Below are 288,358 nucleotides of genomic sequence, written 5' to 3'. Positions count from 1 at the left end.
TATTTACCTGTTGATAATGAAAGTTGGGTTAAAGAGAAACAAATTATTAGAACTGAGAAGAAATTAAAACAGCTGTTTAATTCAAATTTGTCAAATCTCACACTAGTTTTCTTTCTTTAGTAAAGGAGAAAATCCAGTGGAGGACTTTGGTCCCATATAACCTGACTTCTGTTCAGTATTAGCACTGTGATCAGTCTCTCTCTTTCTGGAGATTTTCTTCTCTTGGCTTTCAAGACATTAGTTCCTGATTACTATAGTGCATTATTCCATACTGGCAGCTCCTTCTAGCTCTGGGAGGACCTCTTTTTCTCTCTCTGCTACTTATGTGTACATGTCTTCCCAGTTTTCTTGTCACTTCTCTTCTCCATTCACATTATATTGCCCCACGTTGATGTAATCTATTGTATAGCTTCAAATCTACTGATATTCTGACGATGTTTAAGTATATTTCTCCAGAGTTCTAGACCAATAAATCCAATGACCTAATGGACAACTTCACTGCATCTTCCACATACATCTCCACACAGTACTTTAAAAATAACATACCAACTAAAAACAATCCTTCAGTATTCTCTACCTTGGTGAATATCATTATCATTTATGGTGGTCCCAGTTGCCCTAGTAAGAAAACAGAATTATTTTTGTCCCTATCTCTCCCTCCACAAAGTTGGTTTCCAATTCATCTTCAAGGGCTGTTGTTTCTGTCTCATTATCTCTTGAAACGACCTTTTTATCTGCATGGTTACTCTTTCAGGCTTCTTCTATTTTTTTTCCCCTTGTATTTCTGCACCAACTATTTCTTTGGCCACTGCTCTCCTTTCATTCATTTTTTTTAACAATAAAAAGGATCTAACTCTCCTAACAGTTGTTGTGAGAGTTTCTTCTGAGGAAGAAATACTCTTTATGAGAATATACCTTGATATGTCTGCTGGGGCTCACCTGAATCACCCCAGGACAGAGATGTCTACAGGAGTCAGTCATCAAAGCAGAGGTCACACTGATCAAAAGAGGGAAAGTCATTCCTAGTTCCTGGAATATTCCAAAAGGAAATGTGAAAATCACAGTGGTTCCAGGGAAAAGCAGAGATGACTGCCTAATGCAAAGCAGTAAAGCTTCAGGGCAGTGGATGGCCAAGGGTGTTTTGAGTACAATGCCTCATTTTCCCATCAATTTGCGTCATTGAGACGTAAATCTTTTTGCGTCTTCCCTAAGAAATCTATTCAGGTTTCAAAACCAAACCAAACCAAACCATTAAAACTAAAAACCAAAAAACAAAAAACCCCCAAAGACTGCGTAAATGAAAAGAAACTATTGTTTTTATTATGTGTTTGAAACTGAAGGAGAAAACCGGATGTCTGATTAGGACTGATGTTGAAAGAGAACAGAGGCCCAAAAGATTGCGGATGCCAAACAGGAACTCCCTGGGAAATACAAGAGGACTGTGGACTTGGGGGAGCCCAGGGGCATATCCACTGTGTCCTTGTGCAGGGTCAATGCTGCTGACATCTGGGCTCCACACTGGTCACATTGTGATCAGTGCCATTATGCTTTCCAAAGCACAAATACATCTTTTACAAAATTCTTCAATTTCTCTGTAGCTTCCAGATAGAAAGTAACCTAAATTTCTTAGTGTGAGCACCATCATCTCCCATCATTTCTCCTCAGTCCATAAACTCTGGTTCCATACAGCTAGTGAGTATGCCCGCTGTGTATTGATATTCATCTCTCTTCTATGTTTAGCTAAGCTCATATTTTAATAAGTTTAAAAATATTTCCCTATCCTTTCCCTCTTCCTTTACTGTTCCTCCTGGTTTCATTCATTCAACATGTGAACCATCTGCTTCTGCCTATTCGTCAAGTTGGAAGTTGGAGAAAGGGTATTTTCATTTAGGTGAAATGCCTAAGTACCAAAATATTTGAATGAACATGTAACAAAACAGATATTGGTGACATCAGATGGAGAAAATAACATCCATTGGAAATGTTGTGGAGGGAAAGCACATATTTGGAAGAAACTCAGTAATAGTAGTAGTAGTAGTAGTAGTAGTAGTAGTAGTAGTAGTAGAAGTAACTCATATAATTAAAGATGGTAGCTAAGTAATCCAAAGCTTGCTAGGTATATGTAAAAAGACAATTACAATGGCTCTCTCTCCCAGGCTGCACAAATAAGAGGCCGTGTGAGAACACAACCCCAAGGAGGCCATCTGCAAGAGCTCTCACTGGGAACCATGAAAGCTACCACCTTGATTTTGGATTCCCTGGCCTCCAGAACTGTCAGGAATAAATGCCTGTTGTTTAAGCCAAAAAGAAAAAAGATAATTAGAATGCAACATGGACAATGTGGTGGAAAGAGCCTGTGGAAAGTCCTAAGGGATTACATTAAAAGGGCATCTGACCCAGTTTCAAGGACCAGGGGACTCCATTCTGAACCCTAGGTGCCTGGATCTATAGGACAACTGGAATTCTCAGTATTGCGGCATAAAATAGTCAGTAGAAATGACTCATTTACTATGGCAAAGCTGCCCATGTTAATTAAAGTGTCAACTTTCTTTGCTTTAGCCTGGAATTATAATTAGTACACTGTGGAAATATTAGTTATCCCAAAGCTCATTAGAAGCTTTGATGGGGAGTTACATCTTTGATGAATAAAACTTAGCAAATAAATTGTTTACTCAATAAATGAAGTTTGGTTGATAAAGATCTTTGAAAACAAGGGGTCTCAGTGTAAATATAAGGAAAGAGATCCTTATTACAAAATTATATGTCAACTATACTTCAATTAAAGAAGAAAAAAAAGAGGTCCTTGTTGGTAGACAAACTGGAAAAAAAATGTACTTTAAGAACCATTTTGGGAGATCCCTGGTGGCTCAGTGGTTTGGTGCCTGCCTTTGGCCCAGGGTGTGATCCTGGAGTCCCGGGATTGAGTCCCGTGTGGTGCTCCCGGCATGGAGCCTGCTTCTCCCTCTGCACGTGTCTCTGCCTCCCTCTTTCTCTCTCTTTCTGTGTGTCTATCATGAAAAAATAAAAAATAAACAAAATCTTAAAAAAAAAGAACTATTTTTTACCTTGGAAACCAGGAAAATGGTATTTCTTTGATGTAATAGTAGTTTGTTCATATTGGCTAGATTTTGCCTCTCCCAGAGTGGGTTTGGTTCTTCTTTCCCAATGGGCTCCCTCCTGAGCAGTAACAGAAAGCTGCACTAGCAAATCCTCCATTTGCCACCTAAAAGTCAACTGCCTCAACTCTAAACCCCGCTATACACTTGGGGCCAGGGATGGGGACCTGTCCTGTTCCCAGGCATTTTGCAGCTGATTAACTTGACAGTATGGTCAAACTGCAGGAGACTACACAAAGGAAGAGACTTCTCTGCTTGGTTTAACATGCTTGAGAGTCCTCACTTTTGAGACGGACAAGCGTCACTGGTCTCTGGGTCAGTGACTGTATCTTCAGCACCTGAGCCAGCAGGTATGGCCGTGCTAACTCACATGCATATGAACACTCACTTGCTTGCACAACACAAGACTTTTCTCACCCCCATCCTCCACAGCTGTTGATTGAGGCTTCAATGAGAGTGGGGAGAAGGAGGATTTGAGGGATCACTAGTGTCTTTAGGGTAGCATTGGGAGTCTGCTTCTACTTACTACCTCTGTTACTGGAGCAACTCGTCTCTCCTAGGCTCCACTTTCTTCTACTCTGCAGTGGGGATTCTAACATTTGTTTTGCTTGGTTGTTTTAAATCTATGTAGGTAAAGTCCCTTATAGAGAGTTGGACTTTTTCTTAACATTCTAGCATGTGCGTCTACTCTCACCAAGCTCACCTGCTGTATTATCTCCTTTGGCCCCATTCTACTACTGGATCTTTGCCTCATTCACAAATTCTGTCCATTTCTCTAAAGACAATGCCTCCTTCTTAGACTTCTATTTTAACTGCTGTGATAAAGTATAATTTCAACTGATACTTCTCTATTTCCCAGTTCTCTGATTTAAGCAAAACCTGTTTCATTACCTTCCTGGTGAGTTCTATTTGCCTCTCTATAGATTGCAGGTGCAACTTTCATTTGTGACAATGGTAGTGTTCTTCCTGGGGAAATCAATTCAAAGGAACTCCAGCTGGGGAAGAAAAGAGTCTCAGGAAAAAAAAAAAAAGCCAACAGTAGAGATGTTTGCTCTTTAAGGATGTTCCAGGCCTTTCGATGTTTCCTTGGGTGCTGCTTTGGATGGAAGTGCCCTCAGAGGGGACCAAAGTGGGAAATCACCTGGATCATGTGTTCTTAAGACATTTAGAACTAGTTTGCTATGATTTGCCATGTAATGATCCATTACCAGGCACATGGCAAAATGTTTTTTGTTGTTGTTGTTTTGGTTTTTGTCTGTGGAAAAATGTTTTAAAGATGTTTCATATCTTATATGATTCTCCTAGCAGCTCTTTCCAAGAGCCTTGAAATTCTGGGGCTGAGAGGTAGCTTGAGGGTCATTTAGGTCAATGCGTTCCTCTTACGGCAAAGGAAGCTCACTCTAGAAGCAGTAAGTAGTGAAAATCTGGGGCCAGATCATCGCTGCCAGCTCTAGATCTGTGGCCTTTATTGAACAACATGCTTCAATCAACCTCAAGCAGATCAACAGTCTCATATCCCTCTCTTCACCCAATTCCCATTATGGAAGAGCACACTCTGGATTCTAGGTTAGTTCTAGATTTTCTGCAGGCAACGGAACCAAAGCCTTTACATTTCTTCTACTAAAACGGTTCTGATTAAATAATTCATGCTCCAGGGCATGTGTTCAACACTTTGCATTTTAACCAAATGCCAGTGATACTTCACCTAACCCAGTTATACCTTGGTTCCCTCATTTGATAACTGGAGAAAGTCATTTACTGTTAGAGAAATGGAAGGAGGGTACGTTTGGTAATCTGCCACTCATTCTAATTCCTGTGGGAGTTTCCAATCAATATACTTATTTGATGAGGAAAATAATCAAATGGGAACTAAGGAACCACTTTATAAACCACTTTATCTGGAAGAGTTCCCAGTAACCCACCATCCAGGACTGGTAAAAACTCATTTGGGAATGTGGCATGGTCCTCGGAGCATATATGAGGCCCCTTATTCCTTTGCTTTTGAATCTGGTTTTGATCCCACTAGCCACCCTGTCTCATCATGGAGGAGATGAAAGAGGAAAAAAGTGATACAGGTGGTAGACTCTGCCCAGGTTAGTTTATGGGGATCCCATGGTAACTTTAAGGAAGTGTAATCTTTTCTACTGTAAACAAAGACCTGCGCCTTTAGTTCTGAACTCAGATCAGCAACTCCTGCATAGGAGAGGGGTTAGTTAGACCAGTGTGGGGTCAGGAGAGGGGAGGCCCGACAAAGAAGCTCCCCACCCAACAGCAAAACTGACCTCAGAGAGCAGTTGTGAAAGCATTAATGCAAGCCAGCTTCTGGGACATGATAAAAGCCCATCATGGTTTAGTTACTATAATTTCTGGGTGTTCCTTAATCCTTTTGGGAATTGTGATAACACCAAGATTAATCCCATCATGCAAGAAATGCAAACATGTGAACTACACTGGGGAAGTGAGCCCACAGGTAAGATGAAATCTTTACATTTTCTGTTAGTAGAAGGTTCCAGTCTTTGTGGGGCAGTGGTAAATGAAGCTGCAAGAGTCTTTTCATTTTTACCAACTAATGTTAGGTGAAATCATCTACCAATTTCTATAGTTTTAGCAGGTTTGGTTCAGTTAGTGTTTACATTTTTACCCCAGAAATCTTTTAAAAGGGCTTATCTCCAGGTCTTCTCAATGCTTTGCACTAAAGAGCTGTTTTGTATGTCTCTGGCTAAATCATTTGAGAACTCTCCCTCTTAATGCCCCTGAGGAGTCCCTTCTAATAATGCTGCCCATTAATGTCCTCTCCAAGCTGTGAATGACCCTGGCTTTAGGGTATACAAATGCTCTGTTAAGTTCTAGACATTTATTAAAAATTTAGGAGGTCTATGACTCCAAATATTTTCTAGATCTTGCCACAGAAAAGCATAAAAAAGTATCTAAGAGCACATTAGCCAGGCAGCTGGAGTTCAATCCAAGCTCTAGTATTTACTTGCTCTGGGGCCCTGGGCAAGTTACAAAATCTGTATTTGTGTTAGTTTCCGTATATGCAAAATAGAAGTGATAATAGTACAATCTAATAAGATTAAAAGAGTTAATATGTATAAAGCACTTAGAGGCATGCCTAATGCTTATAGTAAACATTACCATTACTATTATTTTATAGCTAAAAATAATATTAAGATGTCTTCTCTAATTCTTTATAAGAACCATGTAATTTACTGAAATATACTGTGTCCTTACATCCTTGCTCTTTAGCAACATGCACTCTTAGTCTTTGGTTACCTCATTGTTGAAAAGATGCCACAAAGTGCAAGGAAATAACCAGCAGTTTTGGAAATGAACAATATAAAGAATAGGAATAAGAATATAATAAGAAATATAATATAGTTGCAGAGTCAAGGAAGGCCTAAGACCTGAAGCATATTACATGTCCATTCTAGCACATGTTCCATGCATGCAGGGTAACAGAGGAAGCTGACATGACAGACTAGATCCTGAGACTAGAAATATCCTGAGAAGTTTAGGCATCAATGTCCAATTGGACTGTACTTAAATCATCCATGTCACAGTCAAATCTATTTCTACCTTCAGAGCGATAATCTGATTTTTCTTGTGGTGTATTAAGTTTTCCCAAACACTAGTGAGTTTCCATGTAATGTTTTCTTAAGTGCTTCTTGTTGGTTTAATCCTATTTGCTCCCTGGGAAGACCTCTGTGAAAATAAAGTGGTCCTGGTTAGCACCAACCACACATTTCTTTATATATATATATTTAGTTTATATATTCTTTATCTGTCTGTCTATCTATCTATCTATATGTTCTAATTACTTCGCTTATCTTCTAAGAATCTTTGTTCCACTAAAATCTTAGTTTTAAACTATTACTGCCATTAGCTCTCAACAGGTTATTAACTTGAGTTTGGATCCCAGTCTCCAAAAATGGGAAAAGCAAATGCTGAAAATATCGGCAACAGAAAATGTGTCATTAATGAGACCATTTGATAGTTATCAGAGCTAGGCCTGGTGGTTCAGTAGTTGGTTTTGGGAGTCAGATGTAGGAGTTTCAAATCCATCAGCTAAGTGATGCTGAGTAATTTTTTGTGGCTCTGTTTTCTCCTCTCATGATAGTGATGAGACCACCTACTAGGGTAAGAAGGAGAGGTCTTAGCACAGTGTTTAGCACGAAGGGAGCATTGCTCACCACCAGGGCATGCTAAACACAAATCAGATTCTATCCTTCCCCTACTGAATCTACCTTTGAAGAAACCTCCCCCCTTGTAAGTAGGGCCAGCCCTAATCCAGAGGCAGCCCATCCAGTCTTCTTCCTGAAATTTTAGCAACTAAAAGCATTCTGTTTACAATAAGAAAACCGTTTCCCCCCCACACACACACCCTGATTGGAATGTCCCTGAATAGGTTCATGTTGACCCTCCCCGAAATCAACCTGGATGCCATGCAACTCCCGCGGTTCTTTTGTCTTTAGAAAGTTTCTTTCCTTTTGCCCTTTAAAAGACACCTGTAATTGCTAATCGGGGCTCTTTTCCTCCTCGGAGGCGGAGAGCCCGTTTGCGCAAACGTTCAATAAACCCTCTTGCTAATTGCATCTGCCTGTCTGGGGTCTGAGTCTCTGGGGCGTCCACCGGGCCACGTTGGCACCCGTGAGCCAGGGTCCAACACCTTCAGTGGTTTCCCATTGGTCTTGGAATTACTTCCAAACTCCTACTGTGACCCACAAGTCCCTGTGCAGTCTGGCCCCTGCCCACCCCTCACTCTCATCCTACTCCATTGCTTCACGGAATGACTTTCTGTTGCTCCAACAGCCACATTCTTTCCTGTCTTAGGAATTTTCCATGTTCTGTATTTGGAAAACCTTGATCCCTGCTCTTTGCACAATGAGCTCTATCTCACCTTGAGGTATGAGATCAGCTATCTCCCCTGGGAAATCTTCACTGACTTCTCTACTAAAGAAGGTTCCCCTGTCCCATCATCCACATTACTTCCCACATCTCCCTTTTGTTTCCTTTGGTGCATACATTACAATCTGTAATCCATATTAATTATTTATTATTTTGTTCACTTGCTTATTGTTTATCTCCAGCTTCTAAGGAGGTGATTCCTAAAGCCAGGGATCCTGTCTGCTTTGTTTAGTGCTGCATCTTCAGAGCTGAGAAGTATCTGAAAAGTAAAAGGGGTTCACTAAATAATCTTAAATTAATATTTTTTGGAATATTCCATATTAAGTAAATTGTTAATTGCTAAATATTACATTACAATTTCTTACCTTAAAATGTCATCCTTTGTAATATTATATGATTATTTAAATAATAATTGAAATTAATAAAATGTCTTTAAGCTGTCGTAATGATGCACAGTTAAGCTCATTTCCAGGGCTTAAGAAGGAAACTTATTTCCAGGATTAAGAAGGAAAGCCAAAAGTGCAAACACTTGGCTGGGTAATTATCTGAGTTAGATTGAAGTAATTGTCACTTCCAAAGCATATGAGTTAATCCAGTCAGATGAATTGCAAACTGGTATTTCCAATAATATCTAGAACTATGTAATACCACAATATTTCTAATAACATCCAGAACCAGGTGATGCTGATATTTTGGCATGAAGATAGAATCATTAGATAAATATTTAATAGGCTGATTTCATGCCTATTTTTAGCAAGGTATATGAAGAGGCAAGTGAATGTCTATGCTGTATTTAGGTTTAATTTGATGCCTAAACATCAGATTTTTTTTAAAGGTACAGTATAGAGGTAAGAGAAGGACAGAGAGCTCTAGATTCAAAAGAGGAAGGTTTTTTTTGTTTTTTGTTTTGTTTTGTTTTGTTTTGTTTTTTTTTGGTATTGTCATTCCCAAGCTGCATGAAGTAAAATGAGCCATTCCATCTCTTGAAGTTTGAGTTTTCTCATCTAGGATAAGTATCATAGAATACTGAGTAATTAAATCAGACTAGGTGCGCCTGGGTGATTCCATTGTTAAGCATCCAACTCTTGATTTAAGCTCAAGTCATGATCTCAGGGTCATTAGATTGAGCCCCGAGTTGGGCTCCATGTCAGTGTGGAGTTGGCTTGAGATTCTCTCTCCCTCTTCTCTCATTCTCTCTAAAATAAATAAATAAAATCTTTTTTTTTTAAAGAATTAAATCAGACAATGGGTAGGAATTTTCTTGGCACATGGTAGTTTTCCTATAATGAGGTGACAGGAAAAATGGTGTATTTGACTTTTTAATATGCATTTCTTATTAATATTTTTTCTTCTTTCTTTGTAGTATTTTGCATGTCTTTTCCCTTTGATTTGAAAAAGCTCTGGACCAAGAAAACAAAAGCAAAGCAAAGCTGAAATGCTGTATGAAAACAAAAATAGGGGCACTTAAGTGGCTCAATGGTTGAGTGTCTGCCTTTGGCTTAGGTCATGACCCTGGGATCCTGGAACTGAGTTCTGTATTTGGCTCCCCACAGGGAGTCTGCTTCTCCCTCTGCCTATGTCTCTGCTTCTCTCTGTGTGTTTCTTTGTGAATAATAAAATCTTTAAAAAACAAACCAAAAAAAACCCAAAATAATTCAGTAACTTTTTATTATATCAATTATTACCTGTGAACACTGAATAAAGTTCATTTAACTTAAGAAGTGACAAACCTGCTAATAAATATTAATGCTATAGAGATTTTCAACTAAAAGAGAATGGAGTAAGCTTTGTCCATGAGTAGGAACATTCTAGAATTCTCCACCAAGCTCTCATTCATGCAGAGATTTCAGTGTTGTTTTAAAAGTAAAATGCTTTTAGTGCTGGGTATTTCCCTATAGTCAGATTTTCCTTTTTTTACTCTTTAGCTTACCTCAGTGATTCTCTCTTTTAGTGTGCATAAGATTACTGTGCAGAATTCTATATATAAACCATGTATACTGTGCTTTGGGTAAATTGGGATTTTTCAAAGATAGTTTTAATTATATACAATTATGACTTTACCTGAAAGAGGCAAGAATTAACTTGCCTAACACTGATCCTTTACAGGCTGGCTTTCCAGTTAAAAAAATGGCTTTTCCTTGAAGTTCCATGCAAACTAGCTTTGTGTCAGTGCTTAAGATGATCAATCCTAGGGACACCTGGTGGCTCAGTTGGTTAAGCATCTGACTCTTAATTTTGGCTCAGGTCATGATCTCAAGGTCCTGGGATCAAGCCCCATGTTAGGCTCCACACTCAGCAGGGAGTCTGCTTCTCTCTCTTTCTCTCTCTCTCCTTCTGCCCCTTTCCCTTGCTCCCACACCCCCTCTCTCAAGTAAATAAATCTTAAAAAAAAAAGACCTCTGCCTCTCTCTCTGTCTCTCATGAATAAATAAATAAAATCTCTTAAAAAAAAGTGATTCTTTACCAACTTTATACTCTAGAAGTGAGAGGGATATCCAGATCTGCCATATTACCCTAATCTCTATTTATGTCTTTTTGTCCTCAGTATTTGGGGAAGCTTACTTTACATAAAGAAGCTTATATTTTATTTTTCTTTAAACATTTGAGGAATTGCCTATGTAGTTATTTTTTTTGCCTATGTAGTTATTGACTAATTTTTTTCATAGAAATGTTATTTCTTTTTTTTAAATAAGAAATTTTTTTTAGAATTTTTTAAGATTTTATTTATTTATTCATGAGACACACAGAGAGAGAGAGAGAGAGAATGGCAGAGACATAGGCAGGGGGAGAAGCAGGCTCCATGCAGGGAGCTGGATGTGGGACTTGATCCTGGGACTCCAGGATCACGCCCTGAGCTGAAGGCAGGCGCTTAACCACTGAGCCACCCAGGCGTCCCAGAAATATTATTTCTTAATACTTTAGCCATACAACAAAATCACTTTCGGGAATAAATTTATTTGAAGTCCATTAACAAGAAGACCATTCTTAAAAGCATTGAATAAACATACCTACACCTTTCTAACATGACCATTTATCTGATTTCAACGTTTGCCGTACTTTTGAAGCATCAAACGAGATAATGGTAGAGCTTATTGATGGAGGCTGGCAGTGGTAGATGACGTTCTTTTATCCTACTAAAAATATAATTTTATTTTGGTTTTTATACTGTCTTAACAAATGAGGAAGGTGACAGAAGAATACCAAAAATTGATAGGAAAACAAATTTAAGATATGAGTAAATAGTTCTACCGACCTCAGGAGACCCTAGAGTGTAATTATATTGTAGTACATTATAATAGCTAATGTTTATGTTCATGATTTTGAGCCATTACATTCTATATAAATGCTCTCTTAAAAATGATAAGAACACTTTAAATATACTTTAGAAAGTTTTAATTATAAGTTAAATTGAATAGTAAACATTTTTATAATTATGAGGGTAAACCCTAAATTAGAAATCCATGATTCAGAGACACATATTTTCCAGGGATCTCTACTTCAAATGCCATGAAGAACTGACTCTACCATTTAATTTACTTCCAAAGTATTTTGGAGACATTTGGTGGACCTAATAACATCAGTCTTCTCTCCTTAGGTAATTTGACTGCCTGTTCCTCCTTTTCTTCTCTAGGGTAGGAGTGAATGGGATTTGGAGTCAGTTCAGGTGAGAAAGAGTCTCAGCACTGGGGCCTTGGGTAACATTTTCACCTCCCTTTACAAGGATGTGGTAACTACAGATTTTGTTTGTTCGTTGCCAAGCATGGTTTCCTTTCCCACTTCTTAATGGTCATTGAACTCTTCTGTGGGGACATTCTTCATATGTCAGACCACATTCTCTCACCACAGAAGTGAGCAACATGACCCAGGCCTGGCCAGAGCACCCTGTTCAAGTAATTAGTTCAGATATAAAGATATGATCCAAGCTAAAACAATCAGACTCTTCTCCAGGAATTTTTCCCTAGAGTGGTCAGAAAAAAAAGGCACTCTTTCTCCCTGTTGGAATTACTAGCTATAAGGGTAATGTCAGCCTGGAACTCTGGTGTTCATCTTTGAAATACATGGAAAGAGCCCATCTGAAAATAAAGCCAACTCAGACGGAAACAGCTGAGAAAGATGAAGTGCCAGAAATACGATGATTGATAACCTTTGAACCTATGGACTCAGCCAGGCCTGAAAGCAATACTGTCCTCTTTCCAGTTATTTGAGCCAACTAAACTCTCTTTTACTTAAAATAGTTGGCATTGGATTTCTGGCAATGTCATCCTAAGAATCTTTATTCATACATTCCCTAAACCTTGGTTTTCTAATTTGTAAAGTGGTGATGAAATTCACTCTGTCATCGAGTAAGATTTAAATAAAATGATGTATGTCATTTACACAGCACACCTTGAATCCTCAATAAACGGACTTGAATTCAACAGCCAATTGTATTTCCTCTACAATAGAGCCTTTCGCTATGGTTTCCTTCTGCCCGATTCCCAGCTGCTAGCTGTTCTCGCCTCCCCTGGATGGGCCACTTGATGTTGGGACGGTCTTTTCCATGGCCAGAGTTGGTCAGGGAGCTTTATCCTGCTCTTGGCAGGCGATGTTCTTAGAAGCAGAGGTCTCTGTCCTGCAGTGCACTGGAGTTATGAAAGATCTCACCTAGAGAAGACAGAGATTTCCCAAGAAGACCACATTTAAAAGCACAGATGAGCTGATTTTGGTCCTGATTCAGGAACATCTGGAAGAACAGCTGTGAATGACAAGAACATGTTTATCTCTTTTGAAAAGAAAAGGATTGAAAAGGCAGGGAGCATAGCATGACAAAATAGAGAACTCTTTCCATCATCTCAACTTGGGACGGGAAATAAAAAGTGAAAACACTGCTTGTTTTTATTTATTTATTTTTTTATTTGAGTATCACTGACATACAATGTTACATTAGTTTCAGGTATACGACATAGTAATTTCACAGGATTTTGCATTATGCGATGCTCCCAAGTGTGGCTACCATCTATCCCCATACAAGGCTATTGCAATACCATTGACTATATTCCCCATGTTGTACCTTTTATTCTCATGACTTATCAGACCTATAAATACAGAGAACAAACTGATGGTTATGGGGGGCAAGGAGGATGGACAAAATGGGCGAAAGGAAAGGGAGATACAGGCTTCCAGTTATGGAACAGCTTGTTTTTAAATCGAATACTTTAAAGAGTTGAGGAGGTAGAAAAGAGAACTAACGTCTTAAAACCATTAGCCTTTCTGCCTCCCACCCATAGCTAGTATTAGTAGTAAGGGCCTAGAAAGTATAACAGTATTTGATCTCTAAATTTTCCCCACTGGTGAAACCTAAACTTTTTTCTTATTATTGGAAGGTTGTCTTGGGATTACATTTAGGAGTTATTAGCAATGTCCTGAAAAAGCTCCTAAAATGTACGATACTTTTGTAGGCAGTATTTTTTTTTTCTTTCTTTTGGCAAGATTAAAAAGACTACATACTATGACTTATCACAAATAAATTCAGGAGTTTGGGTTCAACCTCACAACCTTATGATCATGGCTTTTAAGGAATTTTTATTTTTTAAATTGCCTGCCTCATATTTCCCCAAACTAGGAAAAATAAAATTGAAACATTTGTGATACTTGGGGAAAAAAAAGACTACTTGCAATTTTATGGTCTAAACTCTGATTATAGTAACTATGTATTTTTTTCCCTGTAGCCAAGTTACTGAGGGTTTAGAACCTGCTAATAAACTAACTGTGAAGGCATGTTAGATTAGTTATTATTATGAATTTTCTAATCCTCCTTTGTATGGAGACTTTATAGAAAACAGTTCTAGAATACTCATCAATGCTCGTGGAAAGGAGACATTCAGCTTTATTTTTAAGAGGGAAAAAAAGCCTTGCAAAACATATGGGTTTAGCTTTATAGCAAACAGTTTCTAGACAAACATAGATGAGCGATTTCACAGCAGCAGGGCACCCGTTTATGTAAATACCGAACTGTGGGACTCAAAAAAAACAAATTCAAAGAAAAACATGATTTATCAGCTTGAGTTTCTCCCCCGACAACATTCTAAAAGAATAAACAGATCAACATTAAGGAATGCTTTCAACAAGAACAACAAGCAAAGCACAGTTTAGTGTTGCCTTTGGTAAAATTTTTCTGTTATTTAGAGACTTTCTCTTAGCATTTATTCGTTTTCGTGCATCGTGTATATGAGATGGTCAAAAAGCAAAAAAATACTGTAATGTCCTAATTGTTTCCCTTTGAAATATTACCTATTCAACTTCTGGTTGACCCAGCTAATATATTGCACCCTTTATTAGATGAAAGTAGGTACTAAATATATAGCTGACTTAGAGAACAACTTATATACCAATATTCAAAGTGCTTTACTGAGAAGTATCTTTTTTCGTAGAAAGATATGATAAGGAGCCTGGGATCTTACGGCAACTAAATTTACAAAGCAAAGGGGAGATTTAAAAATGTTCTTCCAAGTAATCTAGGCCTGAAACACTTTCACCTAAAATAATCAGGTAACAGACAGGGAATAATTTTTGTTTCTTGACTTACCACTGTAATTTTCTCCACTGACTACTTCATGTAGTCAAAAATTTGTGCAAATGTAGCTGTTCTGAGAATCGCGCAAGAGACGCCAGGCACCTGTTAGACAATGTTCAGCAACGCACATCTTACTAAGCAGATGACAGGGTTACTGTCTCCATTCCTCTGTGGCCAACCATTTTCCTACCATTTTTCTTGAGATAGTACTGCTTAGGGGCAAAGAAGTTCATTGCAGGGTTAAGATGCAGAGTGACTTTTTGACATAAAAGCAGAACTGTACATATTCCTAAAATAGTGCTATTGACATTGAGACTATGGAATCTAAATTGTTGGGGGTGGGGACATGTTAATTCGAATCTGTATTTGAACATCTTTTTATACATGTCTTTGTTAGGGCTAAAGGTTGTATTTAATGGTAATTTTTTAATGCTGGGATGCTTTCATTTTATTCTTATAAATAAGTATGAACACATTAAAAAGCTCACTAAATTGTAATAGTGAGGTAATTTTGCAAACACATTTTACATGCATTTATGAAGATTTGACCCTTTTTGAAAAACTTTTCTCGATAAAAAGGTTACATAAGAAATAGTTTCTGGGCACCTGGGTGGCTCAGTGGTTGACTGCCTACCTTTGGCTCAGGTCCTGATCCTGGGGTCATGGGATCAAGTCCCACAATGGACTCCCCACAGGGAGCCTGCTTCTCCCTCTGCCTGGATCTCTGCCTTTCTGTGTTTCTCATGAATAAATAAAATCTTTTAAAAAAAACATAAAAAGTAATTTCTCAACGAGACTATAATTTGTAGTGTTTCAATTAAAGATCTATCTAATATAGATATAATTTTCTAGATCAAAGTCTTATATAACTCAGTATTACTAAAAACTGATTATTCTCAATGTGTGTGTGTATGTGGTATGTGTGTGTGTGTGTGTGTTGGTAAACTCAACTTTAAAAAAAAATAAACATTCCAACTGGCTTAGTTTCATATTACTTTTATATTGAATCTTTACAACATTGAATAAGCAAACATTTTTCTACTATTACGGATCCCTAGTAATCAGCATTTTCAGCTATTGAGAATTTGTTACAAATGGCATTTTGTAAACTATCACAGAGTAATCCTTTGGAGAATGATACTAGCTACTTATTTTTGCTTGTATGACAAAAAAACAATTAGCAACTTTCCACAGTCAAATACCTACTTTTTGAAAAGCATTTTAGTAGATATGGTCATGTGTCCAGTTTAAAATACCATTTAAACAGTATTGTAAAAGTGAAAACAATTTTTTAAAGATTTTATTCATTTATTTTAGAGAGAGAGAGCATGAGCAGGAGAGGAGCAGAGAAAGAGGGACAAGAAGATTCCATGCTGAGTATGGACCCTGATTTAGGGCTTAATCCCACAACTCTGGGATCACAACCCCAGCTGACACCAAGAATCAGATGCTCAACCCACTGAGCCACCCAGGTGCCCCAACTGAGAAAAAAAAATTAAAAGTATTTTATTTACCTGCGATATTCTCTTTTCTACAAATCAAGCTGCATTAATTTTTGAATTTTCTACTCATTCTCTACCTGTTTACCACATTTTAAGTAGTTTTATTTATACATCATGAATTTATAAGGAATTTATGTATACTGTAAGCCACACAAATTACTCCTGTTATTATTTACACTGTTTGCTATTGTATTTCAGCTTTGTTTTTTATGAAGAGCTTTAGTCTGTGCTTTTTGAATATCTACCTCTGCAAATCATAGAAAGTAAATGCAGATCTTGGGCTATTAAAAAGTTTTATAGGGGTACCTGGGTGGCTCAGTCAGTGAAGCAGCCAACTTTTGATTTCAGCTCAGGTCATGATCTCAGTGTTGTGAGATGGAGCCCTGCACTGGGCTCCCTGATCAATGTGAAGTCAGCTTGAGATTCTCTCCTTATCCCCACTCACACATGCTCTCTTTCTCTATAAATGAATGAATGAATGAATGAATGAATAAATAAATAGCATCTTTTTAAAAACAGGTTATATAAAAAAATTTGAAAGCAAATATTTATTTTTGTTACTTAACCTTAAACACTGCAGTTTCTGGTCATAAGGATAAATATGGAATGACACTGAAAAAGTTGGCGCGAATAAGTATTATGATGTCTGTTCTTATGAACTTCTGATAGTAACTAAATCTAATCTGAATGTGATATTATGCTGATACTATCCTTATTCTGGCTGCCCTAGGGAGCACTGAAGGATTCATCATGTCACGTTACTTCTGGAGTTTCCATTCTATAGAAAATCAAACAAATACGAGGCACTAAACAGAGAGACGCTCTGCTCTTAACTTCAGTTATTTATGGACCCAGACATAGGCAATTATTGGCTCTTTCTTGGTCTCTTCTAATAACTTTTTGGAATGACTACTAATGTAGTAAGCTCTGTACCAGATACTTTACCTATCTTTTATTCTTTAATTCTCCTAATGAGCTACAAAATAAGTCCCATTTTTGCAGATGAAGAAACTAAGACCTTCAAAAATTGGAAGCTTTTCCAAAGTCACTTCATTGTGGAGCAATGCAGCAGAGCCCAGATTTGAGCCCAGACAACTTGACTCTACAGCAGGTACCTGTAACCACTAAAACATCCTCTGTCTAGGAAGGAAAATTTTGAGAAATTCAACTGCTGAAAAAATCTCATCATTGTCATTGTCCAGAGATTTAAATGTCAATTTCAAGACCATTAATCTAGAGCATTCCTGAGCCATCTCAGGACATCTTAGCAGTGTCTCATTTCTCTTAATATTATGGTTTTGTGGATTTCATTACAATATACTATGAAGCCCTTTGCATAGAGGCTCATGACATGGTCCTCCAGCATCTGCTCAAGGATTGAGTTCTTCTTTCCTGGAGGGCCCTGGGTATATTTGGGATAAAATCGATTCAAATATGATTCATTTTTCTCTATGTAGGTGTTCTAAAGATTTATGAGATGAAAGAGAAGATAGCATAGATGCTGCTGTCTTCATGTTGTGGCCCAGCCACTATTGCTGCATGTCCAGCCTTTGTTACAAATGATGTAGCTGGCTTAATATAGTGGAGGTCCCAGAGCCTATGTTACATGACATATCTAGTACCAGGAATCCAGGGTGTCAAGGACCATTGTTCCCAGGGTGAGCTGATAGTAGTCAAATCATTATACATAGCTACTCTAGAGTCTAAAGTCATTTAAAGAAACATTTCAGCTCAGCCTCTTAGGGAGTCAGTGAAGAAGAAAGCAACAATTCATCTTTAACTACTTAGAATCCCAGAGTATGTTAATAACTATTCCTACAGAGAGACATTTTACAAGAGTTTACTCTCCTTAAATACATTTCTTTTAAACTAAGGATTACAGTTGGCAATGTGTATTAGTATTGCCTGGGCAAATTGTGCTTCACATTTTTTGTTTTGTTATCCTTTGTTATCTTTATGGTGCTCCTTCTTTGAGATATTATTTTGGTAAGTTTGTCTTTCATGGCTAAGGGACAGGTGCCATACAATTCTGTGAAGTCTCTTGAACTCTCTGGAGATGACAAAAATCAACTGGAAAAGCTATCAAAATTATGAGTTAGCTGTCTTTCTCAAAGTGGAAGTCTTTCAAGAAATAACTAGTGAAAGATTGTTTAAGATGTATTTACAGATAGAACGTGAATAAATTTAACTAGAAATGAAAATACAAATTTCTTAAAAACAACATCATGATGTTCTGCATTTATGTATTGTTAATTTCCACTTTGATTAATTGCTTTGCGTGGTTCTGTTTACATAATTTTAAAATGTGTCTAACTACAGGGGTCATAATAATTCCCCCCCCCCAAAATTTTTTCTCCTGAACCATCTGTCCCTTTGTGTCTCTAGCAGCAGAGAATGGCATATTTTAGTGTTTTAAGTTATTTAGTTTCTAACTAATAAAAAATTTTAGAACTAATATAGATTTTATAGTACATTTTCTAGTCCAAATAACGCTATATAAAATCATGGAACACATTTTTAATAATTTCTCATGAATATGAACACTTTGGGTAAAAGACAATCAGAAAAAGGCATTAACTTCTTGTGCTTGTGCAGAGACTTCACTAGGAAACCATGTAAGAATTTATTATGTGATTCATTAAGGATTTATTTAATATTTACAATGAATTGTCCATTTGATTTACTATCTAGAGGGAAAATAGCACTGGATTACATGATGGAAGGTTAGGAGCTGCTAGAAATTAAGATTATATGAAATACTGTATTTGCTTTCAAATAGCTTATCATTTTAGATCAGTGAATTAAAATATCAGCAAAACACAATGACATACTATTTTCTATAAGGAGCCGATATCATACTATTAGTGAGGTATGTGTTTCACAATGGTCTTGAATTATCTTGTCAACCATTTCTTCTATCTCTGACCACTGGTACCAGTGAGGTGTGAGACCACATACAGGGAAGATGTAAATTCTTTCCCTAAAGTCTTCAACTTTCAATGGGTTTTGAACTGGGTTAGGTTGAGTAGGAAGTGGTCAAATAGGTAAGGAAGTAGTTTAATTTACTAGACATTCTGATTGAAACAAAGACTATGTTTCTCTCTCTCCCTTTTATTTTTCTCCTCAATCATTGTCATTGAGTGATCCACATTTTGTAATATGGAAAGACATTTAGTTATATCTATATAGATTCAATACAGACACGTCACTGTCAACACTTCACTTCTCTCTATATATTCTTTCTAATTTAGACTTAAAACTGGCTCAGTATAGGAAGCTGAGTTTGCCCATAAGAAAGAAGAAAAATACTTTCTCTCCCTTCCATGTTTGTGTTTGAAAATTAAAATAAATCTATTGTATAATGAAGTAAAAAATAAATTAGATTAGGAATTGATTGGGTATGGATTTAGTTGCAGATCTCCTTGTTAGGAGACAATAATTAGCAAGGTGACTATAGGTAAATTATTTAACTACTCTTGGTTTGGGTTTCCCTATTTGTTGAAGAGATTGGATTGGGTAACTCCGAAGACTTCTCTCATTGCTGTGATTCTCTGACCCTAAGAATTTACTGAGTTAACCCTCTGCTAAACATATGGATGATACAGAAATAGTAGTAGACATTTTCTGTGCCCTCAAGGCCTTTACAGTCTAATTATGATAAAATGATAAGACTAATATCAGTAAGTTGCTAGAAAAAATTTCAAATATAGTAGATATATCTGTATTCTGCTCTTGCTTTATCTCCTAAGAGCTCTTGTAAAGAGCTCTCTCTTTTCTGAAACACTTCTCTTATGGCTTCCAAGACATGCCATTATCCTGCTTTTCCTCCTACTTTACCAACTGCTCCCTCTCACTCACTTTGCTGACACCTTTTTTCTTTCCTAATATTTCTATTTCTTGCCTGGGTCCTCTTCCATCTTTGCATACTTTCTCCATATATGATCTTATTGATACTCATGCCTTTAAATGTTATCTATATTTTGCTGATTCTCACATCTATGTTTAGCCTAGACTTTTCCTTTGAGCTTCTGGCTCATATTTTAAACTACCTACTTGATCTCTTCATGTGGTTGGTTTATAGAAGCTTTGATTTCAACACATTTTATACCAAACTCTTGATTTCTTTCCTCTCCCTGTCCTCTTAATAAATGTTAAGTCCATCTGTCTTACTATTGTTGTTCAAGCCAGAAATCTTGTACCCCTTCTTGATTTCTTTCCTTCTTTCTTTCTTTCATGGCCAAGCTATCAGTATATCCTGATAATTCTTCCTCTGAGTCTTAGTGTGTGTGACTCTTTTTACTTCTCTTTATCACTACTCTGCTATCTTGGTCCAGACAATTACCCTTTCTCATTTGGACCATCACAGAATGCCCATTGGTGTCTCATGTCCACTCTTGTCATTTACAATTCTTTTTCCAAATAGCAGCTGGGGTAATCTTCTTAATATGTAAATCGGATTATGTAAGACATCATACCAAAGCCTACACATTACTTTTGAAAATCAAAGCACTTTACCATGGCCAGTAAAGCCCCAAATAACGAAGACTTTGACCAACTCTATGGTTTCATCTTGTGGCTATTTCCTGGGCACTTTCCTCACCCTCACAGCTCCACTAGTTTCTTTAGTTCTGTGAATAACCCAGGTTCGTTTCTGTCTTAAAGCATTTTTGCATTTTTCCTTCCCTCTGCCTGGATTATTTTTCCTTCCACTGTATGCAAGACTGACTCTCATCTTCCCAGCAACTGTTTCACCTCCTTAGGAAGACTTCCAGGGCATTCTGTCTAATATATTTCCAGTCCCTACTAGTCTTTATAACAGCACTTGTTAACCCCTTTTTACGGCACTCATTACAACTTATATTTATTTTCTTTCTTTCTCTATTTGTTTATTTTTGTGGCTAGCCTTCCTGAGGCTGATGCTAATAGAAACTTACTTAGTATCCAGTCCTACTTCTCTTGTTAAGAAACTCTTGCTATTCTTTGGGTGACCATTGCACCGAGGTAAACAAAAATACTCACTTTCCTAAGCTCTTGCTGCCAGGAGGGGCAATGTAATACAGGTCCGGTCAATGAGTCATAAACTGATGATTTCGGAGGAAGGTCTTGCTTACCTGTACGTCTGGAGAAATTCTTGCTTACAAATATCCTCCTACTTCTAGAACCTTCATGAAATGTAGACTTGGTGCCTGGAGACTGAATAGCAATTGTGCAATCAGGACTATAAAAGTCATGAACTAAACTTGATGGAACAGAAAGAGGAGAGTCTGGGTCTTTGACAACAAAAGCTCAAGAACTATCAGCTGTACCAGGCCTGGACTAACTTTGAATCTTTAGTTACACTTGTACCCCATATGCTTAAGCCATTGATTTCCAGTTTTCTGTTATTTGACTAACTAATGCATTCTTCACAGTCGTATTATCTCTTGAATGCAACTAACTATACAAGACTAACCATGATAACCTTTAGCCCCAGCATCTTGTCAAATGCCTGATGTACAGTAAGCTCTTAATTAACATTTATTAATTTAAGTCTAGATTTTGAAGCAAGCACAAAAAAAACCTACAAAAAAAGTCAAAGCACACCTTAGAGAAGGATATTTTCAGCATATATAACAAATAATTTAATACTTTTCAAATATGAAGATTTTATAAAGCTATAGGAGAACCATTATGATTCTAGCAGATAACTAAGCAAAATATATGAAAACACTGTTCACTTGTGGTAATAAGATTGATAAATGAAAGAAAAAAAGAATATTATGAAGAATGAAAATATTAAAGATCAAAGTAATAAAAATAATAAAATGGCATATTTAGCAAAATATTTGAAAGAATCGAATGTTGTAAAATGCAAAGTGAAACTGATACTTTTTTTTTGAAACTGATACTTTTTATAGTACGAGTTGGTTCAACATTTTTGGAAAGAATTTTAGTGTTACACACCAAAAACTCTAAAAGTTATTCCCTTTGATCCAATAATTCTTCTCTTGAGAAGGAAATGGCGACAAAGGATAATATTTTACACAAGAAAATCATGATTGCATCATTATTTATCATATGGGAAGAGAGGAAGCAGTTTAAACATCCAACTCTAGCAGAATAGTTGTTCCTCAGCTTCCAATAAATATTATGTGGCCATTAGATTTAACTATGAAGCCTTTGTAAAATTTAAAAATGAGTACTCCAGGTACTGGCACAACTGAAGAAGTGAGCATCACAGTCTTTTCTTTGGTAGAACATGGATGACTGTGGGGGAGGCCTCTATGGATACCATAGGTGGTGTCATCTTTTAAGCAATCAAAGTTTTTGGAATTGTCCAGGTTGGAATTGTAATCCACAGAATATGGAAGATTTGATTATATTGTAACCAGAGCACCACAGCTGGAAGGTAGCTTTGAAATTTGAGGAGACCTAAAGTGTCGTCACTATCTTAACAGTAGCCTAACTGGCAACAAAACATGGAACTAGTCATGGTTGGGTCAGCAGTGGTGACTGACATTCTTGTTTTATTAAACAGACTGGAACCATGTTGATGATACCTTCCTCTGCCCAGTATTTCAATGATGTTCAGTTTGCTGGAGATCTTTCCCCATTGCTTCCAGCCCAGTTATGTCCTTGACACTTATACACTTCAGGCAATATAAATAAGCCTGAGGTCCCAGGGTTGACAGTGCATAAATTCAATATAAAATGTCATCCAGATTAACTACTACAGGTGGATTTAAAATTATCATCTGCTTTCTCCATTATACGAGTTTTGTGATCAATTAGGAAGTAGCTCTTTTCTAATTAAGCATTTGAGCAAGTATTTTGGCATTGGCTTATGTAGGCACTGTAAGCAGGCAATCTGAATAATTCAAAAGTCAGTGCTGATTTCAAACTCTCCTAACGCAAAATCACTTACATAGCAACAGAAAATGTTTCCTATGGTGTTGATTGGCTTTGATGAAAACATACCTGTGAAGTTGGAAAATATAGGCAGGGATGGAAGAAAAGAAAGTGGCTAAGTGAAATGGCTGAATTGCTTATTCTGTGATGTATGAATGAAACAAATAATTATCCCAATGACTCTCTGTAGAATTCGATTCAGAGAGTAATCAGCTCAACTCTATTTCCTTCCTCTGAATAGTTTTTTTCCTGTTTTGTGTGAGATCTGGTTCAGCTGAGATTGAGGTTAATCTGTTCCAATTATTTTATTTTATTTTATTTTATTTATTTTTTATTTTATCACTAGAACTCCTGCTTTTGTCTATACAAATCAAATTAAATGGCTTTGGTGTAACTGATGAATTCTGTCCATGAAACAATTTAATAAAAACAGCTTCCAAAAATAAATAAATAAATAAATAAATAAATAAATAAATAAATACAGCTTCCATTTATTGAACACCTATTAGGTACCCATCTTCTTTTGTGGATTGTATCAGTTAGTCCTCACAATAGTTCTGAAACCTAGATATTATTTTATATTATTATTACACATTTCACAGATAAAGGGTCAGAGGCTCACAGAGTTAATTTCTGACAGAGGATGCTGGTTTATCTGGTTTCAAAGACTATGCTGTTTGAATCACACATGCAGCCTTTTAAAAGAACTTTTTTCTTTTTTGAGACTTAGCTTTGCCTGTGCAGATGCAATTTTAGCTTTTTATTAAAGACAAGGGTGAAGAAGAGTTATTACACATGTATGGCATTTGCAGATCTTAGTATCTCTGGTTTAGGAAAGAATTGTAATGCTGCCACTCAATATTCCACCTACCACTGGTAAAAGGAAGATTAGAAGATTGGAAAATTTGACATGACTTTGATGTGTTAAATGCTAAATAGTGCTGCACAGGATGAAAATTCTCTGGAAGAAGACCATGAGTATAACTATTTTTGCAGGTGTTTTAGAGCAAAAATCTGTTCACTCAGTGATTCCACATTTTTGGGAAGGACATAACTAGGAAAAATTTTAGTTTTTTTTCCCAAGGAAGCTTCATGAAAATGCCAGAAATATAGAAGTAATTATTTTGATCAAGATTTTTTGTTACTCATTATGATGGCAAAATCAATTTGTACTTCATAGAATCATTTGTCAAAAAGCTTGGAAATATGGCACATTGGTAATTGCAGCAAAAGCAATTATATTTAGTTTCTTGATTAAGAAGAAAGAAAATGAGGGGCACATGGATGGCTCAGTTGGTTAAGCATCTGCCTTCAGCTCAGGTCATGATCCCAGAGTCCTGGGATGGAGTCCCACATCAGGCTCCCTGCTCCTAGGGGTACGCTTCTCTCTCTCTCTCTCATGAATAAATAAACAAAAAATCTTAAAAAAAAAAAGAAGAAATAAAATGAGTATTACCCATTAATTAACAAAATTACAAAGAGCCTCAATTCAAATATACACTTATTTTCTTGATGAATACAAGGGGATTTGATATTTGTAAAATCCCATTGTAGTCTGGGTAGAGAAGTCTAGACTTTCTCAATGTCAAGGGAAAATACACTTAGGCTTTCTTAGTGATTCATTCAATGAAATGCATAGGAAAAAAATTAGGGGTTTTGAGAAGGAAAATGTTGATTTACCAGAACACATGGAATTTCAGAGAAGGGACTCACATTAGAAATCATTGATATAGTTTTGGAATATAGCTTTGTATTTGGCTATAATCCAGATTACAAACGTGTGTTTAACCAGATGACAACTAGATCACAATCTGAATCATCCAACAGATTGATTCAGACCTTTGGCGAGGCCTGTTAGCCTCTGAGACATCCCTCAGCTACCGACTTGACACAAAGAACCAGTAGATACTCTGTGACTGCATGGGGGAGTCTGCTCCCAAATAAGGCTCATTTCTTTTAAAATCATGAAATAATTTCCATTAAGTATGTGAGTGTTCTTTTAGAAACTTTTTGTGTGGGCTGTAGCTCATTTTCATTACTCTGTGTGTGTGTGTTTCCATCACTCAGGACAATTCATTAGAAAATCCACCAAATTTATTTGAAGTAACCAATTAATCCTTTGAGATGCAACAATTAATATGCAAATTGTACCACATTAAGAGTCTCAGGAGGAATGAATTAAATTGAAAATATACAGCCCATCAGAAATTTAAAAAGACATTGTTTTACTGTCACAGATTTTCAAAATCCATGTGAATTTTCTTTTGTGGTTCATTTTATTATCTCCTTGCTTAGAAGTACTAAAACAAATGACCATGCCTGTCTTAAATGCATTACATCAGGATACTAATAGAAGGATATTAAACATGATAGTCATATTGACAAAAGACCTGATGAGGCAAATAACAATATACATAAATAAATATGAATTCAGAACAGAATAATTACATCAAAAAGTAAATAATTATCATTGCCATTTCCTTCTCAGAAATGCTCACAGGGAAAGGACTGAGGTCATTTTGAGAACATTACCAAATAGGCAACATCTTCACTCAGGCATGCAAATTCTGTGGTACAATCAGGTTTTAAATGCTTTGTTCCTGACAACTGGATAATGTGAGGGAGATATGAATATTGCCAATAAAACACCTTTAAAATAGTAACCAGTACTTACTGAGTGTGTTCTATACGTAATTTACTGTTCAGTGCTTAGCATGTCATCCTCACCTCATGGCAGCTGTTGTGAAATGGGAATTGTCATTATTGTGTTACAGCACAGGACCCACAGGGCAAAGTGTTTGACCTGGGGCTGCCCAGGTAGGAGGGCTAAGATCTGAGCCCAAAGACTAGACACTGGAGACCATGTTTCTGTGCTGTCTCTAAGAAATGTGCCAGAAAACGTCATGGGCATTTTTCTGAGGTTAAGTAGTAAATTGTTAGAAAATTAAAAAGATGAATATTGCTGTTTAGGTAATTGTCATTATGGTTACTTCTTGCTACTTTTCTTCTAAATATTCAAGAAGAAATACACAATATGGATTGTGCACAAGAGCCTTGCACAAGAGCCTTGTTTTTCCACCAGGTCAGAAAGTTTTAAATGTCATCATCTCATTATTTTACCTTAAATTTTATTAATAAGAGATTGAAAGAAGCTACATTTGTTCTAACAGTGTAAATAAAAAATATTGAGTTGTCTACGTAGATATTGGTAGTGGATATTTATAAGAGAATTCAATTAATTATCAACATTATTTTGGAAAGCAGTTACTTTCCACAGAACTACCCAGTACTAGATTCTTTTTCTTCTTTTTTGTATCTACTGTTATTATTTATCCTTATCCTTAACATTTCTATCATCATCATCATCATCATCATATTCATCTTTTTCCCCCAAATTTGAGATGACTTTTTGAAATCTATCCTTCAGGCAAAGACAATTTTGGCACAAAGTATTAATTAATTAAATTAACAAATGACTATTAGGCATGTATTCCATGGAAAACACTACATTAGATGCTTTGTAAGAATAGTTTTAAAATTCTCTTTCAAGAGCCTGCAATTTCATTGAGTCAGTAAATCATATATGTAATTATCATCCAAAGACTTCTCAGATGAGTACTTTAAAAAAGTACAGAATTATATTGAAATTCATAGGTTATTTCCAAGTGGAAATTAGGGATAGGTAGGAGGGAACCGTGAAGTGGTCATTGAGAAGAGGGCTTTTAAATCAAGTTGAATTTGAACTGAATTTGAATTGTGAGAAGAGAAAATTGTGTGTGTGTTTATGTAAATCTGTTTATCATGTCACAGCTCTGCTAATTTTTCCCTTAAAAATGGAATAGTCTGTTGTAAAAAAAAAATACTGTGCTAGGCAGCACAGCTTGGAACACAGCTCTGCTGCTTAGTTGCTCTGTGATCTTAGGCAAATTATTATGCTCTGTTTCCTCGTCTGTAAAATGAAGATGATGGTAATTCTATTGCATAGGGTTCTTCTGATAATTAAATGAATTAATATGGGTAAAGCAATCAACACAATGGCACTATGTAGAAGTTAACTAAGATTATTATATAAGTAGGGGTGGCAAATTCTAATCAGTGGTAGGCATTTGGGATGTATAGATATTAAGGCAAGAATTATTTTATATATTTTAGAAATAGGAGAGAGAACACTGTGAGCTAAAGAAATGGCAAAGGCACAGATACAGAGAAACAGCTCTTAATGCAACATTTCCATTCTGTTTTGTTTGGAGGAAAATGTGTTTTTCCTTTGGATTTCAAATAATTGCTATATCTTATTTATCATAAAACATATTTACAGGTCAAACTAAGAACGGAGTTTTCTGAGGACTCATAAACATTAAATGTTGGATCCTAAGCTTTTGCCTTAGAAGTCTTACTTTTTTGATGAGTCTGTAAGAGCAAACTTCTCTTCCCTACGATATTGCCTACATCAAGTGGATAAAGAACTAGAGATAAAACAGTGGGTAGAACCCACTGAAACTTAATTGCTCTTTTAAGAGGATTAAAAGCAATCATTTTCTTCTGCTCTGCATGTTTATGTATCAAAGAGGCATTATTATCCTCCCTCTTTCCAGAGAATAAAAACAGTTTTTCGGCACTAATAGAACAATATGCCTGATTCCTTAAAGAAACTTTTCTTCTTTAGCAAGTGTCCATCACTCTGATCATTTTGCCCATTCAATATTGTTAACCCAGGGCAAAGGGAAAATCTGTTTCCAATCTTGTATTCCCAAAGCCTGTTGATTTATTTTTATAGGACTGCTCATATTTTTTAGAGTAAAGAGCCACTTGAAAATCTTGTCTAAATACATTCAGGTGCATGCTAATTAATTTTCCTCCTGAAATTTGCACAACAAGAGAAACAGCTGGAGACTGTTTATTAACTAATTGAAAATCTTAGCTTGGGAGATACTTGGAAAAAGAACAGAAGGGGAAACCAGCATGGGATGAAAGGAGACAAGTGTTTCTCCTGACAATGAGATATAGTATTTATCCATTTGCCCATTGACTACTTCCTCTACAAAGTTTCTGGCTCAGAAATAGCCTGGAAATTAAATTAAATCTGTCTCTTGCATGATGCTCCAGAATGATAAATGTATGTACTTTTTTGGGATTTCATATTTGATGGTTGATACTGCTATCTTCAGATATTTCAGAACGCTTTGTTTCAAATGACACTCAACTCTAAATAGTTTAAGCCAAGAAGGGATTAATTTATTGACTCATTTAACTGTGAACTTCAAGTTCTGATTTCAGGCATGGCAGGAACTCAAGTAATATTGTATGGGTTCTATCTTGCTATATCTCATAACCTTCCTTTGTTATTTGGCCTGGGTATGCTTTCTGGCTGGTTTTCTCTATGTGGTGGGGAAGGCAGCCCTCACAAACCCAAACTTAAATCCTATGCCTATAGGAAATGAAGGCCTATATGGAAAAGGAAGTCCCTCTCTCTAAGATACATATATCAAGTCTGAGAGAAGACCCTGATGAGGCCTGCTCATGTCAAAGTACTCTCCTCTATGATAAAAATCTACTCAAACTTTAACATATGCACATACCATATGTATCATTTGAACTTGTTAAAATGCGGGCTCTAATTAAGCTTACTTTTACATCTGTTATATAGATAACTTAATTCCCAAGGCCAGGAATTAATAAAACGTGCTTCATACCAAGGGGGGAGATGAGTAACAACCCATGAAATAAATAGAAATCAAGAAACTGAATAAGGCTGTTACTCTTTTTTTTTTTGAGTCTGTTACTTAAAAAAAGATTTACAAAAATTAAATAATTGAGATTCCTGAGTAATAAATTTAAGTCTTGAGTGAAACAGCAATGACTTTCTTTTCTCCTGGGAATAAACCAAGAGGAAAAAGAGGCATCTCAGTGTTGTTACTTAATCTTATCCAAATAACAGTTGTAGCAATTTATACTATGAGACTGCACACAGTCCCATTATATTTTCATAACAATTCTGAGAGGAGACTTATTTGCAATTCTGTACTGTCAAATCCATATGGGCCCCCTTACTCTGAGCAACAACCTGTTGCCTTGCTCTGAAAACCAGGAATATGGCAGGTCAGGTCCCTAACTTGCTCCAGTGTAGTGAGAGAAACCAGGGAGCTTCCGCTGGTTTAATTCTTGGTTGTTAAAATGGCTCTTTCATTTTGATTCCCTGTGTCTGGCCTGTCTCCACTTTTTGATCTTTTTTTTACTGGTTTTGGATTTCAGAGATTAGATATTTTGGTTCTGACACTGGCCATAAATCTAGGCCTATGTTCTGTGCTATTGGTTTTACTTGATAAAGTTTCCATCTCCTGAGTCTGTATCCGACAGGATCTGGAAAATCATTACTCAAGTCAGCTTTCACTCAATTGTTTCTTCCAGTTCATTTTTAAATTCTTTAAAAAAAAAACCTGTTAGTTCTAATATCGGTCACACCAGTTTTGATTCCAGATCCAGCATATCCATGATTCATAATAGTACAAATAATGATAATAATGACGATGAACAAGAAAACAAAACAAACTTTTATCGAGTATTCCAGGCACTCTTACAAATACATGACATATATTACCATAGTTAATTTTCTTAATAATCTTAAATACTTCTCTTAATTTTACTGATAGAGAAATCAAGTCACAAAGAAATGAATTAATTTGTCCAAGCTCACAGTGATAAAAAGTAGTAGAGCAGGTAGTTGGTTATGGAGCTTTCTAATACCAAGGAGAAAAATATGCTCTATAGTATTTTAATATTAATGACAATAATGATAATTGTTTATTATGTGTCATACTGATTTTCCGTGATGATGATGATGATATAACATAATATAGAACTATTTAGTTTCCAAAATTATTTTTCTATGCCTTATTTCTAGAACAATATCTCTTACCTGGAATACGAATAAAGTTGGGGGTTGGCATGGGGGCCATTAAAATAAAAAGACACATGTAGACTTGGGACCAACTGTCTAACAGGTGTCACTATTTAGAGGAGACATGCCCTGTGGGAGAAGATTAGAGGAGGAGGCATCAGTTTTATCTTTAAACTGGTAGACCATGCTCTCAGCATAGGGAAGTTGGGTAAACACACCTTTTATTAAGTCAATATTTGTTGTCTTTCAAGCAATTTATCAACATTTGTCCTTTCAACTGTAAAGAATATTGTCGCTGAGGGAAGTTCTTTTTTTTTTTCCAATGCAAAGACACGAGGGTTTATTTACAAGCTTGAGCTTGGGTCCAAGTATACCCGACACAGTGTAGCAGGGACTTGGACCTGAGGGAAGTTCTAATGAGCACAATTTCCTAATTCTTTTTGCCCATCCAGGGGCATTTCAGTATTCTGTACTGATTGGCACCCACGGCCCCTGTTTTGCTGGATTGTTGCTTCATCCAGTTTTGTCCAGACTCTTTGCCAGAAGTATTTCAATAGAATTTCCAGAGGTGGTTCCAGGCATAGGTATGTTTCAAAAGCCACCCAAATAATTCTGATGAGCAGCCCTGGTTAAGAAACACCGTAGTAGAATCACAGGGCCAGAAAGACTTGGGCCAGACCTCAGGGAGATGGAGTGACTGGCCACACCCAACTAGAGGGCTCACTGCTGCTTCCTTCATTGCTTTTGTCTCCTGTTTGATACTAGGGTATTCCCAACAACAAGTGAGAGTAGAGTCCTTTCACCACTACTCTTCTCCCACTTTGCCTTGGGAATGGCCTGAAAAGAGCGGAGCCATTTGGTTTGCCAATTGGACCAATGTCTATGTGCCTGTGAACAGTGAACCATATGCTCCTTGTGCTCCACTTCAGAACAGATTCTGGCTCCTGTCACAAGAGTGCCGCTCAAGTATTGTCCGTTTGCCTCCCTTGCCCGTTCTCTCTCTATTCTGGTTTACCTTCTTGGAATGGGATTCTCCTTCCCCATCATTTTTGTGAAATAGCTCGCATTTTTCAACATAAATTTAGACCCCAAGGTAGGAAGAAGTTTATCCTGAATCTGAAAACCTTGCAGTCTGCTCAGAATCTGTAATGTTTGTACCATGTCACACACAGTATTTCTCATGATAGGTGGATCTTTTCAGTGAGTCTGTCTTTTATTTTTGCCTGAATATAGATTAAAAGGAAAGTGGAGACATACTTTCTCATGTATTTTTTATTTCCACACACCACGTATCTTCTTTGATACAGAAGATCTGCCACGGGCAAAGAAGAACATGCATAATCTATTCCAGCTTTAAAATCATGTGACTTCCACTCTTGTCTTCACCCAAGAGTCATGAAAAGTCCAAACTTTCCAAAACTCAACTGGAAGGGGCAGGGTACCCCAGCATTTGTTAATATCAGGTATGTAGACTTATATCTCTTACTTATATTTACTCTGGTCAATAATTAATTATCCATAAACCCTTGGAAATAGTTCATCAGGACCTCAACATTTAAGTTACAAAGAAAGAAGAACCGCTCTCCCTGATTCAATATAGTACTGGAAGAGAGTGAGGATGGGGTGAGGTAGGTAAAGGTTGATCATTTCAGCTAAGATTTCATATTAAGACATAGGAGTTGGCATGTGGCTGCTGAAGATATCTTTAAAGTCATATTATTTTTAAAAAAGAAAGAAAAAAGAATAAATGGGGGAAAAAAGTCAGTTTTTTTTTCTAGCAGTATTACCTGAACAGGCATACCACTGAAAACAGTGACACATGAAGGTTGAAATATTTCATGTGTGTTGCTGAGTTGTGAGATGTTTTATGGTGAGGCAGCCAAATATCCTTAGAAGCCAGAACATTAGTGAATGCCAGAAACCCGTGAGGCAAGTATACATTTAAGTCACTCTTCTCTCGAGAGCAAACCATAGTGCCTGTGCTAAGAATTCGATGGTCACACAAGTCACAGAATATACTCACAAAGCCTGGTTCTAAAATATACCTAACTGTAGATTCTGAAGTCTAATGCTATGAAAATAATAAGAAAGCAAAATATTTTATTTTATATATAAATTAATTTTTATTGGTGTTCAATTCACCAACATACAGAATAACACCCAGTGCTCATCCCGTCAAGTGTCCCCCTCAGTGCCCGTCACCCATTCACCCCCACCCCCCGCCCTCCTCCCCCTCCACCACCCCTAGTTCATTTCCCAGAGTTAGAAGTCTTTATGTTTTGTCTCCCTTTCTGATATTTCTCACACATTTCTTCTCCCTTCCCTTATATTCCCTTTCACTATTATTCATATTCCCCAAATGAATGAGAAGGACATACACTGTTTGTCCTTCTCCGGTTACTGTGGCCAAGTTCAAAAAGGGTGTTGCCTGAGTTCTCCTCTGGGATTTTGATGGAATCTTGTCTCACATTTAGATCTTTCATCTATTTTGAGTTTATCTTTGTGTATGGTGCAAGAGAGTGGTCCAGTTTCATTCTTCTGCATGTGGATGTCTAATTTTCCCAGCACCATTTATTGAAGAGACTGTCTTTCTTCCAGTGGATCGTCTTTCCTCCTTTATCGAATATTAGTTGACCATAAAGTTCAGGGTCCACTTCTGGGTTCTCTATTCTGTTCCATTGATCTATGTGTCTGTTTTTGTGCCAGTACCACACTGTCTTGATGACCACAGCTTTGTAGTACAACCAGAAATCTGGCCTTGTGATGCCCCCAGATATGGTTTTCTTTTTTAAAATTCCCCTGGCTGTTCGGGGTCTTTTCTGATTCCACACAAATCTTAAAATAACTTGTTCTAAGTCTCTGAAGAAAGTCCATGGTATTTTGATAGGGATTGCATTATACGTGTAAATTGCCCTGGGTAACATTGACATTTTCACAATATTAATGCTGCCAATCCATGAGCATGGAATATTTTTCCATCTCTTTGTGTCTTCCTCAATTTCTTTCAGAAGTGTTCTATAGTTTTTAGGATATATAAGCAAAATATTTTAAAAATACAATTGCTGAGAATTTTCCACTCAGAGTGAGGCTTTTGAATCTTATAAACCTAGGCCCTTATACATCTAGGCCATCAAATGTTTGCACATCCTTAGTGTAAGCATAAACTAGAAATAAATGTATTCCTCAGAAGGGAATAGTAAAGGATCTTGGCTATCTTAAGTATTGCAGTTAACTAATGGGGAAGAAAAGAATCCCTTGAAAATCTGTAACTACAATCAGCCCTCATACAGATATGTGATCTGGATTCAATCCTATAATCACTTCTCGGCCTTTTGGCTAAGATCAAGTGGATTCAACCCTATATGTGTGGCAAACAAAGAAACAAAAAACTTTAACTTGAGATTTCAGTGAAAGTGCTCCTGGGATGATAATACTCCAGAAAGTTGCTGGCAGGAGCAAACACAAATTGCCTCAAGACAATCTTCGTTTTAGCCCTCGGAATTCCCACAGGTCAAGATTAAGTTACATGAGTATACAAATATTGCAAAACACACCAGGACATATAGTATCGTAAGTTAGAACCAGCAGAAAAACAAACAGGCCCAAAGAGACTTTAAATGTCAACACAGAATGTTCAAGAGGGAGTTGAAAGTATAATAGGAGAACAAGAAACCACTAAAATGTTCTCTGTAGGTGGGAAAAGAAAAAAACAGACTACTAAGGAGTGAAAAACAAAATCATTAAAATTTAAAGATACATAAATTCAACAGTAGGCTTGACACAACATAAGGGAAAATTAATAGAGTAGAAGATAAATATTAGGAAATAAATTTCCCTGAATTCAGGAAAATGAAAAAAATACGTTTAAGACCCATAGAGGATTTTTTAAAAAAGAAAAAGTTTGTTGTAATCCAGCTTTGGGTTCAGAAATTGATGGTATAAAGACAGCTGAGAAGAATAGAATATTATACGTTAATGGCTGAGAATTTCCCAGAATTGATCAGAGGTACGAAACCTTATATTCAGGAAGCTCATTAAATCCCCATCCACAGTAAATTAAAAGAAATGCAAAAATAGACACATTGCATAAAATTGTAAATGGAGGAGGGGGTGGACAGAAAGGGGGTGGGGAGGAAATTTCCCTAAAAGCAGAAGAAAGCAAAGGAAATAAAAATATAGTTCAACTGGCATCTAAACTTTTAATAGCCAGGTATGCAGTGTCATAATAATTGTAAATTAGAACCCACTGAAACTATCTCTTAAGAATGAGAGCGACATAAGGATAGTTTTAGGTAAACTACAAGTGTCAGAATTTGCTTCTAATAGACTCTCATTAAAGGAAGTAGTTTGGGCAAAAGAAAAATGTTCCTAAAGTTCTAAAACATAAGGAATGGAGAGCAAAGAAATTGGTAAACCAGTGGGTAACTCTAAAAGTCTACTGAAAGTATAAAACAATAATGTTTAATCCCTTAGAATAAACAATAGTGTTGAAGTTAGGAACAATGTGAAAATAATTCAAGGATACTTAGAGCCTATATTTTGTTAAAATAAGTATGCATGTTAAATTGTAGGGGAATGCTAAAAAACAGAACTATAGTGCCTGGCTTCTAAGCTGGAGAGGGAAGAAAAGGAATATAAAAATCTCATTCATTGAAAATCAGAGTTCCAGAAAAGACAGAACGGAAACTCAATATAATAGAAACAAGTCTACATATATCAGTCATCATAATAAATTTAAATGGAGTAAACTCTCCATTTATGAGAGAAAAATTGGCAGGCTTTATTTAAAAAAAAGAAGAAGAAAAGAAATTCATCTATCAGGTAACAGATACACCTAAATCTCGGGTCACAGAAAAATTGAAAGACTAGAAAAAGATCCAGTTATTAAGACTTCAATAAATGGTAAAGAGTTTCTCCATAAGGTCATGGCAATTAATTTTTTTTATTACTTTGAGCCACGATGAACATCACTGTCCATTGTCAATTTATTCTGTTGATGGCATTGTTTACTGTGAAATAATAAACATTTAAAATACACACACATTGGGATGCCTGGGTGGTTCAGTGGTTGAGTGTCTGCCTTTAGCTTAGGGCATAATCCAGTTTGGGAACAGTGCAGGGACAGTCAAGTAGGCATGTCCCCCTGGCTCCACCAGTCAATGGCACTCATGCCACGCTTGAACTCTGGAGCTGGTGACCAAAAAGGTGGCAAAGGCAACTGTGTCAGGTGATGGAAGTATTTGCAGCAACATCAAGTTCAAGAGTAGCACATTCACTGCTTGACTGCGGCGCCAGGAAGTTCCCCATCAGACCAGTCCTGCGATGTGATGTTGGATGTTTTTCCTGGACCGTTACCTGGAGCTAGGAGCTCTGTGAACTGGCCTACATCCTCCAACAAACAAACGCACGCCTGCTGTGATGTTGCACTCACAGTCAGCTCCTCTTACTAGTCACTGAGAATCCTGACTGATACAAAAGATGCCATCTGTCACCGCAAAAAAAGTTATTACAACATCATTGACTAGATTCCCCATGCTGTACCTTACTTTATAACTGCAGGTTGGTGCGAAAAGGAAACCTTGGTGCACTGTTGGTGGGAATGTAAATTGGCGCAACCAGGTGGAAAACGGTACAGAATTTCCTCCAGAAATTTTTTAAAAAATAGAAATATCATAGAACTCAGCAGTCCCACTTCAGCTGTTTTTGTTATCTAAAGAAAACGAAAGAAGGGGAAAAATCTCTCCTAGGCGCTTGCTTCAGGCTTTGCAAACTGGGACCCCGTCACTTTGATTTTTCCTGCAAAGGGAAGGCGCCTTTCTGAATTGTCCCATTTTGCCATGATTTTAACTCCTCCATTTTCCAGCAAAATGTGAAAGATCAGGATCTATGGTCAGAACTATATCAAAGGTAGAAATAAACAGAGGCAACGAATACTCCATACAAGGCAGACTTCGGTTTTCAGAATTTTGTAAAGATGGTGTAAGAAGAAACTTCAGGGGCGTCTGTGGGGCTCAGTGGGTTAAGCATCCAGCTCTTGGTTTCAGCTCAGGTCATGATCTCTGGGTGGTGAGATGGAGCCCCTTGTAGGGAGGCACTGACTGTGTAGCTTGCTTGGGATTCTCTCTCCTTCTGCCCCTTCCCCCCTCATGCTCGCTAAAAAAAAAAAAAAAAAAAAAAAAAAAAAAAAGAAGAGAGAGAGAGAGAGAAAAGAAAAAGAAAAAGAAAAAAAAACCCTTCAGCTAGGGCTAGCAATAGCCGGGGATTGCCTTTGTATTTCAAAAGTGATATTCAACTTGTTTGGAGATTTGTTTCCTCCTTTGTCACCTGAATTTTTTCCTGAAATTGAGTCCTATGGTTGCACCTCGACCCAGTATTAGTTTTCTTAAACAGTTATTCATGTAATTATTTGTTTAATGCCTACCACCCTGGAAGCCTGTAAGCATCAGGAAAGCAGAGAAAGTGCTTGTGTTGTTTTCTCTAATGCTCCACATGCCCAGCACACAATAAGTAATCGAAGAAAAAACATTCTAAGTTAAGTGAAAAATAATGAATGAATGGAATATGGTAGGAGCAAAAATTTAAAAAAAAAATTTTTTTTTACTATGCTATTGACAATTTCTTCTTTCCTCAATTTTCCCTGTTTTCCATCAAATGACCAAATCGAAGAACTGTTAAAGCCTTTGGAGTGTGGAAATTTGTGGTACTAGGTCTGATCAGTATAAAAAAGTATCTGAAAAAAATAGTAAAATAATAACTTTAGTCTGAATGGTTTTAAATATAAGGCCAGAAAAAAGACCACTTTAAAATATAATGTAGTTGACATGGCTAATTGGGAATGAAGAATTATGTATTATGTTTCCCTATCTCTAAACCAACAGGATGACTTTTGATTTATAGACAGGTTTAAGATTCTCATTCAAAATTCAATTATTTTCACAAAAAATTGTTAATTAAGTGGCTTCAGAATGTCGAGATTTTACATCTCAAATAGGCCCTCTCTCAGGAATTTCTTTCAGGATGGCCATTAAATCTTCCATATTTAAGGATGCTGCCTTAGCGTAGTAGGCACCACATTCATTAGTCTCATAAATCTTCCATATCTGAACGACAGATTAATTTCCAGAGCTTTCTTCTATATGCTTATCTAGCAGTATCTGCTCTAACAAACCTGTCTTTCCTTAGGAATTACTCTTTTTTCAGTCTTTAAATGAAATTTCCACTTTTTGCCAGGACCTTCTTAATTGAACAATTCATCTGCCTGGACAGTGCCTATTTCTTCCTCTTCTAGACTAATAGCTATTTGGAACATTTACTTCAAAACCTTTCTTGAGGATCCCTGGGTGGCGCAGCGGTTTGGCGCCTGCCTTTGGCCCAGGGCGTGATCCTGGGGACCCAGGATCGAGTCCCACGTCGGGCTCCCGGTGCATGGAGCCTGCTTCTCCCTCTGCCTCTCTCTCTCTCTCTCTCTCTCTCTCTCTCTCTCTCTCTCTGTGACTATCATAAATAAATAAAAATTAAAAAAAAAACCTTTCTTGATATTCATGCTAAAAGTGGAAGAGTAAGTCAAATCCACAGTGGGTTTCCACGACTGACATTGTTTTTTTTTTTTTCACGACTGACATTGTAATGAGTGTATGTGATGGTGGGCATGATGGAGACAGGAGGATTAGCCTTTGTTGAACATCGCTGCAAAGGGACTATCTTCCATGTGGCTCCCCTAGATCCAGTCTCCTCATTTCGGATTCCTTCTCCAGCACTCCACTCTTTCACACTTCCGGCCTCTGCCTGAATGAACAACCCTGAGCTAGTCTCCTGCAGGACCAGAGGCATCTGGAGCTTTCTCCATTCTTATTAATCTATTTTTATGGCATAAACTTGATGGATTGATTTGCTAGGAGTGCTATTGACAAGAACCATGGACCTGGGGTGCTTAAATAACAGAAATGTGTTGTATTAAAATCTGGAGGTTAGAAGTTTAAGGTCAAGGTGTCAGCAGGGTTGATTCCTTCCGAGCTCTCTCTCCTTGGCTTGGAGGTGGCTGTCTTCTTCCTGTTTGTTCATGTAGTCTTTCCTCTGTGCTGGTCCACATCCTAAACTCCTCTTCATAGAAGGGCACCAGTCATAATGAATAAGGCCCACCCTAATGACCTCATTTAATCTTAATTACCTCTTTAAAGGTCCTTTCTCCAAATGCAGTCACATTCTGAGGTACTGAGGGGGTTAGGAGTTCAGCATAGGAATTTTGGGGCAACATAACTCTGCCCACAGCACTCTATCTATATCGTGCTTCTCTGGGCTTCAAGAGTTGATTTGTGAATCGTAAAAAATCAGAACATTTGTTGCTTCTTCTGTCTCTGCCTTCATCAGAGAACAATCCTAATTTTCTTTGAGAAAATGAGCAATAAGATTATGCATAAAGAAGAGCAAAAGGGGTACTATTTTAAGACAGTATTTCACTACCTTCTAAAATTAATGACCTCCATCACATAGGTGCTGACAGTGTCAACTTATGCAGGAGGCAGCAGACCCACAGAGTTTAGGTCAGGCGCACAAGGTCAGGGGGGGCATGAGGGAGGAATGTCTGTCTCTGAAATCCAAGCTCCAATGATAAAAGTGGCCGTTCTCAGTTTAAATTGGGCAAAAATGTTTCCGTATATTTATATGCTATTATAGTCTCATACTGCTTATAGTTAATGGAAGAGCAATATCAAAAGAGCAAAATGATGGCTTTCTTTGAAATTGGCATAATAATAATTACTCTGTCCATGGTCAGGTCCTCTCAATGCCATAGGGTACTCAGTGAAGAATTAATGAACCTCATGTCCCTTCCCTGCGGTTCTAAGGCCTTTGATAGAGCAGGTCAGAACAGGGTAGGAGAGAAAGTGTTTCCTCTACACTGATTAGAGCAGAGCCCAGGCCACTCAGATCTCTAGGCCCATTCCTGGGAGAGAGAACCAGCCACATTAGACCCAATATCCTTTACCATGTTTTTCTACTCCTTACAAAACAATACCAAGAAGTAACAAAGGGAGTAGGTATATAAGCGACTGGGATAGAAAATAGTTTCAATAAATGTGGAATTATTTTCCACATTCAGGGAATATTTTCCTTTGCAGAAAGGAAAAGGAAAACGACCAATCTAATAATTTTGATGATGATAATCATAATGACAATGAAACGGTGGAAATTATTACCATGTGTTAGGTTTTGGGCCGTGCATATAATTCTATTAGTGAGTTAAAAAAAATGATCTTGACAGACCCATTGAAATGGAATAAATCACAAAATTAATTAAATCTATTTGTTGTTATTCCTGGCAGATTTTATTTTTAGATTTTATTGGTAACAAAATAAGCAAGTTTATTCATAAGAAAATAAGTTATTTATGTGAATTCCAAGTCACATAAATTACTTGTGTCTTTCTTTTGGAACAATGAAGAAAATATCTGTTGCTACTTTATTATTACCTTGTTAATAATTAAATTTTAACCAAGAGGTTGGAAAGAACATTTTAAGGCAGTGGCTTATTTGCTAGACCAAAGGGGCCTGGGTGGCTCAGGGATTGAGTGTCTGCCTTCGGCTCAGGTCGTGATCCTGGAGCTCTGGGATCAAGTTCCTCATCAGGGTCCTTGCAGAGAGCCTGATTCCCCCTCTGCCTGTGTCTCTGCCTCTCTCCCCATGTCTCCATGAATCAATAAATAAAATCTTTAAAAAAAAAAGCTACAGGGAGAGGAGTGTAAAATGAAGGTGAAAATGTGGGAAGGAGCCTGGGGATTCTGAACCAAGGGCTTGAGGTTCTGGGACCATTACGTGGGGGTTGATGGCTTGGGCTCAGTGATATAACAATAGGAGAGGAGAAGGGTGAATCAAAAGAATATTATGGAGGAATAAGATGTGACCATCATCTCCAGCACAGATAAATTAGAGAGGGGTTTCAATTGCAGGTTTTCATGTGCTCTAAGAATTTTTTCCAACGTCAAACTTGCAAAACTCAGATAAAAGTTCATAAAGGAAAATAATGCATTTAGCCAAGATTTGTTGGGTGTCTCTTTTGTGTCAGCCCAATGCATGCATCCACAAATAAGAAAGAGACAGTCATTGGCCTTATTTTATCTCATAGTCTTGTGGAAGCTGTGTCATCTTCCTGGATATCCTGATGAATAGGACAGAGGTCTTCAGCTGGATTACTACTCAGGGATTTTTATGTTTGAATTAAATCAACGAGGGGGCTGGCTCTGTTCTCTGAGGTTTGCTGTTATTTCTGAGGTGCAGAAGAGGAGAAGCACTGTCTCCAATCCCACCAGCGATGGTGGACAATAGTGCCATTCACGCAGCCCCAAATTACAGGAAGCTTTTAAAAAGAGCTCACTGGGGACACAGAACACCAGATTTAGGACAAATACCTTGCTTTTTTGGTGAGGTAGAGCATCCATTTCTTTTATGCACCAGGGAGCCAGTGAGCTGAAGAAGCAGAGGACAAAGGGGAGAATAGAGGAAAGCCTTCCTTGTGGTAAGGTCCTAGTCTTAGTATTTGTTTAGTATCTCAGTGCCTTGGATTTTAACTTCCTCCTGGGACTCCTTCTTTCGTCCTTCCTCCCTAGAACCACAGTTCCCATGACTGGTCATCATCTCCTCCCACGAAGTAGGTCCCGCTGAAGCCACTGCATCTCGGTTGTGGGTTTGCTGTCTGCTGGCACAGCCCCTGACTTCCTCCTCCATTGTACTGGTGTGTGGTTGCTGCCTGGGTTTCGGCCCTTGTTTGGTAAAGAAAGATTTAGGGAATAATCCTGAACTCATCAGAGCCCTTCCTCTTTTATATTCCGTTTGTAAAGACGCTGATTCTGGCTCAGTGAGATTGTGGAAACTGTGATTAATGATTACTGTGTGTGTAAACCATAAAGCTAGAAGCTGTATTTGTATTGGTTGAATAATAAATTCCCCACGTTTACCTTTAATATCTTGGGAAGCAAGAATGCTAGTTGAAGTATCAAGCAGAAATTGGGAGATGACAAAGTATCTGTAACAATGAGAACCACTTGTCAAGGCAGATAAATTGAGTAGGTGGGTGCAATTGGGCACATGATGAAGACTGTCAGATGCTTACTCAGGGCACAGGGTCTAAACGCTGGACCCACAGGCCAACTTGTGGTCTTAGAAGAATGAGTAAATACTGAGAGTAAATATTTGAGAAACCCTTTTTAGGATGGAGCAGCTCCCGGTCTGCTCCCTCTCAGAATTCTGTGAGGAGTCAGTGTTCCACTCCCTGCCTGCTAGAGCCCAGAAACTCTACTCTGCTGGGACCTGTCCCAACTCCCCTGGGGATCTCTAGCCTTTCACAATTCTAAAGTCTAAGCTTTATTTCGTGCCCTTGTTAATTAGAGGTAGAAGAAAGAAGGAAGAGGCTTCAGCTTTCCCTTCTCTGCTCCTCTAAATAGCCCTAGGGCCAAACTCTCCCGTTTTGGAAGGAGAAAGGAACTTTAATTAGAGTTTTTTGAAATGCAAATCCAACTCACTTTGCTTGCTGCAATATTGCCTTAATACTTGAGTTTCCTGTCCCAACGCTACCCCATGGTCTTCCGATGGCAATTTCCCCCCTTATACTTCGGACTCGAATGCATCGGCTATTTTATTCATTGATTTATTTAATTAAAAAACAAAAATATTTTTAAGTAACTGTATCAGTTGAATAGAAAAGCAGATAATGTCCCTGATTTTAGAGAAGGAAATTAGCAGATGAACCAGTAAGTGACATCAAGTGACACAGAGGTCATTAAAAAAATATATGTATAGGATAAAATAGAGACAAAAAGAAGAAAGGCCAGGAATCATAGTTAAAATGACCTTTGGGTGAGTTTTGAAAGTCCCCTAAGTCAACCTCAATGTCCTGGCTCTAACACTGGGGCCAGGCCAGACTTGCTTCCCATAACAAAGTCCCTTGGCCTCTGGGATTAATTGTCCTTGTCCACAGAGTAGCAAAGAAACACCACTCCAACGTATTTGGCTCTCTTCAGCTTGAAGCTTTAATTAATCAGGTTTTTGCCAGTTTATCATAATATGAAACAAGCATCCGAAAAACATTATAGCAGAATGGAGAGGCACATTTCTTTTCTCAGAATTCACAGAAGATTGAAAGCTTTAAGAGGCAGCTTAGAACTGAGCTTTGTTTACTTAGGCTTCATCAAGTTGAGAATAAGGATGCCCCACTGCCATTAAATGCAAAAATAAATGTCTGCCTTGCTACTGGCATTTTAAGAAACTGGCATTCAGCGTGTTTTGGGGGAATTGACATTGGGTTTCATTTTCAGCATCTCAGCACCTGTGCCTCTAAGGGTTGTCTGGTGATTAGACAGTCACAGTGGCTTTACTGAAATAGTTTTTCAATCAGGTTTGGATTACCCAATATTACAGAATATATGATACTCTTGATCATAGAAAAGAAAATCATCATACCCTGAGATTGGGAAGTAGGTCTTTTTCAAACATTTGATGCATTTGGCCTCAATAATTTCCCTGAATTTGGCAATGCTTTTAGAAAGACAAAACAAAGGTTGTCATAAATAGACAGATGGCTGTCAGCGACCCAACAATAAAAAAGTTTTAGGTCAAGAGCAAAATCATCTTGAAAATTTTTCTCAGTGCTCCTCAACAGTTGAGTTCCCCAAAGACACATCCTGTTGGACAATTTTAAGTGTGGCTAGGTAGAGATATTTTATTACTATTATTCAAATGCTATCCTCTTATTTGACCCTCATGTGAACTGTATGTAGAGGGTGCATTACCTCTGTTTAATGAATGATGAATTCAAGAGCAAATGAAATTGGTGGCTTGTTGAGTCTCAGACAGGTGGCACGGGGCAGACCTAGGATTGGAATACCCCAAACCCACATGCTTTCCATGATATGACACTACAGTTGTTCAATGGATATTGTAGGCTCCCTGAAAACAAATGATTATTTTTAGCATTCTTCTTTCTTATTCTATAAAATAGCACTCTGGGAGTAGATGGTTTGATTTCCTCAATTTATGGCAACTCTACCAAACAAAAGCCAAAATACAAAACTATCAAATCCCAGTGACTAATATTTTATGGCTTTAGAACTGAGAATTCTCAATGACTATGAAGGACTGGATTTTACCCTACTTGCAAGTTAGGAAGTTAGCCCCTTGCAGTTCCATAGTTGTTGGTGGAAGACATGGATTCCTCGAAGCAATTGCAGTAGGCAGAGCATCAGTATTTTTCATGCCATTTCTCCAGACCTCGATTCTTATTGGGTGATTCCGAGAGGGCCAGGTAACACCTGTGTATGCCCTGGGTCACATTACAGGCGGGAACTTTGAGTATAGAAAACACAAATCCTCCATAGTGGATAGTAAGCATGCTTGGCATTGACTCCAGAGGGAGACACTCTTTCTAATTTTTTCCAACTATTTATGATACAAACTTCCCTGAAAAGGTAGTCTGTAGTGAATGGAAAGTAAGCAGCTTACAGGATGGTAAACAAGGTCCAGAGAGAATAGTCTCCCAATACACACTCTCCTTCTTTATATGTCAAGAGGGTTCTGCACTCCATCCCAATGTATGAGGAGGGAAGTTTCCCCCACATCATCCATCAGACACCAGCCGAGTGTCCTCCAATTCAACTCAATTCTCACACCATCTACCTGGAGGTGGCATCAGATTCCACAGGTTCAGGGCCAGTCCCACAAGACTGCCCCTGTTTCAGATGCCAGTCACAAGCCCATGTTGTAACAGATGCTTCTGACTGGCTGGCTATAAATCAGAGGTTCCTATAACTCCCTCCTTGGGTTAATTTGCTCACAGAACTCAGGAAACCCATCTAATCACTAAAATTGTGAGTTTATTACAAAGGATATTAAAGGATACAAGTTGATAGCCACACAGAAAAGATGCATAAGACAATGTACGTGAGAAGGGCGCAGAGTTGCCATGCCCTCTGCAGCTGCTGGCAGCACCTCCATGTTCACCAACTCAGAAACTCTCTGAACCCCCCTCCTCTGAGATTTTTATGGAGGCTTCATTACGTAGGCATGATTGGCTAAATCATTGGCCACTGGTGATTGATTTAACTTCCAGCTCCTTCCTCCTCCTCAGCCGCAGAGGAGGATTGAAAGTTCCAACCCTCTGATCACATGGTTGGTTCTCCTGGCAACCAGTCCTCAACTTTAGGTACTTTCCAAAAGTCGCCTCATTAACATGACAAAACACACCTTTGTTGCTCTCATCACTTAGGAAATTCCAAGAGTTTTTGGAGCTCTGTGCCAGAAAAAAGACAAAGATGGAATATATATTTCTCATTTTAATCACGGTATCACATATGTTTATATGATCAAGCTCCTCCTTCCCTCTGTGGCCTCAAGTAGAGATCCTCCCAGCCTTACTTGCTCTGCTCCCCTCATTCCAGTCCTCTCTCAGCTCCTGAGTCTGCCATGCTCCTTTCCTTCAGAGACCTGCTACAGGAGTTCTCTCTGCCCAGACGTATCCAATACCCACTATCAGCTCCTTATTCTTCAGGTCTCATTTTAAACTTGCCTTCTTCAAGGAGACCTCTGACTTCCCACCAATTCTCCCAATGCTTTGACTGGGCTGAAATTCTATCTTACGTACACGCCGCCATGTTATCTGGCCTTAGTTTCACAGAAGCTGATAGAAGATGTGAGTCTCCTTAGTCAGAGGCAAAGGTCTATATGACCACAGCCCAACAGGTAGAAGAGATATACAAGTCCCCCAAGTCTCCCTGGGGGTGATGTAGAACACTGGAAGCCAATTCTGTACACACAGTGGGTTTGCCTCACAGCCAAGGAACCTGAAGCTGAGGAAACCTTCTAAAGGGGACTTCCAGCAAACCCGCCCATCCCCCACTATGGAGAGAGACACTGTCTTTAATGTATTATAGGAACCAAATCTTCCCTACACTCCAGAGGGAGGCACTATCTTTATCTTCTGAGGCTGCTTATTATGCTAACATCCTTGAAAAGAAACTATGGAGCCAAAGCTGAGGTAAGGAGTACATAAACATGAGAGACCCATGCAGATTGGTCTCCCAACACCTCCTCACTACCTCACTTAGAGTATAGTAGGTATCTTTTGTTATAAACTCTTATAAAACTCTTTTTTTTTCTCAATATCACTTATTTCAATTACGCTTAACCAAGGATTAGTGTAATTATTTGTTTAATTTATGTCTTTCTCACTAGATTCTAAGTTCCACGTGGGTAGAGATTTTATGTATTTTGTATCCTAAACACTTAAATTATAGCAAAGCTTAGAATGGTAAATGAAGATGGTTGAGGCCTACCTAATGGCTTGGAACCTCCTACAAGAAGCCTTCTTCCCAGATTCTCTGGGTATTGGTTTGGTGTCCTGCAAGTCCTGTCACAGCCTGTGTTTGGCCCTTTCATAGCACTCTATGCGTAATTAAAATGATATCTTTATTTCTCTAACTCATTTACTAGACTTTGAGCTTCTCCTCAGCAGAGTCTCTTTTCTTCCCCAATGGTGAGAACCATGTCTTGCATAGAATAACAGCTTAATGAATATGTGCTTTTATGTGTGCAGATCTAAGACTCCACATTCCAACAGTCTTAAACATACATTAAACTGCTTTTTCTGCTCATTTCCTAATGTCCTGCACCATTTTGATTCAATGTGTGATCCATACTTGACCCAAAGAAGATAAAAGTAGGTAGCTTATTTGAACGGCAGCAATTATTTGGTTTGGGATTAACAAAACTTAATTGAACACAATTGCCAGCTTAAGATGTTTTCCTTATATGTCTGACATTTTTTAGCTAAAAATGATCACTGTGAGGGGCACATGGGAGGCTCACTTGGTTAAGTCTCTGACTCTTGATTTCGGCTCAGGTCATGATCTCAGAGTTGTGAGATGGAGCCCCACATCCATGCTGGGCATGGAGCCTGCTTGAGATTCTCTCTCTACATCTCTCTCTGTCCCTCTTCCATCTTTCTCTCTAAAAAAAAATTTAAAAAATGATTACTGTGGTGTTTATAATATTGAATTCAAACTGTCTTATTTTAATAAAATTTTAATAAAATAACAGAATAGCTCAGTTGAAAGTGCATGGACTTTTAAGTACAAAAACTAGGTATCCGATTCTGATTCAGTCATTATGAATTCAAGGAAGTTATTACCATTCTCTTGTTTTCTCAATTCAAAAATAGAAATTGTCATATCTATTTTATTGTGTCTAGAAATTGACATTACATTTTTATTGTTTTGTAAACACATCTATGCCCCTTCCCTTTTTAACATTTGAGAATTCTTTACCTTGTGAGTTTTGGTAGGTGGCAAAGACCTCCTTCACCTTCAAATCTGGACTGGACCTCGCTACTCGGCCACAAGGACGTGGCAAAGCATCTGCCAGTCAGATTCACCCACTCCACTGTTTGACTCTGTGGCTAGTGACATAATAGACACACTCACGGTCTCTGTCCCTTTCTGTCAACACGAGCAGGAGCCACGATTATGAGGCTTAGTTCTTGGCACAGAAATGACGGCGATGTGCCCAGGGTTTGATGGTGGCAGCAACCTTTTCTTCATCACATCACATCACTTCAGGTCTGAGGTTCAATTTTGGGCATTGTTCCTGGGAGTTCAGCCTCAAGTCTGCTTCCCTAGCACTCCCAGCGATTCTGGGAACTACTTGATACATCCTTAATCTCATTTTCTGTCTACTCAGTGAGAGTCTGCTTCTGTTGCTTGAATCTAAAAAACCTCAAGTGGATACAGTGCTCAGCAGACGTGATGGCCTTAGCCTATGTCGAGCCAGTGACTTTGAGAGTCAGGCTGATAAGCTCAGGTCAAGACTGAGTTGAGAGGCTTCCAACAAACCCAGAGTTTGGGGCCTTCCATGCCTGATGCTCTGAACATTGAACACAATTATTTGGGTTCAGAAAGGTGGAAATGAGGCAGTCGTAGATGATTCAAGCACACACATAGGTTCTTTCTTTTTACTTTTGTCTCTGATTTTTGGTCTAAATGCTTAGAAGAAATTCTTATTTATGTATTTATTTACTTTAGAGAGAGAAAAAGAGTGCAGTGGGCAGAGGGAGAGAGAAAGAAAGAGAGTGAGAGAGAATCTCAAGCAGACTCCATCCACACTCAGCATGCAGCCTGATACAGGCTCGATCCTGGAACCCTGAGATCATGGCCTGAGCTTAAACCAAGAGTAAGACATTTAACTGATTGGCCACCCAAGTGTGTCCTAATGCCCAGAAAAAATTCTCTTTCACTCATTCACCAAGGGAGCATAGATCAAGGTGTTCAGTAAGTATGAAATGTGGTTCATCTAGAAAGCAAGGGGCATTAAATAGATAAACAAATAACAAGGGGCAGCCAGTCTGGGGGACATACCAGACACTCAATTGAAATGGAGGCATTTTAGAAAAGTTCTCACATTTACAAAACTTTGGCTCCATAGTAAGGCATTATTTAATTATAATGTATCTTTTGGTGGAAGTGTTTAGGTTCTCTCACCATAAGTATTAAACTCTTCTGTGCAGAGTTAGCCTATGATTTTGCTTTTAAAGACCTTCTAAATTTCCCTTAAGCTACAAAGCTATAAAAAAAAAAAGTCCTGTACAATACAGGCTTAGACAAAAAACAAGGTATAATGTGTCTTTTAGGGACTTGGGCTTAGAGTCATGAAGGTCTGGTTTCTGCTCCCCAATCTGCCCACTCCACAGTTGTATGATAGATAGCTGATGATTAGACTCTCCTTGCCTCAGTTTCCCCCTTTATGAGTGAGTCATAATCCCCGCTTTACAAGGCTGTTTTGAGTAAAGAACACTCAAGATCATGTATATTAAAGTCTCTGCCTGGAGACTGACACAGGAGGTTCTCGAAGAAGGTGACTTGATTTTGATTTTGAAATTATTCTGACCTAACTGAAGATGATTTCATATGATGAAAAGGAGAAATGCTAGGTTCTTCTATATTGCAATTAATAAAGATTTTCAGGAAATTGCTCTTTTTGTTCTTGACATTTTCTCATAGTGTTAAAAAAAAATCAGCCAAAAATGATTGTCCCAAATCCTTATTACAAAAAGGAATCTTTTTTTGGTTTGTTTTAATAGGAGTAGTAGGACTGGGGGCAAAGGGAGTGAAGATTCAGATTATGATAAATTGGGGCTACAGAGGCCTAAATTTGCTGCTTTGGGGCGGAGAGAAAACTGTGTGGGAGGTGTAGGGGAGCCAGGAGGAGGAGCAATCGTTCATTATGTCTCTGTTTTCTTCCACCAAGCAGCAACACCAAGCATGCAGCGTGTGTCTGCACTCCTTCCCTATCTTCTCTCCCACACATGCGCGGGAATGATTTGCTCTCTTTCTATAGAGCTTTGCAATTACTGAGGGTCCGAACCTGCAGGTGCATAAAGAAAGAGTGCCCTTAAAGAGCTGACTGCCTCTTAAAACTCCCCTCCTCCTTTGAGTATGAAGGATTGAGAGATGTGGGTGTTACACAGAATGTCTTGCAGAGGAGAGGGGGGATTTGTTTGTGCTTTGATGTGCAGCCAGAGCTCTTTGTAAAGCTTATCATTGTGTGATGTTGGCCTGAAGCCTTCACTTGATAGGGGCCCATTCCCAGCTTCTCCTGCCATGCCGCTGGTGTTGTTAAGCACCATCTCTGGAATTGGGAGACAGCTTTGTTGACAGCAGTGCCTCAACGCACCCCAAAGTCATTCCTTCTGCCTGCCGAGTTTCTACTCAGGCTTTTCAACTTTCCTGACAGTCTCTTGTCAACATTCTCTTGGAGAATGAGGTTCTTCATCTCCGGCCTGAAATTCTAATTCTAAAAAAGCAAGAGTTGTCCAAGAACCTCAAGGGAAGTCTTGAGCCCCAGAATCTGGCACCAACCTTCAGGCCCATAGTTAGTACCTTGAGAGGAAGGTGTTTCAAAAGTATGTTTACCACTTACTTGTGGCCCAACCTGACACGCCTGTGGACTGACTTGCTTGTGACAGAGGTGGCTTCTCTGGGAGTCCCTCACCAACGTCAGGCAGCTTTCTGTCTTCAGGCCTCTACTGGTTTGACCTTCAGACACTTCTAACTATCTGGATGCTCAGTCAGAGTCCACACAGCTCTGGAAGAGTTCAAGGAGGAGAGATGCTTCTTTTTTATGGCCAGACCATTGAACCCACTTTGTCTGTCCCTCCTGGACAGCTCGTATTTGATTAATTTTGCTGAGCCTTGGTTTTCTCATCTCAAAAACCGGGAATAAGATTTTCAATGTTGCAGGATTGCTTTAAGGATTAAATGAAATAATGAGATAATGGTTGGAAACCACTTGACATGTCATTGGCCTTGAGTTTCCTTCTCCTCGTATTTATAATGACTGTCACAATTTGTCATCCTTAGGGATGATCCCGCCGTCTGTTTTCTGTATGGGTCATGCTGCAAAAAAATGGTGCTAAATTATACATAGAAGAATGACACTCAGGACTGCCCAGTAAAAAGCTAATGAGACCTGTTAATGAAATTTTTTTTCAACCCTGTGCTTTTGCAGAACAAGAGAAATGACAGAAATTAGGACATGATGGTCGTATCAGCTGAAATGAAAAGAGAATGTTACAGTGCGCACTGAGTGCTCTCAATCACATGTACATTATTGTACGAGGGTCACTAGTGACATATTTTGCATATTGACTCTGAAAGGATCTAGACCCTTAATTACCAAAGAAGTATTACACTCATTATCAGCTCTCCTGTGTAAGGGGCCTAGAAAATTATGATGATCAGAGGATTCCAGATTCTTGAATTTTCAATCATCAAAGTTTTCTTAAATAAAATCCAATCAGCAATAGTAACCACTGCTTCATTTAGAACCTGGAAATCAGTTGCCAGAGGTGGATCCTGACTCTTTGATAATTAAGTTCAAGACCAAAATAGAAAACATCCAAAAGCTTCTAACCAGAGAGTAATTACTAATTGTAGCCAAGATTTCATTTGAAATTTTAGCCACATTATACCTCAAACTATGTATCTACCTGATTTAAATAAGAATATTAAAGATTTGCTTGTGATTTATAATAATGTGGGGACGAAAAAGGTAACTGATGACAAGTCAAAATTATCAGCGTAATCACTGATGTATAATCATTTCTGATTCAGAAGAGCCACCTGAGTGACAATTATAATCACAGGTTTTATATTTTCTTAGATGGCCGAATTGTATTGTTGTATGTCTGTGGTGTTTTCCAATGGATCGGTAAATTCATTAGTAAGTAACCAAAGCTCTGCCTCAAGATTTAGCATATTTAGTAGAAATTAGACCGGGGGTGTGATGGCAGGGAGGGAGGCAGAGGGAAAAGAGGAGGGGGAGGCAGAGGGACAAGCAGACTCCATGCTGAGCACAGAGCTTGACACAGAGTTTAATCTCATGAGCCTGAGATCGTGACCTGAGCCAAAATCAGGAATTGGATGCTCAAAAGACTGAGCCACACAGGCACCCTTCCCCGAGTCAAATCTTGCCAGGGAGATTCTATTGGCCTTTCACATAAAAATGCTTCTGCCACTAACCCTCAAATATTATAAAAGCCATTTGGGTGTAGGGGGTCTTGGAAATTATTGGAGACAGAGAACATGGCAGTGCATATGCCTGAATTAATGCAGGCCAAAAACAACCCCATGACTTGTTTCTTATACATTTACATAAAGGCAGGGATATGGAAGTTCTAGACTCACTGCTCTTGATTTTGAGATAAACTCTAGTGAATTAGTTTAAAATTTTTATTTATTTATGATAGTCACACACACACACACACACAGAGGCAGAGACATAGGCAGAGGGAGAAGCAGGCTCCATGCACCGGGAGCCCGACCTGGGATTCGATCCCAGGTCTCCAGGATCGCACCCTGGGCCAAAGGCAGGCGCTAAACCACTGCGCCACCCAGGGTTCCCACTAGTAAATTAGTTTAATCAAATGTTTCAGGCTTCTAGCTCCTTTTGACTCTCAAATACCCAGCTAGGGTCTTATTTCTGCTGAGCTCTCATCCCAAATTAAGGCAGGCAAAAAGTGATCTGAAAGATTCTCCTTCTCCTTCTCCTTCTCCTTCTCCTCCTCCTCCTTCTCTTCTCCTCTCCTCTTCCTCCTCCTCCTTCTCTTCTCCTCTCCTCTCCTCTCCTCTCCTCTCCTCCTCCTCCTCCTCCTCCTCCTCCTCCTCCTCCTTCCTCCTTCTTCTTCTTCTTCTTCTTCTTCTTCTTCTTCTTCTTCTTCTTCTTCTTCTAAGATATTTATTTACTTGAGAGAGAGAGAGCAAGAGAGCACAAACAAGGGGAACATGCAAAGGGGGAAGCAGGTTCCCCACTGAGCAGGGAACCTGATGTGGGGCCTGATCCCAGAGTCCTGGGACTGAGCCAAAGGCAGACATTTAACCAACTGAGCCACCCAGGCGCCCCCAGAAACAGAATCTTAATAAAGAAGCCAAATCTGAGAAGTGCCATCTTGAAACGTGGCAAATTAAATCTGAAATAAGCAACAGAAAGCAAAAAATGTCTGTGTCACGTTAACTCTAATTAGATAATCATAATGTCATGATTACGGAAGTAAAGTGTCCCTTTCTGTGGGATACGTAACACTGGGAAGTTTTGAGCATCTCACATAAATTGGAAAGAACTTGGACATGAGTAATAAAAATGAAGGAGCTGGAAGAATTGATTTATGGGGGAAGATGAAAAGAATTTAACAGGGATAGCTTGGCTAAGTGAAGAACAGATCCTTTGATTAATAACTATGCATTCTTGAAGTGCATAAGCTCTAAGAAAAAAATCAGTAAGTTTCTGGGTGTGGAAAACATGAATAATGGAATCAATTAAGTACAGGAAAATCGGCTGAATATAAAATGTAAAATATCTATTTCTGGATTTTTCAGATGTGCCTCTTGAGGTACTTTCAATGTTAAATATTTTCTCGTAAAACGGATAAGTTCTTAATATTTTCCATCTTTTTTTAAACAAAAGAAGCAAAATCTCCCAAGAGTTTGAAGGGATGCATTTTGCTCACAGAGACACAGTAGTTAGATTCTGGGGGTCCATGATCTTCAGAATAAAATTTCTTAAATCTCATATAGTTGGTCCTACAGCCACAGAAGGGGTTCTACTTTTTCTCTGGGAAGTTTCTGTCAGGCCTCTGGGAGTTGCCAGGACTTTGACACCCAGTGGTATAGGATGGACCGAATGTACATTATCAGCTCTTAAAAGGGATCTGGTTCCATTAAAATTTATTAATGAAATATGTCAGCCTGGTTATGCTAGGGGTTTGATTTCTGAGACAAATCCACCTGAGGTGGTGAGGAATGAATCCAGGGATTCCAGGAAGGCTGGCGCAGTGCTTTAACATACATACCTAGGTCTCTGTCAACCCAACAAATCTTGAAATCCACTTACTAACCATTTGATCTTGGGCAAGTGCCTAACCTTTCTGCAGCTTACTCAGTTTCCTCTTCTGTGAAATATCAAAGATTATCTTTTTTTTTTTTTTAAGATTTTTGTGGCTGGTTTTTTTTTAAGATTTTATTTATTTATTCATGAAAAACACAGAGGAGAGAGAGAGGCAAAGACACAGGCAGAGAGAGAAGCAGGCTCCATGCAGGGAGCCTGATGTGGGACTCGATCCCAGGACTCCAGGATCATACCCTGGACCAAAGGCAGGCACTAAACCACCCACCCTCCCAGGGATTCCCAAAGATTATCTTTATGGAGCTCATCACAGTGCCTGATTCCTAGTTAGTTTTCAGTAAGCCTTAGTAATTATTCTTGCTGTTACTAGCTCTGCCCTTTACCCTGATTATATCCTCCATCTATGACTACCCCTCTCCTTCCAAAGGGCCAGCAGTGGGCCACTCTAGGGGGAGCTGGGAGACAGAAGATATTGTCATCATTCCATGAGAAAGCATGGGGTATTTCACATCATTGTATGTGATGGTAAGGCCTCCACAGTTTACACTAAAATTTGAATAGTCTGGCATGTCTAAATTATAATATTCTGATAGAAATTCAATTTAATTATGTCTCATTATGAATAAAATCACTTTGCTTATTTCTCTTTTCTTCTTCCAAGTCTTAATTTACCAGTTTGATTTGTTCTGTTAGTGATTTTTTAAATTCTAACTTATATTCTACTGTAATGTAGTGGCTCCTGGTTTTATTATAAGCCACCCTAAATCCTCTGTGTAGGAAGTAAGGATATAAACAAATAAGTGAAATACACATAGTTGAAATACTTATAAAACCAAATTATATATAGTTTAGGAATATATGCTCATGGTGTTAAAGAATAAAAGAAATTCATGTCAATGAAAAATAACAAATTAATGATGCTGATTCACCCTGAGGGAAAAGGAGAATTTGAGAAGGAAAATCAGAGGGGCTGTAGCTATCCTGGGAACATTTGGAATGGATGGATATAGGGAGATTAAAGTAGAGTGTCGATTTCCGTACAATGACATAATTTTCACTGTGAGTGATCCTAGGAAAATTGGCGTGAAGACTGACTACTAAGACAAATAAGATCCATCCAAAGGTGATGAGAACTTTAAAGCACAGTTGGCTTTTGCATGTGTTGCTCGTGACTTGCTTCTCTGTGCTTCAGCTTGTACCGTCTGATAGTGCTAATGTTCCTTGCTGGTATGAATATTTTCTGTCCTTATTATTTTATTATCTGGGAACTTGTTGTACATACAACGGTTCTATTAACAGCTTTGACATCTAAAGTTTTTAACACCAAATGCTTTACAAGTACCGTCTAATCCAATGACTACTCTCATTTCGTTATTCTCTTCTCTTAAAATCTCTGTGATTCCCTACTCAGAATCAGCAGAATCGACTTAATTGAAAGACCATCCCTTCTAGGAAGCCTACTGCCACCATCATGTCAGAGACTGGGTTTTCCGGTACAAGGTGGGGCTGAAATGTCTTGCCTAGGTTCATTGTTGTTGAAGGCATGGTTCTGGGTTAGGAAGACCTAGAAAGGGCACAACTGGAATTTAGGGCCTAGAATTGGAAAATAAGCACCTTGCGTAAAGAAGATAAAGAACTGGGAAAGAGATCGGTGACATAAAATGGGATCTCTTCATTAGGCCCACTGGGATCCATGGGCAAAGGATTAAGTTTAGTAATGAATAAACATCAGAAGTCGGAGTCAGATGAGGATGATGGTATGAGTCATGAGTCACATGCTCACAGCCACACAGCTGTAACTGGGACAGCTGGCTTCAAATCTGGGTCTGCCTTACACTAGAGTTCCTGTCCTTTACTTTGATGTTATGAACTTGTGTACATATTTTACAGTTACTTTTGCTCAGGTGAGCAAATGTGTAAATTCCAAGTTTTAAATGAAAACTTAATTTCTATCTCAAGCTCCTATTGTCTCTGATGCAAACATCATGATGGAGTCATTACCAAGGAAACACAGTCATGTTAAGTTGCTGTCTGTCATTTCAGGTTTGAGGTTAGTCAACTACATTCCTCTTGTGCCTGGAGTTAATATGATGCTTAGAGGGTGATGCAAATGGTGAGGAGAGGTTTATTTCATGACTTGGGTTTGTCTTGGTGGTCTGCCATTGTCCATTCATTGAAGGATCTGGCTTATCTCTACCATAATGGCATTAGAACAGCATTCTAGGTGAACCCTACCGGACAAGCCACTTTGTAGTCTCTGCATTAGTGCTTCTACCATAATTCTTCTATAATCCACCAATACTGTCTTTGGGCTGATGGCTGCACCCACTCAAAGTGACCAGAACAGCCTTTGGGCGTACCCCTGCTGATTCCAGGGCCAAAAGAATCTCCTAGGTTGTCCCCAGTCCTCTCCTTTTATACTCTGAGATGGCCACACCATCTGCTGGCACAGTCAGCTGCTTTCCAAAGACTTCCCTTGAGAATTGAGGCTCAGGTTCTCCTAACTTTGAATCCAACAACTTAAACAGAGGGCTGAAGGAATTTTGGGGTCCCCGCGGAGGCTGAGATTGAAGGAGGAAGGGGTTGGGACATAGTCTCCGCACTTCTCTCCTCAGTGGGTAACTCTCATGGCTTGCCTCTGTTCTGTGTCTATTATCTTTTCCTCCCTAGCCACAGCATTCTCTCTCTAGACTGATGTGGGGGTGAAGAATTGAATCAGGATGACATCTACTTCCTAATTCTTCAGCCTTATTCATGGATCTGAAATGTTTGAGCTCACTCGTTCAGCTGTTCCTTTTGAAATTCTTCCTTAGAGCAAAGTGGCCTCTGGGTTCCCAGCCTGTCAAGGTGGGTCACTTCCGAATGGGGCTGAGAGGTGACAACGTTCCAGTTTGTGCTTGCATTTTATTTTCCAACTTCAATAAAATAATTACACTTGGTTAGAGGCATCTTTTTTAGGGGAGATCCCAAGAGTTCATAAAAGTATTTTGTAAAAGTAGCTGATGTTGATAGCTTGCCTAAATAGCTAGGACTTCGTAAGTTCAGTAAAAGTCACTTAATCTGCTGCTCTGCTGTTACTTTGGAACAGGAACTTTGACATTTAAGACACATCAAAGGGAATAATTATGTAACTTATAAAATTAACAAGTACAGTGGCAGTTCACAAAATACTTGAGCCAAGTCTCTCTTCGTGCAGGTGTTGTTTCAAAGGTGAGAAAAATTTGGCATCGACGATGGATGTCAATTGTGTGGGCTTGCGCTACTTACACTATCAATCACCCCTGTGTGCACACAAAAAAGCTCTGTTACAATAATCTTGAAGGTACTGCCCAGATTCTCTTGTTCATTCAAATTGGTTTCATCCTAGACTCTTCCTTCAACTCCATATCTAAGCAGAAACCAAATTCTATCTCGTGAATATTTGTCCTGGCTTCTTCATCCCCATTATTACTGCCTGAGCTCAGACCTTTATCATCTCTTGTTCAGAACATTATTACAGCCTCTTGTCTCTTCCTGCCTCATCCTGTGCATACTCTGCTTACACACAAGTATTCTTTATGAGATACAAACCTGATCTTGACTCTCTCCTTTGGAAGCTGTGATGCGTATCTACAGTTTACAGGATAAAATACCGACCCTTGAGCAAGATGTACAAGGCACTTTACCACCTGTATCTGCCCCATGTCAGCTTGCATTCACTCACTCAATAGATTTTTACTGAATGCTTTATGGAAACAAATATAAGTGGGCATAGTTTCTGTCCAGGTAAAAGTGTGAGTGTGAGTGAGGAGTAGGTAGAAAGGAAAAAAAAAAATAAAGGGAGAAAATTTTACATGGGAATATACAAAAGATACATTTCTTAGCTAAATGCTTCCAGGTAAATTGAAGGCTCATCATCCACTATACTCACGTATGTTTTCCAACACACCTTTAATCCAGCCATTTCAGAAGCAGAATCTTTCACTTCTGCTAGGTTATGATTTTCTTGATAGGCAGATTCTTTTTTCTCATCTTTGTATTTCCTGAGTTGTCTAACACAGTTACTTGGCACATTGGCGCCCAGTACTCTATGATTGAATTAAGGCATTGTTCTGAATTTTGCCTGAAAGGAGCTGAGGCTTAGCACTACATTTGCTACTGAGGGATGTTCATGTTAATGCCAGTTATTTACGAAAAATAATGTATTTATTATTTCTCCTTAGTACACCCTTAGAATTTTGCCTTAGTATCTTTTAAAATTTTTGAACCATAGGTGAAGGTAAAGAATCTACCCATTCACTCTCGACACCCAGACTCTGTACTTAGCATTTTCAAAAGACAGGTTTCTGATGTCCAGAAAAGGGAAAGCTTCCTGACTGAAAGAACAAAACCTAAGATAATAGAGGACATACTGTGACAAAAGCACTGGGTGAGAAGCTGAGAAATAAGTCAGACTGATCATAGAAAGCTTTATGGAGGAGGTGAGCTTCTAGCCTAATTTTGAAAGAAGGGAGAGGTGAATATGGATAGAGGCAGGAAAAAGAACATTCTAGAGAAAGGAACCTCTATGCAAAGATGAGTCCTGTGTATGGAGCACGAGATGCAGATTGGTTAGGCTGTGGTGAGGAGAATATTTAGTTTTTTTTTTTTAAAGTGCTTGGTGTATCTGCTTGCTTATTTATTTTTTAAAGATTCTATTTTGCACATATAAGGAACTTAACAATTTCTTGATTGCCTGGATTGATAGAAAAGGGGTTTTAAAAAGGCAAGAAAATTGAAATCTAGGTAAAATCTCCTAGAAAGTACATTAAATTAATTTTAAATGCATAATATCCCTTTCTGTAAAATCAGAATTTCAGAATTAAGTGGTATAGTGGACCATTATTACTATCCACCCAACTGCCTTTCCTACTTCTGGAATCATATCCCCTTCCATTTTGGAAATGTCTCCAATATCCACTTGTATCAAGTGCTCCTGGTGGAAGTTTTGCCACCTGCCAAGTGTAGGATGGGCAGGGGACCCAAGCTGAGCCAGTCCTTCCCAGGCTGCTCTCCCTTTGGATGATGGGTGAAGCTGGGAGATATGAAGGGAGGAGTAGTAAATGGATCTGCTCTGACCCACTTAACCAAAGCCAGTCTGAAGGAAGGTAGGAACTCAAGAGAGAAGCTAACTTGAGACATTAGAGAACATCCTGGATATTCTGGGCCCCACCCCAATTTTCTCTAAGGCCACCTGCAGCCTAGAGCTATTCACAGCTGACTCCCTAGCCCCCCCCAATTTCCCCTTTTGTCATGCAAGTTTAAGTTATGTTTCTAGCATTTTCAGCAGAAGCTGATCTAGCGAATTTAGTGACTTAAGATCTACAGAATCATAAAAGAAATATTATGTTATTGTGAGGAGGCTCTCAAGAGAGTAAACCAATTTTCATTTTCTACTATCATCAGTACTCTGATTCAAAAGAAGCCTGATTATTTTTGGGATAGTCTAGATTAGAACACCACTATCTCAACTTCTAGAAGAGGAGGGTCATTAAGAGTCATCTTCTCCCATCTGGGTCTGACTATCATGATGCCAGCTTTCTCAGCGTGGTGAAAAGGCATTAGAGCATAGAAAAGAGAATCTGTTTCCTGGCAACACAGAGTCCAATAGGCTCTTGTTGCTTTAGGTGCATCTGACATTCTACTGGGGCACAAATGGGCCCCTGCAGTGGCCAGATTGTTTTCGTGTTTTATCTGTTTTCTTTTGAAAAAGGTTGTGCTCTCTACTTTGTTTTGTGATGTCTAGGGATACTGTTTATGTGGTTTTTGGCAAATTCGCTTGACCCTAGATTCCTCAAAGTGTCGTTCTCTGAGGCAACAGAATGTGCACTAAAGACTTTTAAAAGTACAAAGGGCTTTTTGGGTGGGAGGGCATGTCCTTGATTGGTTAAGGTATAATTATTTGTTGGAATTAATATATACTATTACTAGAACATTTTAGAGCAGAAGCAAAACTTTAAAAAAAATTTAGCAGTAATAACTGTATGTAGGGAAACAAAGGGAGGTGCATTTTGATGATCTCTTTGAGTTTCATATCACCCCCGGATCTAATGGAGAACATCTTGCCAAGGTTTGGAGATAGCAAATGAATATGATATATATTTTCCAACACCTATGGGATTGCATTCTTATTCAGAAATCATGGCACATACTGGTGTAAATAGCCAGAGTGTGTCTGGGCTACACAAAAAAAACTAATTAGTAAAAAAAACCAAATACCCAAGCCAGCAATACTTCTCTGGCTCATCTACTATGTATAGTTTGGCCTACCATTCCCTCCTCAAATTTCTCTGCATTGGTTCAAGAAGCTCTGTGGGAGTATCCCACTTGTGCTACCCCACATAGATTTCTTGTCTACTAGGTAGTCCGGAAGTTCTTCATCGCACCTTATTGAGACAGGTCTCTTGGCTACCCTGGGACACTCCCATGTTCTCTCTTCTGCTTTTGGTTCTTCAGGGATGTCTCTTGCCAGCAATGATTTGTAATGTCCTCTCATCTGCTTACCATGTGCAGGTCGTTAAGCTTCCTAACCAGGCTTCTACGGTCTTCTTCCTTCTCACATCTCATGATCTCTGCCTCCTGGGTCACTGCCCTCCTCAGGAGAGGAAAATGCTTTCTGTGTCCACTTGATGCTATGGTCTATTGCCTGGGATAAAGAGAAGCAGCACTTGGTGTGCTCTGGGCCATACAGAGATCTTCATAAAGCAGCCCTTTTATTTATTTACTTTATAAACTCTAAATCCCAGGGATTTAGGGAACTGTTGAGTTCTGCTAGGGTTTTTGGGTAACATGGTGATTAATGGGCCAGGGATAATGGGAGCAACATATTAGGTGGTACTTAAAACCACCCCTCTCCCACACGACCTCCTAGACCTGGATTAATCTTTGTTGACAAAAATTATTTTCACAAGATGCTTCTTTGGCTTTTAGGCATGTAGATCTTATCTTTCTCAACCTCAACATTCCTTTCCATATACATTTGTTTGATAAAAATACATTCAGTACCCATACGTATCAGTTACTCTGCTAGGCCTTAGGGTTATGCTGGTTGGGGAAACATCCCATCATACATCTTAGCAGAAAGGATTATAGCCACAAACTATCTGTATATTCAGTGGATAAACAGCTTATATTAGCCTCTAACCCCTACTGCCCAACAGACGAGCAGCAGAAGGTTGCATTTGTGAAATGCCAAGGAAAGAAGCACCATAAGATTTCAGAGAAGTAACTGATTCTTGGAAAGGCTGGATTAAGCTCTGTGGAAGACTTGAGGGAATGAAAGGACTAGATGAATGGAGTGAAATGATGAATGGAAATGCAAAGGAATGCCATTCCATGAGGAATGCATATGGTGAGGCCAAAAAGAGAAAGGCAGTATATATTTGTCCATATGCATGCCAGGAAGAATGATCAGGACAGTATGGAGTCACACAGACCTTGATTCAAATCATAGTTTGATCACTTAGTAGGCATATGTGTGACCTTGGGTTTGCTAATTAAATTCTCTGAGCCTCAGCTTCCTAATCTGTAAAATGAGGCCATCAGGACCTACTTCATGGGTTTTCCTACGGATTCTAAGAATACAAAGTAAACAAATGTAGATAAAGCACTTAGAATCACGTGTGGCAAATAGTAAGTGCTCAAAAACTGATAGTCTTGTCGATTTGGTTGGAGCAGATGATGCATGTAGGGTAAAGGAAGTTTTGATATTTCATTTTTTAGTTTACCCATTGCTATCGAGTGGGAGAAAATGCCTGAGGAACACCCTCTGCTTGGGTACTCACACGGGGAGAAAAAAAATCAGATGGAAAAATAAATGGAGGAAATGGACTGGTTTCTGTACTTCTTCCAACCTCTTAGCAGATGTGTTGAGCACCTGAATGACTCAGCCCGATTCTGTCCATGCACAGGACACGTGTGCCCCAACTGGGCACTGGGAAAGGACATTCCCTTTCTTCCTTTGTCCTTTCCTGGCCATGCAAAGTAGAGGAAAATGGATGTACCAGATGGCCTGACCATATCACTGCTATGTCCTAAGATCAAGTTGAGTTGCTTTAGTTTAAAAAGCCATGAATAAACAGGGCTCACATGTTTATCCTTCCCCCTCATAAAACACCAGCTTACAAACACTCAGCTTTATTTGCTCCAATTTTGTCTTGTCCTTTGTAGCACAATAAACTTCACTGACTGATTCGGCTGGCTCAGTCCCACTGTTGGCTTCTAATCTGTTTCCTTTGCAATCAATTGAAACTCAAAATCAACCGAGTGCTGTATAAACAGAGGCTTCAGAGGGAAGGTGCCATTTTGCACTGAAAGGATAAAATAGATCAACATCTTTAATTTAGAGTCTGCACACACAAGTCCTTGTTGAAATCTCACCTGAGTTGCTACTGCAGCTACAATAAGGTAAAATTAGCAGAATCAGAAATAATATGTCTGGCTCTGTTTGGTTCTCAATGTCTCTTTGCTAAAAGAAGGCAAACTTGTCCTAGAAAATCTGAGAGAAAAGCAGAGAATTATCAGTGGGAGTGGGACATTTAAAAGTTGCAATAAAAACAACTAAAAGAGGAAGAAAGTGACAACATTTGGTAAACACAAAAGCATAAAAAACAACAAGTAGGAAAAAGAACTATTTAGGATAGGGGCGCCTGGCTGGCTCAGTGAGTAGAGCTTGTGATCTTGGAGTTGTGAGTTTGAGCCCCACGTTGGGTGTAGACATTACTTAAAAATAAAATCTTTATTTTAAAAAAAGAGAGACTGGGACACCTCGGTGGTTCAGTGGTTGAGCATCTGCCTTTGGCTCAGGTCATGATTCCAGGGTCTTGGGATCAAGTCTCCCATCAGGCTCCCTATAGGGAGCCTGCTTTTCCCTCTGCCTATGTCTCTGCCCCAATCTCTCTCTATCTCTCTCTTTATGTCTCTCAAGAATAAATAAATTAAAATTAAAAAAAGACTCATTCAAGAGAAGTTAACAGTTTGCCAATGAGACAAATCACAAAGAATTGTTGAAAGAATGGTACCCCCGTATTGGGTGGGGATTCAAGCAGTCATCTGGATTTAATGGGAGGGAAATAATACAGCCTAAAGGATTGATTATAAGAGAAAGAATCAAATGGAATTATACTTACATTCCAGTGAGTCTCCTTTGTTATGAATCAACAGCAGACAGAAGAGCTCCTATCATGATTTAATTAAGCAGGGCATCCCTAAATGTGTATCCCTTGTCCTTTCGTTCCTAATCGGGCTTCTTAGCCTTTCTTCTGGTGGAGAACACCTGAGCACCATTGCGTAACAGTGAATTAAGTGTCTCACTGGGGCATGTCAGTGAGAACTTTGAGGGCACGAAGCATACTGTGTCTATCCCTGAGTTGCCCATGCCAGGCCCAAGCCTGGGCACACGTTAGGTCTGTGAATATTGTGACATAAATAAATGAGTGCCCTTTCTGCCTGGCTGGGCCAGCTTTCTACCCATTCCTTTGAGTATTCCTTAGATCGATTGCTTATCCTCTCCCTTCCTCTGAAGCCATGCATTACCTCTGACATCCAAGAAACATTAAAAAAAAAGAAAAGAAAAGAAAAAAGAAAGGAACCAGGAAGCCACAGGTCTTTGATTCCCCAAAGGGTTTCCCTGCAACACAAAGTATTTCATGTGTTTGATGAAAGAATCAAAATCACTCTGGCACCATCGTGACAGTAACTAACAGGCTGACAAGCTGTGCCTCTGCCTGATAAATCACAGAGGGCTGGGGTGTGTTTTTCATACCCTGACAGTTTGAAGTTTCTACCTGACACACGTCTGTCAGGCTGCGGCAAGAAGATTGAGCCTCAGGGAAGCCCCACGCTGCTGCTCACGCGCACGACTGCCCATGAAAATTAGCCTCACTTTCACTCCTATGTGATCTCTTCCCTGGGCCTAGAACCAGAGATCTTTTCATTATCCTAATTCAGGAAATTAGAGTCATGCTAGTTACAGGACTTGAATGTCCTTATTCTAGAGCATGGAGACAGCCTAGTAAAAGATACAGATTTGAGAATCACAGAGACTCTTCTTTGGTGTGTGAAAGCAAGTGAGTATCAGTGGGTCCCTGCCTCCTGGTCAATGAGAAGTGTGTGTGCTGGCTCCATAGCATTACCCTTAAGGATGCAGATAATGTGCTTGGGGTTTATGAAATGGAACATGCTAGAGACTGAAGATTTGTGTCTCTCCAAACTCATATGCTGAAACCGAATCCCCAGGGCAATAGTATTAAGAGGTAGGGACTTTGGGAAGTGATTAGGCCATGATGGTGAAGCCTCCATGAGTGGGATCAGTGCCCTTATGAAGGGGACCCTGGAGAGATCTCTTTTCTCTCTCCCTCCCCCAGCCTAAGTGAGGAACCAGCAGTACAGTCTGTGCATGAGGAAGGAGGCCCTCACATACACTGAACCTGTCAGGGCCTTCATCTGGGACTTCCTAGTTTCCAAAATGGTGAGAAATAAATGTTTGTTGTTAAAGCCACCCAATCTAGGCACTTTGTCTAGAAGCCCAAATGGGTTAAGACAGAACCTACGGAGTAGTGGTTCTTCCCTGGAACAATTTTGTACTCCTCTGCCTCTGGGGCAATGTCAAGAAACATTTTTGGTTGTCCCAACTGGGGACAGGTGCTACTGTCCTCTAATGGAAAAGGCCAAGGGTGCTGTTCAACATCCTACAGTGCCTAGGATGGTTCTCCCACCATACCGGGAATTATTCTGCTCACATGATCAGTGATGCAGAGGTTGAGACACGCTCCTGGGGAGCATGAATGCTCTGGCTCAATGCAGAAGCTGATGGATTTAATTTCTAGAAGGACTACTGCCTCATTCTGCTTAAATAAACTCCCACTCAGAAACCTACCAGCTGACACTTGCTCCCTATTTAAAAACCTTTTGGGCTTTACCCTATTAAAATTAGGTTAAACTAATACGTTCTGCAGCAAATCAATTTTAGAGACTCAAAGAACCACAGTTCTCTTCAGGTCCGAAGGCCCTGCCATCTTCCCATGGTCTCACAAAGTCCTCTGGATTATTTCCCCGTCCTGCCTCTCATCCTTGGACACACTCCATGTAGTGATGCGTAAGGTGAACGCTTGTGTGTGGGATTTGCTTTCTGGCTCCTGGCTTGCTGAGATTTCTGTCACTGTGTCGGCAGAGTTGGCAATTCATTCTCTGAATGATGTCCCTCTCCACAGCCCCCAAATTCGCACATGGAAGCCCTAACCCCTAGTCACTCAGAACCATGGCTGTACTTGGAGATGGGCCTTTAAAGAGGTGATTTAGATAGCAAGAGGTCATTCGAGTAAGCCCTAGTCCAATATGACCAGTGTCCTTACAAGAGATGATGAGAACAGAGATGAGTGCAGAGGGAAGACAGGCAGCATCAACATCTCTGGGGAACTTGCTAGAAATGCACGTCCTTGGCCCCAATCCAGATGTGGTGAATCAGAAACTCTCTGGGTGGGACCCAGCCACTGGTGTTCTTATCAAGCCCCCCAAGGGCTTCTGGTGTTCTCTGAAGTTTGAGACTCTGGTCAAAGGGTCTGCAATTCTCCAAGAATTCTCTTTTTTTGTTCTCAGCACAGTTACTTCTGCCTGCAAGAACTCTCCAGTAGCTGAATCCCTCCCCAGGGTGACATCCTCTCCTTTCATTAAAATATCCTTCGGCTGCTTTACTAAGGGGAAACCAACAGCAGGTTCACAGGTTCAGTGATGCAATGTTTGGCTCTCTAATCATCCCTCCATTAAAATGAGCATGTTGGCTAGTTTTCCCTCTGAAAGTTATTTTTCCCAGACCAGGGTTATAACATCTTTATCCCCGGTTGCAATGTTAAATGTTCTTTTGTGATATCACTGGGCTGTAAGTTCCAAATTCATGTAGTCGAAGAGGAAAGAAGGTGGGGAGCAGATCTCCTCTTACTAGTTCTAGATAAACAGTAATGTTAATAACTTAAATTCATAAAGCACTTTTCAATGTGCAAAGCTCTTTGTACATGCTGAGACATTAATTTCCTCACTTGTAGAGTAGGGATATTTAGCTTATAGGTCTTTCTTTTTTAAGATGTATTTATTTAATTTCTTAAGATTCTATTTATTTGACACAAATAGAGGCAGAGGGGAAGAGCAAGGGAAAAGGGAGAAGCAGGCTCCCCGCTGAGCAGGTCACTTCACGCAGGACTCAATCCCAAGACCCTAGGATCAGGACCTAAGCTTAAGGCAAATGTTTCACCGACTGTGCCACCCAGGTGCCCCACTTTATGCATCTTTTGAAACAAGCCCATGAGCTTGGTTTCCTACTTCCCAGATGGGAAAATGAGACTCAGAGAAGTCACATGACACAAGAGGTCAGTCCTGCAAAGGGATAATATGGGCCTGGTTCTCTCTGATACCATCATAGGAAACTAAGAAAAAAAAACACATTTATTCCCACAGTATATACTTTTTAGCACTGAACAGGAAAGGTCCACCCATCCAGGGTTCTTGCTGCTATGTGCTTGGGAAAAAAAAAAAATGTTTCTTTGCTCTTCCGGCTGTGGCTCCTTGACCTCACTATAAATAACTAAAATGTATAGCCCAGAGGCGCCTGCTTTCAATTCTCTTCTGTAAATTTAGAGAAGACCGAATTCTCACTCTGGGTAATTAGGGCTCGAGATGATTTTTAAAACTGCATTGTGACAAAAGCAAACCATCGGTGGCACGGTATTGTCAGCAGAGGGAGGACTTTGGTGATACTTAGCTGCAGGACACCCTGGAGGTAAGGGTGAGTCTTTCTGTGATCGCTGATGCCAGCACAAAGGAGCCTGAGGACCACTGGGGAAGCCTGACGACCTCTGTCCCCAAGCTGGACAGCTATTTCTGTATGTGACGCAGAAACTCTCAGTGACGCTACAGATCATTGACAAATAATTTCCAGCAAAGCGCCCAGATAGATTCATGTGAAAGACTGCGGGAAACTGGAGGATGCCTTGATGGAGTAGCAGAATGAGAAAAAGTGTGCATGTGTGCCTGGATATGTGTGCGTGTCATGCTTGCGTCTGTGTGGGAGTGCATGTGCATGGATGAGTGTGCATGCATGTGTGTGTTTAATATATTTTTGTGTGTCTTCTACAGCCCCCGCAGATGTTTAAGGGATTTTGAATGATGTGTAAGCATGGTAGGGTGTCTTTAAGAAAACCTACATTTCTGGGAGCCATGGAAATTGAGATGGAATTTTTCTAGGTTCTCTTAAGGAGAAATGAGTGCCAAGATTTAGGGTATAATTAGAATTTGTTAAAGTGTATTCTTGGCAACCACCTACTTAATAGGTATTTCATGTCTTTTTTTTCTTCCCCCTTTCTTTCAAGGTGAGAGTCAATTGTTTGCCATCCCTTAGTGTGCTGGCACAGTGTTGCTCTGACCTCTGAAAACTGCCACCTAGCCCTGGTGTTTTTGATGCTGAATGTGTAAGTTATTGTTGCCCTTTGCAGCATGACGATAGAACTAAAGGTCCAGATAACTCATGATACTGATACAAGAGTTAACATTTATTGTTTACTATGCACTGGACATCGTTCTAAAATTTTACAGGTAATATAGAATTTAACACCTATAATTTGGAGGCAGCCTGAATACCTATACTTATTTTCCCTCATTTCTGTAAGCTTATTGTAATGAGGGCAGAGAGATAGTTTTTTTAAAAAGGGAGACAAACTGTAAGAGACTTTTAATCATAGGAAACAAAGAGAGTTGCTGGAGGGGAGGGGGTGGGGGATGGGGTAATTGGGTGATGGGCACTAAAGAAGGCACATGATGTAATGAGTACTGGGTGTTATATAAGACTGATGAATCCCTGACCTTTACCTCTGAAACTAACAATATACTATATGTTAATTAATTGAATTGAAATTTTAAAAAATTAAAAAATAAAAATAAATAAATTTTAAAAAGATATAAATCAGAGATTGAAAACTGGCAAACCAAGGACTGGATCTTGCCAGTGGACATATTTTGATTGGCCTTTGGAATATTTGGAAAAATATTATTTCCTGACATTTAAAAACTATTTCTCATAAAAGTTAATACTTCTGTCAAATCTGAAAAATCATAGATTTTACAACACATATTTTTTTCTCACAACAGGCTGGGGGATAGATAATGGTCACCATTTCAAACGAATGACAAGTCTTCAACAGCCTGCTACACAGAGTTGTTTTATCTTCCTGGCCCTGGTGGTCATTTGTTTTTATAATTCCTTATTTAAAAAATTCCATAACAGCAAAGGGAGCGGGAGAGAGCATCAATGAATGTGAAATTTCAACATATTTCTGGAAGACTGAAAGTAAATAGAAAGTTTTGTTTTGAAAGTCATAGATTAAAATACCCAAAGGGGCGCCTAGGTGGTGCAGTCAGTTAAGCATGTGACTTTGGTTTCTGCTCAGGTCATCATCTCAGGGTTGAGAGATCAAGCCCCACATTCAGCTCTGTGCTCAGCACAGAGTCTACTTAAGACTCTCTGCTGCTCCCTACTGTGCTGTATGAATGAGTGAATGAATGAATGAATGAAATATTCTCAGGTTGAACTAACAGAACCCCGGAGAAGCTACAGAGTCTCTGGGTTAGTTGGTAAATGGAGGGTGGGAGGAGGCAGAGGACTGAAAATGAAGGATGTATTTGATAATCTGTGTGGGGCAGTCAACCTGTCCCCCCAGGCCCATTACAACATGTAGATGTCTTCACTCAAGTCAGAAACTGGGTTTCTCGTCTCTCTGCTTATTTCTGGCTTATTTTCTCTCTCTCGCTCTCTCTCTCTCTCTCATCTCTCTCTCTCTCTCTCTGCTTTATTGAGGTATTATTGACAAATAAAATCATAAGATATTTAATGTGTACATCATGGTAATTTGATACACATATACACAGTGAAAGGATTTTGATACAGGTTTCCCCTGCTATCCGCAAGCAGAGCATTCCCATGAAAACTTGCATAAGCCGAGATAGTGTAAAGTGGAAAAGCAGTTACTGTTTCGTAAAAGGGGAAATCCACTTTTGGTGAGGGAAACCAGTTACTAATTTAGGTCTTTTATAAAGTGAAGTGCTGTAAAGCAAACTTTAGGATAGCAGAGGAAGCCTGTATATGTGTATACATACGTTGTGAAGGGATTTCCAACATCTAGTTAATTAACATATCCTTCATTTCACATTTGTGCCTTTGTTGGTGGTGGTGGTGTTTGGTGAGAACATAGAACTCCTATTCCCTTAGTGAATTTCAGACTTTGTTCATCTTCTAGCTGAAAGTTTATACCCTTTTACCAACCTCTCCCTGTCTCCTGTGCCCCTACCTAGGTTCTGGCAAACACTTTACTACTGTTTGAATGAATCTGACGTTGTTTTAGGTTCCAAGTATGAATAATACCATGTCGTATTTGTTTTTCTTTGTCTGACTTATTTCACTTAGCTTCCTTCTCATGGCTGGATAATATTTCCTTGTGAGTATATGTATGTATGTATACATCCATGTACATATATATACAGATATATACATATATACACATGTATATACACACACACACATATATATAAACATGTTCTCTATGCATTCATCCATCGATGGGCACTTACATTGTATCCATATCTTAGCTATTGTGAATAATGCTGCAGTGAACATGAGAGTGCAGATATCTTGATATCCTGCTTTCATTTCCTTTGGATATGTACCCAGATTGTATTATTATATGGTAGTTCTAGTGTTAGTTTTTTTTTTCCTAGTGTTAGTTTTTTGAGGAAGCTTCATACTGTTTTCCATGGTGGCTGTACCAATTTACATCTCCACCAATGGAGCACAAGTTTTCCTTTTCTCTACATCCTCATCAATACTCATTATCTCTTGCCTTTTGATGATAGACGTTCTAATAGGCATGAGATGGTATCTCAATGTGGCTTTGATTTGCACTTCTCTGAAGATTAGTGATGTTGAGCACCTTTCCATGTACCTGCTGGTCATTCGTATGTCTTCTTCAGAAAAATGTCTATTCAGTTCCTCTGCCCACTTTTTAACTGGACTGTTTGGTTTTATGCTATTGATTTGTATGAGTTCTTAATATATTTTGCATATTAAAAATATATATATTTTGCATATTAACTCCTTATCAGAAATATGATTTGCAAATATTTTCTCCATTCAATGGATTGCCTTTTCATTTTTTTAGATGGCTTCCCTTGCTGTGCAGAAGCTTTTTAATTTAATGTAGTCCACTTGTTTATTTTTGTTTTTATTGCCTACGTGTTTGGTGTCAAATCCAAAAAAATCATTACCAGGACTGATGTTAAGGAGCTTCCATATTTTCTTCTAGGAATTTTATGGTTTCACGTCTTTAATCCCCCCCTTATAAAAGAAGCAAAACTATTTTAGGAAGAATCGGAGCAGCTGCTGTGTGTATTAGTGCTCTGGAGCAAATCTTTTCTTGTTCTACCATATGGAGCTAGAGTGCCCAGCCTAAGAACCAGCTCTGCCATTTTTCTGCCCATAGTCACTGAACTTCAAGTCAGCTAACTTGTTGTCCCATTCTTAAATGTGAATCAACAGCCAAAGATTACCACTCACTTTTGAAAAACTTGCAAAATGAATGCAAGATACCAAGATAAACATGTATGAAACCTAGTCTGGGAGTATATAGATAATCATGCACAAGAGATAAAGTAAAAACAAACAAAAACAACTGAACAAAAAAACTAATCTGTATCATGAAAGAGATCCAAGAATAATGCCTCCACAAAATAAAAACAGAATGCTATAATAAGGGAAAATCTAAAAGCAAGAAAGATAAATTAAAAATTAAGCATGTAACTTACACAAAATTTAAAATCAGTGTTGGTAGATAGGTCTGTCAAAAATCACTACGAAGTAAAAAGTATAGAAGCATGGAAGATACAGTAAAAAGGAAAAATGAGTTGCAGAGGATCAGTTTTGAGCTTCAATACCCAATTTATGGAAATTCCAGAAAAATGTAATAGAGAAAAACAAAGGGATAAAATTATCAAAGAAATAATAGAAGACAATTTTGTCAGGGCTCAAGAATTACATGAGTTTTTAATACTTTGCACACCTAAAACCAAAATTAGATTGTATACCAAGAATACTTCAATAACAATAAAAAATAATCACATGAATTTTTACGTTGAAAGGGGACCACTGATGAGTGTGTAGAACGGAGAAGACACCTAGACACGTCAGTAAAGATGAAATAAGTGACAGAAAGCTCTCAGAGGGGAATATGCAATGCAAATTAAAACAAAAAATCAAATCACCTTTCTCACTGGTAACAGCAGGCCTCCAGGTCCTGAAGAAGGATTTGAACTTTAGGACTTGATTACCTATAAAAATGATACATTAGGTATGCCAAATGAATAATCAGGTGTTCTTTTCAAACATGCGAGCAACTACCCAGAAAAAACTCTCCTAGAAAGTTCTCCAGAAAAAGCAAACAGATAAACTAAAGAAAGAACTAAAAAAGTAGGAAGGTGAATTAGTGGAACTAACCCAGGGATCCAGTGAAAATAAAGTATAACTCCATGATAATGAGATTGGAGATGGACTCAAGGATCCCCACTGAAAGAAATCTGGGCAGGGGGTATTTCTTCTCTGTTGTGGGGAAGAGGAGGAGTGAGGAAGTGAATGCCTCTTAATGATCAGGGATTTCCTCAGTTCTATTAGTTTTGTACCAGGCCCCTGTCCTCCCCTGCCTGAGTCATCACGAATACCTCCTCCTCATGGTCACCCTGCTCCCTGTACACTATTCACAAGACAACTGCCAGAGGGATCTGTTTAAAATGCAGGCCAGGAAAAAATAAATAAATAAAATAAAATGCAAGCCAGGTCATGCCTCGTCACGGCTTTAAACTCTCCCCTGGCTTCCCACTTCACCCAGAGAAAAGTCAAAGCTCTCTCACTGGCCTAGAGGAGTTTCCTGTGAGCCTGTGGCCCAGCTTCCACATTGCCCCTCTGGTCCCCTCTGCTCCTCACCCTCTCCCCTGTCCATGCCCCTCCAACATAGACTGCCAGTCCTTGCTTTTCTTTAGACTTGCCAGGTCTGTGCTTGTCTTGGAGTCTTTTCACTTCCTGTCTGGAATACTCCTCCCCTGGTATCTCACTTCCCTGCCTCCTTCATGTCTTACTGAAATAGCACCTTCTTGGTGAGGACTTCCCTCACTACCTGCCCTATTTTTCATTGCACCCCAATCCCCCTTTCCTGCTTTATTTTTGATCTTTGTAAAAGTTATCACCACCTCAATTATTATATGTATTTATTTGCTCATTGCCTCCTTCTCTTTGAACTGGAATGTAGCTTCCAAAGGTCAGGGTCTTCTGCTCATTGCCAAATTCCAAGTACTACAGTGATGCCTGATACTTAGTACATGCTCAGTAAATACCTGTTGAATAAGTGCATGAATAAATAAGAAGTCTCCAAGTCAAATATTTTCAAGATGGATTGAATAGACTCAGGAAGAGTGGGGTCAGCATCACCTGGAACCTGTTAGAAATGCCAATTCTCAGACCCCAACCCACTCTGCAAAATCAGAAACTCCAGGGGTGGGGCTCTAAAATTTGTGCTTTAACAAGTCCTCCGGATGATGCTGATTTGTGCTAAGGTTTGTGAACGATGGATCTGATCCAATCTGGCTCTCCAGAGGACCAGGCTTACTCCTCAGACTAGACCTACTACCATTACACTTTCTTATATGTAATTAACCTTTGTCTTCTGCCTCACGTGCAAACAACATAATATTTCCCCCATTTTAAAACACAAAACACAAATTTAACAATCTACCCTTGAACAACTTCTCCCTTCTAGTCATTGCCCCACCTCGCACCTTCCTTTTACAGCAAAACTCAAAATAATTCTCTAAAAATTCTATGTTTTTCTTTTGAACTCACTAAATCAGGCTTTGACTGGCAGAGCCCTGCTAAAATTGCTTGTATCAAGGTCACTTTGCTTTGCTAACTCCAAAGAGCAAGATTTAGGCCACTCCTTGTTGACTTGTCAGCAGCTTCAGGGGTGATGGTTTGTCATACCTGCTTCCTCAGAATACTTTTTTCCCTTGACATCAAGCCACCACACTCTCTTGATTTTCTCCAGCTCAGTCTCCTTTGCTAGAACCTTCTCCTGTACCTGAGTATTAGACTGATTCCCTGAATTCTAGAGTTCAGTCTTACACACCAATGTCTATGCACCATCTCCATTTTGTTGATTATTGGCATCATGAAAAGAGTATGTCCAACCCTGAGCCCCTTTTTGTTCTTTTCTGGGTCTACTTATTTACAATCTTTATTTTTTCAGTGAATGGTAAACCCCTTCTTTCAGTTACATAGGCCCAAAACCTTGAGTTATCCCTAGCCCCTCTTTCTCTCTTGTGCCTCATCCAGGTCAACAGCAAACCCAATCAGCTCTACTTTCAAAATCCATACAGAATTTGACTGCTTCACATCCCCTTCGCTGCTGCCATCCTGCTCCAAACCGCGATCACATCTCGTCTGGATTGTTCAGTGGGCTCCTAACTGGTCCCATTTCCTCACTTGTTCCCCACCAGTCCATCCTCAGCACAGCCCTGGGCTGATCCTGCTAAACCTAAGTCAGACCTCATCACTCCTATACTCCAATACTTTAGTGATTTGTCCTGTCACTTAGAGAGCAAAACAAAGTATTTAGAATGATGTAAAAGGTCCTCTGTGATTAGCCCTCCATTACCTTTCTAGTCTAAATTCCTGCTCACTCTCTCTTTACCACACCATCCTCTTTACTATTAAACACTTTGGGCACATTTCCACTTTAGGGTCCTGCCCTGCATTAGCCACTCTCTTTATCTGGACTGTCTTCATCCACGTATCTGCCACACACCCCCCTCTCTCCCTTCCCCACACCATGACTCAAAGATCACAATTCTGGTGGTCCTTATCTAACATTTAAATTTTCTTTTCATTCTTTCTCACCTTTCATGTATTTTTTCCTCTCTTTACGACTTAGAACTATATAACATATAGTTTATTTTATGTATTTGTTGTTCATTGTCTCTCTTCCACAGTCAAATATAAACTCTTTAAAAGTAGAAACATGTGTCTCTTTGCTCTGGCTTAGTTTCCAGAGCTGTGCCTGGCACATGGTAGGCAGTTCACACCTATCTATTGAAAAATGAATGAAAACTTGAGCTCTTACTTTCAAAAATGTATTTACAGTCTGCCACAGGCCTAAGGGGTAATATAAAACTCTTGCATTATTCATGGAAAGAATTTACATATTTTTGTGATAACTTTGTTAAGGTCTATCCTTCTTTCCACTTGATTATTAGCCCCATGAGGATTGGACTTTTGCTCACAACTGTCCGGGGCCAGGACTAGATGATGTAAGTGAGGCATGTGCTTTGGGCATAAAATGTGGTTGGAGAAAGGTACATCAAGTAATTAAGATAGGTAATATTTGATCAGTAATCAAGGTAATATTGTAATGCAATATTTTTTAAAGTCAAAATTAGTCTAAAAATCTACAATGAACAGCACATCAAAATTTTAAATAAAGACAATTCGTATTACGGACTTCCTTTAGCCTCAGTTATCAATACGACTCCACTTTGGTGATGATTTTAACTTATGGTACATGACAACCATTTGCTGAGTGAATGAATAAATGAAGGCCAGCAAGGGGTCATATAGCAAGAGGAATCTGTCTCGTGGAGGCCTTTCTTTGTGCCTTAGCTTTAATTACCAAAGAAACAAATGCTTAACTATGTGCCAGGCACTAACTGAGTGCTTTATAAATATGTACCTATAACATCTTACTTAAGCCTCCCCTCAAACCCCATAAATAGTTATTACTGTTATCATCCCCATTTTGCAGATGTGGAAATTGAGGTCTGGAAAGATGAAGTGACTTATGTGAATTCATACATGAGGAAGTGGCAAAGTTAGCTTGATAGTGGCTGTGTGACATCTCCCTGGATAGGAAGTCTGATGAGTCTGCAAGACACCAGGAGACATTCTAGGAAGGGGGAATCTAAGCAAATTCCTTTTACTGTTATAGAGCAAGTTCACATGGACACCAAAATAAATCATGAAAACATAGGAAAAAAACAGATGTCATGATCCAAACACCAGGCTAGGGAAACTAATGTGGAATTATTTTATGAAGCATGTCAAACATATGGAACAAGTTAGAAAGCAGGGCCATTATAGTTTTTTTTTTAAAGTACCATTGGTTTTGGAAACCAGAGTGTAAGTATAGAAGAAAGTGAGGGAAAGAGAGAAATTATCCTAGCCTCCACAGTAGCAGACACAAGTTGCTCCGATAATTTTCTCATCATTACAAACCTTTAAAAAATGATCTTTTCCAATGAGAAATAATTCATACTATTCTTATGGGAGTGCAAGCAATCCAGTAAGTTCTAAATGGTTTTGTATAGAAAGGATAGGCTCACAGGTGGGGATCACTTGCTAGAGATTATTTGCAAGTCTATTCATAGCAAATGCCATTGACGTTAGCCACACTAACTTGAAATTTATGGTGCAAGGGCTCTGTTGAGGTTTATCCTCAAAAAGAAGATTTGCCATTTAAAATGTGTAAGCAAGTTTTCAGAGAATAACTAACACATTTAATCAAGTATAATGTCTATATCCTTTATAGGAGCATGATCGTCCTTTATTTTGTGCAAAATAATGAAGTTTTATTGCATGTGGTGAATGTTGGCAATGACATATATAAAAGTCTTTGGGAAATATGTCAAGGGTGAAAAAATGTGAGAGGCTTTCATATTTGCAGTCTCTATCTTAAAACAAATTGTGTAATACTTGGGGAGTGACATAGATTTGAATCACAACTTCTCAGACGACAACTTCTGATTTCCTTCTCTTCTTCTCAAACCTTGCTTGCAGAAGCAGACTCCACACGGACCCTGGAGCCACAAGCTTTCTCTCTTGAGCTTCTAATCTATCCACCCTGGCAGCTCCACCAGTACGTTTTGACAAGAAAACAATAAGAAAATAAAGGTAGGGGATCCCTGGGTGGCGCAGCGGTTTGGCGCCTGCCTTTGGCCCAGGGCGCGATCCTGGAGACCCGCGATCGAATCCCATGTCGGGCTCCCGGTGCATGGAGCCTGCTTCTCCCTCTGCCTATGTCTCTGCCTCTCTCTCTCTCTCTCTCTCTCTCTGTGTGACTATCATGAATAAAAATTAAAAAAAAAAAGAAAAGAAAGGTATCTATCCTTGGGCTCCAAGGAGAAATTTATATTTCAATCCAACTTCTTTTAAGATGTGTTGAAATAAGGTAAGATGTTTTATACTCTCCTTCTACTTTTACCTGAATATCTGGGGCTCTTTAAAATCCCAGAGGGGACTAGCAGCCCTATGTAGTTGTTTTTACAAGACTTCATGAGTGCTTGTCCACCTGCACCATTTTGTTCTATGTGTTCTTGAGAAGTGGAAACTCAGCTCTTGGTGCATTTTGGTGTATCTGAGGAACGATTCTAAATCACTAAAAGCTCCAGTGGAAATAACAGAGGCATTTTAAAGTGCTGATTTCCAAGAGTGGGGGTGGTAGGGATAGCCACAAAATATCATTTTTCAGTGTATTATATAAACTAATTTGATATCTCTCAACAGGAAAATAGGAGTCAAGTAATCCTCCTTCCTCAGCGCTGCTGGCAGAGATAGCAGCAGCATCTCCTACTTGGCATCACGGCCACCCTCAGACCTCTGGTGAAGCCCAAGGTCATTAAAAAGAGGACCAAGAAGTTCATCTGGCACCAGTTAGACTGATACATCATAACTAAACATGACCAACAGAAGGAGATTCAAGGGCCAGATCTTGATGCCCAACATTGGTTATGGGAACAACCAGAAAACAAAGCACATGGTCCCCAGTGGCTTTCAGAAGTTCCTCATCCACAACATCAAGGAGCTTGAAGTGCTGCTGATGTGCAACAAATCTCACCATGCAGAGATTGCTCACAATGTATCCTCCAAGAACTGCAAAACTATTGTGGAAAGAGCAGCCCAGCTGGCCATCAGAGTCACCAATTCCAGTGCCAGGCTGTGCAGCAAAGAAAATAAATAGACAACTTACATGCACATCGTATTTGTTCATAAAACTACAAAAAAAAAAAAGAATCAGGGAATCCTATGACCAGACTTCTTTGATATTTCTTTAGTCAAGCATATGGGTTTGAAGGAAGATGCTAGCTTTGTAAGAGTGCTTCCATTAGGTAATATGACAATGAATTTACAGCCTAAAATCCCAAGAAGGCTGAGGGACAAACATGGCAAACTTATTAAAACACTCTGCTATCAGGTGTATGAACTTGGGCAAGATATTTCACTTTTCTAGACCTTTGGTTTTGTTTTTCTCTATAATTTTTTCTTCTGGATATGCAAGATGAAATTAATAAGTTTGCAGACATAATTTTATTCATTCATTCATTGAACAAATGCTTTGATCATCTACATTTGTGCCAGGCTAATTACAAGGTACTAATGATTCAGTACCAAGAAAGATAGATTTGGTCGCCATGTTCTTAGAGTTTACATCCTAGTGGGAAGAGGCATAAATTAATCAAAAATCATGAAAATAAAGGGAAAATATAAATGTAAGTATAGTGAAGGGAAAGGGAAAATGCTAAGGGAAAAATGCTTTGAACTAGGTAAGCATTTAAAAGGGACAATTGAGCTAGTCTACCATGGGGATTATATTTTGTGCAAGGGATAGTTCAGGAAAAATAAAAGATTTATGACCACATTTTTTTTTCAAAAATAGTTTTATTGAGTCACAGAGAAAATTTCATATTCTTATTTAATGATAAAAATTTAGTAGCTTTTTGAAAACTCTTTACAGGTACAAAACCAATTTTGTTAGGAAAAAGGAAACTTCTAAGAATGAAGAACGGATGGATCTCTTTTGCGTGAGAGAGAAAATGGGCTGCATGTGTGAGCTGGCTTCAAGGCGTGGAATGAGAGTGAGCATGTGGAATCTAGTGGGCAAGATGGAGGATTGTGAGGCACTGTGACCTGTGCCCCTCTCCTGATCCCTTAAGCTTTAAATCTACTCAACTCACATAGTGCTTCAGTGGAAACTGATGTAGAGGTTGAACTCTATAATTCTCGGCAGCAGGCCAAGAAACAGAAATACTTAAGGATGTCAACTGCCAGGAATATCCACAGAAGGCAAGGCTGGGAGTCTGGTCTCACAAAGGTATGGCATGGGATTGAAGGTTAACTTCAATAAGATTTCTGTGGGGAAAGTAGGCCCAACAGGCACTGGAGGTATACTACAATTTCAATTACATGCCATATTAAATAGAAGAATGCTGAAGAGAAAATTGGCCCTGCTTTTTAACTACTAAAATGGTACCTGGTGTCTCTGATAGCTGTGTGCATGTTCTCTCGCCTCACCTCCATGTGGGCTGATCTCATGACAACAGCATCTTCTGAGTGCACATTTCTTTCTACAGCCACTGGTGGAAGCCTGCTCTCATCAAACACTTGTTTGTACCTTCAAGCAGTGAGGGCAGTGCCTCGGGGGAATTGTCTTTATACAGCATTTGCATGCTTAAAATTTTTTAAAATTTATATTCAATTTGCCAACATATAGTATAACACCCAGTGCTCATCTCATGTGCCCTCCTCAATGCCCGTCACCTTGTTACTCTATCACCCCATGCACCTCCCCTTCTGCAACCCTTTATTTGTTTCCCAGAGTTAAGAGTCTCTCTGAGAAGGTTTGTCTTCCTCTCTAATTTTTCCCCACTCAGTTTCCCCTGCTTCCCTTATGATCCCTTGCACTATTTCCTATGTTTCATGCTTTTATTTAGAATTGAGTGAGAAGAAAGATGAAAGTAAACTCATTTTAAAAGGTTGTATTGTTTTGCTATGTTGTGAAAATATACTACCAATGGCATTGTGAGTTTACCTTATCATCCACACAATATGTCATAAACCAGCACACATGTAAAGAGCCACCAAGTGGACATTTATTTTAAAATATGTTTCTGCTATTAATTGAGCAACTAAAGCAGAGCATTGGTTTCAGAACTCACAACATTTCAGAGAAAAAATATTTTAAGATGAAAGTCTTCAAGGTGCTCATCTCACTCATATATAATTTTTGAGAGTCTCAAACCCTACTTTCCTAAAGATCAGTGTAACTGATCATTTCCCAAAGTTTATGCTGGTGTGTTACAAAGTTTGTATTTATTACTCTATGTAAAGCTTTTATCCATTAGAAAAAAATCGGAACAAAACCATAAGAAAACCTGTGGGATTCGTAAATTTTTTATATTAATACCTTATGTTGACTTCTACTTGGGTCTCAGCAAACACACACACCCACTCCAAAGCTCAGCTCAGTGACAGTAATGTCACTGTACAGTACTTAAGGATTTTATGTGGCTTGGCATTTTATACAGAGTAGTAAAGGGAAATAAATGATTATATATGTGATAAACCATATATATGTCTATGGAACTATATATAAACATATACACACACATATATACATACACAGATGTCTTACCCTGGATTCCCTTGAAAATTAAGCTTGACACAAAGTTTAAGTGCTATTCCTTTATTGGAAAGATAATCCCAGAGTAATTAGAGTGAGAAAAAAAGAAGTGTGGCAGAGAATAGTGGGAAGCAAATGCAAGATGCTGTGTTAGCATTCTGACCACTGCTTCACAAAGAGCCACAAAGAGACAGCCATTCCATCAGCTGTGCACCTGCTTGACCATGTGTGGCATTGTTTGGACAGACAGCATGGCAAAGTCCTGCATCTAAAAGCCCATCTGGGGGAAGAAGTGAGATATTTATCTGATGGCTCTCCTTCATCTTCTGCTTCCAATTGGTCACAGTTTGCTTCATAGGAGTTGACTCATCAATACTTAAGAAGTTCTATCACCTGGTCCCTTTGGCAGCTTCGGGGAAGCCAGATCCAACTCCATGTGATATGTGCTTCTGGTTTCTAAGTCTGGAAATACTGGGAGGAACCAAGACTCCAGACATGTTGCTTGTTTGACTCCAGACTCCAAGATCTCTTGGCAGCTGAGATGGAGGAAGTTGCTGAGGGCCTGGGAAACAGGTAGCGCCAAGAGAATATAGACAGGAGCATACCATGTGTATGATGCAACAGGAATAAATGTATTGAGACACAGCGATAGTATCAACATAATATACAGTATAATGCATTCTCAGATTTCTGCACTGAAGGAGGAAAGAGAGGTAGTAGAAGCTTCTATGGAATAGAATTTAAAAATATGCTGAGCTTTGGAGTGGGTGTGTGTGTTTGCTGAGACCCAAGTAAAAGTCTGAAAACAGAGTAATGAAGATGTATTAGGAGACGTGGCTCAGGAAGCTAAAGAAAGCCACCTCTACTTGCACTCCTCTCTTTTGCCCTCGGGATTTCACTTGCAACGAAATCATGTTTATCTGGAAATAGACAAGACAGTTCTCCAAAAGATGTGAAAAATCATATGGCTAGGAAGAGATGTCTTCCCAGAGCAAAAGAAGTGGTTAGGACTTTGGGTTTCAAATATCTTCCCTGCAGGCTGCCTATAGAAGTAAGCAAAAAAAAAAAAAAAAAAAAAAAGAGGTAAGAAGCCAGCAATGCAAGTGGAGAAGCTAAATCAATAAACTTGAAATCCAGAAAACTGCAGTAATAATCTTTAAAATGAACAAGACTGAGAATTATAAGTGCTTAATTGTGAGTATATTTTCTAGATGCTATAGGAAGAGATCTGTATATGAAAAAGTGCGTTCTAGAAGTCAACAATGTGAGGGCTCAAAATAAAGTATACTTATAACAGAAAATTATTATGTAATAAAGTTTCACAGGTAAGTTGGTCCTAAACATAAGGGGCAATTAACTTAGGGGTGAGATTCTGGAAGTATCTATTAGATTCCCATATAGAGAATGGAAGAATGCAAACTCTTGAAGCACAAAAGCTTGCAGGAGATAAAAATATCTTTGGGAGCCCTTTAACTGTGTTTGGAGCTCTAGAATGATTCAAGCATTTCTGCATTAGCTATTTATATTCTAATTGCAAATCATTTGTTCTCATTTGTTAATGTAGGCCCTGAATAAATGAATGTGGAGAATCTGTTTAAGATAGAGATTGCCCCAGGGGAGTGACACCTCTACATCTGGAATTACAGATTAGTGGCGTGTGGGGATAAATCACGACTGCAGATATTTTTAAATCAGGAAATACTGCATAACATTTTAATATATGGCCACACTAGGTGTTCAGTCTTTTGAGGCTGAACGTGTTGGCTGGAAGTGTGTATTGGCTAGAAGGGTCCTCACCTTGATGCAAGCATACCCTTGATACTGGTGCTCTCTCATTTTCTCACTCCCATTCATGTCCATGACAATCATTCTTGTCTTCTGTGGGCAGATGCATTTGAAACTGCTCTCCTACTCAAACAACTATCTTCAAGAAAATTACTCTGGAGAGATGTCACCCAAGTATTCATCTTTAACTTGTTATTAGTGTTTGCTAACTTTGGTTTCACCATGCTTGGTGACTTTATTTGGCTTTTTTGTGATCTTCATTGCAGTCTCTGGCCATATCTCCAATTCTGCCTTTGGCACAGGTGTCATGTGTTGCCTTTTCTTTCTTGGGACACTCTCCAGTTAGTCCAATTGGGATTTGATTTCCCTCTTCTTCCTTGGTACTGAAAGCATACTCTACAACTCTTATGGTTGAGGCTCCCTGATATACATCCAAGGGATTGAGTATGGCTGACTTTTTACTTTCAGTGTGCTTGCAGTAGATTGCATGAATGGCCCCAATTTTCTATGCTTCCCTGTATCCACACTCTGTGGGAGTAGATGTCCAGGCTTGCCTTCTACGTTGCTTTGGCCAATGTGACCCTAGCAAGTTGACCCAAACAGGCTCTAAAATGTACTTGCACATTTCCACTTCCTCTTGATCTCTAATTGCCTTGAAAACATACTCAAGCTGGCCAGAGAACAGACCAAGGCTAGTCTCTTAGAGGGACATGAAAGATACATACAAATGAGAACACAAGGAGAGCTCAGTAGTCCCAGCTGAGGCTATCCCATATCAGCCTACAGTCAGCTGACCTTCAAACACATTAAAGATCCCAGCCAAGATCACAGAGTCATTTACCTGACTAGCAGCTGATGCATACATGAGCTCAGATGAGACCAGAATTGTCATACTGACCTGTATGAAAATTAACAATAATAATTCGGTAGCTTAAACTACCGAATTTTGGAGTAGGGGTGTTACATAGCAATGCCTAATGGATATAGTGTCACAGTGAGATTTTGGTTGAATTTATGATATAGTCTTCTCATGAAAAATGAGCTTATGGGAAGAGCTTGAGCAGTTACACACTTAACAGTGTGCTAAGAAAAAATATTCTTATTATATTATGAAATGGCTCAGAAATAAAACAAAACAAACCAAAACAAAAAAACAACCAGAAAATAGTTGAAGGGTTGCTTTGGGGTAGGTTGTTTGATTTGGAAGAATGTAAACATGTCTCATCTCAAAAATCGATCATGTTCTGGAGACATTCAAACCCAATGTTTGTGTTGTAAATGGCATTCCAAACCCATTCCCACATAGGTAGGGGACCTTGGGCTGACATACAGAAGAAATTTCCCAACAAACCATTGCATTCACTGTAACTTTGAGGTCTCTGTGCAGAAATGTGAGTAGAAATAAGTGCATTGGGGACCTCAGAAGGTTTGGCACTGCATTTTAGATGCTTATCTGAGCCACACGAGTTAGGAATCTGGGATGGAAAGCTCCTAAGAATAACCATTCTCACGAAATTTCCAATCCCTCTTGTTTTTGGCAGAATTTTAAATTCCGTGGAAATGGCTCATGTCGCAAGACTTCTGTGTGGTGCTGGCCAGCACCAGGAAAAAGAGCGGCCCAGGAAAGGAAAACCAAACCAATGTGGCTGCATGTTTTCACGCCTTTGAAAAGGTTCGGGTTTGGCTCAAACCAAGGAAGAGCACTTGGGGTTTTTATTTTCTGCCAGTTCCATCAAATACCATTCACCTGACTCATGGGGCTTTGAACATCAGGAGGAAACAAGGGAGTGAATAAATTTTCAATATTCCTCATGTTCAGACATCCTCTGAATGAGACTTCTTCTTACTGGGAGGAGACACAAAACACAGGATACTCCTGGAGCAAGATGTACTCATACCATCCCGAATTTGCTGAGGGGTGGAGTGGCAATGCAGTCCATTTATCATTCAATTCATGATGTGCCAGGAATGTAGGTGATACCACGGTGCACCAGACTTAGTTTCTCCCCTTAGCTCACATGGTCAAGCAACGGGGACAAACCTGGACCAAGTTATCTTGCCCATTCTGAAATTTCACTGGAATTTTAAGATCCACCAATGCACATCATTTGTGTTTTTGAGAATAATTTTGCCATTGTACCATTGCAGATGCTGATTCCACTTGTCTGGAATGCCCTACCACCTGTTGTCTGCCTAGTAAATTCCAATCATCTCCCACATGCAGCTCAGACATCAACCTTTATCTTGCCAAACTTAATTAACATCTCCCTCATCTCTGCTATCTCTCTCCTTTGTACAAATTCATATTAATGCATTTAACATAAAAAATTGTGTTCTTGGCACAGTGCCTGGCGGCATGGTAGATGTTTGATAAATGGAGCTGGATTGCACAATACACCACTGTACAAGCTCTCCTTTCCAAAATACAAGAGCCCTCCATCAACATTAGCCTTTTCCTTATCTCCTAACGCCATGCTAATCAACCACTCAGTATTCCCAACTTAACTTTCAGGCCTGCAGCTTCCACACACCTTCTCCATTCTCCAAGTCACTCTGTCAATCTCTCACATGCAAACATAAAAGGTCAGCAAACACTCATGCATTAGTACTTTTCCACCAACTGGTCTAATTCTAAGGTGCTCATTTAAAGGGATCCTAACTTCTGGACTCTAGCAACTTTTAAAACACTGAATTATTGGACATCTAATAATATGGTGAAATCTGGATTTGAAATACAGAAACACTTTCTCATGAAGTTAAAACAGGATAAGGATAATCTGATGTTCAAGTTGCCAGTGGCTGGCTGGGTACTTGATCTGATGATGGCATGAAATGGTACTGATGAAGCAAAGGTCAAGTTTCACATCTCTGTCTGGTTCAATTAGCATTATTATTTTTCACATTTCCCTTCCCTTCCTCTCAATCTCAGCCAAGTCTCCTGCAATTTAGAGCAGTTGTGCAAAGGGGTTCCTGAAAAGAGGATAGGAGGGGCAAAAACTCACTCTTATTTCTGGAAAGCCAACTGACAGCTTATGCTTATTGCACGCATGCACATGTGTGTTTGTGCACGGGAGGGTCGTTGTTGGCCTGTGCACAAGGATAAGTGTCTGTGTCTCTACTCTCTCCCTCTCAAACGATTTGAAAAGCATTCATTGTTTTAGTCAGAGGGAAGGATTATGTTACTTGAATACTGGTATTTAATGTACATTATCACATTTGTTATCATATCAAAACCAGATGGTTAAAATTTGGGCTAGAAATTCCATAATACGGATTGTATTACCTCAGGGTCACCCTACCACCTAATGTTCACTGCTCAGCTGTATTTTGTTATGGCTTTAATAGAGCAATAATGTGTTTCCACAAGTCTTAGTCTGGTATTAGATGACATGTGGGCTAATTTTGGTGGGTTGAGCAGACTGGTAGGGGGTTATACAAACCAGAGCAATTTGCTTTCCCAACAATAAGAAAATACATGAAGAATTGTTGCTAATAGTCAAGGCATCACTCTCTCTCTTTCTCTCTCTCCTCCTCCTTACATCCTCTCTTCTTTCTATCACCTTTTCATAATTTACCGCTTTCATTCTTTATCTTTGGTTCCTTTATTAAAAAAAAAAAGTCATTTTTACTGTCTCCAAATGTCCCTCAGACTTCTTCCAGAAACAGAATCTACCTCCAATTACTAACTTTCTTATCTCAGAAAAAGCTATTTGAAACCTTCCTCTTATTTGCCTTTCTTCCATGGCTTCTGTACTGACAAAATTAAAACAAGCAAGCTCAGAAAACTGATAGCATTCTCGATTTAAAAAAAAATTATAATCAATGCTATTTAGATAAGGTTAAAAAGAAAGAAAGAAAGAAAAGCTTATGTGGAAGCAAGCCAACGATTCATCTGTTCGCATTAATAGGTTCCAGCAATGGTCCTACAGGCACGGAAAGCCTGTTTGCCACTGCACTTAGCAAGCACATGAGCTTAAAAATAAACTTTGACAATGTAGATCTCTTTGTCCTTTCAGGAATGGAAAACATTATGTACTTCAAAGCATACTAAGCCTGATTTTAAAATTTAGTTGGGATATTGTTACCGTGGCAATTGGGAGGGTCTTCAGGAGGCACACAGTACATGGATGCTTCATGTGCAATAGTACTCAAGCCACAAACTAGTGAGAATGAATGACGCTGGCAATTTTAATATGCTCCTTCATGAGGAAGAAACGTCTGTCTTTTAAGCTCTCTGGAACAACTGGGATATAGTTCCTCATTTCAATCAGGGAATTTCTGAACCAAACTGCTAAAACAGAGTATCCGAGTAGCACATTTCACTTGCGTACAGCAGCGTTTGTTCATTTTTGAGTGTTTTTGGACAGGAAATTGATCTACAGGGTAACATTCACACAAGAAAGGAAACAGTATGGGACGATGGCTTGTTAGTACAAGTGACTCTGTTTTGGAAATTACGGACAAGAAACCTTGGTGGAAGAACGGCATTAAAGATCAAAAACATGATGACTCCTGATGAAAACATCCCCAAATGATGAACCCACAAGCAAAAAGGAACTTCTACTGTAAGTATCTTAGCAATAATCAAGTATCTCATTTGTTTTCAAAATTTCTGGAGTATGTAGAGTAGATTTTCCAAGCAAGTATTTGATGTAGGGAGTCTTCATAGACAAGTCTATAATTAAACTCATTGGGTGGTTCCAACAGAGGGTTAGTTACTGGAATTTTTTCCATGACCTTGCAACACTGAAATAAATTGCACGTTCATGTGGGCATGTTTTATATAATAGACATGTTATAGCAGGCTTTTATTGTGTGATGTATTAATTCTGGCAAAGCAAAGTTGATGAACAGAAGTATCTACACATTCCATTACGCTTGGACTCTGGTCATTTAAACTATCTTTGCTTTGGTTTCATGTTATGGTTAATCTTGTAATCAGTTTTTCCATATATAGATTGATACATATTATTTGCAATTTACTTAGAATTTTAGTTGTTTCCTCAGTGAATCTTATTTATTAACTAGGGAAGAGATGGCTCAGAATCTTGGAAATGGGGAAGAAAAGCTATGACAGTTTACACTAAAACTTGGGAACTCAGACACTTCTTTATCTTTTACATTTCCTAATTTATTTGATTAGTTGCTTTGTTTGAAAAATTGTTTAGATGTCTCTATGTAAGATTTCTCACTTCATAGGAATAGGGTTGTGATCTTGAAAATGTGGATCAAGTTCATCAACAGCATAACCCTATGTATATATTAAATATAGCTGAGTCCATCTTTAGTGCCTGGCAAAGTACATACTTAATAGATAGTTTTTTAATGTGGAATATATATTCTGGTGTTGGGTAATAGGACAAATGGCTTGATTGTGCAGTAATCATTTCATATCAGGATTCTATTTTATTAACTTATCCATGAATGTGATTGAATTCTGTTTAATAGGAACTGCACAATAATGAGGTTACATTGCATTACTGTTTTCAATAAGGAATTTCTTTAAACATCAGATTTCTAACCGATTTCTATTCCTGGCTATTTTTCTTTTTAAATACATGGATTTGTTCTACTCATTGTTTATTTGAAGGAATATAAAGTTTTTGGAGCACTTACTTCAGTATATAAAATATCAGCCAATTTCCAATTAGGGTGTAATTTCCAGGTGTTAATTTGTAGCATTGGAAATTGCAATTGCTATTTTGGAGGCCCCTCTGCTGAAGACTGTTGGGTAAGCCAAGACATTGGCCAAACCCTCGAATGGGGAAGATCAGTTTTTAGGTGTAAAGAGCATGAAAATAAGCTGAAAGGCAAGTGGATGAAGAGACTCTTGGAGTCAAACCAAGTTCCTGAGTGACAGAAGAGAAGCAGAAAACACAGAGAAAGGCACTGAGTGGAAAAGAGCTAGAGAGGTAAGGAAGATTTATTAGAGCTGCCATTTCTATCTCCTAGGATGCCAGATAACACTGTTCTAGGTCTCTAATTTTGTTCTAGATCACTTGCCATAGATACTTGTTAAACTGAACACGTGTCCCTCTGCTATAACAAGTAGCAAGAATGCTATACAGGTGATTTTATCACATTTTAGCAGAAGTGGTGGTCGGATCATTTGGGTAGATGCTGACAGGAACTGTAACTAAGCAACAATTATCATCAAGGTAAAATACTTTGGGGTAATCATATATAACATTTGGATGAGCTTAAATTATCCCATTAATAGTTCAGTTCTGTCTCCTACTTAGAGGTATATTTTACATATAATTTATACAGGCAGATCTGTCAGGATATAATTCTAATTAGAATAAGATATTTTACAGGAATCATTTGGAACTTAAGAATTAGAAGATTTGTTGATATCATCTGCATAAACACTTTTTCAGGGTAAAATCATCTGGATTTATTATGTAGAATTCTGGGACCTCAATCAAGAAATTATGTGACATTAGAGAAGTCCTAAAGCATTGGATTATTTAGAGAAAGCCAAGTCAGTAATGTATGGTAGAATGATTAGGATTTGGAGGATTATCTTCAAAGGGAAAATGTCAGCTTAGAACCCCTCCACCCTCCAGAAGGATCAGGATGTAGTTACTGATGACAAACGATAACTTGAATTTTTATGACGTGTTATAATTTTTTTTCTAGTTAGTTGTTGGACATCAGAAAGATCTATAGCCAGAACTGTTCAAAGTTTGCGGTACCAAGAAGAACGAGCTCCCTGCCCCTGGTGATATGATATAGACTAGGGGATTCAAAATAGAGGGCAGAGCAAGTTATTTGGAGTAAGACAAATGTTTCTTAGAATTCCAGACCCTGTATTTATAAACTATGTGACCTTGAGAAAATACTTAAACTCTAAGTTTCTGATTCTTCATATATAATTTGAAGTTAAAGTTAAATTCTTCCTCCTTAAAATTACTACTCTAAAGATTAAATGAGACAATTTGTGCCATGGCTTGGCCTATAGTAAGAATACAATAGGATGGCTAAACTGCATGAGCTTTAGGGGCCTTACTGATTTGGTGGTTCTAGTCATTCTAGTTGTTTAAAACAATCTAAATCCCTTGGTTGTGCTAGATGCTACTCAAAGATATGACCCAATAGAAATATCTATTCTTCACTTAGGGGGCTGCTAATATAAGAAAATTGTTAAGCAAAGCCACTACAAGTGCATTGAAAGAATGAGTAAGGCAATCAGAATGTACGAATTGAAAATAATGAAGTTTTTTTTTTAGATGATTTAGATGTTTTAGGCGGTAAAATCAATTTGGTTGACTGTCTAGAGTCCTCAGTGACTAAGACAGTGGATACACTGGATTGGCTATCACGAATTTTCCCTTCCATCTTGTGTCTAATCATTCTTAGGGAACCCACTGTAATCAGCAAAATTATTCTCAGCAGAAATGGTTTTTTGAGAGTTTAAGGACTGGCAATGTTCATCTTCAAAATATTTTCTATGACATCTTTCTACAGTGCCTACAAAAATCAAAGTTTTATATGGACAGTGGATTTTGATGATTTGGTTTATTTTGTGTTCATTTGTCACAAGTGCAAAGCACTTGGCAGAACCATCATTCTTATACTACTGCTTAAAAGGGCTTAAGCATGGGGATCCCTGGGTGACTCAGTGGTTTAGCGCCTACCTTCAGCCCAGGGCTTGATCCCATGGTCCTAGGATCGAGTCCCACATCAGGCTCCCTGCATGGAGCCTGCTTCTCCCTCAACCTGTGTCTCTGCCTCTCTCTCTCTCTCTTTCTCTGTGTGTGTGTGTCTCTCATGAATAAATAAAATCTTTTTTTTTAAAAAAAAAGGGCTTAAGCAATGTTTCCACATCATAGATAGGAAATAACAATCTAGCTGTCAGATTCACTATGTGGAAAGTTGCTATGTATTTGGGAGAGTGTCAGTAATGGCTATTAAAGAAAATACTATCCTGCATCTATGTCCTGTCATTTTCTTTTCAAAACATTTCCACATATATTATTTCATTTGTTCTCACCCTTAAAGTAGAGAGGGATGCTACACTTACTTCATTTGACGTATAATATGAATATTAAAGCAGAATGAAGTGGAATAATCTAAGGAGAAGGTTCAATACGGAGAAATAAGACTTTGCATCTAGTATAATTTGTCTAATGGTTTTATGGCAATCTCTGATTTTTATCCAGAAATATATGATTCATCTGCTTCTTTGATGCTTTAATGGGAGCCTTAAGCTTAGGCAGTAATTATCACTTACCTTGCATTGTGCCTTCCGCAGAGACCCAATCAACCAGGTACTCACACTGAGCAGACCTAGTGCAACTAGGTTCAACCTCAGTCAGGTGTGCAGAAAAACCGGAACGTCTGCAGTTCTGTCCTCTCTACTACCAGTATATCCCAGGCACTTCAAGAAAGCAGGATTCATATTTACTCATGTAAATTTTTTATTTTACAAAGGAGGCAAGCCCACAGTTGTGATCTTGGCAACCTTCCTTGGCTGAAATGATACGGATTGGGACAGTTGGATTTTATACATTTTATATTATTTGATTTATATTACAGATACTATAAGTTAAATATTTTTTATTTAATAAACATATCTATTAAATATGTTATTTAAATAAAAAATGTATATACCGGTTAATGAGGTGACAATGTCAGATAAAACTCTGCTCCATAGCTCCTCAAAGGCTGGTAAGCTACATCTTATAGGCATAGATTCTGAGACTTAGGGCATAGTTATATCAGTTGACTTGAGTCTAGTAATCAGAAGTCTTCCTTGGTATGACTGAAGATTTTAGCCAGCATGAGCCACAATTCATAGGTGCAAGAGAAAAACCGAAAACTATAGCAGCAGAGTCCCGCTATCTCACACAGTTAACCACTAGGTGATTTTGAAATGCAGCATGTTGCTTTTTTTCATATTAGTAGCTCTGTCTGTGCAAGATTCTTTTAGCCCAGTTCTTCCTTTTCTTTTCATTGGAAAGGTTAACATTGCCACGTTGTGCTGTGCAATAGTTTTGGTTGGCGGTTATTTCATGAAAATGTAGGCTTAAAGAAGAAATAGTGGAATAGAGGGCTTTGATGCATTCGAACTGAATAGAATGAAGCTTCGAGAAGCCCTTGTTCTGCATGAGCATTGCTCGGCCAGTATTATCCTGACTGCTCCTTCCCCCTGCGAGAGAAATGGCCTCTGAGCTCGAGTAAGTCCAGCAGAGCTAACAGAAGTGTGATTACAGGTCATTACATAGTATGATGCCAAAGTGTTTTGTTTCTCTCATGCTGTTTTCCTCCTTTTGAAACCTGAGGTGAGAGGCCAAGATGAGTAGAACGATCGTGTGCAAAAGCCACCAATTTCTTTTCACACCTTGGTAACTTAGAGTTCTGAGTAGTGCAGTCCTGAAAAAGTTCTTGCTTCTTTTCCTTCATGTTCTTAAGCTTTGTTTTATTTTGAGAAAGGTGTAGGATTCTTACTCCTTCAGGGTGAGATCATCTGCTCACTGAAAACAGATTTTTGTTTTGTATATACTCTTTAAGTCATTTAAAAACCCACATAAAGTAAAAGTCACTATTTTTTGTGTGCGTAGTTCTGTGAGTTTTGACAAATGTATAGTCTTTTAACCACCACCACCATAATCAAGATAAAGAACAGTTCTTTCACCCCTGAAACATTCTCTCCTGCCACGTCTAGGTCCTGGGACTACGTATCTGTTTTTTGTTTTCATAGTTCGGCCTCTTCTAGAATGTCATATAAGTAAAACCAAACAGCTTGCAACCTTTAGAGTCTGGTTTCTTTCACTTAGCAGAATGCATTTATGATTCATCCCTGTTGTCATGCCTAGCAGGACTTTGCTTTTCCTATATTGCTGAGCAATATTTTATTGTACCAGAGTTTGCTGATTGATTCAATCAGTGAAGAACACTCAGGCCATTTCCAGTTTTGGGTGATTCTGAACAATGTTTCTCTACGTACAATTTGCTTTAAACATAAGTTTTTGTGTGAATATAAGTTTTCATTTCTCGAGGGTGAGTGAATACCTAAGTGTGGGATTGCAGATCATATGGTAAATGTGAATCTTCAGAGTGACTTTACCATTTTGCACTCCTACCAGCAACGTATGAGATTACTCTGTCTCCCTGTCGGCACTTGGTGCTGTCCATTTATTTGTTCATCTGCTTTCATCTCTTAACCATTCTAATAAGTGGGCGATGGCATCTCATTATGGCTTGAGACGTTGAACATCTTTTCATGTGCTTGTTTGTGATCTGAGTATCTTGTATGGTGAGATGTGTTCAAATCTTTTGTCCGGTTTTAACTGGACATTTGTTTTCTTATTGTTGGTTTTGAGAGTTTTTAAAATTATGGGTATGAATCCTTTGGTAGATTCATGATTTGAAGATATTTTCCATACTCTGCTTTTCATTGTCTTAACCATATATTCTAGAGCAAAATGTTTGAGTTAGGACGAAGTACAACTGATCCATTTTTCCCTCTTATGTATCAAGTTTTTAGTGTTGTATCTAATGAATATTTTCTTTTGTGTTTGCTTTTTTCAGAATATTGTAATTTTATGTTATACATTTAGGCCCATGACTCACTTTAATATTTTTTACAAAGTAAGAGATATGTGTGGAAGCATGTATATTTTGCATGTGAATGTCCAATTGTTTCAGCACCATTCATGGAAAAGACTATCTTTTATCCATAGAATTGCATTTGTACTTGTATTAACAGTCAGTTCCCTACATTTTTGTAAGTTAATTTCTGGGCTCTCTATTTGTTCCCGTTAGTTTATGTAAGTATACTTTCACTAATACCTTACTGTCTTGATTAGTGTAATTTCATAGTAGGTCATGAAGTCATGTAGTGTGAGTTTCTTTAAAAATGTTCTTCCTTGAAGTTATTTTCCTACATCCTTTGCTTTTCTATATAAAATTTAAAATCAGGGGGATAATGTCTATAAAAATCCTGCTGGGATTTTGATTGGGATAAGTGTTAAATCTAAATTTGGGGATAGTTGACATCTTACTAATATTTGAGCCATCTAATCCATTTGTTTAGTTCCACTTCATATTTATCCTCAGTTTTATAGTTTTCCTCATATAGACTCTGCATATTTTTGTTAGATTTATACTTGCATATTTCATTTTTTTGGAGTTCTTATAAATGATACTTTTAAAAATTTCTGTTTCTACTTTTCATTGCTAGTATATAGATATATGTTATCTCGTGGATAAAGAGATTGTATATGCATATGCAGATATGTGTGTAGAAAGCCTACAAAACCAACATGAATATGCTTAACAACCAAGTAGAAAATGGCCAAACACACACACAGGAAAGAAAGCATAAAGTAAATATAAATGATTTCCAAACATAAAATGAAGTTCAATTTCACATGCAGAAAGAGAAGGGGAAAACATTTGGGAAATCATACAGGAAATATTTGATATCTATATTATCAAAGGTGTGGGAAAGCAGATGTTTTTATAAATTACTGGTGGCAGTTAAAACCAATGCAAACTCTACAGAAAACACTTTTGAATGCATATGAATATTATTGATGTACATAATCCCAGACCTAAAAATTCTGCTTCTAGTTCATTCTATAGGTACGTAGATGGATGATGTCAGACATCCAAGGGGATTTACTGCAACATTTCTTAATATCAAAACATTGGAAATAATGTAAATGTCCATTATTATGGATGTGGTGAAGGAAATTGTTGTATGGGCACATTGTTGTATAGTTGTGAAAAAAAGAATAAAGCAATAGAATATGTACTTATGTAGAATGTCTCAACAAGACTGTAATGGAAATTCCTCATTAGAATATAATCTTCGTAACTAAACTGAATGCTCCACAAGTGCAGATTTTTTTTGCCCTTTAATTCACTGTTGTGCCTAGAACAATCTTGGTACATAATAGAGCTTAATAAGTACTTATTAAATGAACTAAATGGATATACTAAGAAAAAGAAAGCAAAATGCAGACTATCTTGAGTTTGAGGTGTCAGAAGTCCAGGAGGTGGAAGATGTCAATTAGGTCATTGGAAATTTGACTCTTGAGTTGGAGATAAAAATTCACAATTGTCAGCTAAAACCATAGATGAAGCTGAGAAAGATGTGGAGAGGTAAATGTGTTGAGAAGGGGCTGGGCATTTCTAAGTGGGTGGCATCAATTTGTAATGGGCAGATGGAGAAAGTAGAGCCAGAAAGGAAGCTGAGATTGAGCCACACTATAGGTGGTAATCTAGGAAAAAAATGGTGTGTGGAGCCAAAAGAGGGACTTTTAAGAGAATGGTCAACTATATCAAATGCCATAGGTGATGTAAATATAAAGACACCCCCTCCCCCCAAAAAAAAGTTAAAATATGTTTTTTGGATTTGATAATTAGGAGAGTAACTTCAGTGGTGTGCTGGCAGCCAGAAGGCTGATTGAGGGACTGAGAAAGTGAGTAGTGGTAAGGATATTGAGGTGGTGAAGAAAAAGCAAAGTGAAACACTGAAAGTTATACTAGTGTTTCAGATGTTCAGCCTTCATAGAAAGGAAAGAGAAAGGGAGATGAATTATCTGATAGAAAAATTTATGTTTTAATTGCCAGAAAATTTAGCTCAATTTTTATGTTCATAGTAGGGAGCCAGAAAGAGAGATCAATTAAATAAAATGATGGATGGGCTGAGGTTCTAGAGGCACAAAGACAATACAGTCTAGCTTTCTGAAATAGTTTGATAAAAGCATTGGCCAATAGTGAGTACTAGAAATGAAGCTCTTTACCCAAGGTAGAATAAGACTTTTGTGTATATGGGGTGTGGTGCTCCAAGCCTGGGAATAATGTATACTTAGGACTCATGGGACACAGTTATAATAGAAATTTGATTTTCATATTCCATAGTCTTTTTAGAAATATTCAAGGAGGCTAATCCTCCTTGTTCTTGAGGGAACAAACAGAACAAACTATTCCTTCTTAGGTAATAAATGTGCCTAGGATCCCAGGAAGAGGAGGAAATGGGTTTGTTATTGCTATGGAACTCTAAACTTTTGAGTAGATGGAACAAGAAGAAAAGCCCTTCCAGACAGGAAAAAGTGCAAGAAAAAACAAAATATTAAAAGTATTTATATCATAGCATAATGTACTTTTCCTTTATAGCATACATGATAATTACATACGTTTACTTATGGGATCATTCTTGTTTGTTTAATGTTTCTGGTAGGTACCAGATATATAAAGGGTTTTTTAAAAGAGATCTGTGGGAACGCCTTGGTGGCTCAGTTGTTTAATCATCCCACTCTTGATTTCAGCTCAAGTCATCATCTCAGGGTCATGGAATTGAGCCCCACATTGGTCTCCCTGCTCAGTGTGGAGTCTGCTTGTCCCTCTCCCTCTGCCCCTTTCCCCTCCCACATTGTGCTCTCTCTGTCTCTCTCCGTCTCCCTCCCCCCCCCTCTCTCCCTCTCTCTCACACAATTAAATAAATAAAATCTTTTATAAAAGTCTGCGCAAGAAGAAGCAGAGAAGAGCAATAAGTCATCTGATGGTTTTGCAAACAAAAGAAATTCAAAATAGTTGACAATAATTCCTGAAAAGCATGGCAGGCCTATTTGAGAATGTCAGATGAAACTGGAGGGGTTTTGCCCAAACTAGTAGCAGTCAAATATAAGCAACTCATGAAAAGATCTAAAGGGTATAGGGCAGAGGTTTAGATCCAGTGGTGAATTCTTAAAATCAGTAAACTGGGGCTCCCTTACAGAACTGATTATCTTGTAAGTTCACACTTGGAAACATTTCTTTTAAAAAAATAAAGCACTTTATCTATTTGTTCAATGAATGCCTGTGGAAAGCCTCAAACGTATTGTTAACTTGTAGAATCACAATTACATAGGGATTGAAGAGTAGAGAATACAATATGTCATGAGTACATGCTCTGATAATGTATGTATAATGTAATTATTAAAAATATGTGGGAGCACCTGCATGGCGAAGTCAGTTGAGCCTCTACTTTTGGTTTTGGCTCAGGTCATGGTTTCAGGGTTGTGAGATTGAGCCCCATATCGGCACAGAGTCTGCTTGAGATTCTCTCTCCCTTTCCCTCTGCCCCCTCCTGCTTGTGCTTTCTGTCACACTCCCTCTCTTTAAGATAAATAAATCTTTTAAAAGATAAATGGATATTGGGGATAGTATATATTAAAAAAATTGTTCAATGTATTCAGTAATCATATTATTGGTAATATTTATATTGTTATTTTGAGATTATTCTGCATGCAATATGAGGAAAACAAATGAAAAATTATAATATATTCTGATTCTATCATTCCCTGTGACCTTGAGAATCAGGATTCTCTTGATATGGAAAAAATGAGATACAGATGAAATATACTTTAAGTAAAACATTTTAGTGCTGAATTTGAACTGGAAGTATCATTATTAACTCAGAAAGTATTTAAAATACATACATATATACAACACATATAGTATATAAAGTGTATTTATATGATTAAGAACATATGTACTAGGAGAGGTATGTAATACATTATGTATGATGTAAGATATAGGTAGATGTATATTTCCCAACCACCTCCACTGGAAAAAAACCAGAAAAACATTACCAAGCACCCAGTAGCAATGAAAATCTTTAACACCAATATTGTGGTCTTCCTATACCATTTTCCTAGTAAAAGAAGTCAAGACATTTTTGAGAAATGTGACTCCAAGTGTGAGCCAAGAAATGTAGAAGATGAGCATGGAACATTTTGTCCTATTATAGAGTGAAGAAGCTCTCAGGACTAACAGGGCTATGTCATTGGTTCATGACATACACTCAATCTTAAAAGGCTACTTATTAGCTAAACATGGATGATTTGAGCAGGGTAATAATTGAAACCCATCAAATGTTTAAATCCTTGAGGTCATCATGATAAGAAAATAACTAATGAGTTTCAGGGAGGGCCTCTTTCAAAGTGATAGGTAAGCTGAAACTGAGGGCTAAGTTGGAACGAGCTGATGAAGACAACAGGAAATGTATATGTACGCAGCTGGAGGATGGGAAGAACTCACGTGGCTGGAAGACAGGGAGTAAAAGGGAGAGAGCTTCAACATGAGGTTGGAGAAATAGGCAGGCTGATCACTCAGGGACATGTAGTCATGTTAAGGGTTGAGCTTTCCTTAGAAATGTGATAGAAAGTTCTTGAAAAGTTTTATGCAGAGAAGCGACATGATTGAAGTTGCTGCTATGGGGCCCAGGGATTGGAAGAGTCCAGAGCAAAATCAGAGAGAGACAGGGAGAGTTAGGGGTCGCTGCAAGCAAGAGATGAAGCTGGCTAGCTCTGGGAAGCATCTGGAATTCAATTCTCTTTCAACATGAGAAAAGGAATCTAAGAAAGATCTGTTGCTCTCTGGAGTAACTTTATAATCTCCTATGTCCTCAGGATCTGATAAAACCAGCCCTTTTATCCTCATTCCACTACATCAGTAACGGGATGTAGCCTACTTTTCTCCTACAGAATCTAGACTCCATGTAAGTTTTTAATTTATAATACAAAATTAGGAGGCCCTTATTTTGTCTACTGAAGTGATATCACTTTGCTTTTAAAATCTTCCGAACCCATAAAACTGCTTTCAGTTTGTTTTTACCTTTTTTGCAACAAAGTATAGACCTTCCAAAAGATGGGTTGCAAGTAGAGATTGTGTTCCTTACTGAGTTCATATAAAAACAAAAAATAAAAAACCAACAAACAAAATGCTTTCTTTGTACAGAGGAGCTATCTCTCCCCTTGAGAAATACCCATGAGCAGGGCGGAGACTCGGTTGAGACGCCCAGTATGACAATATCAGTTGTTAATAGTGCTCATTTGTTGCCGCATCTGTTCTGATTGGTCAGTGCTGAAAAATTCATGTTTGTTAAATATTAAAAACTCAGTCTGCTCATGGGTAGTAAAACAACATTTCCAATTGTCACTTGGAACACTTCAATTCATCTTCTAGATGGTTGGGATCAGAGGTCGAAGATAGGCAACATTCAGACATGCCACATACAATCCATTTGTGGAACGAGGCAGGAAGATTGTTAAAGAGATTTATTTTAGAGACGTTATAGGTCATCTCTTCTCACTTCTCTATTTCTTGGTATGTTTGGGTATTCTGTGTGGAGAATACTCCAGCTAGTTTGCCTCTCTTACGCTTTTCTTCTTTGACACTACATTATTGTTTTGTTTTAAAAAGGAGACCACAAGGTCCTAACACATTTTATTAAGAAAAAAAAAATCTGGGAGAATTTTGCTTAATATGAGGCATCGAAGATCTATTGGTCAAAGTTCACAGTATTAACTTTTTCTCCCCTGTTGAATGAGTGTGCATTTTCTACCATTTCCACATTTGATAGTTCGTTTGGTGCCTTTCAGAAGTGTGATATTTGGCGTATTTTCAATGGTGGCATTCTTTAAGGATGTTTTGTGCTATGAACTCTGTTAATAATGTTTGGGACCAAATTTATTGAATAAGTGTATCAAACTTGAAATATTGTTAATAATCAAAGGTAAAGTGTGACTTACAGACTTTCAGGCTGCTTTTCTTGAATGGCTTCAAATTGAGAGATAGCACTTATTTTCTTGTCAGGGCTCATATACTGTCTTAGAAGCCAACTTCAGAAGAGGGCTCCCAAAATTATTTTCAGCATCAATACCTTTAGATCACAATGGCCTTCTAGTGTGATTATTTCAGGATGGTACTCATTTGGATGTGTGAATTCTAAAAATTTTCTTTATACTTTATTCTTTGATCTTACCACATACACTCAGACAAAGAATTGGGATTAAAGATTCTCCAATTAGGGGTTCCTGGCTAGCTCAGTTCGTAGAGCATGTGATTCTTGATCTAGGGGTTGTGAGTTTGAGCCCCATGTTGGGTGTAGGGCTTACCTAAAAAAAGAAAAAAGAAAAGGAATCTCCATTTAAAATGTCATACATTTTTTTAAGCTATTACTGCTTAATTTCCTTTATAATTCTCCTGGTCTGCCTGACTCTAACTTTCCAGCATAAACAAACGTATTTCAATAGTGATGAGAAGACTGAATCATTTTAACAGTTTTAAATGATCCAAGTGGTTTTAAATCACTGAATATATATTTTCATTGATAGATGATAGTTGGATTTGGGATATTAAGAACATATTTTTTAACTTTACAGTAATTGCCAACCGTCTCTGGACAGTGAAAAAATTATGCTTGAGAGAGTCATATGAAGCGTGTATGATTCTCAGCCTATTCTCACTCTGAATGCTTAAGAAATATAATTTAATTTTCCTATAAAATGAATTTGACTTTTGTTCCAGTTCTCCATTTTCCTTGATAGGAATCTAATCTGGGGTGAATTTGGGGTTTCTTTCATGTTTTAGTCAATTTTGCCTTTTTTGTCAATTCAGGAACTTCCCAAATCCCACATTCTCCTCTAGGTTTTGGTGCTCTCAGTGGGTCCAAGTCTTTGACATGGATGTTTTGACATCTGCGTTGGTAGCATTTGCTATGCTGAATGTGGTTACTGAGTCCTCACAACTTGTATCCGCCTTGTCCTAAACATCAGGCCTCATCAGGTCTGTCTGGTAGACCTGTCTGACATCTCCTGTCTCCTCTCAGGAGATGCAAGGAATGTGTGGCTTTCTCGTCTATGACTCTGGGTCCACAGTGGACTCCCATGCTATCTCAGTCCCCTTTTGGCTGGACGTCTTATGTAGCCACTGCTACTCAAATGCTACCATGGCCAGCAGAGCACAGTGCATTTTAAAAACACATACAACCAGACTCAGATCTGCTGAAGAGGGTTCCAGGTTCCTCTTGGATCCCCAAACCTGTCTTGGGCTGTGCTTCGTCTCTGCCACCTGACTTGGTGTAAAATCAAGGGAATATACAGGGCTCCCTTCCCCAGGATTCAGGAGTATTTAATCCCTCATCTTCTCTCCTATTTTTCTCTTTATCCAGCCCAGATAATCTTTATGTTCTCTGAAATAGAAAAAAACAAAAACAAAAACAAAAAAACTTGCGTTTCATACCTCACAAGTTTTCCAACTTTAATGTTTACATAAAAGACTTTGGCTTTGGCAACTCAAATGTCAGTGATTTATTTCTTTGTTCTTCTTTCCTTCCCAGAGGCTGTAAGTCTAGAAGTGGCTTCATCAATGGGGGTAAAGTCACATGAGTATAAAAGAATTACTAAGAATGAAGAAAAAAGAGCCCAGTTACATAATATCAAGTATGAACAGTATGGTTGTGTACACATGGCTTTCCACAGCCTACAGATTTTTAAACTGAAGGAAGTGACCCTAAAATGTGAGTAGTCCATTTTAATGGAGCTCTGGCTACTGTGAAACAGCTGTGTAAATCTCTTTCACATTACCAGTCTTGCATTCCAGGAGCTTTCTCTAAGGCTTAGTTTGTTTTCTGTTGTTGCATTTTTTTTCCTGGTACAGTTAGGTTAGGAAAGAAATTTATTCTTAGAAATGCATGGACTCTTTGGGCTCCAGCCAGCCCTCTATTACAAAGACATCTTCTGTGCACCCCTCTTTGACAAAGAGAATTCCTGCTATATTACCCAGCTGTGCGTAACTGAACCTGTCAGTTCAGTGACCCTTAATGAATCACCTTTTAATATCTGCCCCCTAGCCATAAGTATGTCACTTCAATATTATTTTATAGTTTGAATTGAGTTACATTGAAGCACTAAAAACAATTTTCTTTTAACATTGAAGCATTTTGAGAATGGAAAGGCATGACAGTATTTTACTTTAAATAACTCTACAGCAACTGTACCCAATAGTTGAGTGCCCTCATTAGAGAGCCTGGACATGTTATAAACAGGTTTGATGTTTAAGTGTATATATATTATAGCTAAAGTCCATCAGCCAGCAAATGTCTTTTAACGAGCACCAAATTCCTAGATTTGTCTTGACATCTACTTTCACTAACAATGGGAGTGGCGCAAAACAAATTTCTAAAGACAATTTTTGGTCTGCAATTTTTATCCTGTTGATAACATTTAGAGAAGTCACTCAAAGCTAGGTTGAGCTGTTGGGGCAGTCATGCTTGATCCTGGGTAGTTAACCTGATGTCTTACCTCATGCTCTGTTTTGCTTTGTTTTGTCTCCCATCCACTCCACCCTACTGCCTTTGATGTTCTTGCCAGTAAGACACAGAAAAGAAGTGTCAAATCTGCATCCCCGGCTCCAGGGATAGTCCTCCCGTGCCAGGAAAATCCAGCTGGGGGTAGAAGTAAAGTTGTTGCCAGGAAGGGGCCTGGGGAAAGGAGAGGTGGCTCCTTTGTAGATGGAGAGATTTATTTTGCTTTTGCCAAAGTAGCAGTGAGGCAAGGTACCTGAGGAAGGTCAAGGGGCCTGATGGGGTGAGCGCTTTTCTCAGGCACAGCCTCATCTGGACACCCCATGCATTCTGTGGATCAGAGGCGACAAGTGGCATGGAATAAAACAGTTCCTGGATGGGGCCAGTATTTGGGCAAAGGCCCCCTGGCTGGAGCCCAGGCTGGGGCTGTGTCAGGCGTCCACATGGCATCCATGTCAGCTTCTCACAGCACTTGTTCATAGTGCTAAGAGGCTTGGGGTTGCAGGTGCCCAGTCCACTTGCACAGAAAATAATATGCTCCCAGTCCTGGCATTCAAGGCTTTATACACCTACGCAGACTTCCAGGTTTATTAGCATGTTTCCATACCAAAATTCTTGTGCTAGCTCAGGCTCCTGAGGCAATCAATATATGTTCTAAAGATGACTTGTGGTTTTCTGCCCGAAGCTTTTTCTCATATTATTCCTCTGACCTCTCAAAATCTTACCTATGCGCTAGATACCACCTCCTTCATAAAGCTTTTCGTGTCTGAAAACACCCACTGAACAAATGTTACTTAAATATCAAAGAGCCCTACATGAGAAAAAAAAAACCCTCAGTGATTCATTAATTTTTTTCACCAAGAGACTGCTTATCATGTATGTTCCAGTGATAATCTAAAAGCAGAGTGAATTGCCCCATCATCGTCCTTGTATCCATCCCCACCCCCATCAGAACTAATAAACTAACAGCTTACACACAGATTATACTCCTACAACTTTCTTCTTGCTCCAACAAGCAGATATCTATAGGAGTTTATTCTTTACCAAAGTGAAGTCATATTATCCACATTACATTGCAACTGTCTATCTAGCCTAATGATGTGTCCCAGACATACAAGCCAATGCATCTAGTGGTTGAGAGCCTAAGACTTTATGGTGACATTACCTGGGTTCAAGTCCAAGCCCAGAGGCTAAATAATCATGTCACTTTGGGAACATTATTTAATGTCTTAGTTTCCTCATTTGTTAAATGAGGATAATAATAATTTGAAGCTGGGGTGGTTCTGAGGGTTAAGTAAATTAGTACATATGAAGTACTCAGAAAAACACACACAGTACCTTGCCCGCATAGGTTAGAAAATATGCATATCCACACAAACATAATTTAATGTAAATCAGTTTATCATGATGATTGCATTTCAGTGTGATATTTGTTTTTTTGTTTCTTCTTTTGGTCCCTACTTCTCTTTCTCCTACCTCTCATATTTGACTCTCCTACTCCAACCACTTGAATTAATATAAACATTAGCAAGCATAAACCTACTCTTAACAAGTGTAGTCTTATATGTAGTCTTCTGTAATGCTTCTAGTGACTATCAAACCTGCTGTCACATATGTACATGTAATAATATATGTGTATATGTGTATAAAATACACATGTGTACATGTTTACACATGTGTGTATGTTTTTGTTGTGGTTTACTCTACAAAAGTGAAATCATATTATATACAGGTTTTCTTGGCCCCTTTTCTCATGGAGTAATTGCTTTTGGAAATCCTTGTGGGTTAGCAGATATGAACAATAATATTGTGTTTTATGGATTACCATAATTCACCTCTTTGGGTATACATTTTTGCCACTCCAAAGAGTGCTGTAAAAATCAACTGGGCTCACGTATCTTTACTTTTTGGGGGGGTTATATTTCTATGGGATATATACCCCAGAGAGAGATTGCTGGGTCAGAAGGCTTATGCATTTTTTATTTTAATAAATGTTCCCAGATTACTTTCTAATGGAGCTGTACCCATTTACCTCTCCACCAGCAGTGCAGAAAATACTTTTTCCACTTATCCCCACTGACAATGTTACCACTATTTAGAATTTTTGTCAGTCCAGTAAGTTTAAAGTCATAGTTTATTGTTAGCTCACTTTCCATTTCCCTATTAGAGATTTTTTTTTAATTACATGTATTTGCTGGCCATTTGGATTTGCTCATCTGTGAACTGCCTATTTATATCTGTTCTCATTTTTCTTAGACTGTTGCCTGTTTATTGTCAATTATTAAAACTCTCTTCGTATAATCATAGCTTTTAAACCTTTATCTGGCATCTGCATTGCAAATATGTTTTCTAAATTTGTTTATTGTCTTTATTTATGGTATTTTCTGCACACAATACTACTTTACTAGCTTCCAACTGTTCACCAGAAGTCCTAATAAAATATTAAAATTATTTTTATATCTAATACTTTATCCATTTTTTTGCATATGACATGAGATAGGATTATAAATATATAAGCAGACAAATATACATATATACATTTTATATAAAGTATGCTTCATACATATATACTTTAAAAGGTATATATGTATACTTTACATATGTGTGTGTGTGTGTGTATATATATATATATACTTTAAAATGTACATGAATTCATACTGGTATTGATGATTATAATCTAGCATCATGGAGTTCATTCTAAACCTCCCCAACCTCCCGCTTATTTGTGACTTCTCTGTCTGACACATAGAAACCTGGTTCCTGTTATCACAATTTATATCCTTATTTTTCCAACTTCTAGCATACACTTAGTTTCAGAATTGCTAAACTATACCCTTGTGAGAAATAAATTTGCCAGTTTGACTTAATATTTTCAGACAACTCATCTTGTCTTTGTACCTATCGTGTCTAGTGAAGACACTGTTTTCCAAAGTTAGGTCAACAACTTTTTTCCATACCCCCTTTAGTGATGTTAAAAACATATGACATACATTGGTGTATAGGTTTTTGTATGATTTCAGTTCCCTTGGAGAAATACTTAGGAGTAGAATTGCTGGTTTCTGTGATAAGTGTATGTTTGTTTAACTTTACAAGAAAATGCCAAACTACTTTTTAAAATGGCTTGCACATTTTACATTCTCAGAAGCAGTGAATGAGAGTTCCTATTGCTCTGCATCCTTAGCATTTGGTATTGTCTGGCTTTTGACTGGCTGATAAAAGTTCTTTATATATTCTAGACACTAGTTCTTTTTAGATACATGCAAAAACAAATATGTTTTTTCCTACTCCACTGCTCATCTATTCATTTTTGTAACAATATCTTTTGATAAGTAAATTTTAATTTTCATGAATTTCTATTCATTTTTTTTATGGTTAGTGCTCTTTGTGAACTGTGTAGGGAATTTTTGCCTACTTCAAATTTGTGAAGACTCTCCTGTGTTTTTTTCCCAGAAATCTTATAATTTTATAAAATTAATTTATAAAAATTTATAAAATTTTAAACTTTATACTATTATGTCTGTAATCCACATAAAATTAATTTTTGTATGTGGTAAGATAAGCATTATGGTTCATTTATTGGATAAATAGATAAATGGATATCCACATGTTCCAGCTCCATTTTTGGAAAAGACTATCCCTTTCCCCATTGAAATGCTTTAATATCTTTGTTGAAAACCAGTTCTGTACATGTGTATGGATCCATATCTGGACTTTCATTCTGCTCCATTGATCTATTTTGCTATATCTACATCAATATAACACTGTCTTAATAACAATAGCTCTTATAAAAAGTCTTGAAACATTTAAGTTTTCCAAAATTGTTTTTTTCAACTTTTAAACCCATTTTGTATTTTCAAATTTTTAGCCTTAGCTTGTCAATTGCTTCAAGATGTCTGCTTAGATTCTGAATTGGTTTGTCTTGAATGTACACATGATTTGGAGGAGAATTTGCATGTCAGCAAAGTTAAATCTTCTAATCCTTGAACATGCTGTAAATTGCAGTTTGCTTTGTCTTTAATTTCTATCAAGAATATTTAGTGCATAGACCTTGCAAATCTTTCATTAAATTTATCCCTTAGTATGCCAGAGTTTTTTGCATGTTATTATCCATGGTGGTATTTCCTTAATTTTACTTTCCAATTGCTTTTCACTAATATATAAGAATGCAACTGATTTTGTATATTGACCTTATATTCTACAACCTTGATAAATTCACTTATTTGTTCTAATATTTTTGCTTTGTAGATGCCTTAAGATTTGCTAAGCTGGTAATGATGTCATCTGTGTGTAGACATTATTTCACTTCTTCCATCAATTCCTTATGCCATTTATTCTTCTTCTTGCCATATTACACATGGTAGGACTCCAGTTCAATGTTGAGTTAAATGGTGAAAATGGACATCCTTACCTTGTTCCTGATCTTAGAAGGGCAAAACATTTGTTGCTTCATCATTAAATACATCATTAAATACACTATTAGATGTGGGATCTGTCTGTTTGTTTGTTTCACAGAGAATTTTTATCCGGTTGAGAAAGTCACCTATTATTCCTAAGTTGCCAATGGCTTTTTCTTTTTATTATGAATGGGTATAGAATTATGTTACATGTTTTCTCAATATCTACTGTGATGACTCTATGAATCTTATTTTATCTTGTATTATTTTAATATGGTGAATTGTGCTGATAAATTTTCAAATTTATGTCAATCTCACATTCATAAGGTAAATTCTAATTGCTTGTGATGGGTTGACTATTTACATATTGACGAGTTTATTGATTTTGTTAGGGATTTCCAGTCTCACTGCATGAGGGTGCATGCGTAGTGCAGTTCTGTAAACTTTTCTGTAATGTCATTGCCAGGTTTTGATATGAGTTTATACTGACCTTGTAAAATGTATCATAAGTATTGCCCTCTCAACTATTTTTTCAAAGAATTGTGTAATACTCTATTATTTCTTCTTTACGTGTTTAATAGACTTCACCTGGGAAATTGCACAAGCCTAGAGTTTTCTTTGTGGGAAGGTCTTTAATTACTACTGCAATTATTCAACAGTTAACATATAATATATAGATGTTGTTATTATGATAATCTGTTTTTCCCTATGTCAGGTTTGGTAATTTGTGTCATTCAATGTATCTGTCAGTTTCATCTAAGTTATTAAATTCGTTGGCGTTGTAATTTTTTAAGCATGCCCTTAAAGTCTTCTTTTTTTTTTCCCTTAAAGTCTTCTTGAGGTTTATAGAATCTATAGTAATTGCTTTCATTTAGAATATTGGTCATTTGTATTTTTTCTCTTTTTCTTGAGAGGTACCCAAAGTGGTAGAAAGTAGCCATGTGTGTTCAGTGGTACAGAGACAGGTAGATTGCTAATCCTTTTCTAAGACATGAGAAGGTGTTCAAAACATGCTAGCTGCCCATTCTCCTTGTGTTCTCATCTTGGGGATAGAAAAAACTCAATCCTCTGTTTATCTCTTCTTCAAATCTTAGAGATGAGAGAGACCCAGCAACTCACCAGTCCCACCAGTCCTTTCAGGATTCTCAGGGTCTCTCGAAGGCCAACCTTCTCCAAGATTTATTTCCTTCAATTCCCTGCCCTAGGGTACTGTCCTTTCAGTTTAAATCAGGCCCTAGCGGATCAGGTTCACAACGCACTGATTCATGCCCTCCAGGCATATTTTGCTTGCTGGTCCCAACAGCTGCTGGTACCTCAGGAGAGGTATGGTTGCTTAAGAGTGGAAAGTGATGGAATTAGTACATGTCAAGGTGTACTTCCATTTCAGAGTCCAAACTGTATGCTTTAAAGTTAAGTTTGTGAACATTGTCTAGAAAGGTCTATCTAAAGATTCACTCAGCATTTCTGGTGCTGTAGACAAGCTCCAGAGTCACTTCTCATTTTTATCCCCATATATCAATCCCATCTTGTCCCCAAAGAATTGACAAAAAGACATACACACTGAATCAGTTGATTGTACTCCTGGAGCAGGGAAGTGTTTTCCTTTGTTTCTCAGTAAATTTTAAAGAAATATTCTTTATTTACAATATCTAATCAAGAGGTATGGCTATCTTTTGACATTCTCTTTCAATATGCCCCTTCTTTAACATCACTGAAACCACCAAAAAATGTTTTATTCCAAGCACTTCTGCTTGCTGAATGCCACTTTGTTTGCTTCTATTTTATTTCCTTCTCTCCTGCTATAAGGTCATTTACATGAAAATGGTATCTTAAGATGGTTTATCAATATGTTATGATTATTTTCACCTGCAGCCGAGAATACTCTCACGGCTTTTGTTGTTACCATGGAAACAATTATGCTATCAAAAGAAGAGAATTAAGATTTCAGTTAGGGTAGAAATTAAGTTGGACAGATAATGTTGAAGAAATGAAAAGGTGCCTACAGTGTGTACCTGAAGAAAAACAAGATACAAATTAGATAGCAATCCGTCATTTTGTTTTAAGACTATCTGTAAGAATGTAAAATCAAATTTGGAGCCATTTGTGTGAGTTTTGCCCACATAATAAAGCTAAAAAGTGTATCATTATGTGCCCTGATTGGTCTTTAATCATTGCCAACTGCATTGAGTCATGCACAAAAATTACTCTCACCTGAATGCACTCCTGTTTTAACAAACTAACCCATTACTTTCACTGGGATTCTTCCAGTAAGGCAGAGACAGTGCTGTTACCTATTTACAAAACTTCTCACTTAAAAACAGAATTAGCCTTGAAAGATAAAGGGTAGATTAACCAGCCATTTACACAGTGGCCACTGACTTATACAGCACTTTTCTTAAAGTTCCCATCTGGAAGATCTTGTTTCCTGCCAGTTTTCCAATAAAACCATCCATGATTGTTTATTCTGTGACATTCTAAACTAGAAATAAATAATCGTCAGATAATGTAATACTGGATATTGAAAAGAAGGTAAATTATTTTGTGAATTGATAGAGGGACTCAATTTAAATGGAAAGGAAAATCACACCACCTAACCAGGAGTTGAGCAGAGTAGGGAAAACTTATGACTTCCAAGACATTTTTTAAATGATTGTCAGAAACCAAACACAATTTTATTTAATGGAATATTTTGGAATTTTTTTCTACAAGTCCTCGTTCTATAAGTGTTCTCTCCTTTTAGACACTATGGATAGTTCATTACTTGGATTATTGCCATCACATGCAATTTGCTTTCTAATAATTTTTTCTTTATCCTCTGGTGAACTCATCTACTCTGCGCCCCTGTGTTTGGAGTGTTTTGGACAAAGAAGGCATGAATGAAGGCTTTCTTTATTATCACTTACTGTATCTCAGGAGAGTTGATTTTCTGCAACACATTGTAATATAAACCAGGGACTGAGGAACCTGACTGTGCCACTTTGCAGAAACATTATGGAATGTCATTCTTTGGGCATGGTGTGTTAGAAGCAGCTCTGAGTTGAGTGTTTAATATATTCTGGTCCCTGTACCATGTGCTATACATTATGTTTCAGTAATGTAGGAGTCATAGGCTTTTGAGCCAGAGAGTCTGGGGTTGAATCTGTACTCCCCATACTTAGTGTCTTGGAATGTTGGGCAAGTTATTTAACCTATCTCTGCCTTTCGCTCCTACTGTTAAGAAAATAGTACTTTTACACCTTAGAACTTGTTGCAAGGCACATAACCAGTGCTGCATAATATCTGCAATTACCTTTAATTCTTAAAAATAAACCTAATAAGACAATACTATTATTACTTCCATTTTATGGGTGACAAAGGGAGGTTAATGGCTTGCTCAAGTTCATAATCCTCAGTTAATAACAAGATCAGAATCCGAGCCTAGATCTGATTCTCTTTAAAGACATAATTCTTAGGGCACGTGAGTGACTCAATTGGTTAAGCCCCTACATTCATCTCAGGTCATGATCTTAGGGGCCTAGGATCAAGTCCCACTTTGGGCTCCCTGCTCAACCAGGAGTCTGCTGCTGCTTCTCCATCTGCCCTTCCCCTTGCTTGTGCTCTCTCTCTCTCTCTCAAATAAATAAATACAATCTTTAGAAAAAAATAAGCAAAGTCATCATTATTTATATAGGATGGGCTTTGATTCTAAGCAACTATGCAATACTGGTAAAGATAGTTAACCCTTCAGAGTAGCCATTTACACAACTCTATGAGCCCTGGGATCCTGGGACATCACATAAACAGAAAGACTGAGTCACTTAGTGGAAGTCTTTGCTTATGAAGTGAGGAAGTCAGTGTCACTAGAAGTGAAGTGGAATGATATAGGAGGAGGCTGTTTGGGATTTTAGACAGTGTGGCTACTTGCTCTCTGTGAGGTCTCAGGCAAACCAGTTTGTTCATGTCCAACTGGGATTCAGCCAGCTATCAATTTTCAGTGCCCGCCAGCACTATACCAGGTGAGAATAATATCCACCAGACATGTCAGCTCTAACGGCTGTTGAAGGATCAAATAAGACATTTGACATGAAACTGTTGATTGCACAGCATCTGTGCTCTGCAGACAAGAAGGGACTATGTCCTGTGTGGATGCTCCGCAATCCTTCCCTGACTCAGAGCCAGCCAAGCAAAACAGACTTGTGCAAGGCTAAGACCTTTGACCCAAGGCTTGCCTTCCTTTTCCACATTTATATATATATATTTTATGTTTCTGTTTCCTATCCTCATTGCCTAGCTTATTTCTAGCTGGATTAAGAAAAACCATTAGCAGTTCAGCATCAGTGGTCAATGTTTCAGGAGCCAAATGCTCAGTGAGAAGATTATGCCTCATTCCATTTCTCCATTTTGTTATATTTGGGGAGCTTAAGTAAGTAGCTCTGCCACTTCTTAGGGATTTACTTTGAGTAAATTATTTTCCTCACGAAACCTCATTTTTCTTATCTGTAAATGGAGGATAATAAAAGCCACTTCCAAAAGTTAAATATGATAGTAGAATTAAATATGATAGTACATATACAGTTAACAGAGTGCCTGGATTATCATGTGTGCTAGCTTGTAGTTAGCTGGTGAGAAGAGCTCAGAGAATATGAAATGATGTGAAACTCAGACATAAATTTTGTTTCTTGCGAGCAACTGATTCAAGGTGATAGGAAAGGGCAACTTTTTTAAAAAGATTTATTTATTTATTTATTTATTTATTTATTTATTTATTTATTTATTTATGAATGACACACACAGAGAGAGAGAGGCACAGACACAGGCAGAGGGAGAAGCGGGTTCCATGCAGGAAATCTGACTTTGTACTCCATCCCGGGTCTCCAGGATCACGCCCTGGGCTGAAGGTGGCGCTAAACCGCTGAGCCACCAGAGCTGCCCAAGGGCAACTTTTTTTCCCCCTAAAATGGAATTTGGCAATTTTCTGTGCTTCAGGCTGTCCCTATCTATCATTAATATGGACGCTCAAGAAAATCATATAGTCAAATTTTAATATATTTTACCAAAAATGTTGGTTTTTAAACTCAGTTATTTGTTTTCAAAACTGTGTTCTGATTAGTTTAGATGTGCCTGGGGAGATAGAGAGAATTAAAGCATCATTTCTACTGTTGATGAATTTCAGATGAATCAAGGAGTTTACAAGTTTATTCTGAGATATGTAATTTAATCAGGAAGGAGCATAACCTGTACAACGTGATTTTGTCTAGAGTATCAGGTTTGGGGCTTTTCAGAAACATACTGAAAAAAATGTCTTTTTTCCTGTGGAAGTTCACAGTTTCACAAACAGTATTTACGAATAAAGTCATAGAGGACATAAGGACAAAGAACAAGTGCTGAAGAAATCATTTAATTGCATTTGGGGGCATGGCTTGTCCAGAGAGGCTGTTTTATTGCAGACATTGTTTTAGGAAACAAAGGATAGGAAAAGAAATTTGGGAAAACTCCTATAGAAGCTAGAGTTTTGTAAGATGTGTCAGTGATGGAGACAAAAGGCCAATTGTTAGCAGACATGAAGAAGAGCATATTCTTGTCCAAAATATAACCTTGAGAAAGGGCATCAGCAGAAGTAGAATGGAGGGACCCAGAGAATCCTGAGCTGATTTGCCTAAGAGTAATAGCAGAAGGATAGAAAGTACAAACACATTGTCTTTACATTCAGTTTAAAATTTTCTGTCAGCGGCCATCTTGCTTGATAATCACCCAAGATGCTAAGCTTAGAGTCATCTTTTACTTCTTTTTTGTCAAATTCTGGGTCTTATTTTACAAACCCTCTTGAGTTGATTTTACTCTAATTTATTCTCTCATGAATTCATGACTGATCTTGCCATTTCCTACATGGTCTCACCTCCAGAAAACTTTTTCCAAAACACCCATTTTTTACCTAATTTACTTTTCCTAAATTCACAGTGGCTCCCGCTTAACCAATGGACAAAGTACAGACTCATCTTTCCATTCTAGACTTTCTCCTTGAATCTAATCTTATCTCTAACTATATAATAAATGTTTACAAATCATCCAGTATGTACCACATCCTTTGGTAGGTACCTATGATCATTTGGTAAACAGGTGCATGTCTTCAGGGGCTAACACAACTGGTATTTGAATTGATCCTTAAAACACATGTCACTTCATACTCACTAAGTGACTATTATAAACAAACAAAAAATAAAATAACAAGTGTCACAGAGGATGTGGAAAAATTGGAATCCTTGAGCACTCCCAGTAGGAATATAAATGTTGCAGCGGCTATAAAAAATTGCATGGCAGTTCTTCAAAAATTAAATATAGAATTACCGCATGATCCAGCAATTCCACGACTGGTATTACCCCAAAGAATTGAAGGCAGGTAATCAAACAGATACTTGTGCACCAGTGTCCATAGTTGCATTATCCATAATAGCCAAAAGGAAGGCAACAAGAATGTCCATCAACACACGCATGATAAACAAAATGTAGCACCTACAGACAATGGAATATTATTTAGCATTGAAAAGGATGTGTTGTTACACATGCCACAATATGGATGAGCCCTGTAGGCCTACGCTCAGTGAAATAACCAGTAACAAAATGAGAAATACTATATGATTCTAGTTATATGAGGTACCTAGATTAGTCAAATTTACAGAGACATAAAGTAGACAGGTGGTTTCCAGGGGTGGGGTCAGGGGAGGAGAAGGAATGGGGAGTTAATATTCAATGAGCATAGACTTTCAATTTGGGAAGATAAGAAGGTTCTGGAGAAGTATGGCCTTGTTGTATAACAATGTGTATATACTTAATGCCTCAGAATTGCACACTTAAAAACAGTTAAAATGTAAATTTTATGTTATATATATTTTACCACAATAAAAAAATAAAATAAAACACACCTTGGGTAGTAAACAGCAAGTTAGTACCCCAAAGTTGAGTTAAAAAGGTAGATGACAAATTCAAGATATCCATACATGATGCCAAAAAATATTAACATTATGGAAAAGACAAGAGAAAGTTAGATGTATAAGGATTCCCAAAATATGTAGAGGATAGGAGGATAAGTCAAGATAATGATTAAGAAATAATAGAATAAACTTTGTTAAATTGAAGAACACAAGTTTGCAAATTGTATAGGCTCTTTGAATACAATAAATCAATGAACACAGAAGAACACATATATTTCAGTGCTATTTTTCCCAAAGTACATTCAGGAAAATGCAGTCTGAGTCAGGAGAAAGGTTGACTACATATTAATACTTAAGAATTAGTATAAACAATAAGTAATTTGTACCTTCTCTTAGTAATTTGTAATCCCAAAGTACATTCAGGAAAATGCAGTCTGAGTCAGGAGAAAGGTTGACTACATATTAATACTTAAGAATTAGTATAAACAATAAGTAATTTGTACCTTTTCTTAGTAATTTGTAAAGCTTATTTGCTCTGGGAATTCTGATAATGAAGAAACTGTCAATTTTTATAAAACCCCAGCAGTTCCCAGTTTTATTTGAACAAAATACCTATTAATATCCTAAAACACACTTTGGAAAGGGTGATATAATTGAAAGTGGGTGAGATTTTTTACCTGGGAGACATGGGTTTGAAGGCCAGTTTTCTGAGTCCCAATGTTCTCAGTTAGAAAAGTGAGCATAGTAATATCTATGGTTGATTGGCAAACTAACCCATTAATCTACGTACTTAATTGATAACCAGTTATATCCTACTATCACACCCATGCAGTAAAAAGTAGTACCCTGAAAAGGGACAACAAAAGGACACAATTTGATGGGAAGATATGACAATTGGGCCATAACAGGAGATCCTGATTGGCCATAGTGGTGTTCTCTAACCAGGCACCTGGGAGTGTGTGTGTATGTGTTGATTGTGAGTTGGCAAGAACTTCTGAAAAGATGAAGCATAAGGGGCACCTAGGTGACTCAGTCTCTTAAACATCTGACCCTTTTTTTTTTATCCATGAGAGAGAGAGAGAAAGAGAGAGAGAGGCAGAGACACAGGAGGAGGGAGAAGCAGGCTCCATTCTGGGAGCCCGACATGGGACTCTATCTTGGGAGTCCAGGATCGCGCCGTGGGCCAAGGGCAGTTGCCAAACCGCTGAGCCACCCGGGGATCCCCCAGCATCTGACTCTTGATCTCAGCTCAGGTCTTGATCTCAGGGCCCTGAGTTCAAGCCTCGTGCTAGAGCCCACTTGAAAAAAAAAAAAAAGATGAAGCATTAAACACAAATTTGGGATTAGCTAACCTATGAGGTCGTGACTATTCAAATAAATAAAATAAACCTTAGTGGTCTCACATGAAACTCAATATGGCTGGGTGAAGTAATTTGTCTGTGACATTAATTATGTCCGTGTATAAGCTGCCAGAGAGATATAATCTCTTTTCTGAATGTGACAATTTTCCTTTGCAAACTAAAATTCAAAGAGAACTGTAATCTTGCTTGTTGCTGTTCATCAAAGGATGACCTTGTGAGTAATACTTGAGATAAAAATGTTTAAGGATTATGCATATCTTGGTTTTTTTCCTAAATTGCATATGAAATAACTCAAAATATGCATATAGCCTTGGCTTAATTTGATAGATAGCATCTGAAAATCTGTCCTTGAATTATTATCTCAAAGTCCTGTTCTTCCATCTATGTATAGTTTGGCCTTGAATAATTTTTAAAATAAAAAAATGCCCTTGAATAGTTTTCCAAGGTGGTCTATGTGTTCTTGATAGGTTTTCCTGGGCACTCACCTATAAATAAAATTCCCCATTCTCTTGTTCCTCATTTTGCCATGCTAGCAAATGTATGACTTCCATAAGGGTGTTGATGTGTGTTCTAGGAATATGTCCCTTGATGCTAATATTGGTACAGTCAATTTGTAGTAATTGCCCTGTTGAAGGACTCACTATTGGCAAAACACACACATCCATTATGTTGTAAAAACAACTCTAGAATGTAACAAGTGGAATTCTACAGCTTTCTGTATGATTGATTATTCATATTAATAGTTCAAGTAATCATGGAAAAATCTATTATAACAAAAATTAGTTACAATACAGGAGTGATTCGCAAATATTTAGATCTTAAGCTATACTCAGACTGTAAATTCTAGGTCAGAGCCAGGAAAATAGAGCCTAATGGAATTGTCCCCTGGGGTGAATAGAAATCTCTGCTAACAAATGGTTTTGATTAGGAAAATACTGTTTGAGAAATACAACAGCTCTACATTTTATAGAGATGGCCTTTGGCATTATACACACACACACACACACACACGTATGTATATATAGGTATCTAAGAAAAATCTTTAAAAGATTAAATATATAAATATTCATGCACTTAATTTTCAATGTTATATCAATTTAATGATTTCCAGGTGAACTATATTTGGCTAAGGTCAAATTTGATCTTACATAAGAACATGGAACTTATGGAGACTGCATTTTCTGTAGAGAACACTAGTTCTGTATCTTTCAACTTTGAAAAATCATAGGCAAATAATTACATATAGCAATGTTAGAAGAAAGCTGACCTTATAATAAAAAGATATAGGTTTTGTTGAATTATTACCATATTCATAGGCTCAGGTCAGTTTTCTCAGCCTTTTAAAGCCTGTAATCTTCTATATAAACAAAATTTTATCTCCTCCTTTTATATTATAGGAAATTTAAAAATACATAACTAACATGACTTAAAAATTAAGGTAATGGTAAAATAAATTTTACATCAAAAGATATATTTTTGTCGAACTTACCATGTGATATAAATTTGAGCCTTGATCTTGCTTGCTTGTTACAAGCTTTTCTATCCAAGGAAGAATGAAGTTTGAGCAGAGTGTAGATCAATTTCAGTGTTTTGTGGCAAAAAAGAAACTAATATCTGTCTTTATAGCGGTTTTCTAGCAATTATCTAAGATGAACAAGTCAAACTTAATTTCAAAATTTTTTAGATAGAGCCTGGAAAAGATTGAAAATAACTAAAAATATGGCTCCTTATAAAATTTGAAATGAGAAATTTCAGCATCATGATAGGAAAATATTACCTGAGTTCAATTTACCCAAAAATTAAATATAATTTAATGTTTTACTTGAGAAGATTTTTTTTCACAGAATATGGGATGCATTAGCATTAATTCCTATAGTAATAGTTGGTTTGCACCATAGTGATAAAAATAATACTTCATTGAACACCTATCACGTGGCTATTATGCTAAGCATTTTGCATTAATTTTGAAAGAGAACTTTGGCTTCTTTGAATTTGCTGACTTAATTTTCAAAACAACTGAATCTTTATTTTAGAATGAGGTTTAACAAGATATAGGAACTGAGACCTTGAGAGATTAACTAAATTGACCCAAATCACACATCTGGCAAACGACAGAATCTAGATTTGAACCTGGCGCTCTTTGATTTCTGAGTCCCTGATGTTGATCATAATTTCACAATACACATGGTTAAGCAATAGATGCACATTAAGCAATGATATGGTGTTTGTGTTCTCTATTAATGCACTAGAACTTCAAATATCTCTGGAAAATTTGCCAAGCTCTTTTAAAAATTGCTTTTTACATTTGGGCTTACTTAAACTTTTCTCCTTGCTTTAACAATGCAGAAACTATAGATTTTTTTTTTTTGGTCACAGATCTGATTAAACATATTTTCCTATAGCAATCACTCCACAGAGTTAAATATCACAATACAGATATGTTTTCTGTATATTGACAGAAGAATTTTGTGAACATGGCCAGATCAGTATCAAATGAGGCAAATAAACACTGTGGTTTGGAGGCCAGTGTTTGCACATGAAAATGCAGGGAATCTCTCAAAACATTAAGTTTTCTTCATTTAATTTTACTAAGAATATCAATCACAAACCCAGCATTTTTGGAATAATCTCAGTGAACATTCCAATAATATATTTTCCAATTCAGTTTATTCACTTTAATTTTGACAAACCTTCAAATATACTCCTGGGTTTTTTATATAGTGATGTCCCTGGATTGTGACAATATGACTTCTCTTCCATACCAGGAATGAACACAGAACTGAGCATAATTATTCTTCAACAGATACATCACTACTAGTTGCAAAAAGGGGTGATATGCTTTTTCCTTTTTGTAAATCATGAACTTGGCATCGACTCTAAGTCATCAGTGTAGCACTTAACCTAAAAATGAAAGAAAAATATTCTAAAAAGTCTCTTGTGTTTCCACTCCAAGCAAAGTATGGGTAACATTCACTCTACAGACTTCCTGAGAGTCTTCAGCAGTAAGAGGTTTTGTTATTGCTCTTTGACATGCTTAGTGATTCAAAGGTAAGCTTCACATGAAATTTCCATAGCCCTTGTCGTTTCCTGAATATATATATTTTTAAAAGATTTTATTTACTTATTTATGAAAGAGAGAGAGAAAGGCAGAGACGTAGGCAGAGGGAGAAGCAGGTTCTAGGCAGGGAGCCTGATGTGGGACTCGATCCTGAGACCGTGGATCACGCCCTGAGTCAGGGGCAGGTGCTCAACCGCTGAGCCACCCAGGCGTCCCCCTGAATATATTTCTAACACCGGCTGATCTTATATGCTGCACAGAAGCATGCTTTGCAACAAAACAAACAATAACAAGTAAAACAAAAAAGTCCCTTGCATTCTTGGATTTTTAATCTTGCATGATTTTGGATTCAAATTCTAGTCAGCTCAAATGGGCCACTAGTATTTTACCCAGAGTATATTGTATTCCCTTCTTTGCTAGGGCTGTGACTGCTGAGCACCCAACCACTGAAATCTACCTCACTGGTCCACCAAACCCAGAATTTCTCTAGACCTGCAGATACATCCAAGTTTTGTGTTTATCAATAGTTTTCACCTTTCATTGCTGAGTAGTACTCTCATACATGATGTACCACGGTTTATACGATTACACCCATTTAGAGCATTTGGGTTGTTTCCACTGTTTGGCTATTATGGGTAGGACTGCTCTGAACATTATGTATAGATTTTTGTGTACACATATTTATTATTTCTCTGAGACTGAAGAGAATAACTGCTGAGTCATATGATAATTATATGTTTTATTTCATAAGAAACTGCCAAACTGTTTTCCAGAATTAGTGTAACATTTTACATTCCCATCAACGATATATGAACGATCCAGTTTCTCTGAATCCTTGCCCACATTTGATGTTGTCACTAAGTGTTATTTTAGCTGCTCTGATAGGTATATAGTGATATCTCATTATATTATTGTGTTTTTAATTTGCATTTTCATAATGGATTTCCTAAATAACCTTTAACAAGGTTAATCATATTTTCATGTACTTATTTGCCATCTGTATATCCTCTTCAGTGAAAGGTCTCTTCATGTCTTTTGACCATTTTCTCTCTCTCTCTCTTTTTTAAGAGAGAGAGAGAGAAAGAGCAGAGGCAGAGGGAGAGGGAGCAGCTTTTTTTTTAAGATTTTATTTATTTATTCATGAGAGACACACACAGAGAGACAGAGACACAGGCAGAAGGAGAAACAGGCTCCACACAGGGAGCCCGACTTGGTACTCGATTCCAGGTCTCCAGGATCAGGCCCTAGGCCGAAGTTGGTGCTAAACCCCTGAGCCACCTGGGCTGTGGAGAGGGAGAATCTTAAGCAGGCTCTGGGTGAGTGCAGAGCCTGACTCGGGGCTCCATCTCACAACCCTGTGATTATGACCTGAGCTGAAATCAAGAGTCAGTCGCTTAAACAACTAAGCCACCCAGGCAACTCCTTGACCATTTTCACATTGGATTTTTTAAACTGTGATTTTGAGAGAACTTTATGTATTTAAATAACAGCCCATTGTCAGATATGCGATTTACAAATTTTTTCTCCCACTTTGTAGCTTGTCTTTTCATCCCTTAACAGGATCTTTCACAAAACAAACATTTCTAAATTTTTGACGGCATCTGAGTTACTAATTTTTTCATTTATAGTCTGTACTTCATGACATCAAGTCTAAGAACTATTTGCATGGCCCAAGACCCCAAAGATTTTTTTTCCCCAAAAGTTGTGCAGTTTTAGATTTTACTTGAAAATCCATGTTTACCTTTGAGTTACTTTTTGAATAAGGTGTGAGGTTTAATTCAAGCGTTTTTTTTTTTTTATCCCCTCTCAGAAGTCCAATTGATCTAGCCCCATTTGATGGAAAAGCTATCCTTCTTCCATTAAATTGCTTTTAGACTTCTGTGCAAAATCAGTTGGGCATATTTATGTGAGTTTATTTCTTGATTCTCTATTCTGTTCAATGAACCTTCACTGTTTTTATTACTACAGCTTCACAGTAGGCCTAAAGATCGGAGTGATTCCCTCTATTTTATTCTTACATGTCAAGATTGTTTTTGTTATTCCAAAGCCTGTACCTTTCTACATAAATTTTAGAATAAGCTTGTTTATGTCTACAAAAGCCTTGCTGAGATTTTGATAGAAATTTTAATTAAGCCTATAGCTCAATCTGGGGAAAACTGACATCTTTACTACATTGAATCTTCCAATTCATGAACTTCTGCTTTCTAAATCCTCTTTGATTTCTTCCATCAGTATTTGTAATCTTCAACATGCACATCCTGTACATATATTGTTAAGTTTAAATCTAAGTTTTCAATTTCTTTGAAGTAAAGATAAATGGTACCATATTTTAATTTCAATTTCTACACAGTAGTATTTAGAAATGACTGAATTTTGTGTGTTGAGCTAATTTTTTAAAGTTGTGTATAATTCAAAGGTTTCTTGTAATAATAACTTTTCATTAGTTAATTCATTAAACAGATATTTACTGGGAGCATCTGTGTGTCAAGAACTGTTGTAGGTGATGCGGGTAGAACAATAAAGAAAATAGGTAGTTCTTGTACTATGCCACTTACATTCTAATAAGGGGCTAGGAAGAGAGAAAGAACATGACAAATAAATGTATAATGTTCCAGATGATGATAAACACTGTTGTGAAAAATTGCAGATTAAAGGAATCATGACTATATAATTTATCCTCCAAATTGAAACACTTTTGAGAATGAAAGATTGCATTGACCTAATGGCACACATTAAACAAAAGGCTTTATTAACTTGGATTTTCCCAGAAAACTGGGTTATATGGTCATTTTACTTAGTCTTACAGATTGCTCTTTGAGGTCAGAGGTTGCTTTATTGATGTCCTCCAGGCAAAATCCACCGTAAACACACCTGTAGTTGTACAAAGTTGGGTTTATTAACTGTGCAACAAGGGAAACAACACTATAGAGAACTGTGGAGTGTCTCAATAAAAGGTTATTAATTAAGAGGGGCTTATTACTAGATTTGAGCTTGTGTTAGGTGGTTTTAAGGAAGGTTCAAGGAAATGTGGTTTTGCTTTTGACTGACTACTGTCAGAAAGTTAAAGCAATTCTATGACTGCCTTAATAATCTTAATTTTATGTGTAAGTGGGGCTGAGGCTGAATAGAAAGCAGCCACTTATAATTAACAGCGACAAGGAGAATATTTGACAATGTTTATTCTCTCTCTGCTCACACACAATTACTGAGTAGTCTTGTTTATATCTTGATCTATCATATCACAGAGTAGCCTTGTCTAATGTTGGTGTTCTATAAAATTGTTCATATACAAAAGAGAATGCTTTTGCTAGAGTTAGGACAGCTCCAAGCTGATGGTAGACAAGAGTGTTTTCTTTCTTTCTATTCTATATAAAGTAGTCAGAACTAGCCCTTCTGACAAGAGGACACTTGACCAAAAACCCGAAGGATGTGAGACAGTGAGTCCTAGGACATCTGGTATAAGCACTCAGGCTGGGAAAGCAGTGGGTGCAAAAGTTCTGAAATGGGCATGTACTTGGTATTTATAGGAATAGAAGGAATGTCAGCATATGGCTAAAGTGTTGAGATGCAACACTTTGGAAATCATGTTGGGAAGATAGTAGTGGTCTAGATCACGCGGGATCTTGCAGGTCATTGGAAGTGCTTTTGCTCTAACTCTGGGTGAGATAAGAAAGCTTTGGATTGCTTTGAGTAGATTTAATAATATAAATATTACATGTTATTTTAAAATCAAGAATATGTTCTTCAAACAGAAAGCACTTATTATTATTTATGACATTCAGTAATTTATTTATTCAACAAATATTTATTAAGTACCAATTACATTCCAGGTTACTGCTCTGGGCCACGGGAGATATAGCTGTAAACAAGATGGACAAGATACCTCATGTTCTAGAGCTTGCATTATGGTAGATAAGACAATGAAGAGTAGTATCATTTCAAACAGAGATGAGAGATGTAACTACAATGAAAATTAACTCAAGGTAATGGCATACCGCATTTGGGGAAGTGGAGAATTATTTACACAGGATAGTCTGAGAGGAACTCACTAAAAAATGATATGGGAACAAACCTCTGAATAGGACAAAAAAATCATTAGAAGGAGAGTGTGTGTAAATGTCCTGAGGGAGGAAACCTGGCAATGTTCATAAAATGGTATACAGCCAGTGAAACTAGAGATCTATGAATGAAGGGAGAGTGCTAGGAGATGATATGGAGAATAGTTCCAGTGTCTTGAGAAGCCACTGGAAGTTTTTTAAAAGAGATATGATAGGGATGCTTGGGTGCCTCAGAGGTTGAGTGTCTGCGTTCAGCTCAGGTGTGATCTCGGGATCTGGGATCGAGTCCCACATCAGGCTCCCTGCAAGGAGCCTGCTTCTCCCTCTGCCCATGTCTCTGCCTCTCTCTCTTTCTGTGTTTCTCATGAATAAATGGATGAATCTTTAAAAGAGAGAGATGATAGAATCTGCTTGAGTTTTTTCAAAGATCACACTGACTGTGGAACATAAAAGATACTGAAGGGAATGCAGTGAGAAGTCATTGCTGTGGCCCAAGCGAGTGCTGAGGGCTGAGCCCTGGGCCAGATGTGGGTTTTGTGGGAGATATTTGGATTCAGGACAAATTTTGGAATTTCAGGGCTTACTGTTAGATTCAGTGGTTTTCAACTGGAAATGTTTTTTTTACCCTCCAGGGGATATTTGAAATTGTCTGAGGACATTTTTGGTTGCTGTGCCTGACTGGGAAGTCCTAGTGGTATACAGAGGCCAGCAATGCTACTAATCATCCTACAGTGAACAGGACAGCCTCTCACAACAAAAATTATCCAACCTGAAATGTCAATGGTGTTGAGGCTGAGATTTCCTGGATTAGATGTTGTGGGAGAGGAATCCATGATAATGGATAGTGCCCTAGGTTTTGGGCATCAGCAATGAATGGTGTTCTGTGATGAAAAGGAAGTGGGGGAGAACGATTTTCCACCATGACTATCACATAGAATTAAGTAGCATTCTATGGATGAGAGTAATTATACATAGTTCTCCAAGTTCTTGCCATGGTACTAGATCCCTATCTTTCCTCTCTGCAAATGGTAGTTATGTTAAAGTCAACAGGCTAGATGTAGGAGATAAGCAATAGGTTACTTGCTTCCCCCAAACCCAGAGGGATGAGAGCTTCCCATGTCTTCCCTTGCAGGATTTTTTGGTTTTCGTATTTTGGGTTAGGCCATTTAATGGTGATCTTGAGGCTCTCATCATAAAATGGAAACAAGTTGAACAAGTGGAGAGACATGGAAAACTAAACTCTGAGGCAGGAGGATGCTACCTATCTCCTGGAAATTGTCCTGGGAGAGCAGTGACAGTGACTGGTGTCTTTTCTAGATATTCTGGGTGATGGATAAGGAGGTATTAAAAATAAGTTAATTGACAAGTGTCTAAAGTCCTCGTATATATGAGGGCACAAGGTTAGACATTGGAAAATGTGTTGAATTAGCAGTGAATAAATGGAAAAACAAACAAATAGGTGGGAAGATATAAAATAGACAAAGCAGGGCAGCCCGGATGGCTCAGTGGTTTAGTGCTGCCTTCAGCCCAGGGCCTGATCCTGGAGACCCATGTTGGGCTCCCTGCATGGATCCTGTTTCTCCCTCTGCCTGTGTCTCTGCCTCTGTGTGTGTGTGGGGGGGTGGGGGGTGTCTCATGAATAAATAAATAAGAACTTAAGAAAATAGACAAGGTAAATTATAACAGCTGTGCAAGATGTTAAATGTAGTTGTTGGTATTTTTAATAGAAAATTCACCTGAAAAAGTTACGTTTCCACACTTGAACTCAAATCACTTTAACCAGGAAATTCTAGAAAATGGAAAATGGAAAAATAACTGAATACTTTCTCTGTTCTGTACTTTGTTTCTAGCTTACAAAGGTAGAAAGAGTTAGAGAAAGATTTGTGAACTATGTAGAGCCTTGGCTATTGTGTTCTGCTTTCATGTATTGTGACTATTTTTTATCAAGACTTTCAATGCTGCCTTAATAAATCAAAATGGCCCTCCACCTTAAATAAGTGATGGCATAAACAGCACAAAGTCTCTAATCTTTGAGCTGGAGCTATACTTTTTGAGCTTTGCCATTTCTGTTAGTATTAATTCCATGATTAAAGAAACCTATCAAAAAAAAAAAAGAAATCTATGATTGCTAAGATCTCCCTCTATTCGGAGTTGTCAATGTTACATTCTTTGGTGGAAAGGAATTGGATAGTAAGAGACTGTGAAAAGGAGTTCTGAGTCTTTCTCCTCCAAGTCAGAAAGGCTCCTTTTAAATGTTAGCTCTGATGGCTGAAGCCCCCAGGCCAAATTGAAAAAAAAAAAAAACATTTGAGAGGTCTCAAAGGTTGCTTTGTTTTCAGCACCATCCCTCCACCACATAATCCAGACACATAATTCATCACATGAGTATAAATGGTACTATATTCTGTTCAGTGTAACTTAATTCCCAGACATATACCAAATGCATGTTTGAAATGGTTGATTCTCCTATAGGTTGCATTGCATACCTTCCAGGGTTGAGATTTGCTGGGAACAGGAGTGCATCAACCATGAGTTAATGTACATGAAAAAAAGTCTGCAAGTTCTGTTTCCAGGTTGCCAGTGTGTCTTTCTATAAATAGCAAGTGATATAGCAAACCATAGGAAATATGTGGAGACAAGAAAACTATTACCTGACCAGGATGTTTTTTGAGTTACAAAGGAGGGCATTGTGGCCTTTTCCATACAAACCAATCAAGGTTTGTTTAGAAAGACTATTCTCAGTGTATGTTTGCTTTAAACCACTTTTCAATATTTCTAATATGTTCTTTCCACTCAGTTTGCTTTTACTTGTCTTTACCAAATACTAGGAATGCTTATGAAACCATATCTTTAAATCCCTAATATAACCAAACATTTAAAGAATTAATACTAATCCTCCTCAAATTCTTCCAAAAAATAGAAGGATAACACTTCCAAACTCATTTTATAAAGCCAGAATTACCCTGATACCAAAACCAGACAAACATGCCACAAGAAAAGAAAATTATAAGCCAATATCTTTGATGAAAATGTATGTAAAAATCCTCAACAAAATATTAGCAAACGGGCAAATTCAACATTACATTAAAAGGACCATACATCATGATCAGGTGTTATTCTATTGATGCAAAGAAGGTTCAATATCCACAATTAATTAACATGATACAGCACATTAAGAAAATGAAGGATAAAAACCATATGATCATCTCAATAGATGCAGAAAAAGTATTTGACAAAATTCAACATTAGTTTATGATAAAATTCTCAACAAATTGGGTATAGAGGGAATGTACCTCAACATAATAAAAGTCATAAATAACAAACCCACAGCTAATATCATACTCAATGGTGAAAAGCTAAAAGCTTTTCCTGTAAGATCAGGCACAAGAAAAGGATTCTTACTCTTGCCACTATTATTCAACATAGTACTAGAAGTCCTAGCCAGAGGAAAGGCAAGAAAAAGAAACAAAATAGGAAAGGAAGAAGTAAAGCTGTCACTATCTGTAGAGTACCTACTGTATATAAGAAACTCTAAAGATTCCACCAAAAACCCATTAGAACTACTGGCTGAATTCAGTAAAGTTGCAGGATACAAAATCAATATACAGAAATGTCTCGCATTTCTAGATACTAATAACAAACTAGCATAAGGAGAAATTCAGAGAACAATCTTATTTACAATTACATCAAAAAGTATAAAATACCTGGGAATAAATTCAATCAAGTGAAAGACCTATACTCTAAATAAGACATTGATGAAAGAAGTTGAAGAAAATGCAAATAAATGAAAAGATATTCAGTGCTCATAGACTAGAAGAAATAATATTGTTAAAATGTCCATACTACCCAAAGAAATCTACATATTCGATGCAATCCCAATCAAATTCCAATGGCATTTTTCACAGATTTTTAAAAATATTTTTTTTATTTATTCATAAGAGAGAGAAAGAGAGAGGCAGAGACATAGGCAGAGAGAGAAGCAGGCTCTATGCAAGGAGCCCGATGTGGGACTCCATCCTGGGACTCCAGCATCACGCCCTGGGGCGAAGGGAGGTGCTCAACTGCTGAGCTGCCCAGGTGTCCCACATTTTTCACAGATCTAAAACAATCCTGAAATTTGTATAGAACCACAACAGATCCTGAATAGTCAAAGCAATCTTGAAAAAGATGAACAAAATTGAAGGCATCATGCTCCCCGTTTTCAATCTATATTACAAAGGTATAGTAATCAAAACTGTATGATACTGGCATAAACACAGACACATAGATCAATGGAACAGAATAGTAAGTCTAGAAATAACCCATATAACACATATATGGTCAATTAATTTGCTTACAAAGGAACCAAGAATATATAATGGAAAAAGAACAGTTTTGTCTCCATTGAAAATCTGCTGTTTAATGTAGCTATCTTCATGAATTCTCTTAGCTAGATCTTCTGGATAACTTGCTGCAGCTTCTATATTCAGCACTTGCTGCTTCCCCTTGCACTTTGATGTTATAGAGATGGCTTTTTTCCTTAAGCCTCATGAACCAACCTCTGCTAACTTCAAAATTTTCTTCTGCATCTTCCTTACCTCTCTCAGCCTGCATAGAATTGAAGACTTAGGGCTTTTCCTGAATTGGGCTTTGGCTTAGGGGAATATTGTGGTTGGTTTGATCTTCTATCCAGGACATTCAAACTTTCTCCATATCAGCAGTAGGCTGTTTCACTCTCTTATCATTCGTATGTTCACCAGAGTAGCACTTTTAACTTCCTTCAAGAACTTTCCCCTTGCATTCACAATTTGGCTAACTGGTGCAAGAGGCCTTGCTTTCATCCTATCTTGGCTTTCGACATGCTTTTTCCACTAAGCTGCATCATTTCTAGCTTCTGATTTGAAGTGAGACGGGTGCGGGCGACTCTTCCTTTTACTTGAACATTTAAAGGCCATTGTAGGGCTATTTACTGGTCTAATTTGAATACTGTTGTGTCTCAGAGAATAGAGAGTTCTGAGGAGAGGGAAAGAGACTGGGAACGGCCAGTAAGTGGAACACACACAGGACACACACAATATTTACTTGATTAAGTTATATGTGCCTGATTCATAGCATCCCAAAAACAATTACAATAGTAACATCAAAGATCACCAATCACAGATCACCATAACAAAATAATAATGAAAAGTATAATATTACAAGTACCAGAATGTGAGACAAAGACATGAAGTGAGCAAATGCGGTTGGAAAAGTGATGCTGATAGACTTGCTTGATGTAGGGTTGTCACAAAACTTCAGTCTGTAAAAAGCACAATATCTGTGAAGCACAATAAAGCAAAGTATGATAAAACGAGGCAGGCCTATAATTTGAAAAATGAACATAGAATTAAAATTCTGTGATGATTGGATTGGAAGAACTGCTTATTTAATCATATTACATGACTATCATAATTTATCATTAAATCTAAAATATGACAGAAAGTTTGACCTTGGATAATTAGTTAATAGTGTGTTAAGAAATGTCAATGACACTTTGTCTCCTAAAGTAGATTATTACTATTATTCCTGAGCAAACAGTAGAGCAACCCTTATGATTTATCAATCAATATCTGGGTGTTTTTATACCACCTTCAGACAAGTGTCTTATATTTCCCAATCACAGTATGTGATTAGAAATCCTCGCTACATACTCAGAATGTCTTTTCATTTCAGAGAGAATAAGACACCTATCAGTTCCTCACGCTATTGATAAAGTCTAACAAATTAATATTGCACTGCTCATTGGTTTTAAACAAGATATAATAAGACATTCCTGAAGAGCTGCCATTATAGTCACAGGTATATTCTGGCTTGGCAGAGAAAAGGGATATGCTCTTCCAACTACCATTTGAAGAATTTTGATTTTATTATGAGGTAGTAAAATAGGCTCCCAGAATGCCCTTTGCAGTTTCCTATCTTCTCTTGGGTCTCATTTTTCCCCACTTGAATAAAGAGGACAATATTTCTAGTCTTTCTTCTTTCTAAACTTTCTTCCTTTCCTCCATCCATTGCAGTTTAAACTTTTCACTTAATGATTGAATTTCTGTATCTGGTAGGAATCCTCATTGGTCCTGTAGTAGGAACTCTAATCACCTGCCATTGAGCTTCTGATATCCTAAGAAATGGCTACAACCAATTCACATGGAAATCTGTATTCAGTAATAATACATTGCACTGTTCTTGACGGATTCCAGTCTGATGACATAGCAAATGCTGGAAATTTCTCTTTTCTATACCATGGCTAATGGGTTACAAATTCCAAAGCCCACCTCAAATATAAGTTATTCCATGTTTAATTTCTTCAAATGTGTCATATTATCTAATGGTATGGCTTACAAAAATACTAAAAAATATGGACAGCTAAGAGCATAAGGATATTGAGAATCGCTTGTTTCATAGAAACATTATCTATTACTAGTGTTTATCAAAAGTGCTAATTAAATATGAAGTTCTTACATAACGACTTTCTGAAAGTTTGTTTAGAAAAAGAGAAACAGGCTAAGACAATAATACCATAACTATCTAAATGGTTTAAAGTATAAAACATTTATTTTAAGAAGTGGTATCCAAACTACATGTAAGACAGAATGTCCTTTAAAAGCTCACTTGGGCTGTAGAGACCACAGAACCAGATCCAACTCCTCCAGGAGTTATTTACTTATTTACTATCCTGGAGACTCATCAGTAGAGTTAGAATAATATTAACAATGATCAAAAATGTTTGAGGTAAGAACAAAATGTAAATGGTTTACATTTGCTACTTCCCTAGCTCAGGGCAAGTGACATGTAAATTTATTATCTCTATCGCCCCTTTTTAGATTTATATTCTGCTGCTCATTTCCTAACCTGTCCTTAACCATTCTCCTGCTACCTGCATTATGTAGTTGGGTTACCCGATACTCCATTGAAGACTGTGCTTGGGACAATAGCAAATCAGAGGTACAAATACTTTTTTGGAATGAAGTTGAGCTTTACATATTTAAGCATAGAAATAGTATAGAATAATTGTGATTTTTTTTCAAACATTTCTGCTCTTTCTTTTCGGCTGTGTTATTTTCATTTTGAATTATACATGGTGAGTAATATGGAGAGAAGAAAAATGATCTTTCAAGTAGTTATAATCCTAGCTGGGCATGTGACAAATGTCCTACAAGTGCAGAGGGTAGTTCCTCTGTCCTGGAAAGCCAAGACTGAGAGTAATCTCCACAAATGGCACACTTCAGAGCAGGAGAGCCAAAGCAAGAGCCACACTGATGACAATGGAAAAAGATGTCTCCTGCCTCAGTCTGTATTTATATGTTAGAAACAATGATTTTGTGGAGTAGAGACTCCATCAACCTGCCTTGAAGTCTTGGCTCTGCCACTGAAGTTCTTTGAGCCCTGATAGTCTAGGACTTGTATTTTCTATTTGTAATAACTCCAAATTTCAGATTTGTAATAGCAAGACTGTAGTGAGGGACCAGGCAGGGCCATCAGACAAAAGCAGAAGAAGGAAAAAGGAGGAGAGAAGGAAGAAAGAGAAACAGACCAGGAGAGGGGACAGAGAGACAGAGAGAAAGAAGGAGGGGCAGAGAGAAAGAGCAGTGAGTTAAAGGAAGGAGAGAAGCCACAGACGAGAGCACAGGCTGAGGACACAAGCTTCAGAGTCAAACAAACCTGTTCTCACACTTGGCTCTGCCACTTCCTTGCCTGGTAACCTTGGGCAGGCTGCTTTATCTCACCAAGCCTAAGGGTACCTTTCAAGAGAGCTAATCATATCTCCCCAAGTTGTTGCAAGAAGTAATTCGGACCATATGTGTATATTTATTTATTTAATATTCAATAAAAAACTGGTAGCCATGATGGTGATGATGATGAAAGGGCAAAATTAATAAAGTTTAAGAAGAAAAATAGAGATGGAAAAGAAGCTTGGGGGATGGGACAGTAGAATATGAGGAATAAACAGGAAAAAAAAATGAACATGAGATTGATGTTTTCAAATACCAGGAGGACCTAACGGAAGATTTGCGCCCCCACCCTCTTACCCACGGTTATGAGCCTCCACCAGATGAATAATTTTCATGTACCCACTCAGTGGCTGGCAGAGCACTCACTGACAGTTGTGATATTTGCTCCCTTCTTTCCCTTCTAGAAGAAACGGAATTGCACCTTACACTGTGCCTTTCAGTACCAAGACTGACACTTAATTGAAGACAGAACCCAAGACCATTGGTTGTGCATGGTTGGAAACACATATATGCTCACCTGAATTCTATGTATCTTTTCAGAAAATGCCAAAAGCAAAGTAATAATTCTTGATTCCTTTCTTTCACGCATCAATAAATCCTGTTAATTTTACCTCCAAATCATGCATCAAAATCCACTTTCTTTGTAACAGTACTCCATTAGTTTAAGCCACCATTGGCGATCACCAAGATTTCCCTCCTAACCTTTCCTTCTGCTTTTGCCTCAGTCAATGTTTCTCCAAAGATAAAATCATTCTCTCCATTAAAACTAGCCAATGGCTTCCCTTTGCACTATGTAGAAAATCCAAATCCTTTCTCCTTGTTTACAAAGCCCTACATAATTGCCCCCACTGACCTTTCTAATTTCATTCTACTTTTCTCCTTGCCATTTGCCCTTAAGCCACACTGAAGATGTTTTCCTCCCTGATTCTTGAGCTTGCCAAGTTTTGTTTGTTCCCCTCTAGGGCCTTTTGAATGGTTATTTCTTTTCCTTCTTATCTTCATATGCCAGACTCCTTCTTGTCATTCTGATTTTAGCTTAAAACTCATTCTCCCAGCAGCTTCAGATTGCCACTCCACGTAAAAGTCACCCAATCTCCTTGATCATGTTACCTATTTTTTTTTTCTTCAAGCATGTATGTTCTCACTTCTGTCTTTCTGGTGTATGTGGGGATATATATATATATATATATATATATATATATATATATATATATACATTCTGTTCCCAGAATTTCAGCTCAACTCCAAGATAGCAGAGGCCTTACCTGTCTCGTTCACAAATCTTTCCCCAGGACCAAGAGTTGTGTCCAGTTTATAATAGAATTCAATAAATAATCTGTTAAATTAATGATTCAACCTGTGAATACAGATACCTTGCCAGTACTTAAAATTCCTCATAGGTAATCAGCATTCCATTCAAGCCATTAATTCAGAAAGCCTTCCCATCCCTCTCCTAATTTGGAAATGAGTAAAATTTACTAAGTCAACAGTGATAAAAAATGACATGAAGGCTATTTAGAGGGGCGCCTGCATGGCTCAGTGGTTGAGTGTCTGCCTTGAGCTCAGGTCGTGATTCCTGGGTCCTGGGATTGAGTCCCACATGGGGCTCCCTGCAGGGAGCCTGCTTCTTCCTCTGCCTGTGTCTCTGCCTCTCTCTGTGTGTCTCTCATGAATAAACAAATAAAATCTTTTTTTTTAAATAAAGGCTATTTAGAAAAAAATTAATATGATTTTATTTTTTAAAACTCTCAACATACAAATATCTCAAGACATCTACCTGCCTTATGCTGAAGTGGAGATTAGAGTGTTAGGGAAAAAAAAAAAGTCATGCTATGACTTTCAAGACAAAATCTCCCCACATATCAGTGGCTTTAAAAGACAGACACTGTTGGAAGAAAAAGGATTTTCTAAATAACTATAGCTTCCATTTAATTGTTCAAATGCCAGGCCTGGCCAACTAGATTGCAGAATTTTGGATATGGGCAATCTGTGCTAGACAAAAGGGAGAAGTAAAAGAAAAGTCCATATAATCTAGCCCTAGAGAAGAGGAAGGAAGAAAGAAAGATGTGGGGGGTAGAAAGTCAGACATGCATCCTTTTCTCTCCCCTTAGTCTAAATCCCAGGGCTATAGAAGCCTAGGGAACACCCGTGGCAGACATTCTCTGGTTCTGCTCCCTTTTTGTGATGAAATTCTCACTCAGGGAGGTGCTGAGGGAATGCAAAGATGGGCTTTGGGCCTCTAACACGGTTGACAGGACAGCAAGAGTGGTCAACATGCCTTAGGATACTGCAATCTAGACACATATAGGAAGCCTAAATTGCTCTATACAGCCTAGTTTCAGCTTTCCTGTGGCATGGGATCTGAGGTGAGGACAGACAGGCCTACCTGGGGTCCCCTCGGCTTTACCATGGTCTAAGGGGTCCACAGGGTCTGCAATGCCAGACAGCAAGATAGAGGAAGTAGGCAGGGCCTGAGCCCCAGGTGAACAGAGAGAAAAATACTCTAGGTGTATTGACTAGACAGGTTAAGACTTGATACTAGCAGAATGCTCTGGGAGAGACCAGCCTTATGATACTTCAGGAGAATCAGTGAATCTACAACAAAGGAGTAGCATTTCCTCAGTGGCCTCCTTTCTTTCAATACCAAGAGGTGATGTGAACATTTTCCTGGCCCTAGGCACTAACTAGCTCTAAAAGGAAGAAGGAGAAGAGAAGACTCTGAAGGGCAGAGCAAGTATCCTCAGAAGACCAGGTAAAACCTAGATGCCTGGTATAAATTATTGGCTCAGATGGACTTTTACACTGACTTGGATTCAATTTTTAACCCCCTCCTTCCCTCCTACTTTCTCCCTTTCAGTCTCTCTCTCTCTCTTTCTTTTGCTTTCTTTGCTCCTTCTTTCTTTTCCTCCCTCCCCTCTTTCTTTTTCCTTTGCCATGTAGTGGGGGACAGGTTTGAGGAAAATGAGTGCTTTGAGACAAAATTAGGAATCTATATTTTCTGTACATTCCTTACTATAGAGTATGAATTACTTTTGTAACCCATTCTATAAAGTTGAATTGAAACTTCTTTCTCATCCTAATGTTTTGGGTGTTCACTGAATACAAATTGTCTTCTCTAGAAAACATGACCAACAATATTAGCACAAAATCTGATTTGTTAAATTTATTACCATTTGTGTGGATAAAAAAGATATACAAATAAACTTAGGAGGAGACTTAGCTATTAAGCTAACTATTCAGTTTCAGAATATATGATTTATGCAACTGGAAGAATATATACATATTAATTTCCTTTTTTACATATTAATTTCTAAATATGTTTTCTGATTACGGAAGACATGAATATTAGAAAAACTTGGGTCATACAAACGTGTTAATAGAAAAGATCTAGTACAAAACCGTTAGTATGTTGTATATTGTTTTTTACTTCTTTTTAAAATTTGGCATTATAGTAGATAATTTGTATATCATGCTATGTATTATGTTCAATTTCCAAGCACTTATTTTTTTTGAAGATTTATTTATTTATTTTAGAAAGAGAGAGAGATGGTGGAGGGAGGGGCAGAGGGAGAGAATCTTCAAACAGACTACTGACTGAGCATAGAGTCCAACATGGGGCTTGATGCGGGGCTCAATCTCATAAACCATAAGATCACTACCTGAGTTGAAAACAAGAGTTGAATGCTTAACTGACTGAACCACCCAGGTGCCCTAATTTCCAAGCGTTTTATATATTCATTTAATCATATTAAGAACATTTTCCCATGCCACTGAAACATCTTCAAAAACAATTTTGAGGTATAGGTAATATCCAACAATGCATATATATTATTATTTATTTAACCATAGCTCTAAGATGGACAATTAACTTAGAACATTTTTTCTCTTGGAAATCTTCTGTTTATACATAAAACTTTGTGTCTATTACCCAGTCAAAATATGGTAACATGTTGACTAACTTACATGAAACTCAAAGTTTAATGCTAATGGATTCATCTGTTACCACCTATTGTCACCTTCAAACAATATGGCCTTTGCTTATTCCCAAATAATGAAGCATCTGCTTAAGCTTCTATGTAAAAGGAATGAGATTTAACATACTTTAAATTTCAAAATTAGTTATAAATGTATCTTCATTATTTATACAGTTTGTTTCAAATTAAGCTTCAATGTTCTTGATAAAAGTTTTGTTTTTTTTTTTCAGAGATATAACATCACATGCTGCTATGCTTACAAGTTAAAACATCAAAGAATGAGTTTGTTTTTCTTTGTTTTGTTGGTGGAAGATTCTGTGATTCAAAAATTATTGTTGCTGCTTTAAAAAAAGCATAACAAACAACTTAGGCTTGTCTGTCAAATATGCAAGTAGTCTTGTGGATTAAAAATTAATCAATTCAAAAAAAAATAATCAATTCACTAGCACTAACTCTTAGGGCCTTGTCTAAAACTATTCTGAGAGTTAGTTTGGATAACTGAATGGATTTAAAGGAAAGTGAATTTCTTTAAAAATATTCCAGAAGTACTATTTTTCTCTATGAAAAAATGATAGTCCTTATAATTAGTTTTACCTTCTAAGGGTAAACCAGAGACACTGTGGCTCAGGCTGTTTCCTTGGGAACAGATTATTTAGGAAATAGCTGAGGGGTAGGTTAAATCAAAAAGGAATCATTAGTATTTGTTTTATTTTTAAAGGGAAATAACCTTGAAGTTTTAGAAGATTTCATTAAACATGGACTTTAAGCTCTAAAATTTATTGATAAATTACAGGACTGTTTGAAGTAATTTTACAGTGTAATAATAGATGCTAACAATCTTCAACACAATATTATAATTTTCATGGTAACATTCTCTTTCTTACCATATGCTCTAGCCAATGCGTGGCTTTCATTGAATACCACACAGGTGTCAGAGTTAACTGCGTAAGCTTGTTCAAAAGGCCAGAAATTACTCTCAGGGAATCAAAACATTATGCTGGAAACCAGAGACACAGATAAGAGTGTGGACTTTAAATTAAAGAGAAGAAGTAAGTCCTGGGCAATAAACAAAGGCAGGCAGTATTGGTTTGAATAGCTACCATCTTTTTTTTTTTTTAAGTACCAGTTCAAATTAGTTTAAACGCTTGAGTTATAAATAAGACACGTGATCCACTCATGAGCCAAACTTGTTGAATCATGTGGCTAATACCTTAGTGATTCTACAACATTGAATATTTACACATAGATGGAACACACAGGGAAAATGAATATGGTGTCAAGCTTTGAAAAGGGCGATTCTAAGGGGGAAGGTAAGACATACATAGAATCTAAGTTAGAAATACTGAATAAAATCATTAAGCTAATATTTACAATTAGACATGGGGTGGGCTAATTCAGCACTATCAAGTAATAATTGGTTAGACAATGGTGCCGATAAGATCACAGAAGACTTGTTTAAACCAAAGGCCTGCTTTTAAAATCTTTTGGTTTATTTTAAGCAAGTTTTACTGATCCCAAAGTCTTTATTGCTCTTCAAACATTTATTACAGCATTTAATATGTGTTGGGCACTGGTCAAAAATTTAGGGATATAGGAAGTAAAAGCGATAGCCCCTGACTTAAAAGAAGGATGAACACATCAAAAAACCAATGAATACAGCACAGCGACATAAGAACTACAAAAGGTTTGCCAACAAATAGGACACCCTAGAAGAAATTCAAAAATTCCCAGAAACATACAATGTTCCAATACTGAATCATGAAGAAACAGAAAATCTGAACAGACTGATGACTAGGAAGGAGACTGAATTAGTAATCAAAAACCTCCCAACAATTAAAAAGATGAACTTGATGCTAGAAGGAGGAGTCCAACAAGGTTCTGTGAGAGAAGGGAGAGAAAGTCACGCTAAATCTTAGAAGGAATCCTGAACGATGAGTGGAAGTTAGCCAGATGGATTTGGATCAAGGACTGAGATTTTATGCAAATAGGTCCAAGCTTTGGAGAGCTTGGCTTCTTTGGGGGAACATAGTAGTACTAAAGCTGGAAATTAGGGTGATAACACATGGCAACAAGGTAGAACATGAAACTGAAGAAATATGTGATTGAAGAGTCTTCTATTTCTCGCCAGTAGCTTGAATTTTATCCTGAGAGCCATGGGAAGCCACTGGACAGCTTTCAGCAGGGTTGTATTCTAAAGTTTAGAAAGAGGGCTGATGCAAGGACACCATCTTATGGGGTCTTGTAGTAATCCAGGTTAAAGTGACAAGGTAACACATCCATCTTGCTTAACCAGTTCCCATCCATGTCTCCATATGTGCTTGCATTTGGGATTCTCTATTTCAACATGTTGTGAGCACTTGAAAGCTACTTCCCCTGCCTCTTTGGAGAGTGTGCCAAAAATAAGTAATATCTGAGATAATTGAGCTTTCACCATATGCCAGACACAATCCTAAACCTTTACGTGTCACAAATTATGCAGTGCTCATATATAGCCTTGGGAGGAAAGTATTATTCTATTGATATTAATATATTATTATTATATATTACATATAATATATATTATTATTATATTGTATTATTTTTGAGAAGAAAGAAGAAAGGAACTAAATGGTCACAGAGCAAATAAATGACAGAAACTTGATTTAGCATCTGATTTTGACCAACTTGCCAATATGTCTCCTTGCTTTCCTTACCATCTTCAATAACATAATTCTTTGTGTCATTACTCTCCTCTGTCCTGATTACTCTCCCCAGCTTTATTTTGATTTTGTTTTCGTTAATGAGCTTTCAGTATTCCAGTTTCTGCCCCCCCCCCGGACTTGACCTTGTCAGGACACTGGGTTGATCCTCCAGCTGGAGTTGCCTGCCTCCAGTTAAGACTTGAGAACCTAAGTAGTGGGATGGAGAAGAAAGGAGGACTTTTTTTATTTTCATGAAGGGCAGGAAGAGAGGGAGAGGAGGGTCAGAGAGAAAGGGAGAGCAAGAATCCCAAGCAGGATCCACACCCAGCACAGAGCCTGACCTGAGGCTCAATCTCACAGCCCTGAGATCATGACATGAGCCAAAATCAAGAGTCAGATGCTTAACCAAGTAAGTCACCCAGGTGCGCAAAAGGGGGACTTTTAAAACCACTTATGACTTAGAATTTGTGAGATTTGTTGACTAAATGCATATATTGGGTTAGGGAAAGAACAGACAAAAGGATGTTATGCCACAATTATTGGTTAAGTCCATATTCAATGTTTACATTATTATGATTAAAAAGTATTATTTACTTGGACCCATATAGGAAAATGCTAGTGTATTTCTTTTCCAGTACTACTTGCATTTTCTCTGGAATTAGTAATTGTCTTACTTTTTACTTGCTTAGTTCCCCTGCATCTATCATTATATTGGTCCTCAAGTCTCTGACAGAAGTATAAACCTTTTCTCAGTGCGTCACCTGCGAGGAAATCTGTCAAAATCATTTTTTCACTTGCAGACATTTCTCCAGCCTTACTTCACTTGGGTCCAACTCAGATTATTTTCTCCTACCTGATGTCTGAAGTTGCAAGGCTTTCCTTTACCATGTTACTATGAATTGATTTTGCTTCACTTCTATACTCTGTACTCCATGTTTTCCAATTTCTTATTCTATTTCTTAGCTTGGTTGGAGCATATCATCCCACAGCTGCTGAGAAAGAGTTCATGGAAACTGAGCAGAGTCCACATCATGACCGCATGTTAACAATGGACTGCATCCTGGTGTAGGTCTTCTGACCTAATTGGGAGTGCCATGTCATGCCAGTTTTTAAATTTCAAATGTCATCTCAGCATAGGACTTAAATATTTTGAGAATTTTCATGTCTGAAAATAACTGTATTTTATATTGGCATATCATTTAGTTTGGTTAGATACAGAATTTTCATTTTGAGAACTTTCACTCAGAAATTTGAAGTTATTGCTAAATTATCTTCAAATTCTGTTATTAACATTCATAAGTCTAATATCACTGAATCCTGATTTGTGGTATATGATTGTTTTTCTTTTTTTGAGGTTTTATGGGTCTTCTTTTTACCTTCAATGTTCTGGTAGGTTCTAGCCTTTTCATTTATTGAGCTGTATGCTCTGTGAGCTTTTTCAGTTTGGTGACTTTTGGTCTTCAATTCTGGACATTTTTCTTGTGTCATTTCTTTGATAATTTTCTCTGGTAAAATTTTATCTATTTTCTTTTTGTGGAACCACTATTATTCTAACAGGGGAGCTCTTGAGCTAATCCTCTATTTTATATTTTCTTTCCTATTTTCTGTTTTTTTTTTGTGTTTTGTATTATATTTGGGGGGGCAATATCCTTGAATGTATCTGCTTAAACTTTTTTTGCAACTTTTAAATTTCTGCTACCAAAATTTTTATTTCCAAGAGTGTCTTTTTGTTCCTTTTTTATGCTCTCCTGTTTTTATTTTGTGGATGCAATATCTTCTATTTTTGATTATTAATTAATTTATTGCATTTTCACTTAAAAGATATACTTCTATATTCTGGTTTTATTGAACTATAATTGACAAAAATTGTGTATATTCGAGGTACACAATGTAATGATTTTGTGAATGTATACATTTTGAAATGATTACCCCCATTAAGCTAATTAATATGTCCACTATCTCATCTGTTACTTCTCTGGGCTCTCAGAATAATAGTCATGTTTTCTCTGAAAATTTCTTTTGGTCTCTGGATTGTCTCTGTTTCTCTGAGATTTTTGTTTTTCTATTGTTTTGATCTCATCTGTGTTAAAGAATTTCCTCTTATATTTGAAGGTCCCTGGCTGTCCATTTATATTTCTGAGAACTAATAACAATGTGCAAGCATGTTGAGGACATCTTGTGGAGTGGTAAGTTTCTGAGTGGCAGACTCACTGTAGGGATCAGACATACAGTGAGCAATAGACCTGTCTTCTTGAGCTTGTCTGCTTCTCCATAAATTACCTAATACTTGGCCTAGGGAGGTGATTTAAGCCTGCTGTCAGCATTCTGGAAGCCAAGAAAGGGAAAGGAGTATTTCTTTAAACTACCATAAAAATAGGACTGATTTTTTTAAAATTGGATCTGTATTTCTTCCCAATTTGTTAAAATTAGTGATACTTTTCTTCATGAACAATTACTAGGTATTTGAACCAGTTCTATAAACTATGATTCTCACCATATACTTTAAGATTTCTAAGACTTTAAAAATCATCTTTGCATATAATTAGACTATTTTATTGACTTGTTATGATGACCGAAATTTTTACCATTAACCTCTGTGAAGAAAGCTTCCTTTAAATGCACCTATGCTGCCTGAAAGAAATATCCATCATCGATTAACATATCATGTTACCTAGTCAGCTCTTATTCAGGATCCTCTGAAAAAAAAAATGGCATGCAGAATAGGTTACTTCTAATTGAGAGGAGAATAGAAAAAACATACAAAGTATGATAGACTAACGTCATTTCCCTAATGGAGTATCATAACAGAGGGTCCTAGGATGCATTAGTAACCTGGGGCACAGAATGCCAAGTGGAAATAGAAAAAAGAACACGAAGAAACAGAGCCACTAGAAAAATTCTCCCTTCGCAGTATTTTCAAAGGAAAACCCAAATTAACAGCTGGTTAGATCTGTAAAGGTGAGGGCTTAAAGGTGAACAGAATGGTAAGTAGACTATGGAATGTATCTAGGAAGGTCTTATGAATGAATCCACTTGAGTAGAGTTCTAAAGTGTGAAGAGTAACATGATGTTGGGGGATGACGTGACAGAGAAAAAATGTATTGTTATCTATCAGATTACTAGCATTTTATTGTGATCAAGTAAGCTATGCAGGTTCACATGTGCTCATACAAAGAGAATTAGAGAAATGCGATTCTATATGAGGCATTCAAGTTAAAATATCATCTTTACCTGAAATATCTGAAATATCCTGATAACAGAGACAAAAGTGCATCAGTTTTGCATTTTTAAAAGCTTTTGTGCTACAGGTAATTGCCTCAGTTGTGTGTGTGTGTGTGTGTGTGTGTGTGTGTGTGTGTAATATGGATCCAATCAAAGAAAATAAATAACCAGATCACAGAGTTTAGAAACTTTGGAAACTACCCCAATGCTAGACACAGGACATATGGCCACACCGCCTTGGTGATGAGGCTGCAGAATCCAGTGTCTAGAACAATGTTTGCTTCCCTGGGTGATTCTAACAGGCTTGGACTTGCTCAGTATTTTCTTGGGAGCTCGCTGCTCTGATACTGAGTTGCTCCATAAAGGGATGGAAGTAACTGGGGAAGCCTTGGCTTGTTGTAGGTACAGCTGAAACCTGGGTCAGGGAAAAAGACAACAAAACTATTGCTCAGTCTGGCTCTCCAGGAGCCAGGAAACAGAGGCCACTCTATTTTTTCTTAAACATTGAGGCCAAACTTCATTAGGAGCTGTGTTGTTTAATATTCCAACAGTCAGGCTGAAGTCCCTCTCTGGTAATTGTATTACTTATAAGTAAATTCCTTTGCAGTTTCAAATAGAAAAGACCTAACTTCTTCTTCCTGTTAATGCTTTACTGCCATATACTTTCTTCAATTCTTGTGTTTGTAGGTTGTATAGTTTTGTGGAGCAATGTTTACATATTAGCCCTGTTTTATTAGATTAGGTTATTATTTGATTCGGGAAAACTCAAGAGGTGAAAAGCGACAAGGGATTACAAATTTACATGTATTGCAACATGACACTTAAAGTAGTTTTAATTGAAGGAATTAAACATTCTATTATGAAGGCCATGCTTTCTTACACAGAGATGTATCTCAATACTTGAAGCAAATGTTTTAAAATGTTGTATAAACAAAACTTTGAAAATAGAACAAGATTTTTTTTTCAGAACAAGATTTTTTTAAAAAGATTTATTTATGTGAGAGAGTGCATGCACATGTATGCACATAGGGGGAGGGATAGTGGGTGAAGGAGAGAGACAATCTCAAGCAGACTCCCCACTGAGCACAGAGCCCTGTGCAGGGTCAGTCTCACAACCTTGAGATCATGACCTGAGCCAAAATTAAGAGTTGCTTAATTTTGGAAGTTTAACCAACTGAGCCAACCAGGCATCCCAGGAAACAAGATTTTTAGAGAAGCCCTAAGATAAATCCTACGAAGCCAGAACCTACTATCCATTTTATCTATTTTCAGTTTGGATTTTGTACATGGGTATCTTCAATGAGCCATACCTGTGAACCAGAAGTTGCAAAGAAACTTACATGTTCTTTAAATTTTTTCAAAAGATTTTTTATTGATCCTTAGTATTAGCCAGATTTTCAGGGAATAAAAATGAATAAAAGACAAGAAATGGACTTTGACATCAAATTCATGAATTGATGTATATGAAATATATATGTATTGGAACATTTAAGATCTCAGAAACAAAGTCCTTAGCAGCAGTCATCTGGCAACTGACTAGTGGTAAATTATGACTTCTTAATCTTTCAGTTTCACATTAAATGAGAATTAGTTACCCAGGAGCCATATGATAAAAGGGATTTTGTCTTGGCAAATGCTTTTAGGAAATTATGCATGTAATTCACTAGCAAGCCTCTTTTTCTAAGCAACTGCTTTGTTTTTCACAAATACTATATACATTCTTATTTGATGGGAAAATTTGGATAACTTGCATTAGCAACCCATGTAGTGGGGCTGGCCATTAACAAGTCATATGTCTTTGGAAGAAAAGTTGAGATGAAGGGAAGGAAAGATGTCTCTTCTGAAATTTCAAAAGAGAAGTTCCAACCTTCTTTCCCTGCCAGTGCTCTAAACAGTGCAAATTTGGTGACTGCTGGACTCTTTGTGATGTGGATCTGTGGGCCGGGGTGCACAGTTCATGCCTCAGCTGTCCTTTCTAATCCCTGGCTCTTCATTCAGGAGTTTTTGCTTTGATATAATAGTCAGTTGAGAGGGCTGGCCAAGGTAGAAACAAGGTAGAAAGGCATGGAAGAGACTCTTGGCCTCTTTCTCTTTGCCTCATATTCATAGGGCATTCTTTCATTATTATATAAGTTAGCCCAACTCTCAGATTTTAGATAATAGAGATTTTTATCCTAAATTTGATCAAGGAAGATGGGTCATTCTGAAAAACTGCATATCTCAATATTGATAAATCTTGACAACATAAATTCTAAATTAAAAAATAACCAGTTGAAAAGAATTCATATACAATAATTTTATTATATATAATATAGAATATATGATTATATAACATGTAATATTTATTATTATAAATAATATATTTATTATTATTACAGTATTGTATAAAAATTTTAAAACTTTGTATTTTTACAGCTATATATATATAGGAAAGACATAATTACAGTCACAGGAAGGATGAACACCAACTTCAGAAGAGTGGTTATTTGAGGGAGGAAAAAAGAAAGGAACAGGGACATGGGGTGGGGAGGTGGGCTAAGGTCTACTGGGACTTTGGCTGTAATCTGTTATTCCTCAAAAAAGAAAAAAATATATACCTAAAGCAAATATGGCAAAATGTTAGTACTCTTATAATCCAGGTTTATGCTATTTCCTGTTCTTTTGGAATTATTAATAATTAAAAATTTATACAATTTATGTAAATAAAAGTCTCTGAGATTGCTGAAATAATGGAGTTCATTTCAACAAACCTTTGTTGGGAATCTGCTATGTATTAGGCATTAGGGACACAAACATGAGGGCAACGGGGTCCCTACCTTAAGAGACTCACCATCAAGAGGGAAAGAGAGATGTACAAATACAATCACATGCACTTATCATAATCATGTTATGCATCATGGTTTCTAATAGAATGATTGACTCTATGATAACTTTACTAGGAAAATGTTGAGGAAAACTAGACCAAATTAATGACAAAAAATCATCATGAATTGAATTTTAAAAAACTTATATTCATACATAATTTTAAACAAATTGCTAACAAAGTGTTCTCAAAGAGAGGTCCTCAAGATATGACTGGAGATGCTCCCATCATAATTTATTTAAATAAATATTTATTATGTACCTTAGCAGATGTTTCCTTTGTGGTCCATTCCAAGTGCACCTTTATAATTATTTTTTTTTCATGGAACTGTTGTCTCCCCAGCTAGATAATCAGATCTTTACAAGGAGGACTGTCCAGCTTTCATATTTTTATCACCCAGTCTCTGGAGTTTTAGTATAGTCCTTTATAAACAATAATGTTGGTTCGGTTTTTGTTGAATGCATACTATATGTTATAAGATTACAGTAAGGGGGTATTTGACTCCGAACTCAGAATTCAGGGCCAAGGGCAGCAGGGAAGACACCAGAGGTTAAAATCTATACTGTCCCAAATATGCAGATTTAGAATATGAAGAATATAATGCCACATATAAAAATGGTGCAAACGATATCCATCACTTTAGGCAAAGGAAACACTACAGTTAATTACCAAGAAGGTTGGCAAGGCATTTTGGAATCTCAACAATGCACCATTGGCTCCCCTTCTTCAGAAAATATTAATGGAAAACACTAAAGTTTTTTTCCACCCAACTTTCTTCCAAAGAAAAACTGCCACAAAACTTAGCATTCCACTGTTGGGGTAGATATCAAAGTGAAAAAAGGCAGTTTATTTTGTTCACAGCTGTACTTGATGGCCAACAGATTTTCATCAACAATTGTTAAAAATAGAACAGTAAATACTCGACATTCTAGTTTTAATAAAGCTGAGCATAACGTGATATGTTAATATTGGGTATGTGTATATTAATATGTGAGCATAATGTGAGAGGAATAATAGAAATCCCTAATAAATCAGCAAGGAGGGAACAGGTACTATATCATGTAACAGTAGTAAATACACCTTGCACCTGCTGGCCCAATAGCAAACTGCATTCCTGGGGCCTTTGTTGTGTTTGTAGGTTATTTATCGGTCCCCTTAGCAACCAATAACTTGAGGATATAAAAGTTTTACTTCAACCAAAAACCTGTCTGTGGAAAAGAAGAGTTTTATCTGTGTCCAGAAAATAACATCAATAATAATGAAAGGGAAAAAAAATCAAGCAAACCCAGAAGCATTTAAAGTAATCATGGTTGCTAAGGAGATACAAAGTCAACACAATTAAAGAGACGGTTCCAGATAGCAAAAGTTCAAAATGCTGGGGCCAGAGCCAAAGGGACGTCTGAGCATGTGCCAGGTAAAGAAATGGTACCACCAGATCTGTAATGATTAGAATGGACCTTTAGTTCTGTTACTGGGCTCCCGGAGTAGCCCCACGGACCCACCTGCTATCTCCCTTCCTAATCTAATTGGATCCCACTTCCTTGTCCTTTGTGAGCCATATCTTGGTAAGGACTTCACCCCCATCAGATAGATGGAAAGCCTCTCTGCCCTAGGAAGGAGCTGCCTGAGTTCTTCCTAAAACAGAAGGTCTGGAATCGGACTCTGTCTTTTGCAGCCTGGATTACCTGATTCCTTCCAGAATCCCAATTTTGCTCATTTGGCTCCTAAAGGTCACCTTCCAGCTGTTTGCTGGACCAAGCCCCACTAGATAACTGACTCCTTTTTGTTTGTTTGCTTCAATTCTTATTTCAGATAAGAATATTCCTTATCTTTAAGGAATATATTCCTTAAAGATATTCTTTATATTCTGTATTTTTACTGTATCTTTAAGGAATATATTCCTTAAAGATATTCTTTATATTCTGTATTTTTACTGTATTTCTGTATTCTTTATATTCTGTATTCTTTCCTCTCTCCATGGTTCAGTGCTATCAGTGGAAGTAACTGTATTAATAGTGACTAATGTTTGTTGAGTTCTTACTATATTTCAGACTTTGTTCTAAACATCAGCTCATTTAGGTCTCATTAAAAGATAGAGGTTGATATACTTTTCATCACCATTTCACAGATTAAAAAAACAAAGCACAGCTCATACGTAACTGGGGCTGGACTTGAATCTAGGTAGCTCATAATCTGCACCAGTGGGCTATGCTGACTTTCATATAAATCTGTGTGATAATAGAATTACATGAGATAATGAAAGGCATAGAAGAAATATAGTGACTTGCCATGTACCAAAGATACCTTGATGAGAATTAAATGCATTTTGATCATGAATGTCACAGTTACCACACAATCCTTGTTCATAGGTCATAGGAGCTGATAATTTTTCATGTGTTGGGATGGGGTAGTCTGGTCACACCAATTCAACAAATGTTGGAATACCTACTCTGTGTTCTAAGATATTGAAAAGAATTCAGATAAGATACCTGACCTCAGAGAACTTTTAGTCAATTAGAGGAAGCCAGACATAAAGACAAATACACACAAGTGTAAAAGGTGCTATGAGAGTGTATCAGGACACATGGGCAATTGTGATAGAATTTATCACAGGTTAAAAACAGGGGAGATTTCTCAGAGGAGAATAGTCAGATATATATGATCAGGCGACTGTCTTGCACGAATTAAATTAATTGTGTAATTATATTTTTTATCTTCTAATGTCTGAAGAAGGAGATTTCACAGCAACTTGGGGCCACGTTCAACTTACTGCATCATATCTTGTTCTTATTCAAAGCATAGTTATAGGAATTATGCGGTATTGAAGTTTCTAGGCTGGTTCCAATTGCTTTCTCAATGGGTGCTTTGGCAGTACCTAAATATATTTACATAATTGGCTATGTTAGTCCTGGTGTGATGCTGACATGTCTTGTGACTCTTAGGATCTGAAAGAAGCTTATGGAGATTGTGACAACCCTGAATTAACATTTGCCCTCAGTTATTACCTAACCGTGCACATTAATTATCTCATGGAAGGGTTTGTGGTGATGATGGATGAGAAGGTCTGTATTTTGAGTGGCTGCTTGGGGAAGGTCAAAAGTGCTCTCTGTAACATCTAGCCTTAAAACACATCAGATGTGATTTCCAAGCTGAAAGCGGAACCAACATAAGAGCATTCCATGGTAACTAACCTGCAGCGTCTAGGATCCAGCAGCAACTCCTGTTGCAGGGCTAGAGTCAGATCCCCATCTGAAGTATCTGGCAGTGCTTACGGAAGTAAGCAGGTATTAAGCTGAAACCTGGGAAAAAAACGTAATTAAAGGCAATTCCATCAGAAGGAGGTTTAAGTTACTTCATCAGATTTGTAGTGCAATGCATGTTGGGGTACAGAAATTGGGGTAGGTGAGGGGTTGCTTCTTCTTTAGCCTAGCACAGTAGTTGGAGCTCCAGGAAAGGGGAATTTATGTAGTAGATGAGAGTTCCCATATGTGATCTAGTGGGGCAGGGAGGTGAGTGTTGGTGAAAGAGAGCACCAGTCTAGGAATAGGGTGAGGTGAGTGAGGCCAACTCACTCAAATGTGGAGTTGGATGCAGTCTTTTTTTTTTAATTTTATTTTATTTTATTTATTTATGATAGGCACACAGTGAGAGAGAGAGAGGCAGAGACACAGGCAGAGGGAGAAGCAGGCTCCATGCACTGGGAGCCCGACGTGGGATTCGATCCCGGGTCTCCAGGATCACGCCCTGGGCCAAAGGCAGGCGCTAAACTGCTGTGCCACCCAGGGATCCCTGGATGCAGTCTTGATTTAAAATTTTGATCATCATGGATTTTAGTATTACTACCAATTTTTTTTAAAATTATTGCTTAAAATAGTATTTATCTTGATTACTGTTTGTGACACTCCTTTAAATGTTGTACCCAGGGGGAGTGCCTCACTAGTTTCACCCTGCCAGCCTTGCATGACTGAGGTAGAAATAAGATGTTTCAATGCTCACTGTAGCCCATATAAAGTCAACACAATTAAAGAGAGTTCAGATAGCAAAAGTCCAAAATGTTGGGGCCAGAGCCAAAGGGACATCTAAACATGTGCTCAGAAAACAGAATCAATGCATTTTATTACAGATGTGACCTCACAGGGCATCTGATGCAACCTTAAACCAGAGGCTAAAGCAGAGAACCTGAGGACCCCATGCAGCTTACAGACATGGTTTATTGGTAATTTTGCACTGTTAATTTTGAAAATTGATCTAGTTGCCCTCATTTTGAAATTGAAAGATTTTGTCCCAAGACACTTAGATATCTGATTTTTCTTGAAAAATTAGAAGGTCTAGTGCACTGGATCTATGTTCTTTTGGGGCAGTCATCGACTAAAGCTGACTAGAGTCTCTCCTCTTAATATGAGTACATTACTTCCTGGTGTTGCCGGCATTTAGATTCTGGGCCCTAATTAATTGTAGGATTCTTTCAACAATACCTCTTCAAAAATGAGCTTCCATTCATTTGGTAAATATTGACTTTTGTGCCTGCTATGTATAAGATAATGTGCTAAGGAACAAGATGACAAGATCCCTTCCCTCCTGGAATTTGTTTTAGTTTCATGGGCAATGCTATGGGTTGAACTATAGCCTCTCCAAAAGGTATATTTAAGTCCTAATCCCAGTACCTCAGAATGTGACTTTATTGGGAAAGAGGGTCTTTCAAGAGGTAGTCAAGGTAAAATGAGGTCAGTAGAGTGGGCCCTAATCCAGTAAGACAGGTGTCCTTTCAGAAGGGGGAAATTGGGACATAGAGATAGACAGCAATGGAAAGCAGTGATGCCCATGAGACCGGAGTGATGTATATACATATAAGCCAAGGAACATCAAAGATTGCTGGGAAATACCAGAAGCTAGAAGCAGCAAGGAAGGATTCTCACCTAGAACTGTCAAAGAGAGCCTGGCCCTGCTGATACCTTGATTTCTGACTTCCAGCCTCCAGAACTGAGACCAAGATTTCTGATGATGTTAGCCACCCAGGTTTTTGGTATTTGGTTATGGCAGCCCAAGGACAAGAATATAGACAGTTACTAATTAATGACATAAGCAAGTAGCTTAATAACAATAGTGACCAGAATAATGAGGAGAGTGTACATGTAGGGGTGGGCTGATCTTGTTAGGAGTTTATGGGGCCTCTTCTGCAGAAGGTGTGTTTGAGCTGAGATCTGAAAGACAAGTGGAAATCATTTTCTAATAGTGAGGGAAACAAGTACAGTCAGGGCTGGAACCATTAATGTGTGTGAAGGCTCTAAGGCAAAAAAAAAAAAGGTAAGAGATATTCAAGAAATTGGAAACCCCACTGGTGGCTGAAGCAGAGAGAGGAAACTGTAGAGCCTCGTGGTGGGCTCTCTGTAATAGGATGCATTGACTCACTAGCTATGTTACTTTAGGGGAAGTTGTTTTAGTTTCTCCAGGGATAAAAGAACAGCTACTTCATATGGTTAGTATGAGGATTAAATGAAATAATAAATTAAACGGTTTTAAAACAATGGCTGGCACATGTGCCTTGATAGATGTTACTTGTTAAAATTCCTGCTGTTCTTGTTACCATTATAATTGACGGGACAGGGTATTCAGGACCCCGAGATCCCCTTCGAGCATTGGTCTCTATCCTGAAAGCAATTGGAGCGAGAATATGCTGTTAATCAGGACTTCAACTTCACCAGATTTTATTTTTAAGAGATCTATCCATCTGGCTGCAGTGTGTAGAGAAGGGATGGGAGATGTGGCGATGAGGCCACTGGCAAAAGGTCCAGGGGATAGGGGCGGTGTGGTGGCAGGCTTGCCATGATCTCTTTGTAGAATTAGATAGACACAACCATCGAACAATTTTTTTAATTCTACGAAGAGTTACTTTCTTCTTTGTTTTACAGCTTTCTTATGGAATAAACACACCCTGGGTGATGCATGTTTTTTTTTTTAATTTTTTTAAATTTTTAATTTACTTATGATAGTCACAGAGAGAGGGAGAGAGGGAGAGAGAGAGGCAGAGACACAGGCAGAGGGAGAAGCGGGCTCCACGCACCGGGAGCCCGATGTGGGACTCGATCCGAGGCTCCAGGATCGCGCCCTGGGCCAAAGGCAGGCGCCAAACCGCTGCGCCACCCAGGGATCCCCGATGCATGGTTTTTAATCTCAATTCTGCCATAAACTTAGTAGACGGCCATGAGCAATCACAGACACAAAAAGGTATAAAGGAAAGCTAGATTCTTGAAATCTCCATATGGTGAAATTAAGATCTTTGGTTATTGAACACATTTAAAAATATCTTTAGGAGATTCCCAATACTCACATTCTCTATTTGCTTTTTGATTGCTTTTATGTCTTTGACTTCATTTTAGAAGAGGAATTGAATTGATTTGTTCTTCACACACACAAAAAATTGATTTGTTCTTCATTGCTGTCAGATTTTGTGATCTCAGGCGAAGGCAAAATGCTGGGCCGGCAAATGTTCACAACAAATATAAGTTTTAAATAAAGCACTAGATGTGCTGAAAACTCATTAGGTAATGAAAGCCATCAAGAAAAATTGAAAATGCTCTAGTTCTCTCCAGATTTATGGCTGATTTTAATAAAAAGCATCACATTTGATGTAATTAGTTTGCCGAATGTTGGCAGACTTAAAAAAAAATTGCCTAATGAATTCATTGTTGGTGGAAGATTTACCTGTGATGCCAGAGGTAGAGAATGTTAAAGTCTAGATACATATTAGTTAAATGTTCATTTCCTACTGATAGCTTATGATACTCGGCTTGGAAAGGGGAAAGAAAATCTAGAGAAGAATTTCTTCTTTGTAAACTCAGTAAATTCTAATGTGTTCTGAATTTATTCAATGATAACAGAGTTCCATTTTATCAGGCTTTTTTTTTTTACTTCCCAGGGTCCTTATTCAGTATCTTATTCTTAGTTGAGCAAAATTATATATCAATATCATCTTATATTTAATAACACTGGTGGGTACATTCGATTAAAACACTGATGTTTATGTATAAAAGATGGGTGTATCGACTTACATGAATTTTCAAAACTTAAAGGAAATCACACAGAACTAAGAATTATTATAAAAGAGATTCTTGTACATAAGGAAATCTTACCTGTCTTCATATTTTTGCACGTATGCATTTATTTGAAAGTAAGCACACATACAAATCCACTAAAAAATGTTGCTGAGGATTAGATATTTTACAATGACTTTCATTTTTGCAAAAATGAACGTCCTGATTTTGATGAATTTTGCAAAAGTTTAGAGAAAAAAATGACTTTTTTTTTTTAACTTTTCACAGTGAGGCACTTTAATCTGAAACCCTCACAGCAACTCAGTGATGTTTTGCTGAATAGGCATGACACGGTTTCATGAGTGCTATTCTTTCCTTACTTTAACTCCCCAATTACAAAGATTTGGTATATCTTCTTTGTTCCTGTATATCCCCAAATGCTGGGAAAATGCCTTTTGGGTACATAGATGGTACTAACTAAATAAATAGTTGAATGACTGAATCAGTGCATTTCTTATACCACAAGTGGCATAAAACATGTAAGTGTTATTGTGGATGGAAAGAACTTTTAAACTGCAAACCTTTGAGAATGAGGGTGAATGGTGATATGTGCCCATGCCTGCCATGATTTGTCAACCAGATCATGAACTGTCATCTAGCCCAATTTCTCACCACTGCAAGAGATGGTCTCTGTCACTGTGAGCTGTCAATGCAGAGTGAACCCAAATCCTACTTTCCTCCCTGGACTCTCAAAGTGTGCTCCAAGGACTAGCAGCTTCAACATCACCTGGCAACCTGTTATTCATGCCCGTTCTCAGGCCCCATCCCGGATGTAATGCATCAGACACTCTGAGGGAGGGTTCAGCAATCTGGGTCCTATAAATACTCCAGAGGATTCTGCTGCATGCTCAGGTTCAAGACCCACTGCTCTAGAAATCTTTTGCTATTATTCCAATGATGTCCAACTTCCCTTGTAATTAACAGATCCTAATTTTAGGGTTATGAATACTTCAGATGAATACATTTTGGCCTTTGAGAAATCGCCTTCTTAAAGTAATTTGCAGAGCTCAGGTCTGAGTGACACTTTATAAGTTTACTTGGAATTTCACTCTTAGGAGTTATACTATTGTCTGTTGCCGCATAGCAAGTCACCCCAAAACTTTGCAGGTGTAAATAGGAAACATTCATGCTCCCCCAGCTTTTGAGGCTCATGAATCTCACAGGAACTTACTTGAGTGGTTCTGGCGCAGGGTTTCTTAAGAGGCTGTACCCAGATGCTGTCTAGGAATACAGACCTCTTGCGGCTTGACTGGGGAAGGATCTACTTCCAAACCCACTTACTTGGCTGCTGGAAGACCTCAAGAGATCCACTTCAGGCTCACATGGGTTTCTCCTTGGAGCTGCCTTATCACATGGCAGCTGGCTTCCACCAGAGGGAGAGATCCCAAGAGAGAGTAAGAGGGATCATATGGTCTTTTTATAACCTTATCTGGGAAGGAACATCCCATTGCTTGTATATATTCTATCCCTTAGCTGCCCACAATCAAGTGGAGAGTATAACATGGGACATGAATACCAAGAGGCAGGAATCACTGGAGTTCAACTTAGAGACTTCCCTGTAGGTAAATTATTTCCCAATTCCTCCAATTCCTTGCACTGCAATTTTAAAATTAGGACTCTTGATTTTTAGTGTCAGAAGTCTCAATACAAACTGGCTTATACAAAAAGAAAAAGTGTGTGCCTTATGGTGCAGTTTGGTGTAGAGGATCCATCAAACATTGTCACCTGGACCTGGTCATCTTGGTTTTGTCTGCTCTGTTTTCTGCTCCATTTCCTGGTACCTTCTCCTCTCTTATAGCATTAATAAACCCCAAGGCTTATGGGTTTGAAGTCAGTGGTATAGCATGAAAGTCTTTTTTCTCTCGGCAACCATGGCCTAAATTTCATTGGCTAGGTGGATCACAGGCTCATGCCTGAATCAGTTGAGAGGCTGAGGAATCGTGACTGTATTGGCTGAAACCCAGGAAACACACTGTACCCACAAGAAGGATGAGTCCCACAGGAGACACGGCAGCTATGAGAGGGTACGTAAGTGCCCTCGGAGGGACCACATCAGGCAGGAATTGCACCGAAGTACTGTCTATATAATGGTCTCCCCTGAGTTTGTAGTGAACCAGAATCTCTTGGAAAATGCCCAACGTCTCCCTCATCATCCACTCCCCTCTCTCTACACCAGTGGATCATAGAGTCCTCTTGATCTACTCTTGATCTGCCTCTCCTCTCCTCCCTTCGCCTCCCATCCCATGAATCTCTCACCTGGGATAAAAGCAGTAACATCTGAATTCACTGCCTGCATGCTTACATTTTTGTTTGCCTTCTGTCTGTGCTCCCTGTAGCCACCAGAGTGATTATTATTTTTTTTAAATGCCATCTGATGAGGTTAGCGCACTGCTGAGAATTTGTCAAAGTCCCATTAATTAAAATCCAAGTACCATATGACCTGCCTCTGCCTGCCTCTCTAGCTTGATCACTGTCTACCACCAATCCTCTCCCTCTGAGCTCTTCTAATTGCCATGTGTCTGCCTGTCCCGGTCTATCTCCGTGTTCTTCCTTCTCCCAAGGAAGCTCTTCCCATACAATGTGCCTCTCTCTCTCCACCCCTGCTCTCCAATTTCCCCCATCTTTGGGATCCAACTGTAATGTCACCTCTTTAGACAGGTCATCCCTGACTCTTCAACATTAGACACTCTCATGTATCCCACACCTTCTCTTTACTGCCTTTACCAGAATTTAAGTTTTATTCTTGTTCAGCACCTTCCTTCTCTAGGCTAGAAGCTTAATGAAGGCAGCAATCTTGCTATAACCACAGAGCTCCTGTTTGGCAGCTAGTAGGCATTCAATAAATACTTGATGGCTGTGATTCATCCTTCCTTATCTCAGATATGTGTGATGACGTTATCCAGAGGATTAAGTAAATGGCAAGAATTACCATAGAGTTGAAACTCTTGGGTGGTCTGGCTTGGCCTGGTTCATGGGGTTAAGTCAAGCACAGGAGAGAATAAAATTCCCTTGAAGACTCAACAGTGATAAAGTCGTATATGTGGTCTTACTTTAATTCTTATGACAACCTCTTGTGAGTTCAGTATATTGTCCTTTTTTTGTAGATGAGGAAAGTGATGGCTAGAGAGGTAAAGGGACTCCCTGGAACTCACATGGTTCACAAATGGTAGAGTTAGGACACCCACAGAGGTCACCTGGACTCTAAAATTATAATTGGAATTATGGCAAAGACAGTGGCATGCTTTTTTTTTTTTCTCATAACTCTGAGTAGGCCAAGGTCAAAAAGCAAAATAAACATAAAAGTGAAGTTCTGTAGATTTCATGCTGCCACTTGGAGCAGAGCAAAAGCTCTGGAAGCACCAAAATGAAGGGAGCATAGACTTTGGGGGAGCTCTATCTTCTTATTATTCATTTCAGGTTTTTCTCTCCACTGAAGTCAAATCAAGGGGTGCTGAATAGTCCTGCAGTGTGAAGGAAATAAAGACCACCAAGTCTTTCTATTACACGTTTGATGGGATTTATATGTGTTAAGAAATGTAGGCATAAAATTAAACAGGATAAACCATCCCATTTCCTTGTTTCTCCAGCCTCAATGATACACAAACTGTCTACTTCCTTTTCTCCCTCTTACCTCAAACACAGTAAGTGTGTATTTGGCACAAGAAGGCTCTCAAAGAGGTAGGGGGATTTAACCTAGGGGGCTGTGCGGGGGGGGGGGCTGCAGTGGAAAGCAGGGCTCAAGTCAGTGTGGAGACTGGTTTCTTGGTTCTTTCAAGTTATTTGTGAGGCTGAAGCTGAGGCTGGCTTGTTGGAGGGATTCCTGCTGATGTTACAGTTTGGAATTTTTCTTTTGATCTTATTTAAATGTCTCTGTAAAGTAAATCTGTGCCCCCTCCCCTCACATATGTATGTGAGAGAGAATAATGCGAGGGGGATGATGTAAAACAACTACCACAGGTGCGCCCATAGAGAGAAGCAGGGAAAAAGACAATTCAGCATTTGGGATTGGCAGTGAGTCCTCCATTCCATTGAACCTGGGAAAGGGGACACGATGCAGGTGTACGTAAACTCTGAGCTAATCCCCCACTGCAGGAAGCATGAGCCAGTTTGACAGAAGACCAGTGCCTGGCAGGGTGTAGTTAGATTTACAAAAGACCCAGATGGAACAAGAATCACCAAATTGTCAAACAAAAGGCTAGGAGTTACCAAACAAGCAAACCAACCGTAAAGTGTTTGGGCTCACTTAATCTGGAGAACATAAAAACCCTCGATAGGTAAAAATGATTCTGAAGTGAATTCATCCCACATCCTATACCTGGGTTTCAAACACCTGAACAGAGGCCAGGTGAATGATGTCCACATCCACACATCCACACTTTCATTCCGATGTTTATCAGACATCTGTTTAGGACCAATCACTGGTTATTTTGGATACTATGGAGGAACAGAGAGATCCGGTTTATGCCCTCACTGAGCTTGCAGTGTAGTCGGAAGAAACACAATGCAATTGCGACAAGTGCAAAACTTGAAGCATAAGTTGCCTGGGAAGCAAACAGTAAGACATCTGAGTAGCTGGGATTCAGGAGAAACTTCCACACTGCTGGGAGATATGAAGGATAACATCTGTGATGATCATAGTTTTATGTGTCCACTTGACTAGGCTATAACACCCAGTTATTTGGTCAAACATTTACCTAGGTGTTGCTGTGGAGGTATTTTTTATAGATGTGGCTGCAATCTATAATCAATATTAAAGTTGACTTTGAGATTCCCTTTGATGATGTGGGTAGGCCTCATAATAATCAGTCAGAGGTCTGATGAGCAAAAACTGAGGTTTCCCAGAAAAGGAGAAATTCAAGACTGAAGCATCAACTCTTGCCTGAGTTTCTAGCCTGCGAGAACCACCCCAGGAATTTCAGATGGACTTACCAGCCCCCATGACAGTGTGAGCTAATTCCTTAATTATTATTATTTTTTTTTACACACACATGCCCTATTGGTTCCGTTTTTCTAGAGAACCCTACTAATACTTGCCTTAGTCATGTAAAGCTGGGGGAAGGTGTGTGAGGGAAGATGAAAGTACCCAGAAAGGCCTGGAATGAAATGATTCTAGCCAGATCAGGAAGCAAATTATATGTAACACAGAGAGTCTGAAAAGGTTTTAAGTGAGAGGATCAGATTCACATTTCAGAAAGGACATCCGATTATATCAAGAGCAGAAGTCGAGAAAAACATGTTTCTGTTCCGGCAGGAAGGAATTCCTAATAAGGAAGACATTTATTATTATTTTTTTTAATAGGAGAAAAGAGGTGCTGCATCTATGCCGGAATTTAAAAAATAACTTGGCATTTTTGCCAAGCATCGATGGCCACAATTCTGCAAAAAGGTGTATAACGTTGGCTTTACCCTCAAGAGTGTTTGCGCTCCGCCTGACCTCCTTCGGGTCTGTGGCTTTCCCTCGGTTCTCACATCCGCAGCTTTCACTAGGAAGCTCTCCCTGTGGCTGGCGAAATGCTCCGACTTGGCCCAGCAGCCCTTCTGGAAGATAAAGTCTCTACCTCGGCGGCGGCGGGGGTGGGGGGTGCAGGTCAGCGGGGGACTCCCGCACCTGACGCTGCGAGGGGAGTCGCGCTGCGTCTCGGGTGGGGCGAGGGGACCAGGCTCTTCCAGCCGCAGCCTGGACCGCGCGCGCCCCCTTCCCCTCCTCTGCGGGTTCGGACCCCGCACCCCCGCACCCCTGCAGCCCAGGCGGTCAGCTGCCCCCGCGCGGCCATCGGCGAGTCCGGGCGGGGTCTGGTAGCGGCCGGGCCGGGGGCCTGATGCGGGGGTGTGCTGGGGCGCCCGGTTCAGTCTGACGTCCCGGGTCTCCCAGTCCGCGGCTCCGCGGAGAGCACCCGCAGCCCCCGCCCCCGCCCCCGGCAAAGGCGTCTTGCCCTGAGAGCCTCCCGATTTCTCTTCCACTCCCTCTGCATCCCCAGGTGCCTTCTTCACCCCCAGCTCCCGGTGCGTTCCCCATCCTTTCTGGTTTGGAACCTTCTTTCTGTTGATCAGAGCGCGCTGCCCAGGTCAAGCACCCTTGGGGGGGTGGGGGGGTGCTCATGACTCGACCACACTTCCCCAGGCGTAGGCTGGAAGAAGCCAGCAGCCCCATGCACCGACCCTACTCCAGGGGTCCCAGGACGCCAATGGGGGCAGTTCTTTCTCCCACCCTGGATGGGGCGGTGGGCAAGGGAGCGGAGGATGTCCACGCGCAGGGGTCCCGGGACCCGCGCCCCGGAGGAGCTTAGTCCCGCCCCGCGCCCCGCAAGGGGATAGGCTGGAGCTCCCTGCGCGCCAGGTAGTGAGAGTGAGACCGGCCACGTGGGGAGGGGCTGGGAGCAGAGGAGGCGGCAGGTGAGCCCCGGGGCAGCACCCCCCGCACCCCGCGCTGGGAGGCAGGGGCGACGGCGGCGCGGGCTGGGCTAGGAGGGGGTGTGGAGAGGCGAGCCCGGGCGGGGAGACGGAAGGAGGAGGGTGGAGGCGAGGGGGAGGGAGTTCCGAAAGGAGGGAAAGGAGCAGCGGGCGAGGGACGGGAGCGGCGAGCCCGGCAGGGAGAGCGGCGGAGGGCGGCGGCCGAGCTGCGCGCGGGGCCCGCGCCACACCCCCGCCCCCGGGGCCCGAGGGCTTCGCCGGGGGAGACACAAAGACATGCGAAGCGGGGCAGAGCGAGGCTCGCGCACAAAGACGCCGCCGGGGCGCTCGGCCGCTCGGGCTGCACCGACCGCCCCCGCGCCGCGCCGCGCCGCCGACTGGCCAGCGCGGAAGCCGGGGCGGAGCGCACGGCGGCGGCGGGCGGCCGGCGCGGGACCCGGGTCGCCCGCGCTCTCCGGGTGACCCGGGCCCGGCCGCAGGCGCGTGCGGGGGCGGCGGCGCCCGCGCCCAACTTGGCCTCGGCCTCGCCCTCTGCCCAGCCCGCCGGTGTCCCCTCCTTCCCGCGATTTCGTTGCTTCTCACGCTCCCCCCACCCCCTCCCGCGTCCAGCCCCGCGCTCCCCACCTTGTAAAACAAAGCCGGGGAAAATGCCTGCCCGTGCAGCTCGGAGCGCGCAGCCCGACTCTGAATAAGTGAGTACAATGGCGTGTTTGTAAAAGCTTCAAGTCCGTCTTTTTCAAAAAAAAAAAAAAAAAAAAAAACCAAAAAAAAAAAAAAAAAACATTGTGAATGCTGCATGCCTCATGCTTCCCAGCGCCTCGCGGGAGAGACCCGGCTATAGAGCAGGAGGTGAGACCCCCGGGGACCACCCTCCCCACCCCCCCCCCACCCCCAGCCGCCCTGCGCTTTCCCGCCCCTGCCTGGACTGGGAGGGCTGCAAATGCCCCGCTGCCGCTGGCAGACGTCCTCCACCTTCGTTTCCCGTCCTAGGTGTTGGGTCATAATCTCGGCTTGGAGGCAACCGATGCCCGGCTCCTCCGCTGGCTGCTTCTCCCCCCTCTCCCGCTGATGCCTGGGGCTTTTGCATCTGCCTCGGGGGGTGGGTTTGGGACACCTTGGGGGAGTTTCCGAAGGCGGAGGAGGGTCAGCCCTTGGGAGCAGCCGACAGGCAGGACGCAGGGTGACCCTGATAGCACTTGTTGCCCATTGCGTGGTGGGACAGGCAGTGGTGCTGAAAAAAAAAAAAAAAAAAAAAAAAAAAAAAAAAAAAGCTCGTTTCTCCTCCTATGGAGTCGTGGGCTGCGGGCCCCGGAGCGTAGAAGGCATATACCTGCGTGAGGATGGGAGACTGGGATTAAGAAGAGACTGCGATGTGCTGGAAGCGGAGGGGGGGGGGGTAGTGATGGTTGATGACAGTGTGTGCAAGGGACGACTCTTTGATTCCTTGTTCTAAGGAGCATCTCAGCCTGATCATACATCAGACGACCTGGAGCTGGAAACACACAGGTTACCCATGTTAGACTGAGAGGAAGAGCTGGTTTTTGGTTTTTGTCTTTTGTTTCCTTAATTTTGGTGTCTGACCAGTTGCTGTCCATTCTGTCTGCCAAATGTGCATTTATATATATTTCTGCTAATTAAAAAAAATAAGGCAATAGCTTAAAAGAATTAAACTTCATCAGCAAATGTATTGGCTTAATACACACACACAGTCTTTTTTGAAACATATCTGTTCCATTTCCCCCACAAGCATATCGTTGTTAAGTGTTAGTGTGGCATTGGGATTTAGGATTGGGATTTGGGTGCCTGTTCGAGTTAAACAGTCTTGGTGTTTTCCACTTCTATAGACTAGAAACACTGGTGTGAGGAACTAGTAGTATGAGACCCAGAAAATTGGTAAGGATGAGGCTTGGAAAGCTCCCTTCAGAGAGATAATGTGGATATCCTGTTATTTTTATTCCAAAGATGGCTTAATCTTAGATTATGACCTTTATTTTTCACTCAAGACACTCCAGGTAGTTTGGCGGTGGGGTGGCGTGCTAGCCGGAAGATGACAGCAATATCAGATGTTATCAGCATGTCTATTAAAAAAGTTTTTTCTGATAACTAAACGCATACCCAGTGCTAATCTTGAGCAAAGTTGCCTGTATAACTATTATGTGACGAAAGTGTCTACTAGTTTGTGGCTTAATCCTGAGCAGGTGACTGTGTCAGGAGGGAAACTTGTACATACCTGTATACGGCAGGTTGAACCACTGGAAATTGCTGAAATGAGCAATTCAGTATGTATGTGGAATCTCCACTCAGAGCCATGGGTACAGTTGCTTCATTGGAGCTCTGACTTCTCTTTAAAGTCAGAGCCATTCGGGGCTCTGCTGGTTTGAGGAGCCCTCTGTTATGTGCCACCACTGTACAACGCTACTTATGTCAAGTGCTTCAAGTAGCTTTGTTTGCAAAGCTTCTTTGGGATGGGGAGCTGAAGATTTATTTTATGAACTCAAACTGTGGTTGTCCTACGTCAACTCAGAGGTAGTCAGGGGGGGCACGGTATCTGGCCCTGTGAAAACTCTTTCTCCAGTCTCTTCTTATCCTCAAGTAATTTCAGGTTCACTGTAGGGTACTCGGGTGCAATTCCATAGGGAGTCTCACATACTAACCTAAAAGTGTCTTTTAGATTCGGTTATTATTTTATATCAAACCTGTATTATGTCTACCGGAGGAATTTTACTTCTGTCTCTAACAATAGTGGACTCTAAACTGATTGTTCTGGTTGAGTTGGTTTTTTTTTTTTTTTTAAGTTCCTCTGTTTTTGTTTTTGTTGTTGTTGTTGCTGCTGCTGTTTTCTGCTACTCTTTTAACCTTTTTGGTTCAATGTTGTCTTTCCAATCAAACATTGTGCAGTAAATAGCTTATTTTCCCCTTAGCAAGTTTGAAGTCTAGGATCTTTGTATTTTCTCAAAAGAAATCCATTAATGATGTTTTTGAACAGCTAAGATAAATAATAAATGGATTTACAGTCACCTCAGAGTATATGGGAATTTGTAAGAGAACACATAAATCCACTCTAATGGAGCAATTAGCTTTGTGCACAGCATGGAGGGTCTAAGGTGTGAGATAAGGTTTTACTTTTTTTTCTGGATAATGTTCCCTGTTGAAATGGAAGGAACTTGTCATGTCTTGGCTGTACCTAGGATGGTGCCAGAAAAGGTAGCAGTACTTTTGTTTTTTTCAAGATGTCAGAGATCGAATAGCAAGATACAGAGAACGTTTAATCATGAACCACTTCAGAGGGTAGGTGAAAAGAAATGATTGGGCAATCGAGTGGTTTACTTACCATCATGTTTTACCAGAAAGTGACTAATGGTTTACTTTGAGCAACAGTGTTTGGATCACAAATTCTCCTGTAATACTATCCCTTTATGACAATGAATTTCTCCATAAAAAATAAAGAATATTCCCTATGTTGGTTGATGCTGGTATAGAGGGTTAAGTTCTTGAGGACAGGAATAATCCGTGCACCTTCTTCATGAAAATGCATGAGATAGTTTAATACGATCAACTCTTAGCAGTCTTTGTTGACTAGCCTAGTGAACGGATGTAAATTTTACAATTAATTAGGAAGACCTCAGGCATTTATTTATTTATTTATTTATTTATTTATTTATTTATTTATGTTTCTTGGTCCACCTCCTTTTTCTTCCTCCCACCTGGAACCCCAGTAGCAGCAGAGAGCTGAGACCCAGCCCCTTTGCCTTGAACCTATATATGAGGTCCTGGGTGCGACCCAGTGGGAGCACTCTGGTTGGTTCCAGAGCTTCCACCAGGAGAGCGGTGGAGTTCACTCAGCCTCTGCTCAGCCCCTCAGGAAGCCGGGCCTCGACCCCCTGGCCGCTCCTCCAACCTAACCTTCATTCTCTGTTGTTGTCAGTGGCGGCACCCGACTTGCTGGATCCTAAATCTGCCGCTCAGAACTCCAAACCGAGGCTCTCGTTTTCCACGAAACCCACAGTGCTCGCGTCGCGGGTGGAGAGTGACACGGCCATTAATGTTATGAAATGGAAGACGGTCTCCACGATTTTCCTGGTGGTTGTCCTCTATCTGATCATCGGAGCCACCGTGTTCAAAGCGTTGGAGCAGCCTCATGAGATTTCGCAGAGGACCACCATTGTGATCCAGAAGCAGACATTCATTTCCCAACACTCCTGTGTCAATTCGACTGAGCTGGACGAACTCATCCAGGTAATGATGGCACAGAGGAGTTGTTACCCGGCTTCCTCTGCGGGAAAGAAAGTCACAGCGAGCCGAGGCTCCCTGTGGCACAGAGGCCTGCCTGTGGGGCCCTTGTTTGCTTGCTCCTTAGCATTGACTTGTTTCAGATTGTTCCCTCCTTTCTTTCTGCGCTTTTCTTCTCTTACTTCTCTCCCTTTTCTTTTTCTCCTTCTCCTTTGTTCCTCCTTCCTTCTGTTCCTTCATATTCTCTTCTGCTCCTTCTGTCCGGGTGTCTCCCTGATTTGTCCTTCTCTGCCCTCTCTCAGACCTGCCAGGGGCCACCCGTGGACATGGGGCTGCCTTGCCGGAGGCCCTTGGGGTTAGATTATCATTGTCGACTGTGAAACATTGCTGTGGCAAGTGAGGGGAAGAGCTAAAGCAGAAGAGTGGCTTTAATCTTGCCAGGGGGCATCACTAGATCGAAGAGATAAGTTTGTGGGGTGACGCTCTTGAGATGCGTCCCTCTCTTGGGCACTAAGTTGAAGCTCACGCCTTTAACCGAATCAATGTAGAACTCTTGAACTGCCTTTTTGGGTTCTAGAGAAATGATTAATCCTTGCTTCTCTAAACCCCAACTCAAAAAAAAAAAAAAATAAAAAAAAAATAAACCCCAACTCAAAGCAATTTACTATGACACAGAAAAACAGAGTTTTTGAGTGTGAGACAATAATTTCGTTTTCATGTACTCTACAAGGGCTGACCCGTGTTCTTATGGAAAATATTTTGCTTTGAAAGTGAATCACAGTATGATTTAAAAGTTTCAGGTAGGCTCCTTGGAGATGGCTGTATTTTTGTTGTAGATTTCTCTTACATGAAACAGTTCAGTGATCAAACCAAGAATCTGGTCAGAAGACAGCCCTAGAATGTTCTTTCAAGGAGCGATCTATCTGACTGGTTGTGGAAAACCCTTCTAATTGTACAGATATTCATTTTCCTATAGAGCCTACTTTGCTTAACTGGTGTAAGTCAGATTGGACTGAAAAGTACCTGAGGCATCCAAACACGTTCTTCCTCATATTATATTTGGTTTTACATCCTTTGAATGAGTTGGAATAGTAGATCAAAGGAGGAAATTCCTACTGGTTTTAATCCCGTTTCCTACCCGGAGACCTTTTCTCTCTAATTTCCCTTTTGGCATGGATGCCCTGAGTGCTACCTCTGCCCTCCACACGGCTCTCTGTTTGTAGACCACACGTACAAGTTCTTATTCAAGCTTTACTGAAAGCTATCAAAGATTGTATTCTCTCAATCTCAGTTAGCTCCTACTATAGTCAGACACTTCTGCATCTCAACTGTTTGACTTAGATTTTGAAAAGACTCTTCAGATACTTTTATACTGAATTCTCCACTATTTTTAGATGATGGCAATATTTCCAGTATTGACAGTGAACCTGCCACCCCATTGCCTGTTCCTACAGAAGATCACTTTCACTTTGCTCTCGTTTCTGTGCCACAGAATTCTAAGAGGTACTAAAAAATCTTAAAGAATTCCCATTTCCCTAGGGCTTTAAAAGATGAGCTCTAAGTTGTCCTGGAAGTAGCATCAGGTAGTGGTAAAAGCCTAAACATTGGAACCAGAGAGAATGTGTTTTAAACTCCAGTTGAGCACTTTTCTAGAGGTGTTCTACTTTCTAGAATAAGTAACTTTGCTCTCAAAGCCTTCAGTGATCTATCTGGAATGCGGAAAGAAGATCTGTCAGACGGGGTTGCCCTGAAGAGTAAAGAGATAATCCCCATAAAGCATTTAGGATGTCACAAAGTGTTAGGTTTGTTTGCTGTTGTCCCTCACTCCCTTTGCCCCACCCCCACTCCATCCCTTTATTGGGTTAAAGTATCTGATTCTGGCAGTTGCATTCTTAGCATCTGAAGTGGTGTCTTGGGTTTGGGGCAGGGGAAAAAAAATGCCTGGAATTTCAGGACAGTGCTGGAGGAAGCCCTGTGTCAATTTGAAAAATGGTCCCACTGTTCAATACTACCTAGATTGATTCATAAGTGTGAAAATAACTTGAAGGTCATGACAGGTGGAGACAATCTGGAGGTGGAAACTGATCATTTTTGCTCTATTGTTTTTGGAGTGGGTACAGACAGAGCTCAACAATGACCTAACCTTTTTCTTTCCGCCCCACACAGGAATCTGTTTTAGCTTTATTAATATTCACTCTGCTGATGAGAATCTTTGCTTTTTAAAGATCTCAAGTATTTTTGTGCTTATTCAGAAGTCTGTTATTTACTGTCATGTCACTCATCTTTATAAATCCATGGCTTTAATAAATTATTTAATTCTCTTTGAATAAAGTTTCTTCTGATAAAAGAAATGTTTATAGTGGCATGGCTTCAAGGCTCAAGATCAGTATTTAAATAGGGAGGAAGGCAAATGATCCAGTAATCTTGTATCAGAATTACATTACATTCATATGATTCTTGTCAATTTTCCCACATTTGTTTTACCATTTAATCATCCCTTAAAACCTCCTCGTGAGTAGGTATGTTAGACAGTGATATTACAGCATAAGGATTAGAGAGCTAACAGTCCCAGGGACTGATGCCAAGATAGCATTATGAGGATGCGAGTTTAGGTCTTCAGAACCTTGATCTGCTGTTATTCCCAGGAGTCTCTGCTCTTTCAGGGTTCAATATTTTTCAGTGCTGAGAGAGGGAACCAGGTGAAGAAGTTAGAAGTTCAGTCCTGGTCTTGGTGGAGAAGACTTCTGGATTCCTTTTTTGAAGAGTGGGGAAGGAGGAAGAAATGGGTAGCAAGACTGTAAGGCCAGGGTCAGGTACAGTTAATCTAATTTGGCCCCGGGGCCCCAGGTTATTAATTACACCTCTGGATGAGTTATGGTAACCTCATAACAAGCTGTGCTTGCATCACAGGGTGGAGGAAGCGAGGGAGGAGAGAGAAGAAAACAGAGCTTTAAGGCTCCTGAGAGCAACTGCTTCTTCTGCTACATAGTCCCACCTTGTACTTCCCTTCTGAGCACTGTCTTGACATCAGCCCTCCAAGGCAACATTGAGGATTGAGGAGGGGGCAGAGATATCAAGACAAAGGAATCTAAAGGGCCAACGTATTTTGAACGCTTTGATTCTCAACATCCATTACATTTAAGTTAGTGTAATGTCAGTGCAAGAAAACATAGGGGAACACTTTGAAGTTTTAAGAGTCATGAATACCATTAACAATAGCCAAAATTTAATGAGCACTGACTTCGTGCAAGGCACTATTCTAACCTTTTATGTGTATTGTCTCATTTAATTCACACACAACCGTATGAGGTAGGTGTCCTATTAACTGCATTTAACTGAGGTGCATATGAGGCAGAAGGAACTTAATTTTCTAAGAGTACAAAGTGCTTGAGTGCACTGTTATTTAAACCTTAAGTGGACAGACTCCAAAGCTTATGCTCTCAGCTCCTGTATTTACTGCTTCTAAAAAAACTAATAAATGTTAATTTTGCTGTAAAGCTTTGTGTTATTCCATGTATTAGACTGGAATGAATATCAAATTACAATCCTCTGTACATAGTGATGTATATTATATAACATATCTCTTCCTCCATATAAGAATGAAGAGTATATAACCTGAGATTTTAATTTTTGTTTTTTTGAAAAAGAGACAGTGCTCATAGGCAAGGGGAGGGTAGGGACAGGATGGGCAGAGACAGGAAGAGAGAATCCCAAGCAGGCTCCACATTAAGTGCAGAGCCCAGTGCTGGGCTTGATCTCATGACCGTGAAATGATGATCTGAGCTGAAATCAAGAGTCAGACGCTTAACCAACTGAGCCACCCAGGCACCCGTATAACCTGATTTTGAATATTCTTTTTAGAGAATATTTCCTGGTTTTCTCCTGTTTGAATGTGGTAAAACCAGGAGAGACATGGTTATGTTAGATACACCTGATCTTCAATCTAGTTATTTCCATATTTGCTGAATCAGTTCTGGGATTTAAAAATAGGGCAAAATCTATGATCTCTATGCTGATAATAATTATTTTCTCACTTGATCCACACAACCTCTGTGAGGTGTAAGTAGGGAAGGTATTCTCTGCAGTTTTGGGTGAAGAAATGGCCACGTTTGTGTGAAGTCATGTGGTCTCAGGACTAGATCTTTTGGAGTCCTTCTCCTGAGGTAATTATGTTCTCTTTGCGCTATTCCTTTTTCTTAGTTTGGTTTTTACTCCTTCATTCAGGGGCATTTGTTGAGCACTTCCCATGTGTTGGAGAGTATCAGTGCAAGTAAAATGATTGGAAAAAACATCTTAAGCACTCCTTCCTTCAAAGTCAAGGGCAGAGACCACTATAAACACAGCTACGATAGAAGTTTTTTAGAGATTGGAGCTAGACTACTGAGGAAGAGATGAACCACTTAATAAGAGATAGGAAGACACACAGAAGAGGTAAAAATGGAAATCGGATGTTAAGCGTGGAATCAGAAAATTTTAGGGGGAGGCAAAGGGGATCAGCAGATGTTCTAGGCAGAAGGAGCATGAGGAGCTCCAGTGACCGAATTATCTAGATTGAGGAACAGGGGCATCAGCAACTGTGACAAGGTAGAGCAGGGCCTACGGTGCCATACCAGGGAGGTGGGCTTTATCCTGAGCCCATTCTCTATCTGGGGTGGCCGTGACTTCGGTGCACTTGGTTGTGTACCTGGAGCTGCACGCCTTCCTAGAAAGCCAGTGAACTTTCAAAACAAAACCAAAAACATTGTTTTGTATTAATTATATGAACATTCATTCACTCAAAAGCATTTAGTGAATTCCTGCTGTGTGCATTGTCTCAGGCACAGAAATACCATGGAGAATAAAAGAGATGAAACTTCTTGCCCTTACAGAGATTCCATGCTGCTGAGGGAAGATAGTATGTTAGATAGTGGTAAGTCTCAGAAGAAAAAACAAAGCAGTGAAAAAGGATAGGAAATGTTGAGTGGTATTGGTGATTAATTTTACATAAGGTCACTGGGGAAGCCTCACCAATAAGGTGACTTTTAAGTAAAGGGAGTGAAGAAAGTAGTCAAGTGGTAGTCTGAGGAGTAACACTCAGGGAGAGGGATCAGCGGTGGATACTCCCTCCCTGGAGTGAGAGTGCCCTTGGCAGGTATAGGAACAGCAAGGATGCTAGGAAGGAGTATAGAAGATGACATCAGGCAGGTAACGAGGGCCAAGTCCTGTAGGGCCTTGTAAGTTATAATATGGAATTGGCTTTCTGGTGCAGATGAATGTCCTGCTCTGACTTGTTTCCCCAGGATCACTCTGGCTACTGAGTTGAAAATAGACCACAGATGGCCATGGACAGAAACAGAGGAAAGTTATCTGGCCGCTGTGATAATTCTGGTGATAGATGAGGGGGGCTTGAACCAAGGTGATGGCAAGTGGGTGCTGTGGGATCTGATCAGATTCTGAGTGTATTTTAGGAGAGCCAATGGGACTTACCAATGCCCAAGACTTGCAGTGCCAGGGTGAGGAGTCAAAGAAAACACCAAAAGTTTAGTCCTAAGGAACTAAAAGAATACAGTTCCCACTTTCCTGATATGAGGAAGAATATAGGAGGAGCTGGTTAGGGGATGATGTCAGGCACTTAGTGTTGGAGATTGCATTGATAAGTGTCAGCTAGACAGGGTTCGATTATTGAAAAAGATTTACAGGACCCAAAATAATAGGTCTTATAGATCTCTGTTGTGGGAAAATGATAAAAATTAACAATGGCACCCAATAAAGATGCATACCACAGGCCAAGGTTGCATCACAGCAGAGACCTCCCTCTGCCAGGCCATGCCAGGACATACTTCTTTCCTAGATCAAGAGCCACCAACGTGTGCATGGAATACCTTGGAACCAGGGAGCCCAAGATGACATCTTGGCTGAGATCTTTGCTACCCTGTTGGTCACAAAGGCATTTTCTTGCCAGGTAGCCAGCCTCAGTGGCAGAGCTTTCTGAGAGTCTCACCAAGACCAGGTGCAAATCATTCATCATGCTGTTATCGATAAGTAATGTGACAAGCTGGTCCAATCTCCCAGACACTCTTCAAGCCATGGCTATAAAACAACACTCTGGGTCAACATGTCTCACATTTTTACCAGGGGACAGGTCTGTGCAAAGTAGCTTAGGCAAATTCCCGCCAGCACAGTGATGTTAAATTTGAGATGCCAATAACTTGTTGTTCAGAAAACTTCTAAAAGGGCTTTCTTTTTTTATCAGTGCCTTTATTTATCTTGTCCCTTGGGTTAATCTCTGGAAAAAGCCCTGCAGATAGTGCAGATAAACTTCTTGGATGTGTAATAACATAGTAGGTTGGATTATTTTAGCAGATTACTTAGCAGCTGCTTAAAGGACTGGGCTCTAATGTTGATGATTATTCAGGAATGCTATCTTGAGAATTACAAGACGGATTTATGTACCAAAGGAGCTACAGAACTCTTAAGAAAACTTCATCAATTTCCAGTTTCCCAAGGACTCTCCCAGTACTACTGTCTTAGTGAACAAACTTATGTTTGCCTCCCCTTCCTGTCCATATGTTCATGCTATCTTGACTTGCAGAATGAAAGGATTAAAGCAAATACCTTGTCATGTGTAAGTACATTAAATAACAATTGAAATATTTTTATACACTGTTTCCTAATTATACTTGGGTTTTTATGATAAAACATTTAAGTAGCTTGTCAGGAAATGGTGTTATCTCCAAAAGCTATATGAAGATTAACTGGTTAATATTGGTGGAAGAAAGAAAGAAAGCTATGTGAGTATTGTATGTTAATAAAATATTACTCAAACTGAGGTGATTAAAAAGGATTATTACTTAAAAACAATGGCTAGAATATTATTTGATGGTTGGAATGGTTATTTGAGGATGAGAGAAAGTATTCTACATATACTTTGGAAGACATTGAGGAGTATTTTTTTTTGACTGAGGATTTATTTAGTCTAAGCGAAAAACAGACCTCAAATGTAAAGCTCAGTCCAGTAGTATCAGAGTGAAATTTGACCAGTATAGATCTGCTAATAGCAATTGTAATGATGGCTCTAAAAATCTTAGACCATGTTTATATTCAATCATAGATTTGTATCTGTCTTACACTTTAAGGCATATTATATTGTTTAATTCCCACATCTTAGATGATATATATTTTTAGTTTACATTTGTAAAATGTTCAGCGAAAGACAACATGGCATCCTGATCAGATTCTTCTGTTGATTCCATCTCCAGTGCCTTTCTCATAGAAGGGAATGTGTGCAACACAATGTCTAGTGATAATAGCTAACCGACAAATTTTTAGTCTAAGTCTGCATCTTTCTAGAAGTATAGCCATATATCCTCTCTCTCATTTGGTCAGGAAGCAGGTTATGCCTCATCATCTCCCTTTTACAGGTAAGTAAACTGAGGCACAGACTGTGTAACCCGAGTGCCCTTAGCCTTTTTAGCTTGAGATGCTCAAAGTGGCGCGGCAAGCATTAGAAGGACAGAGCTGCTGTTCAGGTGACTTTAGGGCTTCCCTGTTTCCCCTGTACCAAGAGACTTCTCTAGAAACTACACTATTTTGTGTTTTCTCACCTTGGGCTCCTCTTTTATTCCAACCAAGCAAATCAGATTTCCAAAATGTGCGCCTAGGACACACTCTCTGCCTTTTGAGTTGCGGGTGCATCGTTCTACTCTTTGTTCCTACTAGCAAAGATCAGCAGTGGGAGACACAGCAGGTCTGTAGTTGTGAATGCAAAGTATCTAGTTGTGGAAAACTAGAGCACAATAATGAGGCCACAAATGAGCAACGAAAATACTATGCTTAAACTTGTATGGCAGGGCTCTAGTCATGCTGAGGCATGAATAGGTGATGTAAGTCAGGGAAGGCCATTTTAAGCTGGAAGATTCTTACTAGAAGGAAGAAATGGATCGCGATGGAAAGGGGAGGAGCATGAAAGAGGAGGGAAATAGTTGCAGGGACAAAACAAGTTAACATTCTACTTGTAGAATTGCAAGACTTTTTACCCCTTTCTTGCTCTTTGACTTTCACAAAGTAACACAAGTGTCCTGTACAAAATCCAGGTAATACAAGAAGATACAAAGAAAAAAGCAAATATTTGAAATCCCTCCGTCTAGAGTTGGCCAAGACCTCTCGTGTGTGTGTGTACATAAACACACCCACACACAAGCACGCACATACGCATACATATTTCCACACAGAATTTTACGTGCATGGGATCACGTATGCAGGCCATCTTACCAGCTCCATTTTTGTTCACTGCTGTGTAAGGGATGCTTCGTGAATATTTCAAATCTTGACTTCATTTATTGTTTAACTGTCCTCATAGGTTAAGTGATATCCTTATCAATAAGAGAACAAGATGATTTTAAAAATCTCTTTCATCTCTTTCTCTGCCTTTTATTTTTATGAACATTTGAATATCTTGGCTGGATCAAAAACAATAAAGAGTAGTTCATCTAGCTCAGTATTTCTGCTCTTCACTGTGTTACCCAGGGACATTTGAAAACAGTGCCAGAGTTCCTCTTATAAAACCAGCTTTAAAAGCGATGACTGTACCCTGAGCATCATGATGTTATGAAAAATCTGGCATGGATCTAATATTCATAAACTTATTTATCTGAACTGTTTGAATTCGACCACATTTCGGCATGTATCTTCTCTTGATATGTGTCGTACATTCTACTCAATAAAGTTTTTCTTTTCATTCGATCTTTTATAAAATTACATCCTTTATAAAGTTTTAGGCCATTTGCCTGGTGAATTTTGTGAACTAAGTCATGTAATTCCCTTCTAAAGATAGCGACGTTATCTTTCTTATTTTTATCCCCTACCACATCTAGAATTCATTCGCAGTCAGCTCCTTAGGCTTTGATAATCTGTGATGATGTGCATCTTGGGTCTCTGCCTTCCTAATAGTCTTGTTTTGTAATCTCTTCCTTAGCACTTAGAGCGGCCCCTTGATTATTTTATCTTTTTTTGAACTGCTTTCTGCTCAGTTAAAACTTTGATAAGTGTCGATTTGAGCTGTGGGCAGTATTCCAGAAGAGGAGGGATCATACTTTAGCACAAGATGACTTTCTGTTTTCATTTCTTCTTTTTCCTTTTCTTTCCCCCTGTTTTATTTCTATTACATCTCTGGTAATGTCTGCTGTTTACTATGTTGGCATTGTTGAATAATGTCCTCAGGCAGTGTCCCAGTGACTCCAGAGGCTCCTTTTAGGTTATTGAAAACACTGTTTGAAAAAGAGAACGTGGTTTATTTTTGCCCAAATCCATTAGTTTTCACTTAACGAGGATGGAATCTCAACCCTCATTTGTATGCCTTTTTTACCCAGGCTTGGATGTTTTAAAAATTTAATTGAACATTGGATATTTCACAATCTTCAGGATCATGGTATTCCCACACCTTTATATTTTCCTTTTTAGTGTTAAATTAAAAATTGTACAACAGATACCTAGGTTTACTTTGATCCCTTTAAATATATATTTATTTAATCTACATTTTTAAAAACTTAAAACCTTATTTTTAGATCTGTAAACAAACATTTTTTTGAGGATTTTACTTAGAGAGAGAGTGAGAGAAAGAGCGTACACATGTGAGCAGGAAGAGGGATAGAGCAAGAAGGAGAGAAAAAGAATCTCCAGCAGATTCCACACTGAGTGCAGAGCCCAACGTGGGGCCCGATCCTATGACCCTAAGATCCTGACCTTAACCGAAAGCAAAAGTCAGACATTTAACCAGTTGAGCCACCCAGGCGCCCCTGTAACCAAGCATTTTTATATAAGGGATCAATTTTAATCTAATCAGTCTTTAATAGATTAATCTCTTTATGACTACTTACATTTTGTCAGTTGATTTTCTTATATTCTTATGTACCCCCTTACAATAGCTATTTGAATTTAAACTTAAAAATGAACAAATAAAATACATATACTCTAAATAAATAGCTATGTGATTGGTGAAACATACTTTCTCTTTGCAGAATGATTATATTTTTCCCCTATGATCAGTTAGCTTGTATGTATTCAGAAATATCCTTAATTGCTTTCACTGTGGATTGCCTTTAGTTTTCCTCAGGAAACTCCAGTTTATTTAGAATTTATTGATATATGTATGTGGGAGAGCTCTAATTAGCGTGCCCTCAGTCTATAATAATGTTGAGAGAAAATGCCAATATTTGTGGACTGTTAAGTTAAAAAGTATATATTCCTTTTAGGGGCATCTAAGGAATTTCCCAGACGCTTGTGAAGTATAATGTGTTCTCTGGTGATGAAGCAGTGAAGGGAGCTTCAAGAAATAAGCAAAGCAATGAAAGGACTGTGGAAGAGGAAAAGAATCTCAGTAGACACCATCACATGGCTTACATTGATGCACATTTCAGGGAAAAGAGCCTTTAATTCTTGAATTTTCTATTTTTAGGGTCCCTGCATAGTTTCTTGACTATTGTAAAGTTCCTTTTCTACAGTTATGCATCTGTTCCTATTTTGCTAAAACTCACTTAGAGAATATGGGGATTCATCAGAAACTCATAATTGCTAAAACAGGATATGTTCCTTTTGGGTAAATGAAAAAGTCTCCTTTCCTGTCATTATTATTCATATACTATATAGGTTGGCTAAAAAACATTTGATCTCAGTGACAGATACAATGGAATGAACTCCTCTTTTCTTGGATATGATGTGCTTTCAGCACCAGGGTGATATTAATGGTACCAGGGAAGTGAATTCTGAAATTTATGGGTGAAAAGACACTGCTTTGTGTTCATTTAGATATTTTGGTTTTAACCCTGAGATCAGAGTACCTCACATCTCCTCCATAGTGGAAGGGGAGTTCTCAGGGAGGTTTTGTGTTAACCCAAGAGTCACCACACTGTGGATCTGTGGGGCTGTGTGTGTTCCCAACAGGGTGACCATGTGGTCAGAGTTCACTAACAGATTTCCAAGCAGGGCAAGTCCAGGTGGACTAGAAAGGAGAAGTGGAGTTATTACATGGATTTCGAGTTCTTATATTTTTATTTTGCATGGGGAATAAAGGGAAGGTCTCGTTTTCCTTAAAATGGTCATGGAGATGCTTACAAACTAGGATCTTTAATGGGCAGCATATTTACATACGGCAGCATCTCAGATGATCAAGACCTACGTGTTTCTCAAGCAAAGAAGCTAGTGAATATGGCAGATGTCTTCTTAGTCTCAACTTCAAAGCTCACTTTGATGATCATGCTTCTTTTAGGTAAAATAATATTCGCAGTGTTAATTGCATAACAGCCCCATAAGAGAATTTAAATATTCTTGGATGTGTTTTTTAAAAAGATTTTATTTATTTATTTGAGAGAGACAGAAACAGCATGAGCAGGGGGGAGGAGGCAGAGGCAGAGGGAGAAGCAGACTCCCCACTGAGCAGAGAGCTGAACACGGGCTTGATCCCTGGACCCTGAGATCCTGACCTGAGCTCAAAGGAGGTGCTTCACCAACTGAGCCACCCAGGTGCCCCCCTGGTTATGGTTCTGCCCTTCCTGTTCACGAGGGGTTGGTGACAGTTTCTCAGCACATTTGACTTACTCTTGCTTCTCCGACAGTGAGGTAGTCTGCTGCTGTTTTCCATTTGTCCTGCTCCATACACAATTCGCTGAATGCAGGACAAAAATAGGGATCATTATTCCTGGATGTCACAAAATAAAAATTTGTGAGACAAAGTTACAGTTAATCATTGGTCAAAATAGCTTATTATTCTTATAAGGAAAAAAAAAAGAATTGATCTGTTCTGAATCCGATTTTTTTTTTGGACATTTGACCACACTTTGAACATCCTGAGTTCTTTTTCTGAGTCCCTACTCAGAAATATTTTTGTATTCATCTATCGTGTTCAGATAACATACTAGTGCTTTTAGAGACCTGAGGTAAGACAATTGGTGGGAAGGTGTATTCATCTAAAGGAAGAAGTAGTTAAAATGCACATTCATTCATGTATTCATTCTGCCTATAATATGTTTTGAAAGAAATTGTCTGGGGCACTGGGTGGCTCAGTCGGTTAAGTGTCTGCCTTCGGCTCATGATCTTAGGATCCTGGGCCAGAGCCCCTTTGGGGCTCCCTGCTCAGTGAGGCAGCTGCTTTTCCCTCTCTGCCCCTCCCCCTACTCATGCTTTCTCTCTCTTTCTCTCTCTCTCTCTCAAATAAATAAATAAAATCTTAAAAAAGAAAAGAAAAGAAATTATTCTAAGCAGAGGGCATAATCCGCACAGATGACACAGCAGGACTGACCAGTCCTGCTTTCATGAAGCTGCTATGCTAGTCAGGGATAGCTACAAACAAAGAGGCATCTGAACAACATAATTTCAGAAAGTGCAGATGTTCTGAAGACTAAACATTGGCCTCATGAGACAGAATGATGGGGTAGGGTTCCTCTAGATGGGCTGTGTTCAGACAAGCTTTCTCTTGGAGAGGTGACATTTGGGATGAAATCTGAATGAGGAAGAGTCAGTCATGTGAAGATCTTCAGGGGGGCGGGGAGGTGTTCCAGGAAGAGAAGACAGCACACACAAAGCTGAGAGCATTTTGGTGTGTTCTAGGGCCCATGCAGACATTGATGTAGTTGGGCCATCATTAGTGGTAGGAGGGAAGCAGGCCAAAACTTTGTAGGCCTTGATAAGGGGTCTCGGTTTTACGTGCAATGAGAGATCAAAAAATAGAAAATTTTAGAAGGAAGACGAGTATGTCTTAATTGTGCTAGGTAAATATTCTGGTGACTGGTGACTTGGTTGTGAGGGTGTTGAGATCAAATAAAAATAGAAAAATTAGTTGGAGAAGTTGTGTAGTTTTTAAAAAAGATTTTATTTATTTGAGAGAGAGAGAGCACCAGTGAGAGAGAGCACAAGTGGGAGTGAGGGGCAGAGGGAGAGGGAGAAGCAGACTCCCACGTGGGGCCTCATCCCAGGACTCCGGGATCATGACCTGAACCAAAGGCAGATGCTTCCCCCCAACTTTGAGCCACCCAGGTGCCCCTAGTTGGAGAAATTTTATAGGAAGTTGATTTTGGGAAGAATTTTAAGGAAGTAGGTTGAGAGGGGACAGACAGTGTTTGGGTTAATAGAAGACACTTCTATCTTCTGAACTGTCAGGAAGAGGGGCTCAACGATATTAGATCCAGGTAATGCGTGTACTTTTGGGGAAGATAAAGAGAGAAGGGGAGGTGGCTTCAATATGAGGTTGAGAGTTCTTTTTTTTTTTTTAAGATTTTATTTATTCATGAGAGAGAGAGGCAGAGACACAGGCAGAGAGAGAAGCAGGCTCCATGCAGGGAGCCTGACGTGGGACTCGATCCCGGGTCCCCAGGATCACACCTTGGGCTGAAGGCGGTGCTAAACCGCTGAGCCACCTGGGCTGCCCCGGTTGAGAGTTCTGAAGCTGATTCCAGGTATTCACTTCAATGCGTCTAAGATTCCTTGAGAAGAAGATAATTTTAATGAGCATAGATAACTGGTAAGTCAATCTTTTGCATGGACTCTGTTTTGCAGAAGTTCTTTATTTTATTTTAATTGTCTCAAAACAAATTCTACTCTCTTTTAGGTTAGGAGACTTTTTATTTTACTATCTTTAAAAACATTTTTTTTAAATTAAAACACTTCTACAACTCTACTGATATTTTTGGGCATGTTACAGCTTACATGCTACTATAAATAATTGGGTAATTACTTTTTCCCTAATAAATATAGATTTTTCCTTTTTTTTCCCCTCTAGTTAACAAGTTCCAAAGCTTCACAATGTTTTCATTTCTGGAAGATGTTTTATCAGATGATGACATTTGGCTCTTGATTTGAGCTGGCCTTAAAATCTATTTCATGAGGCTAGTTTTAAATGAATTGGTTTAATTAAAGTTGTCAATAATCTTATTTTATAATAATGATATCATTCTTGAGGCATATTTTTCTTAGATGCTGTCCTATGCTGTTAGGCAAAAAAGTAATTTTTGATAGAACAGGAACCCTTGCCTTATTTTCCATTACTCAGCACCTCATAACCTTATTTCTTGATCTGCAGAGAGCTTGTGTGTATGTTTGTGTGTTTGCATTATGTTTCATTCCCTGTGATTCTTTCCTATTGCAGGATTAAATTGTTTCAGGTAGCTTTTTTGATAGGCACCTAAATGAGATATTCTCTTCTTGAGGGAGAAGAAAAAAAAAGTTAATTTCATATATAAACCGAACTAGCATGTGTGTCTTAGAGTCTAAAAGAAAAATGCAAAGAACAAGCACAAGTGGTAACTGTCTAAAACGTAGGGAGTTATAGAAAGTATCAGAAAAATTTTATCATGATGCATTTTCAAATATTTGCATGTAACATTTTAAGGAATAAACTCATTGGATGTAGGCCCTGGAATCTATAATGCATATTATCTAGTCAAACTCTGTCATTTTAGAAATAAGAAAATAAACTATTCATTTTCCTAAGAGCGTACTACTGGTTAGTGACAGAACAACTACTAGATACGTGACTTCTAGTTCACCAAACTTTTCTCTTTCATCAATTTCTCTTTTTCCTTGCACTTATAAATATCAGTATGTTTCTAAGATCAGAGCTGCTATTCCAACATTTTTTATGTTGTTGAAGTTAATAAACAAGGTATTCATTGCCCTCCAGAGCTACAGTCTGCATACAGTCTGTGTACCAAGAGGTATGACTCATTATTCTGAATTTATCATCTCAGTTTTCCTGCTACCATTGCTTTGCTGCCTCCCATGCTAATGAATGAATGAATGAAAATCTCAGAATTTTAGGATTAGGGGAATCCTGAATCTTGAGCAAATGAAAGTGAATAGTGTCTCTATGAAGCTTCTTGCCACCAACGTTGCCAGATGGAGGTATAAATGGATTTTTTTAAGTTTAAGCTTTTCTCTCTTTTTTTAAGATTTTATTTATTTATTCATGAGAGACACACAGAGAGAGAGGCAGAGACACAGGCAGAGGGAGAAGCAGGCTCTGTGCAGGGAGACTGACGTGGGATTTTATCCTGGGTCCTCAGGATCAGGCACTGGGCTGAAGGCAGTGCTAAACCACTGAGCCACCCGGGTTGCCCAGGTTTAAGCTTTTCAATTGAAGGATGATAAACCAAAATGCATTAGGAAAAGAGAAACAAGACAATGTAGAATTTTAAAAAAATTTTATCTGATAAATGAATAAAAATTCCAGGAATTCCACCTGTTAAGTGATTATGTATTTAATTCTTACTGTTGTGTATCCAGTACTGTATTAGACTAAGGGTTTTTTCCCTCAAAATTATATTTTATAATACATATTTTATATCCATAGTGTCTCACTTTGCAATATGTTATATATCTACATCTTTGACTATAGAGTTATGGAATTCTTTTCAAAGGCTTTGTGTACTAAGCCATTTATGGATGTACCATAGTCTTTTAAAACTCTTCTTCCATGTCAGGGACTTCATCTTTTATTTCATTCCTTTATTGTATTAAATAACATGAGATTTACCATTAACAAATTTTTAAGTGTACAGTAAAGCTTTTGTTGTTGACTATAAGCACTATGTTGTATAGCAGCTTTTCATCTTCCTTCACTGAAATTCTACACACATCAGTGACTCCACATTTCCCCCTCCCCCCAGTCCTTGGCAGCCACCATTCTACTTTCTGCATCCATGACTTTGACTACTTTAGATACCTCATGTAAATGGAACCAGTGTTTGTCTTGTTGTAACAGACTTATTTCACTTACCATAATGTCCTCAAAGCTTCATCCATGTTTTAGCATATGGCAGGATTTTCTTTAAAGGCTGAATAATATTCCATTGTATATATATTCCAAATTTCTTTATCCATTGGTCCATGGTTGGACATTTCAATTCTTTTTGCCTCTTTACTATTGTGAATAGTGTTATAATGAACATGCAAATAATTCTTTGAGATCCTGTTTTCAGTTCTTGTAGATAAATAATTGGAAGCAGGATTGTTGTACCAGAAGCGAATTCTATTTCTGATTTCTGAGGAACAGCCTTACTATTTTCTATAGTGGCTGCTCCACTTTAGATTTCTACCAATAGTGCTCAAGTGTTCCGATTTCTCCAAGTTTTTGCTAACACTTGTTTGTTATGGTTTTTTGTTTGTTTTGATAATGGCCATCCTAAGAGGTATTAGGTGATAGTTTTTTTGTGGTTTTGATTTGGATTTTTCTGATGATGAATGATGTTGACACTTTTTACACATACCTCTTGACCATTTTTATATCATCTTCAGATAAAGTCTAATCAAATTCTTTGCTCATTTCTTTTTAACCAGAATATTTGTGTTTTTTTTTTTTTTTTGCCACTGAGTTGTAGGAGTTCCTTAGATATTTTGGATATTACTTTTTTAAAGATACATGGTTTGCACATATTTTTCCCATTCTGTGGATTGCCTTTTCACGGGAAGAAGAGGAAGCTTTTTTAATCTGATGAAGTCCCACTTATCTATTTTTTCTTTGTTGCCTGCGCTTTTGGCAACATTTTCAAGAAATCATTGCCAAGACCAGTGTTATGAAGCTTGTCTCCTATGTTTTTTTCCAGGAGTTGTATAGTCTCAGGTCTTACACTTAAGTCTTTAGTCTGTTTTGAATTGATGTTTGTATATGATGTAAGATAAAGATCAGTTTTATTCTCTGATATATGGATGTTCAGTTTTCCCAGTACTATTTGCTAAAGAGACTATACTTATAGTCTTGGCAGTCTTGTTAAAGATCATTTGACTATATATGGATTTATTTCTGAGCTCTGTTCTGTAATGTTAGTTTATATGTGTCTTTCTGCCAATACCATACTATCTTGATTAATGTAGCTTTGTAATATGTTTTGAAATCAGGAACTGTGAGGCCTTCAGCTTTGTTCTTTCTCAAGATTGTTTTGGTTATATGGGGTCCTTTGTAGTTCCATATGAATTTTAGGATTTTTTTCTGCAAAAAAATGCCACTTAGATTTTGATGGGAATTACATTGAATCTGTAGATCATTTGGGGCAATATGGACATTTTAACAATATGAGGTCTTCTAATCCATGAACATAGGATTCCTTTCCACTTACTTGTCTTCTTTATTTTCTTTAAGAAAAGGTAATATTTTTTTATTATTCAAATCATTCAGTTCCTTGGTTAAGTTTACTCTTAAGTATTTTATTCTCTTTGATGTTATTGGAAATAGAAATATTTTCTTTATTTCCTTTTGGATTGTTCACTGTTAGTATAGAAACACACTGACTCTTCTGTTGATTGTGTATTCTGTAACTTTGTGAATTAATTTCTTGACACTAACAGTTTTTTTGTAGAATCTTTTGAGTTTTCTGCATATAAGACCATATAATTTGAACACAGATACTTTTGCTTTTTCCTTTCCAATTTAAATGCCTTGTATTTCTTTTTCTTGCTTAATTGCTCTAGCAAGGACTTCCAGTAGTATGTTAAATAGAAGTAGTCAGAGTGAGTTTTTTGCTTTCTTCTTGATCTTAGAAGAAAAACTTTGAGTTTTTCATTATTGAGGGTAATGTTAGGAGTAGACTTTTCATATGTGGCCTGTATTATGTTGAGGTAATCTTCTATTTCTAATTGGCCAAGAATTTTTACCATAAAAGGATATTGAATTTTATAAAATGCTTTTTCTCTATTGAGGTGATCAAGCGATTTTTATCCTTTGTTCTGTCAATGCAGTGTATCATATTAATGAGTTTTCGTGTATTGAAACATCTTTGCATCACAGCAATAGACACCACTTGGTTATGATGTTTGAACCTTTTAATATGCTATTGAATTCAATTTGCAGTGTTTTGTTGAGGGTATCTGCATCTATATTCATCAGGGATATTGGCCTTAGTTTTTTCTTGTGGTGTCTTTGTCTGGCTTTGGTATCGGAGTAATGCTGCTTCTGTAAAATGAGTTTGGAAATGTTCCATCTTCTTCAATTTTTTGAAAGAGTCTGAGGAGGATTTCTGTTAGTTCTTTAAATGTGGTAGAATTCAGTGACTCTTCTGGCCCTGAGCTTTTCTTTGTTTTGGGAGATTTTGATTACTGATTTAATCTTTATACTAGTTTAGGTATGTACATATTTTATTTTTTCATGATTTGGTGTTGGTAGATTATTTGTTTCTAGGAATTTATTCAAAGTTTCGTAGTAGTCTTTTTTAATTCTTTGTCTGTGGCATTGGTTTTGATGTTCACTCTTTTATTTCTGATTTTATTTAATTTGAGACTTCTTACTTTTTTCTTAGTCTAACAAGATTTGTCCATTTCTTTTATCTTTTCAAAAACCGACTCTTATTTTTGCTGACTTTTTTGCTATGTTTTTTCATTTTCTATTTAACTTATTTCTGCTCTAATCTTTATCATTTTCTTTCTGCTAACTTTGAGTTTGGTTTGTTCTTTTTCTGGTTCTTTGAAGTATAAAGTTAGGTTCTTTATTTGAGATCTTTCTTTTTTTTAATAGAGTTTACCACTGTAGACTTCACTTTTATTGCAACCCATATATTTTATTATGTCATGTTTTAATTTCCATTTGTCTTAGGACATTTTCTAATTTCCCTTTTGATTCTTCTTTGACCCATTGGTTGTCTAGGAGTCTGTGGTTTAATTTCCGCATACGTGTGAATTTTCTAGTTTTCCTTCTGCTATTGATTTCTAGTTTCATTCCATTTTAGTCAGAAAAGATACGTGGTATGATTTCAGTCTTCTTGAATTTGTTAAGACTTTTTTGTGACCTAATATGTGATCTGGAGAAGATTCTGTGTGTGCTTGAGAAAAACGTATTTTTTTTTTTTGTACTTTTTGTTGAGTGGTATGTTCCATATATGTCTGTTTGGCTCATTTGGTTTACAGTGTTGTTAATGTCCTCTGTTTCCTTATTGATCTCTTGTCTGGATATTCAATCTATTATTGAAAGTGAGGCATTGAAAACTCCTGATATAATGGTGTTGCCATTTATTTCTCCTCTCAGTTCTGTCGGTGGTTGTTTGATATATTTGGGCATTCTGATACTGGATGCATAAATATTTATAATTGCTACATCTTCCTAGAGAATGGACCCTTTTATCATTATCTAATGCCCTTCTTTGTCATTGGTGATGGTTTTTTAATTAAAGTCTATATTATCTGATATAAGTATGGCCACATGTGCTGTTTTTTGGTTACCATTTGCATGGAAAATCTATTTTCTACTTTTTCATTTTCCATCTAGGTATCACCTTAAATCTAAAGTAGTTTCTTATTGACAGCATATTGTTAAATATTTTTTTTAAAGAATCCATTCAGCCACTCTGTATCTTTTGGCTATATCTTTGAATCCATCTACATTTAAGATAATTACTGATAGGAAAGAACTTACTATTAATATTTTGTTAATTGTATCCTGATCTTGTAACTTTTTTGTCACTCTTTCCATCTTTTGCTGTCTTATTTTTGTTGACTTTTTCATAATGATTTTTTTCTTTAGAAAATTTTCTGTAGGTATTTTCTTTTGGTTTCCATGATGTTTATATAAAACATCTTGTCATTACAGCACTCTATTTTAAGCTGATAACAACTTAATTTTAATTACATACCAAACTCTTCTTTCCTCCCACCCCAAACACTTTGTGATATTGAGATCACAAATTACATTTTTATTTTGTATCCATGAGCATATTTTTAGTTATATTTATTCTTTATACTCTTATGTTTTAATTTCTATATCAGAATTAAAAATGATTTATGCATCACTGTTACGGATCAACAGAACTCTATTGTCAACCTATTTACCTGTACCAATTAAGTTTATACTTTCATGTGCTTCCTTGATTGCTCTTTAATAAACCTTTACTTCAACTTGAAGGAATCCCTTAAGCACTTCTTATAAGGCAGGTCAAGGAGGTGATGAACTCCAGTAGCTTTTGTTTATTTAGGAAAGTAGTTGAGTTTAATTTTTGAAGAATAGTTTTACCAGGTACCGTAACCTTAGGTGGCAGTTTTTTCTTTCAGCATTTTGCATATATCATCCCATTCCTTTCTACCCTGCAAGTATTCTGCTGAGAATATGCTTATAGTCTTATGGGGGCATGCTTGCATATGATAAGTCAATTTTCTCTCGCTGCTTTTAAAGTTCTCTTTTTGTCTTTGACTTTTGACAATTTCATCATATGTGTTTTGGTGTGGACTTCTGTAATTCATTCTACTTGGAGTCTTTCAGTCTTCTTGAATTTGGATGTCCTTTTTATTCCACAGAATTAGGAAGTTTTCAGCCATTATTTCTTCAAATAAGCTCTTTGCCTCTTTCCCTCTTCTACATCAAAGGCTTTGCGTATATATTAGTATGCTTGATGGTAGTCCATAAATTCCTTAAGCTTTCTTCACTCTTTTTTATTCTCTCTCTCCCTCTCTCTCTCTCATTCCTTTGGATAATTTCAAATATCTTGCTTTGGAGTTCCCTGGTTCTGGTCATTCAGGTCAGCTGTTGAATTCCACTAGAGTTTTCTAATTGGGTTATTATATTCTCCAGCTCCTAAGTTTCTGTTTAGTTCTTTTCTATATTTTCCATCTCTTTGTTGGTATTCCCATTTTGTTCATGCATTGTTTTCTGAACTCATTGAACACCTTTATGATTATTCTTTTGAATTCCTTGAGGTAATTGATATACTTTTGTTTCTTTAATGTTTGTTTCTGGGCATATATTTTGCTCCTACAATTGAACCATGCTTCCCTCCCCTGTTTCTTCATATGCTTTTGTAACTTTGTGTTGTGATCTACTCATTTGATAAAATAGCCGCCTCTCTCATTCTTTACAAACTATGTATGGGGAAGTGCTTTCTCTAATCATCCCAGCTTGAATTCTACAAGCTTCTTAGACCTGTTCTGTGGATGTGTTTCTCTGAACTTGTGCATGTAAATTCTCAGTTACTTGGATTTGCCAGTTTCTTTTTTTCAGGAGCTTGTAATCTCTTGCTACCTCTGGTGTCTGTCTGTAGTACTGCAGTTTTTTTCAAAGCTGCTGCAAGCCTCCCAGGTTTTTGTTATTCTTGGTGTTCCTAAGGTTTTTTGAGTAGGCTGTATCCCCATCAGTCTGTGCTTTTGAGTTGGGTGAAACAAAAAGCAATCCTTTGGATAGCCATTCCAAAAATCAGAGTGTTGAACATATACTCCACTCAGACTTTTTCCCCTGAGGGAGAGGTTGCCAAGCTCTATTGGTTTCTGTCTGCTGTACCATGGGTCCTCTGGAGCAGATGGAAGCTGCCCGGCTCACTTGTGTTCTCACTAATTCTCCCTAGGGATCTAGAGTGTACCAAGCCCCATCAGTGTTCTGACATAGGCAAGGCAAAAAGCAATCCCTTGGGGACTGCTGGGTAGCTCAGCAGTTGAGTGTCTGCCTTTGGCTCAGGGTGTAATCCTGCTTCTCCCTCTGCCTGTGCCTCTGCCTCTCTCTCTCTGTCTCTGTCTCTCATGAATAAATAAAAAAACAATCCCTTGGGCAATGCCTCCTAACATTTGATGCATGTTCCAGCTCTTTGCCTCCCCAGGGAGAAGCTGGGGACTGGAAGTTTTCTCCCATTTGCACCATGCTGAACTGAGGGAGGACTATTGTGAATAAGGGCCATGAATTTTCCTACCAGCTTCGACGTGACTGGTTTTGTGCTTATTTGGAGTTCAGGAGCCTCCTAACTGGTTTCTGGATTTCTCATTAAGGGAATTGGCCTGTACATTGTTGAACCAGTATCTCTGCTGGAGGAGGAGGATCTGGGGCCTCCTCTTTCACCATTTTGCTGATATCACACCACTTGAGGTTATGGGTTTTAAAGCCATGAGCAACTCAAGTAAGGTTCTTATGATTATAGAGACAAAAAATAAGTGAACTAATAAACATATAAGGTAATTTCAAACAGTCTTAAGAGTTTTGAAAAAGTAATATAGATTACATGATAGAGGATTGCTGCCTTAGCTAATTAAATTAGCGAATGAAGGAATTCAGATATTTTAGCACAACCTGAAAGATATTTACCGGTGAATAGATGTGTGAATACCTGGGGAAAGGCATTCCAGGTAGAGAGGAGGGCAAGTACATGATCTGACTTATGTCTTAAAGGACTCACTGTGGTTACCTGTGAGGTATAGATATAAGTAGGCAAAATTGGAACCCCTCGTGGGACCTAGTAGTCTAGGGTTGGGGACAAAAGTGATGTATGGGATGAGACATGGTCAAAGGGATATTTTGAAGGTAAAACTAATGGTATTTGATATGAGGTGTAAGAGAAAGAAGTCAAGGATGATTTATAGGTTTGGAACCTTAAGAACTGGAAAAATAAAGTGGCCAATTAATGATACAGGTAAAACTCAGGTGGTTCATGTTTTAGGGAGGAGCTTGAGAGTTCAATTTGGCATATGATTGATTTGAATTTCCTTTCAGACATCCAGGTAGGGAAGCAGTGCAGAATGAACAATACATTTGGTAGTTATCACATATTGATAATATTTAGAGCCTTGAATTTAAATGAAATCACTAGGAATGTGGATGGATGAGGGACAGAATTATAGGCTCAAAGGTGAAGAGGATGAAACATCCTTCAGGGAGACTGGAGAAAAGCCAGAGAATGTAGTGTTTTGTGGGCCACATTTAAGACTTGTTGCATGGTGAAAGAGATTAGCTGTGTCAAGTGTTACTTCAAAGTCTTACTCTCTTCACCATGACCTATAGAATGCAGTTAGTGCTCTTTCCTGTCAGTTCATGATAGTGATTATTTGTGTACTTAGAAATCAGTAAGCACAAGATATGCCACAAATAGTTAATTCTTGAGCAGTTAGTATTATGCTATATGCATAGGCCGTATGTGACATACACATTGAAGACAAGGCCTTATGACCATTTGGGATACATTATATACATATGGATAAAATAAACAAGATGTTCACCCAGCTTCAAACTTATGAATGGATTCTTTTAAACAATTTATTTATAAATATATTTATTGCTTGGGACTTCCCATGTGTTTTCACGTAAAAATTATACTATAAACGAACACTATAGTCCAACACTAGGCAACCGCTGCTATAATACTGCTAAATTGTATCACCAAGACAAGAGACTGGTCTACCAGGTTAGTTATTGGGTTTACTTATTTTGAATTAGTGATCCATGTAGCCTCTCTATGCCTCAACTTCTTTGGAAGGTAAATAATACATGTGTGATTACCGTTAAGTGATACTGTATTGATAAGGGGCACAGGGTTAATTTTATGAGATTGTGAAGCACCTCAGGTCTTACACTGCAAGTTTCAGATAGTTACTTAAGGAGACAGAGCTACCAAGGGACACCCATCAGATGCACAGCAAGTGATTTAAAAAAATGAGTGACATTCAGGTGTATTCAGTCATCTCCTGATGCCAGCACTCTGGACCCTCCAGAGACAGGATGTTGCTTTAATGTGATTATGCATTTCTCTTTCTTTCCCTGCCCAGTTTAAACCTATCATGCTCATTCCACCAGCATAAACACATGCTTAGTTGGAAAATGTTCAGGGGCAAGAAAAGCAAAGATCACTATGGATGTTGGGCCAACTTGCTACCTCTCCAGGCATTGGACCCATTCCCCACTAAATGAGGGTAATGGTATATTCATACTCTAAGCCTCTGAGCAGGAAAGACCCTCCAGTCTCATGCTTATCATGTGGATTTTGGAGCATCTTCTGTTTCATAGGTTACTGTGCTCTGAAATGCCCTTAAGATTGATATCCTCGTGTGAATGAAGATGAACAATACAGCATATGTGAATGACTAATGTAGAAAACATGAGGAAAGATGCCAGGCTCATTTTCAGTGCTGATGATTGTGGTGTGACACTCTTAAATCAGTCTGAGAAGTGCCCAAGGGGAGGGTTTAATTGCATTTTTGTGCAGTAACTACTGGACAGGTGTCAAAGGGTAGCTCTATCATTCCAGTCGGCTTAGAACAATATATAAAATTCTATCAGGTTCTTGTTTCTCAAGAAAATGGATTTCAACCAATTCAGTATTCGCTATGACTGGTGAGTGTATGGGTGTGTAATTGAGAAATATGGGGAAAAGTTGGAAAAGAGCTAAGGATGGTTATGAATCACTATGTTTTGGGAAGTTGTTCATATACTATTTTTGCCGTCTTGATTTTGTGACATTGAGCCAAGAAATATAAACATATTAAGCAGTTTTGCCAGACTTCCTTTTTCTCTGTGTAATGTTAGCAAGTCATTAGTAAACTTACTCTGCAGTGTATTAAGAAATCTTGCCTGGAACCTGGAAGCGTAGCAATTTCTTTTAGATTTATTAATGGCAATGAGTCAACTCTGTTGAAGTAAGAAATACATAAATTGGGAGGAGGGGAGCTAAAACAGAGGAACTGCTGATAAGAATGTTATTGAAATGTTTTAGTATTGTGATATTTTGCCTTTACTGATGGCTGATTTGGGTTATGGGAAGTTTGATTTATTCTTTTTTTTTTTTACATTTTTTAAAATTTATTTATGATAGTCACACACAGAGAGAGAGAGAGAGAGGCAGAGACATAGGCAGAGGGAGAAGCAGGCTCCATGCACCGAAAGCCCGATGTGGGATTCGATCTCGTGTCTCCAGGATCGCGCCCTGGGCCAAAGGCAGGCGCTAAACCGCTGCGCCACCCTGGGATCCCCAGGAAGTTTGATTTATTCAAACACAAATTTGATTAGCTGGCCATTTTTTTGGTTGTGTGTGTGTGTGTGTGTGTGTGTGTGTGTACAGAGCCTGAGATTTTCAATCCTGTCAATGATCTTTTAGTTACAAATTCAGAAAGGGCAGGAAAAAAATTCATTTGTTTTTAAGACCTATAATAAAAAAAAAGTTGCCTTTCTGTGGAAGCTGGAATAATTTCCCTGTTTCCCCTGTGATTACTTTTATATTAAAGGTATAAAGCACTTTTTTAGTTTAAATTTGTATCTGTTATGGAAATATAGGCTTAAGTGTACTGGAAAATCAAATGAATAGAGATCAGGGGCATTTTACTGAAAAAGTCATCAGAATCTCTAAATGTGGGAATTCGGTGGATGCATGTAATTGACAGAGGAAGACTCCCTTTGCTCCATTTTGAGCTGTTTTTTTCTCATCAGTTTTGAACTTCAGACCTTCAAAGCAGTGCATGAATAAATGCTGGTTAGTGTGGTATGATCGAGGCAAAACTTCTATAAAAATATTGTCTTAGATGCTGTGTCTTTTTGATCTCAGATTTCTGCCTACTCAAATCCTATTTTAAGGACAACCTCTTTTAAAAGAACTTCCTAGATAGAGTGACTATGACTTGAATTAAGTTCCTATCTGATTCTTCTAGAACTGTCTCTTCTTCGTTATCTAACTAACATTTAGCTTTTCCCCTCTACTTGCTCTTTTGTGTCTTGCCGACTTCTTGTTCCACCTCCTTCTTTCTCTATATCTTCCTGTGCTTTTATTAATCTCTTTTCCTAATGCTGAGATGAAGTGGAAGGAACCCAAAAGATAGACAGAGATGAATATTCTGGTAGAATATTAATATACCATAGAATAATATGGAATCCAGGAAAACATGGAAAAATGCACAGCTGGGGAAATGCAGATGTCAGTATGCTTGCTTCACATGTATTTTCCTGGCTCTCCAGAGTTGCAAGCACTCAAGGGTCTTGACCACATTTTATTCATTCTATACCACAGTGTCATTTCATGCAGGGCTCAAAGAACAGAATTTTAGTGTTTCACATGCAGTCCTTGTCTGAGGTATCAATCATCTCTGGAACAACTTTGCAAATGGTCACTTGAGCTTGGATACGGTGGTACAAATTGATTCATTAACAGAGGGTTGGTTATGTAAACTATTTTACATGTAGCTCCTCAGTGCCCTATTGATGGCTATGAAGTGAAATATTAATGACTTCAAAAGGCCTTGGAACATGTTTATGTTATATGAGAATAGTTGAAAGCACACTTTAGTATTATAACTATTAACAAAACCAAAAACTGAGCAGCCCGGGTGGCTCAGCGGTTTAGCGCTGCCTTCAGCCCAGGGTGTGATCCTGGAGACCCCGGATCCAGTCCCATGTCAGGTTCCCTGCATGGAGCCTGCTTCTCCCTCTGCCTGGGTCTCTGCCTTTCTCTCTCTCTGTGTCTCTCATGAAAAAAATAAATAAATAATCTTTTTTAAAATATTGAATATATGCATGTTGTAAAAACTGTTTTAGGGCCTATGAGAGATCTTTTTTATTCTTATTTTTCCAAATGTCTGATAACTTGTATATTCATGTTATGATTAAAAATATCTTCCAAAATGGATATAATCAGGGAAGACAACTTTAATGCCAAGTGGTTTGGCTCTTGCTTTGGGCCCTATTGGTGACATCCAACTCTAACTCTCTGTTCTTTCCTAACTCTGGATTTTAAGCTTTGTTTCTCCTAGGAAATAAATTTATACCTTCAAAAGAGCAAGAAAAAAAAGCTGTACATTTCATTAGTGTGTGTAAAAATAGCTTTGACATACAATGGTGTAATCCCTAAATAGAAGGAAGGACAGGGGAAGGTAAGCCAGATGTTTACTTTTAGACGTGGTTTCTAAAGTCTGGTGCATGGAAACCACTTCCCTTAGGAAATACTTTCTTTTTTAGATTATAAGAATTAAGTTTTTTGGGATGCCTGGCTGGCTCAGTCTGGCTCAGAGCATGTGACTGTCAGTTTGGGGTCGTGAGTTCAAGCCCCATGTTGAGTGTAGAGCTTACTTAAAAAAAAGAATTACATTTTGTTTTGTTTTTGAATAAAAGGATGGTTCTTTATAAAAAGTTTCTAATTAATGTGTGGTTAAACGTAGGTAATGGATTACTTGGAAACACATTCAAGGATTTTGAAAGCCTTTTAAAGAAAACACGAAATGTATTTTGATTCAAATTGTTTTCAACAAGAACAATAGATGAAAAACATTATTGGATATTACCTTTCTCACTTAAAAGATATACACCGGAGAAACAGTGAAAACTTGCTTCTTTACCAGACTCTAAATATAGAACGCTTTAATCACCTGTGTTCTGTATAAAATATGCAAATATACTACTCCATCTTTTTTCTCCACAGAAATCAAAGATATACTTTTTAAAAGAAAAAAGATTATCAATGTTAGGTTTAAAAAACCTAACCTTTGTCAATTCTTATAACAGTTTATTTAATTGTAGAATGTGATTTTAGGTTTCCTTTTTCTTTTTAGAATTCATATAGATTCCTCTATTTTTCCTAGACAAAACAAAACATGTGTCCTCTCCATATAACTGTAAAATTTTGGAAAAACAAAGTTACACGTAATGTATCTCAAATTCATTTATCAAATTGGAGGCTAGAATGTATATTAGTATGGAATATTTGATATCAAATGATGATTATGTAAATTTACTTGTGCAAAATACAAGCATCTTAAGTATTAGATAGTACCCTTTGACATATGAGGTATGTGCAAAAGTTGGACACAACTTGGATTTCCAATAAGAATTCAGTAGTACGCCGTGTTTTTTCAGAATGGAATTCTCAGCAAATAGGGTTTTACTTAATCTGAAAAGTATATATTCTTCAAAAACAAAAAAAGTACTACATGAAGTATATTCTTCATGTAGAACTATGAGCAAGACCATAATAGATTGATGTTAACAGTTTCCTGCTTGTGGGAATGAGCCTTAATGCTGAAGTAATAGATGTCACAATGAAATGAGAGTTAGCATGTTATCACAAACTATTTACGAAAACATATGTACCATTCTTTTTTACATTAATATAAAGTTGTCATTTTGTAGACCAAAAAGGGCTCCGATATCGGCAGTTTTACATGGTTCAACTTAGTACCATCATTAGCTGAGAGCTGCCCTGAATAGTCTTGTGGAGCAATATGTTAATACATTGTGACTTTCAAGAAGTTGTTTGATCCCTTGTTGGATTGTCAATGGTCCCCAAGAGGTATTCTGACTGAAATATTATCTCATACAAGGAAGCCAATGTCAGTCATTACTTTAGTTTCCAGAATACCATGAAAGAACAAAAAAGGGAAGAAGATGGGTTTGGTTTCTGGGCATTTTCCCCGGTGGTAGGCAGGATGTACCATGGGCTACCTTTGTATGCAAGTTTACAGTAAAGCTTCTATAATAGTACTTCTCTATTGAACCTAATTTGTTATGTCTAAGAAGCAGCCCCAGTAATTAAGACTACTACATGTCACTGAATTAGAGGGGAAGCTTCTTTTGCAAATGATGTCTGTAAATAAAATTTTAGACAGATATGGCCAATAAAGTTTTAAAAAACTACTTAGGAAATGGATAAACAAATGTGATTCCTCATTGATTCAAACATGCCAGTCAAGGTTGCCTAGGCTTCACCAGTGCAGTATGTGAATTATGAGCCTGTAAGAGTAAAGGCCATCTTGAGATTGTCTCTGGTTTTATGAGCAGGACCTTTCAAAGCAGATCATATCATCTGACATTAGGTGATAGTGGTGGTGATGTATAACAAGAAGGTTAAGAATGAGATAAATAATGATAGCCTTTGGCAACAGTACTCATATGTTACTGCATATAATTGATAAATGATGATTATTTATGTGGTATAACAATTAATAGTAATGATATCCACCACTGTATCTTCTCAAAGTTCTTAGGGAATGAGAGCATCATTTATTATTTTGCTTTTCTCATTACACATTCTTCAAGTCTTTCAAAATAATCTTGCTTACATACTTCAAGTGTTCAGATGTGATGTTGTGAATATGTGATTTGATTCTTTTCCTAAAGACTAGTTTCCTCTCAGGATGAAACTGGGTTCCCCCACAAGGAAATAATGGCAGAAAGAGAGAGAAGAGAGAGAGAGAGTTGTATAATTATTCATTACAGAAATTTGGCAAGATAATACTTCTCTTCCTCTTTAAGCAAGTGTGTAATAGTACAGATGTCAGTTTAATTATAACTGGACTAGGCTATTATATCAATTTATTGGAAGCAGTGTTCTTTTCCAAATGAGAAAAAAAATGAAATCAATCTTAAATACTCAGTTATAAGAACTTGCCAGGCCGTCAGAAGAGCATGTGACTCTTGATCTCCAGGTCATGAGTTCAAGCTCCAGGTTGAGTATGGAAATTACTTAAATAAGTAAATAAAACTAAAAAAGTTGTCATTGAGCCAGTTACACATATATCATTGATGTAACTCAGCTAGGTACTAATATCTAATACCTGCAGTTGAAAATTTTTACATCACTTAAAATCTTCAAATTATTAATGTGACTTTTAGAATTATAGGTATGAAAATATACTTTTAAATGAAATCATGATTTATGGTATTAACAGAGAAGGAATTTATGGAAGGCATTCAGAACATTCTGTATTGTTTTGATGAACATGAACATCTGAGCATCTGAGTAAAGGGGGAAAAAAGCAAAACCAGAACTTCTGGTATCACTTGTATTTTAAAATCTATGCTATAGCCTATTTTTAAAACAATGTATTCACATCTTCCCTGGGGTTATTTAATTTTTGACACATTTTCCTTCAATGACAAAATAACTAGTCAAGAACTTTCTAACACATGAAAAAGTTGTTCCTAGGCATTGGACTCATGGAAACATTTTCATGATTGTCAGTGATTGCTTTGCATTCCAAGGCTAGTTTCGTACAATTACAAATAAGTGTGTTTTATCGGTGTTTGGTGTAAGAGATGAATATAGTTCCAAAATGCCAAATGACATTGAGACAACCTGTTATAACTCAAGAATGCACAAAATCACAGTAGAACTCTGTGAACTTCTGTTCTAAAGACATCACTGTCATGGAAACTGAGATTTTTCATCATTACTTTTATGACTAATTACCTTTATCATCTCAATGTGTGCAAAGCTCTTAGAGCTCTATTTCTGAAGTTTCAATTTATACTCTTGACTAGAAGCATGTATTCAACTTATTTTTCTTGATGTACACTCTATGATTGTCTATATACTGAAGATCAAAATTAAATGCGAGTCCAAACAAGAGTATTTTATACAATCTCTATTATAGATTTTAAGTTTGGAAGCCCTCTTTAATCAGTACTTCAACTAATCATAGATTAGGATTAAATTCATGGATCCAAATTTCCTTTAATCTAAACAATTCAACATATTTATAGGTTGTCAACATGACTTGATTGTTTGCAAAAGTGACCTTTTATGGAAAAGTGAATTTTTATTTCTGATGAAGTTTTACTCTAGTCACATAATATGGCACATGCAGAAACAGTTCTAAAGAAGTCATTTGTTATGTACTTTGATAGCCTGAGTTGATGTTGAAATCAGAGAGTTTTAGATCTATACCAGTACTGGGCAACCAGTTTCCTGTGGATGTAGACCAAGAGATCTTGTACAAAAATATAAAATAAATTCAAAAGAATAATCCAAATAAAGAACCTTGTGGTAGACTCATTCACATAGTGATCTGACATATTCCCAGTACCATCTCAAGCCTCTGTTGCAATAATCACAGCTCTGTGGTAACTATTTACAAACCGTACATTAGGTCTACATTTGCTTCTTTTGCATTTAAATGATTTGTGGATGTTATCTAAGTGTCTGGGTAATGTTGCACCTCATCATTGGCAACAAAGAAATAGGGTAAAATAATGGTGCTGACCATGTAAGCTGTTTTGTCAATTTCTGGAAAAATTAGCTGGCTTCTAGTCAATAAAATAATTAATTGTATTTAATGGGGTGGAGTCTAAAGACATGCCTTATCTTCTCTTGTTTACACTATATCACCCATTTTTAAAAAATATACTTGGAGTATATTTATGATGTATCTAAATCCACCATCCTTTTCCTTGATTATTTTACTGGAAGCATTAGTTTTCCTGGGAGTTACAAAGGTAGAGATTATGAGCCTATGCTTTCAATGTTTATATGCACATTCCTTCTGTTTATTGCTATCTGAAAATATTTCCAAAAACATTTTTAGATTTTTTTTTATGATAGTCACACAGAGAGAGAGAGAGAGAGAGAGAGAGAGAGGCAGAGACACAGGCAGAGGGAGAAGCAGGCTCCATGCACTGGGAGCCTGACGTGGGATTCGATCCTGGGTCTCCAGGATCGCGCCCTGGGCCAAAGGCAGGCGCCAAACCGCTGCGCCACCCAGGGATCCCCATTTTTAGATTTTTAAGTTTTATTTATAAGTCCTTTTATTTGCTTGTTCTTATAGTTATTTAATTAAATGCCATTTTCATGCTAATAGTATATTTAATGATAAAACACTAAAAACATTGAGGATTTCATGTCACAAAAATACAAAGAAGTTTTATTTTTTAATTTTTATTTTTTATTATTTTTATTTAACATTGCTCTGGAAATACTGATGAACGTAATAAGGGATGAAAGGTAACAAAACATAACTTTTGGAAGATACAGAGGTAAACTGCCATTATTTGTAAGCTGTAAGTTGCTTACTTTGGTTCTCAAGGTAGAAAGCAAAATCAAACAAAAAATTTTCAGTATACAGCAGTGGTTCTCAAAATGTCATCTCAAGACCCTTTCAGAGGTCTGTTTTACTAAAAATGCTAAGATGATTTTGCCTTTTCCAATTCCCTTGTCTCATGAGTTTACAGTGGAGTTTTTTGAAGGCTATGTGATGTGCTCTCCAGTGGGTTAAATGCAGAAGCATGTATTAGAATCTGTTTTCTATTAACCCAGAAATATAAGATATTTATAAAATTACAAAACAGTACCTCTCTTCTCACTAAATATTTTTCGAATTTGGAAAACATAATTATCTTCATAAAAGCAGGTTGCTTATATTAACATATAATGGCCGCCTTGTTATTTTTACATGAACTAATCAAAACATCTTGAAAATTAGAAATTCTAGTAAATATAGTAAATATCAATAGTTATAACTCACATATAAAAAGATCTTTGATGTCTTCAATAATTTTTGAGACTGTAAAGTGGTTTTGAGATAAAAAGTTTGAGAGTTGCTTGTGCAGAGAATGGGCAGTATATATTTGTGTATACAGCAGCAATAACCAGTTATAATTCAAAATGGGAAAAAGTAAAATGCCTAAGAATGACCTGACAGACCTGTGTGAAGCATGAAAAAGTACTCTATTTCAGGATATTAATGGACTCAATAAATGGAGATTCATACCATGATCTGTGATAGGAAGTTTCACTATTATAATAGTGTTCAGTTTCCTTAATTAACTTATGAATTTCACATGTATCCAAATAATGGAAATAGGTTAAACCTGTGGAAATGAAAATGTCTGTAAAATTTAATTGATTGTAAAGTTAATGTAAGAATAATAGATTAGTAACTACAAAAATATTTTTAAAAGAAAGTCAAGGAGGCCTGCCTTATCTATATTTAAATTATAATACAAAGGTGAAAAAAATCAAATATCTCAAAACTAGCTTTATTGTGTGTTGTGTACATATATGCATATATCTATATTTGTGTGCATTTAATATATAATAAAGGAAGCATTATTGTTTAACTTCACTCACAATAAAAGGTTTATAAATATAAACAATTCTTATCAATTCACTAAAGATAAAATATTAATATTAGAGGTAATAGCATTGCTAAGCATTTGTAAATTGTTAGGGGGCAACTGTAAATTGTAACAACCTTCCTGGATAACTACCTGATACTGTAAATCAAGTTCATTAAAATATTCTTAATCTTTAATGTGACAAATTTATTTCTAGCAATCTCTCAATGAAATATTCAGAAATGAAAAAAAACATTTATACATAAATATGTTCACAGCAGCACTTTTCATAAGAAATTTTAGAATAGCATATATGTCTACATATCTGGCAATGATTAAGTAAAATGGTAATGACAAAGAAAAACTATACGTAAAAAAACACGGAGTAAAAATAGAGAATACATATCATATATTTCATAGATCCAACCATGTAAAAATTATAGCAAAAAACCAGGGGTAGGTACCCTAACATGTTCACAGTGGTTTTCTCTGGATTCTGGAATTATAAATAATTTTTATTATCTTTGTTAATGCCTTTCTGTATTTTCCTAAATATTTTTACAATAAATATACGTTATTATTAAAATTTTTTTAAAAAAGCATTACTGTTCAATTAACTTTACACAGAACTATTGAAGTTTTAATTTCTAGGGTGAAAGAAATCAGACAACTGAAATTTTGTATTGCATTTCAGTTCTGGATTACATGCTCTTTTCCATAACTTCCTGGGGGTAGTGCCTTCCATTTTCACAGTGTAGTTTTTGTTTGTTTGCCAGTAAACTAACCTTAAACAAGTCACTTTACCTTTCTCTTCATCTTGCTTATCAAAAGAAGCTCCTTCCAATTTTAAAATCTGGAAATTAAATGATAAAGTTTTCTAAAACTATACGCAGAAACATCTTTTCCTACAATCTTTATGTTTCTCTTTTACTGCACAATTTTCTCCTATATTCCCTTCTATGTTTTGTGCTTCTGCATTTCCCCATCCCTTGCTCAGGATCTAGATTGAAGGGATTATAATGTTATCTTTCTGTCTGTCTCTCTAAACTACTCAAAGTGGCATCCAGATCCTATAGTCCCTATATGAATGTTGTTGAGTGATTGTCATCTATGGATCTTTGATGATATTTTGGTGAAGCTATATTTTAATAGAATTTATAAAAAGTCTGCAGAGATTCTAAGAATCTAGATAAACATAGACTAAGTGAAGTGTGATAGTGAATTGCTGTTGCCTTTCCTTCTCATCTTAACCTGTTTTGTTGGACCTTATAAATACACTGTACAGTCATATACAACCCAGGCTTGCTTGCATATGTTTAACATTCAAAATGATGAGCACTTTGAAAATAGTTGCTTTTTGATGAAGCTGTTATGTATTATTTAAATCTTAAGTTTGCATTCTGATATTTTAACTCTGTGGTACTTACTAAAAAACATGGCTATATGTAGTAGTTAATTCAAGTAAGTCACTGAATATATTAATGGATGAGATACGGTTGCATATTGGTACAATATGATGTGCTCCATACAGATCTATTCACTTGATATCAAATACAATTTTCTTATCATTTAATTTATTACATTCTTTAGAATAAAGTCTTAATCTATATTGTATACTTCAAATGGGAAAGCAAGCTTTAGAATTGATTCTCTTTGTCTAATTCATCAACTGGGTGAAATATACACTGTTTGATGCCTCCATGTGATTCATGTGTACTGATAAATTTCTTTTTAAACTTGCAGCAAATAGTGGCAGCAATAAATGCAGGGATTATACCTTTAGGAAACACCTCCAATCAAATCAGTCACTGGGATTTGGGAAGTTCCTTCTTCTTTGCTGGGACTGTTATAACAACTATAGGTAGGAGACAACTTATTTTGTTTTTTAATTTTGGTACAGCTTGTGAGCTAAACTTCATGTTTGCATTTTGCTTTTACAGTTGGTCAAATTGGTCTATGGAAGGTAGAAAAGTAGATTTTAGTAAATTGATTTGGAAAAGAGGGTTTAAAGGTTGGAACAAAGGAATGATGGAAATGAATTAGTTATTGTACTGGAATACTACGTTAAGTTTAAGATGCATATGAACCCAGGGAGCAGCACATTTGAGTCATTTGACTAATGGAGAGTAATGTCAAGAAATGGCTTGAAATAATGATTTTTGGGAGGGCAAGTAGTTTCAAATTTCCCTGCATCTTTGATTTTTTTAGTGTGGAAAAAGAAAGATTTGCGTACAGTTTTGACATTCTTTTCATGAAGCTCTTATTTGATATCACCTTTTTCAATTTGTAAATTTTAACTCTACATTTCAACAGACTGTTTCTGTTCTTATATGCTAGTCTGTTATGATTACTTTAGGGCTTTTAAAATATATATTGTTTTTGCAATAGCACAAATGTATAAAAATTAACCATGAAATAGGAAAATTACAAAAAGAATTAAAGTTAAAACCCTTGCTGTTTGCCTCCTATTTATATTGTCTGTTATAATGTTAAAAAGGACCACATAATGGAACATGGTCTCTTTTTGGGTTGACTGTGCATATGCTCAGCACCTTCTAGGAAGCAGAGTGGGTATATATGGATGAGTTTTCTTCTGGTATTTAGGCATTCAGTGCCCAAGAAATATCCAGAAGCTGTAACTACAGACCCATAGTGAAAACCACACTTGCCATGCTTTGGGGATTGGGAAGGGTTACAGCTGTCTTATTTCATGAAAGGAGGTGGGTTTAAAGCATAATTTTCAAGAAAGGGAAGGAAATGACTCATCTCAGTTATGAAGGAATTTTCAGTGGAAGAAGAATTCTTCCCTTCTACGTAAGCTTGTGATAAGATTTCCCATCATGGGCCTGATTTCGGGGTGTGAATTATGATTCTAAAAGTTTTCATTTTCTTATGTGATACCATTGATAAATTATGGAGTAGATAAGGTTTCAACTCAGTACTTTATATTGAACTCCTAAGTAAGAGGACATGGACAGTGTATAGATGAACTCCTGCTTAAAATTTTCCCTTGAAAATTGAGTTTGTAGAGTCCTGTCATTATCCGAAACTACTGTAATGCCTCTTTGTACCCGATCACTTGCCAGTGAAATAAATACCTGAGCATGTTGATTTTTGCCTTTGTTAAGAGGTCAAGGAGCTATATTTACTCTTCCATTTCCACCAGCTAGGTCAAAAGTTGTGTGGCTGTGAAAACCTGGAAGAATGGCAACCTTGATTTCTAACCATAATGACAGGTTAACTTTGGAGCTTAGACGTCTTGGACCATTTCTACTATGGAAATAACTGTTTATTGTGTAAACTACTTAGAGTCTAGAAGAGGGGGAAAAAAACCAACCTCACAGACTGAGTGAGAATGGTTTGTTTCTGCCCCATGAAAACTCAAAAGTCCAAGTTCTAACTCATTATGACCACCACTAAATCATTCTGCAAGAGACTTAGTCATTATACTGACTTACAGTTGCAGCATATGTTTGTAAACAGTCTCATTTTTTGAATCCCAAATTCAGTAAGTTTTGCAGACATATACTTCAACACATGAAAAAAATAAACCATTATTACCAGCCTTACCCCAAATTATAGCCATTAAGCACAGGAGCTGATTATTCCGGTTGTTTAGGTAGCTGCCCAACAGCCCAAATCCCCTGCTGTTCTCTCAGACTTCAGTCTTAGGTGGATTAAGTCATTCTAGGTCACCCACATCTCCTCCACAGTCTTTTACTCCTAGGTCAAGGTTATCTCCTCTGACCTTAGACGAGACTATGGTCTAGGGTAGGATAAAAATGTTGGCCTATTTCATCCGTGTCCATTTGACAAGTAAGCCATCACTCAGCAAAACTCAAAGTATAATTATTAATCTTCATAGTGATAATAATGTGAGCTTTGAAGTGGTTTTTAGCAATCACAGAAATTGTAACCTCTAGCATTAGCCCTATTGCATTAGTCATTTTAAAAAAAGGTTTGAGACAGTTTGGGAGGATAAATTGCAGTGGCTTTTATGGGGTGCCTGGTACAGGCAGTGCTTCACAGAGCTGCGTTAGCTGCAGCTGTGCAAGATTCGTCTATTCAGTGTTCTCAATTTTTCTAAGAAGCCACAGGGACTCTTACTATGCATTGGAAATATGCCTGAGGGAAGTTCAATCAAACAAAACAGATTATTAAAACCTAAGGCCTGGGGTAGCCCGGGTGGCTTAGCGGTTTAGTGCCGCCTTTGGCCCAGGGTGTGATCCTGGAGACCCAGGATCGAGTCCCACGTCGGGCTCCCTGCATGTAGCCCGCTTCTCCCTCTGCCTCTCTCTCCTCTCTCTCTCTCGTTTCTCATGAATAAATAAATAAAATCTTAAAAAAAAAACCCTAAGGCCTAATTGTAGAGAATCTCTTCATATATATCTACATACTTTTCCCAAAAATCATATACTTCCAAACCCTGCACAAATTCCATTCCACAGTTGCAGACTAAAATCCAATCTTGACTGTACTCATTCCCTCAGGCCTCACTTCCAGTCCATCGATCAGTTCTGTTGGCTCTGACTTTAAAGTACATCCATAATGTAACTACTACTCACCATCCAAACCATCCCCATTTTAGCCCAAGGCAGCATTGTCTCAGTGTCAGCATCCTTGCAGAAAGAAGCCTTCTGCTAAGAGCATTTCTATGCTTTCAAACTCAGAGCAAACACTGTACTTCTCCCTGTCTCACCTAGTAAGATGCACATTCTATGAGGTTAGGGTTTGAGTCTTTTCTGTATCTCTGGTGGTTGACCTATAGTGGGTGCTTAACAATTGGAATTAATAACAAATATACGCATTCTAAAGAGTATAAACTATGGCTTGTTGTAAATTACATAACACTAAATTGATAGCTATTACACTATGTTCTTAGCGCTTTCAACAGATTTTAGTGTCAGCTTGTTTGCTAGTTCGCTCCTTTATCTATTCAACAAATAATACAGCACTGTCACTTTGTTACTATAAAGATGAAAGATACAGTACTTGAGCCTAAGTTGCCCACAGACCAGTCAGAAAGGGCAATGGACAAATAGTCATATATAATGTATAGTGCCACATACTGTGGGTTAAGAGTATTTAATATATATACGAACTACACTTTAGGTAGATAATGGGATTTAGGTAGATACGTGGATGGGTAAGGAAGCAACAGTATTTTCCTTTTCTTTGTAAATGTTGTCCTAGTTGTGACCTGAAAGAGAATTAGGAGGTTTCCAGGTGAATGAAGGCGGAAAGGGAACATTCTAGGCATTGGGAGTTTGTGTGGGAGAGATTAGGGCTAAGGAACATTATGTTCTGTTTGGGAATTGCAAGGTATCTAGAATAGTTGTTTTTAGTTGAAGGGATTCATCCTCAGGACCATGTAAATCGGTAAGTCACTGTAAGTGGCTCCTGTTGGATCAGTGCTATTTCTGCCACTGCCAGGATATAAAGGACACAGTCGCTGCTTACAGTCCACTTTGGGAGATTAAATGTACACTTATGAAATAACTGAAGAATAAAAGAAACAAGTCTGTGTAACTGAATGTTATATGGAACAGTGGTTTAAACAATGGTTTAAGAATTAAGAAAAAGGAAAGTACATGTGGGCTGGAACTGGGAGGGGAGTGTTAATTAGAGAAGTTGGATTTGATCTATGCTTCGAAGAAAATGTTTTGGTTTAAATTGTTGGAGGAGGAAAGGGCCTCTAAGTCTGTGACATGGCTAAGCAATACAAAGAGAGGTATGAGCTTGGTTTAATTTGAGGATAGAAAAGTGAGTATTTGAGTAGACTACAGGGGTTGTTTAAAGAGTAGTGGGAAATAATTGAGTGATTCAGATGGGAAGGATACAGTTGAATAGAATGTGATGTTTGAGACTTGCTGTAATAAGATAGAACATGGGTTGGTTTGGGGTTTAGCTGTTGTTGGAAAGTGAAGTGACAGGTTAAAAGTGACATTAGAAGATGCATCTGTCAAGAAGAGGATAGGAGGAGATGGATGGTGGAGAGAGCAATTAGGAGCCCATCCCAGGCACCCATGGAAGGGGAATAGGAAGGTTGACTGGGATGTTGAAGTCGATGCTTCAAGAAGAGAGGAAGACAAAATGCTAAAGTAATTCCATGCGAGACTCAGCACCTTAGTGACTAGTACAAGTTGAATATTGCAATGAATATTTAAGCAGCAGGGTTGCAACTCATTGACAGTGCTCTTTTCTCCTGAAGAGAAAAGAGTCAACAAATGGCCAAGATTTCCTACTTTGTGTCCTTTTTGGAAGCTTCCTTTTAGTAGCTCCGTTCCCCAACTTTTGCTTATCTATTCTTTTTTTTTTTTTTTTTTTTGCTTATCTATTCTTTAAATCAGACGGATTAGGAATGCAAGGTGGATGGGCTCCCTCCTGAAGCTCTCATTAGGGCTGGAGAGACGAGCAATCAATCAGGACATTTAAAAAAACAGCACCGGGATCCCTGGGTGGCGCAGCGGTTTGGCGCCTGCCTTTGGCCCAGGGCGCGATCCTGGAGACCCGGGATCGAATCCCACGTCGGGCTCCCGGTGCATGGAGCCTGCTTCTCCCTCTGCCTGTGTCTCTGCCTCTCTCTCTCTCTCTGTGACTATCATAAATAAAAATAAAAAATAAAAAAAAATAAAAAAACAGCACCATTACGGATGAGAATAAATGCTACCCAAGAAGTTCATGTGTGGTGATAGAGAGTAGTTAGAGGAGCCAGAGCAGGAAGAAGGAGATGTTCTAAAGAAGATTGATTTAAGAACTCTCTGAGCAGGTGACATCGAAGCTGAAATGTGAAGCATGAGGAGAGATCAGCTAGATAGAGAAGAGTGTAAAGATGCATTCAGGCAGAGGACCAGCAATGGCAGAGATCCTGAGTGGGACAGATGTGAGCATATTTGAAGAATACAGATGAGTACTTGTGGCAGGACCTGGAGGAAGAAGCAAGGTTAGCAAGATTAAGAGGAGCCAGGGCATGTGGGACTGGATAAGTCATGGCAACATTCTGAATTATTAGGAAGCCCCTGAAAGATTTAAGCACAAGAGAGGGATGATGTGACTCAAGTGCCATTTGTAGGGCATGAGAGGAAGCAAGAAGACCAGTGAGAAGGTTATCCTGTTGAGGCATCCGGGTGGCTCAGTCCATTGAGCATCTGACTCTTGATTTCAGCCCAGGTCATGATCTCAGGGTCTTGAGATCAAGCCCTGCATTGGCTTCATGCTCAGCGTGGAGCCTGCTTAAGATTCTTTCTCTCCCTCTCCCTCTGCCCCTCCCTCCTCTCCCCCTCTCTCTAAAATAAATAAATCTTCAGAAAAAAACGACAAAGAAGGTCATCCCATTAATCCCTATGAGCGAAGATGATGCCTGGAACTAAGGAGGTGGCAGTGAGGAGGGTAAATCATGTCCACCTTTTACCCTCCTCACTGCCAATTTGACAGATACAGGATTTAAAAAAGAAATTTTACTGGTAGACCTATACTTATCCCTGAGCATAGTGCCAAAGGGGGACTATTTTAAATTATTTTAAAGCCAATAAGAAATCACTTATACTCTAGAACAAGCTGTTGGCAAAAATGATGTAATGGACAAGTGTATTCTATTTTGAGTTCAGTTTAAAGATCAGAATAAAATGTCAGATGATTTTATTACCTGAAGGCATTAAAATATAATGAAATTTTTCCCAGTGGAAAGTAAAGTGGAATGCCAAGACTAGGATTTGCCCAAGCTTATCACTCAATCATGATCTCTGAGCGTCAGAATGCAGATAACAAGGGCACCATTATAGTCTCTAGCAACTGTGAGATCCCAAAGCATCATGCTGGGAATTATGGAAGACATTTCCTTGGAGTAGCGGTTCTCCTATTTACAAAGCACTCTTGTTTTCTACCACTTGACTGTAGGGATTGAAATCAATGATGTAGCATCCATGTTTATTTTTCCTATATTTTGAACCAGCCGCCAGAACCTTCGATTTGCTTTTACCTACTCTGAATTGCTAAAACTGTTATGGCAATGCTCACAGATTTACTGCAAACCCACATTTTGCCTGTTTAACATAAATGCTTAATTGATTAGAAAAATAACAACACTAAACAACCACCACCAGAAAAGGAAAAAAAAAATGAAAGGTTTAGAGTAACTGTCAAAGGCAGTTCCAAATAACAGAAAAGTTAATATTGGAAAGGCAGAGGATATATCGAAAACTGTGAAGCCTTATGCATGTCTTTTTTTTTTAAGATTTTATTTGTTTACTCATAAGGGACACAGAGAGAGAGGCAGAGAGATAGGCAGAGGGAGAAGCAGGCTCCCTGCGTGTGAGCCTGATGCAGGACTCGCTTCAAAGATCCCTGAGCCCAAGGCAGACGCTCAACCACTGAGCCACCCAGGAGCCCCAGCCTAATGCATGTCTTGAGCAGGGAATCTACCATTTCTGTTGGATATGGCAAGAAACTATAATTTAAAGAGTGAGGGAAAAATTGTAAGACTATTTTCTGTCCAATGTTGTGATTTCATGAAGCTACTATCAGAACTTGGAAATGAATAGACTTGAAACGGTGGTGTAGAATTTGACAGAGAGCATTCTCCAAGGGGATGATGTTATTGCAGCTTTGGGTGTTGGGTGTTATCTTATTAATTTAGTACACTCATGATTCTGTGGCATTTCACTAGTCTGTTGGCTATTCTCAGAGAATTGCAGACTGTAGTTTGGAACCCCCCCCCATTTTTTTAAGAGAATGAGGGTGGGGGGAGGGATTACAAACGGAGAGGAAGGGAGAAAGAATCTTAAGCAAATTCCCCACTGAGTGCAAAGCCCCATGTGGGGCTCAGTCTCCCAATCCTTGATTTCACAATTCTGAGATCATAACCCGTGCCGGAAATTAAGAGTCAGACGCTCAACTGCTTAATCGACTGAGCCATCCAGGTGCCCCTAGAAACCCATTTTAAAGGAAAGTTGAACTGATTTCAGGCAGCTTAAAATGCAGAGAATCTTGGAAAGTGACTTCCAGCACTGACCCTACGATCTACTTGTGTTTTCTTTACGCCAGTTTGTTAAAGTGGATGATTATTTTTTCCAAGTAATAGTGGTGCAGTTGAATGCTGGTGTGGTGCGGTTGAAATACAGACATTGAAATTAAGAAATTGTTTTGGGTATTTGATTCCATTTCTCTTCCCATCCACCTAAATTAATGAAAATAAAGCCTATCTCAGGGTATTAACATATGTTCCTGCCATTTGAAATCTTCACATGGGTTTATTTATTTTCTAAGTTAACATGCATTTCTCAGAGAATATGTCTTACAAATGGTAGTTAAGTTTGCAGAGTGCAAAATTACATTTGATAGGCAATAAAGCAGGATTATTGCATAAATATATTAAAGACTCCACAGAAGTAATGAAATAGCCATCCTTTCTGCATGTGTATGTTCAATTCAGAGCCCCCAGTTCTCAGAATCCTGTGCTGATCGAAGGGAATTGGGCAGCATTAGGGATATAATCTTCCCAGGAGTAAGGCAGCATTTTTGTTTGTTCTGTGTAGTAGGAAAAACACAGCAAGGTAGTCCAGATCTAACAGAAACCACAGGGCATAGTGAGAGGGGGGCTGCCTACAGTATCAGCATAGTGGCCATTCATTTTTTGGCTATGTTCAAATCAGGAATTGCTTGTATTCTGAAAAAAAAATACACTTTATATATTTCTGCATACTTTTGAAAAATTTGCAATAACATATTTTTAATCTTCTGGAAAGCCGTCACTATCAAATGTGATCAAGAAATTACCCCAAAATTGGAAGCAAGCAATTGTCATGGCATTCATGCCCTGAATACAGAATCTATTTTTTTTCTCATCTTCTCCCCCTTCTCACCCATTGACATGCAGCACTGTTTATCATGGATTATAGATTTTATAGAGCATCTGACTGACCACCAAATATGCAAGTATTGCTCTGAATGGGATTAAAACTAAGTGAGGTGATTATCAGAAAAATACTTTTTGTAACTGTTTCAGATATTTCATTTAATAAAGAAGGAACGTGATAACACGTCTGGGCCTGTCTACTTTTAGCTAGTAATTATGCTACGTATTTGTTTTCTTCCCTATCCTTTTTGAGTGTGTTTGAAAATTTTTAGACTTGTGCAAACTTACTCTTGGACAATGACAATTGGCTTTATTACTTATGTGGTGCTATAAATGTAGCATGATATTTACAAAAGAAGTACTTGTGCCAGATGAAGTTCATGCGTAAGGATGGTGGTCCGGGTGCATGTGAGGTACAAATACACAATACAGATATGTATTTCAATTTCAACTTGGAATTTCATGCAGCCAACTCTTGGTTCTAACATAACATTGGGTAAAACGTTGATAATAGGAACAATCGAACTGTCACAGTTCATCCAAAAATGTACACTAATTACTAATCTTAAACTTCTTTCCCTTTCAACTTGGTTGTTAAAACAGAATATTACTCAGCCATTAGAAACAACAAATACCCACTATTTGCTTTGACATGGAGGGACCTGGAGGGTATTATGCTGAGTGAAATTAGTCAATTGGAAAAGGACAAACATTATAGGGTCTTATTCATTTGGGAAATATAAAAATTAGTGAAAGGGAATAAAGGGAAAGGAGAGAAAATGAGTGAAAATATCAGTGAGGGTGACAAAACATGAGAGACACCTCCTAACTCTGGGGAATGAACAAGGAGTGGTGGAAAGGGAGGTGGGCGGGGGGTTGGGGTGACTGGGTGATGGGCAATGAGGGGGGCACTTGACAGGATGAGCACTGGGTGTTCTGCTATATGTTGGCAAATTGAACTCCAATAAAAAATTCAAAAAAAAATAAAACAGAAACAACAAATGCACAGGTAAATTTAGTTGACGTGTTATACCTCTTCCTTCTAAGCTTAGGTTCCTCTCTTTAAAGGTAATAAGGTGAAATTTCCAAGGGCAAGTGGCAAAAGACGAAAAAAGGAAAGAAGGGGGTATGAAATAAATCATAATCTGCTCAAGTAGCTTGTTCAAAGAATGTGTGTTTTCATAGTTAATTTCAGTGGCATCTATAGCTAATGGAAGCTATGCTTTAAATAAAAAATTAGATATGGGCATAGCCTCCTAATATACATTGTACTACTAAGTAATGTGCTAGACATACTTATGTAGACACTTCACTTAGCTTTACTTACATAATACAACTTAGCATAAAAATATTTTTCTTTTTTTAAAGGAATGATAGAGTAGAAGGAATATCAGATATCATTGCAGAAAATCTAAGTACAGGTTTTTGTTTTTGCCACGAGCTAGGGTTGTATTCTTGAGCCACTCACCATTCTGTTATCCTTAATTTTCTCTTTTGTCAGTGGGGCTAGTATATCTCACAGAGTTGCTGGAAAGGTTAAATGAGATTATGTATGTGAAAATAGTTTGCATCCTGAGTGACAGTATATTAATTTAGAGTAAACTGTTTTATTAGAGCAATTTTTATTACTTTATTATTACAAGAAGCCAATATTATTTTTGCACCTTTATTTATATTACTAATGTTAACAGAGAAACACATTTTTCTTAAACCTTGAATGCACACATTTTCATTCTTACAATAATACATGTAATATTTGCCTTCACATAACTTTTTAAGGTTGGCTCAAGCCAGTTATTAGATTTGACTAATTTCTTCATGTAGTTAACTTGTATTTTGATTTAATGAAATGAGTTGACTGGTTATTTAAGCGATCTATAGATAATCCAAAGTGTGACCATTGAAATAATATATAATGTAACCTTGAGGTGTTATTATTAACTGAGTATAATAAAAATTAATATTTAAATAAATCTGTTTTCTATATGATTTTTTTTAATGTGTGCCTATATATTCATTAGGATGTGCTAAGTTATTTTCTGTAACAAACAATCCCGACAGTTTGGTAGTTTTACAAAATAAAAGTTTATTTTTTTTAATTCATACTGTATAGCAGTGTGGATTGACAGGAGTGCCCTGCCCATTGTTCTTGCTCAGAGACTTAGGATGATAGCTCTGCCTTTTTCAGGGTCCTTTCTTGATCCCTTTGGCCCAGGGAGCAGAACACACTGACTAATCAGGTTTCATATAAGTGTGCACATTGTTTTCACGCACATGACATTGGCCAAACTGACTTCAAAAGCTTAAGTGGGGAAATGCAGTCCTACCAAGTACTCAGAAGAACCCAGATATTTGGTAATAGCTCTAATTGACACCATAAACAAATATACTCATTGAATACCCCTTCATAAAGTTTACTTGATATCCAAGCAAACTAAACATTATAAGAAAATATATTTTATATTTTAATTTGCTTTCCCAAACCTTGTCTCCTTTAACATCATTACTAGAACAGGATTTTTTATTTTTCACATGTAACATTGGCTCCTGTTGTATTATTGAAGGAGACTTGTTCCCAAACCACCTCCCTGTGCAATGGTTTTATTAACGAAACTATCTCAAAACAAAAATAAAAACTAATGTGTTAGCTTTTAGGCAGAAATGTTGCTGTTATTGGTGATATTATTTAGGGATTCCAATAGCATGTAGAGTTTTTTAGTAATGATCATTTAACAAGGTCAAAATCATAATGATAAAAACATTAAAACCAGGAAAATAAATTAAAAGGCTGAGTTATTTTTGATGTAGAAGAAAAGTAATGCAGGGGTCAGCAAACTATGGCCTGTGGGCAAAATCCGGCCTGCCACCTGCTGTGCAATTATTAGAGCACAACCACACCCATTCATTTTAATATTGTCTTTGGCTGGCTTTATGCTGTAACAGAAACCATTTGGCCCACAAAGCTGAAAGTATTTACTATCTGGCCCTTTACAGAAAAAGTTTGCCAATGGTTGACTGAAGGAAGGAGTGGAAAGCAAGGTGAAAGGATAGAGTTTGTAAAGAGAAGCCCTAGATTTGAGACTTGATTCTTATATTTATTCACTGTGTGATTTTGACTACATCATTGAAATTTTATGAGTTGTTTCCTCATGTGAATATTCTAAGTGGCTTCCTAATAGGTGATTAATAATAAATGTGCTTGCCATATCACAGGATTTGGTGAAGACTCAAAGAATAGTGTATTTAATAATGTTTCACAACCATGTACAAAATATTGATCATTTTTCAAGAATATGCTGGTTTTTCCCCTCCCCTTGTCCAGCGAAGATTGACATAAGTCTTGTGACTCAAGTTCTGTGAACCTCTGGAAGGGAGAAGGATAAGCTTCAAGGGTTTATAATCATGCTTTCTGGATAGAGGGTCCACAGATTGTATCAGATTCTTAGAGGGATCCACAATCCTCAAAAGGATTTAAAACCATTGGCTGAGATAAATTCTACTTTAATGCTCAGGACATAAAATGTAATTTCTGTGGCACTTCAACAATTGAGGGGAAACACCATCTTAGAGACATAGCAGCAATATGCTCATGTAGATAGCACACTAGCACACTAAATAATTGCTGGGAGAGCTGAGGCTCGTGCTCGGAAGGAAACCATGTGAAACTACGTTTCTCAAAATAAGAAAATCATTCTGTTGCTGAGCTCTGAGTGATATTATAATGTCAGATATTTTCAGTTTTTCTCAACTCTGGCATATTCTGAGTTGTTTTCTGTAAACATGATAAAAAATGTTACATTTTAGAAGACTAGAGGGCCACCAATTCCAGTCTATGACATTCTGCATTTCAAAAATTCAGACTTTGGGAACGAACTTCAAGAAAATGAAATATAAGTGCCAGGAAAAGGAGCCAATATATTTTTGGGGGATGCATCCCCCAAATTAGGGGGTATAAGTTGTAGATCTGTGATAATAGAAAGGAGGTTATTATAATAAAGATATTCTTAGTATGGATAATATTCAAAAGGAATAAATCGCACAGATCTGATTATAAATTACGCTTCATAAACTTTATCTTTCTGTGCTGTTTCCTGATTGACTTTTATAAATGCTGAAAGTCTGAAGATGTACCATGCTAATTGCCTTACAAAACTCATAGAAACTCTAGGAAAGATATAAATCAAAGTGACTCAAGATAGGGCTTTTGTTTATGTCAGTATGAAAAAGAATATTCCTTTATGTGGCAACATTGGGCATGAAAATAATGAGGAATTAATGTATGCTTGCTTAAAATTAAATGCTATATACCTTTATTTAAAAATTTAATAAGGAGTACATGTGCATGATTAAACAAACGAGAAACAAGCGGTATAAAAATTATAGATTGACAGTATAAAAAATTATAGAGTGACAATTCCCACCTGCAGCTGACCCCTCAATCTCACCCCCTACAGAATCAACCACTATTGCTCATTATTCTAGGTATCATGTGGATGTATGTGTGTAGTAATTAACATTTACATTATCCCTTATTTTACAAGTGAAAACAGTTCTCTACTTTGCTATCTCTGTGTAATAATGGTCTTGAAAATTTTTTTATCACTTCCTAACAATAAAGCATTATTGTTTTAGCAACTGCATAGTTTTCCATTTTAATAATATATCATATCTCTACCCCTCTGGTGATCATTATTTTTTGTCACTATGAACAGTGCAACATTGAACGTTTAAATGTTATATGATGTATCTATGTATATAGATATATAGAAAATATACCTGCTATCTGTCTGTATATGTGTGTGTACATATATATACATATATGTGTGTGTGTATATATATATATATATATATATATGATTTCACATTTCCTTGATCCAAAACCACTTTTAACAGTCCTTTTGCTATGCTTATTTTTTTAAAAATCATGATCGTGACTATTTTCTTGATCGAATTGCAGCTATAGATTGGTCATTTCTCCTATAGGATTAATCCTAACATATGATTAATAGAAAAATGCAGAAATGTATGAGAAAGGAAAGTAACTAGGGATGCCTGGGTGGCTTAGTGGTTGAGCGTCTGCCTTTGGCTCAGGGTGTGATCCTGTGATCCTGTGGTCCCAGGATTGAGTCTCATATCAGGCTTCCCACAGGGAGCCTGCGTTTCCCTCTGCCTATGTCTCTGCCTGTCTCTCTGTGTCTCTCATGAATAAATAAATAAAATCTTTTTTTTTAAAGGAAAGTAACTAGCTATGGTTACATTTCCTTATTTTCCTGTGTGTGCTTTCTTGATATAGTTGATGTAGTTGATATCATATCATAATCACTGATTTTTGTTTTTTTAAAGATTTTTAAAATTTATTTATTTGAGAGAGAGTGCTCACGAGAGAGAGCACAAGCTGAGGGAGAGGCAGAGGAAGAAGCAGACTCCCCTCAGAGCTGGAAGCCTGATGCAAGGCGATTCCAGGTCCCTGGGATCATGACCTGAGCCAAAGGCAGATGCTTAACTGATTGAGCCACCCAGGCTTCCCATAATCACTGATTTTTACAAATATTTAACATGATCCTTATGGATTTTATAAACTTGAGCTGGCTGGCATAAGATTCTGTCATTGAATAGGTTATTAATCTTTCAAATTAAAAACTAAAACAGTGGCTCAGATCTTTTAAGATGAATTTCAAAGATCCAGAAAGTCATTCCTTAATCTACTTGTCATTTGTAATGGCTACTTGTTACATTGTGCCGCTTTACCATTGGAGAAGGTAAAAAACAATTTCATTCATTATTCTCTAAGCAACGTGATCCAGTCATCTAACTTGTATAATTCAATATAAGATCCAACATGTGTCACTCAAACTATGAGAGAAAGAATTCAGCATGCTATATAAATACCTTGTTATTATGAGGATTTATCTCACAATTATTAGCTTATGTAAATAGTCAAAGAGACAATTTTTTCAGGGAAGCTACATGAGTAGAATAAATATTTCCATGTTTGCAAATGGCTTTCTTGCATAAAAGATAATTTTGTCAGATATAGAATCACAACTTTTTCCGATCACAACCTCGAAGATATTTCGGCATTGTCTTTTGGCATTAGCTGTTAGGAGAAGTTTGATACTGGCCTGATTTTCCTTCCTTTATTGGTAACCTCTTTTCCATAACTGCCTCTTTTTTAATTAAATATTTTCGTTTAATCTTACACCGGTTTCATTTATTTTGTTAGTTTTTTAACCTTTGTTTAATTATATTTTTGACTAGTCTATTCTAATGATTATGTTTTTCCACCTCCGGAGACACTGATAATTTTGTGTTGTTCTTTGTTCTCACTTTTTTCTGTCTATAATTTGCCTTTTGAAATTCTTTCCACCTTTATTTTTTCTGTAATTCTGGACATCCTTTGTGTTCTGTAAACTGCAGCAATGGTTAGGATATCTATTTCAGTTCTCCTTAATTATCTTAAATACAGATTTTAATTTTACAATTATACAGTTTCTTTTCAATATTATATTGTCCTACCCATCTCTTTTTCTTTACTTAATTTAGTCTTTAGATCCCGGTGAATTCATTTTTTGTTGGGTTTAGGCTCCAGATTTATAGATCTAAGGTTTTATTCTTTCCTATTGTGATTTCCAAATGTATTCTGGGTTCTGCAGTATACCACTTTCAGAGATGCACTCTCCTAGTATTCGTTCATTCACTTGGCAAATATTTATTGAGCAACTATTAAGCAGTGTCTAGATGGTTGGAATACATCAAACAAACAGACAAAAAACTAGTGAGAGATTTTACAAGGAACTAAATTACATGGCATGTTACATGTTAATTATATAGCTGTGGGGAAAAAATAGACTAGGAAAATAGACTAGGAGTGGGAGGTATAATTTTAAAGGAGTCTAAAAGATGATATCTCTTTTCCAGTTTTCCATATGACTTGCTTTCACTTTGGATCTGTGTTTCTAACCAGTGAACATAGAGGTGCCCAGAAGTTCGTTCTCCTTAATTCCATGTGGGTAGCAGGATAACAGAAGTAGAATTGCTACCAATTAGAGCATTTCAGTCCACTTCCCTCTCCTGAGTAGAAAATCCTCCCATATTCTCCATCTATAGGCTCTGAATTGCTATAGAAACAAAGAAATGGTCTTTTTCTAGCTATTGTTCTGAGCTATCTTTGAGATAGTCCTGTTGCCTTTCAGGGTTATGCTTTTCTAATAGACTGGATTCAGGGTAAGGAACCTAACCCCAGGTCATCTTTGTAGCTGTGAGAAGATCACAGAAAGGGGAAAAATGTATTAAGAGTCCATGTTTAGGGCAAGGTCAGGCCTTCTTATAATTACCTCTTTTTGCATGTCTTCCTGTTTCACTTCAAGGTCAAATGAGGGTGTGCAAGAAATTAAGACATAAGAATGCTGCGTGGTGTCGAACAGTGGTTTTCATACTCCCTCCACACCCCAGACCCCCTGAATCTTCTTTAAAGAAAACCTTATGAATTTCAAACAGATATAAAATGGATAAGTGGATCTGTGTGTGTGTGTGTGTCTGTCTGTCTGTCTGTCTGTGATGGGGCAGGGGGTGATGGGTTCTATCCAAGGGCAGGCAGCTTGTTTCCACAGCAGGGCAGGACTTTGAGATCAGACGTATCTATATGTAAGCACTGGCTGTGCCACTTTTGATTAGCCCTTATTTGTTTTATTTAACATTTCTGAGCCTTGGCATAAATAAGTCTTAAAACACCTTTTCCAGAATGTTACTTTGGGAGTCAACTGAAAAGAAGATATCCATTTTTGGATTAGCCAACTAAGGCATTGAGAGATTAAATAACATGGCTAAATCATGCAGCAAGTACATGGCATTAGTGGGTTTTAAACCCACAGAGCCTGGTACTTTCCTATGTTGTATCCTATGTTGAAAAAAAGTAGAATATATATGTTTTACCATAAGTTTTGAGTGAATTGATATCTGTTTATCTCTCCTTCCTAATGGTTAAGGATTTAGTTATAGGCTATACCTTTCTAGGTGAAGGGACTATGCTATTGTTACCTTTGAAAAATTTACAATTGGCAGAAAATTGGCTTAAAAAAGCACTGGTCTCTAATGTGCCCTCCAGCACTCTTTTACTTATAAGTTCTGAGTTAAGCAAGGTATCTCTAGCTACCTTTACCATGTGTGTGAGAAAACCTTGCATGACATTTAGGGTAAATGGCCTTACTATTTTGATGTTGAGAATATAGTTTTTAAACATGTAAATGCACATCCTTGGTTTCTTCTATTGTATATCTTTAAAAAATGAGATGCACAAATAAATGTTTGGGGAAATTTAATTTGTCAAAATCAAAGAATGCATGGGAATCTAATCTCATAGTAGTGATGAATCTTAAAGATAGCAATGGCTGTTGAATTTAAAGTGCCCCTTATGGTTTTCATGATATATTCTTTCATCTAAATGACCCGACTTCAGCTGTCATCACTCAGGGTAACTTTCTGGATAATTATATATCTTTCAGATAGGTTGACTGTCACACTCTCTTCTGTCTGACACAGGCAGTTGATGAGTTTTGCATTACTGCCCAAGGCAATAGCTAAAGCAAGCGTAGTTCCTTACACCCCAATTTCCACTAAATTGTATTAAGTATAGACATTCAGCACTTGAAAACTTTGCATTTTATGTCTTCAACCTGTGCTACCTTGTGACCACCCAATACCCAATACTTGACTCAGTTTTCCATGTTTGTGTAATGATGCAGTTGGAATTCTGTTGGTCATTGCAATTCTTAAATTTCCCAATTTTGTTTAAAAACATGCAGATGCCTTAAAAACTTTCAGATGCCTTTTCTCCTTCAATTTATGGCACTTTATATTGTGAATATAGAAAAGTAATAGGCCATCTCAGACAAGATCCTGCCTAATAATCCTCTGAGAGATGTGAAAGTAGTTCCTCCAAAACAAGAGCCTTGTTGTGAGGCTTATTAAGTTTACCACTTGGAAAAGGGAGGAAATATTCTGATGACTGCCAATGCCTCTTGGCTGTGTTAGTGAATGGTGAACTGCAAGAACTTAGATCACTTCATTTCATGGATCACTTTATTGGTTCAAGTAGCTGTTTTTGTTCTACTGCATAATCTGCAAAGAAATTGTTGGCTCAACTCCATCCAACTTTAAACATGTTTTGAGTGAGGAAGTAAAATCATCCTCAATGTCACATTATTTTTTATCAGTCAATAGCTGACACTTATTCTGAGCATCAGTAGTGGTACCTGAGCCATCAAAGTGACTTTTTATCAGGAAAGTGACTTTAGCTGGTTGATACTCATGGACTACTCACCCCCATGGACTAATCACCATACTAAGACCTTTATGAGTATTTTATCACATAATCCTCATCACTATTTTACATCTGGGGAAACGAAGGCACAGAGTTGTTTTGTTTTGTTTTGTTTTGTTTTGTTTTGTTTGTAGCTTTCTCAGTAATAGAGTGGTGAAGCTAGCATTCAATCCTAGATATTTGGGCTCTAGAGCCCATAGTCTTAATCACTGTGCTATAACTGACCTTGATATACTTGAAAATAAATTTGAATGCATGTGTTTGACTTATTTTAGGAAAATAATTAGAAATCAAAGATAGTATAGCTTTTTTGGCAAATCAGATTATTAAAGTCCACCAAGGTCCAACTTTCTAAAATGCAGAAAATTTTAATTTTTTGCATTTATTGTGTCATATTACTTTTAGGGTGGTTTGACGAGAGATGAATTATATAGTTTTATCTTTATCATTTTACTGCTTATAGTGTTAAAAATTGTTTAATGATATTTGTTAAAGAAGATAAGGCGAATTTTCCTTAGGACCATGGGTGATAGGCATAAGGACTGCTGCCATGGACTTTTTTGGTAGGGGAGAGAGATTGGGTTCAACTCTGAATACAAGACAAAGTGGGAATTTACAGCCAAGGATCAGGGAAGGAGTCAGTGGATAGAGAATTACTAAAAGAAAATATTAAGAGTAAGGGAGAATTTGAGCTAAAACAACTATTGAAATTCTTGCTAAAGGCCTGTTGGATGATCAGATGTCACCTTGGCAATGGTGGAGAATGAAGAACCCAATCAGATATGGAGAATGATCAGATATTTAGGATGGGGAATTCTGTCTAAACTGACTTAGCAGGATTCGTGCTAGAAATGGACTTTACAAAGAAGGACACAGAATCCCAAGATTTAGTCAAAAACGAGAGCTCCAAAGAGCCTGACCTGGTCAATGATATACTTTTATTTATTGCTTGGTTTGGTTTGTGTTTTGCCTTTTAAGTAAACTCTATGCCTAGCATGGTGCTTGAACTCATGACCCCAAGATCAAGAATTGCATGCTTTACTGACTGAGCCAACCAGGCCCCCTATTTATTGCTTTTATAGTTTCTTGTTTGACACTATGTATGATCAAGAATACGACATCAAATTATAATGAAGTTTCTACAGAAAAATTCTTTTAACAATAACCATTAAAAGTATGATTTCCAGGAAATGCATTATTATCATAGAAGTTCAAATCATCGTTTTATAATCTGTCTCAAAACATGGGAAAACTAGGGGCATCTGGATGGCTCAGTGGGTTAAGCGTCCAATTCTTGCTCTTGGTTCAGATCATGATCTTATGGTGGGGCTCTGCTCTGGGCGAGACTCCTTCTCTCTCTCTCTCCCCTTCTGCCCAAGCCTTGCCTCTCCCTCCCATGTGTGCTCACATGCTTGTGGTCTTGCTCTTTCTCTTAAAAAAAAAAAAAAGGGAGAACTTGTCACTCACATTTTTTTTTTTTTTGCTAAAAAGTAATTTCCTATTTCTTTAATGTTGTTGGATCACTTTTCTCCTTTCTTGGGATAAAGGGAAAATCAGATAATAGGAAGTTAAATAGCACGCAAATTTGCAGCCGTTTATAGAAATATTTCATTACACCTTGAATAGATCTTGTTTATTGACTTCAGCTCCAGATAAAATAGTTGGCCAACATTTAGTGGTCATGTTTTATCAAAAATGCATGTCTTTATGGGGCCCCTGGGTGGCTCAGTCAGTTGAGTGTCAGACTCTTTGTTTTGACTCAGGTCAAGATCTCAAAGTCATGAGATTGAGCCCTGATGTGGGCTTCATACTCAAAGGGGAGTCTGTTTGAGATTCTCTCTCTGTCTCTCTCTCTTCCTCTGCCCCTCCCCCCACTCACACACAGTGACATTCTCTCTCTCTCTAAAATAGATAAATCTTAAAAACACTCAAAATCAAATCTAAAACAGTTCAGTGTGCTAAGTGGCATGTGGGAACTGACAAGGACTTGAGATGAGCTTTTCCCTTCTCCTGGTCATACTCACTTGGGGCTCTTCTCACCAGGGGATGGCAGGCAGTGCTCTAGAACTAAAAGTATTCGTACTTCTCCCCTGGCAGGTTCTCTCTCTTCCTCCTCCTGCCCCCTCACCAAGCACATCTTTGCATGGGTGAAAAGGGGATGGATGTACTTCCAAAGCACTAAAGAAAAAGCTGGGGAAGTTAGGAAACAATGTGCAGGTAGATTATTATTGGTTTCTGGCAAAATTCCTTTGCAAAGGGAATTTCCTCTCAACTTTGAGCTTTCGATGTAGGTTATATAAGAGAATCTTGTTAGCACAGAGTGTTTCGTAGCAACTTAATCAGATGTTCATGATTTTTAAAAGTTCAAAAACCAACTTAAGAAATGTATGTTAACTTCCTATAGATCTGCAACTTTACAACGTGATGTAGGATTGTATTATATAAGTTGCAACTGAGGATAGCAAGGGAGCCATCTTGTGAAATACTGTTTGAACTGCAGGCCCATGGCATCCGAGCCAAGAGGAAGTGTGATGATGTTGAAATTAAAACAAAATGTCACACAGTCCTTTGATTTAGTGACTTTAATTGACACATTTATTTCGATGCATCTATACTTTCTTTTCCAGTCTAACTAGCATAGCAACTGTTGGCAGAATGGCATGTTCAGGTATGAATTCATACCTGGGGGTTATATAACTGAGAAGAACTCTAAGTTTGAGAAACAATATCTATAGTCTTGATCCCAGATACTTAGCTCCAAGCAATTAAGAGTTTAAATCTCAGCCTCAACAGTTAGCCAACTCTTTAAAACTGAACATAGTGTTTCACTTCAATAAACCGTAGTTTCCACATTCAGAGAGCGGGGACAATTAGTTGTGTTTTATCTAACCGGGTGGTGAAAGTTTAATTAAATATGCATGTGCAGGGATGAGCACTATGTCTAGCACATAGTGAGAGCGTGATGTTCAGTAAATAATAGTTTTGGCTATTATTTTTGGTGGGTAATGAAAATTATTTTATTATTTTTTATTATAGACAATAAAAACATAGAGTAATACCATAGCCAGTCTAGACGAGGTGCTGTGATTTAGGTCGTCCTAAGTACAGAGGGACAGAGGCAGATTTCCTTGAGGCTAATAAAGATTTCTTTCTTTCCCCCACTTACATGGGTCTACTCCCTAATTTTGTATTCTTTTTCCTAGAGTCCCTTCCCCCACATTATATAGCTTTAGACCCATAAACCCTGTCCCTGTCACAGGGGTATAAATTAGAATCACTTCTGCAGATATTTAAAAATATATGTGTACATTCCCTTCCCCTCCCAGTGGAAGACAATAATTTTGTTGTTCTGGGGTAGTTTTTTTTTTTTTAAGTTTTATATGTGATTCTGATGTGCACCCTCATTTTAAACCCAATGATCTAGAAGAACAATGCACAACTGTGTGAAAGTTCTGAAATGGATACATCTTTTTATCAAGACACTATTTAATTATCTTTTAATTAGGATTATAGTTTTCTGGAGCCATGTTTTTTCTTCAGTGTTTGGTTCAGTTCTTTGCTATATAGCAGAGCTATGACTTTGACTAGTTTCTTAAAAAAGACGAGATGTGATTATCATTTCACTTCGATTTCTGAAAGACTTGCTCTTTTTTAAGTTGCTAAGTGAGCGCACCCTGAACTTATATTGTTCTTTTTCTCGCCTACTTCTGACATCTTATTCTTATGCCCTATGATATTAATGCTTTTTCTGCATCTAAGATAGTTTAAATTGTTTTGTATTAGAATAATATTTTAATTATTATTGTTAGAGGTAATTTTTAAAATACCATTTGCACAGATCAAGAACTTCTCTTTTCCTTGGTAATCCTGAATAAAATTAAAAGCAATATAAAAAAATAGTACTGTAGAATTATTTAGATCTGAGTACATCTGTTTCATTAAAATATGAGGCATTAATGAAAGCCCATAGATAATTATTTTTCATCCAACCAATTTTCTTGAAATCTGCTCTAAGCAAAGCACAACATGAGGCATGTAAAAAAAAGAAAAAAAAATAACACAAAGTCCCAAGGAGTTTATCAGCAAGAAGAGGGGTAAAAGCGTGTCATTAAATGGCGAGAATTCATGTTAGAGTGACACAGAATTCCTCCAAAGGCAATAGAAGGTACTATGTTTGCTGAGAGAAATCAGGGTCCCACCTGGTTGGAGGGGTAAAGGAATGGCCGGGTATTGGTAGAGGGAACAGAAAGGACAGACAGGATTTCAACATGATAATTGAAGGGCCAAATTGGTACCACCATTGGAACAAACAGCATAAAACATATAAAGAATCAGAAAAGTCTGCTCATTTTCTTCAACAATTATGATTCTGGTGTTACTGGAAGGTAGGACAATTGTATAACAAGGAATCCTGAGAAATAAGGAGTGGTGATTTGTATGGTATATACACGTTTAATAGGAACACCAAGACTGAAGCTGCTGTGCCTTGGGGAGAATGAACTATTTTGAGATGGATTTGGGTGAGAAAAGGCCACTTTCTGGCTGTTTGGAGGCCTTGATGCAGTGGCAGTAGAACTGTTAAGCAGGGAAGGGAACCCAAGAGTGGTGCTGAAGGGCTCCACCTTACTGCCTACAAAGTTCTGTGGCTTTAGGATTTGGGCATGAGGAAGATTTGAGAACTCTGGCTGTGCGGTGATTGATTTAAGCCCTAACAGGTTGTGTGAGGTTGTGAATGTTGCAGGGGGAGGAGTGTAGTCCAGATGACAGAGTTCAGGGGTCCCCTCACACATTTGATGTGGGAGAGTGGGGGCTGGGGAAGGCCTAGGATAAGACATATATATACAAAAACTTTGTAGAACAGCCTGAGCTACTGTAGAATGGGATGGAACAAAACAGAAAAGAGCAGAATAACATACTGTTTTCTTTAAAAGATCACGTGTAAAAAATAAAAAATAGGGATCCCTGGGTGGCGCAGCGGTTTGGCACCTGCCTTTGGCCCAGGGCGCGATCATGGAGGCCCGCGATCGAGTCCCACGTCGGGCTCCCGGTGCATGGAGCCTGCTTCTCCCTCTGCCTGTGTCTCTGCCTCTCTCTCTCAGTCTCTCTCTCTCTCTCTCTCTGTGACTATCATAAAGAATTAAAAAAAAATTAAAAAAACAAAATAAAATAATAAAAAAATAATAAAAAAAATAAAAGATCACGGGTAGGTTGGAAATGGAGTAATTATTCAATTGAAGTGTTAAGTAAATTGATCACTCTTCTGGAGGGACAAATATTTCGCCCTGTATGAAAATCCATACCATGCAGATGAAAGACACAAAGAGGTTAACTGAACTGAACTGAACCACTTTCTTACAGAGCCCTCCTGATGATGTTTCTTCCTTTGCCTTGAATGCACACCCTCCCCTCACCCACTCTTTACCTGGCTCACCCCTAAGAATCTATCATTACTTAGGTTAGATATTAATTTCTTCAGGAAGTCTTCCTACAGTAGCTCAAGCTGTTCTCTAAAGTTCTTGTATATGTCTTGATCAGATAACTTACAGGTCTCTCGTATTTCCCTTAATATTTTAAATAAATCATTTTCCATTTCATTTAGCATATTTGAGGTAGTGCTCAAATACTATAATGCTCTTGATTTCTGCATATTTATCATGCCTTCATCTATTTTGCTGAGCTTTTCTTTATACAATTTTCAGTATTCCCCTGTATTTACTGGGTATTTAATTCCACCCACAACTAATATATTTGTCTTTCTTTTTATAATAATTATTCCTCTTATATGTTTACTGCCATTACACATGCTAGAACTTTCCGAATAATACTACTTAATAGTTGTAAAATGGATGTCCTTGTCCCCCCTAGATTTTAAGGGAATTCCTCTTGTGCTTTAATATTATGATATTAACTGTTTTGAGATGGACTTCTGTGTCATGATAAGACAATTTTCTATTTCTAGCTTTCAGAGAACTATAAGAAGTAGTGTAGAATATTGTCCAATGTCTTTTTGATTTATAAATGTAATGTATGTATAGACATTCTTTTTTATTATTGTGCAGTATTTCAAATAGTAGAAATGTCTACAAAGAATTATGTTGTACACAGCCATCTATTCATCTACTTTCAACAAATCTAACATTGCTTCATGCTGTTTCTGTTTTTACTGTTTTTGAATGAAACAATATAGGAAGTTGAAGGCCCTTTATTACCCTTCCCAGTCTCACCAGGTAGCCAACTCCACACACCCATTCATTAGCATTCACTGACCCCTTGATCTTTTCTCTCCCTTTGGCAGATACCCATGCTTCCAGATATGTTTGGGTCTGTTTCTGAGTTTTCTGTTCTGTTTTGCTTGGTGTGCCTCTCCCTGCCAGTACCCCATTGTCCTAATCATACTGTTCTTTAATACCCACAGTAGGTTTCGATATCATGTATGACAAACCTTCCCAGATCATTTCTCTCCCCAAATATTCAAATATTTCTTAGTTATCACTGGCCCTTTACCTTCTTACAGATTTTTATAAAAGTTCATAAAATTCCACTGAAAACTCTTTCAAAATATCTATTGCAATTATATATTTAGCATAAATTTAATAACATTAACATACAATATTTCTTCATCTCTTCAGGTTTCTTTTTATGTCATTTATTTTGCAATTTTTTTGGTAATTTTATCCATAAAATACTTATGTGTTATTCGTGATATTTATTCTTAGCTATTTTGGTTGTTTCTGGGAGCATAGGAGTATTGTGGTATGTGTGATTAGAGCCCAGACATTGGACCTAAAATACCTGGGTTTGAATTCCAGGTCTCCCACTTCATTAGCTGTGTATCTTTGGGTAAATGACTTAACCTCTCTGTGCTTCAGTTTCCTCATTTGCAAAATAAGAATATTAATACCTACCGCACAGTGGTTATAATGAGTATTAAGGGGATTTAAAATCTTTAATTACTTGTAAGAGTGCCTAGCACATAATAATCACATACAAATTATTGTATTGTTGTTTCTCTTTGAATCTAGGAAACTTCTTGGCCTTATTTTTTTCTTGGCTTTATTATATAGAAAAGTATATCATCTAAAAAACAGTAATAGCTTCAACTTTTATTTTCTCATTTTACATCTTCTTTTAAGCCTATAGCATTGACCTACAATAGACTGTAACGGAGGAGTCATGAGGATGATGTATTTGTCATGATCCTTATCTTAAAATCAGTGCTTTCAAGCTTCATCTTAAGTATAAAGCAGCTATTATTTTTTTAACTTAAAATCATGTTAATATAATTTCCTTCCATTTCTTATTTGCTAAAAGTTCTATCATCAATGGGTATTCAATTTTATCAAATGCTTTTTCTGCATCCTTACATCTATAAAGCCTTCCAGATTACACTCAGGCTCCCTCAGGTCTATAATTTTTTAATCTCATTAGCCTTAAGAGTACATTTAGACTTAAATTTTGTGATTGATATTAATATTGTTATATTGACTTTCTTTGGATAAGGATTTGCTGACAAATTTTTTTCATCCCTTTATTTTCATCCGATCTGTGATATTTATAGAAATTCTAATCTCTATGTTTAATGTATTTACATAAATAGTGATTGTTTATATATTTGGATTTTTTCTTGTTTGTGTCACCCTCTTTCTTTGTCCTTTTTTCGTTACTCTCCTACTCTTTTGTTGGAATGCTAGTAGTTACCATTCTTCTTCTTTTTTTTTAAAAGGGAAGCCTGCGTGGCTCAGTAGTTAAGCATCTGCCTTGGGCTCAGGGAGTGATCCTGGAGTCCTGGGATCGAGTCCCACATCAGACTCCCTTCAGGGAGTCTGCTTCTCCCTCTGCCTATGTCTCTGCCTCTTTCTCTATGTGTCTCTCATGAATAAATAAATAAAATCTAAAAAAAGTTTAAAAAAATTTTAACGACTTTATTTATTTATTCATGAGAGAGACACAGAGATAGGCAGAGACATAGGCAGAGGGAGAAGCAGGCTCCCTGCAGGGGAGCCCGATGTGGGACTCAATCCCAGAACTCCAGGATCACGCCCTGAGCCCAAGGCAGATGCTCAACCGCTGAGCCACCCAGGCGTTCCATTACCATTATTCTTGAACACATTTTTGGCTATTGCTTTATATCTCTAACATTTTAGCTAAACTGCTTATTTATTGAACTTCCCCATTCTCTCATCCATCTTGTTACTATTGAGTACTGTTAACTTACAGTGTTTGTGTGCATTTTCATGTATATGCACATATTCACAGTTAATGGTTGACTATATTTTCTGATATATTTTTTTTCCACTTTCAAGCCCACTTCTGTTTCTCTTATGCTATGATTTCCTTCTGGGTTCCATTTCTTCTTTCTGATGTATATAATTTCCCATGCACACCTAGATAGTGATTTTAGAGAGAGTTCTCTGGGGGTGGTTTCTTTGGACTTTGTATATCTGGAAAATGCTAAAATAGGACCTTTCATTCTTCTTTGATAGTTTAGCTAAATATAAACTTTCGGAATAATGGTTATGTTTTATTAGCACTTTGAAGATATCAGGACTCTATTATTTTCCAGTGACTGTTCTTGCTCATGTATTGTTCCTTTATAAATCTTTTCCCTGATAGCTTTTTAGATGTTATCTTTATTTGTTATGTTCTTTGATTTTCTGTGATGTGTCTAGGCATGGGTATATATTTATTTAGCATATTTAACACTAAGAGTACACTTTGAATATGAGTCCACAGGCCTTCAATTCTTGAGTTCTCAGCTAACAGTATATTAAATATTGTTTCCTTGCTAGTTTTTCCATTTTCTCCTCCTGGAACTCATATATAATTGTTGAGGTCTCTTTGTCCTCCTTGTCTCTGGTCTCTTAATATTTCTTTACGGTTTTATTTTAAATCCCTTTTCCTTTGTGTTAAGTTCTATGTGAATTATTCAGTATCACCTTCAAATTCATCAGTCCTTCCTTCACCCATATCAGTCCATTTCATCCATTTTATTTCCCTAAAAGAAGTTAATATGATTCATTCCCAAGATTTCTCGTTTATTCCTTTTCGTATCTACCTATTTATATTTGTGTGCTGATTTATCGCATAATATTAATAAAAATTTTATTATTTTTTTAATCTACCTCTTTCAAAATTTAGCTCAGAGTGTCCCTTGAAGTTATTTTCATTTGGAGTAAATTCCTGCTGCAGGTGTTGATTGTGTTTGTGTTTCTTAGCATTTGATTTATTTATGGACTTCTTATTCAGAGGCTCATGTTGAGTAGGATGGTTTGTATTTCTTTCTCTTTTTCTTTCTCTTTACTCCTCACTCTTCATTTGTCCTTGGGTCTTTGCTGAATTTCCTGATACAGTACATTAACATTTATTGTCCCAGTAGGAAATTATTTCAGGCTTTCCTTGCGTCTATTCTGGTTTTAGTACTTAAATGCTGCATATAGCGAACAGTTATGGCCTCTTTCTAGATTCAGCATGTGAATAGACCTACCTTCATTTCAGATCAAAGTAAACATGGAATTAAACTTCTGCTTTTTAAGTTCAATGTTTTAATGGGATATTTCTCATACACATACTGTCATTCTTAGTTTTCTGTGTAGTAAGTCTTTATCCATTTATGTACCTTCATTAATATTTAAAGAAAAGTTGGTAGGGGTGACTGGCTGGTTCAGTGGGTGGATCTCAGGGTTGTGAGTTTGAGCACTGACTTGGGTGTAAAGATTACTTAAAGATAAAATCTTTTTTTAAAAGTTGGTAGATAACATATTTATTTGATTTTATTAAGAATTTGGAGTTTTTTTTTTAATTCTAGTGTTTTCTTCATCTTTCTGTCCCAGGTATCTAGCACAGTAAATGGCATGTAATTATTATTAAATAGTTTGTCATTGAACAGAATTAAATCATACTGTTTGCTGTGATGATATTTGATTTCTTCTTTTTTTCATGTAACTTAGTGCTTAATGATATAGAATTGGTCAGAGTAAAATAGTAGTATGCAGTATTTTTCTTACCTAAATTTTCTCTCCATGGGGTTGGAGTAATAGAGTCCTACATCCTAAATTTTTTATTAGAATTACTTAGATATTTTTAATGTGTTTAATTCTAGAAGGATCCACATAAATGCAATTTCAAATTATTGCTTTTACCATTACTTCAATAATGTAATCACAAACTACAGTCTCCACATTATTATTTTTGTTTTACAGTCTCCACATTAAATGCTGGCTAAGAGAGTAAAGATTTTCATGAACTATGTATTAGTAAAGTAAAACTCTTAAATCTGGAGTATATACTCTACAGCTGATGAGTCCAAATAGTTTAACTGTGTTACTTACTACCAGTAAGTCTCACTCAGAGAGGGTAGAAAGACTACTATTATCCCAAAATATTGCTTATTACACATTTAGCCTGACATTTTCCAATGGAAATAAAATTGTTTTTTGAAGCTCAGTCCAACTTCAGGCCTGAAAATAAAATGAAAGCTTGGCTCTTTGACCCTAGGAAGAAGACTCATAACAGAGGTGTTTGGGTCTCTCTTCACTGCCTCTTGGCAAAAGCATTTAGCCTTTATTACATAGAATTTATGCTCTTCTTTTGACATACAGCATCATTATATTTTTTGCATAGCCATATTTATCTTTAACTTTTTAATAATTCTGTCTTAGAAGTTGTGCTTAAAGAGTCATTCTCCTGCTATATTTTTATAGTATTTTATGGTCATATTCTCTTTATATTTTATGATATAATCTATTCAAAATTATTTAGTGTATAATGTAAGGTAAGGACATCATTTATTTACAAGAAGCCTACAGTTTATCCCATTCCTAGTTACTGGATGATCAACTCCTATATTGATTTGAAATATATTTATCAACTATTCATTTACATGCTGGGGTCCTTTTGTATGCTTTCTATTGTTTTACACTCTTAATTTGCCACAAGTTTTAATTGTTAAAACTATAGCTAACATCTTTTTTAATTTGGAGGTAAAATTTGCCTCACATTAGTCTTTTAAAATATTTATTGACTATTATTGTTAATTTTATTCCAGATGAATTTTAGAGTAATCTCTTAAGTTGTAAAATGTTTAAAACTATGGAATTTTGATTGCAAAAATAGTAAATTTATTAATTAGTGGGAGAGAAATTTAATTTTTTTATTAGTGCCCACACAGAGATATTCTATTTCTCTGTATTTTTTCTTTACCCTCTTTATAAAGTATTGTGAGTTTTTTAGGTGTATGTGCCAGTCAACCAGTGAAGAAATACTAATTGATTGCCAATTTTGGACTAATTAATAAGTCAGGAAGATTTTGGAATTATAGTTGTAAAAATATATATAAAAAATAACAAATCAACTTCTACACTCATGGAACTCAAAGTCAAGTAGAGAATACAGACATTAAATGAACTCTTGCAAATAATTAAGTGATTGCTAAATGTGCACAGTGCATGAACAAGTGTATTATTTATTTGTAATATTAATAAATGATCCCAGAAAATGGCCTGTTCACTTGAGATTATTCAAGTCAGAGTGGTACGTTTGGGTCTCCTGCTAGATGATCCACTTACAATGGACTTATAGTAGCTTTTCAGGGAAGGCCCTTCCCTTAGAATGATGTGGAGCAGCAATGATAGCTGTTCTAGTGATATACTCACCTAAATATTAAGAGTTGACCTATAGGCTTTGGCTTGGCTTCCCTCCAGGTCTCTGGCATAGACTACATACAGTCTCTTAAATTGCACTGTATTTTATTCTGTAGTATATTGGTAAATATTAGGTAATGGGAGGGGAACTGTAAATTATAGTGCTTGCCAATTTCTGTGGTATAAATATTCCTACTAGAGCTGATTCCACACTACCAATGTGAAGTCAGCTGACTTGTAAAACTCCTGAAGATTTAATAGTTTATCTCTCAAGGTTGAGCCCTAGTATATACTATTGGAACCTGCCTCCTCAACCCCTAACTATCCTATCCTCTGGTTTCTGCCTAATGCCACCTCCTCCAAAGTCATGTCTCATCCCTGGTCAGTCTTGTCTATTCCCCCAAGCTCTAACTATCCTATCCTCTGGTTTCTGCCTAATGCCACCTCCTCCAAAGTCATGTCTCATCCCTGGTCAGTCTTGTCTATTCCCCCAAGCTCTTTGGAAGCCACTCCTTTTCCTCTCTAATTTTGCATATTTTATGCTATAAACTGAACTCTGCTGTCCTCAGGGGATACATTTTCTTGCATATACCTTAATTTAGGAGTTAAAAGAAAACAAAACTTAATACTGTTTCTTTAACCTTTTCTTCTTGCTGTAACAATCCATTTCACCCTGAGGCAATGAAGATACTGCTAACGCATCAGGGAGAGTCAGGAAATCCAGACAGTCACAAGGATTAATATTCTAAAAGTTTAGCATACTGCTTAGAATCATGGATACCTTTGATAAATCCATTGATAGTATCAAGTCATTTAACCAGTGCCCTTTGATTGGTTAGAATGTGTAGTAAATCTGTGGAGGGAAGTCTGGTCTTATTTTACATAGGGAAGAGAGGGAAGAAAGCACAAGGAACCATCCTCTGAAGAGCCATTTCATTCTTTCACCCAGGGAAATGTTTGGGGAGTTATAGGCATTCCCTTTATGTCAGAAAACTGCTGGGTCTCTGTATCTGTATGTCCATGCGAAGTGGTCAGTGTGTAAAGAATGTCACCTAGCAGGCACAGATTCATCATAAAGCTCAGTATGATGGTAATGAAAGACACACTTGGAAGGCAAAACAGAAGACATGCAGAGAAGATTCATATCATGATGCTTCATCCCTACTCCCTCAGTCTCTCGTATGCTAACTTTGACGTGGAGGTAGTAAAAATGAAGTACAGAGATGCCACAAGGAACCGGTCTCCATTTTTTTGATCAATGAAAGGTAGATTGGCTTTCCTTATATCCTGAAGTCTCCTTGAATTTTGGGTCATTGCACTGGTGATGTAAACAGGCTTTCTGAGAAATCCTCTGTCAGCTTTTCTGAAGATGTTCCAGTGGCCTCCAGGCTGATTCTGAGTCAATCAATGATGGATGAAAACTTGGAGCCTTTGTTTCTTACGCCCCTTTAACTTAAGTGGAGCAGATCAAATTGAGCTCTCTGACAGCTAGAATTTTATTTTTGAAACAATAGAGCCTATTTATACCAATGCCACAATCAGAATTTTTTTTTTAAGTTGTATTATTACCAATCAATCTATCACAGCTGCTAAATCAGGAAACAAATGGGTGAGCTCTGGCATGCCGCCCCGGCCAACTGCTCTGTCCCATAGAACCAAGGGGCCTGGACAAATCAGAAGCATAGCTCCTGGCTTGTTTTATTAACACTGTTGCTCAAAAAACTCAGACAAACTCACGACAAGAAAAGCCAATAACTCAAGAGTTATTGGGGGGTTGGAAAAAAGAAAGGCAGAAATTTATTTCAGGTGCCGTCAACCAGAGGAATGGCAGGTTCAAGTCTTAACAACTGACTTCTCCACCAGTAAGATGGACACCTAGAGTTTTATAAGGAATGATTAGGGGTAGGGGATTACATTTGGGAGACCAGGCAGAGATGAATGATCATGGGTGAAGGTCAGTAGATGTTCAACCTATGGTCATGGACAGGGAAAGGGGACCTGTGGGGTGAAGTCTTTAGGCATTTCATTGCTATCAGTGCTTTTCTGGTCTGGTGGTTGGAATGTTTAAAAATGGTAGTAAGAAATAAGCACAATGTATTTTAGTTAAATCATGATTTAAGCAATCTTGTCTATTTCTGGTTTTAACTGTTGGAGTCTACAGCTGAGCAAGAGGGCTCACTGACAGTATCCTTTATTTTTCACTTCTGGCCCTTCCTAGAGGTAGGTTACTTCTTATAGATATGACTCTGAAGACATTTGTCCTCTTAATCGAAAAGAGAAAACGGGATGGAATAGGATAACTCAGATGTTGGCCCTATCTCAGACCATGTAGTTATTCATCTGGAGAAGCAACAAAGAACAGGGTTGGATCTTAGCAAGACTCTCTGGAATGGTCAAAGAACCCATGTCAAAACAGCCTACCCTGCTGATTTAGCAAACCTTTCTTGTTTTTACTACTCTACTAATTGATGTTAGAATAGAGGACAGGGTTTAGATTCTTCACCATTTATTGAAGAGACTGTCTTTCTTCTAGTGGATCGTCTTTCCTCCTTTATCGTATATTAGTTGAGCATAAAGTTCAGGGTCCACTTCTGGGTTCTCTGTTCTGTTCCATTGATCTATATGTCTGTTTTTGTGCCAGTACCACACTGTCTTGATGAACACAGCTTTGTAGTACAACCTGAAATCTGGCATTGTGATGCCCCCAGATATGGTTTTCTTTTTTTAAAATTCCCCTGGCTGTTTGGGGTCTTTTCTGATTCCACACAAATCTTAAAATAATTTGTTCTAAGTCTCTGAAGAAAGTCCATGGTATTTTGATAGGGGTTGCATTATACGTGTAAATTGCCCTGGGTAACATTGACATTTTCACAATATTAATTCTGCCAATCCATGAGCATGGAATATTTTTCCATCTCTTTGTGTCTTCCTCAATTTCTTTCAGAAGTGTTCTGTAGTTTTTAGGGTATATTTTGAGAACCATTTGAATGGTAAATGGATCTAGAGGGCTGTTTCTGATTCTTTCTTTTGAAGTGAGGTTTTCCTTCTAGTCATTTTGCTCAGTGCAGAGTGGCCAAAAACAAGTTGTATTGGAACACGGGGGAGTATCACTGGTCCCTCTAGCTGGTCTTCTGGGGGAGGGGCCTGCTGTGCTGATTTTCAGGTGTCAGCTGCTCTGCCCCTGCCTGCTGCCGGGCTCAGCGGGGGTTGTTTACCCCGTGGGGCCCCAGGAGGAACAGCAGCAGTTGCTATGGCAACTCTGGAAGCCTGGATTCAGCCTCCGCAGGAACTACGGGGCTCTCCGTCTGCAGGGCCTGGAGGCTTCGGGGCGGGGCCGCTGATCTGCTCAGCTCGGGGCAGGAGCGTCCTTGCTGTCCTGGGCCCTCCCGGCCTCTGCCTGTCCCGGGGGAGGCCGGATCCTGGGCTGTGTCCCGGTGCCCTGTGCTCCGGGGCCTGCGCTGTGGGATTCGCGCTCCCGCCCCGCAGCCCCCTCCCTGGAGCCGCTCCCGAGTTCCATTCCTGGATAGCATTCAGAAATGATACACTGTCCCAGATAGTTCAGCTTAAAATTTTTCCCTTAAAATTACCTTGGTACAAGATTTCTGGGGCCCTTTTCACACTTGCCCTGGATGGATCCTTTGCACATATTGCTCTGGTGTTCAGCACTCCAAGGCATTAGTAGATAAGAACAGATGGGAGGTAAATGAGTTAAATGTGTAGACGCCATATGTGAAAAGTTGCCTTCCTCTATCCATGCTATTTTGTCAATGCTCCTTCTCAATAAATGACAATGAAGAAAAAAAAAAAGAAAAAAAAAGAAAAAAAATAAATGACAATGAAAGCTCTATAGTTAACAGTATTATCAGTATAGAGATACAGAAAGAAATTTAATGAAAATATTGGCTTTATTGCATGTGTTACCCCCTGGTTTTCATCATCTATTTTAATTGGAACATTAGCTATACTTTGTAGATTGTTGAAATACTTGCTTATTTGCTTATTGCTTATTTTATATTAAAATATATTTAAAAGGGATTCTTAACTAGTTGAAACCTATGAGTAATATCTTTTGATATTGGGGAATTTTTGAATTACTCTTGAGGTTGTTAAAAAACAAGTTAACTGAGTAAATGTGAAGATCTAGTTGGTTTTATTAAATGATTCATCAATTAGGCAGTATGCCATCTAGCGAGCAGAGGGGAGCTCCGAGGAATCATACAGCAAGCAACATTTTTAAAGAATAAGGGTGGGGCAAGAAAGTTATTAATCTAAGAAAAGGGTTTCCCAGGCAAGGTAGCTTTCCCTGAGAGGAAAGAACAGGGGGTCTTACGAAGCAGATCATCTCATCTTCCTTTGGGGGAGAGGGTGATGGAGAAGGCCAATGTGGCTCTGATAGGATAATTCCTAACCGACTGGTTAAGGTTAAGACTAAGACTGCATTTATGGGTGAAGTTGAAACTGCAACTAGATGAGCTATTAATCCCCACTTTAGAGATTTAGCCTAAGTGGTGCCATTTTGGGTCTATGTTTTGTAGCTGGGGCACGGGGGTGCAAGAGCATCTGGCTCCAGGGGTCCCAAACAGACCAGGATCAGGCGCTCACTGCTGACAAAATCCAAAGGCAGGGAGATGAGTGGTGGTGAAACCAGAAAGGAATTTATTTCAGTGAGGTCAACACCAGGAAGACAGAGGACTAGCCTTCTCAAAGACTGTCTCCAAAACACCACTAATACTTACAGGTTTACATGGGAAATGTGGGACAAAGGTAGGTGGGTGTATGCAGGAAGGTAGTGAAGGTTAAATCCATCCTTGTTTTGGAGTCAGTTATGGGCAGAGTCTTGCTGGCTCAGGGCAGACTTTATGGCTTGAGGGGGTAGTTTCTGTCTTCCACTTGTGCCAAGCCCCAGACTGGAAAGAAGAAACCAACCAGAAAGTTTGAGGTCAAAATGGATATAGCCCAAGTCCTTTTTCAGTTGTCTTGTTTTCTTTTTAACAAGATCATATGTTTTAAACTATTACTCATTTATAAACAACTGAAAACAATTTTTTTTTGTATTTAGGATTTGGAAATATTTCACCACGCACAGAAGGGGGAAAAATATTCTGTATCATCTATGCCTTACTGGGAATTCCCCTCTTTGGTTTTTTGTTGGCTGGAGTTGGTGATCAACTAGGGACCATATTTGGAAAAGGAATTGCAAAAGTGGAAGATACGTTTATTGTAAGTATAATAGCCTTTTAACTACATATGTTGTTTAATTTTTTTCAATTAAACTTTTCTGTCACCTCAGATATGTTAGACAATCAAGTTATTGGGTTTTCCGTAACCTTTTATGTGTACCTCTCTTAGCATGAAACTCACTTTATTTTTATACTTAATTTGAATGAGTGAATTAGTGCATGGGAAAAATCCCCAAATATGCAGAAATGAAATAGAAATCTGACAATCCTTGGTTCCAATTCCAGATGTCTTGTCTTGCTGTATTCTCTTAACCTAGTTATTTTACCCTGAAATCTCCATTTTGTTATTTGTGTAATGTGAATAATGGTACTGGCGATGGAGACATCACTTTGAGAGTTAGAGATAATGAATAAAAGCTTGGGGCGCTTGAATGGCTCAGTCAGTTAACTGTCAGACTCTTGGTTTCACCTCAGGTCATGATCTCAGTGTTGTGAGATGGAACCCTGAGATGGGCTCCCCCACGCTTAGGACAGTATCTGCTTAAGATTCCCTCTTCCTCTCCCTCCCCTTCTGCCTCCCCACCCCAACTTACCCCATTTATGTACATGCTCTCTGTCTCCCTCTTTCTCTCTCAAATAAATAAATAAATATAAATTAATTAAAGCTTAACAGCTAGTAAATGACAATGTTTTCTAATTTAAAATTTGCTTTGGTACCTTTGTTCATTGCTAGTGGCATTCTAAACTTATATAGCCCCTTTGTGAAGGACACCCTATTCAGCAAACATAATAAAGGTGATCATATAATTTAATTCAGTGATATCATTAACAGAAACATTTCTAAGGGATGTAATTCAGTACAACCAAAAGTAATAATCTACAAGAAGATTTTCATGGCTATATAATACTCAATAGAAAAAAAATAAGTGAAATGAAAATGCTTTTATTAGAATGGTAAATGAAAAATAGTAATAATACCACTATGATTACAAGCTTCTAGTCTTGAAGAAAAAAGTTGCATGAGAGGGTGGGATTATAAAGGACATGTTACTACCACCTCAGCATTACAAATACATTTTATTGACTCTTCAAAGATCTTTTCATCTTTTCACAAACATTTCAACAAAGTATTTTATATTTAATTCTATTGAAGAAATGAGACCACTGAGTATTGGTTTTTCAATTCATAGTTCCAGTTTTTGGCATTAGTTATGATTGATTGATTGATTTTTAGTTATGTTTTATTTTTAAGTTCCAAGTTCACACGCAGGTATTTCTACAGTTGGAACGGAGTAGGTATGATTATTCTAAAATAGGAGTTTCATCCTGTTTTGGGTATTATACTTTTCTTATAGTGATATAAAAGTTATCTCCTATTTATATTAATTGACCGGGAAGATTAGTGGTATCATTATTAACTTTTTTTGCTTAAATTTTTTTTAATTTGAGTATCATTGACACATAACGTTATGTTAGTTGCAGGTGTACGACTTAGTGATTTAACAAGTTTATGCATAATGCTATGCTCACCACAAGTGTAGTTACCATTCGCCCCATTGCATTGCTATTACAATATCACTATTTTTCTTACATTGTGCCTTTCATTCCCTTGATTTACTCATTCCGTAAGTGGAAGCCTGTATCTCCTTCTCCCCTTCACCCATTTTGCCCAGTTGCCCTTCCCCTACCCCTCAGGCAACCATCAGTTTGTTCTATGTATTTACAGTTCTGATTCTGCTTTTTGTTTTTGTTTATTCATTTTATTTTGACACAAATTTGGGGGTGCCTACTGGAGCCTGATAATGTTTTTGATGCTGTAATTACATCAGTGCATAAAATGCATCCTGTGCCCTAGTGGTGAATACATTCCAGTGGTTATGATTCCGGGCTTAGTACTATAAACACTGCTGTGAGAACTTTACAAACATGAATTCACTTAACCTTCACTTGTGCTTTAAGGATGGTGGACTAGAGAAACTTTTTTTTTTTCACTTTCCACCCTATGATTTCATAGATCTTTATCTCTAGGAAATTTTCAAGTTCTAAAACTCAGTGGTTTTTATATGGTGGGAATGTGACCTATAATTTTAATAGCAGATACGACAGATCCAGTTACAGATGAAAAATATATAGTGATTAGCTTCAAACGAAGATCTGGAGATAAACTACTGTATGTACAAACCTAGTATGTGATACAGTGGAGATTCTTGATAAGAGAAGAAGGTGAAAAGACAGTTGTAGGATAGGGGTGTTGAAGATTTTTCCTTGCCCTATGTCATGTTTGATTTATCTAGTTGTACAATTTAAGGCCATGGAACACAGACACAATTCATCTGGGGAATCAACTGTGGACTTTAAGTCTGTAGGTGTTTCAGTTTAATCGGTTGAATAATGAATGATAGGAAATCAACAGGAGTGGGAGAAATTTTTCATAAAAATTTATCAATTCTCAAGACTAAATATTTAGCCCATCATTCAGTTTTGTTTATTTTCATATATTTCTAGATTGTGTTTGGCCCACAATCAGTAGTATACCTATAGAATAGAAATATTTCAGAAGTAATTCAAGTAAACGAAGAATGATGTACATCTGAAACTGTATTCTCAGAGCAAATGTAATTAATTTTGAAAGTATTTTACCTGGTGTAAAGGTATGTAAGGGTAAAGTAGCATCATCATTAGCATTTTATTGTTTTGAGTTATTTGTGTTATACCCAATTTTTATAAGCCATTTGAAAATGAATTATAAAAAGAAATAAAATAACATGCTTATTTTGCTAATTTGCTGAAAAGTATATTAGGTTAGCTTTGCAGGTATGCCAGTAATCAATAAATCTCAATCAGTTTCTCTCCCTTGCTTTCTTCATTCTCATCCGTAGAAGTGGAATGTTAGTCAGACCAAGATTCGCATCATCTCAACAATCATATTTATACTGTTTGGCTGTGTACTTTTTGTTGCTCTGCCCGCGATCATATTCAAGCACATAGAAGGCTGGAGCGCCCTGGATGCCATTTATTTTGTGGTCATCACTTTAACAACCATTGGATTTGGTGACTACGTTGCAGGTAAGTTTTTCCTGGCACCAACACTACTCACCTAACCCAGGTCCTTCAATTAGACTTTTCGCTTGGGTTTGCAGCACAACATAGTGTCTGTCTTCATTTCCCAGGCCTGCTGTAGCCAACAAAGTGCTGAAATTGGGTGGCTTTAAACAAAAGAAATTCATCGCCTCACAGAATTTCAACATCAAAGTGACAGTAGGAACAGTGGTCTCTCTGGGACCCTAGGTGGAATCCCTCCTTGTCTCTTCGGGCTTCTAGAGGAGGCCATCTGACCTTGGCCGTCCTCCTCCGTTACTCCTGTCTCTGCTTTTGCAATGTCACATGGCATTCATTCTCTCCGTGTCTCTGTTGCTGTGTCCAGATATCCCTCTTCTCATATGGACACTGGTCATACTGGACGAAAAGCCCACTCTACTCCAGGATGAGTTCAAATTAACTAATTACATCTTCGGATGTTCTCAGGTTCTCAGGATTAGGATTTGGGAAGACCATTTGATCTGTCACAGTGACAGAGAGACAAAAGTCGTTCTGTTACAGTGGAGATAAGCAGAAGGGTGCAGTTGAACATTTATTTTCATTCTAGGAAAGAAATGTAAGCTATTTGTTCAGAATCTTATATTCCCACCCTAATTTCAGAAACCAGACAATCTGCCTCTTTTTTTTTTTTCTTTTAGTGTTAGACAAATTCGAGTTTAATTTATCTTTGCTCTTTTTACTTAGGCCTTTTCATGTCTCAGTTTTAAAAAACACCTGCCAACTTCAGAAGATGTTCTAACCTACTTAAAACCTTTTCTCTAAGATATTTACCTCATTTAATTTTCAATTCTCAGGACAGTATTGTTTTTGTTAACCAATGTCCACACTTTTTATTTGTGTTTTTTGTTATTTCCTTTTCTGCGTGCCATTGCAATTGCTGTTTGCTTTATTGTTGTATCACTTAGGTCTTAACTTCCTATTACTTTAACTCTCTCCTTATCATTTATATTATCCAATTATCATTATTGTTCTAATTCCAATTTTAAATGAATTATAATAATGGTGGTAAAAGTAAGCACAGTGGTGTTCTGTCATGGATTGTTTTGACCATTCATTCTTTTTTAGAAAATCCAATTTCAAGTATTAGAAAAACATGCTAAACACCACAGTAAGAATGTGCTTTTAAATTTTGCAGGATAAACTCACCAGCCTAATTTAATTTTAGGAGAGTTTTATAGTTTCTGGCTGTTCACTGATCTTTCTTGTCTCAAACTTCTTAAATGTTTACAGAGAAAAAATATTTTGCACAGTTCTATAAAATCTCAGAGAAGGCTGAGAGTTTATCTGTTTCTATTGACTTGTTAATTATTGTTTAATCTGGCAAAGCCCAAATTCCCATTGAAGATGGAAATGTTTCCATGAAGGAAGCTTTGCTTTTGGTCAAAAATACTGTGCACACATCTCTGTACTGATGGAGGCCCCAGAAGGGGAGAATGCATCACTTTGCTGGAAATCCTTTAGTTTTCTAATTAGCAAAATGTAGCGAGAAGAATATCATGTATTTCTAGCTCTTTTTAACTTCTGCCCTAAAACATCTATTTTTCTACCTCTCATAGAAGGTGTATGGTTGACTTAAGTAGAAGTGGCAAGTGCATTAATGTAAGAGAAAGTAAGACACAATGAGATGATAACAAGATTCAGACCTGGGATATGTTAACCTTGGCCTCTTGCACCACTTTATAAATATCATGAATAAAGTCTTACAACAGCTGTGGAATATAGAGGTATTTAATGAGTAGTCTAAGGCCAACAGCCTTGCACTGCATGTGTTGTTTTAATTTTTTATAGTAAAGTGACATTTTATTCATTTATTTTTCAGCTTTCTTGAGATATAATTGAAAATAAAATTATAAGATATTAAAAGTGCACACCATGGTGATTTGATATATGTATACATTATAAAGGGATTCCCACCATCTAGTTAATTAACACATTAACATGTGCATCCTTGCACATATTTATCTCTTGAGGGAGTAGTAAGAGAATTTAAGTTCTACTCCTAATAGTTTTCAGTACTATAATACAGTGCATGTGTTATTTTAAGAAATTTACAGACCCTATCAGTCCAGTATGTGTCCTGGGCTGGTTTAAAAAAAAAAAAAAAGGTTATAGATTAAAAAAAAATGGGTGGAATCCTAAAATAGTGTTGTATTTGTGACCACAGTATAAAATGGCTTAGAAAAAAAGAACAAATATTTTTACTTTGTGGTTTTGTAGAAGATGGGAAAAAATACCTTTTTTTAAAAGATTTAGAGAGTGTGAGTGCACACACAAGCAGGGGGAGGAGCAGAGGGAGAGAGAGAAAATCTCAAGTAGACTCCTGAGACAGGGAGACCAATAAGCAGCTTGACCTCACAACCCCTCATAACCCTCAGATCATGACCTGAGCCAAAATCAAGGGTTGGAGGCTCAACCGATTGAGCCACTCAGGCATTCCACCTTTTTTTTTTTTTAAAAAAAAAAAAAAAAACTAACCTTGAGAGATCAGCATTTTGAAACTGGCTAGATCATGTGAGAATATCTTGTTTGTATGAGTGGGGATCCCAAATTCAGAGTCATGGCACAGCACTGTCGGGGAACATGGTCACAAAATGATATGTGTGTGATATTAAGTATCATCTAACAAACATCTTTATTAGTACTAGGTTTGTATTGTATTGACCCCCTCACTAAATCCATTACTGTGATTTTATTTTTATTTTGCAGAGGAAGTAATAATCAAAAGCACCAGAAATATGCCCTGCAAAAAATTAGCAAAGGAATGAGATTGGATTAAAGTGACAAATGTTGAGGAAGATACATTAGAGAAGTGTTCTTACATGCCAGGTCCTTGTGACCAGAGAGTGGTTTTGGAAGGAGCATGTGTATAAGGCAGATATGGCAAAGGCTGGTAGGAAATGTGTACTCTTTGCAAGGTTCTTTGGAAAAAACAAAGATCTCGAGTTTTTTTTTAAGGATCTGGGAAAAGAATTGCCTCACTTAATTCAGTAGAGTGAGTACACATAAATAGCTTTTGCTTCTGGGTACTTTGTGGCCGTGAAGCAAAAGTCAGCTATTGAGCAAAGGCAAGTATCCTATCTGGGAAATACCAGTGTTTACTTTGTAGAACCTTCCCTTTTGAAGTTCCATGTCACTACAGATACTATTGTCACATAATTTTGGTATTTTTGCCAAGGAAAAAAAGGATGTATTTCTCCAACTTGAACATCTCGCCGATTAGGCTATAAATCTCAAAAGAACACAAAGATATACCTCCTGTAATGCACACTCATCATCTGATGCCCTTCTCACACCTGCCAGCCCTGCTTTGAGTAGGATGAAGGCTCATTCACATTGTTTTATTGAATTCCTTTGAAGACCAATCAACATATTCCTCAAACTGATGCTATTAAGGGAAACTAAGTAAATTTTGGAAAGTGATATATAAATGTTTAGGATACAAGTTGTAATCTTGGTGTAATTATTAGAAGCATTTCAAGAGCAACAAGTAAAGATGTGATGTTTTAGACCAGAACTCTGAAACAGAGTGCTCATTTTCAGGGTATAAGCAAGAAAATCCATGCCTGCTATACTTTCTGCAGTGGGAGGCAAACAGGATGACTTCTGTTTTCATGTATTGTTAAGCCTCATTCTTTACTTTTTCTTTTTTATATGTCATAGTGTTCATGATATAATATATAAGAGCATAATAGATTTCTTTTTTTTTATTAAGAAACAGAGAGAGCATGAGTGAGGAGGAGGGACAGAGGGAGAGGGAGAGAGAGAATCTCAAGCAAGCTCCATGCTCAGCACAGAGCCCCACATGGGGCTCGATCTCATGATCCTGAGACTATGACCTGAACAGAAACTGAGAATCAGACACTTAACCAACCCACTGAGCACCCCGAACATGATAGATTTCTGGTTGACGAATAAACATGCATTTAAATTTGCATGTGCATAACCTTTTCACTGTTGGTGATGTTGAATCAAAAGCATTTGCAGATCACTAGTAAAGACAGACTGACATAATGTTCAGGTCTCATTGTATAAGTGACTGAACATAGGAATTCAGCATTTAGTAATTTTTCTGCAAGAAGAGACCTGGAAAATTTAAATTTTATCCTTATATTTATGCAAGGGAGGTGTTTTAGTTCCTGGTTGGTTACATTAGTGGTTGGCGTGTGCTCCTTCCCAATAGATTTTTGTGTTCTTTACTAGCTCTCAATGTCCTAGAACTCAAAAGAACCCAGGAGGCCACAGCGTACTCCCGCATTTACTTTACACATGAATAAATAGACCCCTATTACTAAGACTAGCGCTTGCACACAGTAACCCTACCTAAAAAGTAAAAAAAAGATAAAGTCAGTAACTTAGCAAAGTGTCATTTACTTGATTTTAGCAGCGCCTATAATTTATAGTTAAATTACACAAGCAAGTTAAAGTTAATGGCAAAAATTATGTTTGAGAATTAAGTTAATATCCTGTGTTCTATTTCTTGACTTTTGCCATTTTATTTTTCATTTGATGAAAAGTCTGAAGTGCTAAGTTGTTAAATCATGCTTACCTTGTGGACTGAGAGCTAAAACAGCCTAAGCAGTAATATTAATTATGTGGAAATGTGGGACAGATTAAGTTCTATTTATTCAGGCTTGCCTCTACTGGTCTTCCAGGTCTGCGATTTGTTTTTAAGTGGTGATTCTTCAAGTTTGGTGAGAAGTCAAATAATTACCATATTTAAAAATTCTTTTCCAAAGCCAGTATCTTTATATATGCTATTAGGGTAAGAGTGTCATGCAAGCCAAGGAAAACATTTCCACATCTTGTTTTGAAGCTGTGTAAAGAAGTTCTCAAAAACATCCCTTTCATAAACCAGATTTGTTCATAAGACATAATTTGAATGAGTGAAAGCCAGATAAAAATTTATAGTTTCACAATGACCTCACATTACCTACTCTTCTAATAAAAACCAAAAGTTTTAGCCAAAAATTTAGATCTTCTAAGAAATCTTCATGGTTGATCTTAGGAAAACACATTTTCCATCAGAGTATAAATTTATTTGGCCATCCAAATATATCTTCTTGGAATTTGGATCAATGAAATTTAGTATATTTAGTTGAATAGTGAAATTTTCCATATCTCACAGGTAGTTATTGAAAGTGTAGGGGCCCAGGGCAGGCAACCCTGAGATGGACCACTGTGGCACAAAGATTATTTCAATTTAAAAGTAATCAACACATGTAGTACCAACACATGTAGAAAAAGCTTTCTGCCTCCCCCCAAATTGCCTAAAGACATTGAAAAGGAGAGCCTATACCAGAAAGAGAGCTATTAACAGAGACTCCCCTTTACCTAAGAAATGTACCTGCATAATAGGACAATCCTTTATATCTCCAAACATCTCTTCTCACCTTCTTGATAATGGCCTTGCCCTCATATCCCTACCCTCTCCTTGCTCACAAACGCTTCATGTTGCCTTATTGTCTTCGGAATTTCATATTTGCATGGATTCCCTGCTTGTACACCTATTAAACTTGATTTTCCCCTGTTGAATCTGTCTCCTGTCAATTTGATTCTAAGTCCAGCTAGAAGGACCATTGGGCAGAGGAAGGTCTTCCTCTGGACTAGAGAGCTTGCTGAGTTAATCAGGCTTTATGCTCTGATTACAGAAAAAACAATTTAGGACCTCCCAAGTTAAAATTCTTTTGGTACTTTTACCTTTACTAAATTTTTACAAATTTTAACAGTCGTATAGTCATTTGGCATCACATTTTTTTTTTACTTGGAAAGAACATATTTGTATATCTCATATTAAGAATAATGTTTCCTTGGAATTATATTTTCAAAGTCATTATTGGAAATGAAGTTTTTAGTAACCAAACTATTGCTTTTCCTTATGCCTGAAAAGATGACTCATTCGGTAGAGTGCTTAGAGCAGGGGGATTTTATCATGAAAACATATAAATAAATCTCTGCTCGAAAATCATAGCAGATTTTTTGGAGAGACCCACTAAAAAACAGTTCCTGATGTTGCCTAAAGGTTTTGCAACTGTGTCAGTGGCCAGTTCTTAAACTTCCTGTTATTGAACTGGTCAATAACAGTAAAAATTTGCCAAGAATTCAGTAGATAAGAGGGAAAGTAGCTGATGAGGACTGAGATCTACTGAAGAACTGTCATCACCACCACCACCCCAATCCAATGTCTCAGAAAAATCACTTTTACCAGAAAGGGTTTATGTAAATGCCAGAGAAATGTATTATATTCATCTTTCTTCTGTTTCTTCAGATATTTAGTGAGCACATATTGTGTATTAGATACTATGCTTAGCACTTAGTGATAATGACTACTCTAGTTCCTTTTCCTTTGGGAAAGAATGTTTGAAATTCAGAAGCAAAAACTAAATTCAATAGGGAACTTTTCTTCCTGGTAGTCATTCTGTTTTATAATATACGAAAATACTGCTAAGTCTGGCCACCTCCTGATTCAGCCAGCAATTCTCAGAGAATTCACAAGAGAATGGCTAACATCTGCATGATTAATTAAATGGGATTTGATCCAAATGGTCCAGAAGTCCTAGGATCTGAGGACAAACTAGGAAGTTATTTAACTTTACAGATTCAGAATGGATATATAGAAGCATTATGAAAATATATGCAGAAAAAAATGAAAAGGAAAACATTCAGTGATGGATAGTTATGGCTTAGTGAGACAGGCGGTAAATTGTACTAAGTGTAATGAAAAAGATTTCAAATTGCCCTATATTGAGACCTGATGGTAATTTCTAGGAACAACCACTGTGCACTGTGCACATCTTAAATACTATCGGTTTCCTTTCCTTCCTTGTAAAGGATGAGTGAGTGACAGTGTGTTGATCTTTCTTTATGATCATGAAACTTGTTGCTATTTTCCTAAATTTAAACCATGTACCTAGCAGGAAATGGACAGCATCTTGAATGCTGAAATTAAAAACCCCCAAATATAGGTTCAGGTATTGGAGAGGTTTAGTTACCAGTTTTTGCCTTTTGTTTTTCTGACTTATTAGCATATGAGAAGTTTGACTTAGTTAGGTGAGTTATGGTTTAATACTGAAGTCATTCTTCCATTTATTAAAAAGAAAGCAGAATTTACAACATTATTGAAAGAGCCTCTTAGTTCTTGATATCTAAATTAAAATACTTAAAGACCAGTATAAAGAAATGATGCCCATTTTCTTTAGAGCAAAGTTCTATGTTTGTATCTATATTCTGTAATACAAATATTACTTTAAACCAGAGGATGGGGACACCTGGGTGGCTCAAAGGTTGGGTGCCTGCCTTTAGCTCAGGTCGTGATCCTGGAATCCGGGATCCATTCCCACATCAGGCTCCCTGCAAGGAACCTGCTTCTCCCTCTGTCTATGTCTGTGCCTCTCTCTCTCTGTCTGTGTCTCTCATGAATAAATAAATAAATCTTTAAAAAATAAAATAAAATAAAATAAACCAGAAGATGGGGTCATGGAGTTGATGATTTCAGTTCAAAATAGCTAGATGAGGGATCCCTGGGTGGCGCAGCGGTTTGGCGCCTACCTTTGGCCCAGGGCGTGATCCTGGAGACCCGGGATCGAATCCCACATCGGGCTCCCGGTGCATGGAGCCTGCTTCTCCCTCTGCCTATGTCTCTGCCTCTCTTTCTCTCTCTCTGTGACTATCATAAATAAATAAAAAAAAAATTTAAAAAAAAAATAGATGATTCTTTAAATCCAGAATTTATCTTCTTTTTTTTCTTTATAAATGTTCTGTGGTTCAGAAGCCTCTCAGGGAAAGAAAATTCAATATAAGTAGGAGAGGGCATCACATGCTCAAGTTCTTTGGAGAACAGGGCCAACTGCTAGAAACTGTTGAAATGAGGACAGAAGTGAGGTAGTGAGGGTCCTGATAAAATAGTACTTCTCTTCAGACCCACCTGGTTTCTAGGTAAGACTGTTGAGGGGAAGAAGGGGTAGAGGCACACCTCATCTGACTTAGTGTTTCTAGCCCTAGCTAAGTTGTCTGTCATGCAGTATGGACACAAAAGGCTGGTGGATAAATGATAGGAAGAACAGCTGCTGAGATCATAGGTGACATGGACAACCTGGCCAATGAATAAAAGCCTGTGTTTTGGAGCCAGGGAGCCCTGGCTTTGAATTTTAGCTCTCCTGCCTCCTTTCCTGTGTGGCCTGACACATGTTCTTTTACCTACTGAGACTGTGACTTCCCTATTGTAAGTGGGACTACTTACTGTTGGGATTTCTAGGAGCCAATATGAAAGTGGTCCTCTACTCCTGAGTTCTGAGCAGACTGTGAGAGTGATGGCAATTGAATTATCAGTGTCTACTGATAAAGGCAGCTGGAGATGTGGCTTCCATCTATGGCAAATGGTCTTACTAACAGCCCTGTCCTGTATCAATGGAAATGTGAAGAGTGGGAATACAACCCCCCTCAACACCTGCCTCCCAAGGCTTTAGGATGGAATGATTTCATTTAGGTGGGCAATCAGGAAGTCTTAATTTTCACTCTTCTCTCTCAACCAGATTTTGAATATTTTGGAAATCGGCTGAAATGAGCAGAGACTGGGCTATATAGGACTACTAGGCCTTTATTTAAACAAACAAATAGACAGACAAACAAACCTGGATGTGCCTGCTGCAGCCTGATGGGCTGTTCTGCCCCCCCAATGAGTGATTCTTTGGGGCCAGGTAGGAAATGGCTTTCTTAATGCAAGATGGAGGAATAGTTCCAATGAAATGTTTAGGAAACCCATTATTGCTAAAATGAGTTCCAGCAATAGTGTCATAAGTAATAATAATAATAATAATAATAATAATAATAATAAACCTTTCTTGAGCTATATTTTTAGAAGTTTAATCTGCTAGATCAGATTAGACTCTGGCTAATTTCTTTATTTAAGAACTTAAGAGAAATCCAGAGAAAAATGGCACCATCACCATGATGAGAGTCAGGAAGAGACTTATTTTTAACTACTTGGAACAGTTTGTAAGATTCCTAAAAACTTTGTACCTCCACCCCTTTTTGCTATTTTTATAATCATTGCTCGCCTACAGTAATTAGCTAGAAAGGTCTGAAAATGGAAAAGACGTGCATCCACATTTTCAGTAGCCACAAGCTGCTGATCCTGCCAAGTAGGTGAGGAACCCAGGAGGGGAGAGCAGGTCATAGCATCCTGCAGGCTGCATCTCAGAAGTCTGTGGAGGGAGGAAAAAATGAGAGAGTGGCTGAGTGGAGATGGGGGTGGAGGGCATAGGCAGTGAATCTAGGACAGAGAAATTACCGTAAGTTCTTAATCAGCAAGAGACCCAGGTACGGGTTACGCTAGACTAAAATTGACACGACAGCCAAAAAATTATTTGTTGACATTTTCTGATTTAAAAATAAGACTAACAGCTCCTTTTAAGTGAGTTATCTTAATATTTCAGCTATTTTAATTTGGATTTATGGATCAAGTGGTCAAAATAATTTAGAAATTCATTCATAAATCTTGGCTATCAGAAAGTAAGTAGGACTTGTGGGTTATTTGACAACAATCTTGTGTACATTAGTTTTACCTAGATCCTTTGATGGCTGATATTTTATCCTAAAAGTGGCAGTACAGGATGGGGAACATTCCCCATCCCTGTGTTCAGGCTTAGAATACGCTGAAACTTGTGGGATGAACATTTTACCCAAATATAGACCTTTTGGTGATTAAGCTAATTTACTCTTTTCAAACTGTGACATCCTGTTTATAAGAAAGAGGGCTTATAAAAGTCATCTTGAGTATGAACTAACTTTTAAAATCAACATGTTGGTGAACTTATGTGTTAATAAGTGAGTCACAACTATTTGGATGAAGATTTTCTGGTTTTGAAAGAGAAAGTACTTGGAAAAAAATGTCATTTTGGTTTCATTGAAATGAAAACATTTGAAAAATGGAATTTGCTAGCGAGCCTATCATATAACAAGTTTCCACACACACTTCTTAAGTCACTTCTGTGAATTTGTAGAGCTGCTTCTCCCTTGGGCCAAGTCTTAACCATCATGAGATGTGTTTGGGCCTCCACAGTCCTTCCCAGAAATGATATTTTAAAAAATTTTACACAAGGTAAAATTTCTACAGTATTTTGAAAATAACATTGTTAATTTTTGAAACTGTGTTTTTCAAATTATTATTTGTCCCAAAAGAAAACTGAACCTGTGTCTATTCATATTACTTGCCTGATAGAAAAATGTTCTCTTTTTACTCTGACCCTTTGATATTTGAAAATGTCATCGTGGGTAACTCAAAGTCTAATTTATGTGTAGTGATGCTACATTTGATAGTTTATATTTGACTTTAATGTATACTTGCTTGTATATTAGCTGTTCTTCTCAATGCATAGATTGAATTTTTGTGAATTGAGTACATCCATGACCCCTCTAAGCATCCCACCTCTGTGTTGTTCTTAACTACAGTCTTTGTCTCCTGCTCTGCTCTGTTGAGCATTAGATCTGTAATTAAAGGATCCTACTATGTACCTCCACTTGTTGGCACTCAAACATTTCAAACCTATCATGTACCAGTTGAAATGAATATTTTTTGAGTTTATTTGTTTTACCTATGAATCTCTACACCCAACTTGGGGCTCAAACTCACAACTCCCGGATCAAGAGTTGGTATTCTTCTGACTGAGCCCGCCTTTTTTAAGTCACTGTTTCTTCCTTTGTGTTTCCTGTTCAGTTGCTGGTACCATCTCCCAACAGAGGGATTCTGATCATCCTAGAGCCCTTCTTTGATGCTTCTACTGCCTTTTCTTTCCATTCCAGCCCTAACTCAGGCACAATAAACTCTTGGCTAGTTCAGAACAAAAGTTTCTTACAGGACTTCTCTGCCAGCCTTCCTTCTCTGCAGCTGGATCTTTCTGTGCATATGGTCAAACATGAATGATAAGATGACTTATCATCTATCAACTTTACCTATGCCCCATCTCATTAGGAACAAGTTTTTACAATCTGATACAACTCATTTTTTCTAGATTCCTCTCTTCTACTCATCTACTCCCTGGCTGCCATCCATGTGTAGTCTTAGCTACGAAGAGTCCTTTGAATATGCCACATATTTTTACACTGAATTTTTCTCTGTTTTGATCTTCATTACTGAGACTCCCCTTCTTTTTTCTTCCCCTTCTCCTTCCAGTAGTAAAAAAAAATCATTTCTTCCATGTCATCTTATAAGCAGGGGACATGCTTTTGCTTCACTTGATCTACCCCATTATGAGTAATTGTCTGTGTGAGGCTTTCTCAGGTTAAATTGTGAATTTCTCAAGAGAGAGACTGGTTCCTGTCTCTCATGAAAAGAAGGAACTGTTTGGGAATTACTAAGTCCCCCATTAATATGTGCTGAAGTAGGGATGTGTTGAAATATATTCAGAGTCTCAGAGCTGCAGTTTCTGTATCAAATGGATGGAGAAGTAACAAGATTAGAGTAAAACTGAAGAGATTCTTTGATAAATTTTTCTAGAAAGCCAAGGATTTAAATATGTGATGTGGGAATTCCTCTGAAAAGTCAGAAAATAATGAATGGCAGTATATCCTCCCCAAATTACTCTTTGTTCCAATTAGACCCACCGGGGCATTGTCTCAGGCATTCGTTATCAATCCATTGTATTGGTGATTTTAGACTAAGAACCAGTTTCTCGACTTTTAATTGATCGGTTAACACGTATTGACTGGGTGGCATGAATTGATTGGCAGTAACATAAATATGCTAAGTTAAATGCATATCCAGGGAAGTGTTATTTCTGTCTTCTACTTGTTACAGTAGAGGTGGAAAGAGATACTCATGGAATACTTAAGTGCTAGACTAGTTGAGGCAGATTATAATAAACAAAAAAGAAACATAGAACAAAGAAAGATTATGATCTAGAGATGTAAATGAAAGATCTCATTAAGAAGAACCTAGTGACTGAATATAACACTTGGATGTTAACTAACTGGGATTAAAATAAAAACTTAAAGGAAAAAAAAAAGAAACCTAGTGACTGGTTCTTGAAAAACAGATAAGGATAGGAAAGAATCCCATATGAAGAAAATAATGTGGATCAATTAACAAGGATTTCTGTTGTGTAAGCAAAATTCAGTTGATGCCTTTAGCAAGTATCCATGTTGTTTTCTTTCATGAATATGAAGTTATTTTGTTCTGCTTAATTTTTCTCACACAGGTGGATCAGATATTGAATATCTAGACTTCTATAAGCCCGTCGTGTGGTTTTGGATCCTCGTTGGGCTTGCTTACTTTGCTGCTGTCCTGAGCATGATTGGAGACTGGCTCCGAGTGATATCAAAAAAGACAAAGGAAGAGGTAAGAGTTAAGGAATGTGCGAAAAACACTCCCAATTAAGGGGCACCGGGGTGGCTCAGTCGGTTAAACGTTTGCCTTAGGCTCGGGTCATGATCTCAGGGTTCTGGGATTGAGCCCCACTTTGGGCTCTCTGCTCAGCAGAGTTTGTGCTCTCTCTCTCTCAAATATATAAAATCTTTAAAAACAAAACCCCTCTTATTTAGCTGATTCAGTAAAAGTTATTTTTCATCGTTTTTGACATTTAAAAATAAATGTTATTTAAGAGTTTTAATATTTATATGTTTGGTGTGAATTTGATGTATGTTAAGTGTAACTCACTTAGCAAATACTGGCTATGTACCAGATGCTATAGAGGTGCCGAGGCTAATTTATAATGAAAAAAAGATGTAATTTAAAATATTTCCCTCAATATTTTTTCCATTTTCTTTTTATATTTTTCCTGAAGAGCACAAACTAAATGTTGTTCCATAAAAAGAAATACAATGGAAAATGCTTATGTCAAGATCCCAATAGCATTAAAAAGTGAACGTATCACATTATATTGAATTGTTTGACTATATTGATTTACTTCTTTCTTATAAATATCTCTATAAACGTGTGCAGGTACACATGTGCCCAAAGCTGTATGCATTATGGCCAAGTTCCCTGTGTACAGAATTCATATGTTCAAAAATACATTCTTTTACCTATTTTATAGCAACTATACATATAGAAATGAACATTAACATTTTGACCCATAAAGATTTGGAAAGTTTAACATTTCAATCTTGTTCTTGAAATTTTATACTTTGTAAATTACATTTTGATTTCATAGTTACAGGCCCAGAAGTATTATCAGTTTGAGTGTGACAGAATTGTGTCTTATTATGAATTTTTTATTTTTGGTTTCTAGGTGTTAGCCAACTTTACCAATTTTTTTAAATAACAAATCTGTAACATCTGTAACTGTTGTGCCTATTGTCTTTTCCTTTACTTATCCCTCCATTTCATTATCTGGTGGTGATCATATGCCAGGAGACACCAATGTCAAAATCTTTGATACAGCAAACATGATTCCTTAAACATAAACACAAAAGAAATAGAATAAGATAGGAAACGATAAAATTAAGTTTTTCCTTACAAATAAGTAGTTTCTTTGAAATTCATCAAGTCATATAATTTCTTAACAGTACCCAAGTTGCCTATAGTATTTAGAAAGATGTCGTTATCCAGCACTTCCCTTCATGGATATCATATTCCTCAGTTAGAAATTCACATAGTCTGTATGCATTAATCTATGTCTTAGTTGCACCATAAAACCAAAATCTTTTATTATAAACATATCAGCAAGGCAGTGTGCATGACATTCTGGTTTAAATCATGTGAAAAGTTTTGCTTTGAGCAAGACCCCAATTAATTCACCTCCTTCTTAGATTCATTGTGTGTGTGTGTGTGCGCACACGTGTGTTTGTGAGAGAGACAGAGAGAGAGAGAATGAATGTGAAAGAAAGAGAGAGAATATTATAATTGTTTTAACTTCACTGTACTTTTAAGGATCTTGAGATGCTAAGGGAAAAAAGGAAATTATAACTAGGGAATGTTTTGGGTAACATAACTGAAAAAGACTTCTCAAACATCTAGCTATAAATTGGCTATTAAATGGATTTTTTAGAAATATCCACAAGTGTTTATTTTTTTAATTAATTTTTAAAATTTGACACACAATGTTTCATTAGTTTCAGGTGTACAACATAGTGTTTCAACATCTCTATGCAAATGTGGCTACTATTTGCCACCATACACTGCTATTATAAGATTATTGACTATATTCCTACGCTGTGCCTTTTATCCCTGTGGGCTTATTCATTCCATAAGTGGAAGCCTGTATGGAGATTCACACTCCCCTTCACCCATTTTGCCCATCCCCCCAACTCCCTTTCCTTCTGTCAACCACCACTTTGTTCTCTGTATTTATTGGTCTGATTCTTCCAAGCATTTATTTTGTAAGTAAAAGAGAATTCAACAGAACATATCTTCTACAATTAGATCGGACAAGTTCTGTGAAAGACACATGCACACATATTATAAGTGTACTATATATTATATACATACATGCATCTGTAAATACTAAAAATATTGTGGAGCACAGCCAAAAAGTTTGAAAGCCACTAAGGCATGTAGAGAACAGTGGTAAATTTTGTTTTTATGACACTGGTATAGACTATTTGATCAAAGTTTAAAACCTGTGTTACTAAAAGCCAGTGTTTTTCTGTGATAGGACTAGCGGGTACAAAGCATTAACACACTTCTCCAGAGGAATGAGATAACAATCTGCCTTAGTCTGCTCAGGCTGCCATAACAGAATATCATTGACTGCAAGACTTAAACAACAGACATTTATTTTCTCATGGTTCTGGAGGCTGGAAGTTCATAATCAAGGTGCCAGCAGGGTCAGTTTCTGGTCATATCTCTGTCCTCGGCTTGCAGATGCTGCCTTCTTGCTGTGTCTTTGCATGTCCTTTTCTCTGGGCAGCTGCGTGGAGAGAGAGCCCTGGTGGACATCAGCCCTGTCCATTCAAGGATGCACCCTCATGACCTCACTTAACTCATTTAACTCTTTAGAGGCCCTATCTCCAAATACAGTCACATTGGGGGTTTAGGGCTTTACAGGACACATTTGGGGTCATAACACAGTCTTTTGAAATAAAGTTAAATTTCTACATTATCTGGTTTATTTAACATGGAAGACAAGTTCAATGTGATCTTCATGATTCTCAAACAGAAGTATGAGTCGGATCAGTGTTTTCATGCTATTAAACACTGAAAAGTAGTAAACTTTTTTAAAGTTTTTAAACTTTTCTTTTCTCAAAAGTCTTTGAGCTTTCACCTAACCTTTTGAGTTACCTGCAGTTTCTGGTGACTGCATGTAGAAAGCTCATGTGAGTAAAGGCTATGAACAAAAGTTACTGTGAGCCCTCCTGGAGCTGCAGCTGCACCTGCTCTGCATGATTGAGCCAATTGCAATAGAGCCTCAGTTTGAGCAGATGTGTGTTTTCTAATTTATTTATAATGCAATTTAGGGAAATGACAAAATTGAGTTACAGATTCAACAGAGGAATGTGAAGAAAGAAGGGATAGACAATTTATAATTTATCTATAGATGATCAGAGCCAAACTTTTTATAAACGGGACTAGTACAAAAATGTCTATGGTGATGGAAGAAGGGTTATTCAGTTATTTTATTTTGAAATAACTCATGAAAGGGTATAATGAAATAAAATACAACTAAATACAGTCTAGTTGTCATCTTTAATAGATGGACCATGCATACTGGGTGCCTGCTCCCCGTGTATTCCTTACCTTCTGTACCTAAACTATTCCAGATTCTGTAACCTTTACAAACTTCCTGCATGTTCAGAAGCAACAAAATTATGTCTAGTTTTCAGTTTTGATAACTAAAAAATGCTACATATTTTTGATAACTTGAAATTCTCTCTATTAAAAATGTAACTAATACAGAATATACGAAATATATAGCATTAAATTTGCAAGTGATAATATTAAAACACCTGCTTTCCCCTGAATGAAAATATTTTGACCAATAATATCAGTTATGTATTTTTTTAAGAAACAAATATTCTTAAACCATCTCAGTTGAGTATAGATACATACATCTAATCATATGTGGCTTTATTTCTGTCTTTTTTTATCCTAAAGTATATTTCGTTCCCAAAGATGACAAATTTTATTGAAAATATGGTTTGAAATAAGGAGAAATTGTTTTTAGTGAACATGTTGATATAAAATATGTTGGTATAGCTAATCCATTCTGAAATGTTTGCAGAAGAAATGGTTAGTTGAAGCAACAGTGCATTGTTTCAAAATGTCACACATAATTATAGTTGATCGGCATTCCTTAAGGGAAATAATAATGACCTCAATCATATTTCCATGGAGACACATGAGTTTCTGTAAAAGTATTTGTTTCATTATTTTAAAAAAGTCTAATGGAGAGTAAGCACATGGTCAACAAGAAGAATTGGTATGACTAATTAGCTTTTCCTATTAAGCCATGTACCCTCTTCTGAGAAAATGGTGTTTGTATTTAGAAAAGAAAGGTTACTTAGGTATTCTGGGTAATACAATAAAACGACTAGCTGAGGCAGGTGCAATAAAAATAAGATGTGACCACAAAAGTCAGAAGGGAAAATTTTAAGCAAGCACAGAATAGTGCATCCTTATTATGCATAGTTTTCTACTGTTTACACCGCTTGCTTTGAAAAGCCTGTGATTTCTATATAGTTCTTATAGTGATTAATGTATACATTCCAGCGTCTGGAGTGTTCCATCCATATGTGAGACAAACACCACCACAGCATGCCAGTTTTGTCAGACCACTTGGCGCTGCAACTGGCCCCAGTGAGTGGACAGCCAAACATCACTTCTTTATCAATATCATGTTTTGTACTCTCTGGAGGTGTTCATTGTAATGGAGAAGCTCACATTAGTGGGTTGGCCTTACATCATAGTCAGCTGCCTTTGGTTGGGAAGCTGTAGTGCCAGCAGCCTTGCAAGACTGCCTGGAACTTAGTTTACCCCCAGGGACCTGAGAATATGGAGGAAGACAGTTTTCTGCTGCGCTGAGCTGGTGGCAGCATTTGGTCTTTCCTGAACCTCACTCGGGACAGTGAAGCCTCCTTCTGTGAAAGAGCTGGGACTTGGCAGCCCTTTTTTCCTGTCCAGGATCCGCAGTTAAAGAGCATTTGCAGCCTGAGTCCTGGAAAGGTAGCAGCAGACCACCTTCAGTTATTTCTTATGGGAGAAGTGCTTTTAATATGAAAGGCTTGTATGCCATTTGAAATAGGTTAGACTTTATTTTGAAGACCTCAGGGAGCCACTGAAGGAGTTTAAGTAAGTGGAATGAATGAGCTTGTCAACAGTGAGGAAGATGGATTAGAAACAAAGCTGGGTGCAGGAAATCATTCGAGAGAGCTTAGTGCAGGAATCCAGGTACTGAATGAAGGCTCTGTTGTGGCAGTGGGATGGAGATGAAGGTATGGGTTTCAAAATTATTTGGAGGATAGAAGGAATAGGATTTGGTAACCCATTAGCTTTGGTCAGTAAAAAGAAAAGGGGTGACATCCATGGTTCTGGCTTTGGATGGAATTACAAAACACAGGAGAATGAGAGATTCTGAGGGAGGAATGAAGATGCCATTTTGGAGATGCTGTGATGGAAGGATGTGTTGGATAGTAGGTGGCTAATGCAAGTGTAAACAAGTTAGAGGATGGGAGCCGGAGAAATAGTTTGGTGGTGATGTGGGGGTGGCCATCGCTACATAAATGCAGTGTAAGTTGTGAGTATAGATAAATTCACCCAATTAAGATTTGTAAAGTAAGTCAACAAATAGAGCTAAAAAAGAAACCTGGAGTAATAGCTTCATTTAAGGAGGAGGGGGTGGAATACAGAGACTGTAAAGGACAATTTAGTAAATCATATATTCAAATACATTACTTCAGGTGTGCCTGGGTGGCTCAGTGGCTGAGCATCTGCCTTCAGCTCAGGTTGAGGTCCCGGGGTCCCAGGATCAAGTCCCACATCAGCCTCCCTGCAGGGAGCCTGCTTCTCCCTCTGCTGTCTCTGCCTCTCTCTCTGTGTTTCTCATGAATAAATAAATAAAAACTTTAAAAAACAAAAAAAAAAACAAATACATTTCTTCACAGTAGGGTCTGTTGGAAGGACAAAGGAGTTGAGATTTTGAAGAGAGAGTAATTGAAGTGATGGATCAAATCAGCTAAAGACAATGGGATTCGAAGAAAAGGAATCTAACATTAGGCAGATAAGTAAAGTAACTAGAATTCCCTATGAGGTTATGCTCCAGGGGTGCCACCCCTGTAGGGAAAAAAGTGTAAGCATCACTTCCTGGAATTGTGCCATGGAATGGGTATTCTAAGACAGTTCTTTGGGCACATCCAGCACAATTCCCAAAACCAATATATTTTTTAATGGAAATAAAACATTTTTTATGGAAATAGGAGCCTTGGAGCACAAGTAATAGAAAATTGTGTGCATGGTGCTGCCTGAGGTCGAGCAGCATTGGCAGCCTTGATCCTGGGCACTGCTGGGCATGCATACATGGTGAGTATGGGTGGTGATGGGGTGGCAGGTGAGCTGTGGAACGGTGGTGTCAGGTTGGCAGGACAGGAAAAAGACTGGAAGCATGGAGGCCAGCTGGGAGATTATTTAACCTCGAATTCATTCCTAAATCATTCATTTAAAAAATACTTACTAAGTACTCTATGATGAGTGTTGCATTAGGTTCTGGCAGTAACTTCATTGGTGCTAGTTTGAGGCTGATGTCTTTCTTGGGAAGATTCCATAGGTGGTGCATTTCCTAACTGATCTTTATAATGTTTGCTTTTATTTTCCTTCTAGAGATGGAAAAAGGAATTTTGACTATTTTGCGTAGTCTTGGATTAGTTCCTAAAATATCCTGCTTTACTTTTTTCTTTTCTTTCCACCCCACACCCTACTTCCCTTCCCTTCCTTTCTTTAACTTTCAAAAAGCATATCAAACTTTGTAGTTGTTGCTTTGATTTCCAACATGGTAGGGGGGAGGAGCATTACTGTTTAGTTCAGATTCTTTCTTGGTATATTTGTGGTGTTCTCTGTTGAGATGCTAAAGTAGTTATAAATGATTGAAGTTGGGCTATGGGCACAATATACAGTGATCATAAGTCTTCACAGGTTTATATTCCAGTGCATAGAACTCTTTGGCTAAAGGGATAAAATAAAATAAAATAAAATAAAATAAAATAAAATAAAATAAATAAAATAAAATAAAAAGAGGCAGGCAGTATCACAATGTGTTACTTAAAACAAGGCAGAAATAAATGGCTCTTTTCTATCCTGTGGGGAAGGAGGTATCTGTCACTGTGCTATTGGGAAAAGCTCAGAACAGTCAGACTTTGAGGTTCATCTGCTGGTCTATATTTGACTCTACGTGGTTGTGCCAGTGAAAAAGATGCTTCTCATTTCAGGTCCAGCCCCTTTAGTAAACAGGAGATCTAGTTAGTAAATCAGATATTTTTAGGAAATAGGAATTTGGGAAGGAGAATCAAAATAAATAAAAGAACAAATAACAATGTAAAACTTAAATTATGCTTTGAGGCAACAGTAACTCTTACACACCAGCCAGTATGTGTCTAATTTTTAAATGAATTTTATGGACAGCCATTTCTATGGAACCAAGACCCCAAATTATGTCTCTAGATCATTCCAGGATTATATTGCATACCGTGAACCTTTGCAGATCCAACGTTAGAAGTTCTTACAAGTCAAAATAGATGCTAAAAACAAAATAGGATTTGAGAGTGGTAAAAATGGAAATACTTTTCTTCAACAGTATACTTTATTTTTTAATATTAAATGAGATAATGATACAGAGTGCTTGGCTGTCAAATAATAATTGTTAATAAGAAAACTGAAGCACAGAGAGGTGCTCAAGCAGTGACTTGCTTGAGGTTATATAGCTGGTAAGTGGTAGAATCAGTCATCAACCTAGATGCCGTATTGCCTCCCCGGTGCCTAAAAAAGTTAGTTATGTGTTGTTGTTATTGTTCTTTTTTCTTTTTTTTTTTTAATAAATTAATTTTTATTGGTGTTCAATTTACCAACATACAGAATAACACCCAGTGCTCATCCCGTCAAGTGTCCCCCTCCGTGCCCGTCACCCATTCGCCCCCACCCCCCCGCCCTCCTCCCCTTCCACAACCCCTAGTTCATTTCCCAGAGTTAGAAGTCTTTATGTTCTGTGTCCCTTTCTGATATCTCCCACACATTTCTTCTCCCTTCCCTTATATTCCCTTTCACTATTATTCATATTCCCCAAATGAATGAGAACATACACTGTTTGTCCTTCTCCGATTGACTTACTTCACTCAGCATAATACCCTCCAGTTCCATCCACGTTGAAGCAAATGGTGGGTATTTGTCATTTCTAATGGCTGAGTAATATTCCATTGTATACATAAACCACATCTTCTTTATCCATTCATCTTTCGATGGGCACCGAGGCTCCTTCCACAGTTTGGCTATTGTGGACATGGCTGCTAGAAACATCGGGGTGCAGGTGTCCCGGCGTTTCATTGCATCTGAATCTTTGGGGTTCTTTTTTCTTACTATTATTTTATAGGTAGGCAATATTCACCCATTACAAGTAAGTACCCAAATCTGACCCATTACTATGCAGCTATAGACAAGGGCTTTGTGAATTTCCTGTGGTCACTGATTGTATTATGGTACACGTCAGTGATCTCTTGAAGCTCTAAAATTTATACATTCTTTAAAATGAATGGAAATAATTTGTATGATTTCTAAAAAGTGCATGGGCTTTGGAGCCTTAGAACTGAGATTTAAGGGGATCCCTGGGTGGCGCAGTGGTTTAGCGCCTGCCTTTGGCCCAGGGCGCGATCCTGGAGACCCGGGATCGAATCCCACGTCGGGCTCCCGGTGCATGGAGCCTGCTTCTCCCTCTGCCTGTGTCTCTGCCTCTCTCTCTCTCTCTCTCTGTGTGTGTGTGTGACTATCATAAATAAATAAAAAATTTAAAAAACTGTTAAAAAAAAGAACTGAGATTTAATACTGTCATAACTATTTACTAGCTTTGCAAACTTCACCAAAATGCCTAATTTGGGCCTGAGTCTCCATGTTTTTATAAAGTGAGATTTAACCTTCTTTATGAGTCTGCTTTATAAAGATTCAGTGGGTAGAGTGTGAGATGTGGCTAAATGCTTACTGGATGCTTGCTCTTTTCCTCCTGGATTTCTGAAGAAATTAGTATCAAATTACTGTCCCAAAGCAAATAATCCTGTAAAGCTCTAAACCCATCACCTAGATATCATCATATATTATTCTGAAATGCTATGAATCTTATATGTCCAAATATCTCATCTGGTTGAAATAAAAAGTAAACATAAAAGAAAAGGTAAACAAGAAAACAACAATTATGTATATTGCTAGAATTTAATCACAAATTCAGAGTCCATTTGAAAAGTCTAGGAAAAATGGATGCAAGAATTTCAGGTATGTTGGATGTTCTATGGACTTGAAAACTAGGTTCTGTATTAAAATTTCCTTAAATCTACCCACATTACTATTATCTTCATTTTTTTCTTAAATTAGAGCTACAGATTTTCTGATGCCTTGTTGTATGGACTGACTGAGGCACAATCTATTTGTATTTTTCCTTTTATTAACCCGGGAAAAAGTAGCTCAATTGTTACTTTAAAAAAACACACATGCGGGAAGATTCCTTTTTTTTCTCTCTTTTAGATTGAACCCTCACTATTTCTAAATTGTAACTTCTTTTGGCTCCAGATATTTCACAGAATGTCATCTCGTAATGGAAATTCAGAGTAATTTTTTCTATTCATTTGTACATAATAGGAAAATAACTTAAGTTAATAGTTTTTGCCTCAAAGCACTTTATAAGTAATTTTATTTTCTTTCGCTAGAGAGCATATTATGGGGATTTAATGCATCAAGATATAATGTTATCTCCTTTGACTGTTTTGATACCATCATCTGTTCTGAGAATTTGTGTTAGGAAAAGTGGTCACCATGAACTTTGCTTTCAAAATTGCTTTTTGACTTTCTTCACCAAACCAAAGTATTTGCTTGCCTGTATTCAGAGCTAAAGTCAATCACATTTTACAAAACATCAAACTTGTGTTTGCTGAGAACACAAGCAAGTGTGTTTTCAAAGATGGATCAACAAAATAAATTTGTTTCTAGTTCCTCTCCATAAATGTCTTTTCGTAAAAAAAATATTTGTTTGTGGTTGGTTGGAGCTGAGTAGGGGGCCCACTCTAAAGTTTAATCATGGATTATTTTATCATCTTTTGCAACAAAGTGTGGTGATTTGTTTAGTGTTCACTGGATGGCACCCTAATTGCGGTAAAGGAATTTAGTTCTTCCTGCCTAAACTTGATTTGAACCAAAAGTATGGCTTCCAATTAAAGATACTGGCGCACACACACACACATACAGATATAAAATCTGTTTCCAAACAAGGAAGATTACCTAGTCCACCAGTGCAATTCATGAAATATGTGTCTCCTTCCAGACACATGAGGATTGCACTTTCTCTTCTCCTTGTGGTTGGTGAGACATGCATAGTTCTGGCCAATGACTTGTGCCCAGAACTGATATGAGCAGAATAAGATTTAACTGCACCTGTGAGCCCCTCAAAAGCTTACTTGCCTCTGGCACAATGACTACAGGAGATTGTGGTGCAATGTCAGCCTGGGTCCCTGAATAACCACATGGAGCAGAGTCCGCTGCTAATTAGCCTGAGTGAGAGATTAACCTTTGTTGCTTAAAGCCACTAAAATTAAGGGGCTGTTTGGTAGAGATTATAACCTTCTCTATTTTGACTGGTCTGGTAAAACATAAACATTGGTCTAATTCAAGGAAAGAATCACAATAATAATAATTTGGAGGATTAAAATTTTATGTCCCATGCTCATATTTGGTGAATTTTGTATTAGTTTCTAACTCTCTGATGGACTTAGATATATTGTCTGAATTTATAATATTTAAGATATTATGTTATCTGTTTTTATATTATTTGAGATTCACTAATGGTTTTGTTAAAACAGAGGCATCAAGGTAACATTTGAAGCAACCTGCTTTTTAAGGAAACTATAGATGGACTTTAAATTGTACAGAGACCAGATATTCCTGTTTCTGTAACAAAGCAATCTCTGCTCTCATTTAGGATTATATATTCAATCAGGATTGGGTCCAATGATATTGGGTCCGTTCTATATGTAAACTTTCCAGAAGAAAGACTATTGAACTGATGTTGAATTTCATAAAACCAATGCATATAACACCAGAATAATCATGATATAAAGTGGCAAATATCCTTATATTATTTTTGAAATTTATTAGGTTGACCTGTATCAAATTGTTGACATTCAACCATTTTTGACTTTAAGAATCACAATTCTAGGGGTTCAACCTATTATTCTAAGGAACTGTATTTACAAACCAGTTTCTACAAATATAATAATTTTTATATATATTACATTATATTATAATTTATATTATAATCTATCCTATATTATATAATCTGTATTATAATCTATTGGATTATACTGTTGGATTATGATCCACACATTAGGCAAAAATCATATTTGGCTAGACATTGTTTATTTAGTACTTGGCTAAAACTTGCCAAAATGCCATTCAATTATGTATAAACTGTAGACTGGTTATCTCAACTTGAAGACAACCCAATTGGTTGTACTTGTATGTTCCACAAATCTGTCCTCCTTACACTTGTCAATTGTCACTCCATATTGTAGTTCTGAATTTCTCTTTTCTTCTCTTCCCTGGCTATGTCATAATTGCTGAAGCTCTCTCTGGAGCCACTTCACTCCAATCATGGATATAGATCACTGTATGCAGCTAATATGAGCCTGAGACAATCTATAAGTTTGTGGAAGGTTTGAGGATAACCTAAGGGAATTATAGAGCAGAAGTGAACAATGTAATGCTAGGTGGTCAAAGTGTACTGCTCCTAGAGTCCTTTGGTCATCTTCTCAAAGTGTCCTGCCTCAGTCATTTTTCTCCTCAATTTCTGGCATGGTGGCATATTGTATGGGTCTCTTTATTGCTCTAGACAAGTTTATTCTGTTGGGTATTCCCTCTCCTGAGTGCAGGGACCAAACCGGCAAAAAACCAATTGGCATGATAATATAATATACCCAATATATAAAGAATATACAATATATGCGAACATATTTCTCCTGAATGAAGATACACATTTAAATTATTAAACATCATATAGGTTTGGTCTAAAGCAACACCATTTGGACTGCTTCCTCAGGTAAGAGTGTCTAAGAACTAGGAATAGGTACTTGACTTATTTGTCTGTGATTAAACAAAACACTCACACATGGTCTCCAAAGTAGTCACTTTCATAATGAGGTGGATCCAGCTACAAGGATAAACTCTAGCTCCAGAATATCAGCCTGATTGTGCTCCCTAAAATGTCTGTTTTTTTCATCTTTAGAGTTAAAAAGAGAGAAAAGAAAAAGCTTCTTACATCTTGTAGCTAAGTATCTCTGCTACACATAGTTGTTCATTACTACTCTGGTTTTACTACTTTCATAACTTCTCTCTACCAACAAGCACTTAGTTATCTTTTGATGAAAATGTTTGTATGAAATATTTGGTAGAAAACTTAGTAAAAATCAATAATATTGGGAAATCTTACCATACAAAGCAATTTATTCCCCAAACTGGAAGCTTTATATATAAATATGATGGTACTCTTCACAGAATTTCTCATAAATGCCAAGGTTTATAATGTGTTGGTGGTCCTTTCGGTTTCCCGGTGCCTATTTGTGAGAAGCTATAACATTTATTTTAGTGAGGATACTTTTATGCTATCAGGTGACATATACATAAAAGTTTTGTGCTGGCCATTCATTCTGTTGGGAATGCCCTTTGCTTTTCTCCAGGATTATCTATCAGGCTCACTTACCAATATTTTCAAGTCTTTTGTTTGCTTGTTTTTTAAGATTTTATTTATTTGGGAAAGAGCGTGCGAGCACGAGTAGGGGGAAGGACGGAGGAAGAAAGGGAGAGAGAATCCTCAAGCAGACTCCCCACTGAACATGAAGCCTGAAGTGGGGCTCAATCCCAGGACCCTGAGATCATGACCTGAGCTGAAGGTGGAGGCTTTAACCGATTGAGCCACCCAGATGCCCCAAGTCTTTTGTTGTTGTTGTTAAACAACTTCAGTGTTTAATCATGAAAAGTTTGCCATTCTGAAACACCTTTTTTTATATAAATTTATTTTTATTGCTGTTCAATTTGCCAATAAATAGAATAACACCCAGTGCTCATCCTATCAAGTGCCCCCCTCAGTGCCTGTCACCCAGTCACCCCCACCCCCCGCCCACCTCCCCTTCCACCACCCCTAGTTCGTTTCCCAGAGTTAGGAGTCTCTCATGTTCTGTCTCCCTTTCTGATATTTCCCACTCATTTTTTCTCCTTTCCCCTTTATTCCCTTTCACTATTTTTTATATTCCCCAAATGAATGAGACCATATAATGTTTGTCCTTCTCCGACTGACTTATTTCACTCAGCATAATACCCTCCAGTTCCATCCACGTTGAAGCAAATGGTGGGTATTTGTCGTTTCTAATGGCTGAGTAATATTCCATTGTATACATAGACCACATCTTCTTTATCCATTCATCTTTCGATGGACACCAAGGCTCCTTCCACAGTTTGGCTATTGTGGACATTGCTGCTAGAAACATCGGGATGCAGGTGTCCCGGCATTTCACTGCATCTGTATCTTTGGGGTAAATCCCCAGCAGTGCAATTGCTGGGTCGTAGGGCAGGTCTATTTTTAACTCTTTGAGGAACCTCCACACAATTTTCCAGAGTGGCTGCACCAGTTCACATTCCCATCAACAGTGCAAGAGGGTTCCCCTTTCTCCGCATCCTCTCCAACATTTGTGGTTTCCTGCCTTGTTAATTTTCCCCATTCTCACTGGTGTGAGGTGGTATCTCATTGTGGTTCTGATTTGTATTTCCCTGATGGCAAGAGATGCGGAGCATTTTCTCATGTGCTTGTTGGCCATGTCTATGTCTTCCTCTGTGAGATTTCTGTTCATGTCTTTTGCCCATTTCATGATTGGATTGTTTCTTTGGTGTTGAGTTTAATAAGTTCTTTATAGATCTTGGAAACTAACCCTTTATCTGATACGTCATTTGCAAATATCCTCTCCCATTCTGTAGGTTGTCTTTGAGTTTTGTTGACTGTATCTTTGCTGTGCAAAAGCTTCTTTTCTTGATGAAGTCCCAACAGTTCATTTTTGCTTTTGTTTTTCTTGCCTTCGTGGATGTATCTTGCAAGAAGTTACTGTGGCCGAGTTCAAAAAGGGTGTTGCCTGTGTTCTCCTCTGGGATTTTGATGGAATCTTGTCTCACATATAGATCTTTCATCCATTTTGAGTTTATCTTTGTATATGGTGCAAGAGAGTGGTCTAGTTTCATTTTTCTGCCTTTAGGGAAGAAAAAAAATCTTCCCCATTAAGCTAATCAAAATTGCAAATACTAGAACTTTTTACTTCTTCAAAAAATAGTTCGCTGCAATACTGCCCCTCCATTCAGGATCTTTCCTGTATGTACAGCATCACGTATCAAAGAGAAATCAGTATCACAGTAATACTTGATAATTTCATTTGACATAAGTATGATTTTTTTCATCTTTGGCTTTAGTGGCTTATCCTCTTTCACGCATTAAAACTGCTGCTGCAGTAACCAGTATCTGGGAGGGAACATTCACCTTTTTACCACATACCATTTTGAGGCCTCCATCTTGGCCATCCCATTCAAAGTGGAAACTCCTCTATCCCCAGCACTCTTGATTCTCCTTCTTGCTGTATTTCTTTCATCATATTTACCAGGTTCTAATATCCTATGTGATGCACTCATTTATTAGACACCATTATTTATTTGCTTAATTCTCATCCTAGAAGGTCTTGTTCATAAGAGAAAGAGTTTTTGTAATTTTACTACATCAGAATCAGGTAAAACAGTCCTTGGCATATAATAGACATTCAATAAATGTCTGTCTAGTTGAATGAATGATAAAGGATAGAAATAAAATGGTTCAGAATTCAGAGGAAGTAGAATTCAAAATCCAGAAAAATTTGGAGAAATCTAAAATAACCCAGGGTTTTTGTTTTTGTTTTGTTTTGTTTTTTTCATACTTACCTTCAGGATTAGTGTATCTTGGACTACTTTAGTGATAAAAAAGGAATGGGCTAGATTTTCCTCTCTGTCAAGTCAGAAATGCTAATTTAATTTAGTTCATTTTTTACATTTTCAGTGTAACCAAAGTATACCTATTTTGGTTGCTTTTATTCATTCTATTATTGTTTGCAGATATAAATAAATTATAATTAATATGTAAGAGATGATTAATTTCGTGATTAAATAGCTTGACTTATAAACTACTTCAAAGTTTCAATGGGCTAAAGCTATTTGTATTTCAATTTTAAAAACTTGAGCAGTCACTCTAAGATATAGTACAAAGTTTGATACCATCAAGCTGGAAGCTAGTTCAAAAGTTAGTCTCTAGCTGTGATCAAATGTCAGGAAAATTTCATTTTTATTCCTCATGCAACAGTTTTATGACAGGATGCTTCTTGTCAATTTTCATACTTTTATTGTTGTTTATTTTGATTTACTTTAAAATAATTAGTCCTTATTATTCCTTTGCAGGTACCTTAAAGAGTACCCTCCACTCCCAGCCTGGACTCATGTGAAATATTGCTTATAGGCAGTTGATTTTATTTTAAGCGCCAGGAACTTATTCCAGAAGGCTTTAATATTTTTAAACTTTCTGTGCTATGTAAAATTGGAGACTTGCTGATTTGAAGGTCATTTATTTTATTTGAAAAGTGAAATGTATGCATGAGTGAAGAAAAATGCAGACAGGAAGGGGAATTCGTACTTAACTGACCTGTTTCTAGAAAACACTATACATAATGATAGTACTGGATAAAATGAAGAGAGTGCTTGGAGAAATTATTTTCTTAACATGGAATTAATTTAATATGGTGTTCTAAAAGAGGAATTGGTATGTTTTCCAAGATCTATAATTGGAAAATATAGTTACCTCTAATGCATCATGCTAAATAATCTGCTGTCTGTTTTTTTAATTAGAAAAATTTGGGCTCAAAAAATGCTGGCCTCAAAATAGTTTTTAATTTCAAATAGTGCAGGTTTTCTTCTCCCTTTAGAACTAGCAGGAATATTCTTTATTGGAAATGGTGTATCTGAGATTCGATTTAATTCACCTGGATAGTAATGAATGAGCTTTGGGAAAGAAGTAGTACCACGTCCCCTCCTCTCAAAAGTCTTACACACTAAGAGATCCTCAGAACAGGGGTGCCTGGGTGGCTCAGTTGGTTAAGCATCCAACTCTTCATTTGTACTTGGGTCATGATCTCAGGGTGGTGAGACTGAGTCCCAAGTCAGGCTCCATGCTCAGTGTGGAGCCTGCTTAAGATTCTCTTTCTTCCTCTGCCCCTACCCCTTTATCCCCACTCATACTTTCTTTCTCTCCCTCTCAAAAAAAAAAAAAAAAAAAACAAAAACAAAAACCTTAGAACACTGATACCATTTCTGGCATTTGCATGCCTCATTAATAACTACATGTAAAATAAAATATTTATAGTTTTTATAATTTGAGAAGGAAACACTTGGGAAGCCTACTTGACTGGAAGAAACATGTTCCTGGCTTTGAAATATTATGCAGTTTAAAGCCAACCAAAAAATGAAAACGTGGTTTGCCTGGGTGGCTCAATGGTTGAACGTCTGCATTTAGCTTGGGTTGTGATCCCGGCATCCTGGCATCCTGGGATCAAGTCCCACATCAGGCTCCCCCACAGGGAGCCTGCTTCTCTCTCTGCCTATGTCTCTGCCTCTCTCTGTGTGTCTCTCAGGAAGAAATAAATAAAATCTTTAAAAAAAATGAAAATGTGACCAAACCAAACCAGTTTGTCCACCTGATACACAGAAAGCCATAGAAACTGACACTGAGCTTTTGCAGTGAAGAAAACTAGGCTGTTAATTGGTGTGGTGCCACCTAGGAGAACAGGGAGGTAATGCTCAAAAGTCCTGAGCTCCCTGATGGCTTCCAAGTGATTGTTTTTAAAGGCAAAATTTTGGGCATGGGTCTCCCGAGAAGCTGAATGCCATTGATGGAGGCCCATAAGCTCATGTTAGCAGGTGTTCTGGTGCCGCTTCACCTAGTCTCCCAGAAGTTTTTTCCATCCCAAGAGACTTGGAATCTAAAAGATATATTAATTCTTTATGTTAGCGATTTCATTCATTCATACATTTGGTGATTCTGTCTTTAGGGACGTGTTAATTAACTACTTGTGAGCTAGTGGCGTTGCATTCTGACTTGTTCCTTGGCCAGTCCAGCCGTGCTTAGGGGTGATATGACCTCTAATGTTCATTCTTTCTACTAATGTGACAAGATTGATGCTGCCTTCACAAATGCTTCACATAGTTTTATATCCAAGGCAGACAAAGGTTCTGTTATCCTGCGTTTGACCAGTGGGAAAGCTCACATGCTTTGCACAGTCTTTTCATGCAGTGGGAGGGCGGTACCATTATTAATAGATTTTTTGTGGGAAGCTTAGTGAAAAATGGCAAGTTAGAGCATCCATCTTATCCAAATAAGCAGATTCAACCTTACAAAAAGTCCCCTTGATTTTACAAGTGTAAGCTATGGAATTATTATAAATATTATTGTTAAATAGTCATATGCTAAAGCTGGGTCTTGTAAAATAATACTTCTTTAAAATAGAGGAAGTTTAGAAATATAAATTTGAAGTTGCTTCGAGAGCCCCTACCTTGACAAATAAACCCTAGGTTCTTATGATGAAAAGTGTGGGTTCTGTAGGTTGAAAGCACAGAACTCAAAAACATTTCAGAGGTTCTTGGGAAATGTTAGTTCTAGAATTGAATATTTGATGAGCATTCTCTGTTTAACCTGTTTGTCCTGTTGTCTATTTGTGGGTCCTTGCATGCATTCTAATTCCACTGCCAACTGACCCAGAAATAGTGTGAGATGTATATATCTACATCATTGCTTGTTTGGCCCTGCTTACTATTACAGATACATTCCATTTGTCCACATTTGGCATCCATGAGTAGCATGATATTCTTGCATTTACTGAGGTCTCAGGTAGCTAGATGATTTGTCTCACAGAGGAATCATATGTATGGCCTGTCCGCATTGGACAATCCGACAATTCGAAAAGATTTTTAAACTAAAGAAATTGAAAGTTTTCCTGGAAGTTTCCACCTCCATTATTTAAAATGCACAAGCAACCAACTTTACATCTGAAGGAAAGGAAGAGAGAGAAGCTAGTGAGAGGGGGACCTGGGAATAATTGAAGCCTTTAACAGCCCTTTTATGAGTCCACAAGATGTTGAAATCAGACCCAAGTAAAAAGTTCCATCTCCTCTCTTCTCTGAGCATTGGTTTAATGTGAGTGGTAATGGAGCAAGGCTTCCTTAGTCAATATCAAATCAAAAGCAATACGTAATGCTGGCAAGGTGCCTGGAGAAGCATTTGGATTTGTCATTGCTTTTCCTCTGCCTTTTCTCAACCTTCTTGAATATTCCTTGCCCCTTTAGTGACTGATATAATTTAGGCTTCATAAAAGAACCAGACCAAGGTATAATAGAGACCCATTATAACACAGCTCTCTGTTAAATGGATACAAACAAAAATGGGTCAAATTGTGTTCTCAAAAGCATGAGGTGAGATCATGAATGCTGTACATGACAGTCAGCCTGTCTGAGAATTTAGCAGTGAAGAGAATGGGTTCTACTTCACTCTTTTTTTGGTATAGAATTCCTTACTTTTTATGGAGTATGAGTAGATGCTTTGGACAGCTTCTGACTGCCACAGGCAAGTGGTGTTTGTGCCCAACATGCTACCTTTCCACATACTCTTTAGAAGCATTTGTTGAGGGTGCCTGGGTTGGTTAAGCATCTGCCTTTGGCTCAGGTCATGATCTCAGAATCCTGGGATCCAGCTTCTCCCTGCTGAGCAGGGAGCCTGCTTCTCCCTCTCCCTGACTGCTGCTCTGCCTCCTGTGCTCTCTTTCTCTCTGTCAAATAAATTTTAAAGATCTTTAAAAAAAAAAAAGCATTTGTTGAAGGGATATTAAAGTATAGCTCTTTGACTTTACTTTCACAATGAGTGCTTCCTACATTTTATTCTTCTATTTAGTGGTGGTGTTTTCCCCTAAATTCTAAATTCATAAGCCACCAGTGGATACACTTGCAGAGACAGGTTCACAGATTTCTGATCTGTATGTACAATACTCAGGGTGAGCCCCCGTACTCTTCTGGGGCAAGAGGCTAACCTGTGTCTTTGTCATGCCCCCAATATTTCCTTCGCCCGTCTTTTGCTTTTTATCTTTTCCTCCTGTTTCTTATGTAGCCTCATTATAGTTTGGTCACATTAGCTGAAATACAGTGTCATGCTTGTAAGACAGATCATGTCCTACACAGTGAACAACATTTCTGTAGAACTAATTTGACAATGCGAGATTGAGAAAGGCAGCTGTGAACACTTGCTTCGTGGGTAGTGAACACTGCATTATTAGACCCTCTCTGCTCCTTTTGTTGAAATAGAGAGTGAAGAAGAATTCTAATTTTGCATTTTTTTCCAAAACTACATGACCACTTTTATTTTTTTCCTAAATGTTTGGTTTATACATTCATTTAAGAACAAAAGCATGATTCTTTGTAATCCAATTTAAAGATGGCAATATAAGGGCATCCTATAGACTGGGCTGTCCAATAGAAATATAATGCAAAGCACAAATGCAAGTGTAACTTATGTAACTTGAAATTTTCTTATAGGCTCGCTAAAAAAGTAAAGAGGAAAAGATGGAATTATTTTTAATAATATATTTTATTTGACCCAATATATCCAAACTTGGATCATTTTGATCTATAAATGAGATATTTTACGTTTTTTGCAACAAAATTTCAATATCTAGTATGGATTTAATACTTACAGCACATCTCAAATCAGATTGGCCATGTTTGAAGTGTCCAGTGTCAGAATGGTAGCAGTCAGTGGAATGGACAGCCCTGCCAGACTAAGATCCAAATATGGATTATAGACAATATTACAGAATATAGACTAAGATTCTCTGGCAGTGACCTGTTTTAAAACAAAGCTGCTGCTTCTGTGCCAATGATATAGATTGTATTTTTCCTCTAAACATGTAGTGTCCCTAATCAATATCGTTTCAAGGAATTAGAATGGAGAAGAGTCAAGGGCAAATTGCAAAGGCAATGAAATAAATATGTAAATTCACAATGTTTATTGCACATTACCCAAATGTGTAAATTACTTACGCTTTCCCTTATCTGAAGGAATTCTTGGAGAATATCTTTTTTATATTTCTGTTGATACCCCGGCCTTTTGTCTGATGTGTCAAAGTGAAGAGCTCTACAATCGTATCAGAGGATTTCCAAAAATGCCAATGACCCACACTCATGCAGTTGTACATAGGAGAGTTTACTCTATGAGAGAAAATTCTGGAAGCAATATCCCCTTTGAAGAACAAGTTGGAAATATAATTTTCCTGGTTCCCCTTGGACAATAATGAATATTTTCTCTTACATTCCATTTGCTTAAGTATAATAAAGATTTTTTTAACTGATAGAGGATATACTCAGAGAAAAATGTGTTAACCTCTAAAAATAATACCAGCAAAGAACAACAACATGAAGACTTGTTCTTTTCTCAATTCTTTGTTACTCATGTCTCATCTTTCTTTTGTATGTGTATGTGTGTCAAGTTTTTATTGAAATTGTTACTTAGTTACCATATAGTGTAATATTGGTTTCAGAAGTAAAATGTAGTGATTCATCACTTACATACAACACTCAGTGCTCATCACAACAAACATCCTCCTTAATACCCATCACCTTTCTAGCCCATCCCCTCCCCTCCAGTAACCCTCAGTTTGTTCTCTATAGTTAATAGTCTCTTATGGTTTACCTCCCTCTCTGTTTGTATTTCCCTTCCTCTATGTTTATCTGTTTTGTTTCTTAAATCCTGCGTATAAGAGCAGCTGAGTGGCATGGTCAGTTAGGTGTCTGCCTTCAGCTCAGGTCATGATCTCAGGGTCCTGGGATCGAGCTCTATATCAGGCTTCCTGCTCAGTGGGGAGTCTGCTTCCCCCTCTCCCTTGGCCTTTCCCCCTGCTTGTTCTCTCTCTTTCTGTCAAAGAAATAAAATCTTTTTAAAAAGTTCTGCATATGAGTGAAAATATATATATATATATATATATATATAAAAGAAAATATATGATATTTGTCTTTCTCTGACTTATTTTGCTTAGCATAATACATTCTTGCTCCATCCATGTCAAGGGCAAGATTTCATTCTTTTTGATGGCTGAGTAATAGTCCATTGTGTGTGTGTGTGTGTGTGTGTGTGTGTGTGTATACTACATTTTCTTTATTCATTCATCAGTTGATGGACATTTAGGCTCTTTCCATAATTTGGCTGCTATAACCATCAAGATGCATGTGTCCCTTTTATACAGTATTTTTGTAGCCTTTTGGTAAATACCTACTAGTATTTACTAGCAATTGTTGGGTCATAGGGTAGTTCTATTTTTAACTTTTTGCAGAACCCTCATACTGTTTTCCAGAGTGGCTGTGCCAGTTTACATTCCCACCAACAGTATAAGAGGGTTCCCCTTCCTCTGCATCTTTGTCAACATCTGTTATTTCCTGTCTTGTTAATTTTAGCCATTCTGACAGGTATGAGGTGCTATGTCATCATAGTTTTGATTTGTATTTACCTGATGATGAGTGATGTTGAGCTTCTTTTCTTGTATCTGTTGGCCATCTGTATGTCTCCTTTGGGAAAATGTCTGTTCATGTCTTCTGCCCATTTCTTAAATGGATTGTTTTTTGAATGTTGAGTTTGATAAGTTCTTTATATATTTTGGATACTAAGTCTTTATCTGATAAAACAATTCCAAAAATCTCCCATTCTGTAGGTTGTCTTTTGGTTTTGTTAATTGTTTCCTTTGCTGTGAATAAGCTTTTTATCTTGAAGTCTCAATAGTTCATTTTTGCTTTTGCTTCCCTTGCTTCCAGAGACGTGTCTAATAAGTTGCTACAGCTCATGTCAAAGAGGTTGTTCCCTGTGTTTTCCTCTAGGTTTTTGATGGTTTCCTGTCTCACATTTAAGTTTTCAAACCATTTTGAATTTATTTTTGTGTATGGTGTAAGAAAGTGGTCCAGTTTCATTCTTCTGCATGTTGCTGTCCAGTTTTCCCAACACCATTTATTGAAGAGACTATCTAGTTTCCATTGGATATTCTTTCCTGCTTTGTTGAAAATTAATTGACTGTATAGTTGTGGGTCCATTTCTGGGCTTTCTATTCTCTTCCATTGACCTATGTGTCTGTTTTTGTGCCAGTACCATATTGTTTTGAAGTCCAGAATTGTGATGTCTCCAGTGTTGCTTTTCATTTTCAAGATTGCTTTGGCTTGGGGTGTGTGGGTGGCTCAGTCAGTTAAGTGTCTTGCCTTCGGCTCAGGACATGATCCCAGCATCTGGGATTAAGCCCCAGTCAGGTTCTCAACTCAGTGGGGAGCCTTCTTCCCCCTCTCCCTCATGCTCATGCATCTCTCTCAGATATAGATATATATTTTTTTTACAAAAAATAGTTTTATTAGAGCAACATGATATTATGATATAAAGCACTACACCATTTGACACAAAGTTCTTTTATAAGTGAGCACCAGTATATAGTTCTATAGCTTCCTCCGCAGTCCTTATTACAAACAGCTGCCTAATCTCAGCCTAAAGATGAAGTGCAACATTCTTTCTACAATATGCTGAACACTCACTTCAGTTTATTGTAGAAGTTTTCTAAACAGACATCCTTCTTCTCGCGGGATGGACATTTCATCTGAAAACTTACAAACGGTCTTGTGCTTATCTGACAGTACCCAATAGGCTGGTTCCACATCCGTCCCACAGCCATGGCACCAGATCCACTGGGCAGCCACAGACGGACTTTTTTTTTCATAACACAAAAAATTTATTTTGAATATATCATTTTATACAGTAATTACTTGAAAAAATGTTCATTACTTTGGCTATTTACTTAATGAATCAAATTATCCAAACAAAATAAACATGGCAATACAAAAACGTAAGAAATTTACAAAAGCTATACAAAATAATTTAAGAATTAGACTGATACAGTCTGTAAAATCTTTTCAACAGAATTATACACTTACAAATCTATGCAGCTTTTTTTAGGGGATAAAAGAAAGGATGCTTTAAGGCTTCTTTGAGAGTAATCCTTTTAGCTGGATCATACTCCCAACATTTTCTCAATGAGGGCAAAGAGAAGATTAGATTTTATATATATATAAAATCTACTACCCTATGACATCTATATATATGATAGATAGATAGATAGATAGATAGATAGATAGATAGATAGATAGCTTTGGCTATTCAGGGTCTTTGGGGTTCCATACAAAATTTAGGATTGTTTGTTCTAGCTCTGTGAAAAATGCTGTTGGTATTTTGATAGGGATTGCATTAAATCTGAAGATTGCTTTGGGTACTATAGACATTTTAATAGCTTTTGTTCTTTCTTCTTTTTTAAAGATTTAATTTATTCGAGAGAGAGAGCACGAGCAGGGGGAGGGGCAGAGGGAAAAGTGGACTCCCCCACTGGGCAGGGCACCCAAGGCAGGGTTCCATCTCAGGACCCTGAGCTCCTGACCTGAGCCAAAGGCAGGTGCTTAGCTGACTAAGCCCAGTTTTTGTTCTTCCAATTTATAAGCCTGGAATGTTTTTCCATTTCTTTTTGTCATCTTCAGTTTCTTTCATAAATATTCTGTAGGTTTCACAGTACAGATCCTTTACTCTTTGGTTAGGTTTAATCCTAGGTATCTTATGGTTTTGAGTGCAATGGTAAATGGGATCGATTCCTTGATTTCTCTTTCTGCTGCTTCATTATTGGTTATAGAAATGCAACAGATTTCTGTATGTTGATCTTCCATCCTGCAACTTTACTGAGTTCATGTATCAGTTCTAGCAGTTTTTTGGTGGAGTCTTTCAGGTTTTCTATGTAGAGTATCATTTCATCTGTAAATAATGGAAGTTTGACTTCTTCCTTGCTGGTTTGGATGCCTTTTATTTCTTTTTGTTGTCTGATTGCTGAGGCTGGGACTTCCAATTCTATGTTGAATAGCAGTGGTGAGAGTGGACATTCCTATCTTGTTCCTGACCATCGAGAGTAAGTTCTCAAGTTTTTCCCCATTGAGGATGATATTAGCTGTGGATCTTTCATATATGGCTTTCATGGTACTGAGGTCTCATCTTCTTTTACACACCCTACAACTCTCCAGCCACTCACCTATACCTTGCACTGAGAGTGATTCTGGTAATATACCTGAGACGGGTTTAGCCCTAGAAACATAAATAACTTTTTCCTTTGACTATCATAGGAAAAAATACCTATCTGGCACTGCTTGGAATAAAATTTCCAATATTCTTACATTCAAAAGTTATTTAATGGCTTTAATTTTTAAAACAATCACCCCCTCAGTTTACCTATTGAACCAGATTGATATGTGCAATTTAAACATTTTCATAAATTTAGAATAAATGGCTTAAAGAAAAAATAATTAATATTCTCTGCAAAGCTTACTTTTTTAAGCTCTCTGGGGTAGCCACTGTACTTCAGGCAGAGACTGGATCAGGCAATAAAAAGATGACACATTTAGACATACTTTCGGGCTCAGTGACCAGTGTCCAATAGGAAACAGGATAGACAAAAACCAGTAGCCATAGTACAATACATGGCTATCAAAACATGTACACTAACAGGCTTTGAGAGCATCTTTGGGGTGGTGGGAGAGTACAGGGAGGAGTGGAAGGGACTAATGGGCTAAGACACTAAGGGGCCAAGTGTCTATGAGGTTCAGTGGGGTCGCAGTTTAGAATAGTGATGGCCAGAGAGCAAACAGCTAGAGAGTTTGGAATTAAGGTCAGAGATTAGGTCCAGGATAGGGACCTGTGAATGGGTGCCCATCTACAGCAAAGGTTAAAGAGCCAAGAATGATGGAGGTGGACATGGGTGAAGCTATTGTGCAACATGAGTCAGTCACGTAGAGGTTGAAAGTCCCCCAATATGGTGGAAGGAGCTGCAGAACAGCCTGCCTGACCCCCTCTCCGCAGCATCCTACCTAGATGTTTGCCTTCCCTCTCAGTCTCCCAGTGATCCATTTCCTTTCTGCAGTGGTCTCCAGAAGTTTTATCATGAATCATTATTTGAAAAAAAAAATTCTTTGAGCCTATGTCTCTACCATATGCATGTTTAGTTACATATATGTAAGTTACATATATGTGCTACCATGTTCCTGCAACAACATATTAGATATAGACTTAAAACACATGCAAAGGGAGAAATGTTAAAAGATGAAAATGAAGTCATTGAAAAATGTTTAAATTGTGTTCACTGATAATAAAAAACTTTTTTTGCTTTTCCCCCAAAATTATTACTAATGAAAACAGTATGATTTGAATGTCCCATGGTCTTGGATTTAATGCTCCATGTTATGGCCATCCCTAATTCTACCTCACAGTGCAGTTTATTTCGATTCTTGATTTAATGGCTGTCATGTCTGGGAAAGGTAACTCACATAGATCCAAATGTAAGAAGGACGCTTTTTTAAAATTTTGCCTGTTGAACATTGTACTCACTTTTTAGTATCATTTCACAAATTGTGCAAATGGCTTTCTTGCGCTAGGAAATAGCCATTTTTACTCATGTCAAATGAGTAAATCTTTTTAAAGATTTTATTTATTTGTTTGAGAGAGAGAGAGAGAGGGCACACACAAGCAGGGGGAGAAGCAGAGGGAGAGAGATGCAACTCGTCTAGCCAGACCCCTGCCTGAGCCCAGGGACCACCACACGGCACCACTTGCCGGATATACTGCTGCTAGGATTTCTGCTTGTCACTACTACAGGTCCAGCCCTCCTGGGATTATAGCCTTCCAGGTGGAGGAGAGAGAGGCCTTGTTCTGGTGTAGGAAACAGGCCTACTAGCTGCAGAATTCAGAGATGTTGTTTGGGAGAAAGCAGCTCTGATCACAACCAGCCACGTTGAAATGTCCATCTGGAAACTCATTTCTAAACACCTATTTAAAAAAATTCCTCTTCTGGGGCCATCTGGGTAGTTCGTTCAGTTAAGCATCCCACTTTGGGTTTCTGTTCAGGTCATGATCTCAGGGCAGTGGGACCAAGCCTGAAGTCCCATGTGGGGCTCACGCTCAGTGTGGACTCTGCTCGGAATTCTCTCCCCTTCCCTCTTCCTCCCATTCTTCCCCTCTCCCTGCTCATGTGCCCTCTTTTTCACCCTCTCTAAAATAAATTTTTAAAAAATCTTTAAGACAAATTCTTCTTCCATTGTACATATTTTAAAATATTTAAAAATTTTTATATTTTATATATATCTTCTATCCCTTAAAGGGATAGAGTAGATGGATTTGTTTGTTTCAGAATATCTACCCTGTGCATCCTATAGAAAAAAATTTGTCATCACAGCGAGGCTTATCAAATTTTTTTAATAAATTAATTTTTATTGGTGTTCAATTTACCAACATACAGAATAACACCCAGTGTTCATCCCGTCAAGTGTCCCCCTCAGTGCCCGTCACCCATTCACCCCCACCCCCCGCCCTCCTCCCCTTCCACCACCCCTAGTTCATTTCCCAGAGTTAGAAGTCTTTATGTCTGTCTCCCTTTCTGATATTTCTCACACATTTCTTCTCCCTTCCCTTATATTCCCTTTCACTATTATTCATATTCCCCAAATAAATGAGAACATACACTGTTTGTCCTTCTCCGATTGACTTACTTCACTCAGCATAATACCCTCCAGTTCCATCCACGTTGAAGCAAATGGTGGGTATTTGTCGTTTCTAATGGCTGAGTAATATTCCATTGTATACATAAACCACATCTTCTTTATCCATTCATCTTTCGATGGGCACCGAGGCTCCTTCCACAGTTTGGCTATTGTGGACATGGCTTCTAGAAACATCGGGGTGCAGGTGTCCTGGCGTTTCATTGCATCTGAATCTTTGGGGTAAATCCCTAACAGTGCAATTGCTGGGTCGTAGGGCAGGTCTATTTTTAATTCTTTGAGGAACCTCCACACAGTTTTCCAGAGGGGCTGCACCAGATACCACCTCACACCAGTGAGAATGGGGAAAATTAACAAGGCAGGAAACAACAAATGTTGGAGAGGATGCGGAGAAAAGGGAACCCTCTTACACTGTTGGTGGGAATGTGAACTGGCTTATCAAATTTTAAGAAAAAAATTGCATAGGTGATCTTTAACTGTTATACCAGGAGGCAACTGTTAGTGCCTGAGATTTTCATGGCTACCTCCCTCCTTTTTACTTAGTATAACAGAAATACTACTATGTAAAGATGATTTTCTAAAAGTAACCACATTGCTGATAGCCTGTGCCTGTAAATTCTAAGACATCTGAATACATGGACATCAGAGAGGTGAGGGAGCCCCTGCCAGCCTGCCCATGGTGCAAATCCTGCTCTTTCCTCTTCATTCCTCCACGGTCCACAGGCACCAAGCAAGGGCACTAGTGTTCCATATATTAAATATTAGTAATGGCCTAACAAAAATAAATAAAAATTGAAGTCCTATCCTTGTCTCTGAACTTTCAGGACTTTTCTGTCAACATATGTGGTGCATGTACAGAAACCAAAACTCACAACCTGACACTGTTATTCTCTGCTTCAAACTTCTCAATTGTCTCGCATTGCTCTGAGAATAAATTCAAGATCTTTGAATTAACTTGACTTCTGTGGTCATGCACAATTTGAGCCCTGCCTGCCTCTCAAGCCTCATCTTGTGGATTCATTAGAATCAAGCCACATGGGCCTTCTTTCAGTTCTCTGATTACACCAAGCTCTTTTTCACAGGTATCCCTTGCCTCCCGCCCCCTTCTCTCCCTGCCCTCCCCTCCCCATGTGCTCTGCCCTGGCCTTGAGCACTCTTCTCCAGGCTCATCACCTTGGTGACTACAGAGATTATTCTGATTTCGGATCAAATGTCACATCTCTCCAGACATCCATCTGACCCCACTAATCTAATATTCCTCCTCCTATATGCTGTATGACATTCTTTACTTTGGCTTAACTGCACATAATCATGATTTGTAATTATGTATTTACTTATGAAATTATCTGTCTGTCTCATCCAGGAAGCACTATAAGGGCAATAGCTTTTCTCCTAACACATTCTAGCAGGTCTTTGCATCATGACACTCAATGTCTGAAATTTACAGCATTCTCCCATAATACTCTCTACCATCCTCTTGTCTTTTATCTGCCAGCCTCCTTGTGACACCCCCAAATTCCTCTGGCTCCTGGGACACTTATTTGACAAGCTCTATTAAGTGCCTACAAGGTACCTGTACTGGACTAGGTGGTTGAGATAAAACAGTACACAAGATACTGTTTGGACCAGTCCAAAACATAGGAGTGGTCTTTCACTTGTATTAGCATCAATGTTGAATTTATTTCATATAGCAGGAGTTCACAACCTTTTCTGGGTCACATACTCTTTGAGAGTTTGTGAAGAGCTCTGATCCCCTTCCCCACTAAAAAAATGCACAAATTCTCCTAGTGTATAATACAGTTGCAAGAGTTACACATAGTCTGTGAAGCTCATGGTTGGGTAACACATCCTAAGTCAATCATGTTAAAGAATACCAAAATATTTACTTACTCTTTGCAAAACTGAGGAATAAAGAGGAATAGGTGAAGTGGAGAATAAGGAAGTGAGCTACAACTTGTGTCTCCGAAGAAGGTGAATGGAGTGGGTGGGAGGAAAAAACCATGCCACGTGTCTCTCTGATGTCTCCCTAGTTTTGCTTCACCTAACTGCTTAAGGGCTGAGTTCTTTAGGAAGGAAAACAGAAGAAGAAAGGAAGCAAAAGCCTTTTTTTAGTGAACAGGTCTTATGGTCATAAATGAACATAAGATGCCCTTTTGTTATAAGTAAGCAACTATTAAATCCAGGTTTCTTGAAAGAGTTTTGAAACATCATCAGATGTTTTTATTTTAATTTTTTTAAAATTTATTTGAGAGAGAGAGAGATCAAGCAGAGGAGAGGGGCAGAGGGAGAGGGAAAGAGAGAAGGAAAAGCAAACTCCATACTGCTCCTGACTCAGGGCTGGATCCCATGACTGTGAGATCATGGCCTGAGCCAAAACCAAGAGTCAGAGGCTTAAACGGCTGAGCTGCCCAGGCACCGCTCTGAAATCAAAGCTCAAATCAAATCTGCTTTGATTTTATTAAATATATAATGAATATATTTTGTGGAAAATGCTTATAAAGTTTCATCATCCCTTTATTCAGTTATTACTTTTGACTGGTATTTGTCACACAGCTAGATACTTTTAAGAAAAACAACAAACACAGCATGACCCCACCATCAGCCCCATCCCATCATAGAGTTTCCTCATTGTACTGACAAATATCTACCTACTGTAACCCAATCATGAGTATGTGAAATTTTATAAAAAATACATAAATTATTTTATATTGTTTTATGAATTTTAATATCTCTATCTTCACACTAAAATAAAATGTTATGTAAGTTGGAGAGCTCCATAATACAGATTGTTAAAGTAACTCCAATATCAGACCACTGGGGAGAATTTCAAGAATGTTCAGTGATATGCTGACAATATGTAACACCTATAAGAAAAACTAAGAAATTGGGTCTACTGTACAAGTGAATGTCTGATTTTGCAGCCCCACCTTATCATTAAAGCAGTTAACATTATATATAATACTTTCATATTTTTACAAGAAAGGTATTTTAAAATCACGGTATTAATATTAGTATTGTTATTTTCCTTGACATTGTTTTATTAAAACTATTGTACTCAGTATTTGCACAATTATGTTAATATGTGTGGTATTAAGGAGTGGAGACATAGCTAACTAAAAAAGGTAGTTTAGATTAAAGAGGCCTTATAAATATTACATATGCTTTCCTGAAAACCAGAGAAAAACATCATGTACTATTCTGTCAAGATAATGTGACATTTAGTAATCCTTTTAGCTGTGTGTTTTTTTTTAACCAGTGAGTAAAGAGAATATTTGAATTGTTCTTTTTAACAGTGCAGTTCAACAATGCAACGCAATGTCAATACTTCGGAAAATGAATTAATAATAATTGTCAGGAATTATAGTCTAGGCAACCTCTGAAATTGGAATGCAAAGTAGGCTTCACATTATTTTTATACATTTCATCAGAGGAATGCTTTCAACCCAGCTACCTCAACTCAGCTTTTAGTATTTAACTTGCCTCAAGTCACTAAGGTATATAAGCATTTGAGCACTGAGAAAAATTAACATCCCACTATCAAAGGGACAGAAAAATGCATTGGACAAAGACAAGAAAAGCCTCTTTAGTTTTATTCCTGGTAAAGAAAATTACATAATGGCCATTAAATCCTAAATGGTCAGCTTTATTTTAGATCCTTTTGAAGACATCCCTTAGAGGGGTGCCCGGGTGGCTCAGTCGGTTAAGCGTCCAACTGTTGATTTCAGTTCAGGGTTGTGAAACTGAGCCCCAAGGGCTCTAGGCTCAGTGTAGAGTCTGCTTGGGATTGTCTCTCTGCTCCTCCCCTCGTCGTGCTCTCCTCTCTCTCTCTCTCTCTCCTTTTCAAAAAAAATATCTTTAAAAAAAATAGGCCCTTACAGAGAAGATTCTCTATCCATGTTACTTTGCCTATGTCAAAAACAATACAATGGAATATTACTCAGCCATAAAAAAGAATGAAATCTTGCCATTTGCAACAACATGGATGGATCTAGAGAGTATAATGCTAAATGAAATAAGTCAAAGAAAGACAAATACCATATGATTTCACTCATATGTGAAATTTAAGAGACAAAACAGATAAGCTAGGGGGAAAAAAGAGAGGGGCAAACCAAGAAACAGACTTTCAACCGTAGAGAACAAAGTCATGGTTACCAGAGAGGAGGTGGGTGAACAGGTTGGTGCAACAGGTGATGGGGATTAAGGAGGGCACTTGCTGTGATGAGCACCAGGTGTTAAATGTAAGTGATGAATCACTATCTTGTACACCTGAAACTAATGCTACACTCACTGTATGCTAACTGGAATTTAAGAACTTTAAAAGAAAACAATGGTTAGATCTGCACATAAAAAATGTTTTTTTTTTTAAAGAAAAGTGGAAAAAAAGAAAAAAGAAAAAAGTTGAAACTCTTCCAAGTATTATCCAGTACTTGAGTTGGCTTTTGTTAATTGGAAAAAAAGCTTAGAAAAAAATCTTAAAGTTTCAGATAGAAATTCCTGTCTAGTTATGACTCTGTGAAAGGGACTGGCTTACCTATAGTGAGTGATTATTATTCATAGTTAAGTGAGTATACATGAGAAGAAAAAGCCAACTAGAATAGAAAAATAGAGATAAGGTAGGGTAAGGTCTGTAGGGAGACTAACTGGCAGAAATTGTAGGATTGCAAAACATGGCAGTGTACATGATCTGAAGGGAGTTATTCAAGGGGGATGACTGGTGGAGAGATGTGAGGGAAAGAAAATTTGAATGGCTACTTTACCACAAAGGACTAATGGAGTCACTGTTGCCAGATTTCTAAATTATACCACAAATTTCCACTCTAAAGTACCTGCCTACAAATAATTAGAAAAAATGTTGCCGAGCTATATGGTCTTTGGAACTGGACAATTTTGAATATTAGTGAATTTTTATTACTACTCATCTATTAATGATCTGAAAACCAAATCTCTATAAAGAGAGTTGTAGAATTTCAAAGCTCGTGGATAGGTAGGGAAGTAGGGTAGGTAGGGAAGTAGGGAAGTTTTGATTCTAGGTGAAAAGCTGAAGCAGAGAATGCTAGGTTTTCCAATTTAATAGAAATGTATAGAAGGGCTAAGGACTTGTTTGGTCAAAGTGATATACAGAGGTAAGGTAAATAAATAATTCAGGTTAGACTTATTCTAAATTTGAGGAATGTCACAAGTTGATTTGATAAATTAAGCAGCAGATTAAAATGAAAAAGTAACCTCTTGGTGATTGTTGAATTTTATAAAAAAAAAAACAATTTATGCAACAGCCCTTGCATTTTAGTTAATAATCAGCAACAAATTTTTAGGTAACTCCAGCTGGTGGGGAGACAGTGACTTTTGCCATATTCAGAAGACATATAGATGTATGCACCCTGGAATCTTTTCTCTATCAAAAATCATGTTTCCTGTTACAGAAGCATAGCTCAGAAAGAAAGCAGAAGGGAAATGAAAGTATACGGAATTACTTCTCCCCATAAATCAGCTTTGCTCTCCTGGAAAAAAATATGTGACTGGAATTTTGCAGAGTTGCTTGAAGGAAAATAACCTTACCAGTGCAGTTGATAGAGACCAAACCTTTTAAAGACCTGCAATTAGGGGCACCTGGCTCGCTCAGTCAGTTAAGTGTCTGCCTTTGGCTTAGGTCATGATCACAGGGTCCTGGGATCCAGCCCGACATTGGGCATCCTGTTCAGCCAGGAGTCTGCTTCTCCCTCTACCTTTCCCCCTGCTTGTGCTCTCTCTCCCTCTCAAATACATAAATAAAATCTTTGAAAAATAAAAGACCTGCAATTACAAAAAAAAAATGTTTTTCAAACTGAGAACACTGAAAATTCTCTTTAGACCCTTATACTTTCTACTACTAGGAAATGACCACTCTGGTGAAGATTGGCCTGGAGTAGAGACAGGAAGCTTTCCGAAGTGAAATCATTAACAAATATGAAAGTCATCACACCCAATGTATATAGTAAAGTATAATGAATTATACTTTAGTAAACAAGGTAAAGATTCAGAAATAATGACTCAAACAGTCTCACTCTTTTTTTTAGAATTTCTTTGAAATTTCTTTATTGAGGTATAATTGGCATACAATATAACATTGCCTTTATTTGTACTAAATAATGATTCAATATTTGTATATATTGCAAAATGATCACCACAGGTCTAGTTGATATCCGTTACCATACCTAGTCACAGAATTTTATCTTAGAACTTTTAAGACCTACTCTCTTAGCAACTTTCAAATATGCAGTGCAGTGTTACTAATCATAGTTGTCATGGTATACATTACATCCCCACGACTTATTTATAACTGAAAGTTTGTACCTTTTAACTCCTTTCACCCACTTTGCCCACCCCCCCCACACTCCTTGCCTCCAGCAACCACCAGTCTCTTCTCTGTCCCTGTGAACTTGCATTTTGTGTGTGTATTTTAAGATTCCACATGTGAGATCATATGATCATATGATATTTGCCTTTCTCTCTCTGACTTATTTCATTTAGTGTAATGCCCTTAAGTTCCATCCACGTTGTTGCAAGTGGCAAGATTTCATTTTTTATGGCTGAATAATACTTCAGTGTATGTGTGTATCACAGTTTCTCTATCCATTCATCCATTGACAGATACTTAAGGTTATTTCCATGTTCTGGTTGTCATAAATAATGCTGCAGTGAACATGGGAGTACATATATCTTTCTGAGTAAGTGGTTTCATTTTCTTTGGATAAATACTGAGAAGTGGAATTGCTATATCATATGCTAGTTCTATTTTTCACTTTTTGTGGAACCCCCATACTGTTTTCCATGGTGGTTGCAGCAATTTACATTCCCACCAAAAGTGCAAAAAGGTTCCCTTTTCTTCACATCCTTGCCAACACCTGTTATTTCTTATCTTCTGGATACTAGTGGTTCTAACAGTTGTGATGTGGTATGTAATTTTGGTTTTGAATTGCATTTTCCCTATGAGGAATGATGTTGAACACCTCATTTACATGTTGGCCTTCTGTATGTCTTCTTTGGAAAAGTGTCTATTCAGGGGCGCCTAGGTGGCTCAGTCAGTTAAGCGTTTGACTCTTGATTTTAGTTCAGGTCATGATCTCAAGGTTGTGAGACTGAACCCCACATCAGCTCCCCTGCTTGTGGGAAATCTGCTTGAGATTCTCTCTCCTGCTTTCTCTCTGCCCCTTCCTCCCCCACGTGCTCTCTCTCTCCCTCTCTAAAATAAATAAATAAATCTTTTTTTTAAAAAAAGAAAAATGTCTATTCAGATACTCTGCCTATTATTTTAATCAGATTTTTTTTTTGCTATTGAGTTGCATGAGTTCTTTATGTATTTTGGATATCAATCTCTTATCAGATAATAGGATTGGCAAATATTTTCTTCCATTCTGTAGGCTGGCTTTTCATCTTATTCTGTCATTTTTTATTTCTTTGTTACATTAAAGATTCCTTCAAGGTGTTGTTGGTTTTTTTTCACTTTGATATATGGATAAGAAAAACTCCCAATGGCAATTGCAGTCCAATTTTGATGCGTGTGTCAAGCAAATAGAAAGCTTTCCAGAGAGAACTCTGCCCTCACAAGCTTTAATCGGGGCTGAGTGTGCTGGACACTGAATCTGTACAGGTAGTACTATAACATCAGTAAGGGGGGGGATTTAAAAGGAAAAATTTCTGCAATTCAAGAACATTAGCACTAAGCCCAGGGCCTGATCTATAATAGATATTCAATACAGTTTCCATTTTTACATACTATTATTTTATTACCCTTGCCTATATACATTCATTATTTTACACAGTTGTAATCAAAATAAAGATATAATTTTATTTTCTTTATCACTTTATTTAACACATCATAGTAGGAGAAAATAGTTTCTATACCTGAGGATTCTCATAAACACTGACTTTTTAAATGACCTTTATTAATCTCAATATTATGCTATTAAATATATGGTTCAGGGACACTGGGAAGGCTCAGTCGGAAGAGCATGTAACTCTTGATCTTAAGGTCATGAGTTGGAGTCCCATACTGGGTGTCGAGATTACTTAATTTTAAAACTTTAAAAATATGGTTCAGAGAATATCTTCATACATATTTTTTCCTTTGGTGAAAATTCTTGCCCAGAATAAATTGACTTGCCTATGAATTAATTGACTTTTGTCAAAGGCTCTGAACATTTCAGTGATTAGTAAAATTGATTTATAAAATTGCTTTCTCTTCAGGGTGTACCAATACACACTGATACTGAACTTATGCAAATAGCTTTATATAAGAGACTGTTTGTATACAGGCAGAGAGCTGTATTAGTCAACAGTCACAGATTTCTCACCAGTCATCAGTTAGAAAGTATACAGGCATCTAGTCGGTTCAAATTACAATGTTGGGGTACTTTTATGAGAAGAAATAAATAGGATGGATAGTCTCTGTCATTAAATTTACCACCTTGGTTGGGGAAACTAAACTTTATTCAATCACTCTATTCAAAGCATGGTCCCCGATGCTGCAGTATGGAGTTAGTGGGAGGAAAGAGTGAGCTTGATAAGAAGTTGGCCAGTAATCTTTACCCTCAAATCTGCCATGTTGTTGGTTGGTTAGAGTCAATGGGGTGATAAAATACTCCTTACAGTTACATATGAGCTTCCTACAAACTTCATAAATTGCAAGTTTCTATATTAGTGAACTTCTATCTTTCTTAGGCCATCCTATCAACCTTGTGTGATTTAGGAAAATTGCCCTAAAAGAGTTGAAATATGGCAAGTAATTGGTTTTAAATTGTGTTGCTACTATTCCAATGAGGCCTTCTTGGTATTGTTTTGAGATGCTTTGGAGAACCTGAACTGTAGAGCTTGGAACCACTATCAAGGAGACAAATACTGGACCTCTGTAATCATGAAACTTTGCTACCTTGGAAAGCTATTAGATGTTTAGTAAGTGTTCATAGTTGCTAACAAAGGTATTGGTGATTCTTTTAAAGTAAAAGCATTAACCCTTCTTTAACTTTAAAGGTTACATTCCTTTACATTCCTTTGGGTTACATCCCAACGATTGGGGGGCTGGCAGGGAGAAGGGAATCTGCTTTAAGTGATCTTTACAATGGACATGATTTTCTTCACATTGAGGATGAGACATTAGTAGCATCACAGACTTTTTAGAATGATCAGGAGATTTTACAAAGACTAAATTTAAAATTTGAGGAAACATACTTTGAATTTCCACTATAAATAGACCCAGCTGCCTCTCTTTCCTGAAAGGGACAGGATCCTCCCCTCAGAGTCAACCAAGAGGCACACTCTTCTTATTGGAGCATGTTTCCAAAACATGATTGATTTGTCTGCCATTCATTCATTCATTCATTTGTCCAGCAAATACTGAATTCCAACTATGGACACTCTTCTAAGTTCTGGGAAAGCTGAATAGGATATAACAGACTTATCCTGTCTATCTTGCCATGAAGCCAGGAGAGTAATTAAACTAGTAGTTGTAATGCATTGTAATGACAGTAATGCTAAGAAAGCACAGACTGCTGTAATGACCCTGATGTAGTCTGGGGTCCAGGGAATGGCTTCATGAAGAGGTCTAGTTTAGGATGCAGTAGGCACTAGAGAAGGAGTGGAGAACAGTATTCCAAACAGAGCATATAATGAACAATGAGTGAATAAAGGCAAAAAAAAAAAAATGAGTGGGATGTTCAGGAAAATAAATGTGGTTTTTGTTTTCATTTTTTTATTGTGTTTTTAGACTTTGAGAAGGATCATGGTTAGTCTGAGGCTGAAATAGGTAGACCCCAGAACATATGAGCCACTTTAAAGAGTTTGGACTTTATCCAAAATGAAACAGGAATCAATTGAATGGTTTTATGCAAGGGAAAGTGCCCGATCAATATGGTTTTTTTAAAGGGCACTCTGGCTGCTGGGTGGATAATGCATTGGGATGGAGGTTGACTTAAGTCAAGACTGGTTAGGAGGCTGCTGAAATAATAATTCAGGACAGGACCACAGTTTTGACAATGGGAATGGAGAGGAGTGAAAGGAATTGAGAGAAAAGAAGATGTAAATTAGCAAGGCTCAGGGCTGATTTGATCTAAGATTGAATGAGAGGAAGAACAGAGGATGATATTGAAGTTCAGCTCAGGAACGGTAGTGGTTACACTGTGATAAGAAATTAGGTAATAGGGATCCCTAGGTGGCGCAGCAGTTTAGCGCCTGCCTTTGGCCCAGGGCGCGATCCTGGAGACCCGGGAGCGAATCCCACGTCGGGCTCCCGGTGCATGGAGCCTGCTTCTCCCTCTGCCTGTGTCTCTGCCTCTCTCTCTCTCTCTGTGTGACTATCATAAATAAATAAAAAATTAAAAAAAAAGAAATTAGGTAATAACAGGTTTGAGGAGTTAAATGATTTCATTTGGAGATAAGCCAGGTTTGAGATGCCTGGAAGTCATCTAAAATGAAGGTGTTCACCAAGCTGCCAGTTTATACAGATACAGAATTCAGTAGGGAGATTAGACCTAGAAATATGGATTTGGAGGTATGCGGCAAGTAGGTGGTAATTGAAACCATTGGAAGGATTTGGTCATCCAGAGAAAATGAGAATAATAGAACCTTGTGGAACAAAGCTAGACAAGGAAAGGGTTAAGAGAAAGTGAGCCCCCAAGATGACTGAGAAGAATTAGTCTGAGTGGTAAAGCAACACCTTGAGAGGGTCCTGAGTTGGATAGTACCAAGGATTGATTGGGAGGGAGGGAGAAGCCAGCAAAACTCTTTGCAGCTTGTGAAGGTCAAGCAGCCCAGGGACAGAGAATGCTCCACTGAATTTAGTGACAAGGATGAGAGTGTTTCCCTGCGAGTTTAGGGGGTGAGTGACTTTAGCACTCCCATTTTCTTCCTTTCCTTAGCAATCAGATCACATGGCCTGTGGGCACTGTGTAAAAGTCAAGAATTCACGGAACTGGGGGGAAGACCTCTTCTCTGAGTCAAGTGTATGAGCTGTAGGAACAGTGATTGTGATCCTTTAGGAGCTATTTTGCTCATTTTTAACCCTCCACTTTGTTACTAAGTGGTATAGATTGCTTAGTCTTAGAGAGATAAGATATTTGATTAAGTTATTGAAATATTTCTCTTTTTAAAATAAAAATCCAATGAAGCAAAAATGTTTTAGTGCATAAGGATTAGCTGTAATTCTCCAGAACTCCACAAGCATTAACATTTCAATCAAGGAAAGTTTTGCTTATATAAATGTGACATTCTAATTTCATTGAAAACAAAAAAGCACCTTCAGAGTTTGAATATACAATTTTATCCTCATGAACAGAAGGGGATCTCCACTTTAGGACACTGTTATTTGATCAATAATGAATATATTGTTATGGACAATTCTAGAGGTCAAGATTTTTTTTAAAGGACCAGGAATAAGTCATTCTTTATTTTGATAGCCTTGCTTTGGTTTTTGAGGGACTCTCTTTTATTTTTCTCTTGTTTTTCCTCCCTTATTTTCAAGCTTTGAGTTTTGAGTGGCAACATTCCTTAAATTCAGTATCATGAAGAATAGTAGAAAGATCAGGGCACAATAGACAGGGAACAGATACCACTGTTGGTTTAGATAAGCAGCCCTAGTGCAGATATTGGAAAAACTTTGATTCTCCCAGTACTCTTAGGAAATTATGGCAGTCTGCATCCTAATATAACCTGCTATAGGATGGATTTCCATACAATGTGAATTTGCCTTGTGCATCTCCAAAAGATGTTTAGTCCTTAGAATCAATAAGATTTTACTGGCAAGGCAAAATAATAGGGTAGAGCTTGACCTCCAAATTTGAATTCTGGTTTCAAGACATATTTACTGTGTGTCTTAAGTTTTTTAACCTCTCTAGCCTCAGTGAAATGGGGGAAATAATAGAGTCATCCTCTTCGAGTTGGTTAAATAAGTTAACATTTTTAAAAAGAGCAACACGTAGTGTAGTAGGCACAATATATGTTACATGCAGAATTTTACACAGTCCCATGACAGACCTGTGTTAATAATGAGAGTGCTTTTTATTATGAGTAAATGTTTATTGAGCTCTACATTGAATGCATCATTATATTTAAAAATATTATTCCAGTTCTAATAATGAGTAGAAGGTAAACATAAACACTCTCTTGCTTTGGCCTTCCTTTGATGAAATAAATCACCCAGTGTATCTGGCCAGGATGACTGTTCAACTGTATCTTTTTTTTTTCTTTTTAAAGATTTTATTTATTTGAGAGAAAGAGCACCCATACCCACAAATGTGGTGAAGGGGCAGAGGGATAAGCAGGCTCCCTGCTGAGCCAGGAGCCTGAGGCAGGGCTTGATCCCAGGACCGTGAGATCATAACGCAAGCCAAAAGCAGACACTTAACCAACTGAGCCACCGAGGTGCCCCTGTTCAGCTCTATCTTTTATGTATGCCTTCAACATGCCCAAAGCACTTCATGACTTTAAAGATCCATATAACTCAAGGGCTAAGTAATCCACTGCATTCTTGCAAAGAGACCTCAGACCATGGTGCCACTGGATGCTTAGAACCCGTGAGTTATATTCCAGAGGGAAATGCCCCATTTTTTCAGTTCTGTATCACTTAGTCTATATCTGGTATTCTCCTTTAAGCTCTCAAAGTACCCTTGGCAAGCTCTATTATCACCAGTGTCATTGTCATAATTAGTCATGGTGGTGGTCCTTTATATTTTAAGAATACACACACACACACACACACACACACCACTTGTTCTCTTGTGAAATGGATTATTATTCTTGTTTTATAGAAAAGGAATCTTAAGCTCAAAAAAGGTAATATTGCAGGATGCCTGGGTGGCTCAGAGGTTGAGCGTCTGCTTCAGCCCAGGGCCTGATCATGGAGACCCGGGATCGAGTCCTGCATTAGGTTCCCCGCAGGGAGCCTGCTTCTCCTTCTGCCTATGTCTCTGCCTCTATCTCTGCCTCCCTCTCTGTCTCTCATGAATAAATAAATAAATGTTTAAAAAAAGTAATATTGCTTGCCAGTGGACACACAGAACAGGAGTGATAGAGCTGGAACTGGAGGCAGTCATCCCCCTTCCCCTGTTTTTATCAGCTGATATAAAACTATGAGGTAGGATAATGGACACTAATCAGGAAAAAATGACTAAAATTGGTTAAGGGGGAGGAAAGCCCTTTGCAAAGCAATATTTAATATAAGGTTGTTTTTGTAAAAATATTAATGATAATCAAAGTGGAAGAGAAAGAAAGTATGGTTAGTATGTGGAAAAGGTGTTCCTGTAAGGGTGCCTCTTCTACTCCCGGGGAAGTGGTGGCCGGGACAGGCTGAGTAACTTCACTGATTCCACAGACATTCATTCAGAAACTATTTGTTGGACTTACCCTCTGAATGGGCCTCCAAGTGGGTTTGCCAGTTCCCATTCCTTTGCTTTCCCTGAAAGCAGAAACAGAATACTCTCCTGCTTATTTGGTAAACAGAGAGTTCCCAACTAACCAGTGTGGGGCTGGATACAAAGTTCTTGCACACACCACTTCCACTCTCTCAGACCTGTGTTTTCACCCCGAGCAAACGGCCTGGCTACGAGAACCAAGTAGGTCACCTGGGTTCACAGTCCAGGCTCCTATGTAGGCTTGCTGCTCCTACTGGTCTCACTGCCTTCACTGCATTCCAATACCTCTCAAAATTACAGAGGAAAAAAAAAATAACTCCAGACATTTGAACGAGTTAGATATTGCCATTTCACAGCTGCAGAAGTTTCGATGGTAGGATCCGTGTACAAAAATAAATAGATAGAAGATAGATAGATAGATAGATAGATAGATGATAGATAGATAGATAGATAGATAGATAGATAGATAGATAGATAGATATAGATAGATAGACAGACAGATATTGCCATTTTACAGCTGCAGAAGTTTCGATGGCAGGATCATGTACAAAAATAAATAGATTAGATAGATAGATGATAGATAGATATAGATGATAGATAGATAGATAGATAGATAGATAGATAGATAGATGATAGATAGATATTGCCATTTTACAGCTACAGAAGTTTTGATGGCAGGATCATGTACAAAAATAAATAGATTAGATGATAGATTAGATAGATAGATAGATAGATAGATAGATAGATAGATAGATATAGATAAAAACAAATAAATAAAACCAACACCCAAGCACATGTGGTATCTCTGCTGCAGTCTGGGTTAGAGAGATTGAAGTTCACAGATTCATTTCGGGAGCCTTAGCTGCAGAAATGGGGGGGGGGGTGCGGCCCCGGCACCACGTGCCTGAGCACAGCAGCTCCTGGGCCTCCCGCGGCACAAAAGGCTCCGGTCTTGTGTCTCGTTGGGTCGGGCCAGTGAGGTGGTTCGCAGACCAAGCACACACATGCTGACTGTCTGTTGGTGTCCCTTTGTGTTTCCTCCGCGTGGCGCTCCAGGTGGGGGAGTTCCGAGCCCACGCGGCGGAGTGGACGGCCAACGTCACAGCCGAGTTCAAGGAGACCCGGAGGCGCCTGAGCGTGGAGATCTACGACAAGTTCCAGCGGGCCACCTCCATCAAGCGGAAGCTGTCCGCCGAGCTCGCAGGCAGCCACAACCAAGAGCTGACCCCCTGCCGGAGGACCCTGTCGGTGAACCACCTCGCCACCGAGAGGGACGTGCTGCCTCCCTTGCTGAAAACGGACAGCATCTATTTGAACGGATTGACGCCACACTGTGCGGGCGAGGAGATTGCTGTTATCGAGAACATTAAATAACCCTCTCTTTGAAGAACCTTAGGCCTAGCCGTAGGTGAGGACCTCTGTATGCTCTTTATGACTGTTGCTGGTAGCGTTTTAAAAAAAAAAAAATTTGTGCATGAGCTCCAAAGGGGGAACAGAATATAGATAACACCCGTCATGGCCATGTGCCATCTGGCGAATTTGGAATTCTGAGCCAGCACTATCTTTCTGATGATGCTTGTGGAGCGGTCCACTCTCTTTGACAAGTGGAACAACACAAGCAATGTCTGATGCCTTTTTGTGCCCAGACTGTTTTCCTCCCTCTTTTCATAATGTGCCATAAGGCCTCAGAATGAATTATAAGTGTCTCTGGTAGTAATGTAGCTTCGAGGGATCAGTCCTTAACTTTTCAGGGTCTACCTAACTGAGCCTAGATACGGACCATTTATGGATGACAACGTTTCTTTTTGTAAATGGCAAGAGATTCTTATGCAGCCTTTTACCTAAGAAATTTTCTGTCAGTGCCTTATCTTATGAAGAAACGGAACCTCTCTAGCTAATGTGTGGTTTCTCCTCCCCCGCCCCACCCCTAGGCTCACCTCTGCAGCCCTTTATCCCACCACTCCCGTTTGAATACCATCCCTTGCTGGAAACAGCGTGTAAACTGACTGAAGTGATGATGCCCGAAGAAGGAATAGATGCCAAATTAGATGGACATTGAAGCAACACTCAGAAATTCTAGCATTAAAGGCACTGCAAAGAAATGAGGTGTGCAGATGGTCCCTCTGAGTATTTATTTGACTCAGGTACCAGTGGTACATACACACAGCGTATTGGTTTCCAGCCTGGTAAAATTGGCTGCTCCAAACAGTCCCTTCTTTCCTGGCAGTATTTGGAATTTATCATTTATTAAGAACTACACATTTTGAAAGGTGGAAGCAGAAGAAAAAATAACATATGTGCATATGTTATTTTTATATATAATATTATATATATTATATATATAATCTGACAAAAGAAAGCTGTTAAACACGGATCTTTTGGAGGCGATTTAAGACAATTGCTGTGAATTGCCCTTCTGAGGAATAGAAGATAGCATGATAATGTGTTAACGACCATTTGCTAATAAACGTTATACTGCCAGCACCTATTTGCTTTTTTTGATGGGAAGGCTTATCTGATTTTCTCTCCCCAGGTGACTTTTGCCAAACAGGAAGGTGATGCTGTAGTCAGAGTTGGGTACAGCCTTGCCTTGTGTGGGTGTCCCTCTGGAGCTGTGACTGAGCATGAGAGCAGTTGAAAGTGGGATCATTGTGATATTGCACATGGAAAAAAAATGCAGATTGCAGGCATAATTCGTCTTTTGACATTAGAGAAAAAGCTGTTCTAGCACAATTTAAATCTTGAGATCTTGAGAGTTTTTTTTTTTTTAGATAGAAAAGGCTGATAACCCTTTTTAGTTGAATTTTATATCCTGTAACTCTTTGGATGTTTCCAAGATTCAGAAGAAATTCATTAAAGGCACCTAGTAGATTGCTACTCTTTTATTTTCATACTTAGATCTGCTGTACATTGTATATATAATTTTTCAAATGCAGAAAGATGACTTCCCCGAATACAATTGCAAAGCATTTCTTTTATTCTGGGAACAAGGGTGGTGGAAATATCTGAATAAGAGGCATTCCAGTTAGGATCTTAAAAAATAACCGAGGATCTTAAAACAAACATCTAAATAGATGCTTATTTTCCAAAATTTACATTTAACCTAGATGTGTAAATATTCATTTAACTTGTTGAAGGTACTTTTATAAACTTAAAAATTCTAACCAAATTTTTAGAAAGTCAGGCTCTTTTAGAGAGAAAGCTACACCCATTTCCTCAATAACTGTTCTGAAAGTCCATATGGTGGAATGCACCATGTATAAACTGTGAATTGTATTGACAAATAAAGTTTGTAATTAAAGTCAGCATTTTTCTGAGTCTCCTGCTTGCTGCTGAGAATGTAGATGGGATTCTAGGGGAGTGGAACTCCAGGATGTTGCTTTTCATGCTGAGTTTTCTGTGGTTCCTTCGTTCACAATATTCAAGAAATATTTTTGATGCAGTCTTACTACCCTTGTTAAATATGTGCAGAATGTTCTTCCTCGTGACTGTTAACCAAGAGTAAATATCCAGAAAACTGCCTTTTGAAATAGGATATTTTAAATGGCATGTAAATTCAAGATTGTTTCTATTAAATTATGACATGTTAATATCTTATTTTATCATTGTTAGACCTTGTCTCGACACTGAAGTAATCTAAATCCCAAGAACAGGCACCTGAATATTTTTTGCAAGGGAAAAAAACAATCAAATATCCTGGTAGTTGCTGAATCTAGTCTTCTGGACCTCATACCCCCAAATATTTGAACAACATAACTTATCTGTATCTTGCATAAATTTATTGATTGATCCCCAAACACCTTCATTCTCAGTAAATATCCCAACCAGTAAACTGGTTCCCAACATTACCCTAAAAATTGGGGAAGATCTAAGAAAAACTGTATTCTAGCAGTTTTATTTCCTCAAGCTTTAATGTATTTACTTACTGTGGAGAGAACATAGAGACGGATTTTGACATAGTCTAGAATTTTCTAGTGAATTTCTTTTTTCACTGGACCAGTTTAAGAGTAAGTAGTTTTACCCTGAGGAATATCTGAAAGAAAAAAAAAATAAGTACTAGAACCAGCAAGGAACCCTTTGATATGAAATCTTAGACATGGATTCTAGACAAAAATTCCTCTATCTTACAGCTATTAAATGTAAAAGGATTGGAGTTCTTTCCACTTCTTATACAAATCCATATATTTTGCTATCTAGTTAATGTCACCTATCCTTTTTTCAATAATATTTCACATTCATAATAGAGGAAGAAGTGAAACTGCTAAAGCCAAGATGGAGTTGAATCACTTGTGTCTTACCCGTCAAAAAAGTGGGAGCAGTGTGTGTGTAGGACTTTGTTTTTCAAATTCTAAGGAACGCACGACATAAAAGAAAGACTAAATACCACCTCACGTTGTATAAAAAAATCTGTAGAATTCTTTGATTCTTAAGGCTAGAGTCTTAAGCAGACTAAGGGAAATTTTAGATAGAATACAAAAAAAAAATAGCCATTCTGAAGACCTGAGGTAGCTATTTATGCCTAGGAACTACAGACTTAGATCAACTTATATTTTTGTTTTCTTTTAAAAAAAATGTTTGCTGTTCTAGTAAAATCATAACTTATTTGTGATTTGCATTCCTTATTATTAAAGTGCAAGTATAAATTTGCTTTTGTATAAAGTAAAAGATGTCTCTATTTGAATACTCATAATTCCATTAAAATTAATATATGATTTTGCTCCAGCATGAGTTTACTTAAATGTCCTTTTATAGTGAAACTTACTGGCCTTGCACATGCTCATGTGTCAGTTTCAAGATGGAACCTGGTTACTTTTAGTAGGGCCTTCTGAGGGTAACTCACTTATTGTGGTTTTCTTATTAAGGGGAAAGGTTCCTAAACTCCCTGTGCTTCCTTCATCCCACCCTACCACAAAGGTTTATCCAGCTTTTGTTTCACACATGACACTTCCCCACCCAGATCTCAACTATGCCTTCTCAAAAGACAGGGATTAGTTCCAAGGAGCAGGAGTTTTGATTCTGCTCTTTTATCTGACTCAGCACCATTTGTTCACTAAACTCCAGTTTTTACAGTTTCTAATATTCATAAAACCATTGATTTTCCTAGTATTAGCATTATAAAACATTTTCACTATGTCATGTTTGTCTCAATTTTCAACTATTTTTTTCTTTTTATCTGTAATTCCTTTCCAAAGTAGTCCTCACTGCCTCATCTTTATTCTTTCTCTTTTGCACTCTTAGGCTTGGGTTTCTCTCTAAGACCCAAACCATCTAGCCAGTTCCCATTGGCTATCTCCACTTCTCAAATGCATTTCAACATATCCAAGCCTCCTCTGATTTTTCTCAGACCTGGCCTTCTTGGTGTCACCTTTTTCAACAAATGGCACCACTATCCATCTACCTGGCCATTAGTCTTGATGTCCTTTCCCCTTCAACTCCACACCCACTTTTTTTAAAAATTTCTTTTTATTGGTGTTCAATTTGCCAACATATAGAATAACACCCAGTGCTCATCCCATCAAGTGCCCCGCTCAGTGCCCATCACCCAGTCACCCCCACCTCCCCTTCCACCACCCCTAGTTTGTTTCCCAGAGTTAGGAGTCTCTCATGTTCTGTCTCCCTTTCTGATATTTCCCAATCATTTTTTCTCCTTCCCCTTTTATTCCCTTTCACTATTGTTTATATTCCCCAAATGGATGAGACCATATGATGTTTGTCCTTCTCTGATTGACTTATTTCACTCAGCATAATACCCTCCAGTTCCATCCATATCGAAGCAAATGGTCCATACCCACTTTTCACCAAATCCCTACTGACTTGCATCCTGAATATGAATTTGAATTTGTACACAGCCACTACCTTTATCCAAGCCATCACCATATATCTCCTCTTGTACTAACTACTTTTGCATTATTTTCTGCTGCTGACATTGATGGTAGAGTGATCTTTTTAACACAAATCTGATTGTGTTACTCTCCAATGTAAATCCACTAATTGTCTTTCACTTTTATGGAAAACCTGAACCCCTCACATGGCCTACAAGGCTTTCTTTTGATCTACTTTATGCCATCATCTTCAGATTCATCTTGTATCACTGCCTACTTCTCTGTATCCCAGTCACTGTATTTCTTTGATCACATCATGCCACTGTTGTTCCCTTTGCATGGAATGCTTGTTCTCCTTTTACAGGTCAACCTTTTTCACCTAATAAACTTTTACTCATCTTTCAGAACTCATTGCCTCTGATAAGCCTTCCCTGCTACCAATTCAGATACCTTTGTAATATACTGTATAAAATCCTATTCCTTCCCCTCAATTTATGATTAGATATTCATCATTATTCTTATTTATCTGTCTTTCCCACTAGAATTAATTTATTGCTATCTTATTTCCAGATCCTAGCCAAGTACATATATAGTAGGTGCTCCAAAAATTCATGGCGAACAAAAGCATAAAAACAAGGATTTAATTGTAAGAGTCTTACACACACTTGTGTATAAGTATCCCAAGTTTTCCCAGCTCCACAAACATTTGTCCTCTTCTACTGGGTTAGTAGTAAATAAGGCATAGATAGTAGTTATTTCTACTATTAACTTACAAGCTGGTAGTAGTTACTCATTGTGTAGAAAAAAAATCAAAGCCAATTCTTCAACCAGCAAGACTTTCAGTTTGTCATACATTTACTCCTTATAAGCAAAAGTTTCATTATTTTCATTTCCAATTTTGGCTCACAATAGATACCATTGAAACTTTTCAATTATAATTTAATCTTGAAAATTTGTTTAGAAATTAATTGTAAAACATATTTGCCAATACTAGTAAATGGATGCCTCTTATTAGTAGAAAGCTAAATCCACATTTATTTCTCCTTGCCAAATGAAATTTAGCTTTCTCATGCTTAAATTTATAAGCAGTCTGGGAAGAAATCCATTATTGGGCACATTTTGAACCATATCCAATAGAGAATATTAGTCACTTACATGGTATAATTGTAAAATTAACTAACAGAATAAACATTGGTTTTCATGTAGTTGATGCCTGACTTTTTGCAGATGGCATTTCTTCTTAAACTATACAATTAATAGGAAGTAGCTCATAGATGATTTTTATCATATTATCTATTTTATTTTAAAATATCTTATATGTTTAAATATTTTTGACATTAAACTGTATGTTTCTTGATTTTTATTAAAAACTTTTAAATGAACAGGATGCCTGGATGGCTCAGTGGTTGAGTGTCTGCCTTTGGCTCAGGGCGTGATCCCAGAGTTCCGGATTCCCACATCAGGCTCCCTGGCAGGGAGCCTGTTTCTCCCTCTGCCTAAGTCTCTGCTTCTCATGAATAAATAAATAAAATCTTTAAAAAAATTTAAATGAGCATCAGTGGCAATGTCTGGTCCAGATTCAAGTTTTATCTTTGCCCAAGTATGTCAGAATTGGAAAGATAAAGCATCAAGATACTGTCATTAACCCAATTAACCCATCTTGTTTCTCAGTCAGGTACACAAATTCAGAGTTTACACATGCATTGAGAAGGTTTAATGTCACCAATGCCTAGATATATGCAAGTAGATTAGCCAAGTGTATGACTCTCTTCAATGATTATATTGTATGTACAAACAAAATATTACCCAGCTCATGGTTTACCAAGTCAACATTTTTCAAGAGCCTTTATTGTGCCAATTACTGGAAATACTAAGCCAAGTAAATGTCTGCTCTCTGGAAGATAGCAGTCCATGGGTCAGAGAGTGATGTACAGTACAGATAGAGGGAAGCCTCTCAGTGCTGAGGAGCCCTGATCAAAAGGCTCTTGCCTTTTTA

General features: G+C 37.8%; 1 protein-coding gene across 7 annotated transcripts; it reads left to right on the top strand.

The window, feature by feature from the left end:
• Positions 1-83,903: 83,903 nt before the first annotated feature.
• On the top strand, positions 83,904-283,845 carry KCNK2 (potassium two pore domain channel subfamily K member 2). Of its 7 annotated transcripts, none has more exons than XM_055319464.1 (8): positions 128,816-128,985; positions 135,001-135,074; positions 156,401-156,711; positions 190,949-191,066; positions 225,076-225,236; positions 228,076-228,262; positions 240,487-240,626; positions 281,597-283,845. In XM_055319464.1, the coding sequence occupies exons 2-8, from the start codon at positions 135,041-135,043 to the stop codon at positions 281,912-281,914; spliced, it is 1,269 nt and encodes a 422-aa protein (XP_055175439.1). In that variant the 5' UTR covers positions 128,816-128,985; positions 135,001-135,040; the 3' UTR covers positions 281,915-283,845. The 7 variants fall into 7 exon arrangements, with proteins under 7 accessions (XP_055175440.1, XP_055175439.1, XP_055175443.1 ...); XM_055319463.1 differs by lacking the exons at positions 128,816-128,985; positions 135,001-135,074 and adding an exon at positions 153,228-153,324 and having other exon boundaries at positions 281,597-281,948; positions 282,472-283,845; XM_055319465.1 differs by lacking the exons at positions 128,816-128,985; positions 135,001-135,074 and adding an exon at positions 83,904-84,190.
• Positions 283,846-288,358: the final 4,513 nt, after the last annotated feature.

The sequence above is a fragment of the Nyctereutes procyonoides genome, unplaced genomic scaffold (assembly GCF_905146905.1).
Source record: "Nyctereutes procyonoides isolate TBG_1078 unplaced genomic scaffold, NYPRO_anot_genome, whole genome shotgun sequence".
In the NCBI taxonomy this organism is placed as follows: Eukaryota; Metazoa; Chordata; class Mammalia; order Carnivora; family Canidae; genus Nyctereutes; species Nyctereutes procyonoides.
The sequence above is the reverse complement of the archived record's forward strand: the minus strand, read 5'-3'. Positions and strand labels throughout refer to the sequence as shown.

Excerpts from the sequence above, each read along its gene's own strand:
- KCNK2 (XM_055319463.1), top strand. The coding sequence starts at position 153,279 with ATGCTTCCCAGCGCCTCGCGGGAGAGACCCGGCTATAGAGCAGGAG. Across the intron at positions 225,237-228,075 it reads AAGTGGAAGATACGTTTATT|AAGTGGAATGTTAGTCAGAC; the intron begins GTAAGTATAATA and ends TCTCATCCGTAG. Across the intron at positions 240,627-281,596 it reads CAAAAAAGACAAAGGAAGAG|GTGGGGGAGTTCCGAGCCCA; the intron begins GTAAGAGTTAAG and ends GTGGCGCTCCAG.